Below are 247,857 nucleotides of genomic sequence, written 5' to 3'. Positions count from 1 at the left end.
TTTGTTGTTGCATCCTTGTCAGCTCTCCTGTCAGTGGTCACATCACTGATTCCCCTGCTGTCTGCCTCTCTGTCTGAGCCCTGTTAAGTGTGTCTTCTAATTTATGGGGTGGCTGTAGCTCAGTAGGTAGAGCAGGTCACCTACTGATCGGAAGGTCAGCGGTTCGATTCCTGGCTACTCCAGGCTACATGCCAATGTATCCTTGGGCAAGATACTTAACCCGACCATCCTGTCGGAGTATGAATGTGTGTGAATGCTAGTTAATTAAAAGCACTTAGTATAAACATGGAAGTGCTTGTATGAATGTGAGTGCATGGGTAAATGTAAACATGTTCACCGTATTTTCCGGAGTATAAGTCGCACTTTTTTTCATAGTTTGGCTGGGGGTGCGACCTATACTCCGGAGCGACGTATATGTGACATTTATAACACATGAACCAAAATACTCCAGCCACTTGACATCTCCGTGAACTGCAGCTTTAAGGCAGTCTTGCGTAACCTGTGGGCGCAGTGGATGATGGACGGAGAGCACAGCTTAACGGCAACTGGGAGAATGCGCCACCCAACTTTCCTGGAAGTCATTGGATGGATCAAGAAAACATGGGTTTCAGTGACAAACCATCCTGTTGGGATTCAGAAAGGCTGGAATAATTGGAACTGCAGCTGACGACGAGTCTGACTAACGCGACACAGAAGAGGAAGCGGCGCTTCGTCTACGGAGTGTACGGAATTGTTTAGAAGTGACACCGAGGATGAAGAATTCAATGGATTGATGGTTTGGTTAACTTGTTAGTATGTTCTTTATGCTATGGTTATCTGAATAACTTAATGTTACGTTAACATACCGAACATGTGTTCGTTGTGCGTCATGTAGCTGAATGTGTTACGTTAGCATAATGTAGGCGTAACCGTGTTCGTCCTGTTCTTTAATCCATTATTATTTTAAATTGCCGTTCAAGATGGAATTTCTGCTCTGAGTCTCGGATTCTATCAACCCCCCCCCCCCAAAAAAAGTGCGACTTATAGTCCAGTGCGACCTATATATGCTTTTCTCTTCTTTATTATGCATTTTTTGGCTGGTGCGACCTATACTCCGGAGCGACGTATAGTCCGAAAAATACAGTAAGCGCTTTGAGTGCTCTGACTGAGTAGAAAAGCGCTATATAAGAGCTAGTCCATTTACCATTTATGCTGCTGGTCCTGTCCAGTTTAGTCTTGTGTTCCAGCAATAAATCTAAGTTATTTGAGTTTACATCTGTGTCCAGTGTCCTGCATTCAGATCCTTTATCCTGCCTGCCTCAGTGGTTCATGACAATGACAAACTTGCCAAATCTTCTCTGCCAAGCATCCAAACCAATAAATGATACCAAACAAGAGTCAGTAGCAGAATAAGCTGTTAGGCACTGACAAACTGTGAATAACACATTTCCTGCGGACAGTGGTAAACAGAATATCACTTACATTTCTGCAATCAGTACACTGGGGGAAATGATGCAAAGTAATAATCATTCACCAAAAATTAAAATCAATATAAATAGTTTCCAGGTTTTATGTTTTTATGATATCCTTTCAAATGTGTAAACACTTTTTTACATGATGGCAAATAATGGTGCAGAACATGCAGTGTGCAGAATACACCACCAGGTGGTGATCAGTTTACAGCTCAGCTCGTCTCCTCACCTGAGTGTCCAGAACATACGCAATTACAAAATTGATCAACCACCTGCAACCTAGGGTGTCCTGGTGCCATGTTCACTTGTGGACATCCTTGTGTTTGAACATGGTGTTCGTTATGGACAAACTGTGGTTTGCACAGAAATCCAATAACACAACACCACTCAGGTTCAGCTCAGGTCAGGTGGTGGAAGGAATACTTCAAGAACCTCCTTAATCCCACTGACATGTCTTCTGTAGAGGAAGCAGGATCTCAGGACGAGGAGGCTCCATTGTGGTGAAGAGAGTTGAGCGTAAAAGCAATGCTGTTGATTTACTGGCCAGTCTACATCTCTACCTTCCCCTGTGTTCACAATCTTTGGGTAGTAACTGAAAGAACAAGATCACAGGCACAAGCAGTGAAAAAGAGCTTCCTCTGAGGGATGGCTGGCCTCTTCCTTAGAAATAGGGTGAAGAGTGCAGTAATTTGGGTGGGGCTCAGATTAGAGCCACTACTCTTCCACTTGAAAAGAACCAATTGAGGTGGTTTGGTCATCTGACTAATGCCACCTGGACACCTCTACGGTGGGGGTGGGGAGTTCTGGACATGTCCTAACAGGAAGAGACCCAAGACACACTGAAGAGATTGTGTCTGTCAGTTGGCCTGGGAACACTTTGGTATTCCCCTGGATAAGCTGGAGGAGGTGGGTTCCTGTGCTTAGGCTGCTGCCCACAAGAACTGGATGGATGGATTATGCTTCAAACTGAAAAATTTTAAATAAAAATATCATTTAGCTTGCTAAGCCATGTCAGGCTATTTTATGCCTTCTACAAGCAACTCTTGCCACTCAGCCACCAGTCTACAGACAGTAGTTTGGCCTGTTTTGTGATATTGTCGAAATCGGTTTTAATCAAGTGCAATGTGACACAAGATGCTTACAAATTCTGTGGCATGGCTGAGGACATGTTTGTTCATGACTCACAGGGTTCCCCCTGTAAGTGCAGAACATCAGTCAGCCTTTAGAAAACAGTGCAGTTTCTCCAGGAATTATAATACGGTTTGAAACAGTGTCTAATGTTGTGGGTGTACAAATGTACTTTTTTACAGTGTTTATGCAAACAAATTAAAATGTGACATGTTTCTTTCATTTAGTAGTGTTTCTTTGTAATCACAGTAAAATTACTGCAGATTGGAAAATATATTTAAAATCAGACTTTTTTTCTTTAGACGTCACACTGTTCCCAACATTTTTACCACATAATTCAGCATTTGTGTTTGAAATGTGTAACATGATGCACCTTAACTTCAAGTTGTAGTTTGACTTGAAATAGTGCTATGTTCTATTCTGTGTGTAGAACTGAGTTTTTTTAATCTATTTTAAAAGATCCTTGAAGTCATAACATTTTTTTTATCAATATTTATTCACAGATAATGTTTATAACTTTTAAGAAACTGAATGTTTAGCTGAAAAAGCACACTAATTATTTGTGAATTTTCCAGGTGTAATACATCATTATTATAATTTTCTCTCAAAATTTAAAGGCTCATTTTTTACAAGATGGAAATTTTCTTTTAGAATGAAATAATTCATATAAGAATTTGCGTATCTCTTTGGACTGCACACCATAGATGATGGGGTTGAGGCTGCCGGGGACAATGACAAAGAGAATAGCACAGAGCTTTCTGTAATCTGAGTACTCAGGGAAGCGATGCAAAACAATGGCAATCATTCCACTGACCAGCATAATCAAATAAACAACCAGGTGGGTGCTGCAGGTCTTCAAGGCTTTACGGTTCAAAGACTTGTTCTTACTGGTCAGACAGACAACTGTAATTTTGGTATAGGTGAGAACTATGCTGCCTATAGAGGAGGTGAGCAGGACCACAGTAAAGGTGAGACCATAGATATTATTAATGACCACACTCTCACAGGAGAGCTTAAACAGTGAGGCATTGTCACAGTATGGATTTGTGATCAAAGTTCTACATGTGCTCAGCCGTATGGTCAGACCGAGCAGAATCCCAACCAGAACAAAGGCCACCCCCCAGGCAGAAACTGTCAGCTTAATCACCATTTTGTTGGTCATTATGGAAGCATATCGCAGAGGATTACAGATGGCCACATATCTGTCAAAGGCCATAATCATGAGCACAGTGTGGGACATTGTTGAAAACAACTGTGTAACAAAAGCCTGAACAACACACTCATAATAAGTGATGAAGCGCTCAGAAGGAGGCCTCAAAATATCTGCAATCAAACGAGGTACAATTTGTGTAATTCCAATTATGTCACTGACTGAGAGGTTGCAAAGAAGAAGATACATGGGCTGCTTAAGGTTCTTGTCAATTACAATTAGAATTGAAATACTAATATTCATAACCATGCTAAAAATGTAGGAAGTTAAGAACAAGAAAACAACAGGGTACATTAAATCCTTTGAAACAGTGAAGCCTTCTATCTGCAGTGTCATGCTGTTGTAGGTGTAGTTTTCCATCAGCTTTTAAAAAAAATGTTAATTTAATTTTTATGAAAACCCAATGCAGCAAAGGAAAGATGTTATCTGATGTTTTTAACAAATGAAGTAAAAATATTTCCCAAAACAGGTACAAAGTTAAACATTTACATATCATTTAGGGTATCCTCAGAAATGATGAAAATACACTTCTCTATATTGTAATTAAGACAGTAATACGTGCTTCATGGTGAAGTAAGCAGCTGTTATTCACCAGCGGTAACGAAAGTCTTTTTGTTTTTATAGATGTCATCTAACTATCAAGGGAAATCCTGAGCATTACATTAGGTAGGATTTAATATTAAATAATCTATGTCTCAGCTCGTCTCAAATGAGTGAGCTCCCTCTGTCGGGCCAAAAAAAAAACAATCACCAACCTGTGATAAGATAAGATAAGATAGTGTTTATTTGTCACATGCGCAGTTATACACAGTACAATGCACAGTGACATGTATTTTGTACCTGCAACCATATATACACACACATATAAATAAGAAGAATAAAAATAAAAATAAGTAATTCACACTATACACTATACACACTTTTACATGGAATTATAGGTTATAATATTTACATTGTGCAATAATGGTCCAGTTAGGGCTCAGAGTTGAGCAGACGGATGGCTTGTGGGTAAAAACTCTTCTTCAACCTTTCACCTTCCTCCCAGCCCTGGCTGGATGAGACAACCCGCGCTCTCAGACGTGAGTGCAGACGCGCTGAGAGAAGGTGGAAAAAGGATAAGCTCCATGTCTCCTTAGAGATCCTGCGTAACTGTTTATTGAAATATCAGAAAGCAGTAAAATATGCAAAGTCTGCTTATTTCTCTAACATTGTTTCAAGTAACAGTCACAGGCCTCATTTTCTTTTTAATGTTTTTAATTCACTCGCTGATCCTCGCTGTAATGTAAACCAAGCCAAGGTCTGTCCTGCACTGTGCGAAAACTTTAAGAAATTTTTTGTGGAAAAAATTTCTGCCCTCAGGCCTTCATCACCTCAGGCTGAAACAGACTCATCTGCACCTCCTCCCAGCAGAGCTGTCTTTGAGCAGTTTGAGCCTGTCACACTCTCCACACTAAAGGAGGTGATTCACAATATGAGACCTGTAAACTCTCCCACAGACTGTGTTCCGTCTCGCCTTTTTAAAGAGGCTTTTGATTCAGTGGGACCAACTATCCTCGCTCTGATTAACAGTGCGCTTGCATCTGGTTGTGTTCCAGCTGCCTTTAAACATGCAGTTGTACAGCCTCTAATCAAGAAGAAGAACCTTGACCCTGATGTTCTTTCAAATTACAGACCAATTTCTAAATTACCATTTTTATCCAAGGTTCTTGAAAAAGTTGTTTTTAAGCAACTTCAAGCATTTTTAAGTGAACATGGAATGTGGGAAAAGTTTCAGTCAGGTTTTAGAATGCGTCACAGCACAGAGACGGCTCTTTTAAGAGTTTTTAACGATCTGCTTTTAACTGTGGACTCTGGTAGTCCTGCAGTTTTAGTACTTCTAGATCTGTCAGCTGCCTTTGACACTGTGGACCACGAGATCCTTCTATCCCGCCTAGAACATGAAATTGGCATTAAAGGCACGGTTCTGACTTGGTTCAGATCTTATCTTACTGATAGAAGTTTCTCTGTCCATCTAGGAAACTGTTTTTCTACCACAGCAAAGCTTTCTTGTGGAGTGCCTCAGGGGTCCATTCTGGGCCCAATTCTTTTCTCATTGTATATGTTGCCTCTAGGGTCGATTTTTAGGAAACATAATATTTGTTTCCACTGTTTTGCTGACGACATCCAGGTGTATATGCCCATCAAACTGAACAGCAGAGATCCATGGGAACCCCTGCTGAACTGTCTAAGTGACATCAAGTCCTGGATGAGAAACAATTTCCTAAATCTTAATGAAAGCAAAACCGAGGTCATATGCTTTGGTAAATTTGACCCCTCAAGCTACTCCTCTGGCACTCCGAGTCATTTGGCTCCTCACTGTCGTGATGCTGTGAAAAATCTGGGTGTCATTTTAGACAGTAGTTTTATAATGGAGAAGCAAGTAAGTGCTGTTACCAAAATCAGTTTTTACCAACTCAGAGTTATTGCCAAGGTAAAACCTTATCTCCCGCAGCAGGACCTGGAAAAAGTTATTCATGCTTTTATTACTTCCCGCCTGGACTACTGTAATTCTCTGTACTTTGGCATAGATCAATCATCTGTGCGCCGCCTGCAGGTAGTCCAGAATGCGGCAGCTCGTCTTTTAACCGGTTTAAAAAAGCATGAACACATTACCCCAGTCCTGTCATCCCTTCACTGGCTCCCTGTCCGTTTTAGAATCGATTTTAAGATTTTATTGCTTACTTTTAAAGCCTTAAACGGACTGGCACCTTTGTATCTGTCTGAGCTGCTTCACTGTCACACCCCTGTAAGAGCTCTGAGGTCATCGAACCAGCTGCTCTTACAGAGGCCTAAAACTAGACTAAAACAGAGAGGTGATCGAGCTTTTGCAGCAGCAGCACCAAAGCTATGGAACGATCTACCTCTCCATATCCGCACAGCTCAGACGATACACACATTTAAATCTCTATTAAAAACACATTTCTTTTCCTTGGCATTTGGCTGCAGTGCTACCTCCTTTTAGATGATTGTTTTATGGTATTTTATGGTACTTGTTTTAAACGTTTTAATTTTTAATTTTCTTATGTTATTTATTGTTCTTAATGTTTTTATTTATTTATTTTTATTTTATTATTTTATTTATTTATTTATATATTTTTATTTTTATTTAGTATAGTCCTTGGGGTTACAGATCTTGTACAGCACTTTGGTCAACGTCGTTGTTTTAAATGTGCTTTATAAATAAACTTGACTTGACTTGACTTGACTTAGCCCTCAGGCAGCGGTAACGCCGGCCTGATGGGAGCAGGGAGAAGAGAGAGTGTCCGGGGTGGCTGGGCTGTTTTAGGATCTTCATGGCCCTCAGCCTGCACTGCTTGGTGTAAATGTCCTGCAGGTTGGGGAGGGTGGTTCTGATGGTCCGTTCAGCTGAACGAACCACCCTTTTTAGGGCCATGAAGTCCTGCTTGGTGCAGTTTCCCATCCAGGTGGTGATGCTCCCACGCATGATGCTCTCGATGGTGCAGGTGTAAAAGTTCCTGAGCACCTTGAGTGGGAGCTTGAAGTCTCTCAGCCGCCTGAGGAGGTAGAGACGCTGTCTGGCCTTCTTCACAGTGATGTTTATGTGATGAGTCCAGGACAGGTCCTGTGAGATGGTCACTCCCAGGTATTTGAAAGTGTCCACTCTTTCCATCCATCCATCCATCCATTTTCTTCCGCTTATCCGGGGCCGGGTCGCGGGGGCAGAAGCCTAAGCAGAGAAGCCCAAGCTTCCCTCTCCCCAGCCCCCTCCTCCAGCTCATCCGGAGGGACCCCAAGGCGTTCCCAGGCCAGCCGAGATACATAATCTCTCCAGCGTGTCCTGGGTCTACCACGGGGCCTCTTCCCGGTGGGACATGCCCGGAACACCTCACCCAGGAGGCGGCCAGGAGGCAACCTAATCAGATGCCCGAGCCACCTCAACTGGCTCCTTTCGATGTGGAGGAGCAGCGGCTCTACTCTGAGTCCCTCCCGGATGGCCGCACTCCTCACCTTATCTCTAAGGGAGAGGCCAGCCACCCTTCGAAGGAAACTCATTTCTGCCGCTTGTATTCGCGATCTTATTCTTTCGGTCACTACCCAAAGCTCGTGACCATAGGTGAGGGTAGGAACGTAGATCGACCGGTAAATCGAGAGCTTCGCTTTTACGCTAAGCTCCCTCTTCACCACGCCGGACCGGTGCAGCGTCCGCATCACTGCAGAAGCAGCCCCGATCCGCCTGTCGATCTCCCGTTCCCTTCGCCCATCACTCGTGAACAAGACCCCGAGATACTTAAACTCCTCCACTTGAGGCAAGAACTCGTTCCTGAGCCGGAGATGGCACTCCACCCTTTTCCGGCTGAGGACCATGGCCTCAGACTTAGAGGTGCTGATTCTCATGCCAGCCGCTTCACACTCGGCTGCGAACCGTTCCACTGCGAGCTGGAGGCCCCCCCCTGATGAAGCCAACAGAACCGCATCATCTGCAAAAAGCAGAGATGAGACTCTGAGGCCACCAAGGAAGAAGCCTTCCGCCACCTGGCTACGCCTAGAAATTCTGTCCATAAAAATTATGAACAGAATCGGTGACAAAGGGCAGCCCTGACGGAGTCCAACACCCACAGGAAACAAATCCGACTTATTACCGGCTATACGGACCAAGCTCTCACTGTGGTTGTACAGGGACTGAACAACCACAGTGAGAGCTGTGACACCCCATACTCCCGCAGAACCTCCCAAAGAACACCCCGAGGAACACGGTCGAATGCCTTCTCCAAGTCCACAAAGCACATGTAGACTGGTTGGGCAAACTCCCACGCACACTCGAATATCCTTGAGAGGATAAAGAGCTGGTCCAGCGTTCCACGACCAGGACGAAAACCGCATTGTTCCTCCTGAATCCGAGGTTCGACTAACGGACGCACCCTCCTTTCCAGCACCCTGGCATAGACCTTACCGGGGAGGCTGAGGAGTGTGATCCCCCGAAAGTTGGAGCACACCCTCCGGTCTCCCTTCTTAAAGATGGGGACCACCACCCCGGTCTGCCAATCCAATGGCACTGCCCCAGATCTCCACGCGATGTTGCAGAGGCGTGTCAACCAAGACAGCCCTACAACATCCAGAGCCTTCAGGAACTCAGGGCGAATCTCGTCCACCCCAGGGGCTCTGCCACCAAGGAGTTGTTTAACTACCTCAGTGACCTCACCCCCAGTGATGGTCAAGTCATCCCCCTCATCCCCAGACTCTGCTTCCACTACAGAAGGCGTGTCAGTGGGATTCAGAAGGTCCTCGAAGTATTCCTTCCACCGTCCGACTATAGCCTCAGTTGAAGTCAGCAGCACCCCCCCCCGCACTATAAACAGTGTGAGTGAAGCACTGCTTTCCCCTCCTGAGTCGCCTGACGGTTTGCCAGAATCGCTTCGATGCCGTCCGAAAGTCTTTTTCCATAGCCTCACCAAACTCCTCCCACACCCGAGTTTTTGCTTTGGCCACTACCCGAGCTGCATTCCGCTTGGCCTGTCGATACCTGTCAGCTGCCTCCGGAGTCCCACAGGCTAACCAAGCCCGATAGGACTCTTTCTTCAGCTTGATGGCTCCCTTCACCTCCGGTGACCACCATCTGGTTCGGGGGTTACCACCACGACAGGCACCAACCACCTTGCAGCCACAGCTCTGAGCAGCAGCCTCAACAATGGAGGTGCGGAACATGGTCCATTCAGACTCAATGTCCTCAGCCTCCCTCGGAATGCTGTCGAAGTTCTGCCGGAGGTGGGAGTTGAAGATCTCCCGGACTGGGGCTTCTGCCAGGCGTTCCCAGCGCACCCTCACAATACGTTTAGGTGTGCCAGGTCTGTCCAGCATCTTCCCCCGCCACCTGATCCAACTCACCACCAGGTGGTGATCAGTTGACAGCTCAGCTCCTCTCTTCACCCGAGTGTCCAGAACATACGGCCGCAGATCTGATGATACGATTACAAAATCGATCATCGACCTGCGACCTAGGGTGTCCTGGTGCCATGTGCACTTATGGACATCCTTGTGTTCGAACACGGTGTTTGTTATGGACAAACTGTGGTTTGCACAGAAGTCCAATAACAAAACACCATTCGGGTTCAGATCGGGCAGGCCGTTCCTCCCAATCACGCCCCTCCAGGTCTCACTGTCATTGCCCACGTGAGCGTTGAAGTCTCCCAGCAAGACTATGGAGTCACCAGATGGAGCACTCTCCAGCACCCCACCCAGCAACTCCAAAAAGGGTGGGTACCCTGAACTGTCATTCGGCGCATAAGCGCAAACAACAGTCAGGACCCGTTCCCCAGCCCGAAGGCGCAGGGAAACTACCCTCTCGTCCACCGGTGAAAACTCCGACGTACAGGCAGCAAGCCGGGGGGATACAAGAATACCCACCCCAGCTCGCCGCCTCTCACCGAGGGCAACTCCAGACTGGAACAGAGTCCAGCCCTTCTCCAGGAGACTGGTTCCAGAGCCCAGGCCATGCGTTGAGGTGAGCCCAACTATGTCTAGCTGGTATCTCTCAACCTCACGCACTAGCTCAGACTCCTTCCCCACCAGAGAGGTGACATTCCATGTCCCAACAGCCAGTTTCGATAGCCGGGGATCGGTCCGCCAGGGCCTCCGCCCTCGGCCACCGCCCGACACACATTGCACCCGACCCCTACGACACCTCCTGCGGGTGGTGGGCCTGCAGGAGGGCGGGCCCATGTAACCTCTTCGGGCTGCGCCCGGCCAAGCACCACGGGCTAATGCCTGGCCACCAGACGCTCTCCCTCGAGCTCCCTCCCCAGGCCTGGCTCCAGGGTGGGGCCCCGGTAACCCTATCCCGGGCAGGGTAAACTGTTCCCTTGTTTTTTCACTCATGAGGGTCTTCTGAACCGCTCTTTGTCTGGACCCTCACCCAGGACCAGTTTGCCATGGGAGACCCTGCCAGGGGGACAAGCCCCCAGACAGCATAGCTCCTGGGATCACTGGGACACACAAACCCCTCCACCACGATAAGGTGGCGATTCACGGAGGAGTCCACTCTTTCCACCTCAGCATAACTGATGATAAGTGGATGGTAGTCCCTCTGCTGCTTCCTGCTGAAGTCCACGATCAGTTCCTTCGTTTTGCTGACGTTGAGCAGGAGGTGGTTCTCCTGGCACCAGTTCTCCAGGCGGGAGACCTCTCTCCTGTAGGCTGTCTCCTCATTGTGGGAGATTAGTCCCACAACAGCAGTGTCGTCAGCAAACTTGATGATGACGTTGGACTCTGACGTGGCCTCGCAGTCATGGGTGTACAGTGAGTACAGCAGAGGGCTGAGCACACAGCCTTGGGGGGATCCAGTGTTGAGGGTGAGGGAGGATGAGGTGAGGTGACCCACTCGTACCATCTGTGGTCTGCTGGTCAGGAAGCTGTGAACCCACCTGCACCGGGATGGGCCCAGGCCCAGGTCCAGCAGCTTAGAGACCAGCCTGGAGGGAACTATGGTGTTGAATGCTGAGCTGTAATCTACAAACAGCAGTCTCACATAGTTCCCCTTACCAGTGTCTATGTGTGAAAGGGTCTTGTGGAGGAGGAAGGATATGGCGTCATCTGTGGATCTGTCTGGCCGGTATGCATACTGTAGTGGGTCGAGGGTGGTGGGCAGTGAGGAGGTGATGAATGTCTTGATGAGTCTCTCAAAACACTTCATCACCACAGAGGTGAGTGCTATGGGCCTGAAGTCATTGGGGCTGCTGGGGTGTGGTTTCTTTGGGACAGGGACTATAATGGACTTTTTAAAGCAGGTGGGAATCACACACAGTTTCAGTGAGAGGTTGAATATCAGTGTAAACACAGGTGCCAGCTGGTCAGCACAGGTCTTAAGGACACGTCCACTAATACCGTCTGGTCCAGCCGCTTTCCTGGTGTTTACACGTCTAAACGCCCTCCTCACGTCGCGCTCCGTCACAGTGAGTGTCTCCGCCCCTCCGGCCGGCAGCGCAGCGGGCTGTCGGCAACGAGGGAACAGTTTACCCTGCCCGGGATAGGGTTACCGGGGCCCCACCCTGGAGCCAGGCCTGGGGAAAGCTCGAGGGAGAGCATCTGGTGACTGGGCATTTGCCTGTGGTGCCCGGTCAGGCGTAGCCGAAGAGGTTACATGGGCCCACTCTCCTGTAGGCCCATCACCCACAGGAGGCGTCGTAGGGGTCGGGCACAGTGTGTGTCGGGTGGCGGCCAAGGGCAGAGGCCCTGGCGGACCGACCCCCGGCTATTGAGACTGGCTATTGGGACATGGAATGTCACCTCTCTGGTGCGGAAGGAGCCTGAGCTAGTGCGTGAGGTTGAGAGATACCAGCTGGGCTCACCTCAACGCATGGCCTTGGCTGTGGAACCAGTCTCCTGGAAAGGGGCTGGACTCTGTTCCAGTCTAGAGTTGCCCTCGGTGAGAGGCAGCGAGCTGGGGTGAGTATTCTTGTATCCCCCCGGGTTGCTGCCTGCACGTCAGAGTTTTCATCGGTGGACAAGAGGGTTGTTTCCCTGTGCCTCCAGGCCAGGGAACAGGTCCTGACTGTTGTTTGCGCTTATGCGCCGAATGACAGTTCAGAGTACCCACCCTTTTTGGAGTCGCTGGGCAGGGTGCTGGAGAGAGCTCCATCCGATGACTCCATAGTCTTGCTGGGAGACTTCAACGCTCACGTGGGCAATGATAGTGAGACCTGGAGGGGCATGATTGGGAGGATCGGCCTGCCCGATCTAAACCCGAATGGTGTTTTGTTATTGGACTTCTGTGCAAACCAAAGTTTGTCCATAACGAACACCATGCTCGGACATAAGGATGTCCACAAGTGCACATGGCACCAGGACACTCTAGGTCCCAGGTCGATGATCGATTTTATAATCGTATCATCAGATCTGCGGCCGTATGTTCTGGATACTCGGTTGAAGAGAGGAGCTGAGCTGTCAACTAATCACCACCTGGTGGTGAGTTGGATCAGGTGGCAGGGGAAGATGCTGGACAGACCTGGCACACCTAAACGTATTGTGAGGGTGCGCTGGGAACGGCTGGCAGAAGCCCCAGTCCGGGAGATCTTCAACTCCCACCTACAGCAGAACTTTGACAGCATTCCAAGAGAGGCTGAGGACATTGAGTCCGAATGGACCATGTTCCGCACCTCCATTGTTGAGGCTGCTGCTCAGAGCTGTGGCTGCAAGGTGGTTGGTGCCTGTCATGGTGGTAACCCCCGAACCAGATGGTGGTCACCGGAGGTGAAGGGAGCCATCAAGCTGAAGAAGGAGTTCTATCGGGCTTGGTTAGCCTGTGGGACTCTGGAGGCAGCTGATAGGTATCGGCAGGCCAAGCTGAATGCAGCTCAGGCAGTGGCCGAAGCAAAAACTTGGGTGTGGGAGGAGTTCAGTGAGGCTATGGAAACAGACTTTCGGACGGCATCAAAGCGATTCTGGCAAACCGTCAGGCGACTCAGGAGGAGAAAGCAGTGCTCCACTCATGCGGTTTATAGTGCGGGTGGGGTGCTGCTGACTTCAACTGAGGCTATAGTCAGACGGTGGAAGGAATACTTCGAGGACCTCCTGAATCCCACTGACATGCCTTCTGTAGTGGAAGCAGAGTCTGGAGACGAGGGAGATGACTTGCCCATCACTGGGGGTGAGGTCACTGAGGCAGTTAAACAACTCCTTGGTGGCAGGGCCCCTGGGGTGGATGAGATTCGCCCTGAGTTCCTGAAGACTCTGGATGTTGTAGGGCTGTCTTGGTTGACACACCTCTGCAACATTGCATGGAGATCTGGGGCAGTGCCATTGGATTGGTAGACCAGGGTGGTGGTCCCCATCTTTAAGAAGGGACACCAGAGGGTGTGCTCCAACTTTCGGGCAATCACACTCCTCAGCCTGCGCGGTAAGGTCTATGCCAGGGTGCTGGAACGGCGGGTCCGCCTGTTAGTCGAACCTCGGATGCAGGAGGAACCATGCGGTTTTCTTCCTGGTCGCGGAACGCTGGACCAGCTCTTTATCCTCTCAAGGACATTTGAGTGTGCTTGGGAGTTTGCATAACCAGTCTACATGTGCTTTGTGGACTTGGAGAAGGCATTCGACCGTGTCCCCTGGGGTATCCTGTGGGAGGTCCTGCGGGAGTATGGGGTGTCTGGCCTGTTGTTGTGGGCCATTCAGTCTCTGTACAACCGCAGTGAGAGCTTGGTCCGCATAGCCGGTAATAAGTCGGATTAATTTCCTGTGGGTGTTGGACTTTTCCAGGGCCGCCCTTTGTCACCGATTCTGTTCATAATTTTTATGGACAGAATTTCTAGGCGTAGCCAGGTGGCGGAAGGCTTCTTCCTTGGTGGCCTCAGAGTCTCATCTCTGCTCTTTGCAGATGATGCAGTCCTGTTGGCATCATCAGGGGGTGGCCTCCAGCTCACAGTGGAACGGTTCGCAGCCGAGTGTGAAGCGGCTGTTATGAGAATCAGCACCTCTAAGTCTGAGGCCGTGGTCCTCAGCCAGAAAAAGGTGGAGTGCCCTCTCCGGCTCAGGGACGAGTTCTTGCCCCAAGTGGAGGAGTTCAAGTATCTCGGGGTCTTGTTCACAAGTGGCGGGAGAAGGGAGTGGGAGATCAACAGATGGATTGGGGCTGTGCCGGTCTGTCGTGGTGAAGAGAGAGCTTAGTGTAAAAGTGAAGCTCTCGATTTACTGGTCAATCTACGTTCCTACCCTCACCTATGGTCACGAGCTTTGGGTAGTGACCGAAAGAATAAGATTGCAAATACAAGCAGCAGAAATGAGTTTCCTTCAAAGGGTGGCTGGCCTCTCCCTTAGAGATAAGGTGAGGAGTGCAGCCATCCAGGAGGGGCTCAGAGTAGAGCCGCTGCTCCTCCACATCGAAAGGAGCCACTTGAGGTGGCTCGGGCATCTGATTAGGATGCCTCCTGGCCGCCTCTTGGGTGAGGTGTTCCGGGCATGTCCCACTGGGAGGAGGCCCCGTGGTAGACCCAGGACATGCTGGGGAGATTATATATCTCGGCTGGCCTGGGAACGCCCTGGGGTCCCTCTGGATGAGCTGGAGGAGGTGGCTGGGGAGAGGGAAACCTGGGCTTCTCTGCTTAGGCTCCTGCCCCCTCGACCCGGATAAGTGGAAGAGAATGGATGGATGGATGGAGCCACTTCTTCTATCTGTTGGTGTCCGTGCAGAGCATGGTTGTAATAGTTTGGGATTTTACATTAGTTTACTTTTAGTTCGGTTTTCCTTTTTTTTCTTTAATTCAGTTAGTTTTAGTTAATTTTTAGAGTGGTTTTGCTTGTTTTTATTAGTTCTTAGTTTTAGTTAGTTTCAGTATTAGTTTTAGTATTTTCATACTTAATCAGGTGGAATTTTCAAGGCACAAAAGTGACTATTGTGTAATGAAAACTAGACAAAAGATACCCTTTAAAGAAATATATTCAACAACCAACTGTTCACAAGACAGCAGCACTACATGCTAAATGTGTGTAATATTAAGAGCACACATGAACATCATCAGGACAAACAAAGAAAAATATGAACTCCAAAACTCAATAAATTCTACAATAAACTCCCAATAAACTTCAGCATCAATGCAGTAGATTAACAACACTGTCACAGATTATTTATTACTCAATGAATAAAATGACAAATGTTTAAAAGTAAACTCCAGTAAGTTAATTAATAAACGGTGGCTCAACCAAATAATAAACAAAAATAATACATTAAACAGAGAGCAACAGATAGAAAGTGCCTGACTAACTTCTCAGTCTCAGTGTTCTTGTCTTGGAGGTTCGGCCACAGTATATACAATTAAAACATCACCAATGTCACCATGTTCTGTTATTAATCTGGACAAGATTGCTCTGTATTGATTAAATTGAAACATCAGGAGAGAAAATGTGCTTTATGGCTCTATCACAGATGAGAGGAATATGGGTCATGAAAAACCAGCTTGGACAAAAGACCAAATGATGAAGGCCAACTCACGGCACCCAGAGTCTCTTTACATGTAGATAGTGGCAGTATAAAATTGTTATGTTTAGCTTAGAGCAGTGTTTTTCCTGCGGAGGGAGCCACAGGCAGCTGCTGAGAAGGCCTGTTTCTCCCTCAAGAAGACTTGCCCACATATGCATATGATTCTTTCTGATTCTTTAATAGATTAAATGTTATCATTTTTTAATTAAAGTGTTTCAGTTGTCTTCCTTCACAAACAAATCCACGACCTGTCAACAGCTACATGTGGTGTTTGACAAAAACAAACTCTTCGAAGGAGTCAAATCTCAAATCCAGCTGCATCCTGATGTTCTCACCACCTGATGCTGCTTCTGTTTTGGAGCTAGTTTGGTTAGATGCTCGCCAATTAGACTTGCAGGGTCTTTGCAGCCTCTGTACACAACCTACAGAAGGTGGTGGTTTTTTTCCTGGCTGAGAACTGTTCCTCACATTTTTCATCATCCACAACAAGACTCTGGCTTCTATCTGTGCTATCATAGTCAAAGGAACTCCATATGGGACTCTGCTGCTTTCTCAGCAGACCGCTGCCATTACTTTGAGGACCAGCGCGGTGAGCACACGCACGCGCACACGCACACGCACGCCCACACGCACGCCCACACGCGCACGCACAGTTGCCTGACAGCGTTCCCAGCTTAAACTTGGAGAGCAGAAAAAATGATTTCATATCACTGCACAAGACTTTAAAAAATATGACAAACAAGAAAATGAAAGTCAGTTTATCACTCACTAGTCCTCGGCCACCTTCCTTCCACTTAGCGTACAGTCTCAGGGTGCTAGATAGGGTGAAATCCTCCATGCATGGTAAGGAGCCTTGTTGTCTTGACATCAGTGTCTTCCATCTCCTCCTTTGGCCAGCTTATTATCCCAGCAGGGTATCTGACAACTGGCAGGGTGTAGGTATTGATAGCCCAGATCTCGTTCTTCCCATTCAGCTGACTCTTAAGGACTTGCCTTACTCTCTGTAGGTACTTGAAGGTTGCAGCTTTCTTAGCGGCCTCTTCATGGTTCCCATTTGCCTGTGGGATTCCAAAGTACTTGTAGCTGTCCTCAATGTCTGGTGTGGATCAGTGAATCGATATCTCGTTCACTCCTTGCGTACAGCTTGATGTCATCCATGTACAGGAGGTGGCTGATGTTTGCTCCATTGTGTAGTCGTATCCATAGCCAGTCTTGTTGATGATCTGGCTGTCATGATCCTGGGCCGGTGGCCCAGCGTTTTGAGTTATTTTGTGTAGCTTTCTTTTGTTGTACTTTGCAGGTTGTTTTCTTAGTGTTGCTTTTAGTTTCTCTGTTTGTTATTTGAGTGTGCGGTTTGGTTTCCTTTGTTGTTTTGTTTTTGTAATGTTGCCTTAAGTTTTCTGTGTTTAGGTTAGTATTTGTTATGTTTAGTCAGTTCCTGTTTTATTTTGACAGTCTCGTGTTCCTTATGCTTTGTGTTTAGTTTTGCTTCCCCTTTGTCATTAGTCTCATTCATTTCACCTGTTGTTCCCAGTTGTTTCCCCTCTCCCCTCGTTTCCTTTGTGTATTTAAGTCTCAGTGTTGTTTAGTTCAGTGTTCAGGTCCTCGTCAGTTTTGCCTGTGTGTTTTGTCCTTCGAGTTTTTCCTGCTTTCAAGTTTCAAGTTTCAAGTGTACTGTTTGGTAATTATTTGAGTTTTCAAATAAACTGTCCTCCGAACCTACTCTCGCCGTGTCCTGCACTGGGGTCCTCCCTGCCTTGCCCGCACACAGCCGTGAAAGCAGGACCTGAACCCAGAAATGGACCTCGCGGACAGAGAATCACGAGAGCGTCAAGAGGTAATTGAGTATTACCTCGATGAAGAAGTGAGGTGGAAACCTTGGCTCACCCCAGAGCGTGAGTCAAAGCGTTCTCCACCTCCGCCTCAAGCGGACTCGCCTCAGCAGCTGATCACTCCTCCAGCTGCTGCCTCGCCGCCTGTTCTGACGGCAATCACAGTGGGCGGATACGTCTCTTCACCCCCACCATGGACTATGCCATCAGCCTCACCGCCTCAGCAGCTGAGCTGCTGTCAGGATATCTCCACGCCTCCTATGGGGATTAATTCCTCTGACTTGCCGCTCCCTTCGCCAGCTTCCAGAAGAAGAAAGCGCGGCTCTCGTCGGGGACAGCAGCAGTCTGCACCTGCCACAACGATGAGCTCGGTGCAGCCACCAATCCACTCAGCCGTCGCGCCCGTGTGTGCCGGCGCTGCACAGTTAGTGAGTAACACCATTTTGCCTCCTATGTCTGAACCCGAGCTTTCAGTGACTGTGCCTAATAAAGTGGCCTTCAGTGACAACGAGTTCGCTGAGGACTCAACCCTGTCAGTGCTAGCCAACCAGAAGGACATTTCTCATGCTGCTTCGAAGCCTGAAAGTACAGACATTGAAACGAAACAGGCTTTAAGTGATTATGTGCTGGATCTTTGCGAGGAATGGCTACATTCGCCCGGTGAGAGGAAAAGAAGAGCCATTTCCCGCAGCCTACGTGGCATTGTGTTTCATTTTTCTTGGATTCCGGAATCATTGCCTGTGCTAATCAAAGACTTTGTAATGGATATTATTCAGTTGGAGGCACCTGTGAATACTCATGAGGATGTTGCCACCAGGACTGTTTCTGAGTCTCCTGCATCTGCTTCAGTCAGTGCTTCCGCATCAGCCGCCTCAGAGCCTTCAGCTCCCTCAGCCTTAGTTCCTTTGGTCCCCCCAGTAGCTTTAGTTCCCTTAGGCTTCTCTGTTCCCTCAGCCCCCTCTGCTCACCCTGCTCCAGCTCCCTTAGCTCCAGCCCCCTCTGCTCACCCTGCTCCAGCTCCCTCTGCTCCAGCTCCCTCTGCTCCAGCTCCCTCAGCTCCAGCTCCCTCAGCTCCAGCTTCGGTCCCCTTAGCCCCCGCTCCCTCAGTCACTCAGGTCCCTTCCGTCCCCTCAGCTTCATTCCCTTCAGTCCCCTCGGTCCCCTCTACCTCGGCTTTGGTCCTTTTAGTCGCTCCCTCCTCTGGTCCCTCGCCTTCAGCTTCGCTCCCCTCGGCTCCCTCGCCTTTAGCTTTGGTCCTCTCGGCTCCCTCGCCTTTAGCTTTGCTCCCCTCGGCGCCCTCGCCTTTAGTTTTGCTCTCCTCGGCTCCCTCGCCTTTAGCTTTGCTCCCCTCGGCTCCCTCGCCTTTAGCTTTGCTCCCCTCGGCTCCCTCGCCTTCAGCTAGTGCTTCTAAACCCTTTACAACCTTAGCTCCTTCAGTCCCTGCTCCCTCTGTACCTTCACCTTCCCCAGCTTCAATTCCCCCAGCTCCGTCACTCCGTTTAGTCCCTTTAGCCTCTCAGCTCCCTGCAGCTCCGGTACCTTCAGGTCCCTCAGCTCCTTTGGTCCCCTCGGTGTCTTCGGTCACCTCAGCTTCGGTCCCTTTAGCGCCCTCAGCTTCGGTCCCTTTTTCCATCTCAGTCCCTTCCGCAGTTTCCTCAGTGTCAGCTCAGGTCCCCTCGGTCCCCCAGGTCCCCTCTGCTTTAACTTTAGCCCCCTCAGTCCCTTTGGACCCCCTAGTCCCTTCAGTTCCCTCAGTTCCCTCAGTTTCCTCCTCAGCTTTGGTCCCCTCAGTCTCTCGGGTCCCTCAGGTCCCCTCATTTTCCTCCCTTTGAGTCCCTCAGGGCCTCTCAGTTTCCTCCGTTCTAGTCCCTTTAGTCCCCCTGGTAGCCGTAGTTCCCTCAGGTCCCTCAGTTTTGCTCCCCTCGGGGTTAATTCTTTTAGTGTCAGCTCTTCCTAGCTCTCTGTTAGCTTCCCCTAGCCCTCAGTCAGATCCCTCGCGGCCTGCACCACAGCCCTCAGTAGCGCTTCTGCCTGCACTTCCCCGATCATCACTTTCATCATCAAACTTCCCCGATCAATCTGCTAAGCAGCCCCAGTCGTCGGAGGAGACGGCCGCACGCCCTGCACGGCAGCCAGGGAGTCCTGAACCACAGTCCGAGCCGTTGGGGTTCTCCGCTCAGTCCGAGCCATTGGGGTTCTCCCCTCAGTCCGAGCTGTTGGGGTTCTCCGCTCAGTCCGAGCCGTTGGGGTTCTCCGCTCAGTCCGAGCCTTCCGAAGGTCCCGCTCAGTCAGAGCCTTCCGAGTGTCCTGGGTCTTCTGAGTGCTCCGAGTCCTCGACTGCCCTGGGCTCAGGAGAGTCCAGGTCTGCTGGGGCTCCTGTCTTGTTTCTTCGCCGCCCGCCTGAGGCCATCCGGCTCCGTCACATGCCACTCGGCCGGCCGCCATCGCTGGGAGTGCGGTCGGCCTCCTGATGACTCATCTGTTTCCTGGCCTGTGAGTTCTGCCCCTTGGCCTGGGCGGCCCCCTAGACATCATGAACTATTTTTCTGGCCTTGCCCGCACACAGCCGTGACACTGGCCGAGGGGAATCAGGCCTATGCAGAACAGTAGTGGGGACAGAGCATCTCCTTGGTAAATTCTGCACTTGATGTTGCTTTGTGCGATGGGCTTAAAGTTTGCCTCTAGTCTTGTTCTCCAAATACCAATTGAGTTCTTGAAGAAGGCTCTGAGGGTCCTGTTGATCTTGTACAGTTCTAGGCATTCCAGGATCCGTGTGTGAGGCATTGAGTCATAGGCTTTCTTGTCGTCACAGTGGCTGGTGTTTTGCTCCCCTGGTCTCTCTGCCAATTCCTTTCTGGGCCTCGCTCATGTATTGTGCCACGTCCCTACTCATCTTAGCTGCTATGATGCCTGACAGGAGTGTCCATGTTGTACTGAGGTGGGTTATCAGCCGGTAGTTGGATGGGACTGGTCCCTTCTAGGGGTTCTTGGGGATCAGGACTGTCCGGCCTTCAGTCAGCCATTCTGGTTGTGTCTTAGCTTCTAGCAGCTGGTTCATTTGTTGCCAGGCACTCGTGGAGTACAGTTAGCTTCTTTAGCCAGCAGGCATGTATGATGTCAGGGCCTGGTGCTGTTCAACTCTTCATGTGTGAGACTCTTTCTTGGATGTCTGCCACTGAGATGGTTAATGGATCCTGTTCAGGGAGGTTGCTGTGGTCTGCTCTTAGATCCACGAGCCACTGCGCTGAGGTGTTATGTGATGCATCCTTCTCCCATATGCTCTTTCAGTATTGCTACGTCTCCAGCCTCTGTGGGGGTGCTATTCTCATATTGTTCCCCTGCCAAGGTATCCCTGAGAGTATACCTTGGATGGTTCAGTGGAGAACATCCGGTATATTCTCCTGACAGGCTGTGATTCTTTGCTTGGCAGTCTCTAAGGTCTCAGGTATGGACAGCCTGTTGTACTTCTTAGGCACTGCTTTCTTCATTACACCTTTCTGTAACGCTGAGAGATGGCTAACTTCCCTCTGTGCTGCCTTGATTTTGGCCTATAGTCATCTCTTCCATGGAGGGTACTGCTCCTTATTGCTGTTCATATTATAGCCAAGCATCTCAAGGATCACTGCTGCTGTGGTATACATCAACTGATTTGTTTCAGTTATGATAGTCATGGTAGGGAGTGTCCGTAGGACCTGGAAAAAGCTATTCATACTTCCCACCTTTTCCAGGGTGTGTCTCCATTTCACTGAGCCAGGCCTCCAAAGCTACAAACTGGCTACATTTATTACAAGTATTGTTGAAGATTACACTATGTCACTATATACAGGTGCTGGTCATAAAATATCATGAAGTATCATCATCATCATCATCTAGTTGATTTATTTCAGTAATTCCATTCAAAAACTGAAACTTGTATATTTATATTATAATCATTATATTATAATCATCAGTGACAAACCCTGGTTTACTCCCAAACTGAAGCAGCTGTGGATAGAGAAGAGGGAGGCTTTTAAAAGTGGGGACAAAGACTGCTACAAAGAGGCCAAGTACAGGTTTAGCAAGGAAGTGGCCACTGCTAGATCACATCACTCTGAGAATATACAGCAGCAGATCTCAGAGAACGACGCGGCCTCTGTATGGAAAAGCTTTAGGCAGATTACCAACTACAAGCCTAAAACCCCCCACTCCACAGACGACCTACAAACTGCAAATAGACTGAACGAGTTCTATTGTCGTTTTGATGGTCAGTTCAGCAGCCTTCACACCTCCACCAGTCCCAACTACAATACAGCCAACACAAATATTCACCCCCCAACTTCCCCCACTCCCCACACCTCAGAGAAGCCCACATCATCAAGGACTCCCACCCCAGAGTCCCCCTCATCCCCCACCCCCACAGTCTTTTGTATTCAGGAGGACCAGGTGCTAAAGCAGTTCAGGAGTGTCAAAGCTCGCAAAGCTCCAGGTCCAGATGGTGTCTCACCTGCCACACTGAGACACTGTGCTAACAAGCTTGCCCCATTGTTCACGAACATCTTCAACTCCTCACTGGAGGCTTGCCACGTGCCTGTCTGCTTTAAAACCGTTACCATTGTTCCTGTCCCCAAGAAGCCAAGGATCACTGGACTAAATGACTACAGACCTGTGGCACTGACTTCTGTGGTCATGAAGTCATTTGAGCGTCTGGTGCTGTCCCACCTCAAGTCCCTCACAGCCCCCCTTCTGGACCCCCTGCAGTTTGCCTACAGAGCCAACAGGTCTGTGGACGACGCCATCAACCTGACTCTGCACTTCATCCTACAGCATCTGGACTCCCAGGGAACCTACGCCAGGATCCTGTTTGTGGACTTCAGCTCTGCCTTCAACACCATCATCCCTGATCTCCTCCAAGACAAGCTGTCCCAGATGAACGTGCCAGATCCCATCTGCAGGTGGATCATTGACTTCCTGATGAACAGGAAGCAGCACGTGAGGCTGGGGAAGAATGTCTCGGACTCCCGGACCATCAGCACTGGCACTCCTCAGGGCTGTGTCCTCTCTCCTCTGCTCTTCTCCCTGTATACCAACTGCTGCACCTCTGACCACCAGTCTGTCAAGCTTATTAAGTTTGCAGACGACATGACTCTCATCGGACTCATCTCAGACGGGGACGAGTCGGCCTACAGGATGGAGGTCAAACGTCTGGTGTCCTGGTGCAGCCACAATAACCTGGTACTGAACGCCCAGAAGACAGTGGAGATTATAGTGGACTTTAGGAAGCACACAGCCCCTCTACCCTCCATCATCCTGACTGACACCCCCATCACCACAGTGGACTCTTTTCGCTTCCTGGGAACTACCATCACCCAGGACCTCAAGTGGGAGCCCACCATCACCTCTGTTGTCAAAAAGGCCCAGCAGAGGATGTACTTCCTGCGGCAGTTGAAGAAATTCAACTTGCCAGCAAGGACCATGGTGCAGTTCTATACTGCCATCATTGAGTCCATCCTCACCTCCTCCATCACTGTGTGGTACGCTGGAGCCACCACTAGGGACAAACAGAGACTACAGCGCGTTGTGCACTCTGCTGAGAAGGTGATTGGCTGTAACCTCCCATCTCTCCAGGACCTGTACACCTCCAGGACACTGGGGCGTGCCGGTCGGATCACAGCCGACCACTCTCACCCTGGGCACAGACTTTTTGACCCTCTCCCCTCAGGCAGGAGGCTACGGTCCATACGGACCAGAACCTCCCGCCATAAGAACAGTTTCTTCCCCTCTGCTGTTGGACTCATGAACAATTACCCTAAGACTGTTACCACCACCCTCCACAAACGCTGATGACCCTATGTCTATGCACCTGTCTGATTGCACTGATGTACATATTAGTGGAATATAGTCTACATTCTTTTATCTTTTAATTAGTCTCTGCACTGTATATTTTGTAATTTTGTAATATTGTGCTATAGTTATAGCTCTAATATCTCTGTATATTTGCAATATATCCATCCACCAAGATGGCGCCGCGAATGGATGCCCTGGTACTTCGGTGCGCTCTGTTTTGTTTGTTTTTGTGCGTTATTTCTGTGTCTGGACACTCTTCTGGGTATTCTTACACCAGAGAAGAGCTTTTCAACATTAGGTCCACAACACCTTCGGATTTATTTCCTGTTTTTGTCGCATCTGCGGCGGATTTATTACACACTCTGGCCCAGAAAGTGAGACGCCGAAAGAGAGGGAAGCGCGCTGGCGTCCTTGTGAGGCTAAGGAGACGTGGATTACGCACAGCCTTACCTGGGATTTTCCTCTCCAACGTGCGTTCACTTAGGAACAAAATGGACGAACTGACACTGATGAGGAGCATGAATAGAGACTTTTCCAAATCCTGTGTGTTATGCTTCACGGAGTCATGGCTGTGTGAGGAGATACCGGACTGCGCGCTCCAGTTGGAGGGATTTCATCTCCTCCGCGCAGACCAGCAAGCTGCGCTTTCCGGCAAGGCTACAGGTGGAGGAGTCTGCTTCTACATAAACAGTGGCTGGTGTACGGATGTGACAGAGATTGCTAAGCACTGCTCTCCCTCACTGGAATATCTTTTCATTCACTGTAAACCGTTCTACTCTCCGCGGGAGTTCGCTTCATTCATACTGGCTGCTGTTTACATCCCGCCGGACGCGGACGTGCACGAGGCCCAGTGCGCGCTCACAGAGCAGATTCTGTGCATGGAGCGGACATACACGGACTCTCTTATCATCGTACTTGGGGACTTTAATAAAGCCAGCCTGAGACAGGAACTTCCCAAATATAAACAATATATCACATGTCCGACCAGAGAGGAGAAGACATTAGACCACTGCTACAGCACGATAAGCGGGGCTTATCACGCAGTGCCCCGCGCTGCACTCGGCCTCTCTGACCACGACATGATCCACCTGATCCCCGCGTACAGACAGAGGCTGAAGCTCTCAAAACCTGTGGTGAGGACAACAAAGCAGTGGACCCGTGAGGCTGTGGAGGAACTCCGCACATGCTTTGAAACTACAGACTGGGACTCAATGAGGGCTGCCTGTGACAGTCTGGATGACTACACGGACACTGTAACCTCGTATATCCACTTCTGCGAGGACAGCATTGTGCCATCACGCACCAGGGTGAGTTATAACAGTGACAAACCCTGGTTTACTCCCAAACTGAAGCAGCTGTGGATAGAGAAGAGGGAGGCTTTTAAAAGTGGGGACAAAGACTGCTACAAAGAGGCCAAGTACAGGTTTAGCAAGGAAGTGGCCACTGCTAGATCACATCACTCTGAGAATATACAGCAGCAGATCTCAGAGAACGACGCGGCCTCTGTATGGAAAAGCTTTAGGCAGATTACCAACTACAAGCCTAAAACCCCCCACTCCACAGAGGACCTACAAACTGCAAATAGACTGAACGAGTTCTATTGTCTTACTTACTGGGGTTAGGTTAATTGGCTACTCTAAATTGCTCATAGGTGTGAATGTGAGTGTGAAAGGTTGTTCGTCTTTCTGTGTTGGCCCTGTGACAGGCCGGCAACCTGTTCAGGGTGTACCCTGCCTCTCGCCCTATGACAGCTGGGATAGGCTCCAGCCCCCCCGCGACCCTGACCAGGATAAGCGGAAGCGAATGGATGGATGGATGGAGTTCTATTGTCGTTTTGATGGTCAGTTCAGCAGCCTTCACACCTCCACCAGTCCCAACCACAATACAGCCAACACAAATATTCACCCCCCAACCTCCCCCACTCCCCACACCTCAGAGAAGCCCACATCATCAAGGACTCCCACCCCAGAGTCCCCCTCCTCCCCCACCCCCACAGTCTTTTGTATTCAGGAGGACCAGGTGCTAAAGCAGTTCAGGAGTGTCAAAGCTCGCAAAGCTCCAGGTCCAGATGGTGTCTCACCTGCCACACTGAGACACTGTGCTAACGAGCTTGCCCCATTGTTCACGAACATCTTCAACTCCTCACTGGAGGCTTGCCACGTGCCTGTCTGCTTTAAAACCGCTACCATTGTTCCTGTCCCCAAGAAGCCAAGGATCACTGGACTAAATGACTACAGACCTGTGGCACTGACTTCTGTGGTCATGAAGTCATTTGAGCGTCTGGTGCTGTCCCACCTCAAGTCCCTCACAGCCCCCCTTCTGGACCCCCTGCTGTTTGCCTACAGAGCCAACAGGTCTGTGGACGACGCCATCAACCTGACTCTGCACTTCATCCTACAGCATCTGGACTCCCAGGGAACCTACGCCAGGATCCTGTTTGTGGACTTCAGCTCTGCCTTCAACACCATCATCCCTGATCTCCTCCAAGACAAGCTGTCCCAGATGAACGTGCCAGATCCCATCTGCAGGTGGATCATTGACTTCCTGATGAACAGGAAGCAGCACGTGAGGCTGGGGAAGAATGTCTCGGACTCCCGGACCATCAGCACTGGCACTCCTCAGGGCTGTGTCCTCTCTCCTCTGCTCTTCTCCCTGTATACCAACTGCTGCACCTCTGACCACCAGTCTGTCAAGCTTATTAAGTTTGCAGACGACATGACTCTCATCGGACTCATCTCAGATGGGGACGAGTCGCCTACAGGATGGAGGTCAAACGTCTGGTGTCCTGGTGCAGCCACAATAACCTGGTACTGAACGCCCAGAAGACAGTGGAGATTATAGTGGACTTTAGGAAGCACACAGCCCCTCTACCCTCCATCATCCTGACTGACACCCCCATCACCACAGTGGACTCTTTTCGCTTCCTGGGAACTACCATCACCCAGGACCTCAAGTGGGAGCCCACCATCACCTCTGTTGTCAAAAAGGCCCAGCAGAGGATGTACTTCCTGCGGCAGTTGAAGAAATTCAACTTGCCAGCAAGGACCATGGTGCAGTTCTATACTGCCATCATTGAGTCCATCCTCACCTCCTCCATCACTGTGTGGTACGCTGGAGCCACCACTAGGGACAAACAGAGACTACAGCGCGTTGTGCACTCTGCTGAGAAGGTGATTGGCTGTAACCTCCCATCTCTCCAGGACCTGTACACCTCCAGGACACTGGGGCGTGCAGGTCGGATCACAGCCGACCACTCTCACCCTGGGCACAGACTTTTTGACCCTCTCCCCTCAGGCAGGAGGCTACGGTCCATACGGACCAGAACCTCCCGCCATAAGAACAGTTTCTTCCCCTCTGCTGTTGGACTCATGAACAATTACCCTAAGACTGTTACCACCACCCTCCACAAACGCTGATGACCCTATGTCTATGCACCTGTCTGATTGCACTGATGTACATATTAGTGGAATATAGTCTACATTCTTTTATCTTTTAATTAGTCTCTGCACTGTATATTTTGTAATTTTGTAATATTGTGCTATAGTTATAGCTCTAATATCTCTGTATATTTGCAATTTGTATACTTGTATATTGTCTTATAGTTTTTATACTTATTTGTTTTTTTCTGTAAGCACGAAGTACCGCAGCAATTTCCTAATGCTGTGAACCTGTTCACCCATATGGCAATAAAACCTTCTGATTCTGATTCTGATTCATTACACACAAACTGATATATTTCAAATGTTTGTTTCCTTTAATTTTGAAGATTATAACTGACAACTAATGAAAACCCCAAATTCAGTATCTCAAAAATTAGAATATTGCAAAAAGGTTCAATATTGAAGACACCTGGTGCCACACACAATCAGCTAATTAACTCAAAACACCTGCAAAGGCCTTTAAATGTTCTCTCTGTCTAGTTCTGTAGCCTACACAATCATGGGGAAGACTGCTGACTTGTAGAAAAAAGTGTAAAAGCAATAGGGATAAACACACCCTGGAGAGGATTGTGAAACAAAACCCATTCAAAAATGTGGGGGAGGTTCACAAATGCTACTTTCCCACCGCCGTGGAGCCGGTTCGCGTGCCAGTGCTCATGCTGTTCCCAATGAACCGGCGAAATACTTAAGAACGGGCCCGCGTTCCCACCGAGTTTCTGTGTACTGCTCTTTTACGTCTGAGTGTGGGCGGGTCCTCGTCTGGACACGGAAACCGAAGCGCACAAACGTGGGAGAACACGCTCTCCTATCTGTGCTGCAAATACATTTTAGGGTCCAAACCAAACTACTGCAGCATCTGTGTGCAGCACAGAGGGAAACACAGACAGCGATTAGAGCAAGACAACAAGTACGCACTTTGTGTCCTTTTATCTGTGATATGAACTGATACAAAGTAGCATGTTCATCCTTAGAGCCCAACCTAATTCACAGCCGTGAAAATCGCTTCACTTTTCTCATGTAATACACATGTAATATGGTAGAAAACTTGATGTTGAGATGGCAGAGTCACGCCCTTCTGCCGCTTTCGTTCGTGGTTCGAGACCAGCTAGTTTGCGGGGCCAGAATTGAACCAGTTTTTCTGCCGAGCACCGAGTGCTTCGGCGGTGGAAAACCCGCCTAACGGTTCAAATTAAGGCACGGGCTCTGGAACCCTGTTGGTGGGAAAGAGGCCAAAGAGTGGATTGCAGCTGGAGCCAGTACTTCAAGAACCACAACAAACAGACGTATGCAGACATGGGTTTCAGCTGTCACAGTCCTTGTGTCAAGCCACTCTTGAACAAGAGACGGCATCAGAAGCGTCTCACCTGGGCTAAAGACAAAAAGGACTGGACTGCTGCTGAGTGCTCCAAAGTTATGTTCTCTGCTGGTGTAATAAAGGCTTTTCTGTAGAGGTACGACAGGTTCGTGGGTGAGACCATACTAAGATAAGGTATCGGTTAGGATACAGACTGGTCTGCCACCAGAGCAGCGCAAAGCTCCAAACATGGGATCGAGTGCAGTCGTTGCGGACTGACTCATGAGCAGGCAAGGACAAAGGAGATGTGCACTTCGCCTGTACGAGCCTGCGTCCTCATATATGCCGCTGCTCCATACGCCTGCTCCAAGGCATCGGCGAAGATATGCACTTCGTACGTGTTACCTTCCTGGCATGCCCCGGGTGGTACGTAAGCCCATGGGAAGGTAAGGAGAGACAGGGATTCTAGCTCCGCCTCCCAAGCCGACCAGGCATCGAGGAGCTCTGCACGTAGGTGGAGATTCTCCCAACTGCGCTGTTTGTCCCAAAGCTGCCAAATGACGAGCTTGGCCCTGGTGGAGAACGGCAATAAAAATCCTAGGGGATCGTATTGAGTGGCTAAGAAAATTCCTGAGGGTAGGTTGATTGTACTTCACTGGTCTATGCTTGCAGCTTAAGTGGTCAGTCTCCCAATTCCAGCTGAGGCCTAGGGTGGACTCCAAAGGGTTGGACTTATCCCTAGCCGGCCAGAAGTCTAGGCTCACCAATCTGGCAGCCTGCGGGAGGTGACTTAGCACCTCCGGAGCATTGCAGGCCCACAGGCACAAGTCAAAGCCGCCTGAAGCTAGCAGGTCTCTCAGCCAATCCACCAGAGACCCAGCATCTTCCCATGTAGGAACACTCTGCAGGCAGTTATCCACATAGAACCAGTGCTCAACCAAGAATCTTAGGTCACTGCCAGGTGAGCTATGCTCGGCCACATGCCGTTGCAGGGCATATGTTGCGCAGCAACGGCTGCAAGTGGTGCCAAAGAGCAAGACCCTGCCATTCATAGGTTTTGGGGGGGCTATTGAACCTTGAGGTCCCTCCACAAGAATCTCAGCAAGGGATGGTCTGCAGGCAGTAGTCGCACCTGGTGGAACATCCCCTTGATGTCCCCTCTAACTGCTATGGGGTGCTCGTGGAATCTCACCAGGACTCCAAGCAAGGAGGCCCCTGGAGTGGGTCCTGGTAGGAGGTACTGGTTCAACATTTGGCCAAGGTAGTGGTGAGAACAGCTGAACACAATGCGGTCCTTCCCATTGTGGGTAACAAGGTGGTGAGGGATGTACCAAACTTCCTGTGGTAAGACTTCCTCCCTGACTTCCTCCACGACACCTGAGTCAATCAATTTCTGCATTGCTACTCTGTAGGAGTTGGCTCGCTGTGGATCTTTCAGGAGCCGTTTTTGCGGTACTACACAGGAGAGGCATTACTGACTCCTTGGGTGCTTGCAACGGGGGCATCTCTGGGTGCTGCAACAAGGGGGTGCAGTACCGCAAGATCCCATGCACATCTGTGTGAATGGTCTTGGTTTAAAGCAAAGCCACAGCCTGCTGATCCTGTTTCGAGTGAGTCGCTACCTTGGCAGACTGATGAGGGAGGGTGTCGACCTGCCAGAGTCTTTCGACGTGCTGAAGCAGCTCGTCCATCCGGGGTGGTGAGGACATGAACGGACACTGAGTAGAGTGACACGACCACCCCATCACTGGGGTCGGGCCTTGGAGGGTCCATCCGAGCCTGGTGTGGACGACCACCGGCCCCCCAGGTGGGCCAAGTCTGACCAGCTCGATAGCGGTAATGAGGTGTGGCTGATCCGACCCGATAAGAAGCAGAGGCTTTGCTTCCTGTAGGGTAGGTAGGGGAATGCCTCGCAGATGCTGAAACTTCCTCCGTAGGTACTCGACTGGGTAGGTATGGTGAGAGAGGCTAAGGCGACTGGCAGTGAAAGCACTCTCTATTCTGTAGCTAGTTTGTGGATTGTTAGCAGGGGAGACCTGAAATGACACCTTGCATCCCTGTAGGACCTGACGGACGGTCCACAAGGGAAGGTCCTCAGGCACCCCCTGCAGGCCTAGAGACTTTGCGGCTGCCGGCAGGAGCATTGTTCTCTCTAACCCATCATCCAGAATTGCGAAGGTGTCAATGGTTTTGCCCTTATATTGCAGGACTACAGGAATGACTTTCAACATGACCCAATTCTCCACCCCCTGCCGGACTAGGTAGATTGCATCGGAGACGGGGTTGCTTGGGCCACTCTCTCCCCCACTGGCTCCCTCCTTCTTGCCCTGCTCCCCTCTTGTGTTGATATCATGGAGAGCTAAGAGGTGCTTCCCCTGGCAGTGATGGCAAGTCTTCTTCAAGGTGTACTATGCTGCTTGATGCGTCCAGGCACAGCGCCAACATCTCCTGTTCACCTGGATTCACTCTTTGAGCTGTGCCTGGGAAAGTTTAGATACATCTGGGCATTGATCCAAATACTGCTCAGTGCTTCCACAGTAGGCACAGTAAGCTTTCCCCTTGCCACGCCTCTTGGTCTCCGTCTCCTTCTGAGCTCCGTGACTGTCTGGAGACGATTGTTCTGTACTATGCAGGATCGCCACTGGATTCTTGCTGCTGTCCTTCTGCGGCCCATAAACGTTCTTAGCGCTCCAGCCAGGTACGTGATCATCGAACCCCTGGCACCATGATTCATAGCGTAGCCACTCTGATAGGTCATACAGACTGTAGGCTGATCCTGACTGCTTGACTTGATGTCGACGGAAGTCGGCTCGTTGCTCACCCAGCTGCTCAGTTTACTCAGCAGGCGAGCTACTTGTGAGCTGCAGCTCAGTTTGAGGTTCCCTTCCGGGCCCAAGGTCTGCACTAATGATTGCGCCTGAAGGGCAAATCTCTGGAAGGCTACGCTGTCCTCCCGTCTCACCTGAGGAGAGTCCAGGACACTTGCTATCTTCCGCTAGGCTAGCTGATGCGGTTTACCAAATTTATCATGAAGGGCTGCCATAGTATCTGTAAATTGCATTGGTGAGTTGAGGTAGGCATCTGCTATCAGCTTAGCCTCTTCCAGCTTTAAATGGTCCAGGAGCACCTGATACTTGAAAAGCTCCATAGCCTGGAGGGGAAGCAGGTTCTCCAACGCCATACAAAGCCAAGTGAACTCACTGGGATCTGGGTGTACTAACTTGGGACTGGTCAGTTGAGGCCCACTATACACCGGTTCCAGGACCGTGGCCGATGCAGGGTACCAAATGGACACAGGCTTTGGAGGCACGGGCCAGGATTGGGCTGGAGCACCACTTGTTAGTGGCAGGTAAGGGGAGTTAGAGGCGCCAAGGGTACCCCCTGACGGGTGAGGTAGCCCTGATGCTGGTGGTTTAACAGGCTGGTACGAACTACTTTTTGGGTCATAAGGAGTGTGGCACCTAGCTGATGCCTGACTCTCAAACTTAAGATCACTCAGCCCTTTAGCCAGGTCATCTTCCAGGTCCGGCCATGCTGGGTGCTTGGACCAGTCTTCCTTCTCCTCAAATGAGGTGCCTGAACTCAGCCAGCCCTCCCCCATGGTCTCGCCACCACAGGGAGACTGGTTCCGGCTAGCCCATAAAGATGAGCTTGGCGAAGGCCTAACCGCGGCCCGCAGGGAGTGTGCCTCCTCCATGAGGGTTTTAATTTCCTCACAGGCCTCTGCGAGTTCTCTTATTCCTGACTGAAGGTCTCGATTGGCTTTAAGCAGGGATGCCTTCTCTTACTTAATTGCTCTAAGTGCATCACAGAGCTGGATAGCTATCTGACAGTCTCTCGGGTTGGAGGTGGTGTTGGTCTACTCTGTTTTCTGAGGTCCAAGGTCAACGCGGCCGTCTACCAGGAAGTTTTAGAGCACTTCATGCTTCCTGCTGCTGACCAACTTTATGGAGATGCAGATTTCATTTTCCAACAGGACTTGACACCTGCAAACCTACCAGTACCTGCTTTAAGGACCATGGTATCCCTTTTCTTAATTGGCCAGCAAACTCACCTGACCTTAACCCCATAGAAAATCTATGGGCTATTGTGAAAAGGAAGATGCGATACACCAGACCCAACAATTCAGAAGAGCTGAAGGCCACTATCAGAGCAACCTGGGCTCTCATAACACCTGAGAAGTGCCACAGACTGATCGACTCCATGCCACGCCGCATTACTGCAGTAATCCAGGCAAAAGAAGCCCAACTAAGTATTGAGTGCTGTACATGCTCATACTTTTCATGCTCATACTTTTCATGTTCATACTTTTCAGTTGGCCAACATTTCTAAAAATCGTTTTTTTTCTATTGGTAATAAGTAATATTCTAATTTTCTGAGATACTGAATTTGGGTTTTTCATTAGTTGTCAGTTATAATCATCAAAATTAAAAGAAATAAACATTTGAAATATATCAGTCTGTGTGTAATGAATGAATGTAATATACAAGTTTCACTTTTGAATGGAATTACTGAAATAAATCAACTTTTTCATGATATTCTAAATTTATGACCAGCAGCTGTAGATAAGACAAGCTACACAGATTAAACAACAAACAGACAAACAGGAAGTGACACAATGATGATGATTTCATTTTTTTCCCTAAGTCAATGGAAAACCACAGCCTGACGCTATAGCTGGAATGCTTGAAGGTCCCAGTGGGGTTAGGTAATTGGTGAATTGGCCCGAGCAACCCTGAACAGGATAAGCAGGAGAGAGTGGAAGGGATGGATTTTTAAATTTTTTTTTGATGTGCAGAATTTCAAATCTTTACAAAAACCTTCACAAAACACAATGTTTAGCCACAAAAGGATATCTGTGCTCTTTGAGTGTAAATTTAGTGCAGTAACATCTATGTGCTGGAAGCCAAAGATGAAAAAATCAAGGTGAATAACTTGTGGACGCCTGGATAATGCCATACAATACAAAGCAGAATACTTCCAGTCATAACAGACTCTCCAGTAAACGTTTATTTACATGTGTACAAATTTTATAACTTTTATGCAATTAAAGGCCATATTCACTTACACAAAAAGGTTCATTCACAATTAATATATTATACAGGTTTCATAAGCCTCCTTATCATGACTTACTTTCAAAATTCAAACTTTCAATTTTACATTAAGACAAACATTTTCTGGAATGAAATAATTCATATAAGAATTTACGTATCTCTTTGGACTGCACACCATAGATGATGGGGTTGAGGCTGCCGGGGACAATGACAAAGAGAATAGCACAGAGCTTTCTGTGATCTGAGTACTCAGGGAAGCGATGCAAACCAATGACAAGCATTCCACTGAACAGCATAATCAAATAAACAACCAGGTGGGTGCTGCAGGTCTTCAAGGCTTTACTGTTCAAAGACTTGCTCTTACTGGTCAGACAAACAACTGTAATTTTACTATAGGTGAGAACCATTGTACCTATAGAGGAGGTGAGCAGGACCACAGTAAAGGTGAGACCATAGATATTATTAATGACCACACTCTCACAGGAGAGCTTAAACAGTGAGGCATTGTCACAGAATGGATTTGTGATCAAAGTCCTACATGTGCTCAGCCGTATGGTCAGACCGAGCAGAATCCCAACCAAAACAAAGGCCAACCCCCAGGCAGAAACTGTCAGCTTAATCACCATTTTGTTGGTCATTATGGAAGCATAGTGCAGAGGATTACAGATGGCAACATATCTGTCAAAGGCCATAATCATGAGCACAGTGTGAGAAGTTGCACCAAACAATTGTGTGGTATATGCCTGAACAACACACTCATAATAACTGATGAGACGCTCAGAGGGAGGTAGCAGAAGATCTGAAAGCAAACGAGGAACAACATGAGTGCTTCCGATTATGTCACTAACTGACAGGTTGCAAAACAGGAGATACATGGGCTGTTTAAGATTTTTGTCAATAAAAATTATACCTGAAATACCAATATTTATACCCATAACAAATATGTAAGAAGTTAAGAACAAGAAAAAAACTGTGTACATAGAATCCTCTGAGACACTGAAGCCTTCTATCTGCAGTGTCAGGCTGTTGTAGGTGTAGTTTTCCATCAGCTTGGAAAAAACAGATGATTACAATATTTATAAAAGACAAACCAAACTTCTGTTATCAAAAGTAAAAATACAAATGCAATATGATTTAGAGCATATAAATGAATTATGAAAATCTACTTCTCGAGATAGCAATGGAACCAACACAGCAATAACTGCTTCGTGGTGAGGTGAGCAGTTCTTTTTATAGTTGCTGTTTAATTATCAGTGGAAACCCTTTAGACTTTAAAGCGTTCATCTACATCTACAGTGTCAGGCTGTTGTGAGTAGGGATGGCACGATACCCCTTTTTTATGTCCGATACCGATATTTTACATTTGGATATCGACCGATACCGATATAAATCCGATATTTAAAATTGATCCAGGCATTTAAAAACATAAAAAAAAAAAAAAGAAAAACAAAAGAAGTCAACAGTCTCTCACACAACAAAATCAAAGTCTTTTAGTTGTCCCACATACAAGACTAAGGACCAGGGTGGGCAGAGCTTTTTAGGCAGTGGCACCAAAGTTCTGGAACTGTTTACCACTCCAGCTCCATTTAGCTGACTCTGTGGCGTCATTTAAAAAATAGTTGAAAACTTTTCTGTTTAACCAGGCTTTCTGGTTTCTGACTTTATTTTTACTCTTTTTCTTTTAATATGGTAATGTTATTGTGTTTTTAACATAGTGTTTTCTGGGGGGGTGGGGGGTGATATTGTGTTTTAATTATTGTACAGCACTTTTCTGTCTGTGAAAAACGCTATATAAATAAACTTTACTTACTTACAACAATAACTATCACCTGAATCCTGTTGCTTCTGTGTGAGAAGGTGATGCTTATGGCATGTTGCAAATTTTATTAGGGCTGCAACTATCAATTATTTTAGCAATTGTATATTCTATTCATATTGATTACCCAAGTAACTGGATAAGAAATACTTTTTTTCATATTAACAGTTCATCTGCATATTTTAACTTCCGTACTGCAGTTTTTCCCTGTGTGAAACAAACCGGGTGGATGGAGCAGCTACAAAGTTCTCTTTTCTTGACTTACTGATCAGGTGGTCGATGAAAGATCTCCAACTGTTTCCCAGTAAAGGTTTAATGGAGGTTACAGGGACGAAAAGGCTTCTTTTGGACACTAGAAAAACATTTCCTTCTGCTCCATCTGAGTGCTCCGGCTCCGCCTCTTTCCGCTTGTGGAGACAGACTACATGTAAATCAGCGGACTGCTGCTGTTGCATCATCAGTGTTCACCTGAAAAACTAGGGGCTGCAGCGCAATCTTGTAATGCTTTACAAGCATTCTCCTAAATACGTTTCTACTGCAGGTCTATATTTAGTCACAAATCAGGGATTAAAGTATCAAAAATATTTTGACGGGGAAGGGGTCCTTCCGGTACCGGACGGTCACTAATGCTAATAGCTGCGTTTGCTAGCAGTATGTCCGGGAGCTGAAGTCGAGAAAAAAATAACAGCTGATTCTTAGCACAGCGAGCACAACACACAAACAAGGCAGAGAGCAGTGGAGGCGGAAAAACATGGGAATCCGTTGCAGCGACGGAGGATCTGAGGGGGTTGTTTTCTAACTCCTGATCCCCCACTCCATTCCAATAGGTGGCGGTAATGCAGCTCTAAGCTGGTTTGGTCAACCGCAAACCCACAAGAAGAAGACGACTGAGCCCTGTAATGCAGCTAATGTGAGCGAAACGTTATTTAATGTATCGGATTACATTTTTTTATTTCTTTCCGATATCCAATCCAGTAATTTAGGCCAGTATCGGACCGATACCGATACTGAATATTGGATCGGCGCATCCCTAGTTGTGAGTCTTCCATCAACTCTTGGGGGGAAAAAAACAAAACAAATAACACACACACACACACACACACACACACACACACACACACACACACACACACACACACACACACACACACACACATATATGTGTCTATAATGTATAATACAGTATACATTTCACAAGCATTGTGAAAAATATTACATTCAGCCAACTTAAGAAGTTTGTAAACAAGAAAAACAGGATCAGAGGGAGCGTCCTTCCATGGCTCATATAACTTTCTTTTGTAAAGTCTGTAATCTCTCAAAAGAAGTGGGATAAGGTAACAAATCCTTCACAGAAGAAAACATATCAATAATTATATCTTAATAAATAAACCAACAGATTTAGATAATCTCTTCAACTCATCAATATACCTTTTCAAATTCATTTTTCTATGTGAGCCCCTAAAACTTTATAAATTTTACCCTCTCACTATTGCATGATCTTTACCTTACAATATAAAGTGCATTGTGGTGACTATTTGTTGTGATTTGCATCTATATAAATAAAATTGAGACAAAATCAAAACAAATCAGGCAGCACAGAGTCAAAAAGAACAGTCCATGGTTTTGCCCAGGCCAAGGGGCCTGACAGTGGAGACTAGATCAAGATCAAGAAGACTTTAATGTCATTATATGTAAAAATATAACAAAATTTGCGTTCCAGAACACCCATCCAGGAGAAATACAAACAACAAAAACAAACTGGGGGGACAGGTGTCTGAGGTCGTGCAGCCGTTTTACCTTTACCTTTAACAGCACAGAAAGCGATACACTGGGATAGGTAGGTTCAAAAAAATCATCTCGTACTGTGTTCATTATGAACACCTTATGAGGTTCCAAAAACACCTCAGCAAAGCAGCAGCACATTTAAAGCCTGGAGAGCACTAGGGTGGGTAGGGGAGGGGTTGCCAGCGGAGATGAGCAGGATACTGTGATGGACACACAGCTTCCAGACCAGCAGTTCATGATAATGTTCATAATAAGATGGTACAGTCAGCCTTGGTTGCCAGGATACCAGTTCATACAGGTCACAACACGGGGCGGGGGTGAAGAGCATCTGTTTACACACATCTCCAAGAGGCGATTTAGATAGACAGCCACCCAAGGCCGTCTGGGAGCCAAATTCCAGACACTGCAATTGTTTTGGTTCAGGCCGTCATAACGATTTGCTGACAGACCTTACAGTTTTCTAGGCAATTCAGGATGCCACAGGAGGCCATAGGGCCAGACATAGAAGTTGAGAGCCCCTGTGGAAGCAAAGCAGATCAGAAGGCTGGCTGGGTGACCAGCAGTGGAGACAAACCAGATGTGGGGGCTGGTAGCAGAGACAAAACAGTTTGGAGGGCTGACTGTGGGCCTGGTGGCACAGATGAATCCTTTCTGGGGGCTGAATGTGTGGCTGGTGGTAGAGACAAAGCAGTTCAGGGGGTTGGTCATGACAGTAGTGGACGGGACATGGCCAGTTGAGAGGCTATAGTGGTGGGTGGGCTCCTTTACATTTTGAGAGAAGCCAATTGAATCTAATAATAGATTAAATGCAGTGTTGAGGCTGTCATTCTCAGCATCTACATGGATGTTAAAATCACCCACTATAATTATTTTATCTGAACTGAGCACTAAATCAGATAAAAAGTCTGAGAAATTAGACGAAACTCTGAGTAAGGACCCAGTGGACGATAGATAATAACAAATTAAACAGGTTTTTGATTTTCCCAATTAGGATGGACAATACTAAGAGTCAGGCTTTCAAAGGAATTAAAACGTTGTCTGGGTCTTTGATTAATTAATAAGCTGGAATTGAAGATTGCTGCTACTCCTCCTCCTCGACCTGTGCTTTGAGCATTCTGACAGTTACTGTGACTCGGGGGTGTTGATTCATTTAAACTAACATATTCATCCTGCTGTAACCAGGTTTCTGTAAGGCAGAATAAATCAATATGTTGATCAATTATTAAATCATTTACTAACAGGGACTTGGAAGAGAGAGACCTAATGTTTAATAATCCACATTTAATTGTTTTATTCTTTGGTGCAGTTGATGAAGCTGTATTATTTATTGTTTTTGAGTTTTTATGCTTAAATAGTTTTTTGCTGATTTTAGCTTTGTTTTTTGGTGGTCTAGGAGCAGGCACCGACACTGTGGGGATGGGGTTTGGGGGTGTGTGTGATGATACACGTGCTGAGCCTTTGGTTAAAGATGACAAGGAGTTTCCTGTTGCTGACTTGCCTCTCTCTCATGGAGTTGTGCCCTCTGTCTCACCCTCATCTCTCTTGTCTCAGACCCAGCAGCAATTTCTACCTCCACCCCGTCTGACAGGTCCCCCTCCCTTGTCTCGGGATGGAGAGCGGAACCTCACAACCTTGCCGCAGAAAAATTGTCAAACCCCCCCTCCCACATTACCAGCAGTCATCTGGGTTTCCTGTAGTAGGGGACCAGGTTCCTCCCAGTCAGCAGCCAAAGAATAGTGCTGTGCTTTGTGAGATGATGTCCATGCTCAGGGAGCTGCTAAATAAAGTGAAGGTTGGGGATGAAAATTCCACCTCCCGGCGTGGAGGCAGGCGAGTTCAGGACCGGAGCCCTTTAATTCGTGGAGGCAGCTGTCAGGTCTGTAATGATGGAAGCCACACTACAGAGTCTCACTGCCGCTTTGCCCGACTTTCTTTCACATGCTTTAAACCTGGTCACACACGGCACTCATGTCCTAATAGAACCTCTACAGCTGACAATGCCCAGGAAAACTAGTCGACCTGTGCTTTGAGGGAGGCTGTACAGGTCATGATGGACACTCCCACATACATGATGCAGCAGAGCTGTATAACAGTGTAAGAGACTTGGACAAGTCTGAGACAATTATTTTTCAGAACACGACAAGAATCAGAAGCAGTGACAGTCTGTTATACACTCCTGTTACTGTTGGACACAAGGCAAGCCTTGGTGCTATGTTGGATGGCGGTTCAATGGCCTGTTCATTGAGTGTAGAAGCACTGCAGAGGCTTGCTGATGCTAGTGCTGTCGATTTGAGGAATCAGGAGGCACTCAATGTAATTTTTGTTGGCTGTGGCGGTGTACGTGTAAAGCCTAAATCAGTGGTAGAGTTTGAGATGGAAGTCTATGGATGTCGTATCTCTGTTCCCACTTTTGTTGTAGACAATCAACAAGATGACTTGATCATTGGCTTAAATGTCATCAGACATTTGGTCCGTCAGTTCAAGGCAGATGCAAGTTACTGGGAGGCTGTGTCCACATCTGGTTCAGGGCATCAGGAACTTGAACAGTTCCTGTCTCTCCTCGCTGGCCTGGACCACTGGCCTGGTGATGAGGTGCCAGACAAAGTAGGCACAGTCAGATGCAACAGAGCCATCACCCTGCCAGCTAACAGTGAGTATCTGGTGTGGGGGAGACTACCTAAAAATGTCAGGATATCTCCTGGCTCTACTGTGATCACTGAGCCAACCTCTTCTCACTCCGCACCCAGAGGTATCATGATTGCTAGAGTGGTGACTCCTCTCTGGGGTGACAGGTGGCTTAGCATAAGTAGGCAACAGACTACTTATGCTAAGCCCACTGGGACACCCATTCCTACAATGCAGGAGAGGATGGAACGTGTTGCCTTGGGGGACCTAGACCTCATGTCTTGTGATGTGTCATCAGACTGGCGTGAGAAGTCGGCTGACCTTGTAGTCAAGTATGAAGACGTCTTTTCCCGCCATCACCTAGACTGTGGTGAGGCTAAGGACTTTTTGCATCGGATTCGACTAACTGATGAGAGACCATTTCATCTCCCCTACAGACGTGTTCCACCTGCTGAATACCAAAAACTCTGCCAAGTTCTTAATGAGTTGGAGGAGAGAGAAATACTCAGGAAGTCAACCAGTGAGTTTGCCTCGCCTCTTGTCCTTGTATGGAAGAAAAATGGTAAATTGCGGGTGTGCACTGATTTTCACTGGCTCAACGGGTGGACACTGAAGGATGCTCACCTTGAAGGCAGCTTTGGTGTCCTCTGTGGTTTTGGCTCATCCTGACTTCACTTGACCCTTTGTCTTGTCCACCGATGCGTCCATGGATGGACTAGGAGCAGTTCTTTCACAGGTTCAGGAAGGTGATTGTGTGGCTAGACCAGTAGCCTTTGCCAGCAAATCCCTCTCCCGTGCCCAGAGGAAGTATCCTGCTCATCGCCTTGAATTCTTTGCGTTAAAATGGTCGGTGTGCGACAAGTTTAGCCACTGGCTCAAGGGACACATCTTTACTGTGTGGACAGATAACAACCCACTCACGCACATCATGACTAAACCTCGCCTGGACGCTTGTGAGCAGCAGTGGGTGGTGAAATTGGCATCCTATGTATTTGACATCAAGTATGTTCCTGGCTCTAAGAATGTTGTTGCAGATGCACTGAGCAGTCGGCCATTTGTAAGGTCCACTGTGGGGGAATGGTTGCTTTGCTGCCCCTACAGTGACCTCCTTGGAGAAGCTCTTCCCATCTCTACTGGCTCGGTCCAGGAAACTTTTAGGCAGTCAAACTCCAGTCGACATCTCTGCAACAGCCAGACCGAGGAAGAGCCTTATGTGTCTGTGGTTGCCAAGAATCAATCATTCACTAAAGAGGAGGTCTCTGTCATCTTTGAGACGCACACTCTTCGGTAGTCGAGTGCCAGGACTCGTGCTGTTGATGTTCTTCAACAGCTGCCGCAGTTGGTCCCCCCCACTACTGACCCCCAACCTGTGTTCTCTGGGGGTGAGCTCCGTCAGGAGCAGATGAGTGATCCTGTTCTCTCAAGAGTGTTGTATTTTGTGGAACGGGGTTGTTGACCTTTTAGGAGAGAGAAGTTTAAGGAGCATGTCATGGCCGTTAGGTTCCTTAAACACTGGGACAGACTGGCAATATGTAATGGTATCCTCTACAGAGTGTCCCGGGATCAGGTTTCCAAGAAGAAGAGGTACCAATTTGTGGTCCCTGACTCCCTCAAATCAATCCGAGGTTCTCCGGGAAATTCATGACAATGCTTTTCACCAAGGACAGTTTAGGAGCTTGTACCTGGCCCACCAGCGATTCTTTTGGCCTTACATAGCCCGGGATGTGAAGGATTACGTGCGGCACTGTCAACGGTGTGTCATTGGTAAAGCAGCCAATCCTGAGGGAAGGGCACCTCTGGAAAGTATAAAGACTTCTGCACCTCTGGAAATTGTGTGCATTGATTTTTGTACTGCAGAGGATTCAAACAAGAAACCTGTTGATGTGCTGGTAGTGATGGACCACTTTACCAGACTGGCCCAGGCCTTCCCTTGCCAAGATCAGTCTGCTAAACAGGTTGCAAAGCAACTTTGGGACAAGTACTTTTGTCTTTATGGATTTCCTGAGAGGGTCCATTCAGACCAGGGGGCCTCATTTGAGAGTCAGCTGATTGCTGAGTTGCTGAGGGTCGCTGGTGTGAAGAAGTCTCGGACCACGCCATACCATCCAATGGGCAACGGTAGTGTGGAACGTTTTAACAGGACACTGGGCAACATGATTCGTGCCCTCCCTCCTGACGCAAAACGTGATTGGCCATGGAGCCTCCAGACCCTGACATTCATGTGTAATTGTACTGTCCATGAGATGACAGGTTACCCCCCCCTTTCTATCTCATGTATGGTAGAATTCCACGTTTTCCAGTTGATGTCCTCTTCAAAAACATACTGAAAGATCCTAAGGTCAGTTGTTATGACAGCTATGTAGTATCCCTGACAAAGGACCTTCAGGAGGCAATGGCTATTGCCCATGGACATGTTGACAAGGAACAGAGCCGTCAGGCTGAACTCTATAACCGGCGCGTAAAAGGGAACTTGATCACTACAGGTGATAGAGTCCTGGTCTCCAACAGGCACGAGAGGGGGAAACGCAAAACAGCAGACAGATGGGAGTCAACGGTATACACTGTTGTTAGTGTGAATCCCACCACTCACACTTATGTGATCAAGAATCCTGAGACTGGACAGGAGAGAGTTGTGCACCATAACCTGTTGATGCCTGTTAACTTCCTACCTGTGGACAGAGGTGGGAAGTAACGAAGTACAAATACTTCGTTACTGTACTTAAGTAGATTTTTTAGGTATCTGTACTTTACTTGAGTATTTATTTTTCTGAGTACTTTTTACTTTTACTCCCTACATTTTTACACAAGTATCGGTACTTTCTACTTCTTACATTTTCAAACAGACTCGTTACTTTTTAACACGTCAGGGAGAAGTTTGCGTTTCCGGTCAGTGCGCCGTCAGTCATCAAGCGATCTGAGCCTAAACGGAGGAATAATAACAGATAAGAGACAATCCTACTGGCGTATCCTCCATCACCGGGGCTTATCTGGTACAAAGGAATTAAATACACAAACCCATATAATTAATGTATCATTTATAGCGCTATAATCAGGGGTCACAGCGGGCCGGACTGAGTCCGTAAGTTGCGCTGCGGCACATAAACTGCTTAGCTAGCGCTACTGAGGAGGAGTGAGCACGAAGGGAGTAACGTGTGGCAGATGCAACGTTTCTAAATGCTCAACAAATATCAGCAAACACACAATGTGTGTGCAGTTTGTCACACAGTGTGTCTGCTAGCTAAGAGAAGAGCTGCTGCATTTCAGGGAGAGCAAAGAGAGAGAAGTTCACAGAAATTCAGGACAGGAGAGGAAGAAGAGAGGTTAGAGTTAAAGGTAAGGACTGGAAAATAAACTGAAGTATGCTGACTTTGTGTTATTCAAAGATTGTATGAAATCTGCCGCAGTTTAGTGCGTGATAAACAGGTTAGCTGGTTGTACTGTATTTACAGTAAAGCTCTGTGTTGATGGTCAGAGTTACAGGTTACATCAGTGCAGCAGAGATGAGTTTGAATCAAAGCTGCTGATGCTGAGATTCATTCACTGAATCCAACATTTCTACAGCCTGTATGCTGTCAGTGTAGGGGATGGAGATCAGCTCAGATAGCTGTGAAATACTGGGTTACATCTTTGTGAGTTCAGTTCATCCACACAGAGCAGTAAACCTCAGAGCAGCAGCAGCAGGTCAGCTGATCACAGCCTGCACACCAACATCATTTACTGCAGCTCACAATAGAAAGTTGTGATTCTTCTCCCCATGCAGAGCCACTACAGCTGATCTTAGGGTTCCTCCAGCTTCTGAATCCCACTGTAACCCCTGAGTATCCTCATGTTGGTGTTTAGGTGGAGACACAGTCACCCTCTACTATGGAGGACACAGAGAACAGAGCTGTGTTTAAATTCCCTTTAACAGTTTGTGTCCTACATAACGGATTCAAGCTGAGTGCATTCATTAGAATTAAAATTTAGATTAAAATAACGTTTGTGTTCTCATGTATTATTTTATATTATTACAATAATATATAATGAGGTTCGGTTTGTTTTACACAAAAATAGCAGGTAGAAACATCCTCCAAAGAGCTACTTTTACTTTCTTACTTTGAGTAAATTTCAGAACCTGTACTTTTTTACTTTTACTTAAGTAAAGAAGTTGAACCAGTACTTTGACTTTTACCAAAGTATTTTTTAACACAAGTACTTGTACTTCTACTTAAGTACAGAATGTCAGTACATTTGCCACCTCTGCCTGTGGATGTGGACAGTCTCCCGGATCACACTTACCACTCTTCTTCGGTGGGTGAATCTGATGATGTTGCTGATGCAGATGGGTTGCTGTCTGTTGCAGGACAAGAGGATCCTGTGAACAGAACTCAGCACTGGGTTGACAATCTGTCGACTGCATGCACAGACAGTTGTGAGGAGACCAGTCCTTCTGATGATGTTATGGGGATGGCAGATGAACCTGAGCATGTGAGCGGTTCACGCCCTCAATCCCATGTGGCAAGCTCTGACCAAGACCACTCACAAACCCCTTCAGCTGTTACTCAGAGTGTGCACACGCATATCACACCTTTATTAAACTCTGGTACTAGTGATGTACACCCAGTCAGGTCTCGTTTTGGACGCATTGTCAGGCCGGTTCACCGGTTGCTCCATGTTATGTCCAACCAAGGGGTTGTTAATGATGCCAGTCAGATCATTGGCAAAGTCTCAAAGTCAGTCCTTGAAGTTTTTCAATAAGGTGTTTATTTTTCAGTTTTAAGCTCACTTTGTTCATTGGTCTGTTTTGGTTTGTGGTTGTATCACCATAACTGAGCTACAGTCTCTTTGTAGGGACATGTCTTTACTGTAGGGCGTGGTTTATGTGGAGTGTAGATGGCATCCTGCTTCCAGAAGCCGGTAGTGAGTTGGCGCCACTCTCTATTTGCTTCATCCCTTTGGGATCTTCAAAATTGATGTACTTATTGCATGTGAATAGTTGAGCCACCTGGTGGATAAATAATGCAACTGCAAGGTTCCTCATTGTTGCAGTGTACGTGCTTCCGGTGGCCCAGAGGTGTCAGGTAAAATACAAAAGCCGCAACACAAATACAAAAGCCGCAACACAAATACAAAAGCCACAACGGAAATAGAAAACCACAACAGAAGTGACGCAACCTGTAACATAAGTAACAGTGCCTGTTGAAAGAAACAACACGAAGAGAAGCTTTGCTTGCTGACAGAGACGATAGTCGAGAGACGCAGCAGCTAGAGCACATGTGTCAGGCTCAGTGTCCGCGGGCCACATCTGGGTCGCGATATAATTTTATACGTCTGTAAGATGATTTCATATCGCTATTATTAATGGCTAGCGGGTAACTTGCGATCCCACCGTATACTACAAATCCCACAATGCACTGAACAGCTGCCGCGCAGGCCAAGACTTGTGCACAAACTCATTTTCTGTTGCCAATGACACAATGATCAGTTATCAGCTGATAAAAACAACAATCATCACCTTTTACAGTGACATTTACGCTAGCCTGCCCCCCCCCCCCAAAAAAAAAAAAAGGCCAAATGAAAAGTGGAGAATGGATCTTTCGAAACAGGAGCAATGCAAAGGACCTGATTGCTAACATCGGAGGTAAACCTTGTGTTTCTTTTCCTCGCCTGCTATGTTCGATATGGGAGAAGAAGCAGAGGGAGACCTGCACAGGTGAGCTGACAGTGCATCACTGCGTCACACAGCAGACAGAACGTGTCATACGCACCGCAACACAGACAGTGAACTTTATAAGTGGCAAAGATTTAAATCACCGGCAGTTTCGGATGAAATAGTTTATGAATTTGGTGACGTTCTTTATCACACAGGTGCCATGAGCTACTTGAGGAAATCTGTCAAGTTCATGAAAAGTACAGGTTGAAGTCCCAGCAGGGCTTCGGGATGAAAGGTGGCTGTGGGAGTCGGCTTGTCTCTGCGACACAATGAAGCAATTTCAGATAACTTGCGTTGCTTAGCGACAGTACGGTGCAAAAAACGGAGACTTGATCGCTCAGAAACTCCCGAATTGGAAGCTATAACTTCAACTATATTCTATTAAATTGTCTCCACAGACTCCTTGAGTTCATTACAATTACCGTCTTTATTGAAAGTTCTGAAAAAAAAAAAATAAATAACTTATGTTGCGTCAATTCCATTGTGGTTTTCTATATCCGTTGCAGCATTTGTATTTGTGTTGCGGGTTTTGTATTTGTGTTGCGGGTTTTGTATTTGTGTTGCGGGTTTTGTATTTGTGTTGCAGGTTTTGTATTTATGTTGCGGGTTTTGTATTTGTGTTGCGGGTTTTGTATTTATGTTGCGGGTTTTGTATTTGTGTTGCGGGTTTTGTATTTGTGTTGCGGGTTTTGTATTTATGTTGCGGGTTTTGTATTTGTGTTGCGGGTTTTGTATTTATGTTGCGGGTTTTGTATTTGTGTTGCGGGTTTTGTATTTGGGTTGCAGCATTTGTATTTGTGTTGCGGGTTTTGTATTTGTGTTGCGGGTTTTGTATTTGTGTTGCGGGTTTTGTATTTGTGTTGCAGCATTTGTATTTGCCCTGACACCTCTGGGCCAGCGTACGTGCCTCAGCAAAGGAAAACGATCCCAGCTGGAGGTGGGTGTGCGTGAGCAATGCTATAGTCATTTTTGTTTGTTTTATAACATTCTCAGCAGTAAATGTTAATATATGTTCTTATCGTAAGCACTGCTGACATGTAACCTGGAAGTTACAGGCGTTTTGGTTCACAAATAGTAACTTTATTCACGATCTGTATTTTTGTTAACATGCTAAGCTAATACCAGTTAGCCAGTCAGCAGCTTTCAGGCTGCCCCTGGCTCTAATGCTGTATAGCGGTACGAGATTGTGATTGTTCTGATTTTTGTTAACAGAGCTGAATGTTGCGGTTGCATGACCACACTGATGTCTGTGACTGTGTGCTGTGATTTTTGTACCAGGTAGGTTTTGTTTGTTTTATATGAGCAAAATTGTAAGATGTTGATTTATTGTTAGCCTAAAGAAGTGAAAATAATGGCTCTTATTCTCAAGTAAATGGTAAATGGTAAATGGACTAGTTCTTATATAGCGCTTTTCTACTCAGTCAGAGTACTGTACGAAAAATTAATGCCACTATACGATCACACGTTCTTTGTAATGTCTTTTGTTGAAGCAAAAAGGAAAACGAACCCTAGCTGGAGAGCTGAATGTTGCGGTTGCATGACCACACTGATGTCTGTGACGGTGTGCTGTGATTTCTGTACCAGATTAAAGAGGGAGTGCTGAGTAAGAGCAAGTCCACTGTTGCTGTGCCATCCTTCTGCACCATAGACACAAGGAGAAACCTCCACCATAGAATCTCAGAAGCATTAACAACAGTTACACTAACAGACAGCAAAACACCACTGTGCTCTGAAACAGGAACAGGAAGTGATACAATACTGCAGTGAGAGCCAACACCAAGTGACAGCGCCACCAAGACAGGAGATTAAAGTGACAGGAGTAGCCCCGGCTCTCCCCCGGTCGCAGCCTCAGTCAGCTGTAACTCCAGCCTCTGTTCAGTCTCTGTCAGCTCCTGTAGCTCTCCCTCGGTCCACAGTGTCTGCTTCCATTAGCTCCTTAACCCCCTTGGTCCCTCTGGTCAGTTTAGTTTCGGTCCTCTCAGCTCCAGTCACAGTCCCCTTGGTTTCAGTCCATTCAATAGGTTCGGTCCCCTTAGTCTCCCCAGTGTCAGTTTTCCCTCGGCCTCAGTCAGCTCTCCTTCGGCCTCAGTCAGCTCCCTCAGTGTCGGCTGCCCCAGCTTCCCCGCAGTCAGAGTCCCAGCTAGCCGTAGCAGCCTCCCAGTCAGAGCCCCTCTCATATTCTGCACACTAAAGGACTGTTAAATTCAGTGAACTGAGAAGAACTTCACTTACTTGAGCCAGCACCCTCACACGTACAGACTGTTTACTCCACTCAGGTCCTGCTTCCTTCCTGGGAGGCCAGTGGTTGGAGGGTGAAGAGTCTTCCTTTCAGAAGAGACACCACACTCTTCATCATTGCAAGTCCTTATCTAATCCAGTCTCTTCTGCCTCAGCAATGCCAAGTTCTTCTGCTTTGACAACGTGTCCTCTTGAGACTGTGCTGGGAGACACAGCAATTGTTTTTGGCAATGGCACATATTAATAAGTTTTCCTGGAAGAGTTGAACTACTTGTGCAACCACTGTAGGGTCCGGGATGCAGAATAGTGACGTTTGTTGAGTATTTATCTAATAAATTGGAGTCTATTAGATAAATATGTTTCAAACCACTGCAGTGCAGTGCCTTTAATACCTATAGTATGCTCTTATCTCTGTAATAAAATGTTATGGTCAACAGTATCAAAGCTGCACTGAGGTCCAACAGGACAAGAACAGAGATGAGTCCACTGTCAGAGGCTGTAAGAAGATCATTGGTAACCTTCACTAATGCTTTTCTGTAGTAATGAACAATTAAGTTATACACCAGAGGGCTGATGTCATGGAGGGAGCCTACTGGTTTAGAAATGAGTAAGGGGATAATTTCTTACAGGAAGAGTCACCGTCAGGATTGGGGAGTAGGACAAGACACTCAAGAGACAGGTAGACCCAGAAGAGTCTGTGGTTGAAGTTGTATGACCAATACAGGAAGTGTCAAGTTCTGTGGATACCCTATCCACATGGATAACCAGGGAAACCAGCATTTTTAAGATTAGGCTTAAAACATTCCTTTTTGATCCAGCTCATAGTTAGGCCTGGATCAGCATTTATAAAAAGACTTGCTTGGTGGTTGGTGGTCTGATGGTAAACAGCTTAGCACCTGTTCACCATCAGAAATGAAGACCTCTTTCATAGATGCCATTTTAATATCAGGGGTAACCTATAATCTAACATAGTCTAAGATTTAGCATTAAGAAATCGATGACACTGGCAACTGGCAACAGACGGAAATAATAAATGGGGGTATCAACCATATGGACCATGACCCAGAACCAGCCTGCTAAACGGCAGTCCAGCTCACCAAATGGATGTGAATTTGTAAAGGAGGATGACATATTTTTGGACACTGAAATTTGTACCAGGAACCATTGTGTTACAAGTCTAAGAATAGGTTATGTCAAGAGAGCGGCTGTCCAAACTTTTTAAATCCAAGTTAGAGATTCACCCTCTGCACTTTTACAGTCTTTTTACTGACAAAAACGTTACCTTCGGCTTGCCAACGTACGTCAAAGCCAAGGAACTATGCATTTCTTTGATTTACAGTAGTAGCCAACAGTATTGTTTTTTTTACTAATGACATCAAAATGTCATTATGTTTTAGAATGTATTTTTTTTATTTAAGAACTTATTTTTCTGAAGACATGTTCATACAATCTTCACAGCACCATTCAGAGAAAAAACAATTCCTTCATCTTCTTCAGGTTTATGATCAAAAAACAGCTTATGTCACTACATGAGTTCAGTTTCTGTGATTTAACTGAATGGTGAAATGCCTAATGATGCTCACGCGTAAGTCTTTACTGGCCAGTCCATAGATAATGGGGTTTATAGCTGGTGGGACGATGATGTACAGAATGCTTAAGAATTTCTTTATGTTTTGGGAGAGCGAAGGGAACCTGTAACTCACAATTATGGTGAGTGAAGCTATTTCATAAAGCACATAAACAACAAGATGAGAAGCACAGGTTTGAAAGGCCTTGCTGCGGATGCCGCTGTCAGTTCTGCCTCGTCTTAGAGAAGCATGCAGGATCCTGATGTAGGAAAAAGCAATGATGAGGAAGATTCCTGTACTCACAGACCAGGTCATGGACAGCCCTGTCCAATAAAAAGAAGAGAATTGGCCTTTCACTCCAGTATCCTGTACCCTTTTGATCAAAACATTTTAAATAGTATGACTAGAAGAGTGCCATAAAAAATAAAAATCAATCCAAGTTCATTTATCATTTACTTTAAAAGTTCTTGCTTAAAAAAATGGAAATAACATGAATATATGACTGATGACTCATCAAGCTGAAGTTTTCTAAACTCAAACTAAATCAGTTTAAATGTTTCACTAAATCCTCAGAACAGAAATCGAATTTTAATCACCGTGTAATGCTCCTGTGTTGCTTTGCATTGCTGCAGATTTTGGTCTTTTATTTAGATAAGAAAAAGTTGTTTTTTTGTTTTGTTTTTTTAAAAGTTTGAGGCAGAATTGAGGCTGTGCACTGACCATAAATGTTATTAATGGGGGTGGGAATGCAGGCCAGGTTTAGGATCCCTCGGTTGCTGCAGTAGATGTGCTGGATGGTTTGGCCACACAGCGGGACGTTCATGTGGGAGCTGAAGAGCACAGCGATAAGCAGCAGAGCAATGAGCCAGGCCAGGGCGCAGCAGGAGTGCAGCCGAGCCGAGGTCATGATGGCGTGATACCTGAGCGGCTCACACACTGCAATGTACCTGCAAAGGCGAAAGAACACAAGTCTTTGCAGTCAAAGGATTTCAGCAGCTCTAACAAGTAAAACCTCCCTCAGCACGCTTTGCTGCATTTGTATATATTTAAAATGTATGCTTTACTTTCTCTCTTGTTGTTTAAAAGTCCCTTTAAAATTATTTAAATTCAAATTTCCAGCTAAACAAAGAAAAATCCCTCATAGACCAGATCTCTGAGATCTTGTAAGTAATGTTTGGCACATTTTAAAACCCACTAAACAAAAACACCACCAAAAATAATAATTTGAATCTTTGATTAACAGCTGATTCCTTTCATTACCTGTCATAGGCCATGGCACCCAGAATAGTCTGCACTGCAACACCATATGTGTGCATAAAGAAAGCCTGGGCTATAGCAGGGATGTAGGCGATCTTCTTCTGCCCCATCAAGAAGTGCATCATGAGGTGAGGCAGCACGGCTGTGGCCCCCAAAAGATCACAGCCCAGCAGATGACAAACCATTACAAACATGGGTCTGTGCAAGTTCTTGTCCATAACAATGACAAATGCCACCACGCTGTTCCCCAACAGCACCACCACGTAGGCAAACAGAGCCAGGAAGAACAGGAAAGGACCAAAACCCGGCGGCACGTAGAACCCTTCCAGTTCAAACACCATGGGCTCTGTGAGAGGAGTTACTGATGTTAGGTTCTCCATCCACAGCAGCACGTTTCTGCAGAAGACATCAGGTAACATTTCAGGCAACAAAGACAGTAACAAACAGTTAAAAAGCTATGAAGGACACTTTTAACTGCTGACTAAATGAAATATATTCTACAGTAATACCTTTAAGAAAACAACAAAAGCACACCTAAACAGATGATGCCAGAACAATTTAAAGAATAAACTTTTCTGCCGCTGATGTTTTGCCCCTTTTGATGTATACCCTCCTGTTTTTACCTCCTATGAGCTTTAAGCTTCCCTCCTTCTCAGTAGAACACTGAAGTTGCTCTGACTGGTTGAGGAAAGTGTGTTGTGCTTTTATTGATTCTACTTAGTGTCCAGAGGGTTGTGATCCCTTCTCACATGTACCTTTACCACTGAAACAATACAAAACCATACAAAATACAATACAATACAAAACAAAAATGCAATTACTCAAATGGCCACTCAGGCTGGCTTTAAAGAAGGAATCAAACTACACAGACATGGATTTGATCTCTCATTTTCCTCATCAGAACTACTGTAAAACAGGATTTTAACCTCCAACTTACATCTCCTTCAAAAATACTGTTTTAATAGCTACAGGCCTAAACTCTGTAGATATTAAAAAATATCCAGTTTCCCATGACAGCTAATTATGTACCATGTGACTTTGTGATGATGCCAAGAAATGAAAACAATCCTAGATGGCAATTTCAGCACATTTGACTCCAGGATAATGAACTTGTAAATAGTTAGACGAGTGCTTTGAAATGAACACAACACAAACATCAGCCTGCATCAAGTGCAGTTTTAATGTAACATATAGAGCTATAGTCAGAAATTTCCATCCACTCATCCCGGGCATGAATTTCGTGGTAATTTGAGCTTTTAATGATTTCTTTGAGCTTTTCTTTTGGAATGAATCAGCACACAACTTTAATGAATTTAAAAAACAAGAACTGGCCGCACAAGTTTAAAGAGTCAGAAACATAAACACGGAGCCAAAAAGCCAAAAGTTAAAAGAAAACTGGGCAGCAGGCCAGTGGCAGGCTGGAGGGTGGTACAGCTGAGGGAAGACCAGATAATTTGGGAAAAGGGAAACACCTTTATCCACAGCTGTTCACAGGGAAAACAAGGAAAGGAAAATTAAATTCAGCGCGCATGTGACAAGAGACTATCAAAATAAAACAGGAAGCAACTAAACATGGGACCATCTAACAAAAATTAATACAGTGATCCCTCACCTATTGCAGGGTTGGGGGGGTATATGTTCCAGAGACCCCCACAATAGCTGAAATCTGCAAATTAGTGCGTTATATTTATTATTTATTACATATGTTAAGGCTTTATAAATCTTTCACGCTCTCTTAGTACAACCTGAATGATGAAGATGATGAATTATGTAGCTGTGCAGTTCTGATGCAGGTGAAGGTGATTAATCAGGCACTTAATCAGGTGGTGCAGTATCTTCGCCCTCAGCCATTACTTCTGTTTCCGCTAAAGGCGTAACTGATCTTTTCATCCAAGTGATCAACATAGTTGTGGGGAGTTATATAAATACCTATATACCACAAAATCCAATGATATAACAATGATATATTAGATATATTTTTAAAAAAATCTGTGATACAGTATCGCCTAAATAAGTGAACCAAGATTTAACGAGGGAGGACTGTACATGGGGAACACAGGAGGCAGAAAACACAGTGAGGGAACACAATCAACACAACAGTAACTGGAACAAAAAGCATAGGGCTGAAAACACAATGCACAAATTAGGATAGAATAGAATAGAATAGAATAGAATAGAATAGAATAGAAAGGTTTTATTGTCATCAGACATGAAACATGAAAAAATATAGCAGTTGCCATCATTTGGTGAATTTTCTTTGTAAGAAAGAAATTGCTAAATATACCAGTTATTGCATATTACACAGGGTAAGCTTAGACATTGTTTGCATACAGATTTAAAATAGCAAATGAGTCTTGTTTTTGACCAAGTCTTTTTTTTATTTCTCCAGCCTCCGGCATTTGGGTCTTAGCCTTTACACTACACATAACATGAAAGATGATGTAATAGTATTTCTTTAAAAATTAGCAATCTTCTATGTAATATATGCATTTTGCGTCTTAGGATATGCATTAAATAAAACAAATCAAAACAATTAGTCAATATTTTAAAGATTAAAAATTCACCTTACTAATTTCTATACCACCTCCAACTGATATTAGAATAACTCAAAAACACCAATCTTGCCTAATCTGAACCTGAGTAGTGTTTTGCTATTGGACTTCTGTGCAAACCACAGCTTGTCCACAACAAATACCATGTTCAAACATAAGGATGTTCATAAGTACATGTGACACCAGAACATGCTAGGTCGCAGGAGTTCAGTTTCAGATGGCCTCAAAGCAATTCTAGCAAACCGTCAGGCAACTCAGGAGGGGAAGCTGGTGCTCCACTCACACAGTTTATAGCGTGGGTGGTGTGCTGCTGACTTCAACTGAGACTATAGTCAGGCGGTGGAAGGAATACTTCAAGGACCTCCTTAATCCCACTGAAATCTCTTTCTGTAGTGGAAGCAGAGTCTGGGGATGAGGGGAACAACTCACCCATCACTGGGGGTGAGGTCACTGAGGTGGTTAAACAACTCCTTGGTGGCAGGGCCCCTGGGTTGGATGAGATTTGCCCAGAGTTCCTGAAGGCTCTGGATGTTGCAGGGCTGTCTTTGTTGACACGCATCTGCAACGTTGCGTGGAGATCTTGGGTTGTGCCACTGGATTGGCAGACTGGGGTGATGGTCCCGATCTTTAAGATCTGTTCTCCAGCTATCAAGAAATCACACTCCTTAGCCTCCCCCGTAAAGTTTATACCGGGGTGCTGGAAAGGAGGGTCCATCTGTTAGTTGAACCTCAGATTCAAGAGGAACAATGTGGTTTTCGTCCTGGTCATGGAACGCTGGACCAGCTCTTTATCCTCTCGAAGATATTCGAGTCTGCATTAGAGTTTGCCCTTCCTGTGTAGATGTGATTTGTGGACTTAGAGAAGGCATTCGTCTGTGTCCCACGGAATATCCTCTGGGTGGGGTGGGGGGGGCTGTGGCAGTATGGGGTCTCTGGCCAATTGTTGCAGGCCAAAACTGGACTTATTTTCTGTGGGTGTTGGACTTCACCAGTGCTGCCCTTTGATGGATAGAATTTCTAGGCATAACCATGTGGCAGAAGGCTTTCACCTTGGTGGCCTCAGAATCTCTTCTTTGCATTTTGCAGATGATGCGGTCCTGTTGGCTTCATTAGGTGGTGGCCTCCAGCTCACAGTGGAACCATTTGCAGCCAAGTGTGAAGCAGCTGGCATGAAAATCAGTACCTCTAAATCTGAAGCCATGGTCCTCAGCCAGAAAAGGGTGGAGCGCCCTCTCTGGCTCGGGAATAATTTTCTGTCCCAGGTGAAGGAGTTTAAGTATCTCAGGATCTTGTTCTTCAGTGATGGGGGAAGGGAGCAGGAGATTGACAGACGGATTGGGGCTGCATCTGCAGTGATACAGATGCTGCACCGGTCTGTAGTGGTGAAGAGGGAGCTGAGTGTGAAAGCAAAGCTGTCACTTTACTGGTCAATCTACGTCCCTACCCTCACCTATGGTCATGAGCTTTGGGTAATGACCGTAAGAATGAGATCATGAATACAAGCGGCAGAAATGAGCTTCCTCCGAAGGGTGGCTGGCCTCTCCTTTAGAAACAGGGTGAGGAGTGCAGCCATTCAGGAGGGGCTCAAAGTAGAGCCTCTGCTCCTCCACATCAAAAGGAACCAGCTGAGGTGGTTCAGGCATCTGACTAGGATGCCTCCTGGCCGCCTCTTTGATGAGGTGTTCCAGGCACATCCTACTGGGAGGAGGCCCAGGGCAGACCCAGGACATGCTGGAGAGATTATATCTCTCAGCTGGCCGGGGACCACCTTGGTATTCCCCTGGATAAGCAATAAGACGTGACTGGAGAGAGGGCAGTGTGGGCTTCTCTGCTGAAGCTGCTGCCCCCGTGACTGACTGACGGATGGACGGATGGATAGAAAGACATATTTTCTCCGTTCTGTTTTAAAGTGCCAGTCAGGACACAAAGTGGAGTCCATTATCGGTCTTTATTGCAGGTTTGGGGTGGGGTGCGTGGGTGTGTGGTTCTACAAATCGACAAAGAACATTACAGTGAGGTCAGTTCACTTACTCAGGTAACTGTCATCATGAAAGTTATTTCCAGAAATGCACATCAATTCAAGCAACATATAAAGGTGCTGGTCATAAATTTAGAATATCATGAAAAAGTTGATTTATTTCAGTAATTCCATTCAAAAAGTGAAACTTGTATATTATATTCATTCATTACACACAGACTGATATATTTCAAATGTTTATTTCTTTTAATTTTGATGATAAAACTGACAACTAATAAAACCCCAAATTCAGTATCTCAGAAAATTAGAATATTACTTAAGACTAATACAAAAACAGGATTTTTAGGGCGCCTGGGTGGCTTAGTGGTGAAGCCGGCGACCACATACACACGCTGCGTTCCCCCATTTCCTGTCTCTCTCCACTGTCACAAAAAAGCCGCTGTGGCCAAAAATGGAAAAAAAAACAAAAAAAAACAGGATTTTTAGAAATGTTGGCCAACTGAAAAGTATGAACATGAAAAGTATGAACATGAAAAGTATGAACATGAAAAGTATGAACATGTACTGCACTGAATACTTAGTTGGGGCTCCTTTTGCCTGGATTACTGCAGTAATGCAGCGTGGCATGGAGTCCATCAGTCTGTGGCACTGCTCAGGTGTTATGAGAGCCCAGGTTGCTCTGATAGTGGCCTTCAGCTCTTCTGAATTGTTGGGTCTGGCGTATCACATCTTCCTCTTCACCATAGCCCATAGATTTTCTATGGGGTTAAAGGTCAGGTGAGTTTGCTGGCCAATGAAGAACAGGGATACCATGGTCCTTAAAGCAGGTACTGGTAGCTTTGGCACTGTGTGCAGGTGCCAAGTCCTGTTGGAAAATGAAATCTGCATCTCCATAAAGTTGGTCAGCAGCAGGAAGCATGAAGTGCTCTAAAACTTCCTGGTAGATGGCCACGTTGACCTTGGACCTCAGAAAACACAGTGGACCAACACCAGCAGATGACACGGCACCCCAAACCATCACTGACTGTGGAAACTTTACACTGGACCTCAGCCAGCGTGGATTCTGTGCCTCTCCTCTCTTCCTCCAGACTCTGGGACCTTGATTTCCAAAGGAAATGTAACATTGACTTTGATCAGAGAACATAACTTTGGAGCACTCAGCAGCAGTCCAGTCCTTTTTGTCTTTAGTCCAGGCGAGACGCTTCTGACGCCGTCTCTGTTCAAGAGTGTCTCGACTGTGTGTGGTGGTTCTTGAAGCTCTGACTCCAGCTGCAGTCCACTCTTTGTAAATCTCCCCCACATTTTTGAATGGCTTTTGTTCCACAATCCTCTCCAGGGTGCAGTTATCCCTGTTGTTGTACACTTTTTTCTACCACATCTTTTCCTTCCCTTCGCCTCTCTATTAATGTGCTTGGACACAGAGCTCTGTGAACAGCAGCCTCTTTAGCAATGACCTTTGTTGTCTCGCCCTCCTTGTGCAAAGTGTCAACGGTCGTCTTTTGGACAACTGTCAAGTCAGCAGTCTTCCCCATGATTGTGTAGCCTACAGAACTAGACTGAGAGACCATTTAAAGGCCTTTGCAGGTGTTTGAGTTAATTAGCTGATTAGAGTGTGGCACCAGGTGTCTTCAATATTGAACCTTTTCACAATATTCAAATTTTCTGAGATACTGAATTAGACTTTTCATTAGTTGTCAGTTATAATCATCAAAATTAAAAGAAATAAACATTCGAAATATATCAGTCTGTGTGTAATGAATGATTATAATATACAAGTTTCACTTTTTGAATGGAATTACTGAAATAAATCAACTGTTTCATGATATTCTAATTTTATGACCAGCACCTCTACATATACACTGCTCAAAAAAATAAAGGGAACACTCAAATAACACATCCTAGATCTGAATGAATGAAATATTCTCATTGAATACTTTGTTCTGTACAAAGTTGAATGTGCTGACAACAAAATCACACAAAAATCATCAATGGAAATCAAATTTATTAACCAATCGAGGCCTGGATTTGGAGTCACACACAAAATTAAAGTGGAAACACACACTACAGGCTGATCCAACTTTGATGTAATGTCCTTAAAACAAGTCAAAATGAGGCTCAGTGTGTGGCCTCCACGTGCCTGTATGACCTCCCTACAACGCCTGGGCATGCTCCTGATGAGGTGGCGGATGGTCTCCTGAGGGATCTCCTCCCAGACCTGGACTAAAGCATCCGCCAACTCCTGGACAGTCTGTGGTGCAATGTGACATTGGTGGATGGAGCGAGACATGATGTCCCAGATGTGCTCAATCGGATTCAGGCGGGCCAGTCCATAGCTTCAATGCCTTCATCTTGCAGGAACTGCTGACACACTCCAGCCACATGAGGTCTAGCATTGTCCTGCATTAGGAGGAACCCAGGGCCAACCGCACCAGCATATGGACTCACAAGGAGTCTGAGGATCTCATCTCGGTACCTAATGGCAGTCATGCTACCTCTGGCGAGCACATGGAGGGCTGTGCGGCCCTCCAAAGAAATGCCACCCCACACCATTACTGACCCACTGCCAAACCGGTCATGCTGAAGGATGTTGCAGGCAGCAGATCGCTCTCCACGGCGTCTTCAGACTCTGTCGCGTCTGTCACATGTGCTCAGTGTGAACCTGCTTTCATCTGTGAAGAGCACAGGGCACCAGTGGCGAATTTGCCAATCCTGGTGTTCTCTGGCAAATGCTAAGCATCCTGCACGGTGTTGGGCTGTGAGCACAACCCCCATCTGTGGACGTCAGGCCCTCATACCATCCTCATGGAGTCGGTTTCTAACTGTTTGTGCAGACACATGCACATTTGTGGCCTGCTGGAGGCCATTTTGCAGGGCTCTGGCAGTGCTCCTCCTGTTCCTCCTTGCACAAAGGCGGAGGTAGCGGTCCTGCTGCTGGGTTGTTGCCCTCCTATGGCCTCCTCCACGTCTCCTGGTGTACTGGCCTGTCTCCTGGAAGCGCCTCCAGCCTCTGGACACTACGCTGACAGACACAGCAAACCTTCTTGCCACAGCTCGCATTGATGTGCCATCCTGGATGAGCTGCACTACCTGAGCCACTTGTGTGGGTTGTAGAGTCCGTCTCATGCTACCACGAGTGTGAAAGCACCACCAACATTCAAAAGTGACAAAACATCAGCCAGAAAGCATAGAAGTGGTCTGTGGTCCCCACCTGCAGAACCACTGCTTTATTGAGTGTGTCTTGCTAATTGCCAATAATTTCCACCTGTTGTCTATTCCATTTGCACAACAGCATGTGAAATTGATTGATCAGTGTTGCTTCCTAAGTGGACAGTTTGATTTCACAGAAGGTTGATTTACTTGGAATTATATTGTGTTGTTTAAGTGTTCCCTTTATTTTTTTGAGCAGTGTACATGAAACAATAATAGTTAAACAGATACAACCCAGAAAAACTTATAAACTAAAGGAGTAACTCAGTCCTTAGTTCAGACCTACTAATAAAAGGTCACAGAGGCCATATAGTGGCATAAACTGAAAATGGCAGCCCCGCCTCACTAGTGCAACAAGTAACTTTGTTCACCAGAAGCCCCCCCAGCACACAAGATACAAACAGTACAATTTACTAATCATCAGAACACAGAGTGTGGTGACTCATGCTGTAACAGTGGTACCTTGTGTCTAAAACGAGCTACACAGCAGTCTATCTTATCAGGTACAATATCAAGGACTCCCACTCCAATGCCCCACATGCTGCTGGTGAGGAGCATCACTTCCCCTGCCAGTCCAGTAGGTGGTGTATTACTACTCAACACAAAGTCATAGCACAGAAACCCTAAATAGAGCCTTTCTAACAAATTTTTATTTACATATTTTAAAATGCTCCAACTTGTTTGGTATCAGGGTTGTACCTTTTCATACATATCACTTTTTGTGACAGACTTGTGTGGTGAATTGCTTAAAAATGCTGCTGCGTAAATCTTTAGTTATCAGTCCGTAGATAATGGGGTTGATGGCTGGTGGAATGATGATGAACACCATGCTGAAAAACTTTTTTAGATTAGGCGAGGTAGAGGGGAACCTGTAACTCACAACTATGATCAATACAGCTATTTGGTAGACCACGTATACGATGAGATGAGAAGCGCAAGTTTGAAAGGCCTTGCTGCAGACTCTGTCGAGTTTTAAAGAAACACGCAGGATCCTGATGTAGGAAAAAGCAACGATGAGGAAGACCCCTGTACTCAGAGTCCAGGTCATGGACAGACCTATCAATAAAAAGAGACAAGTGTCCTTTTAGAAAAGTCTGAATCAGCCATGTGTCTGAATGTTCCCTCAGAGACAGCCTCTTTATATCTTGAACAATTATAATCATAAATGCTTGAAAACCTGCTAAACTGACAAAACTGATCAACGATAACTGAAGAAAAACTGAGACAACACAATCAGTTTAAATCATATCACCAAACACGCACAGCAACACACAATATTTTAAGAAGTTGCATGTAACACACTGCATGTGCATACTGCAAAGACTGTACACTGACCATAGATGTCATTAGCGGGCGTGGGAATGCAGCCGAGGCTTAGGATCCCTCGGTTGCTGCAATACACGTGCAGGATGGTTCGGCCACACAACGGGACTTTCATGTGGAAAGCAAAGAGCACAGCAATGAGCAGCAGAGCAAAGAACCAGGCCAGGGCGCAGCAGGAGTGCAGCCGAGCCGAGGTCATGATGGTGTGATACCTGAGCGGCTCACACACTGCAATGTACCTGCACAGAATATTCAGCATTCTTTATAGTTAAAGGTATAGTTAAACATGCAAATACAAGTATTTTAAAGTCCTTTCAAAATCCTCTCATTAATCATTATTATGCAAAAGAAAAGTAAGTACAATTCTAAAAACAACCTGTTGTTCAAAAAAGAGAAAATCCTTCCCGGACCAGATCCCAGGAAAAAGGGCTGACATACAGCTGCAGCTCCTCACATAATCCATCAATAACATCCAAGTCAAAGCAGCTTCAAGCAAAAGAGTTTCAATCTTTAATTTTTATGTTGAGCCGATCCTTTCATTACCTGTCATAGGCCATTGCGGCCAGAATAGTCTGCACTGCGGCCCCATATGTGTGCACAGAAAAGGCCTGGGTGATGGCAGGAGTGTAGGCGATCCTCTTCTGTCCCATCAAGAAGTGCATCATGAGGTGAGGCAGCACGGCTGTGGCCCCCAAAAGATCACAGACCAGAAGGTGACAAACCATTACAAACATGGGTCTGTGCAAGTTCTTGTCCATAACAATGACACACACCACCACGCCGTTCCCCAACAGCACCACCAAGTAGGCAAACAGAGCCAGGAAGAACAAGAAAGGACCAAAACCCGGCGGCACGTAGAACCCTTCCAGTTCAAACACTATCGGCTCTGTGAGAGGAGTTACTGCTGTTAGGTTCTCCATCCACAGCAGCACGTTTCTGCAGAAGACACATGGAGGAAACCAAAATGCAGCAAACACGTCACACAAAAACATATTTATAAGTACACATGCTTTGGTAAAACATAGTAAAAGCTTATAAAAACCTTTGTTTGTAGATCCTTTAATTCAAAGAAGACGACTGCAGATAATGTCCAACCATGAAGAGTTTGTAAGTATTCTTCCTCCCTTCTGCCTCCTCATCTGAGTGTTGACGTTGCTCTGACCGGTTGAGGAGGGTGTGTTGTGCTTTTATCGATTTCAGTTGCTGTTTGAAGGGTTGCAGATCCTTTTCCACTCAACTTTACCATGAGACATCAACCCCACCCTGAATATCAAGCTCTGTGGCTGGAAAACATGACGTCAAGTGCCCCAAACTACAGTTCCAGTTTAAAATGTTCAACTTTGCAAAAATACATACATAAATAAATCCAAATGATCAAAAAAGCTAATGATAGCTGTACAGAGGTTGAATTTTTCTATTTTTCAACCATTTCAGCTGTATTAAGGCTGAATTTTATATGTTATTATGGGAGTGGACACTGAGTGATTGGTAGGTGCAGCACTCTGGAAAGTAGTGTAGCTTACAGTGTGGATAATGTTACTAACTGTTCACTCATCAAAACTGATATTTCAGTTTTGATGAGTGAAATTCTAGTGTTGATTTCACAAGTATCAATGTCTCTATCTGGTCTACCACACCAGGCAAGACCCCAAGTGAGACAATCCTGCACATAACAGCAGGGTGCAAGATGCTAGCAGGCAGGGCATACATGGAACGCCATAACCAAGTGGCCGGCATAGTATACAGGAACATCTGTGCCGAGTATGACCTGGAAGTCCTGAGGTCAAAATGGGATATGCCCCCAAGGGTGGTTGGGAATGACAGAGCTATGGTCCTGTGGGACTTCCAGACAAAGACAGACAAACTTGTGATGGTTAACCAACCAGACATTGTAGTGGTGGACAAACAGGTACTGTGCAGGACCCTCAAGCTCTCAGGTCTCTGGTAGAGGACCCGAGCTTGGACAGCTTGGACAGGGTGCACTGGGATTTCTTTCTTTTTTTTTTTTTGCACTGTTACTGAGAGCTCAGCACAAGAATTCCTATGTGGCCAAACCTTGAGTGTCAGTACAAATGGCAAATAAAATGTCTTGAATCTTGACTTTTTTTTGGAGGCCACAGCGGTGTTGCCTCTGCTTATGATACGTTTTGTGATGGAGCATCTCTGCCACCACCCAGGCCTTCTCTGTGCACACTTACACCACCGCAGAGCTGACTATTCTGGGCGTGATGGCGCTATGACAGGTAACTAATGCTTAGCAAAAGAAATAAAGATTCAAGTTATTCTTTCACACTTTTTGTCTCAAAATGCTTGAGAGAGCTCTGCCTTTGCCTCTATTTGTTCTGATTTGTTTTGAAATTATAGATTTCTTTTTTTTATGTGTTACAGGTCCAGTTTCTGGACTGTGAGCACAGAGATCTTTCTCATTATTGCTTTTTTGGGATCTTCCAGACTTCTCTAAAACTGTCATGTCCTGGGCTGGTGGCCCAGTGTTTTATGTTTTCTTGGTATTGTTTCTGTTTTCTTGGGTTGTTTTGTTATCTTTTGTATTTGCCCTCAGTCATTTCTAGTTCCTTGTGTCTCCCAGTATTCTGTCAGGTTTGCGCTTCTGTTCCCTCATCATACTTCCTGTTTACTTTGATAGTCGTCCAGCCCCTGTCTGTTGTATTCAGTTTTGCTTCCCTCTGGTCTCGTCTTAGTTATCAGTGTCACCTGTGTTCCCACCTGTTTCCTCTTCCCTCATCAGCCCTTCTGTGTATTTAAGTCCTGCGTTTTCTCTGCCTGTTGTCGCGTTGTTGATGTTACTGCCTCCAGTGGTCCCTCGCTGTGTGTCTCCCTGCGCCTCCCCAGTTTATGATTTAGCGTCCTTCCCAGTGTTGGTTTGTTTTTGTCTTCTGTTTATATCCTAATAAACCACTTTAAGTTCACCCTCTCCTGAGTCCTGCATTTTGGGGTCTACCTGCACCAGCCACACAGCCAACCATGGCAAAAACAGGAAAAAGCAGAGACCAGCATCCACAGCCAGGCCTTTCAGCCATGTGACCATCATCTCGTTGTATATGTGCTTTATAAAATGCCATCATTGATTGTAATTATTGGTTACAGTTTCACCTCCCATAATCTAAAAAAAGTTCTTCAGCATTCTGTTTATCATCGTTCGACCATCATCATCATCATCATCTGTGGGCTGGTCAGTAAAGAATTAAGTGCCGGCATCATTAAACATTTCACCATAAAACTCTGTCACAGAGTAACACAAGTTTAACTTCTTTCAGCTGCTGGTCATCCAGCCTGAGGTCCAGCATGCAGCCAGGATCAGTCTGTCCTTGTTAGTTCAGTCTGCATCGCCTTCCAACAACACAAAATATAAAATACCCCGTCTGTTATCTTTTTTCTCATTGTGTCACTTTTGGAAAAACAGTTGCAATATTTTTTTAAAAGAAGCAAAAAAGGTATTACAAAAATGAAGGTTTATGGCTTTTAACATTTAATACAAATGGCAGCACAGTGGTGTGGTGGTTAACCCTGTTCTGATTCACGGCTTTCTCTGGAGTCACTCGTGTCTCACGGATAAAGTATCCTTTAGCTCCGTCCTGTGAGCCACACCGACGCTCAAAACATTTCTGGAGAATCATTTTTTTCTGACCTAAAGCAGCACTGATGCATACAAACGACAACGTTAATGTGTTACACAAACATTGTGTTTTGGTGATTATCTCTCTTTGCTATGAGATTGTGACATCACGAAGGTCGACCCCAGCCTCCTGATTCTGAACAAACCTAAGGACGTGTGTGTGTGTGTGTGTGTGTGTGTGTGTGTGTGTGTGTGTGTGTGTGTGTGTGTGTGTGTGTGTGTGTGCGCGTGTGTGTGCGTGTGTGTGCGTGCATGTGTGGGCGTGCGTGCGTGTGTGTGCGTGCGTGTGTGTGTGTGAGTGTGTGTGTGTGTGTGTGCGTGCGTGTGTGTGTGCATGCGTGTGTGGGCGTGTGTGTGTGTGTGTGCGTGCGTGTGTGTGTGCATGCGTGTGTGGGCGTGTGTGTGTGTGTGTGCGTGCATGTGTGGGCGTGCGTGCGTGTGTGTGCGTGCGTGTGTGTGTGTGAGTGTGTGTGTGTGTGTGTGCGTGCGTGTGTGTGTGCATGCGTGTGTGGGCGTGTGTGTGTGTGTGTGCGTGCGTGTGTGTGTGCATGCGTGTGTGTGTGTGTGTGTGTGTGTGCGTATGTTTATAATACCTTGTGGGGACAATTTTCCTGACATATACTACGTTGTGGGGACCAATTGCTCCTTGTGGGGACTGGAACCTTGTCCCCACAAGGGGAAACCCTGTTTTTGGGTCAGGGGTCAGAGTTAGGGCTAAGGTATGAATTGAGTTTAGGTTAGGGTTAGGGTTAGGTATGTGATGGTTAGGGTTAGGAAAAGGGTAAAGGTAAGGTTTAGGCTGTAGAAATGAATGGATGTCAATGGAAATTCCCCACAAAGATAGCAAAACACACTTGTGTGTGTGTGTGTGTGTGTGCGTGCGTGCGTGTGTGTGTGTGTGTGTGTGTGTGTGTGTGTGTGTGTGTGTGTGCAGCTTATTGTTACTGAGATCATTCAGTAATGTAACAGATTCATCATCATGTTCAACAGTTTGCTGCCTGTCGGTGAACTTTTTTTTTTCTTCTCAGCAACATAAGGAGCAAATAACTGAAGGGTTTGTGTTTATGTTGTGTTGCTGCAGTGACTCACAGCTTTCATTAGTGACTGCAGCCACAGGAGATGAATCATCACTCCCTTTGGGGCTCTTTTTCCTCTGCTGAGAACTTTTCATGTCTTATGAACAAGAGTTGACTCTGCAAATGAAGGTGTCATACATTTAAACTGATTTCATCATGACTCTGATGTTTCTTATTATAGATCCCACCAATGCCCTAATATGAATCTTAGGTTATTGGGCCTACATGATGTATACTTTTAGCATTTTACCTGAGCACTGGAAATATAAAAAGTAAAGGTCTGAGCTTACTGACTGGCTCAGGTTACAGTCAGTGTAAAGGTATATCATGCAAACAGCACAGTGCTATCAATATCTGCCTGCAGAGCATTATCCTGGTTTTCATACAGCAGAATGGAGGCATGCGTGAGAAGTTTGCACATTATGGTCTTTAACCTGCCAGCTCAAACTGATCTGTGAGAACAGCACAGGTGACTGGATGGAGAATTTCCATGTGTCCCTGCATGCTCTATCCAGGAAGTGCCCTCAAATCCAGAGAGTATTTCCTGATGTGTCCAACATGTGGAAAAGAACAACTTCAGACAAAGTTCAAACCACATTATCCTGTTATTAAGAGCTCATGTTTTTTACATTGGAGTTCCTGATTAACTGTCCTCCAGTGTCTCCACATGTTTCTGTTTGTCTGTGTGACATGAGGACATTTTGAATCAAGTAAACCTTTGTTCACATGAACTGCCTCAGTTTGTGTCCCTGGTTGGAAGCGTGTGTGTTGTGGACATTAGTGAGCATCCTGCAGGCCTCTGAGCTCCCCGGTGTCTCGGTGACCAGCAGGTTAAGAGAATTAAAAGCTGCAGTGAGACCTTCAGGGTGTGATGGAGAGGGAGCCCTCGTCTCTGGAGACCCCGGTCTGCAGCCTGGCCCTCACACTCTTCTGTCTGCTTCTTCTGCCCTTCTAATTTAGATCATTGTCAGAATCTAGAGAAAGGTTTTCCGCCAGAAACAGGATTAATACTGGAAAGAAGTTTCTTCAATACAAACCACAACTTAAAAAAAAAAAAAGATGACAATTATCTTTAAGGACCTGAATCAAACCAAACAGCCAGCGATGAGGAAGCTGAACAGTGAGTAAATCCACATTTACAGGCAGGTTTTCTGTGAATTGGTGTTGGATGACTTATACATAGTCAGTGTTCTACCAACGATTGGCCCCCAGCAGAAGCACAGAAGATAAAGTGACGGGTTAGAAGGAATATTTTAGTCCCCTTCAAAAGTATAAATGAGGTCACCTCAAATTACTTTGACAAAATGAGTTTTCCTTGAAGAGCAGGAGAGTTGCTGCCCTAACTATAAGTATGACCAGAAAGCAAAGTTTTAAGCCTAATCTTAAAAATAGAGAGGGTGCCAGCAGCCTGAGAGCAAAGTGCTCTATTGGGGTGATATGGGACTATGAGGTCTTCGAGATAAGATGGGGCCTGATTATTCAAGACCTTGTAGGTGAGGAGAAGGATTTTAAATTCTATTCTGCATTTAACAGGGAGCCAATAGTTTATAGTCTACAGGGTTCAGGTCAAAGGGCACATGATGGCACTAAAAAGAAGTTATGTGGCCACCTATAATGTTTTGGGTTTGTTAATGTCCACATTAAAAGTCTTCAAACTAGGTATGCGCCGATCCGATATTCAGTATCGGTATCGGTCCGATACTGGCCTAAATTACTGGATTGGATATCGGAAAGAAATAAAAACATGTATTCCGATACATTAAATAACGTTTCGCTCACATTAGCTGCATTACAGGGCTCCGTCGTCTTCTTCTTCTTGTGGGTTTGCGGTTGACCAAACCAGCTTAGAGCTGCATTACCGCCACCTACTGGAATGGAATGGGGGATCAGGAGTTAGAAAACAACCCCCTCAGATCCTCCGTCGCTGCGATGGATTCCCTTTGACACTGAGCGATCATCGCTGACATGTTTTTCCACCTCCACCGCTCTCTACCTTGTTTGTGTGCTGTGCTCGCTGTGCTGAGAATCAGCTGTTATTTTTTTCTCTACTTCAGCTCCTGGACATACTGCTAGCGAGCGCAGCTATTAGCACTGGTGACCGTCCGGTACCGGAAGGACCCCTTCCCCGTCAAAATATTTTTGATACTTTAATCCCTGATTTGTGACTTAATATACAGATGCAGCCACCTAATGTTGCCGCATCCAGCCAGACGTCGGCCAGCTGAAGTCCAGCCCCCAGCTGGCCGACGTCCGGCTGTCGTCGGGCTGGAAGTCCCCCTCCTTCTCCTGGGCGTATCTACTTTCCAGCATGAACACACCCCTTTCCCTCAATTGTAGACTGTCACCAAAAGGTGGCGCCTTCTTAACAAAAACGTTGAGTTCTGTGATTCAAAAAAGTTTTGGTGAAGTATCAAGTTTTGAAAACCTAAAATAGATGCCTAAAATTTTTGTCAGTATGACCTTTCACACATTTCCATTGCGAATCACCAAAAGATTCCTTTGTTTCACTTCATCTTTTAACTAAATAAGTAAATAAATACAGTAGGTTAAAAAAGAAGCGGTGCTGCGCTGAGCCAACCCGGTCTCACGGCAGTTCGTGCAGTAGTCACGAAATTTAATCTATTGATTCGTGCTCATGAACACGAATTCCCTCTTTTTTTCGTGTTACTCGGCACGACTTCTAACCTGCCTGAAATGCAGTGGGATAAAGTTCGTGCCTCTGAGCACGGCTTCTAAGCTGCAGTATAGTTTTTTTTTTTTTTGCCCCTGTCCCCCTTTTTTCCCCCTTTTCTTTTGAACTGGAAGCTCAGAAGCTGAATTATGCCTTTAATTGCGATCCTTAACCGCCACTTTTCCTTTTGACATGAATTTCTCCTCGTTTCATTTAATGTGGGGTGCTGCTTATGGTTGTAACGATGACATTTGTGGGGCTTTTTAGGTCTAAATTTATATTTACGTGTTTATGGTTAGTGCTATATTCGGTGTCCAATTTTTTCTGTGAGTTCCGTGGTCTGAAGCCGTTTTCCCTCTGTGTTAAATCCATGAACCAACGATGAATAAATAAATGAACTACAGTACCCATCACCCCATCGGCCGTAACCATGGTCACGCGGATTCCCGTTGCTGTCCAGCTAATTGCATTAGTTCACCCGCTTCGGGTGTTATCAGGTAATTACTGACTTTATTAGCGGTTTTCAGGCCTGTAAATATGGGCCAGCAAGGGCCGTCTGCACCTCGTAGTCAGTCGAGAAGGTAGTTATCGTTCTAACGGAGGATCACTGACAGAGAAGGACTACAGACGAAGGACTACAGAAGAAGGACTACAGAAGCCATGCTCGCTGACTTCCGGCGGATGCTGCAGTGTTCAGGTAAGAGGATTTCAATGGACAGCGTTTATATAGTGATATTATTACGGCCGTGACTTCAATAAGCACTTGAAATTAGATTAATGTGGTGTAAGAGAGCGCTGATATCCCAACTCTGAGATGCATTTGTAGAGATTATTGCGGGTTTTGCCGTCTTTGAGACGCTAGCTTAAATTTTCTGTGCAAATGTTAGCGGATATCGTAGGAAAGCGTTCACTATTTAAACAATGTTATGACAGAAATATGAGCTTCTGGACTTACTAGTTAAGTAAAATGATTATTTTCAGCCACAGATTCCAAATAAATATCCTGATGAGCTTCAGTGCATCCATATTCAATATCTGCGAGTACAGTGCTTCATTTAATCTGCACTGAACTGACCCAGGCTTATCACAATGTAAAATAAAATGATACTGGTCTGAACACAGTTGCTGGATCAGGTGACCCTGAAGCCTCTCTTAGTTATGCTGCTATAGGCCTAGACTGCTGGGGAGGTTCCCGTGATTTCTTTATATTCACTGTAAACAAACCTTATATTTGCAAGTTTCTTATATTCAATATTTAAACAAAGAGCAGTCTGTTTATACTTCAGACTGCTGGCTTACTTGTGGTTCCTATGATACTTAAGAGTAGAATGGGATGCAGAGCCTTCAGCTCCTCTGTGGAAAGAGCCTTGAGGTGACTGTTGTGATTTGGCACTATACACATAAAACTGAAAGTCTGGCTGCCTTTAATCCTCTGTGACAAACCTGAGGATCCATGAAACCTGCCAGCACCTGAGAATGAGCTGAAACTTGCAGTGTATTACATTCCCATCATGGAGAAGCTTCCAGACTCTGGGAATCCTGTCAGTGAGCAGGGACTGATTCACTGTCCTCAGCTTTAAACAAACCCAGTCTCCATCTCAGGTTTTGACTCAGCCTGCTTTGGAGTCACTAATCTAGAATCATCAGGCTACTTACTTTCAACATCATAATTTTGTTACTGATTCAGTTTATAAACCTGTTTTGTGCTGCAGCAACAATCAAACATATCCAGTTCATACATCATTGTAGTTTGTGTCTTTGCTCTTTCAGAACTGAATTGGAAATCCAAAGGTGCTGGAAAGCTTCTTCTCCAACCCTCAAAACCAAACTTCACCCATGAGAGCTGACAGCATGCAATCATTTTGAGAAGTGACATTCTCATAAATAAAGGTGAGCAATGATACTTAATGTGTACTTTTTGATTATCATGTTTAAAGGTTTGTCATTGCTCACAGTGGCCTTGTATTCATTAGGCATTTCCAGAATAGTATCCAGCAGTTTCTTGTGAGCTAAGCTGAATCATTTTTCTTTTAATACATGTTTAACATTCACTTGAGTATTACTTGTTATACATAACTGTGGCTCTGAAACAAAGGCTCTCCTGAAGGAGAAGAAGAGAACCTTTAGATCAGGAAATAAGGAGGAGCTGAGAGCTGTGCAGAAGGATCTCAGAAGGAAAATCAGGGATGGAAAAAACACCTACAGAAAGAAGATGGAGGACCAGCTACTGCAGAGCAACACCAGTGGAGTTTGGAGAAGCTTGAACTCAAGTTCAGGCCACAAAGCAAGCCCACTCTGAGACTTAGAGTAGAGTGGGTGAACAACTTGGACCACTAGAACTACCAGCATTTTCACACTACTCCTTTTTCTACCAAGCGCCTCCAAATGGCAGTTTACATCTCATTAGGCCACCTTTTGTTATGTACACGGGGCCAGTAGATCGGAATGTGTGTGGGATGGGTGTGGGGGTGGGGATGGGTTACCACTGATGACCCAGGGTCGCCAGGTGTATAAAAAGCCAGGTCACAACACATATTTCACCTTTAATAAGAACAAATTTGTAATTGAGATCCCAGATTTGGAAGAGATGTTTTGTGTTCTCCGTGCTTCAGGTTCACAGCAGATGGAAGGAAACTCAAACAGCCACTAATGTAGCCTTTGTGCTGACTGTAGACTGAGGGATCTCTTCAAATTGTTGTATTCCTCCTCTTCCTCGTCACCCACTGCTTCAGATCTCGCTGTCACCATCAGACTGCAGCAGTTATGTTATTTAGCCATGAAACATGTCGTCACCCTCCCTTGATTTTTTTCAGGCTTTTCAGAAAACACAAAAAACTGAACCGAATGTTGAAAATTTAATTTAGACAAAAATAAAATTTTAAAAATGTCTTTGACCATTTTTTTAGGAGGGTGACGATATATAACCTTGTTCAGCCTGTTTAGGAATGCACTGAGATCAATAACCTAATTTCCAACGCAGATCTGGAGAAACAGCAAAAACCAACAGGACCCTACACAGCCACAGATGATGCTCCAGAGCTAGAAGTTCTAAACCATAAAGACCAACCTGGGAAACTTGCTAAGTGTGACAGGTCCAACATAACCCCAGATACAGCCCAGCCACAGGGTGAACCAAATCTTTCAGATAATGACAACAGAGAACCAAACGCACCTCCCTCCTAAACTCACCAGCCTGCACCAACCTGACATTTCTCCTCCCTGAGTTAAATAGATGAATGGAAGTTAAGTGGTTACAAACATAAAAACCACGGGTCCACAGACAGGAGCAGTGAGCTGAAATCAGCACAAAGCTACCTGAGAGGCTGTATTGAACTACTATATATAATTTAATCATTTGTCCTGACTGGTTTCACCTCAGATGTTCTTTCTCCTTTTGGTAGATTTCTCCCACCTCTGTTTTGATGCCAAGAAGAAGAAGAAGCTGCTTCAGAGAAGTGGGCTTCATGGTCTCAGTGCACAGCAACATGTGTTTTCACTGCCACAATCAAAACATTGAATAAAATCTATGTATTGTTGTTTGGAAATGTGTCACATTACTACATGCTAAGGTGTGTTATTAAAGAAAAAAATGAGTTCTATATTTCTGGTTTGATGATATCCGAAGCTTTTGATTCAAAACGTTTATTTTTCACTGCACAAAATATTTACTGTTGCACATTTATTTCTCATAGGGATTTTTTTTTTTTTTCCATATTTCAGTCTCTGGTTCTTGAGAGTCATGGCTCTGTCTGGTCTCTGACAGAGATCCTTAAAAATATTATTGGAAAGTACCTATTAATTTTACTTTCAAACAGCTTTATGTGAATGTTATCTTTTCATTTATAATTTTTAATATATTGATCAGAGTGTAGTGTACCGTAGAGGCATCCAAAAATGATGAGACTGGGCTGCTTGTGTGTGATTTGGAAGGTTTGTGTCTGTCTGTGACTCTGCAGAGGTTAAAGCTGTGATCCAGTCTCAGTCTCTGACTGAAGGTTGCTGAGACTCTGATTAGATACACAATGTGAAGTTCACAATTCTCTAAACAAATAAAATGGTAATGACAAACATGAACATCTGTACTTATTTCAGAGACATGAATGTTTACAAACATAATATTTATTTTAAGGATTGGACTTCATAAAGCGCACTGATGTTAGAGTGTGTGTTCATATTTAAATCATTTTGTAGGCTGAAATTGTAACGGTGGACCTGAGATGGTCCAGAGAAAGTAAACACATGTTAATTAGAATAATAACAACAACAGACTGAGACAGACAGCTGTGAAATGCGCACACAATGACGTCACCTCATTCACTGCTAGCTACACTGCTAGCTACATCGTATCATTCATGATCATCTATGTAAACAACGTTTAAAGAAGCCGCCACAGCTCTGCGGCTGTAACTGTTTCAAATCATATATTTTTGCTCGTTTGAACTCTGAGGATGTTTTTAAAACGGTCTTAAAAGGCTGTTTCTATGGTGGTTGTCACGGACGCCTCAGTAGCTTCTTAGGCTAACCTGGCGCGTCCGGTTCCTGCTGCTAGCTGTCTGCCGCAGGAAGGCTGCGTCCCATTTCAAAGAGCCGCCGCTCCGTCGTAACTGTGGCTCAAACACCACTTTATCCTTTAAGAAAAGGCCTTTTATAGCCATTTTGGTCGCAGTTTTGATTATAAAATAAAAGGGAAAATATAAACAAACAAAAAGCTTAACATTGAGAAGACTTGGAAGAACAATGTGACACTGATGAGAGGATTAGGCTTCCCAGGTCATTGCCAGGACAAACCGGCTGGTGATCAGAATTATTTTAATTATTTTTTTACCCAGTTTCGCTGGCGGTGCAGCGCTCACAGCCTGTCCGAGGTCCCGGGCTGAACTTCAAGCCCAGCCCGTCCCTCCAGACAATACTCACCGCTCCACTATAATGACCGCTTTACTCTCATCTTTCTATTGTTTTTAATGGACAGTTCCGCTTACAATTACAGTTCAATGATGTGAGGATCCTTGGTACAGTATACAGCGGGCTGCTAATGAATGCGCTTCCACTATTACTGCTCCTCCTGGTGGATAAACAAGACATTACCACCATTTTCCCCAAATGCTGCTTAGGGGCGTTCCCACCAGTGGCCGGAATTCCTACGTCATTAGCGGGGGATCGCGTTTAGGCCGAGGTTCGGCCACGAATCGGCCAAGGACCGGCCAAGGTCGCGTCACGGATCGGCCGGAAATTTTCAGTGGCTGCATCTGTAGACCTGCAGTAGAAACGTATTTAGGAGAATGCTTGTAAATATAAAGCATTACAAGATTGCGCTCACGCAGTTTTTCACGTGAACACTGATGACGCAACAGCAGCAGTCAGCTGATTTACGTGCAGTCTGTCTGCACAAGCGGAAAGAGGCGGAGCCGGCGCGCTCAGATGGGGCAGAAGGAAATGTTTTTCTAGTGTCCAAAAGAAGCCTTTTCGTCCCTGTAACCTCCATTAAACCTTTACTGGGAAACAGCTGGAGGTCCTTCATCAACCACCTGATCAGTAAGTGAAGAAAAGAGAACTTTGTAGCTGCTCCATCCACCCTGTTTGTTTCACACAGGGAAAAACTGCAGTACGGAAGTTAAAATATGCAGATGAACTGTTAATATGAAAAAAAAGTATTTCTTATCCAGTTACTTGGGTAATCAATATAAATAGAATACACAATTGATAAATAATCGATAGTTGCAGCCCTAATGAAATTTGCAACATGCCATAAGCATCACCTTCTCACACAGAAGCAACAGGATTCAGGTGATAGTTATTGTTGTAAGTAAGTAAAGTTTATTTATATAGCATTTTTCACAGACAGAAAAGCGCTGTACAATAATTAAAACACAATATCACCCCCCCCCCCCCATCCCCAGAAAACACTATGTTAAAAACACAATAACATTACCATATTAAAAGAAAAAGAATTAAAAATAAAGTCAGAAACCAGAAAGCCTGTTTAAACAGAAAAGTTTTCAACTATTTTTTAAATGGCGCCACAGAGTCAGCTAAATGGAGCTGGAGTGGTAAACAGTTCCAGAGCTTTGGTGCCACTGCCTAAAAAGCTCTGCCCGCCCTGGTCCTTAGTCTTGTATGTGGGACAACTAAAACACTTTGATTTTGTTGTGTGAGAGACTGTTGACTTCTTTTTTTTTTAATGTTTTTAAATGCCTGGATCAATTTTAAATATTGGATTTATATCGATATCGGCCGATATCCAAATGTAAAATATCGGTATCGGACATAAAAAAGTGGTATCGTGCCATCCCTACTTCAAACTCTTGCCACTGACTGCTGAATTTTCTGTCAAAGTTTTCTTTGTTGCAGGTAATGTAATAAGCAGAGAGAGGCCGGTCATGCTTTGACAGTGAAGTGAGTCCCTGTAGATCCCTGGAGCTTCATTACTGCCTCCTGTAATCAGTGTTATCCTTTCTTTCTCCCAGAGGACTAATTACCATCAAACACTGTTAATAAGTGTTTCATTAGGAAGTAGCCCACAGGGGACCTCATCAATGATCACCTTTGTTTCAAAAACATTAGCCCTCATTACTGGCTGCTGTGGCAGCTGGAACATGCAGTGATGAAACCATTGGTCCATTAGGGGGCAGAGTAGTCCCTGGAGCTCCAAACCTGCAACAGTTCATAGTTTTTACAGCAGTTCTGACTCAGTGTTACAGCAAAGTTTAACCAGTGACAAAACATCCAAAATAACTTGCTTCTGGTTTACTGAATTATTCCATGACAGATAAAATTATAATAAAGTTCCTTAAGAAAAAAACTGAAGAATATGAAATTAGTTCTGTCGAGGGTTCTCTCCAGGTACTCTAATTTCTTCCCAGTTTAAAAGACATGGATTTCGAGTTAATTGGCAACTCTCAATTGATTGTATGTGAGTATCTTTGGGCAAGATACTGAAGCCCAAGTTGCAAATATGAATGCAAAATATGAATATGTGTGAATGCTAGATAGAGTAGAAAAGTGTTACATAGGAACAAGTCCATTTATCCTGCCTGTCACAATGGATGGATGGATGGATGGATGGAAGATTTGATATCTTTTCTCTGGTCTGTTTTGATTGAAATGTATTCATGAAATTTGCAATTGATTGCTATAAGTTAGGAACCAAAATGCTGGTTTGTTCTGGTGGCTGATTGACGCTCGCCCCTGAGTGCCAGTCAGGACACAAAGTGGAGTTTACATATTTGATATGTTGTCTTTGCATCGCTAAATGTCCTATAAGGTTTAAATGAGTCACAGTAATTCTATACATGGAGAAATAAATAATTAATGCTTAAATACTATGTTTGTATCAGAAGTCCTCATTCAGGAGTTAGTGGGTCAGCACTGACAAAGTACTGTACAAAAGTACCAGAACAAGAAATAAAACTAACCTTCAAACCAAAAAAGACATGAATACTAACACAGAGTAATTATTATTATTAGGCCTCCCTAAGGGATCGGCAAGGAGCCTATTGTAATCGCTCACGTGAAGCGCTCGACTTTGACAATGGACCCTCAAACAAGGTTGGTCAGGTTGAACGCTTCTCGAAAACGTATATATGGGGGTGAATGGAACAGCCCATAATTGAAATCGTTAGCATCATGAGCTAGCTTGCGCAATGAAATTGGGTCAATGACGAATATTATTATAATAATAATAATTATTATTATTATTATTTTATAGATCTAAACATTTTGTTTGTGTCTATTTTGATCTATGTATTTTTACCCAGGGTAACTGACAGGAGTGATGATCATAGGAGAAGAGTTCCTGCCGTTATCATTACCATGGGGGGACTGAGGACTGGGTAGAGTGGCTGAAAAGCAGCTTTCCTCAGTGTAGCTGGGAGTGAAAAAAAAAAAGTGAAAAAGTGACATGATTCATGAGGAACAGGTCATTCAAGACTCTCTGGAAGTACACTTCTTTGGAAGACCTTTCTCCCTCCCAACAACATATGAGGAAAGTCTTATATAAAATACTGGAACATAATAACAGAAACAGCCTTAAGTGACAGTAAAATTGAGTCTACAAAGTGTCAAATGTGTAAATTCCACTGATACACTACAGTTTGCTTCAGGCCTGCTGGAACTGTGTCTTTTTGTATGGTTGTTATTGGGAATAAAAGTGGCTACTTTAAAATGTGCGATGATACTACTGCACTAACATTATACACTGCTCAAAAAAATAAAGGGAACACTTAAACAACACAATATAACTCCAAGTAAATCAAACTTCTGTGAAATCAAACTGTCCACTTAGGAAGCAACACTGATTGACAATCAGTTTCACATGCTGTTGTGCAAATGGAATAGACAACAGGTGGAAATTATTGGCAATTATCAAGACACACTCAATAAAGGAGTGGTTCTGCAGGTGGGGACCACAGACCACTTCTATGCTTTCTGGCTGATGTTTCGGTCACTTTTGAATGTTGGTGGTGCTTTCACACTCGTGGTAGCATGAGACGGACTCTACAACCCACACAAGTGGCTCAGGTAGTGCAGCTCTTCCAGGATGGCACATAAATGCGAGCTGTGGCAAGAAGGTTTGCTGTGTCTGGTCAGCGTAGTGTCCAGAGGCTGGAGGTGCTACCAGGAGACAGGCCAGTACACCAGGAGACGTGGAGGAGGCCGTAGGAGGGCAACAACCCAGCAGCAGGACCGCTACCGCTGCCTTTGTGCAAGGAGGAACAGGAGGAGCACTGCCAGAGCCCTGCAAAATGATCTCCAGCAGGCCACAAATGTGCATGTGTCTGCACAAACAGTTAGAAACCGACTCCATGAGGATGGTATGAGGGCCCGACGTCCACAGATGGGGGTTGTGCTCACAGCCCAACACCATGCAGGACGCTTGGCATTTGCCAGAGAACACCAGGATTGGCAAATTGGCCATTGGCACCCTGTGCTCTTCACAGATGAAAGCAGGTTCACACTGAGCACACGTGACAGACGTAACAGAGTCTGGAGACGCCGTGGAGAGCAATCTGCTGCCTGCAACATCCTTCAGCATGACCGGTTTGGCAGTGGGTCAGTAATGGTGTGGGGTAGCATTTCTTTGGAGGGCCGCACAGCCCTCCATGTGCTCACCAGAGGTAGCATGACTGCCATTATGTACCGAGATGAGATCCTCAGACCCCTTGTGAGACCATATGCTGGTGCGGTTGGCCCTGGGTTCCTCCTAATGCAGGACAATGCTAGACCTCATGTGGCTGGAGTGTGTCAGCAGTTCCTGCAAGATGAAGGCATTGAAGCTATGGACTGGCCCGCCCGTTCCCCAGACTTGAATCCGATTGAGCACATCTGGGACATCATGTCTCGCTCCATCCACCAACGTGACGTCACGTTGCACCACAGACTGTCCAGGAGTTGGCGGATGCTTTAGTCCAGGTCTGGGAGGAGATCCCTCAGGAGACCATCCACCACCTCATTAGGAGCATGCCCAGGCGTTGTAGGGAGGTCATACAGGCATGTGGAGGCCACACAAAATACTGAGCCTCATTTTGACTTGTTTTAAGGACATTACATCAGAGTTGGATCAGCCTGTAGTGTGTTTTTCCACTTTAATTTTGTGTGTGACTCCAAATCCAGGCCTCCATTGGTTAATAAATTTGATTTCCATTGATGATTTTTGTGTGATTTTTGTCGTCAGCACATTCAACTTTGTACAGAACGAAGTATTCAATGAGAATAGCTGCAGCTTCTCTCCTCCTGCCATCCCCCCAAAACCCCATCCCCATAGAGTTGGTGCCTGCTCCCAGACCACCAAAAACCAAAGCTAAAATCAGCAAAAAGCTATTTAAGCATAAAAATTCAAAAACAATAAATAATACAGCTTCATCAATTGCACCAAAAAATAAAACAATTAAATGTGGATTGTTAAACATTAGGTCTCTCTCTTCCAAGTCCCTATTAGTAAATGATTTAATAATTGATCAACGTATTGATTTATTCTGCCTTACAGAAACCTGGTTACAGCAGGATGAATATGTTAGTTTAAATGAATCAACACCCCCGAGTCACAGTAACTGTCAGAATGCTCGAAGTACAGGTCGAGGAGGAGGATTAGCTGCAATCTTCAATTCCAGCTTATTAATTAATCAAAGACCCAGACAAAGTTTTCATTCTTTTGAAAGCCTGACTCTTAGTCTTGTCCATCCTAATTGGGAAAATCAAAAACCTGTTTTATTTGTTATTATCTATCGTCCACCTGGTCCTTACTCAGAGTTTCTGTCTGATTTCTCAGACTTTTTATCTGATTTAGTGCTCAGTTCAGATAAAATAATTATAGTGGGTGATTTTAACATCCATGTAGATGCTGAGAATGACAGCCTCAACACTGCATTTAATCTATTGTTAGATTCAATTGGCTTCTCTAAAAATGTAAAGGAGCCCACCCACCACTTTAATCATACTCTGGATCTTGTCCTGACATATGGCATAGAAACTGAAGACTTAACAGTATTCCCTGAAAGCCCCCTCCTGTCTGATCATTTCTTAGTAACATTTACATTTACTTTAATGGATTACACAGCAGTGGGGAATAAGTTTTATTACAGTAGAAGTCTTTCTGAAAGTGCTGTAACTAAGTTTAAGGATCTAATTCCTTCATTGTTATGCTCTTCAGTGCCAACACAGTGCAGAGCAGCTACCTAAACTCTGCTCCCAGTGAGGTCGATTATCTCGTCAATAGTTTTACATCCTCACTGCGTATAACTTTGGATACTGTGGCTCCTCTGAAAAGGAAAGCTTCAAATCAGAAGTGCCTGACTCCGTGGTATAATTCACAAACGCACAGCTTAAAGCAGATAACCCGAAAGCTGGAGAGGGAATGGCGTCTCACTAAATTAGAAGATGCTCATTTAGCCTGGAAAAAGAGTTTGTTGCTCTATAAAAAAGCCCTCCGTAAAGCTAGGACATCTTACTATTCATCATTAATTGAAGAAAATAAGAACAACCCCAGGTTTCTTTTCAGCACTGTAGCCAGGCTGACAAAGAGTCAGAGCTCTGTAGAGCCGAGTATTCCTTTCACTTTAACTAGTAGTGACTTCATGGATTTCTTTACAGATAAAATTTTAGACATTAGAGAAAAAATTATTCATAACCATCTCAAAGATTATTCTTCATGTTCGGCTGCTTTCAGCACTGCTGGTATTTGTTTAGACTCTTTTGCTCCAGTGATCTTTCAGAGTTAACTTCAATAGTTACTTCCTCCAAACCAGCAACATGTTTGTTAGATCCCATTCCTACTAGACTGTTCAAAGAAGTCTTTCCAATAATTGATGCTTCAATCTTAAAAATGATCAATCAGTCTTTATTAGTTGGCTATGTATCACAGGGCTTCAAGGTGGCTGTAATTAAACCTCTGCTTAAAAAGCCATCACTTGACCCAGCTGCCTTAGTTAATTATAGGCCAATCTCCAACCTTCCTTTTCTCTCAAAGATTCTTGAAAGAGTAGTTGTAAAACAGCTAACTGATCATCTGCAGAGGAACGGTTTATTTGAAGAGTTTCAGTCAGGTTTCAGAATTCATCACAGTACAGAAACAGCATTAGTGAAGGTTACAAATGATCTTCTTACAGCCTCTGACAGTGGACTCATCTCTGTTCTTGTCCTGTTGGACCTCAGTGCAGCTTTGATACTGTTGACCATAACATTTTATTACAGAGATTAGAGCATAATATAGGTATTAAAGGTACTGCACTGCAGTGGTTTGAATCATATTTATCTCATAGACTCCAATTTGTTCATGTAAATGGGGAGTCTTCTTCACACACTAAGGTTAATTATGGAGTTCCACAGGGTTCTGTGCTAGGACCAATTTTATTTACATTATACATGCTTCCCTTAGGCAGTATTATTAGAAAGCACTGCATCAATTTTAATTGTTATGCATATGATACTCAGCTTTACCTATCAATGAAGCCAGATGACACACATCAATTAGTTAAACTGCAGGAATGTCTTAAAGATATTAAGGCCTGGATGACCTCTAATTTCCTGCTTCTAAATTCAGATGAAACTGAAATTCTTGTTCTCGGCCCCACAAATCTTAGAAACATGGTGTCTAACCAGATACTTACTCTGGATGACATTACTTTGGCCTCCAGTAACACTGTGAGAAATCTTGGAGTCATTTTTGACCAGGATATGTCCTTCAATGCACATATTAAACAAATATGTAGGACTGCTTTTTTGCATTTGCGCAATATTTCTAAAATTAGAAACATCCTTTCTCAGAGTGATGCTGAAAAGCTCATTCATGCATTTATTACTTCTAGGCTGGATTATTGTAATTCATTATTATCAGGCTGTCCTAAAAGCTCCCTGAAAAGCCTTCAGCTGATCCAAAATGCTGCAGCTAGAGTACTGACAGGGACTAGAAAGAGAGAGCAGATTTCTCCCATATTGGCTTCTCTTCATTGGCTCCCTGTTAAATCTAGAATAGAATTTAAAATTCTTCTCCTCACATACAAGGTCTTGAATAATCAGGCACCATCTTATCTCAAAGACCTCATAGTCCCATATCACCCCAACAGAGCACTTCGCTCTCAGACTGCTGGCTTACTTGTGGTTCCTAGGATACTTAAGAGTAGAATGGGAGGCAGAGCCTTCAGCTTTCAGGCGCCTCTTCTGTGGAACCAGCTTCCAGCTTGGATTCGGGAGACAGACACCCTCTCTATGTTTAAGATTAGGCTTAAAACTTTCCTTTATGATCAAGCTTATAGTTAGGGCTGGATCAGGTGACCCTGAACCATCCCTTAGTTATGCTGCTATAGGCCTAGTCTGCTGGGGGGTTCACATAATGCACTGTTTCTCATTCACCTTATTTACTTTGTTTATACTCCACTCTGCATTTAATCATTAATTGATATTAATCTCTGGCTCTCTTCCACAGCATGTCTTTCTCTCCCCTCAGCCCAACCGGTCGCGGCAGATGACTGCCCCTCCCTGAGCCTGGTTCTGATGGAGGTTTCTTCCTGTTAAAGGGAGTTTTTCCTTTCCACTGTCGCCAAGTGCTGCTCATAGGGGGTCGTTTTGACTGTTGGGTTTTCTCTGTATTATTGTAGGGTCTTTACCCACAATACAAAGCGCCTTGAGGCGACAGTTTGTTGTGATTTGGCGCTATATAAATAAAATTGAATTGATTTGAATTGAATTGAATTGAATTGAATTGAATTGAATTTCGTTCATTCAGATCTAGGATGTGTCATTTGAGTGTTCCTTTTATTTTTTTGAGCAGTGTATATCTTCAATATTTTCAACTTAAAACAGTACGAGTTCTTCTCTGACAGGCAGCCAGCCTGCATCTCTAACCAATCAGAGATCTCCTAAAGTTGCACTGCATGGCTAATTTGTATCAGATATCAGCCAAATGAACTATTTGTAAATGGATTATCAATGGCATCACATGTAATAAATATTAATCAGTATGATATTTACACTTGAAACACATAAAAAAACACCACTGATGTTGCATCAATCTGTTTATTCTTTAATCAGAAGCATTATATTTTTTGGCAACAGAAACCTGAAAACAATCATGATGTGTGTCTGGATTTGGATTCACTTCCTGTTCTAATTCTAAAACATCTGAGCTTCACCAACAGGAAACAGGCAGCATGTTTTGCAGCTGTGGGGTCTCTCACATGGGGAAAAGCAGATGACCACTGAACGTGTTGTGGTGAACTTGATTATCATAAATCTTTGAATCAGCCCAGAGACGCAAAAACACCTGATCTCCAACCTCCAGGAGCAGTGAGACAAAATTAGAGGAACTTGCAGCGCCGGACGACTGAAGTTCATATGCAATAAAAATGTGCTCTTCATTTTTGAACAGCACAGCGCCGTTCTGGATCCCTCCGTACCCGTAGGTTTTCCACTCAAAGTGGTAGACTCCTCTCACTGGTGCAGTGAAAATCCCTGTGGGACATTTGTTTTAGTCATGTTAAAACAGCTGTTAGAACATCTGGAACATCAGGCTCACATTCAGTGTTGTTACCTGTGCCAGGGTTGTAGGCATTTCCAATGTTTGTGACAACACGTTTGAAGACCAGTGTGACCTGTGTGTTAAAGGGTCCAGTATATCCATCACCTTGATCCAGCAGAGAGGCTGAGAAAGCCACCTGTTTGACTGAGACCGAGAAATTATTTTAAACTTTGTTTTATTTATTTATTTATTTTTTTTTTTATTTTTAAAAAGATTAGAGTTAAACTCGTCTCAGGGTCAAAAACATGAATCTCTAATGAAAGACATGATTGACAGCTGAAAGCATTTCATTGTGACAGAAGAAATCAAACTCTGTGATTGGAAACTGAAGTTTGATTGAATATTTTTGAGGATCCAAACTCGTCCTTTAGATCAGACAGAAGTTATTTTGTAGCTTCTGACAAAACAACAAACTGATTCAGTTGCATCTTGTTTTGTGCTTCAGCCAAACTGGAGCTTTAGGTCAGACTGCTCCACACATTCACAGATTCTTTGACCCAGGCCAAAAATTCCCTCTTATTAAGTTTCTCTACCAAATTTTGAACTAAGGGTCCATTTCAAATTTATAGAAAGCCGATCCGGCACCACAATTAATCCAGATCTAGGTTTCATAACACTCATTGTCATAAAAACATGACAGCCATAATGACTGAAGTATTTTTACTGTAGGTGAAAAAGGTGAAAACACTCTAGAACTGATTTATTATTTATTATATAACCATGTGTAATTATTCTAAATGTTAAATACTGTCCTCACTGCTAAACTACCGTCTACAGAGTTTAAGAACATCTTTGCTGCACTGACATCAGGAAAACCTCTTTTGCTGAATCTTAAACTCCAGACTTGAATGACTGTTAGAGGTTAAAGTAGAGCCCAAAGTAGAGTCCAGGATACTGGAACTCATTTACAATCTCGAGTTCCTCCTCCAACAGGAGAAGGTGTTAGAACGCTTCACCTGAGAGCTCAGTCACACCAAGTCTACTCGCTCACCTGCTGCCTCATTAATATCATAAGCAATATGGTTCTTTCTATTTACTGCATCATTTGAGATACTTTACTATTATATCTGGACTGGCTGCCAGTTCAAATACTACATGTTGCAATAATCACATCTGGTAGATAAATTACCTTTGGGTGTATTTTTAATGTATTAGTTTGTGTTGGCAGTTAAACACAACATGCTGTTTCAAAGCTTTTATTCTGGAAAGACTTTAGATTGACCCGAACATCTGAAATATGAAAGAATCTAAAATGAAAATAGAAATCATTTATCATATCACAATCAGCTGGAAGTTTTGTGATTCTCATCAGTTCAGTCCTCCAATCTAAAAAGCTTTGGGTCATAAGTTATAATGAGCAGGGATCATTACATCATGACATCATTGCCCAACTCATTTTTAGGCAGTAAAATGCAATAAAGCAGGGTGGATCAATAGCATTAGCAGAGTCAGGTAGATATCTTAAGCTGATGATATTCAGCTTCCACTGATTTTAATTATGAAAAAAGGTGTCTAAAATCAGGGGCTGTCCATCCCAATAAACTCCAACCACCCTAACATCTGGACTGGAGTCTTCAGTGAGTGGGACATTTTCTGTTTCAAGGAACAACAGATGGATCACCTCTGCAGCTCTGTATCAGCTGGTAAGCAGCAAACAGTGCTGAGTGTTTGTTGCAGAGGACGACTGAAGGACGCGATGAGAGGAGAGGGAGCAGCTGGAGAACAGGATCACGACAGGAAAAAGGTCACCTGAAGGAGAAGAGCGGATTCAGCAGCTCAGATCAAACTCGTCTGCAGGAGGGAGACGCTTCCACACAGGAAGCCTGAATTCCTCCAAACTCACCGCCTAATTTATCTCGAGGGGCGAGACAAAGATGTCCCACCTGCCGGCTCATGATGCTGAGGCGTGTGTGTGTGTGTGTGTGTGTGTGTGTGTGTGTGTGTGTGTGTGTGTGTGTGTGTGTGTGTGTGTGTGTGTGTGTGTGTGTGTGTGTGTACCTTGTAGCTGCTGTTTCAGCTGGTCGATCTCGGTCTTCTGACTCTCCAGTTTTGCTTCTTGCTCTGAAAGATAAAAATAATAAGTTGTTCGTTTCTGTTGTTTTTGATCTTTGATACATTTGTAACACATCACAGCTGTGATCATATTTAAAGGTTCCTGATGTCACACTGCACCTCGGTTCTGTCTCTGTAGGGCCGTCATCTCCTCCTTCAGCTCAGCCAGCACGGTCAGCTCAGAACTGATTACCTGCTGCTCAACGGTTTTTTCATTTGTCTCAGTCGGATCTCCTGAAGCACAGCAGACCAGAAGCAACAGAGGGAAAAACATGGTGATTTCCATCCTGTCACTGCAAACTAAACAGCATCTGTTTCATCTGCAAATGCAAACTCTTTATAAGACGGCAAAAAGAGGCGTGAATGAGGATGATAATTCCCCACCCCTCAAACACACACATGCACAAGATGTCGGAGCTAGCTTTGCTAGCATCCATAATCCACTGTGATATTTAACAGAGGCTGAAAAGTCGCCTCCTCAGAGTGTCGTTTAGAACAAGAACCAGATGATGCAGCACCTCCCACTCACTCCTGTTTACACACCTAACCATCAATAAGTTCACACCTTCATACAATTTAAACAGCTTTGAACAAGTTATGTTAAAAGTCACCAAGTCAGGACTGGTTCATTTATCTATGTAGATGCAAATGTAGGCTGAACTGTCATATATCAATATCCAATTTATGTTTCAACAAAATGAAAATGGTTTATAAAGAAGTCACTGTGACTGATGCTTCTTTCTTTAAGAGGTTCAGACTCCACTGCAGGTTTATTTAATGGATCATTTTAACATTACAGCCATCAGGCTCTCATTGGTCTGATTTGTTTGTGAAGGACTGATGGGAACAGATGCTGTATTTCCTCAAACATCTGGAGCTTTGACAGACTGATTTATGCACTCCAAACATCTGTTTAGTTATCATATAATTATCTGTTTTTATGTTGGCGCCATCGTGATCACAGAGCAAACATCTGTTTGTCGAACTTGTTGAAAGAACCGAAGTACAATTGTACACACTGACCTCAGGTCAGCTGTGATTACTGGAGATCAACTGGAGATATCATTTGCATGTCTTCCTGACACACACACACACACACACACACACACACACACACACACACACACACACACACACACACAGTAAGGAAATTTTTAGTTTTCTTTCAGTTGGCAGTGGGCTGTGTGATTTTATTAATAGGAACTGGGCTGCACAGTTTACCATAAGTGAACAGACCTGCACTACGACACCCTGACTGTCTCTTTTAGGCCTTTTTACTTGCCTCGTGAATTTGGACAGTTCACAGTGATGCTGGTGTACGTCCAGTTCCCGACAACAAAGTGGGGCGTTTTCTTTGACATAATTAATGATCCACACGAGTTGAGTGATTGTATTACACCGTACAGACAGTTTTGTGAGCAATCTGTGATTTGCACTAAGAAACTTACCGAATAACAAGCCGTGGCTGCCAAAAGAGCTTAAAGGATGTCTTAATGAGAAGAAGGCTTTTATGGTAAATGGAGAGAACTTAGGTCTAAGACTAAAAGAGCAACAATTGAGCTTAAAAACAAGGTTGAAAGTCAGTTTTGCACAGGAAACCCTCAACAGGCATGGGAGGGTCTCAATAAGATGATGGGAGGGCTCCTGAGGGCCAGGTTCACAGCTGTTCAGTGGGGCCTCTCCTTTGCAGACAATTTAAATCAATTTTATGCTCATTTTGATACTGAAGACCTTGAGGGAAGGACCAGTACCATAATGGCTGATGTAGCTCAGAGCCCGAAAGTTCAGCTGTCTGAAGAAGTGGTTGGTAATTGTTTGGCAAGGATTAATCCATGTAAAGCACCCAGGCCAGATTCTTTGCATGGATGCATTTTAAAAGTGTGCTCAGTACAGCTGAAGGGCGTCCTGACTAGACTGTTTCCATTTTTATTGAATACATATACAGTTACAAATATATGGAAGACTTCTATAATTTTTTTTTCTTTTTTTTAAGCCTGTCACGTCACATGATCTGAATGCTCTGGTGTACCAAACATATTTGCTTTTACAAGAATAGCTCTGTAAGTTTTCAATGGACTACTCTTAGATTAGATAGATTAGATTAGATTAAACTTTATTAATCCCTTCTTCAGGGAACCCTCTTGTTAATGTTTGTATTTAAATTTTATTTTATTCATTTATGCCAGAACTGACAGGTAGAAAGGAAAGAGTGAGAAACAAAAACAAAAAACAACAAAGGGGAGAAAAAAGTAATCAAAGAATGATATACATACACACATCCACATATCTGGACACATGCATATACATATACACACATACACACAATCCTGCTGTTGCTTGCAGTAATGTGTGTATGTGCCTCTGTCATGGAACGTACTCACCAGTAAGGGCAAGAAACTGCAACCACGCCCCCCCCGATCCACAGGTAAACAGGGAAGGACCCAGGAGTCGCGGCCTATCCACGGCCCACCAGGAGCTCAGAAGACAGGGGGCCACACATCCCGATGGCAACCGCGCACACACCCCAGAGGAGGAAAGTGGGAGACCCCAGATGGACCCCCCACAGTCAAAGGGCAAGAGTCCAGAGCGCCAGAGGCAACGAGCAGCCAACACCTGCCACCCAGCAGAATCGGTGTGCTGTTTTGAGGAAAGCCCGGTCTGTTGTTGCTAACCCAGAACACCCTCTATATTCTGATTTTGAATTGATGCCCTCAGCCAGTAAAAAAGTGTATAAAGAATCATTTGTGCCAAATGCAGTTAGTATACTGAATAATATGATTATTCTTATTGGAGTTTGATTCATTTATATGATTGTATATGTATGAATGTGTGTTGATGATTATCATCAGTGGTGAACCAAAGACAATTTTCCACTAATGTGGACAATAAAGTTATTCTTGATTCTTGATTAATTAATGACCAGGAGAGGGACGATCTGAATGCAATACAATGTTTATTAAAGGCTTACAGGTAAACAACAACAAGACTGTTTAGGAGACGTGCTCAGTGAGGCAGACTCACTGTCCACCTTTAACACACATACACAAGAGTTCAACACACAACAACAGGATAGAAATGAGGAAGCTCTATTTAGGTGTTATCCATCATGAACTCTGGGTTAATAAAGGTTTTTCACTTTTAGTAATTATTAAAACTCTTCTTTTTAAGCAAGCATCACATTTCTTAACAACTGATGTCTTCATTAGCTCCTGGTTCCTCCTCCACTCCGCCGAGACCTCTGTGTGCTTCCCTTTTCTGGCAAATACTTCCTCTTTTCATGCACACAGAGGCACAGAAAGTTCAACACAATGATACACATAATACAGTTTTCTTATTCTAACATTACCTTAACTGATTTCTTATTTAATACTTAATTACAAGCAAGAACTATATTAAACACTGTGCTACATTATACCATAACAGATTAATACTTATCTAAATTTTCCTAACACACACACACACACACACACACACACACACACACACACACACACACACACACACACACACACACACACACAGGTCTGTTTGTATAGGGCTGATGGGAGTCATTGCATTTTATTTCGTCACACATCTCGAGCTTCGACTGATGGATGAACTCTTCTTTCTGCCACAACCGCAAATCAGTCGATATTAATCAGAAAAGAATAGAAAAAGATTGTCAGGAAAACTGAAATCAATGAAATTTAGCTTCTTATTAAATGTTGTCTCTATCAACACTGAACATTTAACACAGCCTCTGCTTTCCCATCAACTCTCTATTGTCCAGTGAAGGCTAGAATGCCTAAAAGGGCTGTAACCATGCCAATGTATATGATATATATATCATAATAATGCATTAGTCTTATATAGCGCTTTTCTAGACACCCAAAGACGTTTTACAATTTCATGCACTATTCATTCACACCTCAATCATACCTGGTGGTGGTAAGCTACTAAAGTAGCCACAGCTGCCCTGGGGCAGTCTGACAGAGGCGTGGCTGCAATTTGCTCCTACGGCCCCTCCGACCACCACCAAACACATTCAGACTTGAGCAATGTGGGTTAAGTGTCTTGCCCAGGGACACAATGACAGCGTGCACTCAGATGGGGACTCGAACCAACAACCCTCCAGTTGCAAGATGAGCACCTGCCCACAGCGCCACTGCCAGCCCCATATATATATATATATATATATATATATATATATATATATATATATATATATATATATATATATATATATATATATATATATATATATATATATATATATATATATATATATATATATATATATATATATATATATATATATATATACAGTGGCTTGCAAAAGTATTCATACCCCTTGAACTTTTCCATATTTTGTCACATTACAACCACAAACATAAATATCTTTCACTGGAATTTAATGTGAAAGACCAACACAAAGTTGTTACAACTGTGAAGTGGAAAGAAAATTATACATGATTCAAAACATTTTTTACAAATATAAAACTGAAAAGTGTGGTGTGCAAAAGTATTCAGCCCCCTTTTCTGTGAGTTGCAAGCCACTGTATATAATGTATATCATGTATATCATATCATATATATCATATATTATGTATATCATATATCATTTATATCATATATCATATATCATATATATATCATATATTATGTATATCATATATCATTTATATCATATATATCATATATATCATATATATCATGTATATCTTGTATATCATATATATCATATATCATGTATATCTTGTATATCATATATATCATATATCATGTATATCTTGTATATCATATATATCATATATCATGTATATCATATATATCATATATATAATGTATATCATATATATAATATATCATATATACGTATATACATGTATACATGTATCTTGTATATCACAGAACTCAGACTTCATAAAATTGTTCCTCTGTAGGATCCTCCAGCCCACACAAAGCCCACAGCAGTTCAGCTCCTTGGGGCCTTTTATGGGTTTTTTTTAAAGTTGGCTTATTTACAGAAAACGGGGTCATGTGGGGTCATGTGGGGCCCACAGCTATTTTGCTCTTTTTGGTCCCAAAGAAAGGATTCTGTGGGCAACCCACAGTGGGGCTGGCACATCAGTTTTAACCCTTTGGGCCCTCGGGGCAGTTTTCTGTGGACATGCCCTTTATGAGTTGTCCACAAACACGGGGTCCCAGTGGTTGATCTGTCTTTTTTTTCTGTCTTTGTGTTTCACTGTGACGAGTGAATGTCTCATTGTTACTGAGCAGTGTGTTTGTGTCTGTGTTTGTGTCTATCTCATTGTCACAGTTGTCATATTTGCAGGACAGTTTCTCTCCTTCACTTTAATAATAAATCACTGTGTTGTTTTCTTACCTCATGGTTCACATTTTACAGGCAAAACACACTCAAGCCAAATTCATGCTGTTTTTAATCACCAAAGTGTCCACAGCAGTGGCGTCTGAAAGGCTGCAGGTTTCCACGCAGCATCGTACAGCAGCTTTAGGAGACTGTGGGACCTTCACATGTTTTTATATTCTCACATGAAAATGATCCTCGAGTTTTAAAGAAACATTAATTTAAAATCAGGTGCTTCATTTTTGCTCCTGCAGTGAAACTTTCCATCGACATTATCGTCTCAGCCCTCCAAAGAAGCAGCCACACCGCCCTCTGCTGGAGAGAAGCCAAACTGCAGTTCTGTCAAATCCCTCTACTCACCTGTTCTCACACCACAGCCACTTTTCCTCAGGTAAAAGAATAATACATGTTTGTTAGACTACATAAAATATCCTCTAAAAACAAAACATATCAAACTCTGAAAGAAGTCCCGACAAAAGTCAGTGAACAAAGCAGTTTAATAAGAATTTCATGGCATCAACAGAGTGTGAAAATAAAACCACACACAGGAAACAGGAGGCTGAGAGATGAATATGTGAACGTTACAAACTCTGCAAAGAAATAAAAAGCAGCACTTCTCTGTGTGATGGTTTCAAAGTATTTATTTTTTTAATCTCACTCTTACAAATTTGATGTGAATCAAATTTTTTTTTGGTTTATATTAAAACAAATGCCTGACGGTGGCCTTAAGAGGACAAATGAGCTCATGGACACTCAGCTGTGCTCCCCATGAGTCTGTAAAGCAGCTTTTTTAATTCTTTTTAAACATAAAACAAACAAAAGTCAAAGCTCCATTTTTTTACTTTGTATCATAAACGAGTCCTAAAACTGCACTTATTCAAACCAAGAACAACTTAAAATGGGATCAACACAAGTGAAGCTTCAATAAACTCTGTGCTCATCACGCAGATGTGGTGATTCACTCTCATGCATTAAATTATTATCATTAAAGCCAACAAACCAGAAACAAAAACAATGCAGCTGAAACTGTAAGAGGAAACACAGAGAGACTCTGAGTCTCTGCAGCGTATGGATACAGTTTAATAACCAAAGAAAGAAGCTGTGGGTCGCTCCTGTCTGAGCATCATGAACACCTCTCACACTTATTTCAGTTTCCTCTCAAGTTTTGCTGAGTGTTTGTGTCCCATAAACAAAACCCACGTGACTCAAAAAGTGATGTGAGACTTTGATGATGTCATCATCATCATCATCATCAAACCGTGTTTCTGCTGCTGCAAACTTTCACTGCAACAATCACTGATTAGAAAAAAACTTCAGTGTTTCTATTTTACACACTGTAGTAAAAACAGAGTCTGAGAGATGAACTCCAAACTGTGCTTTCAGGCTGTGAAAAATCAAACAAACAAACATTAATAATTTATAATATAAGTGCTGCAAACACAGTTAAACTCTGAGGTTTGTGTTTCAGGTTTAAATAAATGTGAAATCAGTGACTTTGATTTCTCAAAGTTTGAGTTTGTCTGAAGCCTCAAAATGTTTCAAAACACATTATAACAAGAAAAGAGTTTAAAGTTTGTTTCTGTAGGAAAATGCTGTGGGAGCAGGGACGCGCTGCTGCTGTGTTCGTGTGTCAAAGCAGCTTTCACACTGTCGCTACTCTGCATTCAATCAGCCGCTCGTACAGTCTTCAGACCACCGCTGCCTCTCACCGGCAGGCTGAACAAATCTCTTCCAGAGATGTTTGAATATTTTTCAATTCCAACAGAATTCCCTTCTTTTTTTTACCTGTCTTCAGTCTTAGGCTGCGTTTACACAAGAACCTTTCCAGTATCATTTTACTGTTCCCATTCCCAGGCCACAAGTTGGCGGTGTGAATAAAGGAGTGAATAAATCCCTCATTTTCAAAAAGCAACGTTTTCTCCCGTTTACACGGAAATGGAGACCGAAGCTTTTCGAAAACGCTCCGCTCTGGAACCCGTTTTCACGCCGTTCTCGTGTAAACGGGACCTAAAATCCTGACTGACTTGTAGGAAATGAGACCTTGAGCCGCTCAGACGACCAGGCAGCCACATTTCAGACTGATCCTCTGGGAGTCGGATAGCTCACTGGGAATTCTTCAGGTATGATGAATGGATGATGCTGAAGCCAGAGTGACAGATTCAGTGCTGGAATCAGAGAAAATCCAAACAGTTTCAAGCTTTTTGTGATCTGAAGATATGAGCATGATGCATCTTAAACTAAAAATCTGCAGAATTTGACGAGATGTTTACAAACAATTTGAAAATATTTGTGTTTTTTGCCCAATTATTTCACCTTCATCAGCTCTGAATAAAAACACTTGGAGCTTCATTCAAACACAAAAATAAGCATTTTAAATCCTGGCACAAAGATCCCAGCACACAAGAACGGTCAAACAAACAAACAAACAAACAAACAAACAAACACACAAACAAACACACAAACAAACAAACAAACAAAGATTTCATGCTTAATGGGAAGTTAAACAAAGAATGTTGTCAGCTTGTAACTTCTCAGGCCGAGCTCAATCAGATGGCTTTTCCCAGGATCAGGATACTCATGACGAAGACCATGATGAAGAAGAGCCACATGAAGAAGCGATCCATGACCTTGGCGACCTTCCTCCACTCTCCGGTGCGCAGCTGTGCTGCTCGCTGGTCCTGGTAGGAGCTGGCAATGTACTCAACGTTCTTTTGCAGTGCCTGGTGCTGGCACACGCACTTCACCCAGATCTCCTTCCTGTTCCTCCCAGCTCCGGCTCCTCCCTCACCTCCTACGCCTGTCTTTTCCTCAACGTGCTCGCCCTAGCTCAGTTCCCCTCCTCGCTCTTCACGCCCACCAGCTGCTCCTTTCTCCTCCGAGTGGTCGATGGTCACAAATAGATCCTCTTTCCAGTCTGTCTGGTTGGACACATCCTGCCCCACCTTCAGAGGCTCCTCCTCCACCTTTCCCCTCCACACCTTTCCATTGACATCCCAGTTTGTTCCTTTGGTGCTGCTGCCACTGGCTGATGGGCTGTCAGACCCCTCCTGTGACAAAGGCTGTTTCCTGGCTCCACCAAGGCAGTTCTCCCCCACCTCGTAGACGAAGCAGATGCGGGCGAGGTACTTGAGGATGAAACGCTCGGCCCATTTGGGGACGGGACGAGCCTCGGCGCCACAGTGGTGGATGTTCATGATGAAGATGGTGAGCGCTGTTGATGCAGTGACCATCGTCATGGTAGCAATGTAGTACTTCCCTGTTGAAAAAAGACATGGAAAAATCCCTCAGAGGTTCATTTATAAGCACAAATCAATCCTTAGACGCAGCTGCAGTCCCAGCAGGCAGCTGATGCTCTTCTATGCATGCAAAATATCTTTTGGAAAACTGTCAGAAGACTTGAGAGAACAAATTTCTGAAAAGGACAGCTAGTGTTAGATGCAAGCTGCTTTGCATCCCAGCTCCGTCCCAGCTCCTCCCATCATTCTCAGACTCAGTACAGTCGTTGTTGTCACTGATGCCGGTGCTTTGACACGTGATGAGAGCCACGCTGAGACAGTGGCAGCATCTATGTCCTGGAAATAACTGGGATCAAACTTTTTTTGTGCTACTTTTGCCTGACATGCATCATTTTAAAGACTTCTAAAGATTTTTGAAGTCAGTGAAGTGAATATGTGACTAAACGGGTCAGCGTCGGGTGCTGTCTGCAGAATATCCTGAGACCATCGTTTTTCTGTGGATAGATTTTGTACAGCTCTGAGAGTTTGATGCTGTATGCAGTGCACTGCTATACAGTTGCCCTCTTTGTATTTCTTTATTAAGAGATAAGGAAATATATGGTTTTGCATAAAGAGCTCTGACATGTGAGGATTTAATGACCATCTGCTGTTGGCTGCACTGCCGCTCTGAAGGCTGCGACATCATCGATTGTCGAGCAGTGATTGTTGTATTTTAAATAACTGCTGACAGAGCCTATCGACCTGCTGGCCTCCTGCCTGTTACTGTGCATAAACAGGACTCTTTTACTGCTGCAGACCAGAATCCATCTGGCTGTTCTGTTACAAACAAGAAGACACCTGTAAAGCTGTCTCAGCACATTCACCCGCATTAATGATAATTGTTGTTCAGCTAATGGTGATCTGAGGAAAGGAACAGCACATTTCCATACTGGGGTTGTAGGTGGCTGACGGTGTGATCAGGTATCCACCAGAAATAAGCAGTTTCATTCTTAAGGAAGTAAAATCTTCCTGTAGTGAAGCTCTGGTTTCCGAACAGGAAAACCACCTCGGATGGGTTACTTGTTTTCCATCATCTGATTGGACGAGCCTGTCATAGGATCAGGAGTCAAACTCACTGCTGGACTTTCACCCTGAAACCGTGTTTTCATCACCCTGCTCAACTGCTTCTGACTGCAGTGACCTCATATGATGGCAGACTGATGTTGACCTCTGACCTTGGTGGGTGGAGCAGCTTTCAGGGTTGGGCATCTTTGGAGCAGGTGGAGATAATCTTCAGAGCATGAGAGCTGCATCACCTCAGAGGTTCTCTTCCTCAGTTCAGAGATTCCCAGCTCCTTGATGAACCTTCAGCCCATCTCTTTTCCAATCTCTAAGTTCCTCCAGGACTCCTCCAGAGCAGAAAAAACCTTCTGCCTTCTCTTTGTCTGCAGCTTCATGACTGAGCTCCACTCAATGTTTGATTTCCTGAATCTTCAGTAGTCTCTTCTGGATCATCTGCTGGATTTCAGCCTCCATCTTCCCCAGCTCTAGCTTCTTTACTTCAGAGTCTTCCTCAGAGGAACAGCACTATGGGCTTTGTGGTCTGCAACCATGCAGAGCAAGCAGACACATCTGCTCGGCCTTGTAGAACCGTTGCAGGGGTTTATTGTGCTTCCTACACATCCTTCATGCACCGGGTAGATCAGCTGATGACTGTTCAGACCTGTGAGGCTCCAAGTGAGTCTCAGAGTAGGAGACCAGGCAAACCAGGCAGGATTTCACAGCCTTCAGATTCAAGTGCAGTCAAATACAATAAGGTGTAAACACAACCTGAACTAAGGCATACAGTGACACAGCCCTCACTGTCCTCTGTGTGTGTGTGTGTGTGTGTGTGTGTGTGTGTGTGTGTGTGTGTGTGTGTGTGTGTGTGTGTGTGTGTGTGTGTGTGTGTGTGTGTGTGTGTGGTTTCTGCTGCAGAAAACAGACGTTCTGATGTGTAGATGTTAAACATGAATGTTAATAATTAATGTTAATAATAATTCAGTGTTTATTTTTATGGGCCTACCACGGGGTGGGGGTGGGCTCAAATATGGTCTCAGGCCCCCCTTTAGACTCGCCCCTGCTTGTTGCAGGTATCACTGTGACGTAAATCAGGACGTCTGCTGTCGGGCTGATTCAAACATCGTGTCAAAGTTCATCTGCATATTTCAGCTTCTGTATCTTTACTGCAGGTCTCCTCTGTGTGGACGGAGCAGCTCCAAAGTTCTGTTCTTCATGTTGGAGCTTGTTGATCAGCTGGTTTGATGAAGGACCTCCAGCTGTTCCCAGTAAAGGTTTTAATGGGTCTACATGGGCTTAATGTTGGAATAGTTTTTGTTCACATGCGTGCTCCTAAATGTTTCCACTGCAGGTCTGTTTTTAGGTCTTTCTACAGTTTTAAGCATTGAAGAAAAACATTTGCATTGAGGATTTTTTATAATCGAGTTATTTGAGTTACTCGATGATTCATTGCAGCCCTGCTAAAGTCGCACCCTCAGATGGTCAGTAGCCATGCCCCATTCTGGCCATTAAACAGGAAAGCAAGGCTTTTCAGCTACAGCCCACTGTTTCACCACATTTATTTCCCATAAAAAACACCCGGTTGAATTAGACCAGGGATGTCCAACGTCTGGCCTACAGCCCAAATACGGTCCAAGCTCAGATTTTGTGTTTTATCCATAAATATGTCATTTTTGGCGCACCGGCACAAACAACAATCGTTTTTGGGATTTTGCCGTTATTGAAAAGGAAACATTACTGCTTGATCCTGATGACGCTCCACCCCACCTGCAGCTAAACCAGCAGCCGGAGCTGACTGAGATTCAGCGTGACAGCGACACCAGCATCCCTCTCTATCTCCAATTTACCGTGTTGTGCCAAAAAAATGATTTGCTGTATTTAAACAGGTGTAAAGGAGTTTTTGGCCCCTAATCTGTCAAACATATCTCACATGAATGATATCAGTTCATTCTGAGTGAGAAAGAACTCTCCTGTCACAGGTAGAAGCAGCAGTCACATTTTGGCGAAGTGACTTTTATATAATCTTTATTTAAGATCTGGCTGAGGGCGTGTCTGCTGCTAACCCGAACAATATAATATTGGACCCCCATGTCGTGTCAGACTAATTGGTGAGGAGGTTGTGTTTATGACAAAGCAGAAATAATGTGGCTGTTACCATCACAAGTCTTAAAGTGTCTTCAGTCAAGTGAAAGCTCTTCAGAGCATCAGTCTTGAGTAGGGCTGCAATGGGCTGTTTAACTTTGCTTAGTGAAAGTGAGGCTTATAAGGAACCCTTCTAAACGCTCACTCTGCAGTCGACGGCTTGATGTTAAAGCAAAATGAACTGTTGCCAGGTTACCTGCTACACCCTTTAAAAATGCGAGCAGAAACCGGCCCCGTGAGCAGTTTTTCCAGGCCTTCGGTGTTTTTTTTATATTCTTCAGTGGTGAGTCAAACAAAATTTCATCACAGATACTAATTCTGGTGACCATTGAGTTACTTATGGCCGATTGTTGAATGTAACACATGTAACAAGAGTTGGGATTTTCAAGGTGGATACAGACAAATATATATATATATGCAATACAATCATTATAGTAAGACCCTGAATGAACTGCTCTGCCCAAAGGTGTCAGAGACTCTTCTCACCTATCAGCGGGACGCTCTCTGAGGGCGGCATGCTCTCAGCTACAAGCAGCTGAAACACGGTGAGGGCGAGCAGCACTGTGACGCCCAGAGAAACCTTTTCACCCGAGTCAGCTGGCAGGTAGAAGCCCAGCGGAGCCAGGAAGGAAATCATCATGCAGGGGATGAGGAGGTTGAAGATGTAGAAGGAGGCCCGCCTCTTCAGGTGGAGGGTGAAGGTGATGTCCGGGTATGGATCTGAACAGCAGCCGTACAAGATGACATTTTTCTTGGCCGGCATGCCCAGAACCTGGTTAGAGAAATTATTAGGTTCCTTCGAAACATTTCATTAAGGCCTTGTTAAACACATGACCCCATGACTGACCTCCCACTCCACGTTTGGGACAAAGTCAGCCAGGTCAGCGCTGTCCAGGGCATTGAACAGGTCCATCTGGTTGCCATTGTGAGTCCAGGAGCCAAAGGTTAGGTGACATTGCTGCACATCGAAGGGGAAGAAGGCCACGTCGACAGAGCAGGAGCTTTTGGTGATGGCCGGCTGATCCCACATGACCTGACCATCATTACGGAGAACAACGTTGGTCTCCATGGAGCTGGAGAACTCATCATCTGCACTAGGATGGAGAAGAAGAAGAAATGGTTTGAAAACACGTCAGTTTAATATCCTGCAGATCAACCAGCAGGATGATTCACTTACCTGTTATACAGAACAATATCAGGTCTCCAAACATAGCTGCTGGGTATGCGGATGGTGTCGAGGCCATCGTAGTCCTCCTTCTTCCACGTGAGAAAGGCGTCCATCCACACCTGGCGGACCCACAAGTAGGTGGTCAGGATCTGGTTTCGTTCATCCTGGTGAGAATCCAGTAAACAGCAGGATCACATCAGTACCACCATGACTACATGACCAATGAAAACATCTGGATAGGCATTCAGGGTTCAGTTACCATGTCAATGATCTGGGAGAGAGTGACCTGCAACGTTACATTGATGATGTAGTCGGTGTCCTCCACCGGCCGCAGAGCATTGGTGTAGTTGGAAAATAAGTCTTTCATCAGCTTCTGAGCAAAGCGACCGTGAGCAGCTCTGCAAACTGAGGATCAGAAAGCACATAACAAGCATAGCGTAAGGTCAGGCAGACCTCCGAGTCATCACTTGCATCCCTGCAGATCGGCTGATGCACAGTCGTCCTGCATCTGCAGGCTGCTTTGCAGCTCACCTCCACCCCAGCTCCTTCTTTCAGGCCGCGTGAACAAATCGATGCCTGATCTGTTGTCAGTGATGCCTACCAACTTACTGCTGCTGGAAGTGTTGAAGTGGGCCCTCGTACCTCCAAATATACTTAAATATTCTTGCTACAGATTTAATGAATAAACTTTGGTTTAAAGTGATCCTGATTAAACTATGTTAAACCGAGGAGTTGCATCAGGCCTCAGTCACACAGACGTAGGGACTGGTCAGACTCATCACTGGGGTAAAATGTACATTCTCCAGCCGGTTGGCGAGTGGTTGATTGGAGGATTCTGGGTAAAGTTGGTCACAAAGAAGGTGCTGCTCCAAAAATCTGCTCACATTAACTTTGGCTCCTGCAGATTAATGCAGTCATCCATAGTTTTCATGGAAGATACCAAACGGTAGTAAAACATGAAAAAGTGCGACACCAGACACAGAGAATGTTAGCCTTCAAAGTAAAAGTTTCAAAAGATGAGGCACAACTTTTATTTTGAAGGCAAACATTCTGTGCTCTCTTGTGTGCACTTTTCACAGTTGTAGTGTGGCTCAGATTTTCTGCAGACAAGCTAGTGTCAAACTACAGGCAACCACAGCATTCTGCCCACGAGCAAATCACAGGGAAGATTTTGGTACAGAACCATCTTTGCAGCCAGTTTTACCCAACGACTGCCAGCAGGTCTGGGAATACACATTTTTCCATAGCAACCTATGGTTCCCAGATGGTCATCAACTGGGCTCTGGACCTGTATGTCTGGTAGTGGAATATCTCTATAACCTCTTCCCCACCACACCCACAACAAACCTGCTATCAGTTCCACTGGATTCCAATAGTTTCTGTTATCTGGATCTCTGACCCTGAAATAGCTCGTTATCAACTCGTTAAGATAACCCAGGGAGGTGTTGGCAGCACCTGACCAATCTAATAGCAGCTTTTCACGGATCACGTGACTTTTCTTCCACAAAAAATGATCCCTATGAGAGCCGACTACTCCAGAGACATTATCAGATGATTAAAAATCTATGAAGAACATAACAAAATATGCCAGTAAATGCAACTCTGTTGTAAAAAGAACAAAAGGTGAATGCTGCAGCCAACCTGCTGCTGTCTGGCACAGAGGGTGAAATAAAGGTTTGAACTGCAGTGAATGACTTTGTGGCAGAGCCGCTCTTAGAGCTGCTGCTTTCACTGCAGTTTGTCGCAGATCAGACTGAGATTAACTGGATCGAACAGGAGATCTCGCCGTGTGCTGCAGACTGACAGGTTTTATCTGCACACGTGCTGCTGTTTCAGCATTAAATATAAAAACAGAATTCAAACAATGGCTCACACACACACACACACACACACACACACGAACCACATTTCCCAGTTCAATTAGCCTGTAATGACCCCAGCTTTTAATCAGAGGTCTCCAGAGCAGCAGCAGACTAATAACTGCTTTAAGTCCTGTTTACAGTTAATGACGGTGGTGCTGAAGACAAACGATGATTGTGTTCATGAGTCTGTCCAGTTTGTTTTTTAACATAATTTCTCTTCAGTAAAAACCTGAATAAAAGTCACGCTCAAGTAATTTAATCCACTTTTTTTACAGTGTAAGAACATCACTGAGCTCTTCACCCTGTCTATTATTATTATTATTATTATTATTATTATTATTATTATTATTATTATTATTATTATTATTATTATTATTATTATTATTATTATTATTATTATAATAAGGCAGCATGGTGGCGTGATGTTAGCACTACTGCCTCACAGCTAGAAGGTCTGGGTTCAATTCCACCTTGGCCCAGGCCTCTCCCTCTGTGGAGTTTGCATGTTCTCCCCGTGTCTGCGTGGGTTTCCTCCCACAGTCCAAACACATGCAGTTACTGGGTTTAGGTTAATTGGTCACTCTAAATTGCCCATAAGTGTGAAAGGTTGTCTGTCTCTCTGTGTTGGCCCTGTGACAGGCTGGTGACCTGTACAGGGTGTATCTGCCTCTCGCCCTACATTAGCTGGGATAGGCTCCAGGCTCCAAGGGAATGGATGGATGGATACTAATAATAATAATAATCTCCATGAATCATTTGTTAAGAACACTAAAATGGTGTCTGGGGGAGGATAAATATTTTCTGTTGTTATCAGATCAGACTTCAGGGTTGCCCATGTTGGTGATTCATGTAAACCTTCACTCTGACAGCAGCAGATGGAGATCAGTGACCATATAAGTAGAAGTGAGTAAAAACGATCCTGACTTTGGTATTAGCTGCAGCGAGTCGGCTCAGGCAGCTGTGGAATGACCGTCACCCACCAGGAAAACATCCTGGAAGGTCCCACTGAGGAAAACACGTCTGAACCACAACTTGCTGCCAGTTTCTGGGAGTCGTTTGACACCTCGTGGATTATTCAGTTTACATGATGAGATCTGTTTATCCACTTTATTTCAGACCTGCAGACCATATAAGAGAAACATATTTGTGATAAACAGAGTTCACAGTTTCTCTTCAGTGTGAGAAGCACAAAGTAAAATCCTCACCATACAATATTATTTTTATACTGTTGCCTAATTATTGAACGAAATCCAGCACAGCGTGCACTCTCACTCTGCATGTTCAGCTGCAGCAGCATCGATGCTCCTTTGCTGCAGCCGGACTGCAGATCAAATAAAGGTGCCCCCCCATCTGCCTGTGGGCAATGGACACCTTCACCTGAGATGGCTGCAGCTCAGGAGGCGCAGGTTGTTGGTTCGATCCCTGGCTGCTCCAGTGTGAATCCCAAACTGTTTGTGCCTCTGTTACAGCGCGCTCGTTAGTGAACTACCACGTTTGTTTTTCTGGGCTCTGTTTGGTCGGGAGGGTCGTGTAAGTAGAGGACAGTAATAACAGTTCACTTTGATACAACATGCTACGCTAACAGCATCAGAATCTGAACAACTGACTGTACATAAAAGATGGCCAAAGCCACTATGACATTTCCCAGTGATTTGTGGTTAACCTTTTTGAAATGTGGAGTTTTTTCTGTCTCCATCTTCTTTGAAAACTGGAATGTGGTCATATTTGGAGGACAGAGTACAGCCTGGGAGTTATCGGATTACAGCAGTAACTGTTGTATTAAATGGGATGCTAACTTTTACTTGCAAAAACAAAAACAAGCAAATGTTCAAAAAAGGAGCAGCAGCACCCACTCTCACTCACGGTGAACTCTGCCTTTATGCATCACTTTAAACTGTAAGACAATTCAAACTGGTGCATATTTAAAATATACAGTTGTTATGAATGGGGAAATTATCTACAGAGACTAAAGCAGTTTCTGTATCAGGCTGTTTATTTCTGCTGTAAAGTTTTAACATGGGAGTCTATGGGGACTGACTCCCTGCTGGTGCCTCTGCTGGACACCAAAGGCCATGCACTTTTTAAGCTTCAACGTTTCAGCCCTGCAGGTAGAAGTGTAGTTGCAATATAAAAGAAATCCGTCTCTTCAGCATTTATAAAGATGTTTCCTCTCATGAGTTTTCCAGAACACATTCCAGACTCTCCTGGAAAATATCAGCATTCAAGATTCAGAAATAAAAAATCCCCCAGAAATGACAAGCAGGACTCTGCACCTTCACCACAGTTATGTTACTGTGACAGTTCATTATAGTGCTGACTGATTCTCCTTGGGTAGGTTTTACTGCAGCTATATGCAAAAGAGATTTATCGTTCTATAAATTAAGTAAAGTATAATAAAACATGTATTTATCAAAGCTGGATAATGACTGCGTCACAGCAGCTTAAACATGACAAGAACTCAGGAACATAAATAAAATGTCACTGAGGAAAACAGATCAGAAAGGTGAATGCATGAAAGAGAGATCGAGTCAGTAAAAATAGGCTATGAAAAGGTGAAGAGCCTGAAATATGAGCTCTGATATTAGCACATGGTTACATCAGGCGCTCTGACAGCAGTGAGAGACCTGCTGGCAAATCTTTCTGTGAAAAAAATCTTTTATCAAGAAGAATTTAAAACTTTTTATGTTTGAAATAAAGTCAATAAATCGGGTTTGTGTGTGTGCGTGAGCCACACTGAGACTAAAGGACTGACTCATATTTACTGAAGGTGGAAACTCATTGTGAGTTTCTGCCCCGCAGTCGTGGAATCACACAGTATAAAAACATCTCTGTTTGTCTGACTGTCTGAAAACTCGATGGTTAACAAACCCGACTCGATAACAAGGACAACATACATGCCTTGCACAAAAAAGGAGACACACGGGACTGTGTTTCTAGTTTAACGACCTTCAGATAAGAGGAAATGATGCATTACATCCTCTGTACAAAAATGGAAATGTGGAAGTGAAGCTCTGGATCGGTCCGACTCAGGGATGAGAACAGGATCGTGTGTCGCTTTGAGGAACACGTGGAGATGTTCCAGCTCTGCTTCAGGCTGATTCACAGCTGGTTTGATCATTTATTGATCTGCTGATGGAAACGATGCCGAACTCGACCATCACAAAAACACTGTTAGAAGGAAATACTGCAGTACAATAATTAAAAAGTACTTCAGTGTTTCACTTTCATGATAAATCTGATTTTCAGGGATTTTGAGACAATCTTCAGTTGAAACTGTGAATGTTGTGGATAATTATTATTTTTACTTTGAATAAATCTGTAGATCATTTCCTGAACTGACCCAAAATCATTTATAACTGTTATATTTGGTACACTAAGTCAGTGTGTTTCATATATAACACTGCATATAAGACTGCATGTCTTCTTCCTTCTTGGATTGTCCAGTTTTCATATAAAGTAATAAAGTGTCTTAAATAAACGATAAAAATGGGTTTGTTGGTGTTAATATATGCTTGCTGGGCTTTGGGGCTCTGTGGTGTAGTGGTTTACACATTCACCCAATAAACAAAGGATCTCTGGTTCAATGCTGAGAGGAAACCAGCAGCTCCCTGCTGTGGAGACCTTTGTGAACAGAGGGCAGCAGATGTTTGTTATACTTACATTTGGTTTGTTACTTTAAATCTTTACAGCAATGAATGCTCAGTCCAGATGTGGCTGTGACCTCCAGCTTCCTCGGCTGGCCCAGGAAAAAACTGACCTTCTTCATTTCATGAGCCACACAACATTTCCTACTTTGGTAACTGAGCTGGAAGTACCAAAAGTAGCCCAGCTTAAGCCCAAATGTGCCCAGATATTTTCCTAAATATTTAGTAGGTAGTACCAGGTAACTACAGTAACTAGTTGTAGTGAAAGAAGTAAAATATTTCCTTCTGCAATGTGAAAAACTGGTGTGGATTTAAAAAAGCTCAGATTAAAATTTTTGCTCCCAAGCTGCATACAGGGCACATTGTGACACACCTGGATGGGTTTATTAGCACTAGCAATATTAGCAATAATATCATAAATGATCATATAAAGAAAAAAAGCTGTGTTCAGGTGTTGCTTTCAGTTCGGACCCTCTTCAGTGTTACAGAGGACTAAACTGAGTCCGGCCTGGACTCGCTGTTCTCATACAGTTGCTGTTTTTAGTCCTCTGACTCTGAGCTATCATAGCTGCTTAGGCTAACCCCGCATCATGGGAAACGTGAGCAGCTTTTTCTGTTTTAGTTCAAATTCTTTACTTTGTTCCCCGAGTGCCAAGACTTGGGAGGACAACCCAATAAAAAGACAGCTTTGCCTAGCGTCAGAGTTAGGGTTACAGCTGGGGGGTCAGGCAGGGACAGGATGCAGTTTTTATAATGTTTTAGTTGCAATGAAAACACCCTCCCTGTCTCTGCGTTCAACACCTTACACCCAGGCGAGATATCCAAACAACTACAGGCCAGAAATCCATTAGAACTGACAGTGTATAAAACAAGCGATGACAAATGAAAGTGAAATCCAGCCTAAAGGTGCTGAGGACGGGCTAATGCCTGTAAGAATATACATGTGAATCTCAGCAGCACGAGAAGATCCTTATTTGGTGTTTTCATGATGGTGGAGGAACGTCCAGTTTAACGTGTCGCTCAACATTTTCCTGTAAGCTGCTAAACATACTTAAGAACTCCTTGAAGTCCTTAGAACCGCAGACTGCACCTTAATGAGCTGTAGAAGCTCCTGACTGACGACCAAAAAGGACAGAAACCCCTGAGAGACCCTGACGGGGTCAATTTCATAACAGTCTTCATTTTGACTGGTTTTAGCCTGTTCATTGTTAACTAACAAGCAGCTCTAACTAACTCACTTCATGACAAAGAAGAAGCAGCAGTGAAGTCGGGAATAATATTAGCTCTGACTCAGGGCCGCGTCACATTCACAATGACGGTTTTTGGAGACATTTGACTGATTTTACTGGTTTGGTCTGTGGTTCAAAGATCTGCTGGATTTGTTTCCAACACAAACTGAAAGTCCAGAGACGTCATCGTTGTGTCGTCCCTGTGATGAATGAACAGATGTTTGACCAGCTATGATTTCAGTGTCTCAATGCTATGATCATGTTCTGTCATGTTTGGGCGGTGTGGCGAACAGGGTGGACCCAAAAGCAGAACTCCAAAGGCAGGACTGAATGAACGTGATGAGTTTAATTGCAGAAAATAATCCAAAATATACAGAACTGAGATAGATGACGAGGCGGCAAAACAGAACCACACCTTCATGAGGGAGGACGCGACAAGGAACAGAGGGAAATGCAGACAATAAATACACTGGGAGTGACAAGGGAAAACAGCTGGGGAGAACAGGTGGACAAAATCATACTAATGAAACACAGGAAGCAAAACTCCACACAATACACAGGAACGTAAGCCTGTCAAAATAAAACAGGAACACCAAACAAGGAACACGCAGACTTAACACAGGGGGCTGGCACAGAGGAACAGACACAGGGGAGACAGGAACAGAGGGAACTAGAAAACCACAACTGATAAGGCCAGAACTAAGATGAATAAAGAAGATCAAAACAAAACTAGAAAATAACAAAACCCAGAGAAAACAGAACTAAACACAAAATGCTGGGCATACGGCCCAGCACCATGACATGTTCTTCTTCATCTTCTTTATCCGATAATTGTCTGACTGACCCTCAACATGTTTAGAAAGCATTTCAGCTTTCATCCTGGCAGCTCTAAAAGACACTGCTAACGCCCGGCGATGGCAGATGTTGGCTCAGTTTTTGTGAGTTTCTGGCCAACAGTCTGCACCGGAGGGGTTTGTAGCCAAATACCTTCAAAACTGCAGGTATTCCCTCAGCTTCAGTGCTCAGTGCTGTTTAGCACATGTTTGCATGGTTAAACATTGTTAATGTTAGCATGTCCTGTCCAACACTCGGTCCAGATTCTTCCACCTCACTGAGCCGAGATCCTGAGAGAAGCCAGAATTTCTCAGTTCTGCTCCTGAAGGGCAAAAAACTCATATTCATAATCCCACAGATGTATGGGCTTATGCTAACTAAACATGCCGCTGCTTCATTTATCTAGATAAGGATGGCAGCACTGTGTGCTTAGAATAATCTACTTGGATTAGTTTATTGATAGTTTGTTCATTAATTTTCTGTTGTATATGTTTTCCAGCTCCTGAGTGCTCATAGGCCAAACTGGATTATATCCTCAGTATTACCAAATACTGACGCCCCAGCATTGAGTTACCACGGTGCAGACCCTGACCCCTGCTACAGGTAAGCTTAGCATACAATCAGCTATGAAAAAGAGCATTTATGAAGAAATAAGCTCACTAACTAGTTCTTCTAACAACATTGTTAACCCTCCAACAACTGTGAACTGTGAAAAACTAAATGCAGGTTTCAGAGGGTCACTGAAGACCTGCTGCGATCAGGACGAGTCAGTGAATCATTCGCTAGTAAAATCTGATGATCCTGAGTTTAATCACCACACTAACAGGTTAGAATGACAACTGAATGTTTAAGACTTGTGACTATTAGAAAAACAAAGCACTGAGATGAAGATGAGAGCTGCGTTCACTCCCACTAAAACAACCTGATTTAACAACCAGATCCCTCAAAAGAGCTCCGGAGGACGTCAGGCTGAAGGACTCTGATCAGACACTCAGATATCTAAATGAGCACTAAATTCACTGTATTACATTCATGGTCTCCAGAGGAAACCTCACTGACTTCTCCTGCCATCATCAGGGCAAACCTGATACTTCTTTTACAGAAATATAATTAGTGTGGCCTTCACAGGAAGAATTAATGATCACAGAAGAGATAAAACCACCGCTGTGAAGATCTGAGACCCCGGAGGATAAACCCGCGGAAATGCTCCAGCGGCCTGGATTTAGATATATGCCCGTTTAAAGCTGACGTGTGTTTGGATTATCTCTGCTCTTTCACTCCTGGAGGTCCTTCACCTAATTTTATGGATGGAGCGATTGGCAGCTCTAATCCTCCCACCCATCGATGCTTATCTCTGCACACGCTGCCTCCATCACTGCCCCAGCACAGCCCCGAGTTTCCATCACTGCATTACACTGACTTTATTTAAAGCAGAAAGGACTCTGCGATGGCTCCAAACACAAACTCACACTTTAGAAATGCTTAATGAGACATTTTGTAACCTTAAAGTGATCATTTGGTTTCCATGAGTGAGTTACTTATGTATAGCTGCTGTATTACTGCAGTACAAGCACTTTGATCATGATCTAAACAATATCAGGCTCAGTGAGAAATCAGCCATCATATCACTCTTTAAAAGTCAGCAGACTTCTTTGACAAAAGCATTAATGTTACTTTGCAGAGCACAGTCCTGACTTTGTTTGTTAAGAAGAAGAAGAATTTCAGCATCATCCGTCTCCTAAAAATGTCCAAACACTGAAAATACAAAGAGACAAAAATGCAAAGAAAATTATTTCCTGATAAATCTGCAGTCTAGACCAGTTCCAGCTTTGCATGATTCAAAATTCAACATAATCCCAGTTTATCCTGTACTGGGCCTGGGTACACCCCCTCAGTCTTTGTCTGAAATAAGCTATTTTAGCTCTTCCCCCCTTACAGTAATCCTTATTTTAAGCTATCTTTCTTCTGATTCGCTGCCCCTCATAAACAGAAGGTTGTTTACTAACAGGTGGGTGTGGCCTCTGTGATCACAGCCAGAGCCGCGTGCCTGATCTGACCATAAAAGCACACATCCCTGGGGGACCCCAGTGTCCCCCAGGGATGTGTGCTGAGTCCTCTGCTGTTCACACTGATGACTCATGACTGCTGTGCCAGACACAACTCAAATCACATCATCAAGTTTGCAGATGACACAACAGTAGTGGGTCTCATCAGCAACGATGACGTCTCAGCCTACACAGAGGAGGTACACCAACTCATCAGCTGGTGTGGTATTAACAATCTACACCTCAATGTCAACAAAACAAAGGAGATAATTGTTGACTTCAGGAAAAATCACAAGCCACACACACACCCCTCACTATCAGTGGCAGTACTGTGGGATTAGTGAAAAGCACCAAGTTCCTGGGGGTGCAACTCACTGATGACCTGACATGGACAACCAACACCATCTCCCTCGTTAAGAAAGCACAGCAACGCCTCCACTTCTCACGCAGGATGAGGAGAGCAAATCTCCCCCCTTCAGCACTCACCACCTTCTTCAGTGGTGCCACTGAGAGCATCCTCACCAACAGTCTCTCAGTCTGGTATGGCAGCTGCTCTGTTGCTGACCAGAAGGCCCTACAGAGGGTGGTGAGGACAGCAGAGAAGATCACCAGATCAGCCCAACCTTCCATCCAGGACCTATACTCATCCCGCTGCCAGAAAAGAGCCATCAACATCATCAAAGACCACACACACCCTTCACACAAACTGTTCACCCTCCTACCATCTAGCAAGCGCTACAGCAGTATGTGCTGCAGGACTACCAGACTCAGAAACAGCTTTTTCCCACAGGCCATCAGGTTGCTCCACTCACTCATGAAAACACGCATAAAATGACCAGTGAACTGTATAAATGGCAGACACAACGTCTGCAAAATACTCTTTTTATGCACATACGTTATTAGAACTCATCTATCTCCATTCTGCTATTCTGCACTCTGCACTTGTACTGTTACCACTGCACTCGAGTGACATACCGCAGCCTGACTACATTCTGGTACACTGTGTTAGACTAGAAACTGTTTCCCCACTGCCTGTCTTATGTTGTGTGATCTGTTGATATTTATTTATTTATTTACATTTTATGCTTAGTAGTGTTTTATATTTAGTCTGTGCTTCGGTTTTTAACGCTTAGTTGTGTGTCATTTTTGTTCTTAATACTGCACATTTTGGGGTTTGGAGAAACGGAATTTCAGTCTTCTGTGTAATGTATTATTACATAGTTTAATTGACAATAAAGTTCACTTTGACTTTGACTTTGACTTGATATACATGCACTGATGTCATTATTAGAAACTTTACTTTTATGTTTAATATGAACATTGTGACAGAGTATAGAGGATATGACAGAAGGCAAAAGCAGAGCAGGTCCATAAGAAGCGCAGTGTGAACCATGCAGGGCGACAGCGCTCTGAACAAAACGAGCTCTCAGCATTTTGTTGGTAAAAACATTTTATCTAAAAACTAAAATATTCACATTTTCAAACACTTAGAACAGACTTCAAGTATGCAGCACTTCATTAAACATCACTAATTTATGAATCTGTTCATTTCTTCACAATAAAAGCAGAAAGTGGAGCCTCTGGTTTCTCATTCTGACCTCTGACCTCTGACAGATATGAACTGTACTTTTGTACCTGACCGCATCATTCAGACACAATCAAAGCAAACATCACGTTACTGTTTAATACACAAACACACAAACATGTTAGAGCTGAGCTCACAGATCACACAACATGAAACCATTTTAAAGGAATATTATTAATAATAATAAAGCCTTAGACTTATAGAGCGCTTTTCATGGTACTCATAGATGCTTTATACTTTCACGCACTATTCATTTACACCTCAATCATACTTGGTGGTAATAAGACACTGATGTAGCCACAGCTGCCCTGGGGCAGCCTGACAGAAGCGGGGCTACGGCCCCTCTGAGCACCAAACACCAACATTCACACTTATGTGGGTTAAGAGTGTTGCCCAGGGACACAACGACAGCATGCACTTAGACAGGGACTCGAGCCAGCGACCCGCAGGTTGTGAGGTCAGCACCTACCCACTGTGCCACTGCCACCCATATTACAAACTTTAAGCTCTGATTTTAGAACAGGTACATGTGGATTACTGATGAAGATTTTTCGACACTTGTGAATCAAACAATGAACTAATTATGGTAGGAAGAAATCTGCAATAATAAAACTGAACATCAGCTCCAGTGTTTGTTTGTTTTTTAATGGAAGAACAAATAATAAAGTTTGAATGTGCAGGTCTGTGAGTGCAGAGGCTCCACAGCAGCACAGAGATCAATATTATTAATTATCCTGATCACTCTTTTCATCACTGCATGCTCATGTGTCCAGTCTGGCTTTGGCTCGTCTCAAACACTGAAAACTCTCAAAATTAAAAAGCACACATGTAAAAACCTATAATAACAATAAAAATAACAAAAACTACACAAAGCGCCGTCACTGTGTGTGTGTTTCTTCACCTTAAAAGTAGCTGAAGTGAAGCTGAAATGTTTTACCTGGCAGGAGGAACAGCAGCACGAGAGGTGTGATTGATCCGCCGCAGAGGAGCTTCATCGTGTTCTGATAGCTGCTATTGATCCAGAGAAACACAGTCTGTCAGTGACAGCGTGATCACACATCAGCCAGAGTGCGACCGCAGAGCAGGGAGGAGGCTCACTGACAGAGAGAGAGAGCCGATGGTGCAGTGGTCTCATGTACGGGGGCTCAGCGATGCCACACCACCTTCCAGCTCCTGCTAACCGTGTCAGCTCAGTTTGTTCCTCCTTTACTCAAACTAAAGCTGCTGTCATGGGAGCAGTTTACAGAGAGCGAGAATCAAATCAGTAACTCCTGAAAAAGTCTCATTTCTTCACTTCACTGCTGTTACCTGTAACCTTAAAGCACTTTTTACTTTGCTGTTTAACCAACAATGTTACCAGAACACTTCTGTGTGCAGGTTTCAGCTTTTTTTCTGGACACAAATTTCTGCCCTTTTATTTTGTTTCTCTGAGTGCAGTTTTTATCAGACAGTCTCACGTGTACAGACGTGTTTATGGGTTCACAGGCTGATCCTGTCACCACAGGCCCATCTCACCTCTGAGGCTGAAACATGAAGCAAATGTAAAAGTTTCATTAAGTACTCGACTGTTTAGCTTCTCCACTGAGAACATGTTTCAAAGTTTTGTTTTTAGGGATAGTATCCAAATATGGAGACACCTGTTTAAAAAAGAAAAAAAATCTAAATGGTGACAAAAGGCCAAATTTGATCAGTGAGCGATGTCATGGATGGTTACATCATCTGAGGTCCCGGACGAGTCATCCAGAAAACAACAGGCTCTGTTTGACAGTTTGTCCTAAAGGTGCCGTTACACACAGAATCTGAGCATCAGCAAACAACTTTAATACTAGAAGAAGCCTCACATCTGTCAGAGAGACGGCTCGCTGGCCCACATCTGGATTCAGGTGATGTTTCTGTGTGAGTCGGTGAGCCGCGCTCCGCGTCTGCTTCGGTCTTTGACTGCACTTACTTCTGGTTACTGACTCGCTCCTGTGTGAAAAACAGAGCCTGAGCAGGGATGTGAGGACATTAAGAGGAGATTAGTGGATTAGCTGGAATTAAATTGGCTGACACAGACAGTGGTGATGAAGTCAGGGGGTCAAAATCCAAACGACATCTTCTTTTCTTTTTAATAAAATGAATGACAACAAACTGCAGGAAGTGCAGTTTGTTTATCTTTGATTTTCTCTTTATTTATTGGTATCAACTCACATGAAAAATAAGATTATACCTGATATGAGCTCATAAACATTTGCTTTAATAAAAGCTGTTGTGCCCCTGCAGCTCTGCTGTCATTGCTGTTTATAATGGGCAGCTTTTCATGACACTTGCTAACCGCTCCATCACAGACTCACTACGATTACTATGTGCCGTCGTAGCTCAGCTGCCTGCTCCCAGAGACGAGCTGGTTAGCAGCACCCAGCAGAACGTGAAAAAAATTCCAATTTTAATTTTTTCCCATATTTAATACTGCTGCCTTATTTTTGTTAAGCTAAACAAAGTAATTCTGCCTGAAGTAATTCTATAGATTATGGGTATATTTTCAGACATAGACTATGATCCGTTTTTGTTTTTTCCCATGTTGCCGGCAGGAGATTATAGGCAGGTGTATCCGCTCTGCAGCAAAATGCAGATCTGCATGAAGGTCCTGCAGATCCAGCTGCATGGATAAAACCTGTGGCCTGTCATTTGCCACTGTTAAAACCATCTTCAGTCAGATTCCAGATAACTGGGGTAAAGGTACTTTAGTACTCAGGCTTCCCAAAAAGTGGGCAACACCCCCTCAGCACAGAAGGAGTTAATCTGAACATGAGGCAATACATTTTCTTTTCCAATCTCCTAACACCATTATCATGTAATATAATCAGATCTGGAGATGGTGATTTCCCAAACATGCTGATCTTATCTGAAGTTGCTCTTAATGGGTTAAAGTTGGAGGACTTTGACTCCAAGCTGAAGATAGTTGGTTGCTTGGTTGACCTCTAGTGACCTGCTGGACTCATTTACATCCAGTGTGTCCAGAGACCAAGTACATGAAGTTACCCTGAGTTTGTTGGAAGTTCAATTATACAGCATATACAGATATACAGCACCAGTCATTCATATGAATGGGTGAGTGTGTCCAACTTTTGACGGGTGCTGTATAGATTCATCTTATATGATCGCACAAATTTTAAAACATCTGAATCCTGGAGCTGGTCTTCAGTTTTATGGGCTTGTTCAGATCTGTGGAGCATGAAAAATTAAAAGCTGCCTCTTCATGTTTAATTGTATTAAAGAAGCAGCAGATCAGGAATGTGTTTTAGATTTTCAGCAGCAGAGTTTTAAACTGAGCTGCAGCAAAGATCTGAGCGCTGCAGAGGTCTCCCAGCTGGCTTTGTTCGGCTTTTTTTTTTTTCTTTTCAAACTGCTTTTGTTGAGTGAACTCGAAGGCGTCTGAAGGTTAATTGAGCTGGGACGCTGTTGACAGCCAATTCTTATAATTCCTTCTGGAAAATAAAAGTAAGAGGCTTTCAGGTGGGCCGGGGGCCAAAGCCGGCCTGAACCGGCCAACAGAAACCAGTTATGGAGCCAAACTCTAACAAAGCGCACTGATACTGGGAGCAGGTGTAACCAGACCAACACCAGTCCGAAGGAAGGCTCAGGTATCACTCTGCAAAGATCAAACTCAGCCCTGAGCTCCCAGAAATGATGTTCACTTTTTATTAACCATTTACAGCTCGCTGTAGCAGTGGCTGCAATAAATCAACAAATTAACCTTTTTAATATAAATTTTGATGTAATGATGAAAACAATTAAGGCCCACAAATGTGAATAAAGACATGAATTTATGCACATTTCTTCCTGTACTTCACCCTAGTAATGTAATTAATATGTTAATGGTGAAATATGTAGAATAAGTCACCCTAAAAAATGACTGTTTTTGTTTCACAGTAACATAAAACAGCTTCTCTGGATCTGAAGCAGCTCTTTCTCAGCCTCATGCTGAACCTGGTGTCACACCACAGTGCAGCCCAGCCTTCATTTAACTTCAGCTTCAACACAATGAAAAATGTTTTGGACATCAAGTAAAAATGGTAGTTTCCTCAAATTCTGCTGGTAGCTTCATTTAATTTTGGGAGGTTTAAGACTATTTCTTTAAAACATGGGGATTTACAAAAAGTAAAGATTTACTATTACAGAGTGTGGGTGTGAGAGAGGAGGATGCTGGGATGGAGGCAGATGAACTGCTGTGGTGACCCCTAAATGGAGAAGGCAAAAAAAGAAGAAATAATTCATGTGGATTTGGTTTCACCAAATTCAAACCCACCTTTTATCTGTTTTTAGCTTTTTATTGAACACCGCTCAGCTTTATTGCTCCACTAACAGATTGCTTTTAAAATCTGTGTCATTGAAACTTGTGCAGCAGCTTTAATGAATGCAGCCCACGTGCCGAATGTGCTCAGACTCCAGCTGAGTGGATCCGTTTCCCTTCAGGTGAGTCGCGACTGCTGTGACGAGCTGAACGTGGAGGAAAGAAGGAACATCTGAGCTTCACCTGAGAAGCTTTTCAGGTCTTCATTTCATATCTGCTGGAACCGAAGGACAAAGAAGCTTGTCACGTCGTAAAGTCCAGCAGGGGGCGCCAGAAAGTTTCATTTCTTCAAATAATCACTTTTGGGACAATTTTCCCCAAATTCACAGCAAAGGCTGGAGAGACTTTAACAGGTGTGTGATACAGTTTGTTACAATTATTATGAGCAGCAGTGTTACTCATCCATCATTTATGTTATGTTGCTCCCTTATAGTGTCACTAAGTAAACATTATTACTCGACACACAGAGCATGGAGGACAACTTCTTGCTGGTTCACTCATTTGTTTATTATGCTACTGTTGCTATCAGAACCCCTGTATGCCCTAGTGGCGGTCTGCCCCCCTGTGGTAAGTATTGGTAGGACATCTCTAGGTTCATACATCACATATCTCCTCCCCACTAAGATTTGTTGTCAGTAACAAAAACATTTCTTCGGAAACAAACGTAAGACATTATATCCCCTTTTAAACTACATGAGATTATTTCTTTCTTTACTTCTCCACAACATTACCAGAAAATAGGAGAGTTATGTCACAGCTTATAATCACTTCAAATATCAAAACTCAGAACCATTTAACAACATTCTACAAAAGCAAACATTCTTAAACATTCTTCAACTTTTTCTTTTCTTTTTTTTTTTTACAACATCTTGGAATGTCAACATTGTTCAACTCTTTTTTTTTCTTTTTTTTTTTTTTGTGGTTGTTACGTTTACTGATCCCTGTAACGTACCGGCGGACGTGTGATCCTCACAGGATATCGTCGTACAGTCCCTGTTGTCTCTGAATGTTCTGTGTGTGTCATTTCTGTGGACTGTGGTGTCTTGAGTGTTTTGGGTGTTTTTGGTGGTGCATGTGGTGTGTGTGGCACTGTATCAGTATCCTCCTTCTGTTGAGGTGTATTTGGGTCAGGTGTGGTTGTCTGAGGAAGTGACAGCGGACAACTCACAGGAAAACTCCCTGCAGTCTCTGGTGGGTCTGACTCGGGCCGAGTCAGCATCTGGTCCACATGACGCTTCCAGACCCCTTGTGTACCCACATGTACCTTGTAGGACACTGGTCCGGTCTTCTCGATCACCACAGCTTGCGTCCACTTATCCTCCCCCCTCCTATAATCACGCACGAGCACTGGCTCACCAAGTTCAAACTGTCTCTGTTTAGAGTGTAGCTGGCGTCGTTGCTGTTGAGCCTCTTGTGACTGGTGCACTGTTCCAGCCACACTTGGTTTCAGGAAATCCAGTCGAGAACGCAGCTTGCGTCAGATGAACAGCATTGCAGGGCTTTCCTTGGTTGTTGCATGGGGGGTGTTACGGTAGGTCAGGAGGAACGTATCCAGACGCTGCTGCACTGGTGTAGTTCCTCTGGAAGATTTCAGAGCGTGCTTGAAGGTTTGCACAAATCGCTCTGCCAAGCCATTGGAGGCAGGGTGGTATGGTGCTGAGCGAATGTGTTTGACTCCATTGGCTTTCAGAAACGTGCTGAATTCTTCAGAGCAGAACTGAGGGCCGTTGTCGCTTACAAGACTGTGTGGAATGCCATAGCGACTAAAAAGTCCCCTAAGCACTTGGATGGTTTTGCTGGATGTGGTGCTATCCATGATGTGCACCTCGGGCCATTTGGAGTGTGCGTCCACTATGACCAGGTACATGTGCCCTTCAAACGGACCGGCAAAGTCCACATGTATCCGTTCCCAAGGACTGGATGGCCACATCCACGGGTGTAAGGGTGCTAGGCCAGGGTCTTTCTGCACTCGTTGACATGAGTGGCATGATTTTGCTTGGTGCTCGATCTGGGAGTCGATGCTGGGCCACCAAACGTAGCTACGAGCTAAGCTCTTCATCCTTACTACACCTGGGTGTGCTGAGTGTAGCTCTGTCAGCACCCGGGGGCGCAGTTTGGGTGGCACAATCACTCTCAACCCCCACATAAGGCATCCGTGCTGCACAGTGAGATCATGGCGGCGCTGGAGATAGGGAGACAGCTCACCTGCGTCCTTTGCAGCTGGAAAACGACCAGTTGGCACCATTTCCATGACACGGGACAGGGTGGAATCCGACATGGTGTGACGCTTGATCTCGGCGTTGCTGACTGGCAATGTGTCCAACTGTGACGTGTAGAACACCTCCACTGCACCTTGTTTCTCACTGGGGGCATGAGGGAGCGGTAACCTTGACAGTCCATCAGCGTTGGCATGTAGGGCCCCCTTTCGGTACTCAATGGTGTAATTGTGAGCGGAAAGCATGAGCGCCCAGCGTTGCATGCGAGCTGCAGCCATGGATGGTGTGCTTTTCACTGGACTGAAGATGGTTGTAAGCGGGCGATGGTCAGTGAGTAGCGTGAATGTATTGCCATACAGGTACTGGTGGAACTTGCGTACTCCAAAGACTATCGCTAACGCCTCCCTCTCAATCTGAGCGTAGTTTTGTTCTGCTTTGCTGAGAGTTCTGGATGCATAGGCGATGGGTTTTTCATCGCCATCCGGCATGACATGCGAGAGAACAGCTCCGACCCCATAGGGTGAAGCATCGCAAGCGAGACGGAGCGGCAACTCAGGGTTGTAGTGTGTGAGCACCTCTTGTGATACCAGGAGTGCTTTGGCTTTCTGGAACGCTGATGCACAGGCTGACGTCCACTGCCATTTCTTTTCTTTGTTCAGCAGTTCATTCAACGGCTTTAGCACAGTGGCCAGATCAGGGATAAAGCGTCCATAATAGTTTAGCATTCCTAGGAAAGATCGAAGTTTACTTACATCGCCTGGTGCTGGTGCTTCCACGATGGCACGTACCTTCTCCGGTGACTTGTGGAGCCCAGCAGCATCGATGATGTGGCCCAGGTATTCCACGGATTCCTGGAAGAAGAGACATTTCTCTTGCTTGAGGTGCAGGCCGTATTCCTCTAGCCTGCTGAGTACTGCATCCAGAGTTTTCAGGTGTGTCTGCTTGTCAGGACCACTGACCAGTATGTCGTCCAGGTAGCAGTGAGTGTGTGGCAGTCCGAGGAGCACCTGGTCCATTGCCTTCTGGAACAAGGCGGGCGATGACGCTACACCAAACGGCAAGCGGTTGAAGCAGAACAGTCCTTTCTGTGTTGAGATGGTCAGCAACTTCTTGGAGCTCTCTTCTACTTCCATCTGTAGATATGCATTAGATAGATCCAGTTTACTGAAGCGTTGACCTCCAGCGAGAGAAGCAAACAAGTCCTCAATACGTGGAATTGGGTACTTGTCGATGCAGAGAGCTGGGTTGATGGTGACTTTGAAGTCCCCGCAGAGTCTCACGGCGCCGTCCTTCTTGTTCACGGGCACCACTGGCGTAGCCCAGTCACTATGCGCCACAGGTGAGATGACGCCAAGCTCAGTGAGGCGTGTCAGCTCAGCTTCCACTCGCGGTCGAAGAGCATATGGCACATTGCGTGGTGGGCAGAATTTGGGTACACTGTTTGGTCTTAGAGTGAGCCTGGCTTTCACTCCTCTCATGGTGCCTAACTTATCGGAGAAAACAGCGGAGTGTCTCTTTAACACTGTCTCTAAGCTGTCTGTCTGTACTCAATTGCATGTACAGTCTTTAAGTCTCTCCAATTTAGTTGAATGGCTCTCAGCCACTCCCTGCCAAATAATGGTGGAGCATCCGCCTTCACCACATACAGTGGCAAGACAGCGTGTTGCTTGTTCAATGCCACTTGCACTTTAACAACTCCTTCTGGTGCCAAAGGCTCTCCTGTGTATGTCTTTAGTATGATATCAGTGGGTTGCAGAGGAAACTTATGCAGCTTTCGTTTGTACACTTCCCAAGGAATCAATGACACTGCAGCCCCTGTATCCAATTCCATCTCCATTTTCTTTCCGTTAACTGTTGGCACTACTGATATGCGTGAATATTTCCCTTTCTGAGACACTGCATACAGTCCCAAGTCACTGTCACTATCCGATTTCGTTCCTTCACTTTCACTTTCATTCGCCTCGACGTGATGGATCTTTTTCTTTCTATCTTTCACGCTGCGTTTGTGTGCATGGCTTTTCTGTTCAGGCTTAATATCTTTGTGTTTATGTTCTCTTTCATGACTGCTTTTTGATTTACTCCTGCACATTCGTTTCGTGTGGCCCTTCCTCCCGCACTGGTGACATTCGCGGTCTTTGTACCAGCAGTCATCATCACTATGATTTCCCTTCCCACAGCGGCGGCATTTTTCACCTTGCGAAAACACTGCGTTTACTTTCAGGGAATTACTTAACTGCTGTACGTCGCGTGCTGCTGTCTCTGCTGACACTGCATGTTCAACTGCTTTCTTGAACGTGAGGTTTTCCTCAGTCAGAAGGCGTTTCTGCACAGCTTCGCATTTCAATCCGCAAACAAATCTGTCCCTCAGAGCGTCCTCTAGGTAAGCCCCGAACTCACAGTGTTCCGATAGCTTCTTGAGCACTGCTACATACTGTGCTACCGTTTCTCCTTCCCCCTGATTTCGCTTGTGGAACCTGAACCTCTCGGCTATAACGAGCGGTTTCGGTGTGAAGTGATCTTTAAGCACAGTCACAGCCTGTTTGTAAGTCATTGTGCCAGGTGCCACGGGAGCTACTAAGCTACGAAGCAGTCCATACGTTTTAGGTCCCATCACACTGAACAGTACTGAAACCTTCTTAGCCTCATGAATGTCATTAGCCACCACGTAATGCTCAAAACGTTCAATATACGTTGCCCATTGCTCACCAGACTCATCGAAAATGTCCATATATTCCAGCCATCATACGTCTTTCTGGGATTACGTGCACTGTAGATGAACTCGAAGCACTCGATGTCCTTGTATCCGCAGATGTAACACTAGCTGCACTCGGGTCCTCCGATGATGGTTGGCTCATAGTTGATCAGCACATTAGCTATCCAAAAACGCGGGTGTTCATTTCGGTCCAAAAACTTGCACAAAGCTGACTTAACTTTCACAGCCAGTCGATGAAAAGTATTCCGAAATACACGACTCGTCGCCAATTTATGTTATGTTGCTCCCTTATAGTGTCACTAAGTAAACATTATTACTCGACACACAGAGCATGGAGGACAACTTCTTGCTGGTTCACTCATTTGTTTATTATGCTACTGTTGCTATCAGAACCCCTGTATGCCCTAGTGGCGGTCTGCCCCCCTGTGGTAAGTATTGGTAGGACATCTCTAGGTTCATACATCACAATTTAAATGCTCTTCTTCATATAAAATCTCATATAAACATTATGTTGTTACCACAGTCATTATTATTACAGTGTAGAAATACTTAATTAAAGGAAAGTTATAAGTTTTAAGGTGGGTTCCAAAGCTGCAGCTAATGAGTAATTAGCCAAAGTAAAGTTCCTTTAAAGGAGTTCTACTTTATTTTAAGCCAAATTAAGTTTATACAATAAAGTTTTCATAATAAATAAATTCAGAAAACGTGATCTCAGCTTTTCCACAGACTTCATCCTGAAGAAGTTTATCATCACAGATAAAAGAGTAAACCTCACATGTGTGAATGTTTGCTGCAGTTTTTATTGAGCTGACCTTCTGAATACAACCTTCAAAAAAACCCTGCAGCAGCTTCTCCTGAATCCTGGAGGTTGTTGTAGATCCAGATGTTTCAGGTGGGAGGGGCTGTACTTCAGAAGTACTGAGGTTCTGACCACCTGCAGGTCCTCAGGCTGAGCAAAGAATAAAATGTTTAAATAAGATCAGTGATAATCCAGTCAGAGGTATTCACCGGGCTCCCCAGGACCTCAGGGATCTCACGGCTCCTCTCAGAGGTCTGAGTTCAGTAACGCACAACTGGAAACTGCAAACAGCATCCTCTGTACGGGATTAACATGTGGAATTCTGCCTTCAGAACTTAAACTGGAACCATTTTCACAGATTAACCAGCTTCATCATTTTCACTTATTTCTTGGCAACAAAAATATTTGCAGAGGAAAAACTTAAACAGTGTTATTTAATAAGTAACTGACCAAAAAGAAGCTTACATGTCTGCATATCTGCTTCTGTGGGAAACACTGTGTAAATGCACGATATGATCTCTTCACTCAGACCTTCTGCTGGGTTTTCAGGGACGAAGGAAACGGCTCAGCTTGATTTCTGTTTATTCTGTGTTTGTGTTTGTGTAGATATTTGACAGCTTTTGTGCAGTCCTCCAAAACACCAACAGCACGACTTTGGTGATGCTGTGCACGGCTAAAAGGAGCAGCAGCAGAGTTCAACACAAAGAAGTGTGAAAAAACATTACCAAAAAACAAAGAGCATGACATTCCGCTCAGACTCACAGCACCAGCCACAGCGACCCTCAGGCTGGCTGTTTGTGACGCTACACCGCCCCCTGGTGACACTGAACAGCTACAACACGTCCATCAGCTTTGCTGGGACCTACACAAAAACGGGTTTAGGCCATCAGGTGAAGGGCATCAGAGCCAGCCAATCAGCATCAGGCTGAGTCAGAGCCAGCCAATCGGCATCGAGCTGAGGAGAGCGTGAAGGGCGTCAGAGCCAGCCAATCAGCATCAAGTTTAAGAACCACAGGCCCAGCCGCTGTTCCTCTAACACACACACACACACACACACACACACACACACACACACACACACACACACACACACACACTCCAAAAACAGAAAATTTTTTGGAAAAATAAAACGGTCAAAAGTGTTTTGTTTGCTGTGATTTACAAAGGGGAAAATACGAAACAAAGAAAAACCCATCAAATTCTCACTTTTGAGACCAACAGTTTATTTGAATTAACAGATTATCTGAATTAACAGATTATCTGACACAATATTATTTTTTTTTATATTTAAAAGAAACAAAGTTACCAGTGAGGACGATCATCTCTTTTCTTTTTCGTTTGCCTTGAAACCGAACGTTATGTAATGACACGACTCCACTCTCTGATTGGCTAAGCCGCCTGTCAGTCTTTGACGTAGCGGCCAATGGCAGCAGCCGGCAGGCGATACAAACTAGCAGCCGCCATGTTGCGTCTCCGGGGGCTTGGAGGGACGTCCGGTAGTAAACAGTCGATGACGCGCAGCAGCTCACAGGAACGGGACTGCAGCTGGAAGCCATGAGTCGTCCGTCTTCAGCAGGAGGTGGAGGACTCGGGGCTGGGAAAGCAGGCGGTGGAAAGCACGGGGGAACGGGAGGCACCTCTGCTGCCGCCGCAGCAGCCGCCGCGGCAGCAGCCGCAGCCGCCGCCGCCGGTGTGAGCTCCGTGGCCGGGTCGGGGTCTGCTCCCCCTTCCTCTGTCGTGTCCATACCATCCGCCGGCCTCGCAGGACAGTCCTCGGAGCTCACGGCGTTGTTCGAGTGCCCGGTATGCTTCGACTACGTCCTTCCGCCCATCCTGCAGTGCCAGGCGGGTCACCTGGTCTGCAACCAGTGCCGCCAGAAGCTGAGCTGCTGCCCGACCTGTCGAGGCCCTCTCACCCCGAGCATCCGGAACTTGGCCATGGAGAAGGTGGCCTCCACACTGCCGTTCCCCTGCAAGGTAGACCCACAGAGACACGCCGGGCCAGCCCGGCACTCTCACACTACATATCAACTCACTTCAGTTTGCACGTAACTTCCTCAAGTGCACACCTTGCCTGTCATGTGATGTCACAAAGACCAAAATACATTAGAGGTTAGATTTGTTTTTCGGTGAAACCTTCTGACATCTACAAGGACAGTCTGCGTGTTTACAGGTCAAAGTTCACTCCACAGGGCCAGAAAATGGTGACTTTTTAACGTGGTGAGTTCACTGTCTGTAATAATAATAGGACGTTGCAGCGTCGGTGCTTAGGTCACTGTCTGCAATTGACGCAGTAAACACCAGCGTCTGTGGTTAGTTTGCCGTCTGTAATAAAGTCCAGCCACATGTGATTAGTTCACTGACCAGTCAATACACCGAATATTCTGCTGCTTCCTCATTTTGTCTCAAAGCTGTTAAAGGTTGAAAGACTGCTGTCACAATGTCCTACACACCCAGGTGACTGTACGTTTGTATCCAGGTTTTAAATAACATGTCAGACGTGTGCGTACCTTTTGGCCGTGCAGCGTGTCTGCTGATGGGAGCAGCAGCTCTGATTCCATTAAAGACGCATTAAAGTTGAATTGAGCCTCGGCAGCGACTGAAAGCTGAGTCCTGACTCTGACCCTGAGGAGGAAGAGGAGCTCTGATAGGGGCACAGAATTTCCAGCCTGTATACTACAGAATGAAGGTATACAGACCTCTGAAAGAAAGTTGTGTCTGTGCAGAGGTGTTGGATAAAGTGCTGCTGGCTGCCACTGTTCACAGCTCACTGAGCTCAGCAGACGGGTTACAGCCCTCTGCTGGTGTTTTCATGCAGTGCAGTGACCTCAATACAGGATCTCCCCATCGGTTTAGTCAGAAAGACTTGAGCTCAAGTTAAGCTTAACTTCCTACAACTGTAGGTTATTATAAGACACTGAGGCTCATATGCACCCATTAAGATCCACTGAGACCTGTAATTACGGACTCTGGAGCTTAAACTTCCAGGGCATTTGTTCCAGCTAAAGGGTCTGCTGCCAGGAGGCTGAGGGGGAGCACTGACAGCCAACAGTAATTTTTATTTGGAGTGAACCGATCAGACTTTAATTGACAATTTAAAAAGTGTTATAAACCAGTACTTAAGATACCTTACAATACCAAAATTTTGGGTCCTCGTTCAGTCTTGTAGGCAGTGGATGTACTGAGGCTGCACTTCCAGAACTGATGGAGGTTAGCTGATGCCTACAGGTGTTCTAGTCTATCCTTACATACTGAAGATGAAGAACAAGGAAACACTGGAAACACTACACATGGAAGATGCGAGTACTGCCATACCTCTGTCCTGATTGGTTGATGAGAAAGGCAGCAGTCAGGTATGGCAGTATACATATGATTCTTTTCAGACCAAGGGAGGAAATATTTCCAATTTAGTGAAGCAGCTAAGAGAGCGGCCTGTACGGCTGTTCAAATGATTCAAGCGGAGTATGTTTCAGGTCATATTAACAATATAAAAGTATTATTGCTGCTTCTGTTATCCTGAAATATTCACAGCTGTGATTGCAGTGGTGAAATTGTGTCCATAGACTAAAGTAATGCAGCGTTCACTGCCTGAGCTAACATCATGTAACCAACATTTGAACATTAGGATGGAGGAACGTGTCAGTCTGTGACTGCTGTGTTTCTGGTACTGTGACGTTTGCAGTAGTGTTGCTGCTGGGTGAACCCTGCTGACAGTGTTGATACCCAGCAGTTCAGCCTTGGCACTGAGATCTAACCACACAGTGATGATATGACGGTGTGTGTTATACTCAGGCTGCGTTTGTGTGAGAGTCATAATGACCGCTCCGTAACTCCAGCCTCTAAAACTGCTCTTTTTCTCCCTTTATTCAGGTTCATCTAAATGAAAACACGGTGTTTTGATCAGGCTGCAGTCTGCTGGGGCTGCAGAACGTCTTAGTAAATCCATTTAACTGTTTCTGCACATTAATAAAATACAAACGATTAGTTTAACTGACCTCTGAGAGCAGCAGAGACCAAAGCTGGCTGGTTGTGTACATTTGTAATCATCCTCTGTATGTAAGACGGGTGACCGTGGTCTTCAGATACCCAAAAATGTGTATTAAAATATACATTTCCCTCATTTTTACTGGTGACTGGTAATGTGCAGCTTTCGTGTGTGTGTGTGTGTGTGTGTGTGTGTGTGTGTGTGTGTGTGTGTGTGTGTGTGTGTGTGTGTGTGTGTGTGTGTGTGTGTGTGTGTGTAAGGTATTTGCCAACATTTAAAACAGTGATAAAATGAATCGGGGTCCTGGCAGCGGGCGGGGGTTGGAGCAGTAAAGTGTGCAGACACATGCAGGATGTTCTCTGTGTGGCTCCTGCAGAAGGATGAAGGTCCTCTGTAAACACTCATACACTGGACTGAGTCTGTCATCATGGAGGCTGAGCCATCACAGCCCAGAGCCAGCAGAACAGGTTCAGCTTCAGACTGAAGCAGAATTATTCAGGCCGACACAGCAAAGACTGGTTAGACTGGCAGGGCTTCATCTGGCTGTGAAGATGGTGCAGATACCACCATACTGATGCTGTGATTATTCCTTATACTGAGACCATGATTGTTGCTCTCTGATAAATTCAGAAACTGTGGCGTAAAAGTGGGCAGAAATGCAGGTGATGAACCGATGGTGCTGAACGGGCCAATCAGAATCGCTGTGGCTGCGACCTGTAGTTACATTTCTCAGGAGGTGCACGTCAGGTTATAATGTAGGTGAAGGTTCTATTTCCCACTCTGTAATCAGCGGCACTTAGGTAGGGTACTCTGAAGGCCCTGCAAAGACTCAGCCTCAGCGTTCTGATCCGTTTGGACTCTAATTTCCAAAATGAATGTCATGTTTTAATCAAAAGGACTTGATTGTAGTGACTGAGATGATTAAATTCATCAGGAGAGGGTTTACTGAGGTCCGAGATCAGCCGAGCAGTCAGACCAGAGGAGTCGCCCTCTTATGGGCATTAGAAAGATTGCAGGTTTAAGGAACCTGTATATCCTCACCAAACAAAACTGTTCATTTTAAAAGCAGAAATGACAGTTTGCAACTTCCATGTTGGCAACAAGCATGTTTGGATTTCCACACTGCAGCGACCAGCTGATCCGAGCGGAGTCAGCTGATCCGAGCGGAGTCAGCTGATCCGGTCATCCACGACTTTTTGTGGCAGTAAAACAAGTTTATTTTCAAACTGTGTTATTGTATTAAGGACTCATAAATAACTCTGCATAATAAATGATGGAGTAATGTCTGTGTGCCTGAAAGAAAAAATATCGGATGTTTAAATCCGTATCGATCTTAAAACTCCTTAAAATTGATCGAACTTTAAAAGAAAGTTTGAGGTTTTCATGTTTTTATTTCTGTATGGACAGCAGAAAGTGAACAGTAGAGGGCGCTAGAGTAAACCTGAGGTCCTGCTGTGTTTGAGTCGAGTTTAAAGAACTTAGTCTCTGAACGCCCGGATACACGTGACACAGGTTAGACTAAAACTGTGTGTGTGTGTGTGTGTGTGTGTGTGTGTGTGTGTGTGTGTGTGTGTGTGTTGACAGATGCTGGAGGAGGACGCTCGGCTGACCCCCCTCTTTCTCTCCCTCTATCATGTTTCTGTTTCCCCGCCCCCACTGCGCGCACACACGCGCGCGCACGCTGCAGTGTTTCTATGTTGGAGGACGATTTTTTTTTTCTGCCGCTCTGAGTCAGAGACAGCTCGGGCGAGAGACATTCACTACAACTAGAAACAGTGAGAGAGTGTGTGTGTGTGTGTGTGTGTGTGTGTGTGTCGGCGGTATTGACGGTCGGTTGGTCAGACGGACGAACGTCACACAGCTGACAGTCTGTGTGTTTGTGTGTGTGTTTGGGCTCTGCGTGTTTTTGGCTTTTCTTCCATCACCACAGAAGAAGAAAACAGCTGCCTGTTGTTGCTGTTTCTTCTTCTGCTGCTGCAGTAGGAGAGGGGGAGCGGGCGAGCTGCGGTACGGCTGCGTCTGTTTGATCCGACACGATCCGGTACGTTTACTGATCGATTATTGACTTTGAGCCGATCACTCCGTGAGGAGATCTGATTGAACTTATGTTTGATCTTTTACCGTCTTAGCTGTAGATTAAGGGCTTCAGCTATTGATCAGGACTGTATTGATATGTTTTTATTGTAAAAATAATTGATTACCTGACTCATTGTTTCAGCTCAGCCTGTTTGTGGTGCAGCAGGGCTGATCTGATATTGAATAATCTGCCGGTTATTTTCTTGATCAATTAGGCTAATAATACAACTGTCTGACTCAGAGTGGAGCTGCAACAATAGACAAGTGTTTGATTATTGATTGTATTACTGTTGTCACTTCTGCTTTCTCCCCTGTGAGAGAGAGAGACTTTGAGATAAACACAAATAAAAGCAAACTCGTCATCTTTCAATCAAACTTTATTTGTAAAGCATTTTTTGTGCAGCTCAGTGTTTTTCACAGGCGACCGAATAAAATACAAATAACAGTTTGACTCCAGTGCAAAGCAAAACCATTGTATAAAATTTACAGTAAAACCAATAAAATAACTACAGATAAAGAACTGGCTGTGTTCAAATAAAATACAACTACATGAGATGAACCAATAAGAAGGGCACTCTGGCTGCTCCCTTATTTCCCGAGCAGTTGCCGCAGCGGCACAGATTTTACACCAGATCCGGATTTTGGACCGGCACGGCTCTGGTGCTCCCGAGGCTCTGGATCTTTTGCATGTGAGCTGTGAACCACTACAGCCAAAACACACCAGAGAAAACAATTTAACCCACAAATACAGGACAAGCCCCAATGATGAAACATCTGATTGTGAAAATAACCGGCAGATTAACGAATAATTAAAAAATAACATTCACACTGATATAAAAATGAAGCGAAGCAGCATCAACCACAGGGTGGCGCTATTTGTCTTGATAAATGACTTTAAAAAAAGGCCTGACATGTGACATCAAACCTTTTTGATTTTTCTTTATATGAATTTACCAGCTTTATTTTATAACTGAAAACAATATAAACATGTTATAACAGATCTCATGTTCAGACCCACAAACTCAGAGACAAACGCCTGGAACAGGAACGTCACAGTCAGTGTGAATCTTGGTTTGGCACCATTTCCCTGCAAAAGGATGAAAACAGTCATTAATAAAAATATAAAGAATTTTCTATCAATGAAAACAGCCATTGGTTTCTTGCATCTTGAAGCCTCAGTGTTGGTGTCTTGTCCACCACCATGTTCGTACTTTTCTCCTGACGTGCCCATATTTGGACCACAGGGCGGATTAACTAATGTTAACTAGCTCGGCTGTAACAGATACCTGCTAACGAGTACTCAGGAACATCCAAATAAATCCAGAATTTCACTCAGCAAACTGGAGCGCCGCCTTTTTGGACGGAGCAGACAGCTAGCAGCTACAGCCGCCTGCGTTGCCATTTATCTGTCAGTCAAAGAGACCACGCCCCCAACAGTGAACTTTGGGCCTTAATCTGGTTTAAACAGGTGTTATGAAGGGGAAATTATCCAGAGACTGCATCAGTTTCTGTATCAGGCTGGAAACATGTTTATTTCTGCTCTAAAGTTGGAGTCTATGGGGGCTGACTCAATGCTGGAGCCTCTGGTGGACATGGCAGGAACTGCAGCAGAGAAATTGGGTCCTCGGGTCCGGAGCATTTATTTATTCAACTATTGTCGCCATCCACCTGTCAGTCAGAGAGGCCACGCCCCCTAACAATGAACTTTAAGCATTAATCCATTTAGCTATAAAACATATACAAACGGCAACACAAATGTGTCGGGTCTCATTTTTAATGTTGGACAGTCTGATGTGGCAGTCGGAGGTCAGGAGCGTCGGAGGTCAGGAGCGTCGATGGTCGGTCTGTCGGTGTGATTGCTGGTAGTTTACAGCAGGCGGTGGCTGATGTTTAACGTTCAGTTTGATGAAGAGCTGAAAGACTTTCACTGCTTCTGTCTTTGTTTGTCTCCACCAAAGGGAATAAATCAACACAAACAGGCCAGACTGCCCCCATCACCTCTGAATATCGCTGCCTTCTGCATGCTTTAAAGGCTAACCCCGCTAACAGGCTGTAGCTGACAGATAACGTCTGGTGCTGAAATGTTCCACATGGAGCTCATGCTCCAGTTTCCATTTTGAGGAGACACCGATTTCCCACAGTAACCGTTGGGATCACAGGGAGTACTGAAGCGTGGAAACAGCGCCTCAAACAAAAGGCTGCCGAACGGTTCAGGATAAATACCCGTTTACAGTCACACCTCTGAATATTGGACCTGTGCTCCTACCGTACTACATATCCTGTCCCAGTGTTCATATTAAACATCAGTGTTTCAGCTAATGAGGGAATACTCGACTAGAAAGGAGTACAACAAGAATAAATCTATTTTATTTTTCCTACCTTATGTCAGTGTGGAGCTGATATCAGACTCGCTGCTGGTTTGAATCTGAACATGAGATCTGTAGACGATCAGAAAAATATAGTTTTAGCCTAAATGCAGAAACGTGATTGGTTCAGACGTGAGGCTGTTGATTCATCGACATTAATGCATTTCCTGTCTTGCAGCTTTTCTTTGATTCGTCTCACTGTGCGCTCTAAAATCTTTGTTTTGGACTTCTGCTCAGGATAAAACAAGATGTTTGAACCATCAACTTTATTTTTGGAAACTGATTTTTATTTCAGGCCCGTTTAAAGTCGGTCGTTAGAGAAAAAGACATGCAGTCATTTGCTGCTCCACATCAACAGTCATGTGATCAGACATTTTTTACATGACGGCCCTTAAATGCAGCATTCTGGCATAAATGATTTGATTTATACATTTTATACACATGAATCGTGTGTTGATTCCTATCTTTTCTGGGTTTTTGGATATGAAGGTGCTCATTGTTTGATTTTTACATGTGTTTTACTGTAATCGCTTATTTACACACACACTGGCCTCACTGAAAGCAGAGCTGGGCCTAGTTTTCAGGACTCAAACTAAACTGAGGATTAATTTCCTCCAGCAGACTGAGGTGAATCGTCTGATTTCAGACACAGACGCTCAGCCAGGCTCCGTCCTCCTGTGGACTTTTAATCTCTCTGCTATATGATCTCCACGTGGCTCTGCGGCCTGGCTGAACAGCTGCTGACTGTTTGGTCCTCCTGTCTGGTTCAGTATGGGGAGCCCGAAGGGACAAATGACCAACTTAAAGTTCAAAGTTTGAGTCTCTGAGTTGGAGACCAAATTTCAAAGAACGGTATTGCAGACATGGAGCATATGCAGAAGAAGATACTCCTAAAACTATAAAATTAATAAAGTGGAGGGGAAAAAAGTGAAACTAGTGAACAGGCATCAGCAGACGTCTGTCCTTCTCATTGTTCAGTGATGAGTTCAAATGTCTTGTTTTATCCAGAACCCCAAAATACTCAGTTTCCTCTCACAGAAACCAGAAAATATTCACAGAGAAGCTGAAACTATAAAAAGCAGTTATCAGAAAAGAATCGACTAATCAGTAAAATGACTGATCGTTGCAGCTCTAGCCTGTGCTCGATGCTGTGTCCGGCCTCCTGCCTGCCTCTCCTCAGGGAGTTGGCTCAGTGGCGCTGCCTTCTGGGCTGGCATCACCGCCATGGCGTTGGTTCAGCTAGTGCTACAGGGCTAACTGCTAACACTGGACAGCAGCAGCAGCACGGGTCAGAGGTCAGGGACAGTTCCCGTCGACCTGTGGGACGCACCAAACCGCTGCCGGGCAGTCAGGTGAGTCCTGAATGATGTCTGCAAACTTTAACGTACGACTACATCAAAACAGATTTTGTTTATTTTCTTAATGAAATGTAATTAAATTGTGTTGATAGATCCTCAGTTTACAACAGCAACCTTAACGTGTCTCATCTTCTGAAGAATGTTGTGCTTGAACTTTTACTATGAAGCTCTTATTTTGTCTTGTGTTACAAATCAAACGCACCTCACTCGCTGTTTAGTTCAGGTTGAGCCAAGATGGCAGAAAGAGAAGCTTTGGCCATGAAGAAGTTGTAGTAACGTGTGTTAGCCTGCAGCTACCTTTGCCTCTAAGGGTCTCTCCATGGTAAAGACCCAAAACCTTTTTGGAGAGAAAATCCCAGCAGAAAGACCACCAGCATCAGCGGATGCTGTAGTGAAACTACAGTCTCTGTGGTTGTAGGTGTACTGTTTACTTGGCCTCCAGTCCGACTGCTTCATTTGTTGGTAGAAGTTGGCTAAAGCTAACATGGTGCCAGGCAGCCTAAAGAGGCACTTGCTTCAAACAGAGACTCTAAACCAGAGGCAGGAAGTTTGTTGGACTGTGTGAAGCGTCTAAGAAGGCGATGGAGGCAAGTGGATATCTGCTAGTTTGCTGCAAAGTCAAGGCAAAAAAAATTGGGGTCACAAGAAGTCCAAATGGAGCAAACGGTCTGATAATAGTCCAAAAAATGAAAGAGGCTGCTCTGCATAAATATGACTGCACACGTGCCTTTTTAAATCTGACTTAAGCTTTCTTAGAATGTGATACATCAGACTATCGTAGAGCAGGAGGATCTTGGAGCTAGTTTTACCACATCTGTAGGCAAAATCCTTGGAATATATACATTTTCATAAGCTCCGAGATGTGTGCAAAGTTTCATAAGCATGTCAAGGCCTGTGAAGAGAGGAGTAAAAATAGACCAAGGCTGAGGCTCTAAAAATAGGCTCTGCTGAAATGGAGAGAAAAAACGTGCACCTCTGTGAGGGAAATTTCAAATGGAGCGTCTGAGAAAGGAGCCAGCGTTACAGCTCGCGTTCAGCTGCCATTCACTGTGTGCATAACCACATGTTTTCATGCTCACAGCCAGCATCCTCAGCCAGATGGTGAGCTGCTGCCTGTCAGGGCAGGAAGGAGGAATAACAGAACACATTAAACCATCTGAGATGTTATCCTGAACCACAGCGGCCTTCATCATCTCACCGATCGCACGCACGCACACACACACACACACACACACACACGAGATTCATCACACTCACAAAGCTGAGCTGAAACAGCAGCACAGCCAGAAAAGCACTCAGCAGAGCCTCAACACGATCAATACCAATCAGGCTGAAAGGATCGGGAGAGGGTGAGCGAGATGGGCTGCTAACTGAGTTAGAGGTAAAGAAGCTCCCCTCCACTGCAGTCAGGGTTTTTATTAGGAAGAAATGAGTCCAGTACGTTTGACTGAAGTCGATGATGAAATGAAGTTAATGGACGTGAAGATTTAGCTGCTCTGGATGGTTCGGGGTGGAGTTTGATACCTCAGCAGCACGATGGAGCTGATTTTCTCTTTTATTGCTTTCTGATACTCGAAAAATGACTTTGCAAATGATCAAGTCTTTGTTAGGCCTCAAAGACACACAATATTACAACTGTTAAAGAACAAAACAGGTGCGGTTCCACCTTCTGTTCATTTCAGAAAGAGCTGCTGAGTCAGCTCTGATCGTCTGCAGAGGAGTCGGTAACACTGAGACTGCACCGTGAAGGTTAAAATGACGGTGGACTCATCTCTGTGATTGTCCTGCAGAAGTAAAATTTGATGCTGTTCATCACAACGTTTTATCACAGAGACTAGAACTCATCATTAGAAATGCACTGCAGTGGTTTGAATCATATCTATATGATAGAGTCCAGGTTATTCAGGTAAACGAGTCTTCTTCACACACAAAGGTTAGACATGGAGTTCCACAGGGTTCTGTGCTGAGACGCTTTGTTATACATGCTTCCCTTATTAGAAAACCCTGCATACATGTTCACTGCTGTGCAGTAGCCAGTTACATTTATCTGTAAAGGCAGATGACACAGATCAGTGAGTCAAAGGCCTCGATGTCCTGTTATCTTCTACTTTTAAACTCAGACATAAGCAGCATGCCGGGACTCGCCTCTCCATTCGGAAACAGGAAGTCTGCCATTTTGGATTTTCTGTACTGTTTAAGTGCCATTTATACAGTTGTTGTACTTCGACTGTTCTTAGAGGATTCGTCAGATTCACAGCAGATCTGCACCGTGTTCATTAGAACGGGTAGATGTTCTCTGAATCTGAGTCCTGATGAGTCTCTGCACAGGTTTTGTTCTAAATCTCCGAAAACAATCATCAGTGGAGCCGGATAAGAGGATTCCTGTCTGCTGTGTATTTGGGACAGAGTGACAAAATGTTCTGACCTGCTCTGAATCGGCGTTCCTGAACATTGATCCTGGAAATCTGGGTCATTGTTCTCCTGCTGCTGTCGCCTTCAGACTGTTAGAAATGATTTAAGCCTTTGGCTTTAAACCAGCAGATTTGGATGGATAAATATAAAATACAAAACTAAAGCTGCATAATTATTATATAAATATGAACTGGTACTGTAAATGAGCATAAATATACATTTAAAAATTTATAAAAGTAAATGCAGGTAACTATAAAGATGCATATATATATATATATATATATATATATATATATATATATATATATATATATATATATATATATATATATAAAAATGAGTAGATGAATATAAATATACAAAAATGAAAAACGTACTTTATTTCCATTTTTGAGTGTTATAGTTAAATCGTTATACACAGTAAAAATAAATAAACCCTCAGTACACAAATAGTGAAAAATGGATAAATATAAAGAAATTCTTTTAAAGTAAAAACCAGATAATGGATCAGTGTAAATACAGATAAACATTAGGGCTGCAACTAACGACTATTTTGATAGTCGATTATTCATTGACTATTGAAACGATTAGTCGACTAATTGGATTGTGAATCACATAATTATGAAATGGCACTTATTTAGCTATCAGCTTTACATTTAGCATAAGGTTATTTAAAATGTGGCCGTAAACACAGGGAAGATGGATACGTTCAAAAAATTTAATCAGGTTTGCTGCTGATATAAATTTAACGTCCATTTTTCAACCATAAAAAATATATAATTAGTACTTTTTCTTGGCACAGTTTCATCAGTAGCCGCCATGACTAAACATGCTGCGCATGTGTGACGCTCGCCAGAGATAGATGGACAGGAAGACGTCTCACTCTGTTAAAAAAAAAAAAAAAAATCAGTAATAAAAAAACACCTATTTTCAACAATTAAATTTATAATTTTTATTGTTGACAATGTAGACTAATCGTTGCAGCCCTAATAAACACATAAATATATACATATAAATGCAAATGGATAAAATGAACAGGAGAAAATAAGTAGATAAACAGGAATATAAATAAACTAAAGGTTTAATTTCCAGTTTGTGGGTTTCAGTTGTTAATTTGCACTGTGAATAAAATAATAAATGCAGAAGCTGATGGAACGCACGATGAGTTCAGGTCACAGTTTATAAATTAGTTGATAAGTTAATAATTGTGAGAGTGCTGTTTGTGCGATTGAAACCTTCTGTAGTGTTTACTGAGCAGACCTGTTAAATGTGAGCCTACAAACAGCAGCAGCTCGGTCTGAATGAAGGCTCTGACTGAGGGCGCCGTTTCTCCTGCTGCCCTTCCAGGAAGCTGCTGCTGTGTTTTGACCTGCAGCTCATTAATATTTAATCACTGAGTGGAGCTCCTGCTGGGCAGCGAGTTTGCCTGCAGTGTGTTTTCATGACTCTGCTAATACATTATTCTGATCATTAATGCAGCCCCGGCTGTTATTGATGTCTGACTCGCGAGTTACTCTGTGGTCGGTTTGCATTGAGATTAAATTTATACTAAAACCCAAACTTACTCAGTGATGAGCTTCACAGACAAATGTGGTGCACTCATCAGTGTTAGCCACAGGAAGTGGCTAGTCTGAGTATGCCTCGCCATCTGGTCAGTGCTGTTAACCAATCAACCACCATTGGTTAATTGGTTATCGCGCTCGGTCTGGATCCAGGTAATCCGCGTGCTCCTCGCCAGACTTGGAAACCCAAGAAACAACCGTGGGAGCTTCGGTCTCCAGCATCACCTTCAGTCCGGAGGTACCACTGGAATCTGAAACCACGATACAAAGATCCTCTCTGAGAAACAGGAGTCTGGAATAAGATGAAACGCCAAATGTGGTCTGAAAAGCCTCGTTTCATTGGGGTCTTTGGTCTAAAGCGTGACTGGGAAGACTGAGAGTTGAGTGAAAAAGGGAGCCGTCTTTGGAGGTCTTGATGATTTTTGTTAGTTCTGTGTGTACTGCTGGGATTGGACCAACAGTCAGATCCTCTGTACGGTTGACTGGTTCTAGCTACGTATCAGCATCAGTGTGTTTGAGCGTCATTGTGTTGGATTTGTTGGTTTGTCCATGGTCAGCTGAAATGGGAGCTCTGGTCCTCCTGACTCTGGACTCCTGGTCATGAGTCTGATACCTTCCTCTGGCTCCTGTCCTTGCAGCCGGTTGTTGCTGTTTCCTTTTCATGTCATTGTGGGTTTGTGTGTTGTAGTGTATCTGTGTTAACACAAGCAGAAATGGAGGTCAGTTTGATATATTAATAAATAAACAGTGGTATGCATCATCTTCTCAGTGCTTGTTTCCTCCTGCAGATGTGTAGGTGTGTTCATGCTCCTTATCCAGTCTGACAGCCAAATCCACTCCCACAGCTCACCTTCCAGACGCTAATCCACTTATGGCGCTGCCGGTCGAGATAACTCGGCGTGCAGCAGTTTGTCTTTGACAGCGATTTCCAGACTGAGCCGCAGAAACATCAGCTTATCCTGTTTTATTAACCAAGCGTGTTGGAGGTTTATTTATTGTGCTCAGGCAGGAGTGTGTCACCAGAGTGAAGCTTTACCCCTTAAATGATTACTGCGCCGCTTTGGTCCGTGGTCACAATGCCTGCACAGCAGCCGTCAATGAAGGCTGATCTCCTGTCAGGCATTTTGTCTTCATGCTTTTAGAAGCACACATCAGCAGAAAGCAGGTCGGTATCAGCGTCTCATTTTCCATCAGACGGATGTTTCGGTGGGTGGAGGTTAAACATGTCCTCTCCAGTCTGCTTCTCTCACTTTGGTTGTTTTTCCAGTTTTTTTTCCCCTCTCTTTGTTGCCATTTTGTGTCTCGTGTTAAGTTGGTTGAATTATTAAACGTGTGTATGGTTGTCAGAGCTTGCTCATGTCTGAACCAGCTGCTGTATACCTACAGGTGAGGGAGGAACTGAAGTCTCTGAAAAACACGGTCTTAATACTGCGTTCATGCCCACGGCTCAGCAGATGTTCACTCGTGCTGGAGACCCACAAATAACCAGCCAATGGGAAGAGGAGTAGAGCTGATGGCTGGAGTCAAGTTACAGAAATATTACATGAAGTCCTTTGACTTTACTCACTTTCCTCCAAGTTTCCCTGCAGCTCTGTGTAAACGCTGCCCTCAAACAGCGCTGTGTCGGGAGAATCCAGCTGATGAGTTTTCAGAGTTCAAAGCAAACCTAAGTAAAGTAAAATATTAGAACTGGTTTGAACGTTGATTTGACTCCGTTTGCATCGATTGGTGCAGACTTGCATCACTTTGCCTCATTGGGTTGACTCTGTGTAACTGCACTGACACAACCAGAAGCAGTAAAGTGGGGTTTGTGTTAAATGTACACCGCGGGTATGCCGTAGCTTACTCCATAACCTGATGGGCACTTAATGTAGCTACACGTCACCCTGATGCTGCTGTGATTGGCTCATTCGGTACCATTATTTACACATTTCTGTCACCATTTTTCAAACTGGCTGGAAGAGAATGGATCGACTTGAGGAAGAAACTCCACCATCGAGCGTTTTTGGCAGTAATGCAGCGACTCTGCGCACACGTGTAAATGCTGCCGGTGGCATCGGCCTCCTGTGTGGGCCACACAGATTCAACACAGAAGTGTAAATGAGGTTTAAGAAGGATGGACTTTGTCCAAGACCTACAAGAACTATGAAAAAGGTCTCAGAGCTTCTGCTTTCTGTTGAATTCATTCATATAAAATAAAGTCTTCAGTTATTAGAATCTTTTTTTAAGTCTTACGATGAGATCGTGCTTTAGCTCCACTGAGAGGTATTTCTGATTTATCCAGTCTTTCAAAGTCCTCGGGGTAGGTGTGCGTCTCCATCAGCCACTCCACACAGCACCACGTTGGTGAGGGGTCAGAAAAGACGGTATGAGGTGAGATGGCTGCTCAGTGGGTTAATGGTACTAACTGGAAATTTGCTGCCAGCTCCAATTTATCTTTTAAAAAGAGAAGAAAAAACTGAGATTCATACATAATGTCAAATAAATGTCAACAGTTCTTTTTGCTATTTAAGGATACACTCATGCATACACTTTATCAATAATAGATCTGTGTCTTGATGATATGTTATGACGGCTGACTGCAGAGATTATGCTCTGTCTGGTGTTCTGAGGTCAAACCACCCAATCAGCAGTCAGCTCCTGAACACGCTGTTCCCGTCTGGATGTCTCTCCTCATGTTTATGGATGCTCTCCCAGCACGCCGAACGGAGGGGGCGACGTTCAAACGGCATCGCTAACGACCTCGCCGGCCTCCCTCGAGAACCTCCGTCTCCCTGAGTTCCTCGCCGTCTCGCTCCTTTCATACCTCATTTACTGCCCCCCCCACACACACACCCCCACACCCCCTATAAGCTCGTCTGTCTGTAGCCACTCTGTTGTTGAAGATGAAAGAGGATGAGGAGGGAAGGAGAATCCATCACTGTGACCTTCAGCGTTGCAGAAAATCAAGGAGAGAGCCTGAGCCATTACAGTAATGCACTGGTACTGAGTACAGAGGCAGCAGAAGCAGCCCTCAGGCTGCATTTATATCCCAGCTCCTCACTTCATCTGGGAAATTGAAATCAGGACTGATTTAATATTCCAGCTGTCTTCTCAGCTGAGGCAGTGGTGACGGTTCAGCCTCAGGAGGGAAAATGTGGAAACAGCAAAAATATCAATGCAGCATCACAGATGGCTCAATAAATCAGTTTATATTAAAACGGCTTCACGTTTAAATGTTTCTGCAGTCACTGAAAATCCCTGCAGACCCGGACTAACCCCCAGAGTTTAGCTTGTCGTTTGTTTTTCAGGCAGTTCCCACAGTGGGTTTGTTTGTTTCACTTTAGTTTTTATTTTTCAAAAATGTTTAGTTTAAAAACTGCAGACCTTTTCCTGTATGGTTTCTGTTTTATTGAAGTAGTCTTTAAGCAACTGTTTCAATCATAGACATTAGAAAATATCCACCGTGATGTCATCCACCAGTTTATGAAGTCCTCAAGATCGAGTGTTTATGCCGTCACCGTCTTGGTGTTGTTACTGGATGGAGCAGATCTCACACAGACTGACGACTTGTCTTTAGTCAGTGAGCACATCCTGGAGGATCCTCCTCTGTGACTGAGAATTGATTTAAAATAGACTTCTTGTTTTATTCACTATGATCTGACTTATCAGGAAAGCGCTCAGGGTCAAGGGCCAGTTTTCCTGTTCACTTCTACAGGACCTAAAGTCCTGTAGTAACCATAGATATCGCTCCCTGGTGGCCATTAAAAAGAATGCAGGTTTAAGGCATCTCTGAATTAGTTTGTTCAGTGAGGGGAAAAAGCCAGTTAACTAAAGGTTTACAGTCATATTAATGTTGTTCTTGTAAAGGAGCTGCTCGTCATAGAGTTCTGTTCCTGCAGCCACAAACCAGCCAGCTGGTCTTAGACGAATTTCCTTCTTTGCTGCAGTTTTAGGTTCAGCAGCTGATGTTTCAGGTGCCTCTGACGTTCTCCTGTGTCCTCCCTGCAGTATTCGTCTGCCGGCTGCCTGCTGTCTCTTCACCACACCGAGAAGCCCGATCACGAGGAGGTGTGCGAGTTCAGGCCGTACACCTGCCCGTGTCCCGGAGCCACCTGCAAGTGGCACGGCTCGCTGGAGGCCGTCATGCCTCACCTGATGCACGCTCACAAGTCTATCACCACGCTGCAGGTCAGGGCCGAAACCTTAATATTACACACACGCACACACACACACACAGTATTGGGCATAATCGTGGGTTAAAGGTGGATTTTGGGATGTAGGATCCAGTGCGGTGGATTATCGCCGTCCTCCTCCTGCCTCTATTTGGGGGATTTAGTCAAATGTGTCCTACAATAAATAAGCAGATGTTGAGCTATCACAGCTGCTTTCCAGTATAAAGCTGATAAAGGTGATAGAGTATCATCAGCTTTGAGCAAATCCAAGTCACTATTAACACCACAAACTGTAGCAGCACTCAGTCTCCACGTTAACCTCTGAATAACAAAATGATCATTTATTTTGTTTTTAAAGATCTTTTGCATTATGAAATCACATAATTTCAGCAGATTGCTCTTTCACCTTCAGTCGAAAAGTAATTCATTGTTCTGAATAGTTCTGGCCCAGCTGGGAGATGATTTATTGATGATTTATTTAATTATTACAGAACCTAAAGACATTAAAACTCATCAGCAAATCATACACATCAGCTCTGCATGGCTTTAAGGGGCGCTAGCCGTGCTTAGCTAAAGAGGACTCAATAGAAGGAACCCAAACAACCAGCCACGAATAACCCAAGGAAGCTTTATTCCCAACGTGAAAACAAACACACAGAAACTCAAAAGGGGGGGCTGAACAGAAGATCTGACAGGTCCTGTCACTCATCTAACACTCGAAGTAGAGACGAGGGTTCCCAGGTGAATCTAGGGAAGAGGAGAGTTAACGGGTGGTTCCAGAAGTTGGTGATCTGCTACAGACGGGGAAAAGGAGAGCTTACTTGCCGATGCGTGTGATTCCTTTCCGGGAGGGGGAAGCGAGGCGGCAAGGATTCAGGATGACAGGAGGGCAGGCAGATGACATTTGAGAGGAATGAGACGATTCGGTCCTGTACAGAGGTGAGTTACACAAACACGGGTTACCAGCCGAGAATCAGAAGCTCAACACAAAAACACCAAAAATCCGAAGACGTGAACTCAAACGTTAGACCACGCTACTTCGAACGGGTAGCTGACTCTCTCTCTCCCCTGGTCCTCAAATACCGAGTCCTTGATGGGCTGATGGAAACCAGGTGTGATAGAATGCTGTAAGAGAAGAGGCTCCGCCCCAGGGGGAGGAGAATCAGCCCAACCCTGACCTCCCAGAGCCTCACACCAGCACAAGCCGTGACAGGCTTATGAAGCAAATAGCATAAATGAATAAGGGACGAGGCATGTAAAGGAACAAAATTACATCAGCAAAGGAAAAATATACAAAACTAAACAACTCTGCAGAAACACTCAAAAGTCAGAGTCCTCTCAAAGCTGTGACCTATGACTTTACCTTCACCTTCTCATGTCTCTCATACTACAGCATGAAAGACTCTGTCCTGGAGGCAGTCTTTCCCCCATCCTTGTGCTCGGCTCGTCTGGACCTGAGCTTGTTTTAACACCAGGACTTTTTTTTAGGTGTGATGTTTGGAAAAGTCAGGAGAGCTGGACGTTAACATCTTCCTGATGTCTGCTTCTTTCTTTTTGCAGGGGGAGGACATCGTTTTCCTGGCAACAGACATCAACCTGTCGGGCGCCGTGGACTGGGTGATGATGCAGTCGTGTTTCAGCCACCACTTCATGCTGGTCCTGGAGAAGCAGGAGAAGTACGAAGGCCACCAGCAGTTCTTCGCGGTCGTGCTGCTCATCGGCACCCGCAAGCAGGCCGAGAACTTCGCCTACCGCCTGGAGCTTAACGGCAACCGACGGCGGCTCACCTGGGAGGCCACGCCGCGCTCCATCCACGATGGGGTGGCGGCCGCCATCATGAACAGTGACTGCCTGGTGTTCGACACCTCCATCGCCCATCTGTTCGCTGACAACGGTAACCTGGGGATCAACGTCACTATCTCCATGTGCTGACTGAGCCGAGCGGCATTGCCCATCGAAGGAGGAGCTTAGGAAGCGCGGAGCTCACCTTCTGCTTCGTTCTGTGGTTACAGGGACCATGAAAGCCCTCCGGAGGTGGTGGTGGTGCAGTTGGAGTCGACTCGAACAATTTCGAGCCCAAATGACTCAGCAGCAGCCCTTTGAGCTCTGTGGACTCTCCTTTGGTTAGGTCTCTGAGGGAAACGGGAAGTAACCTCAGCAGGCCTCCGGCCTTCTCTAGTGGATGGAGAAAAGGTCAAATCTGTTAGTTCGACCGTCGCCATAATGACAGGCCTGTTAGAGATTGAACTCTGTCCTCATTGGAGGAAATAAACTCTGTCTCCCACAGCAGCTTCCTCTTCCTGTGTCGGGTTCATCGGACTTCCTGTCAGCCCGGTGTGTTCACAGTATTCTGCTCTGCAGCTCTGGTTTCCACACATGTACGTCACTAATAATAATAATAGTAATATTAATAACAATAATAATTACGGAAACGATAGGAGAGCCTTTACAGCCGCTTCTCATTATAGATCTCAGAGATATCCTGAAGACACAGTTTGGTTCAAATCCTCAGCCTCGTTAGTTCAGAAGAGGTTTCTTTATTGATAAATGTGCAGATTACTTTTTAATTGTTTTGCCTGTCAGAGGACGAGAGTAGAAAATGTACAGATGTGTGTTTTGGTATCATGTATAACAAAGAAAACATCAAATATTTATAGGAGAGACTAAATATTTTAATACTTTTTGCTTTTAAAACAGTCATTACAACCATTATCACTAATATGAGAGGGAGAGCGAGATTAGATGGAAGTTGCACTCAAATTTTGAGCGCAAATTATTTTGCCAACATTCACAAAATATTCAATAACATTAAAGATGAATTGGATTTATTACAATATTTTTTCCTATAGCTAATGTAATCGTGTCTTTATTGGGAATCTTTGGATGAGTTACTAAAGTTAAACATGTTTATTTCTTCGGGGGTTATGTCTGTGGGGACTGACTCACTGTGGAGCCCCTGCTGGACGTTGGAGGAGCTGCAGGTTGTAGCAGCGGCTCGGTCGGTGTGCTTTCTAAGGAAAAATTAAACATTAAAAAAGTCAAAATGGAAGAAAATGATTTGATTTGTTGGTCTTTGTCACAGTGAATTAAAACCATTTTCTGACCGTTTAAAGGCATCAGAAATATTTTTAACATTTTGTAGAAAATAATCTGCAGATTAATCGTCTGTTTTATAAAACCAACAGATGGTCGAGTCAGCCGGTGGAAGAAGTGCCGCCAGCAGCTCACGTAAAGCAGAATAATGTGAACACGATCATTCAGCCCCTTTTCTAATCGAGAGGTTGCTGGTTCAAATCCCCGCAGCTGCGGACGAAGACTGATGGCGGGGTTTTTGAGTTGTCTGCTGTGGGAAGCAGCTGAGCTGTGGAGCTCAGTTAATCCTCAGACTTTCTTTAATCTCAGATAAAGGCAGGATTAATCTTCCCGGCCCTCCTCCTGCAGTCCGTTTAGCCGCCAGCGCCTTACTTTTCTACCGCTGACCTCCTCCTCCTGTTCACTCTTTCTGAGGGAGTGTTGGTGCTGAGCCGATGAAGGACCGAGTGCTGCTCGATTGTTTAAAGCCACAGCGACACCACGGACAGAAATTATTGTATTTATGCGAAACTGTGGGTTTTTAAAAAATAAATTCCTTCTAATAAAACCGTTGTAGCAAATGACCAGGAAGATACCTTTGACCACAGACATGTCTGTAACTGAACCGCAAAGCCCTCAGAGCGCGGCGGCGTTTCCTCCGTGTTCATGAAGATAAACAGAACTCAGAATAAGCTGATTTCCTCCTGAGTGCTTCGTGCTTATGCAGAACCAGAGTAGCTTTGTATGATTACGTAAGCATGATTACCTCGCCCACCAGTGGGTGGAGGGACGGGATGCTTTCAGTCGCATTGGTCTGTTAGCAGGAAAACTCAGAAAGTTCTGAGCGGATTTCGATGGAGATTTCTGGAGCTGTTGGGGGCGCGACAAAGAAAAAGTGATGTGTCTAACCTCAGGATAATTCAGAGTCCTCTGAGAACCATCAGGACCGTCAGTTCTGTCATATGAGCAAAGTTTGTTCATGATGTCAAATGCAGATCTAATAATCCAGAAAATAATTCACTCCTGTAGAGTAAGAAATAAAGCCGGCGCCTTGCAGCTGACCCTGATAGAGTCTGACAGCACTGGGTGGTGTCTACGGCGGCGTCCTGCCACAGAAAGTTTGGGGTGGGCGAGGTGTGCGCTCTGAGTGCCCTTCTAGTTCTTATGGTGGTCCATTGTCTGCCCACTTCATTCTGATTGGCTGATTTCTGGAAGCCTGTTGAGGGCGGGGTTCGTGAGCAGGTTTTCTGTTCCTGGAGCAAAACAGCAAAGCGCGGCTCTTACAGCCGTGTGTTAGCTTTACTGCGGTGTGTTATGTTTGATTGGCAGGTCATGAACAGAAAACGTCACATTTTATCCAGTTTATCAAACATCAGCATTAAATTAGTCACGTCCCGCCTTTGCAGGGCGCTAAATTCAGTCTGCGTTTGAGTGCAAAGGTCATTGATGAATATTGAAGGTCACGATGGTAATGGTGCGGGGAGGAAGACGGCTTATTTTAATGTAACAGACTACTGCACTCACAGAAGAACAAAGAGGAAACGCCGCTCTCTCTCTCTACAGGTGTGTTTACCTGGACACGAGTTTCCCAGTTTTGTCTCAGTGATCTTTAGAACCCTGAACGTTCTCCCTGGAGTTCTGTGAACGTCTGCGTTTCTGAATATTCAAAAACCGTCTGTCTGCCGGAGCCGTGAAGAAACACTGTTTAAATTTACATCCAGACAAAACCTGACTTACAAATAAATGTTGATGCCATGAAAAGTGGTGCTAGTTAGAGATACAGTCTCAAAGTGCAAAAGTCTTGAGCCACCCTTTAGTTTGCTTCCAAGCAGCCAGACGTTCCTGTCGTTTTTAAAGTGCTCTTGAGCAACAGTTCTCCAGTTTCCTGAAGGTCCTTCAAAGCTGTTCTTTGGACATCGGCTGCTTTTTCAGAGGACTTTTTTTCTTCACACTGACCATTATTAATCATTAATAACATAGCTACACATAACTGACGACTCAGCAAAGAAGCAGTTTTATATTCTCTCTGTAGGCTCTTTGTTTACTCGCAGCCTGCCACAGAAACACATCGTCTTTAGTAGAATCTGTGAAACATGCCAAAGATAACTCCGTCTGACTGCATCAAGTAGGATTTTTGTACCAACAGGATGATTTCCAAAGAGCTGTTAGCTGAAACCTTAGCAGGTCTCTGTGCAGTGTGTCCTTAAGGTTTTAGGAACCCTTCAGCTCAGTGGTCTCAGCGGGAGGGTGGCTGTCATGAAGGCTGAGGGATGCCACCTTACAGAGGAACTGCACTGAAAACCAGCAGCAGAACTGATGAAGCGGTGGCTCCTCATTGGTCATCAGTATGTACAGAGAGAGGTCCAACAGCCAATCACTGGATACCTGCACCTCCAACAAGATGGCGACAGTGAAAAGGCTGATCTCGTGACTTCACGCCCACCTCATACTGTGCACGGCCTAAGGACCGTGGTAACCACGGGAAGTGTGCGGTCATGCACTTCAGTGGTGACGTGGTTTTTGTTTTAAAATTTGTCAGAATAATAATTAAAACAGCCAATCAGATTAAGTTTTGCTAAGTTAAGCTTTGTGATTTGAACCCTTGGAAACGACTCAGTGAAGGAGGTTCAGTTGTGACCGCCGTGAAGGAACCGGGAGACTCGTGTCCACAGACACAACAATCACCTTCACGTTGCAGCCGCCGACTTTCTATGAAATGTTTTGAGATATTGTGAATGAAGCTAAGGTGACAGTATATTTTCTAAAGGTGTGTTCCTCCTGCTCTTCGACATGTTTTCGAGCTCACGGTGATGTTTCTGTCCTCCGCTGTAACGCTCACTTCTGTCATGTTTCTGTAATAAACGGCTTTCTTCACTGTTTTTGTTCTCAGTCGCTCAGTTTCAGACTCACAGCAGCACGCTGCAAACTGCAGCTTCTGATTTTATGGAGAACATTCAGTAATTTAATGATTTATTTCTAAACTATCAGTTAAAAAATGACCAGTGTATTTGGAAGGCTGGAGTGCTAAGTTATCAGCTAACACTTACTGGATTGGTTTGCGTCAGTGTTCAGATCTTCATTAAAGCTGCTCGTCTGACTTCACACACATGAACCTGAGTAACATCCATTCTTAATCCAGAGGGTCTAATATGATGTGGGCCCACCCTTTGCAGCTGTAACAGCTGCAGCTCTTCTGGGAAGTCTTTCCACAGGTTTAGGAGTGTTTATGGGAATTTCTGACCATTCTTCCAGAAGCACATCTGTGAGGTCAGACACTGATGTTGGAGAGAAGGCCTGGCTCACAGTCTCCACTCTAATCCATCCCAAAGGTGTTCTATCAGGCTGAGGTCAGGACTCTGTGCAGGCCAATCAAGTTCTTCCACACCAAACTGGCTCATCCATGTCTTTATGGTCCTTGCTTTGTGCACTGGTGTGCAGTCATGTTGGAACAGGAAGGGGCCATCCCCAAACTGTTCCCACAGAGTTGGAGCATCAAACTGTCCCAAATGTCTTGGTATGCTGAAGCATTAAGAGTTCCTTTCACTGGAACTAAGGGGCCGAGCCCAACTCCTGAAAAACACCCCCACACCATAACCCCCCCCACCCACCCACACCCACCCATTATGAATCTACAGCCGCTCAGCGGTGTTCATATTCAGAGTTTGGAGCTTGTGTGGACCAAAAAGCACGAGTCAGACTCTAAAAACAGGCGTTAGTGTGAAGCAAATCTTCTTCTTCCACACATTAAACCGAGTGAGGTGTTCACACATCAGCAGGAAAATCAGTTTTATGACCAACAAATTAGAAATATTTATTCATTATAAAACTCATTCCAGTAGATAAACACAGTTTTTTCCAGATGGATGGAAGAGGGTGCTTCAGGTTGCATCTTGGATTTTCCTCCTCAAAACATGAAGTTTAAACTAAACCTGAACATAAGAACAAATCAGTGTGGAGTAATGGCCTCTGCAGCCACCAGGGGGCGCCAGCAGTGCAAGCTGAACATTTTTAGAGCTTAAACAGGACAAAGAAGGACTTCAGTTCATAAATAACACTGGAACAATGCACAAAAAATAAAAACGTAAACATCAAATTAATATCTACCAACAGAGCTGGATTAAAATATTAATTTGTGTTGGTTCAGCTTTTATTAAATCACCATGTCTGTTTCTTCCAGCATTCAGCCGTTTTTGTTTTCTGTCCTCCAACAGTCCAGTCTGCCTCTAACTGTCTCTCTGTCGCCTCCTGTCGTGCTCTCTGTCCGTCTCTCTTCTTCTCTCATAGTCTCTGTCTCTCTCCCTCCTCCTGTCCTCTCTGTCCCGCTCCAGCTCTCTTCTCCTGTCCTCGTCTCTTCTATCGTCGTCTCTTCTTCTATCGTCATCTCGTCTTCTGTCTCTCTCTGTCTCTCGTCGTCTGTCGTCTCTTCTTCTATCATTCTCTCTGTTTCTGTCGCTCCTCCCTCCTCCTTTCTTCTTCTCTCTCTCCCGGTCTGTCTCTCTCCTCCTCCTCTCCTCCTCCTCCTCCTCCTCCTCCCCTCTCAGTCTCTCGTTCTCCCTTGCCCTCTGCCGTTCTGCTGTCCTCGTGGCGGCGGCGCCCCTCTCTGGTTGTATTTGTCATAGGCAGCGTCCTCTTTCTCCTCTTTGACTCTGACTGGAACAGGAGGAGGAGGAGGAGGAGGAGATGAAGAAGATGCCTGGCTCTTCTTCTCCTTCTTCTTCTCCTTCTTCTCTTTCTTCTTTTTCTTCTTCTCTTTCTTGTCTGAAACAGAGAAGATGAGTAAAAATCCACCTTGTGTTGTATCAGGCGGGTTTCAGACAACAGCAAGTGACCTCACCTTTCTTGGGCTTCTTCACAGGTACGACGTACTGCTCGTCTTCCTCAGAGGAGGAGGGGGGGACTTTGGGAGCGCAGCCCTCCTCCCTCAGATGCTTGGTCACATCGTCGATGTCCTCGTTGTCTTTGGGAGGTCGGTAGTCTTTGACGTGGTCCACGCGAATCGTCCGACCTTTAATCTAACACCACAAACTAATCAGTCAACCAATCAGAGATCAATACTCTCACTGGAAGCTCTTTGACCTCCTGCAGCTGAACACAAACAAACAGTAATTGAAAAGCTCTTAAAGACACAAGTCCCAGGATCACAGTCACGCTTCACTGTGTGTTAGAGGAGCTGAAAACAGGTCACCTGTGAATCACCTGATGCTTTATGTACATTAACTGTATTAAACGAAGCCACACGAAATTCTGCCTTCAAGCTGTGAAGGTTTTCAGAGTCACCGGCCCTTCATAAGAGCGGATGAGTTGAAATTTGGAGCTTTTTAATCATTTTTAAGCCTCACAGCATCTTAAGTGCAGGAGGTAAGAACTCAGGTTCCACATCATGAAATTTAATGATCTGGCTTCTTTTAATGCGCAGCTCAGAAAAATGAAAGGAACCGAGTCAGTAAACCTCTGTGATACTGACGTGGTCAGTAAGAATCAGAAGGGGTGTTGATCAGCTTCAGCTGCTTTGGTGTTCATGAAATTAACAACAGGTGGACCCCCCCCCCCCCCCCCCCCCCCCCCCCCCCAAAAAAAAAAAAAAACAGCAATGGTTTCACAGGTGGAGGACACTCACATGTTTCCTGTGTTCAGGGTCACTGCGATCTGATGTGTTTTCAAAGAGTTCCTTTAAGTTTTTTAAACAATTTAATTTTCTAATAAAGTCATTTGAATTTTTTCCATTGAAACAAAGTTGGTGTTCACATGTTCTTTACGATAGTTTGGACAGATCACACTCATCAAACCACTTTATGTCCCGACTCTTCCAAAGCCCTGAAGGACCAGGATCACTGAAGGTCTCTGCTGACGTTCCCCTCTAAACTTTAGTAAAGTATCATCTTATCTCAGCACATGCTGCAAAGGCCCCACATGACTCTAAAAAGCTTCTTCAGGACCTAAACTTGTTGGTTCAGCAGTGGAAGGTTTGAAGCAGAGGGTCTACTCTTAAGTATCCTAGGAACCACAAGTAAGCCAGCAGGCTGAGAGCGAAGTGCTCTGTTGGGGTGATATGGTACTATGAGGTCTTGAGATAAGATGGTGCCTGATTATTCAAGACCTTGTATGTGAGGAGAAGGATTTTAAATTCTATTCTAGATTTAACAGGGAGCCAATGAAGAGAAGCCAATATGGGAGAAATCTGCTCTCTCTTTCTAGTCCCTGTCAGTACTCTAGCTGCAGCATTTTGGATCAGCTGAAGGCTTTTCAGGGAGCTTTTAGGACAGCCTGATAATAATGAATTACAATAGTCCAGCCTAGAAGTAATAAATGCATGAATTAGTTTTTCAGCATCACGCTGAGTCAGGCAGTTCCTGATTTTGTTTAATGTTGATACTGGAGGACAGATCCTGATCAAAAATCAATGAGATTCATCGCAGTGTTACTGGAGGCCAAGGTAAGGATCCAGAGTAAGGATCTGGTTAGACACCATGTTTCTAAGATCTTTAGGGCCAAACATGAGAACCTCAAGTAGAAAATTACAGGACACCCAGGTTTGTAGTTAAACTACAGCTATAGACATAAACCACAGTTTAACTTCATTTGTGTCATCTGGCTTCATAGATAAATATAGCTGGGCATAATTTGCACAGTAATGTAAATGGATGCAATATGTTCTGATAATATTACCTAAGGGTAGTGTGTATAACACAAAAAGTAATGGTCCAAGCACAGAACCCTGTGGGACTCCATGAGTACCTTCTGTGTTTCCATAAATCTATCAGACAGATAGGATTCAGAACAGTGCAGCAGACTTCACAGACGTGTCACCTTGATGCCGTTGAAGTTGTCTACAGCCAGGATGGTGCTCCTCTGGTCCTCGTAGCAGATGAAGCAGAAACCTTTGGACTTTCCCGTCTTCTTGTCGCGCACCAGGTTGATGTTGACAATCTCTCCATACCTGATGGGTTTGAGTGGGTGAAAAGGAAAGTGAATCATCATGTTCAGCATCCGTGGTTGGTGTAGTTCAGAAATTATGAGATACATACTGAGAAAAGACGCAGATGATGTCGCCTTCAGTCAGCTCGTATGGAAACCCTCCTGCAGGAAGCAAAACACCCAAAACTCTGTCTTAGTCTCCACAAACCTTCCATCACTTCATTAGTAATGTCAGTAACAGTAATACTTCATCACAGAAATGACAGCGCTCTTTCCAGTACAAATGCCTTTATTGATGCTGAAGGTTGGTAATGGGTCTCGTTATGACTCTTTTTGCTGTAAAATAACGAATCTTTCCAAGTAAGACAATTCTTCTGTTTTATATTTGGGTGGAGCATCACTCGATGAAGAAGTTCCTCAAAATTGTTCTCCAGACGGCTGTACTATGAAGCAGGATTCAAGCTAACGTCAAGCTTAACTTTGATATCATGAAGGTGGTTCACTTCTTACTGGGAATATCACTTCGCTAACTTGTGCTGCAGTCTAAACCTGCTTTGGAGCAGGTTAGGTTCAAGATTACAGGAAATCACCACCACCTGACAAATCAGATATCTGGAAAATAGCTTCAGCATCCCTGAAAGATCCCTCAGACCTCAGAGTGCAGATCTCATGAGGGTCTCAGAGTTTTGTGCTGTGTTACCTTTTAAGTGGGAAGTCGTAAATCCAGAGCTCACACTTGTAATTTTCAGCTGGAATGCCGCCTTCCTACTGGACTTCCCACTTGCAACAGCCACACAGACGCCAAATTCACGATCCAAGATGGCGGCAGTATGCATGAACAATTAGTACAACTGCAGAGCTTGTAATCTGTGCGACCACTGCTGTGTATTTGTGACAGATCAAACAGCAACTTTAGATGCTCATAAAACCCTTCAGACCATCTTACTATCTGCACTCTGAGTTCTGAGGTTCTTCCAGGGATGCTGAAGCTGTTGTGCAGAGATCCAATTGGTCAGTATTGGCCTGATTTCATCCCTGTCAATCACTTATCTGGAACAAACCCCACTCCAATAAAAAGTGAACCACCTTCATAGCACTTAGGTTACCTGGATAACCACTAACCTGCTTTGTAGTACAGGCCTCTGATTACGTGAAGCCAGTTATGGTTGCAGTGACAACAGCAACACAAAGTGGCCAGATAAACCCAAGTTTTAAGTAGCAGTGACAACCAATGGGAGCACAGGAAAGCCCTGACTGACCAATGGTGTTGCAGACTGGGGTTGGATGGTCCACTATGGCCATAAGTGATGGACGATGAATGAATCGGTCATATGAGGATCTTTTACTTCCTCTGACTGTTTAGGGGCATATTTGCTGCAACTAATGATAATTTTCAGTATCTGTTAATCTGGATTATCGAGTTTGATAAAAGTTAGAGATTCAGGTAGAAGTCAGACCGACTGTCGCTCAGTCTCACCCACAAAGATCCAGGCGCTGTCTTTGTACTCGGTGTGCCAGGAAACGGACTCGTTGACCCCGAGGCTGGCCTCCCGCTCATTCAGCTCGTTTATCAGCTTCACCTTCGTCAGAGGACTGAAAACACAGACAGGACAGGGCTCATCTGTCAGCGTCAACTGAAAAAAGACATTAGCTTTCTGAATCCAGGTTCGCAATCTGTGACTAATGTATGAGAGTCATCTGCTTTAGTATCTGGGAGCCAGGTTTTATTTCTGCAAGGCTAAATTTGAGGATTTGAAGAAGAAAACTGAGCTCAATCCTCAGGCTACTAATCATTTATGAACTTATAATAACGAGGCAAAATAAAGGCACATAAACACTAATATATAAAATAAACTTCTAGCTTTACAAAAGACACATGGCTATATAAACATTAGATACAAACAGGACAGGTTATTAGTGATTTATTTCCAGATATGCGGCGCGTAATGACTGTTTTCTACCCACCAAACTGCATTCATATTACGGCTGATTTTAGCTCCATAAACACGAAGCCACGCGGGACTTTATTCTCCTGTGAAGCTCTGATTCGTTTTAAATGTTCGTAAACAAACCGACATCCCGGAAAGAAAACAGGAGGCGAAAAACACCTCGTGAAACTTTGGTCTAAGTTTAAGGCCATTTACTGTGTGCCGAATTAAAAGACAGGCCCCATATATTTATAGCAAACGCGGGGAATCGGTTTGTTTTAATGGAAAAGCCAGTGGGAAATAAACGTTAAATTCCCGGTTTCCTGAATGGAATCTGGCCGACGAGGCTGTACAGGAAGAAGTGGCTAAATGAGACCAATCCTGTTTGTTAGCTAGCGCATAGCAACAGCTAGCAGGTTATCATTGATCCGGACACGATAAAACCGTAAATAAATCGTTCGATAATAAAAAAATTTACTCACTTCATGATGAACTTTACGGATCAGAAATCCGTGCTGTAGCGAAAATGGCCAACCTCGCTGACGTGAACCACTTCCGTTTGAATTCCCGCCGCCGGGAATTCCTGCTGCCCCCTGCTGTTTGGACGTCTTTAAAACACGCTACTTTTACACGACTAAATATCTAAACTGTTATTATTCTGAATGAATATACAACTGTGTATTAACGCAAAGCTTGTGTAGCTGTTGATAACAGCTACCTGCGGGAAGACACTGTCTAAATATTTTAACTGGATTTCCATGTAAGTTATTCCGCCCGCACTGCTGGTGGCGCTAACTGCGATCTGGTGACCCGGTTTGTAAACAGTAACCCGTCAGGTACCCGCTTAGCTGGGAGCCAGATTAAAAACACACAATTTTATATTTAAGTTAAGCTTTTTGTGCTTTAGTTTAACATCTCATCTGTAGATCTTTGTCATTATTCATCAGTTTATCCCGAACAGCTGTCATGGGATTTTCTTGCAGTTTAAATATGCCGCGTTGGCTCACTTGAATGTCCTGTTAGCGGCAGTAAATTAGTCAGTCATGGCTAATTGGTAAAGAAACGTGAAACTTCATCTGTTTGTGTCCCTGCAGGGCTGCTGTGGGTGAGTAAATCACCGGCTGTTATCAACCGCAGCTTCTTTAAACGAGCGTTAAAAGCTAATTTATGCGTGCTCGGCGCTTTAGCCTGAAGTCATTTTGAAGTATTTTGACTCCTCTTGTAGCTCCCGTACACATTAAAGTCACATCTGAGGAGTTTTCAGAATACTTTGGTGGTGAAATCTAATTCGGCATAAGAATAATTAGAAATGACAAAGCCCCAAAGGTTTTATTGTCACCTCAAAGTCATGTCAGGTTGGCTATTTAGGCGAAGCTGAAGCTGGAATCACAGATCAAACTTTATTTTACTGCATGTTTATCAAAGTTAGCTGATCCACACAAACTAGTCTGAGAGTCCCGAGAAACACCGGATCAGTTATTGTTGCATTTCTTTACACGGACGCCTCAAATTTAGTCAGATACAGAGTTTGGTGCGTCTCCTGTCAGGCTCCTTTGGCTCAGAAATAATGAATATTTGGCCCTTTTGTTTGTAACGTGAATTCATAAATAAATATTATTTTGTGTTTTGTGTGTCTCACAGCAGGATGATCTCCCAGGTCTTCATCTTGTCCTCGAAGGGGGACCACCTCATCTACAAAGACTGTATCCTTCTGTTCCCACAGCAGGAAGCAGCTAAATGAAAGCGGTGTGGAGGAACAAAACGGCCCTTGCTCCTGATTGATTCTGTATTTATTCTTTGATTAGTTCCCCCATTTATTAGACATTTGTTATAAATATATTTTGGCAGTGTTGGTCTTCCATAAAAATGGCATCAGTCTGTTCCTCGGCTCGCTGCCTGTCTCTGTTTTCTGTGGAAACATCGACCTTGACCCGACCTGGCAGTCCGTGGAGAAGCTGGCAGCGACGTCGTTGGTATTTTCTATGAGAAGGTCACAGCGCTGACCGGAGACCAGCCTCCGGTCGTCATGGTAAATAAACAATGGCATCTTTAAATACCTGCTGATCAGTAACATCCAGAGCACACAGCAGCCATATGATTGGTCAGATAATTGTTTTAAAAAGGCTCCAACAGCACAAAGATGGTCCAGAGGTCCAGTTCAGGGACTGCAGTTAGCTCAAAAATATTCATTTTATGAGGATTTAAACCAACGATGAGCAGCAGATTTAAGATTTTAACATTTTGATTATAAATGACAGTAATTTTCTACTAACGTCTGTTAACCATCACAACTCTGCTGGACCTTTTCTCCTGCAGAATCACAGGGATCTTTACTTTGTCCACATCAGGCAGGGAGGACTGTATTGGGTCGCCACGACCACAGCCGACTCCTCGCCGTTCACCATCATCGAGTTTCTCAACAGGTATGAGGTCAGCTGTAAGCTGAGGATGTTAGCTGTGATCTCAGACAGTGTGAGGATCTGTAGAAGAGCAGCTGCTGATGTCACGGCTTCACTCTGTGTTGCAGGTTAGCAGCTCTGGTTAAAGATTACTGCGGCAGCTTGTCAGAGAAGTCGGTGCAGATGAACTTCGCCCTCATCTACGAACTACTGGACGAGGTCGTGGTGAGTCTCCACCCCTCTTGACTGCCGGTGGCGCTCTAGAGCAAAGTTCTAATGAGCAGTGGCTGTGCTAGAGACTGCTAAAGATGGACGTAGCCTCTGGGTCTGAAACAACCCATAAACCTGCATTCTTTCAAATAGCCAGCAGGGGGTGACTCCACTGGTCAGATTGTATAGAAGCCTGTGAGAAAATGAGCACTCGATCTATGACCTCATGGTCTCAGTCCCTGGTTTCAAGGCCTACTGAATATGACATGATTTTTATTTTGGAAATCATGGTCCATGCATGTTTCCTTCCCCTTATACAAAGTGGGGTCGTAGTAGCATTATTCTAAGACGTCCCCAGCAACACTCTCCAGTTCCTCTCGGTGGATCTGGAGGCCAGATGTCTCCAGGAAACCTCTTGGACCGCATTCAAAGGGAGACGACGTCCATCCTGCTCTGAATCAGTTGAACTGATTCTACAAGCAGCACAAGCTCATACCTGCTGCCAAACCCGGCCCATAAACGTGGCCTCAGATACAGACATTCAGAACCGCCCGAGCACATCCTGAGGGCCACCCGAGAGTAACGCCAAGAGAGCCACATCATTCAGATCACTCATCATTCTCACCACAGCTACACCTTTAGCTCTTTGAATACCACAAACAGTGTCACAGATAAAACCCAACTGGAGGCAGTTTAGATGAACTCTATCACTCAGTCTTCCAGTGAAGATTATTTACTGTGGAGTAATTAATAATCTTAGACTTCCCAGCATGTTTTCCACGAGCTTTTCTATGAGTAAAGACACATTATTCTGGCCTCCAGCTCCATCTCTGTTAGAAAGAAACAAGCATTTAGTCACATTTTCATTTGATGGACATCTGCTCATGTAAACAACCCCCTCTGTGTGTGTCTGTGTGTGTGTGTCTGTGTGTGTGTGTGTGTGTGTGTGTGTGTGTGTGTGTGTGTGTGTGTGTGTGTGTGTGTGTGTGTGTGTGTGTCTCAGGACTACGGTTACATCCAGACGACGTCCTCTGACGTCCTGAAGAACTTCATCCAGACTGAAGCCGTTTCCTCCAGGCCGTTCAGCTTGTTTGACCTCAGCAACGTGGGCCTGGTACAGTAGCACCGCCTGACTCCACCCTCTACTTTGTTTTCAGATGTTTTATATATATAACTTATATATAACTTCAAGGCAGAGGAGAGACGGGACGAGAGCAGGCGACCCACGTCCATCGGTCCTCTGGAGCTCTCGAGAGTCATTTATGTTTGTAGCAGCTTTCAGATGGTTCGAGGTTTTTTCCAGAGGCATCGAGAAATAAGCAGCTGCATAAGAACTGGATTCAGAGCCTGATGCACTAAAATATAATAAAAACTGTTTAAACGATGTTACTGTTTCAGCTGCAGAGAAAAACGATGACTCGAGAGTTTGGGCTGAAAAATGAATATCTGTCCTTTCAGTGATTTTATAAATTAGTAAAAGGATTATAATAATCTTTTTTGACAGATGGGTGGGTGCAACATGCTCCACCTTAATGGGAAGCCTGCAGTGGCACCACTGTGTGACCTCCTCAGATTGTTGTCTTGGTGCACACCTGAAGCTTTTTTGCTAAATACAGAAAATAAACTCCCACCTCCTCCCAGTGTTTTTTTTTCTGGGGCTCCCATTTTAAAATCCAGGGAACGCTGCTGTGCAGATGGTCCTCAGGTGAAATGTGTGATTGTGAAACCAGGAAGTAAAAATTCATTTTGTCCTGATTTGACCTGTTAGATTATCTGTGAGTAATGCCTGATTCAGACTGATGCGCTGGGTCTTTGCAGGGCCTGCGTACGGTACATCGTTACAGTGTGCGTGCGTGCGTGTGTGCGCGCGTGTGTGTGTGTGTGTGTGTGTGTGTGTGCACGCGCGTGTGTGTGTGTGTGTGTGTGTGTGTGTGCGCGCGTGTGTGCGTGTGTGTGTGTGTGTGTGTGTGTGTGTGATTAGGTCAGGAACAACGTGAGAGGATTTGGGGTGGATGCGGGTTGCAAAGCAGCAGGCAGATGCAAGAAATACAGTTTTCAGGCTGAAGCAGCTTGAATGCCCCGCCCACTTTAAGATTTCCAGCTTAGACGTGTAGAAGGGAATCAGCTAAAACCTTCTCTGGATTTTTTAACCTTATGCTGGCACAGAGCCGCAGCCTGGCTTTGATGAGTGTACGGTGGCTTTTATCTTTGGCTGAAAGTGTTCTGTTTGCAGTCAGCTGCCCGTCTGGATTCACGGTGTTGTTCACCGTTTTATTTCTTTGTTTCCGTCGTAGTTTGGAGCAGAGACGCAGCAGAGCAAAGTGGCTCCGAGCTCTGCGGCCACCCGGCCCATCCAGTCCAGCAGAGAGCAGGTAAACCCCGACACACCCGCGGGACGAAACACCTGAGCGTGAAGACGCCGACAGCGTCACCGAGTGGTGAAAAACACGCTGCTCTCATATCAAGTCTGTGGAGGATCTCTGGGCTCGTTTCCACAGAGCACAGTTTCCTCTGTCAGCAGCAAAGCTGAAGGCAGTCGTTATATTCAGTTTTATATTTAGGTTTTGTTTTTGCTGTAAAACATTTGATATTCTGTACAAACAGATGACCTGAGGAGTTTAAAGCTGAAGCTAAAACAGAAAAACCTGAAATCCTGTTTTAAATGGGAGTTGTTGTTGTTGTTCTCTGAGTTTGTAAAAGCTGAGCTGGATCAGGTTCATGGGAACTTGAGCCATTAAAACTCACACATTTCAGTAAATAGTCTGCTCCCAGACTGAACACTTCCTGGAAAAAAGTACTCGTGTCGCAGCTTCGGATCATCTGATCTGTCTTTGTCTGGTTTTCCAGGGAGGGAAGAGCGAGATATTCGTGGACGTGATTGAGAGGATGACGGTCGTCATCGGTTCCAACGTGAGTAAACGCAGCGTGACGGCAGCGGTCGCCCTGAAAACGGAAACAAGTCCTTGTCCTGAGTTTAGAACAGATGAGAACAGAACACTTTGTGGTGTCACAGTAGCAGAAATGTGGTTGTCCCAAAAACACTGAATTATAATTATTTGATAAAAACCTGTTGGGCTGGTTTGGGTTTCGCAGCTGTGCTGAACTCTGGTTTGTGCTGCAGGGAGTTCTGATGAAGGCGGACGTGGAGGGCGAGATCAGAGTGAAGTGCTACATGCCGAGCTGCTCAGGTGAGATACAGGTGGGGTCTGTGGAGGCGTCCCACAGGTGGACCTGAGGGTGCTGGAAGTGAAGGGGTTAGTGGGCCATCGTTTCCAATCAGATGCTCCCGTCCACCCAAATACACATCAGAAAACTTGGGTTTATTTTTCAAAGGAATATCAGTGATCAATACCACTGTGGCCTTATCGAGGACGCAGCGGGTGAAAGAAACTCGTCGTGTACTCGAAGCAGCCGCCTCACAGCGACAGAGATCACGCTCGCTGGTGTCTCTTTGGCTGTTCCTGCTGACTGATTGAGAGAGGCGCTGTTGTGTGTTGGGGTGGTAACATAACAGGAATAAGAAATATGAGTAATAGAGAGGCAGGTCTGGGCGGCCCGGCCCCAGATAAGCAGAAGGAAATGGATGGATGAATAATTAGTTTAACCCACTAATGTTTCAGGTACCAACAAACAGAGCGACTGGTTGTGCGTTTCCCAGTTGTTGCCCTCGTGAACAGCGGTGTGTGTCTGAAATGACACGTGTGTGTGAGCGTGTCCGTCCTTCAGTACCTGTAATGCAGGAGTTCTGACACCTGTCATTCAGGTTAATGATGTCACAGATGGTCCATGCAACAGCCAATCAGTGACCATCGGTGAAGCTTAAAAGACTGAAAATCTGAGTGTTGTTGTTATACTTCTGTCGGGTGTGTTTGCAGCTCTTTGTGTACTCAGGAGGATTTTTTCTGTTTCCTGTAAACACTTGTTGTTGTTGTTGTTGTTGTTGTGTTTCCTGTTACTATGTGAACAGACTGATGAGTCATAAAGTGTCTGATCTTCACTCTCAGCAACCATAAAAACATCACAAACACAGGGTTCAAACGCAGCACAACTGCAACAACAACAACAACACTAACTGAACATGGCCCGCCCCACGAGTGTGTTCTCATCTGCTGTATGAAGGCTGACGAGCTGCTGCAGGTTTAAATCTTTGCATTAATGGTTGTGATTGTTTCTGAAGCCTGACTTTAAAGTTGCAGCACGCACACTTTTAGGAGCGCTCCACGTGTCGCTTTATTTTCAGGCACACTCAGATTCCTACAACATCTCTGAACTTGTAAGATCAGCAGTTTGACTCTTCTGAGGATAATCAAGCTGATCGGGCACCTCAGGGTGAATCAGTATGTTTACAATACACAGGAATGTGTTCAAATATATTTAAAAATGGGATTTGTTCCTTTCCTGGTATCTGAAGTTGGAACGTGTTATCATCTTGTCCTGTTTGGTCTCAGCAGGTGTAGCAGGTACAGGTGTAGCAGGTACAGGTGTATCCATGCTGTCTCTAACCTGCTCTGCTCTTTAACAGAGATGCGAATCGGCCTGAACGAGGAGTTCAGCATCGGCAAGTCGCAGCTCAGAGGTAAAACACACAAACACAGTGCAGCTCATTGCTGTTGAGTCATCCAAAAATCTGTAAAAATACCAAACCTTTATGTATTTATTGAATGCAGTCATCACAGAGTGAACAGCACTGATAAAAACCACAGTGTGTGCTGAGCAGTGACTGAACAGGGCCCTCTGAAGAAGAATAGAACAGAATAGAATAACTTTATTGTCCACATCAGTGGACGATAAAGTTGTCTTCAGTTCACAAACTGATGATGATCATCAACACACATTCATACATATACATAAAACTTTAATAAACTTTTAAAACTCCTTATTCTTCAGTATTCTGATATCATTGGGCACAAATGATCCTTCCTGCACCTTTTTAACTAGCTCAGAATAAAGAGCGTTCTCAGTAACAGTGAACCGGGCGTTCCTGCAGACAGCTCGATGATGCAGTTTATTTAATCACTTTTCAGCTGTTCTAACGATCCGGTCCAATTTGTTGGTGAAGAAGAAGAAAGAACCAGAGACTGTACCACTGAAGGAGAGAACAATAGATAACAGTGTCTGTGTAAAAGTGGGATGAGGCATTTGACAGATAATATTTATATATGGAGAGTGGTTCTAATATGGAACCCTGAGGAGCTCCTTTAGAAAAGAGTGGGCACACTTCGAGCTGACAAGTAAAACCAAGGTAGAGCATTTCTGGATGAGTGTGTCCTCACAGGTCTGTGTGCAGTCCTGTAACTGCTAACCAGCTTGGTGTGCCCGCCATTCAGCAGCTTATCAAACCTCCTTCAGCAGCAATAAGCTGCACTGAAGGTTTCCTGCCTGATTTTATCAGTGTCTCACATCACACTGGGGGAGTTTTGGCCTCCTTCACAGCGTAGCTTCAGCTCAGTGAGGTTTGCAGCTTTCATTCATGCACAGCTCTCTGAAGGCCCATCCCCACAGCATTCAGCAGGCTGAGTCTGGACTCTGATTGGGCCGTTTCAGCACCTTCATTCTTGCTGCTGTGCTTGGATCATCGTCCTGTTGGTGACCCAGTTTGGCCCCAGCTTCAGCTGTGGGACAGACTCTGAATACTTTGGTCTACAGAGGAGTTCATGATCCACTCAAAACCTCCAAACCGTTTCTAATGGACGGACCCTCCCACAAATATCGGCCCTTTTTTTAATGCTGAAAGTGGGTCTGAGTGTTTCTGCACTGATTCAGACAAACTGTAATTTAAGTGACATGAACGGCTCATAAATCAAGTTATTTAATTTCTACTGTTAAATGTGACCGTAGACGTAGAGTGCAGAGCACATATTTGTGTTACACGTTTTAATAGTTGGTTTATTACTGATAAATGTTTGAATAATGTCCCGTGTGGATCATCTTATACTAACCATTAACCAGTTATGATTTATATGTGTGAGGCTGTTTATAATGAGTACACCTGCACACTGACTGCAGGACGCCGAGTTTGAGAGTTTGTCATGTTAAATACAAACATCACACCCACGTGTTGCTGTTCTGTGATCAGATGAAAGTTTGAGCCGTGCCTCATAAATATGCTTCATCCTGCCGGCTTTATTAAAAACAGCCTGACTTCATTTCCTCACAGATTTCATTTCCTGCTGCTGTTTGTGTCGTTGCATTTTACAGATAAGTGTGTCTTTATTTTGCTATTATTTGCCTGTTAATTTATTTCATGTTGAATTTAAAGGCTTAACGTCTGCACGTACTGCGCGGTGCTGGTTAAGAGTCGTCACCCTGTTTCAGGATGCAGCGTTCTGTTTTATTGGCGTTGTGATGGAAAATGATGGAGTGGATCTTTGCAGGGTTTCCAGAGCACTGTGGATCCAGAAGAATATCCAGATTCAAATTAGTCTGATGTTTTACAGAGAATATCAGGATGATGTTTCCCAGTTTATTATTATTATTTTTATGAAACTATGGTGCCTCATTGAGGCTGTGCAGGCTGCAGAATGAGAGGGGGGGGGGTCTGACCTGCTGTGTTTGCTCCTTTCAGGTTATGGCGCTGCCGTTCGGTCGATGAGTGCAGCTTCCACCAGGCGGTCCGACTGGACGAGTTCGACAGCCATCGGATCCTCCGCCTGTGTCCCAGCCAGGGAGAGGTGATCCCGCTGCCTTTGGGTTGTTGCTGCTCTGATTTCAAACTCTGCTTGAACCACCTGGTTCCAGAAAAGCAGTGAAACTAACTCAGAGACGCCTTTTTGTCCAAAATGAGACCTTCCATTGTTAAAAGCTGCACCACGCTGGGCTCAAAGCTGGAGCCACCGAGTCACAGTAACTAATGTTGATTTGTCCACCGTAAATGACACCACTGTCACCCGTGTAGGGCTACTTTCTGTCTAAAGAACACTTTGGCATGTGCAGGGGTCAGGTGCTGAACCACCAGCCATTAGTGGACCTGCTGCACCACCATAGCCACAGCTGCCCCTTATATCTAAATATAGGGGAACACTTTCCTGATGAGTTTATGGTCTAAGTTGGTGGTTTCAGTCTTACTAATAAAACATGATGTTCATTATGGAAATTATGGTCCCGACAGAGTCACAGAGAACCGTGATTCAGGGCTCGGTTTGGTTTCTGTCTGCTCGAACTCTGAGTTTAACTGTGTGTATTGATCATCAGTGATTGGTCCTCTGTTATTGACTGCCCTTCTTGATCTCCTCTCGTCACAGCAAACGGTGATGCAGTACCAGCTGAGCGACGACCTGCCGTCAGTGCTGCCCTTCCGTCTCTTCCCGACCATTGAGAGAGACAACGGAGGAAGGTACACAAGCCACATCTTTGTTGTTCTTCAGTTTAAATCAGCAACGTTTGGGGTTTAAAAAACCTGCAGTTCCTCTGCAGTCCACCGGAGGCTCCAGCAGTCCCTGTAGACTCCCACGTTAAAATGTGGCGCGGCCTCTTTGACTGACAGGTGTTTGGCGACACAGACGGCGGTAGCTGATGCACTCACCCAGAACTATTTGAGTCCATAAAATGATCATTATAAAACCAGTAAGTTCAATCAGTGCCTAAAGAACAAATATCAGTAACAGAGAGAAACAGTAAAAAAGAGAAACAACATAAAAAACAGTAAAACATGAAAGAGGTCTTTACACAAAGGTCAGATTTATCACACATCCCTCACTCAGTGCCTGATGGCTGAAACTACTGGGAGGAGATGTCCAATTTAAAGGTGGATCCTACACTGTGGACAGACAGTATAAGCAGGCCGTGTTGCTGCACCTCACGCAGGTGAAGTTTGAATGAGCTCTGATGGTCCCTCTCAGGTATAACCACCTCATTCTTCATCTGTGTGCTCTGCAGGCTTCCCTGAGCTGAGATTTCAGTGCTCAGACTGACATTTAACACACACAAAAGGAAAACTCTGCTGGAAAACAGGAAGCAGGCTGCTTCAGCAGTTTTCAGCCCACACCCTGTTAGCATGCTTTCTTCCATCGTTTCCTGCTGCTTTAGTGCCGCTGAGGTTCTATTCTTGTAGCTGCAGCCATCAGCTTTATGATCCCCGTAACAGCTGCACCCCCAGTGAGAGAGCTGAGACCTGTGAGCACACTTCATCCACAGTTACACTTCAGACTCAGCCTGATTAAAATCTGAGGTTTCCCCTCTCATGATCTGTTTTTATGGATAATGTCTGTTCTTAGCAAAACCTACAGAGACTCAGACTGTACATAAAAGACAGAAAACCTCAAACGCCAGAAACCACCGCTATGTTTTTTTTTTGGAGCAAGAAGCGACCATATCTGGATAAGAGGGTGGACTGCTAAGCTGTCAGCTAATGGTCCTAGGATTTCACTCACCCAAACTGGAGCTCCGCCTCCTTGGAGGCTCTGTTAGTCCAATGAAGCCACAGCAGCCATATGATTGGTCAGATATTTGCATTAAAAATGCTCCAAAAGGCTTCAGCAGCACAAACATAATCCAGTTCAGGGACTCCAGTTAGCTGAGGTGAAGCCTAGCAGACAGCTAGCAGCTACAGCCGCCTGTGTCATCATCCACCTGTCAGTCAAAGAGGCCACGCCCCCAATAAGGCAAACTTTAATCCTTAATCCAGGTCATAACAGGTGCTATGAAGGGGAAATTAGCTACAGGGACCAAAGCAGTTTCTGTATCAGCCGTAAACACGTTTATTCTGCTGTGAAATTTTAACATGGGAGTCTGTGGGCCCTGACTCACTGTGGAGCCTCTAGTGGACATGAGAGGAACTGCAGCAGAGGAATTTGGGTCCTGAGGTCAGGAGCATTTATTCAATTATTAATTTAACTTGAAATTGAAACATTGATTAAATGAATATGAATAATTTCAGCTTAAATTCTATTTTTTGGACACATTTAGCAGCCTAACTCACTCATTCAGTTCTTTCACTGTAAACCAAAATGCTGACCTGTCAGAGTAAAAACACATCAGAGAGTTTGTATGTAATCTATAAAAACTGGAGCACCTCACTGATTTTATTTTCCATCTTGTAGGTGAAGCTCTTTGTGACTTTGAACAGTTCTGTGTAAATAAAGTTGGTTGAATGGTTTTTCTGAGGCATTTGAAGCTGGTGTTTCTTCTCTCTGCAGGCTCCTGATGTACATGAAGCTTCGCTGCGATCTGCCACCAAAGAGGTCTGTTTGTATTCCAGCCATCAAGTATTTTTACAAGCTGTCAATAAAAGAAAAAGCTTCAGATGTTGGAAGCAGCAGACGGGCTCGGATGAGGCTGTTTGCAGGTGCAGCAGGTGTGTTTGAATAATTCACGTCCTCCATGCTGGAAATGGCCCGAGCTGCAGCCTGTCAGCTGCTGCTTTAAAGGGCCAACACCAATTTAACAAAAGATGTTCATCCTGAGTGTAACAGGAAACAGTGAGCGGGGCTCTGAGGGAAAATGCAGTCCAGAGGCATGATGGGAAGTGTTTTTGGAGTTTGATGAATGAGAATAACTGAGCTGTTAGCAGTGATTTTACTGCTTCTGGTTTTACTCTCTGACTTCTTTCTGTTCATCCTTTGTCTGCTGCTGCCGTCTCCTCCTCCTGTTCTCATCTGCATCCAGACAGAATAAGATAAAGAAGGATTATTCTGATCTGTGAATCATGCAGAGGACTGGGGAAAAACGAGCATCAAACCTGCTTACTGTATTACTGTAAATCTGGTTGAATAATCCTGAATACTTTGATACAATATCTTCAAAAATATTGACATTTGATGTTGCTTTAAACCCAGTTAACATCACAGGCATGGATTTTAGACGAACAAAGTGAGGATCACGTAAATGTTGAATCTGAATCATGAGTACAGTTTGTGTGGTTGAAGTCGAGGTGTTACTGCAGCACCCGAGCAAAGGGCTGAGCAGAGAGCACTCGTGATAATAACAGGCTGAGGATTAGGCTGATCAAGTTGATGATGATGATGTCATTGTTTTCACAGTGCTGCCATCAACGTGTGCGCCACCATCCCCGTTCCCAAAGGCTCTGTGAGGTGAGGCGCTGCCATTCAAACCAGCTGCTGCTTCTCATGCAAATCAGTCTGTATGTAAAAAGAAAAGAAAACGCAGCATCAGCCTGTTGCTGTGGTTCCATTTGAATGTGACTCAGGTGTTGTTCTTCTGTGCATCACTGACGCACCTGTCTGAACAGGAAGCTTCGGTCCAGACAGGAGTTGCTCGTCTCTGTGGGGAAATCACACTTGAAGGCTGTGTCTGTTCTCAGAAATGTTTTAAATGGGAAACAACATCAGCAAAGTAGGAGGAAGCGGCTCTTATTTGTTAAGTAAAGTCATGGAAATTAAGGTCAGTGATGTGTGGAGGACCATGAGCCTCAGCTTTTACTGCTGCAGCAGCTTTAGACTCGTTAGAGATGAAAACACCTCTGCTGACTGACGCGGGGCAACACAGCGTTGATGGGGTTGTGTTGCTTTAGGTTCTCACAATATGTGAAAGACAACCCAGTAAATCAATGAAAAACACATCAGGTTATTTAAAAGCCTCTCAAACACACCACAGCAGGACATCCATCCAACATCCGTCCAAGGGTGGAGGACACCAACAGGGCCTACACCCGGTCTGATGATAAGTCGGGCGTATATTGGTGTTCTGATTGTGTGTTCATATCACATGTTTCACCTAATGTTAGTCGCTGGAGTGAATTCGGGCAGTTGGTGAAGTCGGAGTAGAGCTTCTAGCTAGAATCAGGTGGTGGTACCATACAGGACTGGTCAAAGGTTTCAGAACAGCCCAGTTCTTCCAGTTTTTTATTGTCAAGTCCAATAAACAGCTTATAATGGTACAAAGGTAAAAAAAAAAAAAAAAAAGGTAAGGTTACCAAAACTGAATGTCGATTTCAGAATGATACCAAAGGCCTTTGAGAAAGTGAAAAACTGGGGGAAACTGACAGGAAGCGGTCTGGCAGACCCAACGTTACAACAAAATCAGAAGACAGCTCGTGTGATGGGCGGCTCACAGGACTGTGCTCGTAATAAGCAAGTCTGAGTTTCAGCTGCACAGACTTCGTGTTTCAGGGTTGGCAGGTCGAGCATTGCTAAGATGTCAGAAAAAGGCTTTCCTGGGCCTCAAACACCACCATTGGACTACTGAAGACTGGAGGAAGGTCAAAATTTTAAATCTTGGGTTCGTCACACAGGATTTCTGTACGTTGTCGAGCAGGCGAAACGATGGTTCCTCAGTGTGTGACATCAGCTGTCAAACATGGAGGAGGAAGCGTGATGTCTGGAGCTGGTTTCCTGGATCCAGGATTGGTGACTTGTACAGAGGCACCCTGAACCAAAACGGCTACCACAGCATTGTGCAGCACCACGCAGTACCCACTGGTATGCACCTAGTTGGTCAGAGGTTCATCCTACTGCAAGATAATGACCCAAAACACGAGTCCAAGCTATGCCAGAACTACCTTAGGAAAAAAGAACAAGATAGTAAGCTTGGAAAAGACGAAGTAGCCACAGTCTCCAGACTTAAACCCCATCGAGCTGGTTTGGGATGAACTAGACAGAAGAGTGAAAGCAAAGCAACCTACAAGTGCCTCACATTTATGGGAATGTCTGGAACAGAGTTGGGAAGAACTTTCTGAAGAATATTTGGTTTCCACTGTAGGAGGAGTGTGTTCAGCTGTTACTCCTGCCAGAGGAGGCTGCTCCGATCAGTCAGAAGTTTACATTTTGGTTTATAAATAGATTCCATGATTTCTTTTTTGACTTTATTTGTTCGATCCCTTTATTTAAACTGCTCAAATTTCAATAAAAAACTAGAAAACTTGGGATACTGTAAAACTTTTGAGCGATAGTCTTTCACAACTTGGCAGGAAGTCGGTCCCTTTTCTCGGAGCCTCTGGTAGCTTACAAACAGTGACGGTAAGCTTGTCCTGGTCATCTGTGCGAGAATCTCAGCTTTCGTGACTCAGCGTGAAGATATTTTTGCCCAAATTGATTATTTTCAACTTGAACACACAAATTCATCTCTATTTGCATCACCCAGAAAAAATTAAATTACATTGATGTATTTTTTATTTATTTATTTTTTTGGCAAGAGTGTCCTGGACTGTTGTTTTGTTGGCAGGAGAAACCGGAGCTCCACACAGAAGAGTCCGGCTGTGAGGCATAAGGGGGTCCTGGGTGCTGCGTGGATTTGAATCAGTTTGCACCAATCGTGACACATTAAAACTTTGCTTAGTGTTTAATGTAAACACACCATAAATCTAACCTAATAGTCCAGGCCAGAGCCCCCCATTTTTGACACAAACTTTGAGAGAAATCTCTCAAAGTTTGGACTAAATTCTGAAAAACAATGCTAATCTAATCTTTCCCCAACCAGAGAATCTCCAGAGGGCTTTGAGCAATAAAGAAAGTCCCATCTGCGGCCTAACTTTACATTTATTGCGTAAACTGTTGCAGAGATCTGCGTGTGATTGACCAGCATTGTATCCTTCCTCTTGATGTAAGTTGTTTTGCAGCAGAAGTTGCACCAGGTTAGACACACTTCCGTCAGAATGAATGAAGAGAGGAGGTGATGGCGGCGTAAATGGGCTGTGAAAGCTCATGTTGAAGCAGCAGCTCTCCGTTCATTATGTTTTGGATGGAGCGGTGTTGTGGAAAATGACGGTTACGTCAGCTGAAAGCTGCCGTCAGGATTATCTATCAAATCATGTCTGAAAGCTTCGCTGCCTCGCCACTTCACGCCTGAGATTATCTCCCTAACACCAGCCAGGTGACCTGTGAACTCCTTCAGGGGTCATCTGTTGTTTGCAGCAGGTTGGCGTGTTGTCAGGTGTGAATGAAATTGCTCAGGTTGTTTGTTCTGTTTGCTCAGTTTGTCGCAGGAGCTGAGCAGCCCGGATCAGAGTGCCGAGCTGAAGCCTCAGAGCAGGGCCGTCGTCTGGCAGATCCCTCGCTTCGCCGGAGGGACGCAGCTCTCAGCCCTGTTCAAGGTGACCACATGTGACATGTGAGGGGGGAATATTGGTAAAACACAGAGGATTTTTTTCATACAAATGATAAAATGTATTGACTCTTTTGATCATTGGGTCAAAATGTAATTTTTCTAACACATAAATGTAATTAAAGATGGTTGATGGTGGCTGCCGTCCAGAGCTGGTGACTGACAGTGAATATCCAGCAGTGGGATTTTAAATTACACATTCTTCATTTTCTGACTCATTTTTGAACCTGAACTCATCTTGAAAATGCAAATAATTATTTTCACTGGCTTCTAGATCAAAAAGGCCACATTTTATTCTACTTCCCAAAGCAAAGAGTCTGTTATATGTCCAAAGTAAAAAACAAAACAACTCTCATTTACTTTGGTTTTTCTTAAAGTGAAGTCAATTTCATCCATAAAATGCTGTCACTCTGCTCTGCTGTTCGTGCTGATTGGTCTTTTAACGATTTAGGAAAGGACACCCGCCTCCAAGTGATAGTTACACACTGAGGTTAGGAGAGGTGAAATGGTCACGTGATGCCACAAATCAAAATGGAGGATGCTGTAAGCGGCTCGTGGTGCTGTGATGTCCCTAATACTCAGAGAAAGGCATTTTTGTACAGTTTACAAATGGTCTCAATTCGTCATATTAAAAATGACCTTTTGGTCTGCAGCTCCATAGAGCCCCAAGCAGTGCTCAGAGAGACTGCAGAAAAACTCAAGAGCTCCATCTCAGACTCTGCAGGCCTCAGTTAGCATGTTAAAGGTTAAAGATTATGACAGCTCAGTTAGAAAAAGACTGAACAAGTATGGCTTGTTTGGAAGGGTCACAGGAGAAAGCCTCTTCTCTCTAAAAAGGTCATGGAGCAGAGCTTAGGTTTGCAAACTACAAGACGTCTGGAACAATGTCCTTTAGACGGACGAGACCAAAGTGCCACATTTGGAGGAGGCCAAACTCATCGTATCAGCACAAAACAATGAGCTGAAGCAACATGTGAAGAAGAGTGGGCCAAAATTCCCCCACAGTGATGTGAAACACTGATAAAGCCAGGCAGGAAACCATCACTGCAACTTATTGCTGCTAAAGGAGGTTCTACACGCTACTGAATTATGGGGTGGGCTCAGTCCTGTGGATAACTTTGTGTGTGTGTGCATCAAATTAATCAGGACCACACTAGTCAGAAAATTTAACATCAATGTGACAATAAGTTCTTTTACTTTCACCTCTGTCCTATTGGCTAAGGCCCCGTTCACACAGGCCTAAAGACTGGTCGACAACCTCCTGGCAACCACAAGTTGCTGGAAAAAACTATGAATTCCCTGACCAGTTGGTGAGTGGATGTGCAAAGTTGCCGGCAGTTTCTAGGTGATATTGGTCACAAAGAGGTATACGGTGCCACACTGAAAACCTCCTTCTGATCGCTTTGGTCGCTAGCAGATTGCAGTGGTTGCCTGTAATTTGCATGAAAGATGCCAACTTATCTACAACCACTCGCCCATAGAAGCAAAGTAAAGATGCATCACAGAGTTCTAGGTTGAACATACATTGATTTATAAACTAACAATGATGACCCCCCCCCCTTCCCTTTTTGTGGACCTGTTTTCAGCTGGAGGTGCCCAGCCTCAGCTCGGCTTCCATGTTGGAGGTCGGTCCGGTTGGGCTGAGCTTCGAGCTGCCGAAGATCACTGCCACGGGGCTGCAGATCCGCTTCCTGCGCCTGTCACCTATCCAGCCCGGCCCATCGCAGCGCTGGGTCCGATACGTCACCCACTCGGACTCCTACACAATCAGGATCTGAACCTTTGGATTATCTGAGCAATTACAGCCTTAAATTCCACAGTGAATCAGCGAGATGATGAGTTCACTGACTGCTGGAGACGAGACACATGAAATAATGTATATGTGATTCTACTGTTTGTAAATTAAAGTCAGGCTGTTTCATCCCATTGTGACTCTGGTGATTTTATGCAGTGTTGACATAAACTGACTGAATATCAGAGAAGAGGAAGCTTGAAAAACTCTGGTGAGAAGATTCTTTGTGCTGATTCAGTTAAATCATTTCTGTCTAGCTTTAATTTAACCTTCTTGAAGGCACACAAAGTTCAAATTACAGTTGACCTTTAGGACACTGTCTAGGTGTCTGAGCAACATGTGTGGATGGATGAGGATGGAGCATGTGAAGACTCTTTTCTGATGTGTGAGGCAGCAGGAAGGACAAAAATCCTTGAAGTGAGCGGTCACACTGTTGATCTGACGAGGGTTTCCAGCCCTGCTCTTCCTGTTTGGCTCTGTCGAAGGGCTTGCAGCTGAAGACAGAACAGCTGAATTTACTTTTCTAACATGTAACTCCTGCCTGCCTGTTACAGATCCATTCTGGCCTTTATAAATAATTCCTGATTTTAAGTTTTGTGTTCTTTTTAATAAAATTTTACACTAATCAGTTCGCACAGCTTTCACTTGTGTCAGAACTGCTGTCTTGCAGGTCAGGTTTGGTGATGTTCTACCAACTTTACAAGCTGGAAATCTGCCTTTGGGGCCTTTCCAATTGTAGTACAGAAATACTACCTATTGGTTCCAAATGAACCAGAACAGTGGAGGAAAAACTAGGCTTAGCTTTCTTTCCTTGAGGACCTGACCAAGGCTGACCCTCCAGGGTTGATGACCAACAGGCCTGATGGAGGAGAAATAATCTGTGTCCACAGGTAAATGGTGAACAGCCCTGTGTATACAACTGGTTTAATCAGACATAAAAAACAGGATAGCTCCACAGCTTTCGTTTAGTTGAGGGTCAGCGCAGCTGTCTTCGATTTCATGGTCATGGCTGCTTGTTTGTTCATGGGGGCATTCCAGCTGAAGCTCAGGGAACACAGTTAGTTCAACATCTGCTCCATCAGCAGCACTTGGCATTGGGTTTCATTTTTCAACAGCTGATAGTCTCGAAGACTCTGCAGAGGTCAATGACATAGAGAAGAGATGACCAGCATTTTTGGATTTCTCCAGCGTCTGCGAAGACTGAAACACTGATGAATTTTGGAGAGGGTAATAGCAGAACTTTCGGGAACTGAGTTTCTGAGGATCAAACGGGTCCAAACCTTTGTCTCAAATCTGTGCAAAAACTGTAGTCTCACGTCCACAGAGAGAAGGTGGACAGCAAAGAAAGATTGTTATAGCTAGAGTGACATCGCCCATTGGTTTGAGACGTCTGGTTTTGAGTTGTTTTTTGAGCGGGTGACAATCTTTGCAGCCGTGCCCCCCACATTTCTGACTTTTGTCTCTGATGCCCTGGTGTTGTTTTACTCTGTCTTATATCTTTGTTGTGCTGGGTGCATAACATTGCACTTCTGTAGGACCAAAATCCATTGTCTGTCCACAGCTATCGCACCCTGGTGGCCATTGGAAAAAAATGCATGTTTGTATTGGCTTCTCTTTTCAGATCTGGAAGCTACGTCCATCTTTTGTACTGTCTGGTACACAGGTCTGTGTTGATGGCTGGAGCAGCCATCTTGATTTTGAAGGGGAGGTTACTCCAAATTTCCAAGTTGGAAATCCAACTTTTGGGGCTGGTTCCGATTTCCCAAGAACCTGAAAATCCTGACATCCCAGATCAAAGAGAACCAGCTGTTAGTTCTAGATGAATCGAGTGCCGTGTCTTTATCTAGTGCTAGTCCTCACGTTCCAACAAGGAAGATCTGATCCAAACTTCATGTTTTGCAGAAACTTGCAAGATGGACCTTTTGGAAGTGGAAGCTGTTAGCACGTGTAGGCAGCACAAGGGCTACCTTTGATTGAGCCCCCCCCACCCCCTCTGTCTCGTGTTCACGTGGAGGGTCCGCTACATGGAGTGCCATTCCAACCCAATTAGTGTTAAGTGTGTTATGAAGCCCTCCAGAATGGAGTGAGTGTGTGGCGATGCATGCTCTCTGACTCCACTCCTCTCAAGTTCAGTGCCTGATCAGAAAACAAACCTCCTGATAGGAGCAGTGTGCTGTTATTCCACACGGACCCACTCAGTAATTAATAACTTTCAGCAAAATACAAAAATATATTTTTATTGGTAGCGTATCTAAGGACACGATTTATGAGGTAATGCAATTACTACAAATAACTGCAATTATGTTTTCCCAGAAGAAGTGAATGGGGTTTTCCCATTGCTCATGCCATGAAGAATTTATGTAGCCTCAAGGCCTTTTGAGCAATTAGTTTATCAGATACATTAAAGTTTCCAGGAAGAATATAAAGTGAGAGAATAAGTTACAAACCAGCTTAGACTGAAATTATGTAGCCTTACAGGTCAAACTTTAACTGACATCAGCATAAAACTCACCCAGTGTACCAACACGACTAACAGTTTCACTAAAGCTGCAGGCTTGAATATGCTACTGAGGTATCTTTTCATTAAATCTAAGGTTTGTACAGAGGGGGATTCTGGGAGCCACCCAGCTCACATTCAGTGATTCTGGATATACTTTTGATAAGTCAATGAATTAAGTAAATAGCATAAACAGATTCAGTCCATCTGAATGCAGCGTTTTCATCACTCATCCAGGTGAGTTCCTCTCAGCTGAGACAGAAGAAGCCACCTGGATGGGTGATGGAACCATACTGTTGCATCCTTACCTGGATTATTGAGCATCATCAAGACCATGTGTATGTGTATTTAGGAAAAAATGTTCTAAATGTGATACTTTAACAAATTCCTATGCAAAAAGCTTCAGAGCGTAGCTGGGAATAAAAATGGAAACTGTAGAGAATGTGAGTAAAGTTCGGAGTATTATAATATAATAATAATAATAGGCCATTAAAGGTGACCTACTCATTTTCAGTTCCATATTTTTACACTTGGATTCTCCTGGAGCCGCTTTGCATGATTCATAGTCCAAAATAGTCCTTGTTTATCTCATACTGGGCCCTGACTTCATCCTGGCCCTAAATTTCTTGTAACTGGTCAACTTCTGGAAGCCTGCTGAGGGGCAGCACTGAAGTAAGCAGTTTTAGACCCTTTTGATGTTCTTCTAATTGGCTGCCCCTCAAACAGAAGATTTGAACAGCAGGTGGGTGGAGCTTCTGTGCCTCAAATGACCATATTAGGATAATCACCTCTCTGCAACATCACACCGATCTAAGAGTAGAAAAGAATAGTGTGAACTGAGTGTTTAAAGTGGTCTGATGTCTGATTTTGGCTCACAGGAATTACTTGACCATCCCAGCTGAAACTTGGTCTTCCAATGCTACTGATCACTAATATCATAAATTAGGTACATAAAAGTTTGAAACTGCATGTATGAAGCTGCCAAACTGAGATAAGTGGTCTGTCCGGAACAAGATAACACCATCTAATCTGTAACATGAGCTGCAGCAGACCCGAAGCCAATGACAAACTCAGAACAGACCACAGAGATAAAGAACCTTCGTATCATGCAAATATCTACACGCAACTTTCAAATTACAGCCAGCAAAATGAATGAGAAATTGGCCATTTTTCAGTGACTGCATAATAACATAAGTAAATCTTTGATTTATTTAATGTTCACTGCTGATGCATAAAAAGTATTCCTTCTTGTAATAATAAACTTCCAAAATGTTTTTTTAACAATGTGTTTTTTTTTTAAATTAGGGTTAAGGTTAGTCTGAGACTTAAAGTGCTGAGAAAAATAACTCAAAACTGACAAAAGAACTCGAAATTTCAAGTTATTAAGTAGAAATTTTGAGATAAAAGCAGGAAATTGTGACATGGATGAAACCTTTTTTTGTCTCAGTGGTGGAAACGAGCTTCTCCTGACTGTGGCCTCTGGATGAAGGCTGAACATCGTCACTGTGACTCCTTTGGTTTGTGGGCGTTGGGTTTTAAAGCCTGAAGCCATGTAGGTTTGTTGGTCCAGAGGTCCAGTTCAGGGCCTCAAATCAGCTCCAGCCTCCTGTGTCACCATCATAAACATGAGCAGACCTTAAACCTGCATTCTCTCTGAAGGCCACCAGATGGATGCAAAAAAAAAAACCAACCAAAACTTCCGGTCCTATAGAAGCTTCTTGTGTGATGTCATCGCCACATTGATGGAGCGTTGTCACCATATTGAATGTGATACAACCTCCAGTAGGGAGGGAAAGTATGTACTCCCTGATTAGCTGCAGAGTGGTTCCTGCAGGCTGTCGGCACACTGCACCAAAAACCTTGCGGTTGCTTTGGTTGCTAGCAGATTCTCTCGGTCGCCTGGAAAACGCTGATTTGTGGGCAAACACTTGCTAACTGCTCACAGTGGTGAAACTGGAAAAAGTTGATGGTGCCTTTTTGAAACACGGCTGCAGTGCTGAGGCACAACTTTTGCTTTGAATGTGAATGCTCTCATTTCCATTTGTGTCACAATTTTCACAACTTCAGTACCGCTCATGCAGAGTAGCTGGCAAGTGTTTGCAGACAAGTTGGTTTGTTCCACACAAACTACGGGTGACTGCAGCAACCGAAGCAATCGCAACAAGGTTTCTGCCCACCGGTCAGGGTGACTGTCAGACTGGTCTCTGGGAATGTGTGACTGGGGTCTTATTCACTTGATCCTACACTGACGCTTCCAGGACAAATTAAAGTCACGTGGTTAGTGGTCATGCGATTGCAAAACCTCAGTAGAAGGCTATAGGAGAATATATCTTTCTCAGGACAGTTTCTTCTGAGTTTGGGGGCGTTTGGGGCTCATTTTTGGGGCACACTGAATATAAAATTCTCTGTTTTGTAGATTTTGGTCATACTATGTTTCAGAATCTGTGATTCCCCAGTTTCTGTAGACCTCCGTAATGTGGAGAGCCCCTGAGGGAACCTGAAGCCTTGTTGGTAATCCGGCCCTGGGTTGCGGTGAACCTTAAACATTCAAACTGTTCAACATGAATCATCTTCTGCTCTTTCAGTTTTAATCCCTGCTGCACCACAGCGCACACACAGGTGCAGGAATCCTTCATGTCAGACCTTGAAACCGGCCGTAAAGCCTCAGTCAGCCTTTAAAGCAGCTGGATTTCATCGCTGCTGTTTTAATTTCGCAGAGGGAGAAGAGCGCACACACGCGCAGAGAGGGGAGGGGGAGAGCCGCTGCCTTTGCGGAAGCCAGCAGAGCAGCCGAGGCGGCGCTAAATCAAATTACCATACTAACTAGTTATCTGTGCGCCGATGTGAGGACAGCACCCTGAAGAAAAGCCTCTCTTAAAAGTCAAGACACCTCCGAGTCCGGCCTCATTTTGTTGGGATCTTCCTGCCGTCCGCCTGCAGAGGAGATGGGGGACAAGGCGGGCACCAGGTAGGACTGCTAGGCTACGAACGGCTAGCTGCTGGTTAGCAGCGGTTCTCACGCACTTCGCTAGCAGCCGCGCTAGTGGCCCAGGCGGAGGAGTTTCTGCTCGCGGCTCGTGCAGCAGAGATTTACCCGCTTACTTGGCGAGACCCGAACCGGTGACCACCGAGCGAGTCCTCTGGTTCTGGTTTGGAGCTCTCAAAGCGACCATCTAGTTCGCATGAGGCGAAGTTAGCACAGTAGGGTGGGGTTAGCTAGCCGCGACTCCAGCGGACGGGACGGCGCTCCAGCGTCCGCTCGGAAATCTGTCAATTTCAGCGCCCCGCTAATGCCACCGTTTGATTGAAAAGCACAACAAAAATGACAAACCGTTAACACTCACTGCTTAATCCAGCAGGAACCTAATAAACGGCACCACATTAGTCTTATTTTACATTACATTTAGGTGTTTTAGAGAGGAATTCCCACGGTGATCGTCCAGCAAAATACCGCTGTAACGTTAGTGGGCGGTATCGACATGTAACGTGAAAATCTGCACTTTAACTCGAGATTTTGATGAATTAAGCAGATGATTCTTGTTTAACGCAGTTCCGATGTTAGCAGCAAGCTTTAACAGTTCCTGAAGCATGTAGGGGTTTGTATATTTCTGTTAACTAAGGGCGAAATGTTAAAACGAAGTCTTTTTGAATGGAACTTGGTGACGGAGGGCTATGTGGGTTAGCTCAGCAGCAGCTCGGCTTGTTTGGGCTCAGGCCAGTGAGCAGGAAACGCATTTTGGAGAGCGTGAAGCTTTCATTAGAGATTTTTGAGAGTTGTGGTTCGTGTTTTGGGCCTTTCTACACGGACCGTGGAGCACATCGACACAAAGTGATTGTGGTTGGATGCGCCCCCCCACCTCCGTCCCCCTTTTGTGTGTTTACACCCCCAGTTAATTGGGTTAGCACTGCTGTGGCTCAGCTTTCCTGCCCGTGTTTTCGCCTTTATTCTTAATTCTGCAGATTCCGATTAGCAGAGGAGACCCAGAGGGCTTAACTGCAGTTATACCCCACACAGAAATAAGTCTAATGATCCGCAGACTGCCTCGTTGTAATGTGATGGGTACACACAGCCTTTTAAAGTCAGTTGCGCCTTTTTCTGTACTGCACATATAAGCTGATGAAAATGAGGTTAAAGTGCGTCTGCTTCGGGCTGTTTACGTCCACATCCTGCGTGTTTCTGCTCCCTGAGATGAAGGTTTGAACAGAGCACAGCTTACATGCACACGGATGCTTTCTGTACTCTTTCTGTTCAAGCTTTTTCCTCTAAAATGATGAACATCACTCATGTTTTTGGTGTTTGTTTTTTCTAACCAGGGGGTTGCCAGTCATCCCAGCCCATTCCACTTGCAGCTTAGCTTTCCTGCCCTGTTACTTCCTGTTAGGAAGCAGGTGGAAAACTGGGAGGAGAGGAAACGGGCAGGAGGAAAGACAAACGTCATAGCTGTTGAAGAAACAGTATTATTGGCATTAATGCTTTAGCTGCTGTTACCAGATTATACATTCAAGCTGCTTCTGTGGCACTTTGCTGGTGACGACTGTTTGCAAAACACCAGCCGGCAGTGGAAAGTTTTTCTCTCTTTGACCTTTCACCTTTTGTGCCGACAGCCGTGAAGCTCTTCTTGTATGAACAGATTAGTAAGTGTTGCTGCGAGGTGCAGTGATGAACCCAGCTAGAACTGCAGGACTCGGATAGATGAACGATAAATCGTGTCTTGGTATTTTTAGGCAGATTATACGGGCTGTACGTCTTTTATGACACACAAAAGTGCCTCTTTTTCAGAGGTAACCGCTCAGGAAGCGTAAAATCGTTGTCCATCTGTCTCTCTGCTGTTTCCTAGATAAACCGTTTTGGATCTAAAGCAACACGGAGTTTGCACATCTCAAAGAGTCCGGCTCAGAGACGCCTTTCTGCCACGGAAGTGAAGCCGTTACTCGTTACCAGACTGCATCACACAAACGGCACTTTACTATCACAAAACACACAAGTTGCTTGTTTGCAGCTTTATCAGCTGGTTGGTTAGTTGTGTTGTTGTGTGGCCTTGGTGTTTATAATGATTTAGTCATGTCGGAAATGGTGTGTTGCATGAAACAGGAACTCGTGTTTTCTGTCTTATAAAAGTTGCTGTTTGTCTAAGTGGACTCTGGTGGCTCTCAGTGGTTTCCACAGACCAGCAGATGATAACAGCTTCGTCCCTGGTTCTCATGTTTAACACGTAAACGTCCCGTTTACTGCTCAAACTTCTACTTGTTGTTTTTCTTAAATTCCAGTTATTTAAACTTCAGGTTATCATAATTCAAACTTCTAGTCATTATTATTCAGATGGCTAGTTGTTTCCGATTAAACACGATGGCCCTCTGCACGAGCTTTGAGAGATTAAAGTGCAGAGGGAAAGTGTTTGTGTGTGTGTGCGCGCTCTGTATGCAAACGCAAGCAAATCATTTCTGTTTGCAACAAAAAGCAAATGTGGTGTGTTATTTTTAACTGGCAGCAAACAGTGATGCACTTCCTGTTCTTATACTGCCATTAATTCGAAGGAAAAAGAGCAGGTGTGACACCTCGGCCCTGATGCTGCACGCTTCGGACTGACGGCACTGAGTTCCTGCACAGAAACACGAGGCTGAGGTGGTGTTAAATCAGTCTTTGTAAAGGGACCACTTTGCAGAGAGCAGATGCAGGACACCGTCTGCTTATTAGCAGCAAACTGGAGAAATGCGGATTTGAATAAAATCGGCTTTTCAACCAAGTACTGCAAATGTGTACGAGCCAGAGCTACTCAGTGTTTCAGACTGTGGGATGAAGGGAGTGACGGCAGTGGAAGAGTCCACATCGATGACCTGCATGAAGCTTCGTTTGGTCTGAAATCAAGGAAATGTTTTTTACTGTGAGACCAGAAGTGATGTCATTGTTTCTTCAGGCTTCTGTTAGAATATATATATATATATATATATATATATATATATATATATATATATATATATATATATATATATATATATATATATATATATATATATATATAAAATCACAAAGCTGTGATATCAGTTTTGTTTGGAAATGCTGACGATTGGGTCACAAATAAGGACAAAAACAAGGAAAAGATTAAAAATGTCAGAAAATCAAGAATAACATTAAATGTTTTAGCTCCATTTCTTTCTCCAAGTGTAAATTTTTAAAGGCCGTTCTAAACAAAATGACAGTTTTTATTTATTTACCATAAGGGACCAAAGAGAAGCTCTGAAAGTCCTCGTCAGGACATCACGGTGGTTTCTGAGTATTTTAATGATGTGAGCTCTGTGTCTCTGATAGTTCATTTGGAAGTAACGCTGAAACGATGAGTCAGGATGAGTCTGTCAGATCATTTCAGATGTTTTCAAATGTTTGAAGAGTTCACCGTTTCTGTAAAGAGCATTTTGTTCATTTTAAAGAAAATAATTTATAAACCATAAATTATTTTAATCATCACTCTAAAGGTGATTTTGATGATTATCTGCAGCCTCGATTGAACGCTGAGACGACCACATCAGTAAAGCATCCATCGTGCTGCTACAGTTTCAGATTTGTTACTGAGTTGATCATTTTGCCTTTTTGTCAGCACAAAACTCACAGATCAGTTTACTCATATTTGACACGTGTGTGTGTGTGTGTGTGTGTGTGTGTGTGTGTGTGTGTGTGTGTGTGTGTGTGTGTGTGTGTGTGTGTGTGTGTAAACTACAAATACAGGACTGTAGTTTAAGTACCGGTCACCCCCTCCCTCCCTGTCAGCATCTCCTGCACTAATTTGAGTTTTTCAGGAGCAGTACTTCGACTAATTATCTGATTACTAATGAAAGCAGTTGTGAAACAGTTTAATCATTTAATCTGAATCAGCAGTTTGAAAAAGGGAAGAAAACAGCCTGAAGATGATTGTCTAGTTTACGTTTTGCACTGACTCTTCATTCATCTGCAGCCATTATAATTGAACTTTAACCCCTTTGCTGATTCGGTGGTTAAACCAGTCTGATAACTGCTCTGTTTGTCTGCAGCCTGAGCTTTAATGAGCTTGAAGGGATCAGTTGGACAGGAAGAACAGGCAAAACTGCCAAAACTGCCAAAATAAGAGCCCGGTGATGTGCTTTGTTTTGGGATTATTTCTCCTGTTTTTAATCTGTGTGTTCGGTGTAAGTGCAGAGGAAGGTGTGTCTGAAGCTGACGTGCGTCTGAAGGCCCTGAAACACGAGCGTTCGTGGGCGTGAGGCGCCGCAGAGGAAGTGCAGCGAAGACACCGTCCAGCGAACATGAGGAAGTTTTGTCAGAGCTGTGAAACGCAGCGAGCGTCACAGTCGCTGCTGGTGTGAGTCACTCTGCTGGCTAATAAACTGCACTTTTTTTTTTTTTTACTTTAGTTTTGAAACACCTGAATCAGGTGCCACCGCTCGCTGAACCGTGACCGAGAGGAAACCTGGTTTCCTCGTGTCGCGGTTTCCTGTCCCCCATTTGCCTGCTGTGGGTTTTATATGTGATTTCAGGCTTACGCCTGTTCTTCACTCTGTTATAGAAACATAAAAAAATCATCTAAATAAAAACCAAAGCGGGAAAGAGTATGAACCTCAGATTTGTGCTGCTGTCACAGGAGCTGTGCAGCACCCCAAAGGCCTGATCTAAAAGAAGGGGCGCGCAGGCCGGAGTGAACGGTGAGGGCTGCGTTCAGCTCGCAGGTCTAAAAATGTCCTCGAGCACCAATCCAGGAGCAGTCTGCTGACACTGTGATTTTCCAGCATGATGGAGCACCATGCCACAGGGCTGAAGTGACATCTAAGTGGCTCAGAGATCATCCAATGAACATTTTGGATCCATGGCCAGGAAACTCCCAGATGCTAATCCCATAACAGTCACAGCGTAGCCTTTAGCTTCTGATGGGTAGCTCTGATGATGCTGTGGTTGTACAGCCCGGTGCTCTCCTGCTGCAGCTGCTCGAGCTTTGAGCCTCCTCAGAAAATCACACATATTTGGACGTCTTTTGTCTTTTTAATGGAGCAGAGTTTCTTGAAACTTGCCAGCTGCATTTGAAACATTTTGCTTAAAAAAAAAAAAATCATTGCAGCTGTGTGGATGGTTTATGGAGCAGTCATGGCTGCAGTGATCTGTGCCGCTGCCGTTTAAAAGGCTTTTCGTGCCAACAGCAGTCAGAGGATGTGTTTGTTCCTTCATTTCCACCACGTGGTGAAACCACTTTAAAGGCATAATAGGACATAAATCTGCACTCGGAGCCCGACTATTTAAATCATCTGAGGAAGGGAGACATTTAACACCCCCCAGCTGGGGAACGCGATCCCATCAACAGAGAAAAACAGTTCATGTCCAGACTTGAAGCCTCAGCATCGCGTCAGCGCTCTGTTTGTCTGAGCCGCCACCGTCCCTGCAGACCTCCACCCCTGCAGGTGGATGCGCTCGCTGTGACGATTATCCGGCTGGAAAGTTTTGGAAGCAGCCAGCCAGGCGTTGAAGCGCGTTCAGGGAGCGCTCTCCCTCGACAGCAGGGAAACAAACACCTGAAGATCACATCAGGGGTTAATAATTAAATAAAAAGCTATTTATTTAATTATTAACAGACAACAATGACTTTTCATGCAAACATGTATGATATGGGGGGGGTATCCCTAATATGGTAATCCCTGGCATAGAAGCCCCACCCACCTGCTGTTCAAAGCTTCTTTATGATTTGGGGCTGAAGAAAGTGGCCTTAAAGGGGTGGAGCTCAAGTAGGTTGTTTGCTCCTCAGCAGGCTTCCAGAAGGTGGCCATTCAGAAGAAAGTGGTCTTAAAGCAGCCTGTTTGAGATGGAGGGAGCACCGAGGCCCAGAGTTAGGGAGGAAGAGGAAGGATTATTTTGAACTGTGACTCATGCAAAACCGCTGTGGTAGAGTCCCAGAATAAAAATATGGAAATGGAAATGAGCCAGAGGTTCCTGGTACACCATTTACTGAGCCACATTAACAACCAGCAGTTTAAACTGAGCAAATAGATGCTTTCCATAATAGAACCATTTCTACCGTCTGACTGCCAAAAAAGGAACATGAAGGTGTTTGAATTATAATTAACATAAAAAATACTGCAGCGATTGTCCCAGCAAAGTGCAGCTGCACGACTTCAGCGTGTGGAGGGAATAAATCTGATCAGCTGTTCAAAAAATGATTAATGAAGGAGCAGCAGGAGATGTAACGATGCTCACCTGAATGTCCTCCCAGCAGACCTGCATGTAGCTCATCTCTGTGGTGGAGCGGCGTTCCTGCGGTGGAAAACCAGCTGCTCAGCTGGACCACAAACCGTCCCAGCAGGTTCATCAGTCCAGGAAGTCTTTCAGGACTAACTGTGTTTATACTGGGCTCAGCAGGGGCTCTTCATCACTTCAGTTTTAACGTTGGAGTCGAGAACAAAGAGGCCTGCTGTTCATTATAGTTAGCTGCTCCATGAGGAATTTTTACAACTGCAGTTCATCAACGTGAGTCCTCGGGATCGGGCAGGACGGCACGGTTTCTTTAGATGGAGAGATGGGCGCCAGTTTAACCTCCCAGTTTAACCCCGCCTTCTTTCCTCTTCTAAAGCCAGAGGCCTGAGCGCTGCTCCTCAGCAGGTTTCCAGGAGCTGAAGGAGACTTGAAGGAGTTATCTGATCCTTGCAGCAGCCACAATTTGCTGACTAACCCTCGACTTTAATTTCAGAAACCATGCAGCTGATGGGTGTGATCACTTCTGCCACTGAGAGGTCATGGCACCTAAAGGTCAAGCTAATTCTCATTATTAGACTGTAACTGGTCAAAAAGCCAAGTGTCCAGGAGCTCCCCCGTTTGGTCCAGCGATCACAAACATATTCAGTTTAAGGTGGAATAAAATGTAAAAAGAGAGCTGAAATTAGCAACAGCTAAAACAAGTCGATGGCAGTTTGAGCTCTCGCCATGTTAGTGATTTGTAATGGTTTGAAAGGCACTGGCAGGCTGCTGCTATCACTGTGTTGTGATTTGGCAGCCCTGTGGGCCTCTCTGGAAGGTGCTGATAACTCATATTGGCACAAAGTTTGGAAAACGTGTGCTCAGATAATTGGGGTGGAGGGTGACCCACTTAGCTCCAGTTTGTTCCTCCTTTTGCTTTTATGTGTTTGAAGGTGAAGTCACAGAAATGCTTTCAAACAGAAGCAAAATGCATTCATTTATTTTATTTTTACTGGTTTTATTTCTGAAGTCTCAGAGGGATCACTGTAGAACAAAATAACTTTATTAATAATGAGAACCAGACAAATGTTGGCCTTTAGTTCAGCTCAAATCTTTAACACAGAATATGTGAGTGTTTGGCTCCTCAGGTTAGCATTAGCACAACCAAAAACCAGCTTCATACTGTTCGTCAGGAGTGATGAGAACAAACGCACACTTTAATCTTTGTTTGCTGTGCTCTCTTTAGCCAAGCTTTCCTGGGATTACTTCTACACACTGACCTCATTATTTAAGACTTTGGCCTCAAACATCCACCAATGGGAGCCAGAGACACATGACCGGACGCAGGTCCATTTTAACTGTCACGCTCTGCATCTCTGCGTTTCTTCTTTGAAGCATTTACATCTTGTTGAGTCATTGTTCCTGAAAATTCAAATTTGCACGCTGAGATTTGATGTGCGAAGAATAAACAGAGAAGTGAAGGACAAACGGTTTGAAGTTCATCGGGCGCTTCCTACCAAAAAGCTTAATCACAGCAGGCAGCTCCACAGGTTTGATTTCACAGCTTCTGTGTGAACGATCCCCTTCATAACACAACCCCCGAGGGACCTGTGTCTCCTCCGGGGATCGAACTGGCAACCTGTCACTCATCAGGTGAATGTGTAAAGCACTACAGTGTAGAGCTCCACCTGTTCCACCTTGTGCTGATGCTGGTTTACAAAGTCACTCAGCATTTGTTTTCCAGTGGATTAATTTTCAGCAGGTGTGTTTAAATATCACAAAGAAATCTGCTTTAATTAATCAAGTTCAGGCCAAAAATATTGATTTCAGTGAAAAATTTGGGTTCTCGGTCTGTAAAAAGACCACAGAGCTGCACAGAATATGATGGCACCTTTGATTAGATGGAACTCTGAATCGATTTGTTATTGATGGAAATAAAACAATTCTTAAATTGCAGCTATAACTTAAAATTAAACTTCCTGTTTGTGCAGAGCCCTGTTTCATTTCAAACTGGATGTTTTTGGATTGTTAGTTGCCTCTGGCTCTGAGAAGCTGTGACCAACATATCACTGGTGTGGTGTTTCAGAGGGTAATCAATTAAGAATGATTGTTGTTATCGGCCCTAATTGGAAAGCAGATCTGTAACAGCATCGCCTGAAGAGGCGTTGAGCTCAGCCGCGTGTGCTTCATATCTGCAGCTCATTACGGCGTGTTTTTGTTCTTTTTAGAGTTGTAGCTGCAGATTAAAAAACACCACAGCCGTAAATAAGCCTCGAGCGCCAAAACTGGAGCCACAGAAACCTGTAAATCAGTTTTAATTCATGCTTTGAAGTGATCTAAATATAACCAGAGTGTGGAAAGGATCAGCGGCTGTGACAGGAAGCAGGAGCTGAAAACACTTTGCTGGGGTGAAGTGTTGCTGCCGCTCGGCGTGCAGGATGGCGTTTCCAAATCTGGTTCAGAGCAGCTTCGCCCCGTCCCAGCACAGATCAGATGTTTGAGTCTCTCGGTTGCTTAACTGCTTAAAACCAGAGGCGGTGATGGTGAGAAACCCTGGGTTCGCTACTTCCTGTTTGTGGTCGGTGGAAGAAGTGACCACTTTACACAGATGCTGAGAACCTCAGTGGGTCTTCACACAGGTGTTCAAGCTTCACAGAGAGGCTGAAATTGTGAGCATGCATGTTTTCTAGGTTTTCTAGGCCTTGAAAACCATAGTGCAGTTTTTTAAGGGTCTTGGCAGGTGGATTGTCAGGTATGTTATTAACTGCACAGCAGCCTTATTATGGGTCAGATAACTGAACTGAAAAGGCTCCAACAGCACAGACACAGTGCAGAGGTCCAGCTCAGCTAGCAGACAGATAAATGTGCTGCCATCCAACTGTCAGTTAAGGCCACGCCTCTAAAAAATGCAAACTTTAAGCATCAATACAATTCAAACAGTGAGTAATAAGAGAGCCCCTCCCTGTGCACTTGTTATGAAGGGGGCTGCGGAGATGAACTTGAACATTTTAACGAGTGTGGGGCCTGACTCCATTTTAGAGCCTCTAGTGGACATTAGTGGAACTGCAGTTTTTAATGCAGTGGTTTCAGATTTTGCTGACTGATACGGGATGTGGATCCCCGAGCTCGCTGCAGGTTGCACTGTTGGAGGAAGCCAGAATGGGCGGAGTTTATAGCACTTTGATGTCGGTCACTGTCTGAGCATTTTTGTAGCTAATGAAGCCGACGGAGATTAAACTTTGCTCCGTTTGCTCTGAGTTTGCAGTGCGAAAGTTAGAGTCCGTCTGCGTTCCCTCTGCTGGTTATTATCATAAACTTTAGTTTGATTTATTTGTGTGTTTAAGAAATTGTGGGTGTGTCCTTGTCCAAGCTACAAGTTTAATTAGTTGTAGCTTGGGTTTGATTAATTGATTAGTTGGGTTTGATTAGTTTTTGCCTTGTAGGATGGCGCAGACGGATGGAGCCATATTTTGGCCCATGCGTGGCCTAAAGTGGGGTTCGTGCGTCTGTGGTAAATCGATGCATTCTGCAACAGCTGCTGTCATTTACACCCGTGTGTTTCAGGCTGCTGCTGCTTCTTCCTACGCTTTTCAAATCAACTGGGAGCGAGACACTCCACCGCCATCTTGTGTTTCGGCAGTGGAATTGCAGGCACATCCCGCTCGTGCATAAGTGCTGAAAAAAGGTGTCAGCATGGCCTGCATCGTACGCTCTACTGTGATGTGGAAATTAAACTTCGTGCTGTAGCAGTGGATTCACTTTAAGTTGGGGCACATATAGAAAGGTCTAGACTCAGTCCTGCTGTCAGGCTGTCCACATACTGATGAACCTAAAGCTGCATTTCTGCAGGTTAAACTGTTTGAGTCGTGATGGGGAATGATTCAAAGTGCGCACAAGTTGCAGTGGTGCGACTTTTACACATCACAGAGACACAGTTCAGTCCGCGGTGTTTGAAGTAAATAAAAAGTGTACATGTTGGTTACAGGATGTCCTGAAGGCATCCACCTGTTCCCCTGGTAAACTCGTGCGGTGACATCCCATAATAACCTTGGGTCATGTACGCAGTTTTACATCAAAACCACTTCCCCCCCACCCCACCATCAGTTTCAAGCAAGGCCACTGTTTGTTTCAACACAGCAGGAAGCTGAGACACTTCCTCAGGTTATTTTCACAGAAGTTTCTCACCCACACGTTCTCGATGAGCTGCAGCAGGTCTGAAAAACTGTTTGAAGCGACCGCAGCTCTTCAGTTTAGTGAAACAGAATTCAGCCAGAAAAACTAACATGAACTTCTTTTCCTTCTTCCTCCTCTCTGTCTCCTCTTCTCAAACCTCTCAGAGTTTTTAAGAAGTCGAGCCCCAACTGTAAGGTGAGTCTGAGAGTTTGTTCTGTTGTGACACTGAGGAAATACTAGAAACCACTTTCCTCCCTCTGCCACCGGCAGAACAATTAAAACATGAAGCTTTATTTATGCTGACCTTTCAAACACATACAGGCCAGTTAGAGCTGAAAAAAGGAGCACCAGAATAAAATGAGTTAAGTCTTTAAAAGATTCATCAAGTTATATTTTTACTTACGGAAAAGTGGAAAAGCAACAAGGATCAGAAAATTTACCCGTGCTGTCAGAAATATTAATTTATCATCAGTTTCATAAAAACGTCCTTAGATCGACACAAACTACAGCAGAGAGGATTACCTGCAGAGCAGCAGCATTTTAATCATGGAGTCGGTGCACATGGAGCTCATTCAGCTGGATGAGCAGCTGATACATCAGTAAATGTAGGGTCACTGTCACAGCTGTGTTAGTTCAGTCACAGCTTCAAGTGTTTATTAGAACAGGATCGTTGAGATAAAGCCATCAATGTGCCCACAGATGTTTGGCAGTTGTTCCTCTGCTGTCGCCTCCATAAAAGTTAAAAAAGTTTATTCTTGTTTTAAAGTTTAATGAGTCCACAGTTTTTCTAAAGTTGATACTGAAGTGTAATCAGAGTATCATGAGGAAGTTTAGTGTGAGCCTATAGATGCTGCAGTGAGTTCTGCTTTTTACAGACTGTAAATGAAAACAATGTTAGAACAGTCTGCATTTAAACACACATGCAGGAGAGAATAATCCATACAAATGTCATACTCCACACCACAGCATTGTTGGTCTCAGGAAACATACTGAAACCGCCCGCTTGTTAGAAAAATCATTGATTGGCCGCTGGTTATTCAGTGTAAATAACCTGCAGTTACCTACACAAAGCAGGTGTTTGAGCGTTATCTGCAGAACAAGTTTCACAGTTGCTGAAGAAAAAAGAAGCAAACGACAGTCAGGCTGCAGGGCTCCAGATTTTCCTGATAGAAGGGCGATGATCCTGGATTGATTTTGTAGCTTCAGTCTGACTGCCTACATGGTTAACATCACTGTTGGAGCCTCAAGTGGACGTTAGGGGAACTGCAGGTTCTTCCACATTGGCTTCATTTTCAAGCTTTGGAGGTTGCTCCTTGGTTTAAACCAGTGGTGTCAAACATACGGTCCAAGGGCCAGAAAAGATCCTCTGTAAGAAGAAAGAAGGGCATCAGCCATGTCCTGTCATACACTGTAAAACACAGTTAATGAGTGAAGCATGAATGAAAGAAAATTATTTATTTTAAATCGTTAGTATTCAGTTCAACAAGAGAAAAATTCTTGTTGCTTCAGAATTTATGTGAATTCAGGATAAAGGCCTGAAAGTTTAAGCCCAGCCGCGCTGACAGGTGTCAAACTGAGATGTACTTGAATTTGATTTTATTAGAACATGTCAGGCATTAAATGAGTTAATTTCTTTATGCTGAACAAAAGGGAAAATTTTGAAGGGCTGGTGCAGTCGGATTTTATTGAGTTTGTTCTGCCGGTTTTTTTCTTCTGTCATTTAAACCACTGGTAATAAGTAACCAGGAGTATCCGTGATATACAGTGGAAAGAGTAACAGCAATTAGCTGCTCACTCACTACCTAAAACCATTACTAATAAAAGAAACATTAAAGATAAAATACAATAAGCAAATGAATGACTGGATAATAAAACAAATTGCCACCATAGAGCAGCACATCATCTGCAAACATGCACAAAACCTTAATGTCTTTGTGGCAGGAAGAAAAAAGATGAGGTTTTTCCAGTAAAGATTTATTCACTATTTTCAGTGATGTGTTGTCATGATTGGTCAGCTGTCACACACTGGATTAAATAAACTAATCCTGTGATTGGTCTGTACAGTTGACAGTTTACCTGGGAAAGCGAGACTTCGTGGACCACCTGGACCACGTGGACCCAGTAGGTGAGTCTGCACTCTTTTGTTTTTTGGAAACGGGTGGACAGCAGTTTGTAAAGCATTACCAAAGGCTGCTTAATGAACGGTGCTGCAGAACAGTCACACATCCTCAGCAGGTAAACGAGTGAACTTTGTGGGCGTCGAGTTCTGATGTTTGTTTGTCTTCCTTCCTGCCCACAGATGGCGTGATCCTCGTCGACCCAGAGTACCTGAAGGACAGGAAAGGTAGGCGAGAACACCTGCACAGGTCCAGGAACGCGCTAAAGAGTCTTTACAAATCTTTAACATGAAGTTTATAAAGCAAATATCAGATCAGCCAATCATGTGGCTGAATGTTCAAACTAAGCATCAGAACTGGGAGGAGCACAGATTTAAGTGCACAGCGACTTTAACTTGTTGCCACATGTGAACAGTGTAAAGGTTTAAATCAGTGAATGAAGCCCCCCCCCCCCGTTCTTCCTCACCTGAAGTTCATGCTGTTTTATCAGCTGATCAGCTTCCTATTGACCTTTCAGTTCAGAGCTGAGTTACTCACATTTGTTGTTTGGTTAGAAACAACAGTTAGAGGACTTTCATCACAAAGGAAACAAAGATTTCATCTGACATTTCAAAGACTTACACAGAGCAAACATTTAGACCAAACCGTAATGGCTCTGCTGTACATTTTTGGTGGGATTTTGGATGTTTTCAGTTAATTAAACCACACTAAAGTGGACTATTTTACTGTCCCTGTTTTCTGTCTAATTACTGTTGAAAACAGTTGATTCAGAAACTGAGTCAAAAATAAGTAACAAAGCTGTTTTAGGCCCAACAAAATCCAGAAAACAGCAGCAGAGCGCCGAGCTTCTTGTTTCCTGTCTCCTGTTCCATTGGTGGGAATTCAAATTAAACATGACCAAAGTTTCTCATAACGAGGTCATGATGATCCCTGCAGACTCTTCTGAACTCTCAGCTTATCACAGGTTTTTCTACTCTTGGACCTGCATGATGTCATTGGGGGGAATCCCTAATATGGTCGTGTCATGCACATGACCATCTGCTGTTCTGTTTACAAAGAGCAGCTAATCAAAAGCATGCTGCTTCAATGTGGGAGGAGCTTACAGCTTGATTTGTGGGTGCTGCCCCTCAGCTGGCTTCCAGAAGATGGTCAGTTATAGGGAAGTAGGCTTAAAGGGGGAGGAGCTTAATGCTCTTTCAATTATTGAATTAAACTGGATTTTAAATGCTCTTAAATCGAATTGCAGATGATGTGAGTTTATTTTCTACAAATTAAAAAATAAGTAAACCTAAATATTAAAATTTAAAACAAACTGCAACTCAAACTCTGGTCTGAAAATAAGAGAAATGACTCAGTCCTCCTCTTCCTCACCCTAGTCTTCGTCACGCTGACTTGTGCGTTTCGATATGGACGCGAGGACCTGGACGTGCTCGGTCTGTCCTTCCGGAAGGATCTCTACATCTCCACCTTCCAGGTGAGTGCACCACCTGAGCTTTATCAGCCTGCACCTGAGCAGAAACTTCAAAGTAACTGAGTACTTTGACTGAGTATTGTACTTAAAGCTGAGGTACTTTGTACTTCTGTTCAACTATATTTTACACTGAATGGTGCTCCGTTTACACTGAAAGCATGTGGTGTATACTGCTGAAATTATTTATTAGTGGAGGAAAAAATAAGAGAAATTAAATCATTTACTTTAAAACTTCATCTTTTACTTGCTGTGATGACGTTGAGCAAAGGGACAAACGATGCCAGCGTTAGTCTGACAAAGTGATCAACCAGTCAGTCAGCAGGTTAATCTGCAGATTAATCAGGGTCAGCTGCACTTGATCCAGCAGTGGCTGTAAGATGCTGTGGATAGTGGCTGTTTTTCATGGACTGGTTGAGAGCATCTTAATGACTTCAGGCTGCTTTGAGGATCTTTGAGTCTGTGCGGACCTCTAAAGGTTGGATGTACTCAGTTTTGTGATCTCTCTCGTTGTCAGGCCTTCCCTCCGGTGCCCGAGGAGCGGAAACCCAACAGTCGGCTGCAGGAGAGGCTGCTGAAGAAGCTCGGCCAGCACGCACACCCCTTCTACTTCACCGTGAGTCCTGCTGATCTTCTTCTTCAGGTTCAGGGTCTCTCTTAGGAAGCTTAACCAGGAGCTCCAGAACCTGACCTGACTTTCTGTGGCAGGAAGCACCAGGGTTTGTTTTAGCTTCTGAATCTTGGGGCAGATGTGATGATCGCCCTGGGTCCTGAGAACATACTTTATATACTGTTTAAAAAGAGTTTTCAAACCTTCTAAAATGAGGTGAACCTAACAGCCTGACATTAGGAAACACCTGCTGTGAGGCTCCTGAGAGATCGGTTCAGTTTGTCTGACAAGAGAGCGGAACAAATGGCCCTGAACTTTAACCTTTAGACTTTGAGCTTTGCTTGTATCCAAACAGATATAACGGAACAATAAACGTGTTGATATTAGTCATTAGTTAATTAGCCTTTATTAGCTCTGCATGCATTAGCGTCTAAACCCCGTCTGCTGTGAAAAGGCAGATCGTTTGACCTGCTGACCTCGTCCGTCTCGCTGCCTGCTGAGCCCGTCCTCAGGCTGCTTCTGTCCACTGTCGATATCAGATGTGGGTCAAACGCGTCATGTGATGTTTACTGATAGTCGCCTTCCTGAAATAAACAGAGACATGCAAATGAGGGGAAAATAAGACTTTTATTTCCTGTTAGACGTGAAGCGACACTGATGGGCATTTCCATCACAGCACATTTCCCTGTAAGGGCAAGAACTCTGTGAGGAACTTAGGAAGTGACTGATTACACTAATTTACTCAGACTTCCTTCTTCTTGACATAAAGTGTTTTTTTTTTTTTTTTTTCTTCTTTCTTTTTTTTGTACTTCCTGGAACTTTTTAGTTGAAAGGGGTTCAAATGGTCTCGGCTCCTCGGCGGCACTTTGTGGACATTTGTTAGTCAGAACAGACGTGACCGAGTCTGAAGATGTAAACTTCTGATGGGACTCCCTGTTACCTGGTTTTGTTTGTTCAGGTGTATCAGAGCAGGTATCTCTCAGCCATCAGTGAATCTGCTTCTTCAGGCTTTAATCTCTGTAATCTGTGCCAGTTAGTCTGTTAATCCATAAAACAAGTTTGAGTTGGCCCACATTAATAACAGGAGCACAGATTTCTGCCAGATGAAGTAACACAGTCTGACTGGCTTTTACTTTCCGTTAGGGGTGGGTAAAATAATTGAAGAATCGATGCATCGCAATAATTTCATGCAAAATTCATAATCACTTAGGGGGCTCCTCAGAATCGATTCACCTCCTGACACGTTGGGGGCGCTGAGAGTTTGGTTACTGTGCTGAGCACCTGAGCGCATAACAACAGTCATGGCGAGCAGCTGTAGAAAGCTAACTCGGTCAACTTTTAAGTCAGATGTTTGGGCTCATTTTGCTTTCCCGTCTAAATCTGGAACTCAAGAAGTCGACAAAAGCAAGGTGGTATGTAAGCTGTGCCAGAGAGAATTAAAGTACTGCAGTAACACGACAAACCTGCGCAACCACTTAACCAGATACCACGCAGATGCGCTACAAAAACACGAAGCCCAACCTGTTGTTGTCATGCCAAGCTAAAAGGTACCTTTGCATCCCAGGCAGTAGTGTACCTGCTGAAAGGATCTTTTCCACAGCAGGTGACATAGTCACAGCCCAGAGAAGTGCATTGAAGCCTGAGCATGTGGATCAGCTGCTTTTTCTGAACAAGAATCTCCACGTGCCCACTTAGTGTGTAACCAGAAATGAAGAACTGTACTGTTACAGTACAATTCTTTATTTCTGGCTACAGTACTATAGTTCAGTTCAAGATATGTTCAAAAATTAGAGGTTAATCACTACATGTTCAAAAGCTAAGAATGTTTACAAGCACTAAACTTTTTCAGTGCAATTCAGTTGAATACAACCCTATGATTTGTGTTTAAATCTGCACTGATATGCAGAGATGTTATTGAAATGCATTTTTATTTATATTAGACTTTCAAGAGATAAGCTATGCCTAATTTTATTTTACATGCACTTTATTTTTTATTGTTTATTAAGAACAGTTTTCTACTTTAAGCACATTGCAGAAAGAAGTTTGTTTCTTTGCTCAGAAATGTGATGTTACAGAAGTTTGTATGAAAATAAATATTTTAAAAATATCAACATTATCTTAAATCATTTGTGTCTTCACAACTTTAAATCAATATCCAATCCAATCGAATCGCAACAGCAATAATCGAAATCGAATCGAATCGTGAGGTTCCTAACAATACCCAGCCCTACTTTCCGTGGACCAGTCATACTGATGGAGCTGAGCTGGTGGATGCTGGGAGTTTACAGGTCGCTGCTCTGCGTCATAAAGCCGCCTGTGTCGTTTAGTGTTTGTGTAGAAACCTGGATTAAGTTCAGTGTGATGGATGAACTGAAGTTCTCGTGTGGATCCTCTGACTCTGGGTTCTTCTTGTTTTCCAGATTCCTCAGAACCTTCCCTGTTCAGTCACCTTACAGCCTGGACCCGAGGACACCGGCAAGGTAACCAAAGCACTGCCCCTCCCCGTGATCTGTAGAAACCCTTCCTGCTGCTGTTGAGTCCCATCTTTGCTCAGTGCGTGCTGCACCTCTGCAGAGGCAGACCTGTCATAAGTATAGCAGAGTAAACTCTTCCCAAACTCCAGACCTCTGAGGCTCAGTTTGAAATGCGAAAATCTTCTGTGGTCCACCTGAAGCTTTAGTCACAGCTCCGCTTATTCAGTCATTTGGATTCAGGTGTCGTTGAGATGTGAAAGATCCACAGAGGGGAGTTACAGAGCTACCACTACTACTACTACTACTACTACTACTGCTACTGCTGCTGCTGATAGTTTACTTGTTGAACCCGATTCTCCATCAGCAGCTTTATTTTCCAGATGAAGTTCTTTCAAACTAAGGCTTTAAGACGAGGTCAGAGAATAACCAGAAACTGTTCTGTGTATGCACAACGTTACCTTCATGGCAACCATGCTGCGACTGACAGCAGCTGACCGACTCCGGCCCGCTGGTTGCTGGTTGCTGGTTGCTGGTTGCTGGTTGCTGGTTGCTGGCGTGTGTCCAAGCTGTTGATGTCCATCTCTGATCCGACTGAGTTGCTCTGCCCTCTTCTTGGGCCGTTCTTGCAGCAGCACCACACCCTGCAGCTGTTTCAGCAGGACGGAGCTCACCCCCACACGGCCAGAGTGGGGCCGGCCGCTCTGCATCATACGTCTCCTATTGATGTGTTCATGGCTGCAGGCTGCACTCATCCAGGAATGACAGCAGATCCTGACCAGCGGATCAGGACACAGCTGATTGGGTGTTCATGTTCACAGGAGGCCACACCTCCTCCTGAGCCTCTGTTATACACGTATATTATAGTGCAGGTGTGTAAAATCTATTTTAACCAGTATAGTAAGTAATCATTTTTAAACCCCACGGCTTTGTTTCATCAGCTCAGCTTGTTTTTAAGATGTAAACATTCACGGGAATTTTAAACTAAATTAGAAAACTTGAGGTGAAATAATTTGATTTTTGAACCAAAGGATTTTAAACTGCATCATTCTCAGTCTATAAAAGTGCAGTTGTATAAAAATGTGCAGCTAGCCTCTGCAGCTGAAACGAAGCCGGTCGAAGCTGATTTTATATTTCAGGCAGAACCACAGATGACCTGATGATGCAGATTTATTTTTATCATGAAGTACTTAAAACGCTTTGCTGCTTGAAAGGCTGCAGAAGGTTTTCAGTGGGTCAAGGTGAAAAAATTTGAATCCTGCTTTATGATTCAGTGAACTTTTCCTGTATATAAATCAGGTGTTTTGCTTGTGCTCTGTTACCTGAAGGTCAGACAGGTGGCAGGCTGAGGCCAGGCTCTCCTTTCTCTCAGGTTACTTCAGCCTGTTGTACAAAGATGAATATTTAAACCGTCAGTCCTCTAAATGTGCCGTTCTGCAGCTGCTTTTTTTTTTTTTTTTTAAACTGTGTCACTGAGTTTCACTCATCTGCAAACATCTGTGTTTTTGACCAATGGGGGCAAAAAGAGGTGGGGGGGTGCCACCGTGGTAGACTTGTAGCCTCAGAGCTCAGGAGCAGGTCTGAGAACCTGCAGAAACGCTGAGTTCCTCTGAGTGCAGCTTGTTGGGTCTTTGCGGCGTGTTGTAAAGCGAGGGTGACTCTGGAGCAGGAACACACGGCTGTAACGAAGGAGGTGACGAGGAAAACAGTGAGAGCTCCGCAGTGAACGTGAAGGAGAAACTTCCTTTTTGTGTGTTATTTTAAGTGGAAACTGAATTTAAAATTGGATTCATCGCCCCACCTGCGTTTTTCTGCAGCAGATGCAGTCTGAAGGGTTTCCCTCCTCAGGCTCAGCTTCACTTTGCTGCTTTCACAGCTCGCTCAGCTCAGCTGCCTGTTCTGTGGGACAGACTGCCCTCTGGTGGTGTTTTCATACAGTGCAGTCATCTGGATTTGTAAATACCCTCTTAATGCAATATTTGCTTCTATTAAATCATTTACTACTAAAGCCGTGTTACAGAGGCAGCAGTATGACCCGCAGTGTCTTCTTTTTTTTTCTCTCACATGTATTGAGTCTTAAAACACATTTTTCCAGATTAACAGCTGATTTTCAGGAGCTCCTTCCAGTGTTGACATGTTGAGTTTTTATGTGTCTGGCTCGGCCGGCTCTGGTTGTCGGTGAGGGGCTTCAGTGACGGGTTGATGAACAGAACTGCACGGTGTCGACTCTGAAGCTGTTCCAGCACCGCTCACAGCTGAGAGTCAAACCGAGCTGTATGTTCTGGATAGAGTCTGTATATTCAGGAGTGTCCCTGCAGATAAAACAGGACTCTGCTCAGAGCAGGATGAAGTGGTTTATATAAACGTGGCGCTGAGCTGTCTCTCCTCCCTGCAGGCCTGCGGTGTTGACTTTGAGATCAGAGCTTTCTGTGCCAAGTCAATAGAAGAGAAGATTCACAAGAGGTGAGTTCAGACCTGCGAGAAGCTGATTTATAAGGTTTACTCAGGACCTGCACGGGGTTAAAACATGTCACTGTGCTCCTTCAGAGGCGACCGGTTCTGCTCATTTCCAGCTGCACATTTTTATTCGAGCTCGAGCAGCTTTGCATGATTCACACTTCAAAATAATCCTCCTCTATCTTACGCTGGGCCCTCGGGTCATCTGTATGAAACGAGATGTTTCAGCCGTCCTTAGAAAGCAAAGATTTTGCCCAAGATGATCCTCCCTCTGTGACATCATGCAGGTCCAAGGGTAGAAAACAACAGCAGTGTGTTTGGAGCATCTGCAGCCTGAGCTTTAGTCTGGCAGAGGTTACTGTACAACTCTGGTTCCTAACATCTACCACTGGAACAGGAAATGTATGACAGGAAATAAGGAAAAGCAGGAAGGTCCACTTTAAAGCTTCTCTTGTTTCAGTCTAAAAGCAGCCTGGAGCTCAGCAGGCTCTAAGCAGGGCTTTTATTTTGTAGAATCACAGTAATTCTGCCTCGTATATTCAAAATGTCAGACTTACAGTTTACTTTAGGTTCCTGCATGTTTCATACTGTGAACATGAGCCAGCCTCTTGTGGACATTAGAGGAACTGCAGTTGGGTTAGTGTGGATCAGGATGTTGAAGCTGTGACGTGTGCAGGAACTCGGTGCGTCTGGTGATCAGGAAGGTCCAGTACGCTCCGGAGAAGCCCGGTCCTCAGCCGATGGTGGAGACCACCCGCAGCTTCCTGATGTCTGACAGATCTCTGCACCTGGAGGCCTCACTGGACAAAGAGGTGCACAAACAGTTCACAGCTGAAATGAATCCTCTTTGCTTTTTAATTATATTGATAATGGATGTTTTTCTCCCATGGTGCTTTGCGTGTAGCTGTATTATCACGGCGAGCCAATCAGCGTCAACGTCCACGTCACCAACAACTCCGCCAAGACCGTCAAGAGGGTCAAGATCTCCGGTACGTTTGAGCTCTGCTCCTGCATCATTGTGTGTGTGTGTGTGTGTGTGTGTGTGTGTGTGTGTGTGTGTGTGTGTGTGTGTGTGTGTGTGTGTGTGTGTGCGCGCGTGCTGTCGTGTTATTAAAGGAACGTTCTCTCTGCTTCTTTGTCTCACAGTGCGTCAGTACGCAGACATCTGCCTGTTCAGTACTGCCCAGTATAAATGTCCAGTGGCCCAGGTGGAGGCAGAGTAAGTCTCCCTGAATTCCCAGTATGAACACCCTGTCTGCATGCTGGAGGGCAAAAATATCAACTAATAAAGACCTTCAGACCAACGTCCTCTCTCATTGTGTGGAGATGGAAACCCCTGAAATCAGAATTAAAATGTGTTTAGACCCTTAAAGTGGACAGTTGGTTTAAACTGGCTTAAAGTCAAGATTAAGTTTATTTTAAAATGCTTTTCAAAAAGTTTTCCCACATTCAGGACAGGATTTAAACCCCTTTATAATGAGTATTAAAAGGCCTAAACTGGCTTTAACACAAGCAATTGATATATTGAGGTTTAATCCACAGATAAATTTGTTAAAATAAATTAAAATCATTTAAAAGTAGATCAGCTGTTTAATGTGGTAAATCCTGTTTAAAAGTCCACATGACGTTACTGCTTAAAGCTTTTAAAAAACTGCTTTAAGCCAGCGACAGAAAGCTTCTTACAGCTCAAAGTGATTTTCACACCTGTATCACCTGACCCAGTTTGATTGACAGCAGCATGTGGTCTCCACAGCGACCAGGTGTCATCCAGCTCCACCTTCTGTAAGGTGTACACTCTGACTCCAACACTGGACAAGAACAGAGAGAAGAGAGGACTGGCTCTGGATGGGAAGCTCAAACACGAAGACACCAACCTGGCCTCGTCCACCATGTAACACACACACACACACACACCCAGGTGTAACACCCAGGTGTGTTTGTGCAGTCATGTGACCACAGGTCCTCTGCTCTGTGTTCCAGTGTGAAGGAAGTCGCCAACAAGGAGGTCCTGGGGATCCTCGTGTCCTACAGAGTCAAAGTCAAGCTGGTGGTGTCACGTGGAGGGTACAACCCCACACACACATATGCACACATTCTGCTCTGCTGACATCACTTCCTGTCCTCTCCAGCTCAGTGTTTCCTGTAGATGTCATCAGTGGAGTCTGGAGCTTTGTTGAACGTCCAGACGTCACTCGATGAAGCGCCTGAGGCTGAACTGCACCTGCGCCGTTTCTGAGTCCATCGTTTTTCTGTGTAATCTGACATTTACGTGTTTCCACGTTTACATATTAGCATCACACGTTCACCTACACGCATTAAGCGGTTCACTCTGATATTTGACTGACGATGTGTTAGTGTGAAAAGCAGACAAACGTGCTGCGGCACAGCAGCCACATTATTGGTCAGATCATTACATTAAAAAGACTCCGATCAGCTGAGGGAATCTGCAAGGTCGGGTTTATATAAAATAAAATGTTGGCTCATTCTTTCAGAATAAAAGCCTGTAAGAACATAGCTGTAGTTGGCTCGTTTCATCTTCTAAACAAACTAAACATCTCGGCTTCTAGACCGTCGGCTTAACTTTGGGGGCATTTTATCGATAAACGTATTGATGGAGTCGCTGGTGCAGCTCTGCCTCAGCTTCCTGCTTCCTGCTCCGCCCTTTTGGCTTGTTGCTGTCGTTGCTCCTCACTGTGTTTGCTTCCACTGTAGGTTGTTGTGAACCTGTCGCCTCCTGCTTTTCATTTCACCTCCCCCTCTCTGTGTTTTTTGGCGTTTTGTGTGGCTCCGCCCCTGTTCCCCTCTCCCCCTCCTCTGTGTGCCCTCCCCCCTCCCTGCAGGCTGCTGCGAGGCTTATTGGAGAGGTAAATGGGACTGAAAGCCTCGTGTTCTTGTAGGGGCAGCACAGCCTGGTGTTTAATGTTAAAATGGGTTTAAAGTACTTATTGATAGACTGTTGTTTTTACTCTCAGTAATCAGTTCGCTCTGAAGTGAGTTAATTATCAGCTGTGGGACTTTAACTAGCAGATTTTATCAAAACATTTTTTTAATGTGTTGGTGGAAAAAAGAAAGAGGCGGGGTTTTCCTGCCAATGTGACGCCCTGCTTCCTGTTTTCCAGAGACGTGTCAGTGGAGCTGCCCTTCATCCTAATGCATCCTAAACCTCCCGAGCCACCGGCGTCCCGCCCAGAGTCAGGTGAGTCCACGCGCAGGTGCAGCGATTCCACAGCTTCATGCTGTCCAGAGTAATCAGTGCAGCCTCGCACACTCCATCATGGTGCTGAACATCCTTGGAGACAAGAGGCAGTTCCCATGGAAACGGTGTGAAATGATAATGTGTGTGTGTGTGTGTGTGTGTGTGTGTGTGTGTGTGTGTGTGTGTGTGTGTGTGTGTGTGTTTGTTTCAGCTGTGCCGGAAACGGACCCACCCATCGATACCAATTTGATAGAGTTCGACACAAAGTGAGTTTCCAGCTTTCTGCTGAGTTTTATATTCACACACAACCAGCAAAACTTGTAGTTGAGCGTTTGCAGGATGTTGCTTAATGACACACAACACATGAAACAGTCTCTCTGACCCGGACGAGGGGCAGCTGCTCATGTTTTGCACCAGAAAGTTTGAGAAGGTCTTGATGCAGAAGTGTGTGCAAAAAGGAGGATTTATTAATAACAATCTTAATGAAACAAACAAACAAACAAAAACAGCCCAAACAGCTCAGCAGCCTCTTCCTCATTCCTCTGAGAGCTGTGAGCCTTATCGAACCATTTAACGAGCGATTGGCACCAGTACACCTGTTACCTGTCCTTACTTGCTGCGAACAGCTGGCAGGTCCATGATAAATGAAGGATTATTAACCTTTTATTTGCCCGTGAGTGTCAAAGGTGCCGCAATTCACGGGCTTCCTGCAAATGACCATAATAACCCCATGTTGTTTGTGTGGTGCAACTTCCCAGCTTTCAGAAACCATTTGGCTTTTTCTAAGGGGACAAACTGTCGTGTAATTACAGTAATGCAAATTAGGCTTGGCCAATCATGTCCACAACAATAAGATGGGCATTGAAGGCGGTTTAGGGCACATCACCCACAACAGCTGGATACTAAAGGCTGACATGAGGTTACTCAGATAATCACAGAAAAGTCTGAAAGAACATTTGAGTTAACTGAACATGAAACAAAAATAAAACTAAAATATTAAACTGTAAGTCTGACATGTGTCCATAGTTTATACTCGTGCTGCTGTTTGACTGTAGAAACACTAGTTGTCGGTTTAGTTTCTCTTTGCTAATTGATTTAAAAAATTGCAGTATAAGAATCCACCAGCAGGCCAATCAGTAGATGGGACTAGTTGCATTTCTAGGTAGGCAGAAGCTTAAATCCTATTTGGGGACTGCCCACACAGGAAGTGACTTGCAGCAGCGTAATGACCTTAGACCACTGAATGTCAATGACATTCAGTGACTTGAAGCAACAGTGGGTAAAAGAAAATCTGCTGGTGATGTGAAGCTGAAGTGCAGACTCTGCTGTGCTGTGAATAAAATGAGCAAAAAGCTCCAGAAACACAGCCGTCTGTGAGGGCCCATTAATGCTGAACCATATCTGCAGGTTCCACTGCCATCTACGCTCCTGTCAAACTGGCACGAACACGGTCCAGACCTGAGAACATCTGGAGCTCTATGAAACCAAAAATACGACAGCGCAGCAGCTGGAAGCCTGGAATCGTTCTAAAGCTACAGCAGATTATCTCCGCAGTTCTCAAACACTTTTAAAAGAAGGGCGGAGTCAGTGCAGTGGGGAAAAATGTTCCTGGAACAACTTTATTGTGCCATTAAATTAACAACTTCTCAGATTCAACATTAGACATGTTGTGTTTGTGCTATATTCAAAGTGGGTTGTGTGTAACCTTTCAGAATAAAACTTTACTGAGCTCCTCTCTCCTCTTCGTCCTCTGCAGCATCTCCCAAGACGACGACTTTGTCTTCGAGGACTTCGCCCGCCTGCGGCTTAAAGGTGTCGTGGATGACAAGGACGAGGACTGCTAGGAGCTCGCCAACCCTTCATATGCTCGCTTCAAAACCACCACACACACACACACACACACACACTGTTCACATTCCTGGGAGGGGATGGATGAGGGCATATTTGGATGGTGGCCTCGGAGGGGCTCACTGGTGTTCTTCCTCTCTTGCTTCAGCCATTCATCACGCCACCCTCACCATTTTTGCCGCCATCTTCTCCATCTGTCGTCTCATTTCTCTTTTTGCAAAAAAATCTAAATGTAAAGAAGCTGCAGGACAGATGTTGGAAATCTCTGCTGCTGGTAGTGGGCGGGGCTTTGAGATGGAAGAAAGCTAGAGAATCGGCAGCGTTCGTCCGCTTTGTTTTTGAATGTTTCCCTCACCGACGATCACCGTCCTGTACAAACAGAATATATATTTGGAAAAAAAAAGTTGTTCGGTGGTGATCGCCGCTTTTCTTCGGGTAATTCCTGTAGATGCTTTTCCTTGCAGTGGCTGCAGCAAGAGGAAACACACACACACACACACACACACACTCAGAGAAGTCTTACAAGCAACTGAAGCTCGATTTCACCAGCATCCGCTCTCCTCCAGCTCCAACCTGTCGTCCATGTTCAGAAACGTTCACCATGCTTTTCACCTTATTTTTTTTTTTTTTAATTATAAAAAAAAAACATTCCAGCGCTGACTGAGTTTTCTCTTTATTTACATCCCAGAGATTATCTTTGCTTATCTTTTTTCCTCTCAACAAAGTACATGAAAAGATGAAAACTAAAATTTTAGCTCTATTAGGCAGGTGCTGGATAATTCTGGATAGTTCTTTCTTTTGGTCTGGATTTTAATCTGGAGTGAATTTTATTCCAACAAACCTCCATAATCCCTCAAATCAGAAAAAGAGCCAGTTTCAGGTTTACCTCGATGGTAGTTGTCAGTATGTTGTTGGGTGCATCACAGAGAGGAGCGGTTAAGAGAATCCAGTAACAGACTAAAGCTAAAAATAAAGCTCAAACCAGCAGCATGTGGAAGAATTTATTGGAGGCTTGTCCGAGATTGATCTAAATATGTTAAGGTCCTATTTTGCCCATTGATTTTAAAGGTGCATTGGTTTTTAGCGTTGCACCTCTATTATGATTTTTTTTTTGTTTTGTTTTGTTTTGTTTGTCCTTGATGAACGTATTTTGGAGCCTGAATCCTGGACAAGCCCCCAAATAAGTAACAGTGCTGTCTCATCCTTTTAGCTGTGGATTTAGAAACTGTAAGTGTTACACTGGTTCCTAAAATGGCCCAAACAAAACTGATACTGATTTATTTTTAGTTTGCTGAAAAACTGGAAGTAATGCATCTGTATGTTTGTCAGGTGAGGGGGATGAAAGATTATCCCATCTGACTGGATTTTATATTATCAGAGGATAAAAATCAGACTGGTAGATTCACAGATGTTTAGATTGATTTGTTGTTTTTTTTTTTTTTTTTTTTTCGGTTGTCTTTTCATTGCATTTGTTGACACAAACACCCGGTTTCACCAGATTCTCAGATTGTTCTTTTATTGGTGCACATGGTTTGGGGATGTTTGTGACGTTTGAAAGTTTATACACAAATCAGGGAGGTCACCGATAGTCATGATTTTAATTTATATCCTAGATTGTTTTATTTTTCTCTGAAAGAACTAAAGAACACTGAAGTTTGAAAAACAAAAAAGCTCTGATCACGCTGGAATTGTTTTTTTGTTTTTATTTGTTTGGTTTTGTTTTTTTTGGTTGTTCGCTTTGTTTTTTTTAAACTTTGGACCAGATTTGGACCTTGAGTCACTGGACAGATTTTTGACTTTCATCCAATCTATTTGTTTGTTTCACTTTCAGGTTTACAATTAGTTGGCCAAGAAGAATTTTTAAAAGAGAAAAAAGACATGTTAAAATAAAGTCTGTTTCTCCTGTTGGCTCTTAAAATAGAAACGGTCTGTGACTCGATGCGGTTGGTTTAACTCGCCATCGTGGGCTTGTTGAAGGGAAACTCTGGTGCTCTTTGTTTGATTTGTTTTCACTCATTGGTCCAAACTCACTTTGAACAAGTGTTTAGATAGTTATTTTGAAGCGTCACATCTGAGTTTAGTCACCACAGGAAACTGCGTCGTGCCTTTAAGGTCTAACTGTTGCCAACACGATGATCTCTGAATTTTTGTGACTGAAAAGAACTCGCAACATGAATAACTGTTGATTTAAAAAGGCTGAGTATATTTGAGATATTTCAGTTTAGCAGCACCGCATAGTGTTATTTTTCTGTAATTAAAGTTCATTCACAGTTATTAAATTGCAGCTTCAGGGAAATCAACTATTAAACAATATTCTTGTAAATATAATTTTAAAACTTTTTATATTCATTTTAATTAAAAAAAAAAGCCATTTTTTTCTGATATAACTTTCACCTAAAGTTTCAATGTAATCTTTAAGAGCTTTTTTAAATTTAAATTTGTTTTAATGTTTATTTTAATTTTTTTCCCCTTTTTTCCCCAAGTTTTAACATGCATCCTAGGAATTATTTCCAGTCTGGTTAAAAACTGTTTTGTCTGTGGCCTTTTTTTTTTTTTTTTTTTTTTTTTAAACTTATAGTTTTTACTGGGATGGTAAAATGTTTGTCCAGGATTTGGGAATGTTATTTCCAGACTAACAAACACAGATGCCTTCAATCCCAAATTTTATATTTCACAGGGATTACATTTATTTCTGTAACAATTGGGTTTGATATTTTTGTCTATAAATTATTCTTTAGATTAAGTTTTGTCAGGAAGTCTATTGATTTATTGACAAGATGCTGTTGGTGAACAGAATTCCTTAGTTTAAAGCAGACCTGTTCTGCTTTTCCTTATTTCCTGTCATATACGTCCTGTTCCAGTGGTGGAAGTTCTTATTAAACATAGGTTTCTTATGAGGTTGGTGTATGTACAGTAATCCCTGTGAGCCAAAAACTCAGGCTTCTAAACAGTCATCCGTTTATTTTTTACTCTTGGAGCTGCATGATGTCATGGGGAGTAGATGTCCCTAATATAGTCATCTTAGGAACAGAAGCCCCACCCATCTGTCCAAAATGAAGGGTAACCAATCAAAAGAGTTGGTTTAAAGGGGGAGGAGCTAAAACAGACTTAAATATGGGCTCTATAAGATAAGGAAGGATTATTTTGAGCTATGAATCATGCAAAGCTGCTTTAATAGATTCTATTAAGAATAAAAATAGGAGCTGTGACTTTAGAATAAATAGTTACATTTTTTTCAGAATAGCTAAAAATTTTCTCTAAAAAATCCACCTGCATTCTCAGTATGTGGCCTTTTTTTTCCCTCACAGAATTAAAATATTTTGAGTCAACATTAGAGATTTAATGAATAAAACAATCAAGCTACATTTTTAAAGGTTGATGCCAAATAATATGTGTACCCTTGAAAGGTAGAAATTGTTTAAAATGGTCCAAAATGAACCCAAGTGTCGTCAAGCTGAGAAAATGACCACTAAGATGAGTCGTGTTGGAAAATGAACTGAAAATGAGGCAGAGCTATAGTTTAATATAATACCACTGTGTACCACAAGATGATGTGAGTCAATGAGACCTGTATTCAATGTCGTTCACGTTTTCTTTTGCTGGTCAAATAACAGTTACTGTGACTTGCTACAGTGCCTCTATAGTGTAGTGGTTAACACATTTGCTTGGCAAGGGAAAAAACGCTGGTTCAATTCCAGCCATAGACTTTTCTTCTTTGTGGTATCAGGAATACGGAGCAGCTGAAAGTAGCTGTACGTTAACTTGCTCTGCCATCTTGTGGTACAAAGTCACATGACAGTACAGCCGTGTCCCAGTTCAGCTTCGGTCGATAATGCAGATGGCATAAAGTCAGAGTGGCTGAATCTTCACATCTGTTCAAACTTTTGTTCATTTTGGAAGCTTTGAAACTTTTAAGCACATTTACTTTACAGGAAGTAACTTTAGGTGCCATGAGAACTGTGACAGCCAAAATGAACCAATCAGCACCAGCGTTTCCATTCTAAATCTGCCTCATGAACGTCCCGCTTCACCTCCTGACCATCAAACCATTTTAGGATCTCATTTTTCTTTCCTCCATCCAAACTCAGACATTGTGTGATGGAATTCAGGTTTTAGATGCCAGCTTTCTAAATCTGTTGCTTTAGTGTAGGCTTTTTTTTTTTTTTTTTTTTTTACATTTTTGGGGCCCAAATCCCTCCACAGATCAACATTTCAGATGAACACGAGCACTGCACTTTCATTGGACGAAAACCCCGCAGAACTGCAGACCTTTGACTTCAGGAGATGAAGAAGAATGTTAGTTTATTCTTTCCTAAATTGTTTGTTGGGGTTTTGCAACTCAGATATTTTGTTTAGTTCAACTTTAAAACTGCCAAATCTCCCTCCCACCCTCCTCCCTTCCTTCCCTCCTCCCTACCTTCCCTCGCTAAGTCGTTGAAGCTGCGACCCTAAAAGAAGATGTAGAAGAAGAAACCGACTCGGAGCATGATTTGAATTCCTTTGTTTTAAATTTAGTTTCCAAGCAGTGCTGTGAATCGTACGAGCTGTGATTCTGTCCTTATTTTGTCGTGCATATGTGGGGTAACTTTGCTAAGTGTGAAAATATTTTGACAAGTGCCACGCCCCGGCCTGTGCGATGCTTACCATAATGTCTATAAAACAGGAAGTGATTTCTGCTGGTGGGACTGACACCAGAACAGATAGATCTATGATTATAATGCTTCTGATTATTATTATTATTATTATTATTATTATGGTGACTTATTACTTCTACTGTATCATTGCGACCATGATTATTCTCATAATCATTTAAGAGTCTATTGTTTTGCCATGTATTTTTTATGTTGAGATTTTTATTTTAGTTTTCTTTTTATTATTAAAGGTAAAATGAACTAACAGACACTGAGGCTGCGCGTCTGTTTCTGTGTCAGAGGAAGAAGCTGTGAAACATTTAGTGTCAAAACTGGAAAAAAGTCAGCCCCAAAAAACCACATTAAAGTTTTAAACGAGGAACTCAGACGGTGTTTCATGTGCTGGAAACCTGATTCGCTCTGTCCTCATGATAAAAGGGCTTCTTCCTGTTCCTTCCTTTCACAGTAAAAGCCCTTCACAGCTACACTGCAACATTAAAATGATTTACATTAGTTTTAGGGCTAAAATATAATTTTATCTTTAGTCCAGCACAATCAAGGTAACTGTTCACCTGCAGCAGGAAGTGTGCAAGTCTTTGCTCTAGTACAGATCAGGCAGCAGCAGCAGCAGGCTTCACTGACAGGAAAAGCTGACGGCACTCTGATACATTATCGATGCCGGGTCTATGAAAAGCCTCTGGGTGAGCATTCAGACTAACGGAGTGCAGAGTCTTGCCTAAAATAGCTCAGCCTGTTAGTACAATTAGCTGCACAACAGCCATATTATCGGTCAGATAATTGCATTAAGAAGGCTCCAACAGCACAAACATGGTGCAGAGGTGAAGCCTAGCACACACTGATGTGTCTGCTGCCACCATCTTACTCAGGGGTTCTGAATATGAACTCTGAACTGTTTCTGTATTTAAAAAAACCAAAAGCAACAGGAAATAATTTTGAATGAGAGAAGCTCTGGTTCATTTATTTAAATGTTACCTAAATTTAGGTAACAGTATTTTAGGAACATTTGTCCTAATTATCAGCATCTCACTGAGGTGATTCACTTCATGCAGATGGACAAACCTGCAGAGTTACAGGATATCATTCATATGAAATTAGAAGACTGAGTCCAGCTCTGAGGAAATGAGGCTAAAGTCTGACTTGACCCAAGAGCTGCAAACTGGTTTAAATGGAGGAATTTGTACATCACAGAAGCAGCTGCACAACTATTAAGATCATTTTAAACTTTACTAAATATAAATGCAGACCAAACTGAAAATGAGGAAAAACTTCAGTGATTTATGATCATTTACACACATGCATTAAAAGATCCACCTCAGCAATATGACTTCTAATGAACAGCAGCAACCAGTCCACCATCTACTGGCATATAGCTACAGCTAACAGCTAATACAAAATGTAAGTTTTAATACAGGTTAAACAGGTGAAAAGTAGAGGATCGTTGATGGAGCTCTGTGGAACTCCACAACCTGGAAGAAAACACTGATGCCCCGTTCTGGACTCTCTTGGTTACTGAAGAACCCTGATGTGGATATAAAAGGCTTAAGCTCAGCTGTTTCAGAGGGTTTTTAAACCTGTACTCATGACTAAAAGAACCCCCACTATTTTCAGTACTCTTATTATTCTACTCAGTCTATTCTAAATATGCAGTATTGTGTCTGGTACTGACTCGTTAAACCACACCTTCTGTTACACCCGTTTGTGTGAAAGTATTCAGGCGCTTTACCAAAAAAAAAGTACTTACACTGCAGTTTAACAAATATATAAAGAAGGTAAGCCACACCACGTACAGTTATGAAGGATTCAATCAGCTATAGAGACCGAAGCAGATTTTGTGTCAGGATATTAACATGTTTATTTCTGCTGTGAAGTTTGACATTTTAACATGGGAGTCTATGGGGACTGACTCATCACTGCTGCCTCTGCTGGACTGCAGGTTTCATCCATTTAATTTAAAAAAAAACCATTAAATTCAAATCTTTAGTGATTTTTTGCACACTAACATTTTTCACTACAGGAGTCAAAGCTGGATGTGTTTCACCTTATAAGCTAAAAACTTGTCTAAATGCAGATTTTGGGTTCAAACAGACAGACTTAGATCCCAGCTGTTCTTCCTTTATTGTAAATCACACTTTTCCTCCGCCTGCCTGCAGTTCTGAATCCAGCATCAGTCTCACTGTGAGCAGGCGGTGCTTTCCTCTCAAACTAAATCTACCATCAGGTGTGTCCTTCAGTCTCTGCTGAGGTTTTTTTAGGGTTGGTACAAACTGCCGCGTTCAGCGTCATAAAGCGTCGTAGTCGTCGTCGTCTTCGTGCTTCCTCTTCAGCGACTCTCCGCCGGAGTTCTGCGACACCATGTTGGTGGTGATGAGGATGTTCTTGGAGCCGATCAGAGACGGGTTGATGAGGACGTTGGAGACGGCAGGCGTGGACGGCGTTGCTGTGGGGACAGAGCAAACGTCAAGGTTTATATAGAGTTTAAAAAGTTTATTCACATCATTCTGTTAGGCCGTGAAGCCTCTTTCACAGTCTGGATTTTTGTCCTCGTGCTCAGACGCTGGCTGAATAAACAAGTTTTTAACTTTTCTTCCACATTAATGCATTTTTGTTTTGTTTTTTTAATTGTACGTCTGATGCTTCCCAACAAAAATTAAGTGTTGCTAAATAATTAGGCTGATTTTGTTCCCCAGAAAAATAAAACAGATGTGTTCTTACTGGGTTTGGTGGTGGCCGTCTGAGAGGGCGGCGGGATCTGCACGGTGAACCTCTGACCCGTTAAAGACACCGGAGTGCCAACTTTAGTGGTGACCGACTGGACAGACGGCGTCCCTGAGGAGCACCGACAGAACGGCTTTAGAGGATTTTACAACTGTAACAGGATCGTACTTTAACTATGATTTAAAGCCTATATTTAAGAAGCAGCTCCCACTAAAGCAGGAGATCATTTCAGCAGCTAAACCTTCATACCACCTCCTCATATGGACAAAGCAAACCGAAGGGACGGTTTTTGGATTTAGAAATTACAGGACAATACACTCGACACTCACCAAGGGTGGGCGTGGTTGGCCTACTGGTGACGGCACCGACGCTGAGGCGAGGCACCGATATCCTGCTGGCGGACGACGACACCTGGAGGAAGAAAAACGATCCACCTCAGTTTTTAATCACAAATGAATGTGAATGATAAACGTGAGGATGAGGAGTCTCACCTTCTTCTGTACGGACTTGAGTTTGTAGTTGGGGGCGGTCAGACAGTAACGGTCAGGGGGGAGTCGGGGGCCGGTGTAGGGTTTGATGAGAGGGAGGGGGGTCTGGTTCTTCTGCCTGGCGACCTCCAACAGGAACTGGAATCACAGAGAGGGGTCACGATGCAAGTGATGTCACCATTCAACAACCCAACAACCAATCAGCTGCCTCGCCACACCGTCCAGGCTTCGTGCTGTTTAGGACCTCAGCCTGCAGTCACGTGTTCAGAGTTAGAGTCTCTCTAAGTGTCTGAAGCTGCACTCAGTGAGATCTGCAGGTCCCACTTCCAGGATGAAGGTTCAGTGAAAGCAGACTTTGAGAAACCAGCTCTCAGGGTTAACTTCAACACTGAAGTTCACCTGTACACTGCCAGGTGTCCTCTGACTCCTCCCATTCCTGCTGCACCTGAACCAGCTGACTGTTTTTATTCCTCACTCAAAGTCGCTGTGATGGTGACTTTGAGTGAGGAATAAACACAACAGAACTGTATGACGCGTTTGATTACAACACACTGATCACTGATCAGTAATCAATAAGTGTAATCAATCACACAGAAGGAAACGTGCATCACAGCTGGATCTTTGAGATATGAACATGTGAGTGAAGATGAGGCTGAAACTGAACTAAATGTATTTAAAGTGACTTTTTTAAGTAGCTGCAAAAAGTCTGAATGTAATCTGATTACATTTCGCGTTGAACTTTGACATTTGACAGCTAATCACCTCAATCAGTCGTACTGGGCTTTAGTTTCTGTCAGGTTAGCGGTGGGACTCCAGCCTGATGTATTACGCCTCGCTTCCTCCCTGCTGGTGTTGATTACACTCACTCTGATCAGCTGATCAGGAATTTTCATCCTGTCACTGATCATTGATATTGGTTTTATGACTGTTTTATGACACGAGCAACTAAAAGCTTAATAACTTTTCTGTAAGTACAGATCATTATTATTATTTTTTTTTTTTTGCATTTTTGGCCACAGCAGCTTTTTTATCAGCAGTGGAGGGAGACAGGAAATGGGGGATAGAGACAGGGGAAGACACGCAGGCAAACTGGCGACAGGCCGGGACTCGAACCCGCGCCGCCCGCACCACAACGCGGTATATGTATGTGGTCACCGGCTTCACCACTTCACCCAGGCGCCCCATAAGTACAGATTATTGATTGAGGTTCTTCTTCAGGCCTTTTCCTTTGCTCAGACTGTAGACGCTGAATAAATTAATAATGCCCATCCATGAGGACGGCGGAGGCTTACGTCTCGTGGTGGCGGCGAGGTGAACGACTGGTCCATGCGACACTGGATGGCCAGTTTGATGTCATCGGCGTCCACGTTGGACTTGTTGGCGTGTGCGGCATAGATTTTGGCATCTTCAATGATGGTGGTCACGTATCCTGCAAACATAAACAAGGATTTAATCATTCAAAGTTTGGATTGTTAGGACAGCTTTACACGATTCAAAGTTCAGAATAATCCTTCTTTGTCTGTTTTAGCTCCTTCCACTTTAACCAGGCACTACTTTAAGTATGACCGTCTGCCACTGCATGCAGGAACAACTGTGATTGGTTCCTGCATGCAGGTGCTGTTTTAGGGAGTGCCTGATTGGTTTTTGCTTTGCTTCCACTTGGTGGAGGATGCATTTTAAATATTGCCCGACATAATCATTTGATTGTGATGGAGATTAAAAGTTTATAACTGTGCAGCCCTGACCTGTTTTAACAGGCATCACTTAAATTAAGTAAAGTTTAGTTTTACTCTGAAAAGATGACTTACTGTAGGTGAACTCCAGCATCTGGTTGATGACTCTGGGCTCATACTCGGTGATGCCCATGTCCTTCAGGATCTGGATCATCACCTGCAGAGAAAACAAATCCCTTAACACACGCCTGCTGTGCGTGAATCACACACAACTCAGACACGTCCCGAAGTTCACTTCAGTGGATTTTAAAACAGATTTGTGCTACTGTTGTGATTAAAAACACGGTGCTTAAGTCAGGATAAGAAGATATCCCGGATTTGCTGAGCTGGGTCGGGGTGCCCGAGATTCTCTCGCTGCTTTCACCGCCCGCTCCCGGCTAAAGGCTAGGCTAACATGTTAGCTTCCGGCTGCTATTGTTGTGAACAACACTGTTGCTAAGCTATGCTAGCTTAGCACTAATGCACAGACTGATCACTCAATCAGCACAACCCACGCACGCAGCCACGCTGTTTGTCTGACACAAACTGGAGAAGAAAAGCCAAACCAGGACCCGAACTCTCAGTGGAACACCGCTCCCGGCTAAGCTAACATGCTAGCTGTTATTGTTATGAACGCAGTGTCGCTTGGCTAGGCTAATGCACAGACGCATCAAAGATTCGCGGCAGAGACAGAAAGGAAAACTGCATGAAGCTGCAGCGCATCGAGGAAACGCTCGGCTCTAACCTGAGCATCTTTCGGGATGGTTTTCGGAGCCGACATTTTGACTTCCCTCCTGAAGCCTGCGCCTCCTCCTCTTCTTCTGCTGTTTCCGTTCGCAGAGGAGCCGCTGTTCAAGGCCGGAAATTAAGCAACTGCCCCCTACAGGTGGTAGGCAGGAACTGCAAAAGCAGCGCAGCTGAGTGAAAACTGTTAAACGTTTTAAATATATCTGAGATTATTAATCAGACTGTGATGATTTAAATGATTAACAAAATATTCATTACAATTAAAACCTGAACTCTCAGCTTTCACATCAATTCTTAAGAGAAATGTCACCACAGTGTATGTGATCAGACAGTCTCAGCATTTCTACACTCAGGCATGATTAATGTTTATATTTATATCCAGGCAACAAACAGAGCACAAGACAGGTGAAGAAGAGAGCGCAGGCAGGGTGGAGCGGGTGGAGACGAGTGTCAGAGGTGAGCTGTGACAGGAGGAGAGCAGCCAGAGTGAAAGGGGAGGTTTACAGGATGGTACTGAGACCTGCTGTGGTGGCTGGTTTGGAGACGGAGGCTCTGACACAAACCAGGAGGCAGAGCTGAAGATGTTCAGATCTTCACTGGGAGTGCGCAGGATGGAGAGGATTATAAATGAGTCCATCAGAGGGATGGTTTGGACATGTGCAGAGGAAGGAGGGTGGAGATACTGAAGATGGAGCTGCAGGCAGGAGGAAAAGAGGAAGACCACAGAGAAGACTGATGAATATAGTGAAGGAGGACATGCAGAGGGCTGGTGTGACAGAGGAGGATGCTGGGATACGGAGAGATGGAGGCAGATGATCCTCTATAGAGACCCTAAAGAGAGCAGCTGAAAGAAGAAGCAGAGTGCAAAGTGCTTCACAGCTGACTGCAGTGTAATTAAAAATAACTAAAACACTGATTTGATAATATAATTTCCAAAAAGTCAAAATACAGGTTTTAAAAAGCCTCTAAGTATAAGAGGAGGTCAGTAAAATTGAGCAACTCAAATTAAAATCAGTTTATTTTGAAGCTGTTCTTTTATCATGAGATGATTTAAAAGAAAAATACAAACATCATGAACCTCTACCTCTAAATATAATTTAGTACCCTTAAATGTTTGTAGTTTAAACCTCAACTATATTCGAGAGTTGCAGGCACACAGAGTACCTGCAGGGGGCGCCACAGGAGGGCATACTGAACTGTGAAGGCTGCAAGAAAGACCAAAGTTCATAAACTAAACTAAGAATTAAAATTATGCACGGAAACATTTTAATTCAGCGAAATAAAATAAAAATAATGCTGTAAAAACTAGATAAACCGAATCTATGTCTCCATGACCGTATTTATTTATTCCATCCATCCATTTTCTTCCACTTATCCGGTTCAGGGCTGCGGGGAGCTGGAGCCTGTCCCAGCTGTCAAATTTAACATACAATATAAAATAAACTAAATAATAAACATTTTTCGAGAGCGACCCTTTAAAACAGCGAGTCTGTGTTGCCTTATTTATCAAAAATCTACATTTTCTCTTATTTTTGGCCGCTTGATAAACAAAAATGTATTTAATCTTTAAGTAAATTAAACCCGTCATGTGAAAAATGATCAAATGTTTTTTCTCACGCGTTTTTAAAAAAATAAAAACCTGTTGAATGAAATTAAACTGAACTGAAAACTACATAAATCTTTCTTGTTTGAATCTCACAGACAAACTTCTGCTTCTTTTTTCATTCACAGGCTGCAGGATGATTTTTATAAATAGAAAACTTTGAAATGTAAGCGCCAGTTTTAGAAATCTCCAGAGGGGAAAAAAGAAATCAGAGGCTGAACGATTTAAACGAATGTAACCTGAAGCAGGTAGATGCAGGTGAGAAAGGAAAAACCTGGCTTTGATAAGAGGAACCGTCTCCTTCTGAGAAGCCATAAAAAGCTCCCCGTGGGGACTCTTATCTCCCGCTCCGTGAGCGAAGACGAGCCGCTGCAGGCTTCCCGATGACTGATGTTCCCACAGGCGGGAATGAAACACGCAGCCGCACACGGACACGTGAGGGCAGCGCGGGCGGTGCACCGAGCCCAGAGAGGCGCTGCAGCCTGGAGGCGAGAACAGAGACCGCTGCGCGTGGACCCAATTAGTCATATTTATAACATAGTTCTGCATGTTTGCTGAGATAAGTTCTGCTTACAGTAACGTTTATCGGCCTTTCATCGCCCGACAAAGTAATTTAACTGTTCTGCTGCATTAAAAATAAAAATTAAAAATCCTTTTAGCCGTCCTCCTCCTCCTCCTTCTGGCTGCTCCACACAGACATATTTGTCATCGATTATCACTCGATATCCACGGGTGGACAAACACATCACAGCAGGTGTGGCCCTCGTACGTCAGCTCTCCAGGTAAGGAAGGACATGAAGTCTGCGCACCGTCTACGAGCAGCTTGGCTGTCCACGAGCCCCCCCCCCCCCTGCAGAGCCAAAACACCCACTGCCATCCACGGACCCCCACGGACCCACCTGCACCCCGGAGTCCATCAGAGAAATGAAGCTGTCACATTTCTGATGTAGTATGAACACCATCTTTAATAAACCGAGAGGACACCGTGTTGTTTTTCTCACCGCTGAGCTCAACACAAACAGCATTCCCGTGTTTACCTGCAGTGTTTATTCTCGCCATAAAGCCATGAGAACCGCAACACCTCACTGTGTGTGTGTGTGTGTGTGTGTGTGTGTGTGTGTGTGTGTGTGTGTGTGTGTGTGTGTGTGTGTGTGTGTGTGTGTGTGTGTGTAAAATGATTAACCTTTACAGTCTCATAATCGAGGACGCTCGAACCTGCAGAAAAGTTGAACAGTGACTCAGAAATCACTGCTGGAGACATTATTTCAGTTTCAGCACAAGCTTTCATCATGTCACCGACAAATAAAGGAATCTGTGTGTGTGTTTCTTTAGTGCAGCCATTCCCAAAAATTAATTCCCTGAAAATTGTTTTTAAAAACATAAACAACATATGTAACCCACCTGCCACTGGGACACACACTTCAATCCCAGAGTAAAGTTAGGTCAGAGTAACAAACCACCTCCTGTTACCACTTTGAATTCACTTTTTATATAAATGAACACATTTATATAAATATGTAACTGTACATAGTTGTGACTAATCTCAAACGGAATCTCTGTTATTACTGCAGCCCGCCTGCAGTACCTTCACAGTCCACCTGGGGGTCCCGAACCACACGTTGGGAACCACTGCTTTAGGTAAACGGACTGAAACTGTGCTTTTCTGTCTCAGAAGAATTAAAGGTCCAACCCGGTACTAGCAATGTGTACCTAATAAAGTGGCCGTTGAGTGTTTAGGACAAAAAAGTAGAGAAATTAAAACCAAGTTTAAAGGACACACACACACACACACACACACACACACACACACACACACACACACACACACACACACACACACACATTTATGTGACACAGAAATGATTTAAGAACTGATGAGGAGCAAAAACCATAATGTGATTATTTTACAGTTTGTTTGTATTTCAGATTCATTTCTTTTCTTTTGTTACAAAGTCTCCATAAATTCATTAATACAAAAATAACAGTCATGCTATTATTATAGTAAACATTATTGTGTGTTATACCAAAAGATGAGTGGTGTGTTTCTATTATGATAGTAAGGGCAAAATATTAGGAACACCTCGCTGAGGCTGATGACCTTCCTCCTCTTCCTCCTCTTCCTCCAGCTCTCCTTCCACTCGTCCTGGTGTCAAAAGTCACACTCAGTCACAGGTGCAGTCTGGGTAAACAATGGTGGGGGGGCAGGAAGAGCGGGGCATTAGCATGCTTTAGGAGAATTTGCATTTTCAGCAGGCAGCAGCTCAGAGGTGTGAGTCCTTCTCAGGGTCATCTCAGGGTTGTGACCTTTAACCCCCCCCCAGGTGAACAGAGTAAGACGCAGGTTAAAGGCACCATTAGAGCAGGTCAGATTATGATGTTACTGTGATTCAGGCACTGGCTCTGTTTGACTCCTGAAACTGAACTTTAAAGGAAAATTCTGCTTTTTTTCTCCAAGACTGAAATAAGGCCGACTGAGACCTCCGCCCAGGCTGCACCAAACCGACGAACGTTTGTTCCTCGTGCTGCTCGTTTTCCCTCCTTCCAGCAGCCAGGTGATGCAGCAGGTAACAGTAGGTGCCACTGTTAGCCGTCTCACAGCAGCTCGTCAGATTGTCACAACATTAATCTACTGATTATTGTTGCTGAACACAAATTTCCCAACATTACTTCATGTCCCTTTTTCATCAGCGCGCTCTCATGTGTACTGATTAAAAGGTGAAGAGGAGGATGGAGGTGTGGAGAGACCCAAGTTTGAGTCATACATGTGATGCATCATTTATGTGATTTTTAAATGTTATTAATTACAAATGTGTCGCTCCCAGTGTGAGTGTAAGCAGGTGTGTGTGTCCCCACAGCGTGGGTAATGTCGACTTCGCGTCTGGAGCCTGACGCAGGGAGGGGCCTTTGATGCATATCAGTGAGTGAGCAAGTCAAATATGAAAACATACATAAATCAGCTGATTGACGGCGTCTGAGGCGCTTTGATGGCTCTAATGAGCACGTTTGTTCTTGTTCTTCAGGCGCCGGCTCGTCATTGATCGGGGTCAGACTAAATGCTGGATTCTCCTCATGGCTTCCTGTTGTTGGGTCACTGGTACATTTATTCATGAGGCCTTTGATGCTTTTTATGAACAAATGGACCCGATGGCAGACACATTTGGACCTTTTGGATACGTTAATGCTGCTGTGTCCTAAAACTCGTGAACATGCCTGACACGGGTCTCTGCAGGAGGGCCTGATATCACACCTGAAACCTGGCTCAGATATAGCAGACTGACCCTGAGCTGCAGTCACACATCACTGTGGTGCTCTGGCTCTGAAAGCTGACGAGCCTAAAACGAGCCTGACTACGGCTCCACCTCAGTGAACCTGGGGTCCCGATGAGGTTACCACCGAGTAAAACAGATGAGGCGTCAGCCAGCATCTACTGGCACTCAGAGGAATTGCACTTCATTGTATATAAATCCAGTGTTGCACCTGCTCAGAGATGACTGAGACGGATGCTGTGGTATTCAAAGGGCAGTTTTCTGCTCGCTCTTCTTGCTGATGTGAGGGTGAGATCTGTGAGCTGAAGCAGAACAACAAAATGTGACGATTTCTGTGATTGCAGCTCGCTCACAAATATAAAACTGTAACATGATTGGAGTTATAAGGAGGACACGAGTGCCACACATAAAATTATACAAGGGGCAATGAACTCTGAACACCCCGTGACTTCCTTTTACTTTTTCACTGGTTAACTATTGACTGTGTTTAACAGCCTGCAGGCCGAAGAGGAAGAAACGCAGAGCTGAACCTCTGAGAAGCAAAGACATCGTTCTCTACTGAAGCAAAGAAAAACGGCTCACAGGGCAGATTCAGGTGCACACGCTTGTTTTCAAAAGTCAGAGCAATAATTTAAGACCTCACAGTTGTAGCTGGATGGTTTCATTTTTTTAATGTAAGTAAATGTAGGTCATAGTTTAGGATGAAACCATGGTAACTCACATTAACAGGTCTAAAAACTGGAAAAAAGACTGAAAATAGCCAAAACTGTGAAAGTGTGACTCAGTCTCAGCAGCTCTGAAAAAGACAAAAACACAACATCAAAAGGAGAAAAACTTCAGTAGTGTAGCAACATAATCTAAAACATAAATATCTACATGTCACATTTTCATCATTGTTTTCAGGTATCATCGTTTAAACATGAGCCCCGCTGAGCGCTCAGCTGTTACTGTGAAGTGTGTGCGTGTGTGCAGTGTGTGTGTGTGCAGTGTGTGTGGGCAGTGTGCGTGCATCTGTGACATGAATCTGAACATCGTCGGTCACGTCGTTCTCAACTTACAGCCAACGATAAAGTTTTTGTGCTGCTGACGCCGAGGTGATGACAACAGCTTGACTTTACTTTGAAACAGCCGAGATCAAACTGTGCAGTAATTAATAAAATACTTCAGTAATTATAATAACCTGGTATAATGGTGTACTGGTAATCTGACTCTGCTGAGGAAACGCTCCATATTAATGGTTCTGATCTAAACAGACTTCATTTCATCAGTCAGTGAAAACGCTGGCATGTACGACCTGCAGAAGAACAGAAAAAAAACAACAAAAAATGAACACAAAATAAAAAAACAGCTCGAGTAGTTCAGTATTATTGTACTATTGTAAAGTAAAAATTATGGGAAAAAGCTGCAAGTCTGAATCTAAAATCTAAAAAGCCACAATTATGAGATTAAAAAAAAAAATTAAACTGTTGCAAAATTACAAGATAAAAAGTATATATATATATATATATATATATATATATATATATACATATATGTGTGTGTGTGTGTGTGTGAGGCAGTCCTCAGGTTGCAGCATTAATAAAAAAGTTTCTCTGGCTGTTGCCAAACGTGAACTTGGAGCGGATTCAGGATTCTGCCGTGCTGTGTTGAAACCTCCGACACTATCAGCAGGATGAAGGTTAATGAGGGGGAAAGGTGAGGCGGGAGGGACACACACTAACCTGCTGTTAAACCAGGCCCATAAACTGCAGGTAAAAACAGGTGAGAGGCGTTCAAAGAGTTCAGAGACTGACCGCAGCAGAAAAAACGGGTTGACTTATTGAACATGTGTTGGTTCTGTTACAGTAATTATCATCATTATCAGCATGAATCTATACTTTTTTGTGGTGTTTTACTTTTACTGCTGATGCCAGTTTACAACAGGGTGCTTTATAGTGTCAGGAAAAAAACACACAACATTAGCAAGAACCCCAACAATCAGACAACCCCCTATGAGCAGCACTTGGAGAGGAGGGTGGTGGTGGTGGGGGTGGGGAGCTCCCTTTTAATGGGAAGAGAGCTCCAGCAGATCCAAGCTCAGGGAGGGACAGCCACAGATGTGATACAAGATGTAACTCGACAGATTACAGTAACTTTGTAACATGTTACACCCAACACTGGAATATGTTACAATATAACACGATGCAGGGAGTGTAATCATTTATTTACAGCTTACATTGAAATTTGTTTCGAAGCTTTAGGATTTCTTTTGAAAACGTTGAAACACTAAAACATTTAATGTGAGCCTGGTTCTGCTGGAGGTTTCTTCCTCTTAAAGGGAGTTTTTCCTTCCCACTGTCACCAAGTGCTGCTCATAGGGGGTCGTTTTGACTGTTGGGGTTTCTCTGTGTTATTGTAGGGTCTTTACCCACAATACAAAGCGCCTTGAAATCATTGAATTGATAAACTAAAAAAACAATCAAAAAAACAAATATCACAAATAACATGTCACATGATACACAATACAGAAGTGTAACACAAATAACTGTATACAAAGTTTTTCACTGGCTACAAATATATATAGTGTTTTGATGTATATGTGTGTATATGTATATGTGTATGGATATATATTTTATGTATACAGTGTTTTCTATTCTATTTTATTTCATTTGCTTTATTCAGCCTTCTTCTCTGTGCTGAGCTGCTGTATTGTATAATTTTCCCCATCGTGGGAAGTTTAATTTTATGTCAGATATTAATTAGCCACACAGAGACTGTTGCTGTCTTTACAAACCTCTTCTAGATATATTGTAATGAACATTTTTGTATAAAAATAAAAGTACTAAAAATGTTTACAGTTCTAGGTTCTTGCATAGAAATTGTGTAATCTATAATCACAGATTATTAGATATTACCTGCTCATGAGAATATGTAAAAACAATACAAAAAATATGAGACTGTAGAAACCAAATATCAATGTGGCTAATTACAGCTAGCCGTGAATTAGCTTTAGCCACCGTTATTTTCATTTGTTCTGCTTGGTTGTCATTTTTTAAGTTATTAATAATACATGTTGACTTTTAGATTGTTGCTGAATGGATCCCTCCTTTTGTTATGGTGGGTGAAATAAATGGGGGCTTGTCTGGGATTCGGCTCTTTCACAGAGTAAAAATCATCCCCACGACAACAATTCAAACAAGTCAAAGTGATTAATATTAACCCAGAGAATAAAAGCCAAAGAGAACAGGTGAGGATGATGCTAAGCTAAACCTACATGTGCCTTAAATGGTTGATAGCTGTGAGAGCCATGTTTGGAGCCTGAAATCTACATGACCTCCATTTTGGTAGTCCTGTTATTTACTCACTGCTTTACGTATGACATTTATAACCTCTAAGCTGAATATGTATATTGTCCTTTCTGACAGGAGCTTCTTCCTTTTTCCCACAGCAGCTGACAGCTAAGTAAATAAGGCACAAGTGCATTGTGGGAAGTGTGAGTAACTGAAGCCTCCAAGACTAAAATATGAAAATTCAATTTCAATTCAGTTCAATTCAATTCATATAGCACCAAATCTCAACAAACAGTTGCCTCAGGGAAAGCTGCAGTTATGATACAGAAGTGTAAATTTTTATCCTCCATGTTTTCCTGCCACCTGAATGAGACTAACAGACTTCATTTTCATTGTAAATGATTGATGGACCTCATTTAAATAAAAAATGTTCTGTTTGAGGAAGTCACGCTGATCTTAGAGCACTCCTAAAACATAAAACATTTTTAATATCTTTACACATTTAAAAAATAAATACACAATTATATAAATATATTATTTTATCTTATTTTTTATATATTAAATTATCTTTGCTGCCTTTATTATCGTGCTAAGTGTAGACTGTACTAGTCGACATTTTTGGTTCACTGTTTGACTTTTGAGGTTTATTTTATAAGTTTTCTAGTAGCTTAATCTCACATTAAATCATAAACTATAATTTTTTATAACTCTGTACAGCAATAATTTGTGGTCTCTTATAAAAACAGCGCTGGCATGCTGCTCACAGTGTATATGACTCTCACCTTAAAGGCAATAAAATCCTAATAAATGACTGAATCATGTAGACACAACAATAATATAAACTTCACTTAATTGAAACTGTTCAGCAGATAAGGAGACGCACTTAAGTGTGCGCGCCGTCTATCTGATGCAGGCTAATGGGGCTGCACTCGTTTATATGATGAGCTGTAATTGGAGACAATAAGTGTGTGACTGATAGAACTGCTGTTCACTGGATATGTCACAGCTGGAAAACATCTGGGCCTCCAGAGAGACTCACACTATAATCAGATATAATGTTTTATAATTGGCCACAGTAAAATATTTACTGCAGAGATAATAATATTAATATTTAATACATAGATAATCAAGATTTAATTATGAATCTGCTGCACTTTATCTGCCTTCTGATTTTTAATTTACTTTATTTTAAATTCAGAGATGGCTCCACACAAAGATCCCTGAGTGGAGACACATTTTATTTTTAATTTATTTTTCATTTGAATTTTATTTTTTACTTTCAAATTTTATTTAACTTTCAAATATTTGTTTTTATCCCTGAATTTTCTGATGAAATTTAAAGTGTAATTTCATGTGTATGTCAGAAAAGCTCATTTTAATTTCTTTTTGAATTCTAAATTTTATTTTGTCTTGAGTCTTATTTATTTTTTCATCCTCATTATTTTGTATATATTTATATTTGGATTATACCTGTATATTGTATGTATATTATTTATAAGGAAAATTTATATTTCCTAAATGTATTTATTGAACATTTCTGATAAAATATGGATTAACAGATACTTTGAATTAGCAGAATGTTGTGAGTTATTCTTTATATTAAATTAAGCATTAATTCAGTCTCATGTTTTATTTCATTGCATATTTTTCCTAATTTTTTAAATGTATTTTTCTATCAAAACATAATGTGTAAAAGTCGTGGGAGGTGGACAGAAATGCACATTTGCATGTTGACAGTTATTAAATATAAAATGAAACATCGTGAACACAGTAAAAATGTAACATTGTATCACACGTCTTTATTCAGTCTGTTTCACATCATTGTGTGTCTTTACACACACACACACACACACACACACACACACACACACACACACACACACACACACACACACACACACACACACACACACACACAAAGAACATGGTGTGGTGATTTTTCGGGGGAATACCGGTAGTCCCGTCGTGTCTTCAGTATTATCTTACCTTTACTACCGTTCCTGCACTGCTTCTTTATGGCTCCACTGTTTATCCACAATCAATGTGGCCAATACAGGGGCGTATTAGGGCCAGTAAGTATATTGTAAATGAAAGTTTATGGTAAAATGGCCCATAAACACGCGGCTGTATAAGTCTGAATGAGCTGCTCGAGAGACGACCGCCTGAGTGTTTATGGACGGCGGCGAGAGGCTGAGATGTATTTGCTCACTTTGTTGTCTTTTCCTTTTATTTGCATTTATTATTTCCTCTGCTGACAGAGATGAAGCCGTAAACATCGCAAACATTTTAATGCAGTCGTTACATCGAGAAAATGAAATGTCCTCGGACCCTTTGGTTTCAGTGGAAAGCTGCCTGCAGCCTCAGGCCTGAGGGATTCGGTCAGGGTCACTGTGCTGCTCCTCTGGCAGCCATTTTGTTTAAAAGAGTTCACATGTGTCCTGAAATGGCCGCCACCCCGCTCAGATCGTCAATGGTGAGCAGAGGCGTCTCTTCTGTTTCCAGGAAGCAGCAAACATGCCTGATGCTGATGCACCCATGTTCAAATCATTATCAAATAAAAAATTAAACAGAGATTAAAACTCGATGGGTTACGTAAGTTCAGGCTTTGCTGTCCTCCACAGTCCCGCTCGTCCTCGGACTCGGCCCGGTGAACCTTTGACCTCGGTGATAACAGAGGAGGATGTAGTTCCTCGTTGTAAGGACTGACAAACAGCAGGCAGCCTCGGTCATAAAGACGCTCCTCGTGCTTTTACAGTCAGAAGAAACACTTCTGCTCATTTCCAGCTCCTGGACTCTACTGCAGGGCCTTTTGACTTGCTGCTAAAAAAATCCTTATGTTTGTTATTGTGGTTCTTTGTGCATCTCTTAAACATGTGCACCCCCCCCCCCCAAAAAAAACCGAGCAAACTTTGCTCTGAGTGGCCAGCTTCTGGAAGCCTGCAGAGGAGCATAACCCTGTTATATTTTTACACTCAGGGAGAAGTCTTAGGCCTGGGGTTACCTCAATGATTCAGCATTTAATATGATCCTCCAGCACTTTTGATTGACAGGAAGCTTAAAACCTGTTGGTTAATGCAGGTTGTTTGAGCGTCCTGTCCTCTCAGGTGTCACAGTAACGTTTTAACATCCAGGTGTAAAATGAAGCAGCACCCAAACTTCAGCCAAGAGCCCGTCTGAGATGACCTGTAACAGGAGGCGGGTCACTGACCTGCCGCCGCCGTCTGACTCGCTGTGAGGACGTCTCACTCAGCCTCAGAGCGAGCTCATGTTTGAAATCTGGATTTTTTTCTGCGCCCCACAGATGTTCAGCTGTCACGTACACTTTGGATGTCTGTATCTCCACATGTCCAGGCTCCGGCGGTGAATCCTCCGGCTGACGTCCGCCGCTGCTATCAGAGCTCATCACGCCCCCTCCACAAACATTTCTGCATCTCTGTGGTGAAGCCATTTTTACCCCTAATAAACTTTATGGCGGTGAAGGGGCAGAGGCCGAGCAGCTCTGCTCTCATTATGTCTGTTTACCCAAAAATGAGACACGGCCACAGCTGTTGCTGCTAACAACGAGGATCTGCTCACTTTCTGCCTCTGCAGAAAAAAGACTTGGATTAATTTTTACAGATTTCTTTAAAATGCTGTCAGAATCATGTGTACCGCCTGGCTGCTTATAGTTTTATATTCACATGATCCTCTGAGTTTATCTTTCATCTCATGCATTTTATTAGCCTGTAAACCATAAAAATATGAGCGCTTGTGTTTCACTGGCTGGCCTCCTTCCTGTTCAAATAAAATGCCATTTTCAGTGCAGAGCCAATCACAACAAATGATCAAATATTGTGGCAGGTTTTGACGTTACGACCACTCAGCCCTCCACCACACGTTTGGATTTATTCACATTTAGTCAAACTGGCGCCATTAAAAGTAGTTAAATTAGCTGTTAGTGCTTTGTAATGTACCTAATTATATTCAGACAACTCCCAAAACTGAAGAAAACATTTGACTGTCAGTTTCTGAAGCGTCTCATTATTTGGTCAAGGGTTGGAAAGCTGCAGTTCCTCTGCTGTCCAGCAGAGGCTCCAGCAGTCAGTCGGTCCCATATTAAAATGTCAGCAGGTGAACTGTGGACACAAAATTCAGTCAAACTCTAAAAGGCAGAGAAAGCATCTGTGAGACAAAGAAATGAAGTCAGTTTTAAAACCTGGGTTGGATTAAGGCTTAAAATGTGCATTATTGTGGGCGTGGCCTCTTTGACAGACAGGTGGATGGCGACACAGGCGGCTGTAGCTGCTAGCTGTCTGCTAACTGTCTGCTCGGCCTTACCTCAGCTAACTAGAGTCCCTGAACTGGACCCCTGGACCGTGTTTGTGCTGTTGGAACATTTTTAACGCAGTTATCTGACCAATCATAAGGCTGCTGTGGCTTCATTGGACTCACAGACTGAGAAGAACTGTGAGCTCCAGTGAGTGAAATTGTAGGATTTTATTTGAATGTTACTGAGTGCTGATTAGCAGTGTGATGCTCCTGTACAGTGTATGGATGCAGGTCTGCATTAGCTGCTAACAACTCTGCATCCTAACATGGTCACTTCTGACTCCAAAAACCAACATGGCTTGAGTGGGATGCTGCAAACCAGTGTAACATCATCACGGGGGCAGCACCTCTCATCAGACGCCACCTCTGGGCACAAAATGTCTCCCCTGAGTTGACTGGGACTCACACGTTTCCATGATAATTGTGAGATTATGCAGTTAACCAGGCCACTGTTTCTCCTTCAGTGGGCATCTGATAATCCTACTGTGGCACTGCACCCTCTGTGGTCACAAGATTGTCATAACTGAACACCATCATTAAACATGTTAGCTTTATAATAGTTTACATTTACTGCTGAATGTGTCACTTGAAAGTGGAAGCTAGTCGCACACACTAGCTGTGTAAGAATTATGAGTGTGTACAAAGGACTGATGGTCTGGTTGTTGGTGTGTTTAGTTATAAAAAAAACAAATGTCTCTTATAAACTAGCAGAAGAAACCCCAGAGATGAATGAACATTTATTTGTGTTGCATTAAGTTTAATTAAACGTTTGTAGTGAAGCTCAGGCTCTGCACAGAGTTGGTTTCAGTTTGTTTAGAACCTTTGTAGCATAATTATTCTTTTCTTTTATGGTTTTGGGCGCGCTGCCATTTTTCGGTCCTGCAGCTTATCGAGAGAGGATTAAGCAGAGCTGGGAGTGTCTGTTATCTCTGAACTACAACTGAGTCCTCTGACTTCTGCCCTGCTGAACTTCACTGTCTCTGCTCTGCAATAAAATATGTTTTTATTACATTGTAGAAGACCGGCCCTTATTGCTTTGCATGCCATTAGTTAGACTTTTGATTCTTTTTAGAATAATAATATAATAATAATAATCATTTTGATTACCATGTGCAGATTAAAGGTGTTTTTGCCCATTGCAGCGACTTCTGCATTTCCTTAAATTTGCCCCCCCCCCCCCCCCCCCCCCCCCCACACACACACACACACACACACACACACACAGACACACACATCAATGAACCTACATAGGAAAAATTTAAAGAATTACTCTTCATGGAGTATAGGCTGCTCCAGACTATAAATCAGGAATAAAGTCTGCAGTCTGAAGGCTGGAGGTGAGGAGGAGGAAGAGGATGACATTTTATTATGTATTCTAATATTATGTATTATAATTATTATTATGCGGTCATGCTGTGTTTGTTTGGTGAAGGGGGCCCCTTCTCAGATGATTAAATATAGGTATGAACCTTCATATCTTGAGTCTGAAGGTGCAGACACACATTTAAATGTCCGTCCACAGCAGACTAACACCTGCGACGTCGCTCCTCCACCTTTGGCGTTCATGTGAAAAACACAGTTAGTCAGAAGGGAAACGTCTTTCCTGTCCACTTAATTCAAACATGGTGGGGGGGCATGGCAGCTTCCACAAACTGCAAACCCATTCCCATGTATTTTTAATGGATTAACTATACATTTATGTGAATTCATCAGTTTGTTGGAAGATAAATTTACACCTCAAAAAATGACTGACTGTACCTATAAAAACGCTGATATGTGGAGTTCCTCAGGGTTCAATCACTGGGCTGCTTTTCTTTAATACTGACAATATTTTCTTAGATTATGTCAGATTTATCAAAATTATGAAACTGCTTATGATAAGTTTGCAGTTTGTAAACTGCAAAATTCATAATCTGCAGATTGAACTGCAGCTGTGAAACGTGTGACGTTATAAAAACTGAAAGAAGTTTTTAGGGTTTTCTTGTTTTGTTAAATTCTGCATGCAAAACAGGATGTACTCATGGCCTCAAGTTCAAGATAGCTCTTTGTTTGTCACCATGACACACACACACACACACACACACACACACGCACACACACACACGCTCTGCTGATAGTCTCTATCAGAGCTAAGATAGGACCGTTGTTGAAGGCAGAATGGACCGAGGAGGACAAAGGTCCAAGTGTGGACACACAAACACACACATAGCAGATAGCAGGATACTGTGCTCTGTTTGCCTAGTGTTCCTCTCTGCACTTTGGACACCACACCTCAACTGCTGCATCAGTTAGCAAATACATGCGTGTGTGTGTGTGTGTGTGTGTGTGTGTACGTATGTTTGTTTCAAGACCTGAGTTCACCACTTGACCCTGAAAGGTGGTTATTGTGATAACCTAAAATATGAAGGGGATTTGGATTGTGTGGGTGTCAATTGTGCTCTGATTATGCTGTGAACTTCCTTGTGAACCAATCAGAAAGCTGCGTCCGTAAAGTATTCCTGATCCAGTGTTGGACCGCTGCACAATAATAAGAATCCACCATCACAGCTGCACAACATCCATGAGCTGAGTCCCTGGATCCACATTGATTTGTGATCATTTCTTTTGAGTTGTAATATTTCCCTTTTTACCTTCTGACATGTAAGTGCAGCAACATGTAACTGCATGCCCCCAACATCCATCCTCAGGCTCTGAGGATGAAGTTTGTTTTTGTTGCTGCTCCGCAGCAATATCTCGGTATTTTGAAGTGAATCTGGATTCTTTGGTGTTTTATGAGCTCAGAGTGAAATTTGCTTTTATACTGAAGGAAATCAAAAATGTTGGGAGTGGAAAACATGTCATCACCAACAAATTCTTGATTAAATGCACAAGATACTCATCAAATAAGGCTTCAGGAAGCAACACCTCTGAACAAAATCATTTTCATCTGACTGAAGTTGCTCTGACTTTGAGTGTGAGGCCACAGAACTTCTAATATACTGAACTCCGACCTTCTGTTTCATAGCAGCAGCTTGGATCTTAGAAGGTGGTAAAATCACGATAAAAAACTAATTAAAAACTACAACTGTGGGATTTAGGTCAGATAGTTTTGAATACAAGATGCTCTATGCAGGACAATATTAAATGTTAAATTTGTGGGGTAAATCTTTTTCTTGTGGTAATTTTCATCTTTAGATCTATTGTAGTTATTTAGTTCCTTCGGTCACTATACAGGAATTTTGGTGGAAAAAAATCATCTTCTGCCTACATACTCTTTTTAGGAAAAAATGATTATTACAGTAGAGTATATAACAATATGAAGTGATGCACACAGTTGTGTATGTGGTGACTGAAGGGGTTAAAAACAGAGGGAGGATACCCTGCTGTAAATCCTTAATGCTGATTATTGTAAGAAAATCTGAAAGACATGAACGATATTTTATCTCATTTTGGACACATGACTGATTTGTTCACAAACCCCTCCCACACAATCAGGAGTTCAGCAACCAAACTTGGCACACAGGTACATCTCAGGCCCCTGAAGGTTGTTATCAGATATTATAACATCATCTAGCCTAGCAATGACCCTCCAATGGGCTAAGACGGCCCATTTGTAGCATTTGTAGACAGAAAAGCATCATATGGTTTTAATTTCTCAACATTTACATGTTGTTTATGACCCCACAACTCAAATTATGAATCATATTATCACAGCCACCTAACAATAGACTAAAATCACAGACCAAACAGTACTGTAGCATGGATATGTACTAGTAAGGTTAAAAAGAAGTGAAACGGCTCTCTTGAGATTGGCTACAGCCAGTCACGTTACACCTACTTATTTATCAGTAGTGTTTACTGCACAAAGACTTTTGCTCAACAACTTCCTTCCAGGCAGCATCCTGGAAAAAACCTACACCAAGTCTCGGACGAAGCACTGCCATAAGAACCAATGCCACCATCCCCTTCTTTATCATCCTATTATAAGAAAATATCAGCATGATGTTCTTTGAAAACATCTCCAGAGAGTGCTGCATGTGATCATCTTGCTGCTGCAGCTGATGGTCTTAGTTTGTAAGATTATTACCTGTAAAGAAAACGGTGGCTAAAGCTGCAGATTAATATTCACATAAAGCACCTTATAGTTACACATGCAACATAAAAAATAAATCAGCAGCCACTTTTACAATAAAGCTTTTTCTTTTTAATAAAAATTACATTTGAAAATATACACATGATAAAGTCTGATGGTGAGATCAAAATCATTTACAAGACATTCACTGTATGAGGAGGAGAATTAAAAAAACCCCCAAACATTTAGCCTGGAATGACTTCACTCAACCGTGTGCTGCTCAATACGTTTACAAGCACTGATTACTGTACAGCAGTCGAAGCTCGAACCTTATTCTGGAGGGACACTGCTTCCTGTTCCAATACCAGTTCACATTTTTATGTCTCTTGAAACAGATTGAACAGCTTCTTTCCCTCACAGCCTCTGAATTTTTAACAGTCTAAAGCTGAAACAATCGGCCTTTTAATCAATTCAATCAACAGAACCATTCGGACCGCTGTGTCAGTCCAGCAAAACCATCCCAGCTCCTGAAATGTGAGGACTTTGTAGGGGGGGGGGGGGGGGGGGGGGGAGGGGGGGGTCACATATGATGCTTAAATGAATTTTATTTAGTTTTTACAAAAACAAACAAACAAAAAAAACCCAGCAACAACAACAACAAATAAACAACATACAAACAAGCAAACAGCTCCCTGATGGTTTAGTCTGCATTGCTGCAAAGACCAAGAAAATCAGGTCAAACGACCCAACACAGAAACCAGGATTGGCATTTTCACAGCTTTATCTATTAAAATCAGCGTTGGAGCAGCGTTACTGTAACCTGGTTGGTTAAATGCACGTAAACATGCCGACTACACCTCTGCCCTTACCTGAGGAAAAGCCTGAGTGAACTGAAGACACTGGGCCTTTAATATGCTAACAGGTGAGCTGCTGAACCTGTTTCACATTACAGATGGAGGCAGTGCAGCACACGGGTTTAACCCTTGGGGGTTTATTCCTTTGAATAAATTGATTAAATAAAGGCTGTTTCTTCTTCTTCTTCTTCTTCCTTTGGTTGCTACCCGAGGCTTTGGGCTACAAGTTTAAAGTGGACCTATTCTGCATTTTTTTGGATTTCCTGTCATATGAAACCTGTTCCAGTGGTGGATGTTCAGGTTTACTGTGGCCACACCATCACACCGTTTTTCTACTCTTGGATTTGAATAGAAGCCCCACACGCCTACTGTTCTAATGTTCTGCTTACGAGGGGGAGCCAATCAGTAGAAGGCGGCCTTGAAGGGGAGGAGCTAAAATGGTTTGTTTGACTGCTGCCCCTAAGCAGACTTCCAGACATCTTCCAATCAGGAGAAAGTGGGATTTAAGGCAGGGTGGGGTCAGGGTTGGAGGAGTCTTGTTTCTGAAGGTGAATGAACTGTGGCAGTGCACCGAGGCCCAGCATAAGATCATGAAGCATTTTTATAAGCTGTCAATCAAGAAAACAAAAAAAACACTAATAGAGTTGAAGAATAAAAATATGGAGCTGGAAATGAGCAGAATAAGTCCACTTTAAAGAGACAAAACACACCTAACAATCTTTTTACAGTACGTATGTATAACATCATGTGGCATTAGAGGCTGCTAAAAACAATCATTACAGTGACTTTCTTGCATTTTAAAAAGAAAAAACATTTAAATTATAGTCCTTTAGTAAGCAGTGAGAGAGCCGAGGTTTCACTGAAGCAATAACAGTGCTAAGACCCTGAAGAGAAACATGAATATGAGGGGGACTGCTCTCAGTTCAGGTTCAGTTAATGACCCCTGAGGTGATGTTGGGCTGGAAACCTCGTAGAAGAAACCAAACCAACACCATGAACCAAAAGCTTTTGGTGAAGTCTCACTCAATGCCCAAGTCATACAAGACAGAAAACTCTCCTGGTTCACAAATCAGTTGAAAATCTTAAAGTATCAGATCCTTTACTGAAAACATGAAGCTCTAAAAAATGCACAGGGACATAAAAATCATACATATTGATAAGAAACATCCAAATCAATGAAAACAGCCAGAGTCGGCTCTCGAAGTCAGAACGTCTTCCAAGAAACTGCCCTCAATACGGCAGCATCAGTCAAAGGGAAGAGGACTTTATATTGTGTGAGAGCATTTTCAAATCCTCCTCATTCGTGACGAAATATTGGTGAAAGTTTTTAAAACAAGAGCACAGCTGAGCGGGTGCCAACGCTCAGCTGTTTGGATTCATTACAGAGGGGAAGGAGGAGGGAGGAGTGGGTCAAAGTGCTGTTTCACCAAAGTGAAAGTGTGTGAACATCCTGGGTGAGTTTGATTTATGGCCAACGTTACAGTTTTTGTGGAACAGACACCGACGCCAAGGCCATTACAATAGCTCGACCTTTTCTTTGAAACAGTCGAGATAAAAACAGCTCCTTTTTGTTATAACTGACTGAAAATGAAAATCTGCAAAACCTTGAGTGTCTCACAGAGCCTGGAGTAAGTCTAAACAGCTTTCTGCCCTAAAAGTCTTTACGCAGTTACTTTAATTCTAAGCTGGAAATGAACAGGCTGGAAGTAGATGGTTCTTAGCGCACTGCTTTAAAAAAGCGCCCCATAGAAAGCTGCAAAAAGAGATGGAAAATGCAGAGAACAGTCAAGGTCCTGACTCTGGAAAACCTTTAAAGAAAAGTTGTTATCTTGAGCTGAAACAAATGAAAGAATGAAGCTCTGGTGATATTGGAAATACAGCCTTCTATTGATGCTGTGAATATTGGGCTGCTTTGACCTCAAAATCTAGACTTTTCAGTTTGGAAATTTCCAACCTCAAACATAAATGGAGCATTCAAACTGTGATATGGGCTCAAACTACAGAACACTTCCTTTTAGCAGCCATGGTGTCATGTCTTGCTCATGGGTATTTTAAGCTCAAACTAAAAGACAAGATGTAATTTTTCCAAATAGTGATTAGAACATCAGCAGATAATCTAAGAGAGTTTCTATGATCAGTAACATTGGGGATGGTTTTTGGAAGAAAATACTAGAATCAGCTGCAGTAGTTGTAGTTTGTAGTTTAGTGGCTGCAACTCTGAAAACCCCTTTGGATCAAATAAGAGGTCAAAAACATTGTTTAAAGGCACTGAATCATCAAGCTAGAAACAAACCTCTAAAAATTTACCCTGAAAAATATCCCTCTTAAAAGTATTTTAGTGGTAAAAAAAATCTGATGTTTTCCACACTGACAGTACAATTTATATCCTCCTGTATCTTCCTGCTGCAGCTCTCCGTAGAGCTAAATGGTGTTTAGTGAAGTATTTTAAACCACAAGACTCAAGAAGTATTTCATCAAATAAAGATATTCAGACAGTTGTGTGAATAGTCACACAAATTTAGCTTTCCATTTATGCACTATATTTAGAACCTCTGTTATCTAACCGAGACTTTCATTTAAATCTTTTTTACAAATATGAGTTTTCAGTGATGGACTCCATATATCTGCCAGTGGTGAAAAATACTTTTACCCAATGTCTCAATATTACAGAGCTCCACCCACCACAAAGATGTCTAGCACGTCATATGCTTGGCCGTTGACTGACCACACAGACCAAACCAATCCTTCGACAGTTGGAAATCACCTGCAGACATTCCACTGAGTGAAAGTCCAATCACTACAGGAAATTAGTTGATGGACTGGAAGTTGCTAGCATCATCTCCCATTGCGGTTTTCTCTGATTTCAGTGAACTTTAGCTTTAAGAATGCAAACAGAAAGGTGCAGGATGAGTGTTTTAGTCTGTAGTTTGGGATTTTTAGTCCAGATCCCCGACCTCAGCGTCCAATAAAACACCGTCCTCAGTACTCCTCTTTGATGTTCAGAGCTAGAGAGGAGGGAGACACCAGCCCGTTGCTGCCACTGCTGCTCGTCACCATTGCGACATTGCTGCTCCCGTTTGCATGGAGGCCATTGCCTCCACCACCTCCTCCTGCTCCGCTGCCGCTGTTGCCGGTTGGAGGGGTTGGTGTGGTCGTAGACGAGGCCGGCTGCTGGAGTTTCTTCTTATTGATCTTGCGCTCCTTCGCCCGGCGGTTCTGAAACCAAATCTTTACCTGGAGCAGAATAAAAGTGGGATATTTGTTCCAGTCAACGATGTTTTGTTAAAAACACTTCAAACTATTGCACAATTTTACTGCAATATACCTTTTTACATGACCAGCGAGCATTTTTAACCCTCTGAGATCTAACTTATTGGTAACAACCCTAATCTGAGCTCTGAACCCTAACCCTATGTTTTGGGAAAAATGTCAACAATTATTTATGTTAATTAGAATAAATGCTTTTTGTTTCCTGACTGTCAACACTTTGGAGAATAAAAAAAACAAAAAAATAAAAACATATTTTGATTGCAAAGGTGTAAGGTCATCACCAATGATGATCACAGTTTTAAAGGGTTAGTTCTCATTGGTGAAAGGACCTCCTATAACTCCTAAACAACAGGAGATGCCAGAAAAAGGTGCCCAAGGTCCAGTAGCCTCTCTGAAAATCTCTACATGCACACAGTGAAAATACTCCTACAGAGTTTTTTTTTTTTTTTTTTTTTTTTATTAGATCCAGTTAATCTCCGACTGTATGCTGATGATACACTCATTTATGTGCATACGAATTCTGAATCATAAACTGCTCATTACAGGGTAAAGATCCAGACCAGATACCTTCTTTATTTTTTACTTATTTGTCCAGAAATGAGGAGGGGAATTATTAAGTCCCCTCTTCATGATCTAACCTAGCCTGAGGAAGTCACAGACCAGTGTAGTCCTAGTGCTGAAACCTAGCTCGGATAAATGGGAGGGTCATGTCAGAAAGGGAATTGGGTGAGAGATCTGTGGCAAATCAAAACATGAATCCATCTGCTGTCACGACCCCTGTGTATCAGCTGTGTATCGTGCACAGGATGCTTATTGGGTTAAATACTGAAGTTTGTTAGTTGATAGCTTTTCTTTGAATGAATCTATAGTTTCCTTATCGCTTGAATGCACAGCTTATGTTTTTCTCTGCCTCCATTTTTTCCCCTCTTACAGTTAAAGTTGAAGCTTTATGTACATGCAAGTCTTTCATATTCTGAATATGTCGATATATATTAACTTTTTCAACTTAAAAGCCATGTTCCTGATTTCTTTAGGCCTAAATTAATAAAGTGGATTAAATGAGGCTGATATAAGCATGCCTTTCTTACTTCACCATAAGATGTGCAGTTAAAATGACTGAGACTCTCAGGTGTTTTTCTACCCAATGTTGGTACTAAAAATATTATTGTCAGGCTGTTTGTTCTACTAAAAGACATTAAAAGTGCAGTCAAATAATTTAAACAGTCTTCTCAATAACAGGACTATCATTTTTGGCGTTTGCGTACCTGTCTCTCTGAGAGGCTGAGTGCTGTGGCGAGCTCCGCCTTCCTCCGAATGGTGATGTATTTGCTGTAGTGGAACTCCTTCTCGAGCTCCAGCCGCTGGTGGTCGGTGTAAACCACTCGGTATTTGTCTTTAGTTCTTGTCTTTCCATCTGTAAAATAGAAACAGAATATTTTTAAAACAGAAGTTTCTCTTTCACAGTATGCTGCCCCCTGCAGGTGACTGAAATGATCACCATAAAGTTAAAGAGCGCTCAAGTTCAACTTTTAGCTGCAACATTCAGCTTATGCTGTGTTTGTGTATTAACTGTGTTGTTGGAGGAGTTTCAATAGAAAGATGAATAAAGTAGCTACAAACAGCTCCATCTAGTCAAACTACAGCATGTGTTTGTCAGGAAATCACAATACAGTGACTAAATCCAATAAAAATATAACTGTGTTAGAGGCTATTCCTCCACATAAGGAGTGTGCTCTGAAGTCAAATTATGCACTGAAGCTATCATTCATATAAATTCTTACCGCCACATTATCTGCTTCAGCTGCACAAAAAAAAAAAAAAAAAAAAAAAAAATCACACCACCTGTTAGTGTGTAAAAGTGTGAATGAAGCATATGTAGTGGAAGCATTTTATATTATGTGCTATAAACCTGTGAGAAACTGCTCACTGTGATGGAGCTGCGTGTTCGTACCATGACTCCTGTATTCAAATAGACTCTCTGCCTTGGCGGCATTTGCATGAAACAGAGTCGTATCTACTTTTATCCATTTATGGCCCCGGTGTTCATGTGTTACTGTGAAAGCTGAAAATGAAACGAGCTGTTCAAACATCCAGTAAAACATTAAACTTTAAAAATCGATTTATCTCCACACTTTCTTCCTCCTCGTTAAACCTGGTGCCTCCATTACCCACAATGCAGCTGGATTCTCAAAAAAAAAAAATAAATCTCCCAAAAGCTTAAAGTCAGAGTGCAGTTAACCAAAAAGCCAGTGGATCATCTAAATAACACACAATCAACTTATTTAGCAACATTATTATTTACACACACTCCCTAGTATGTGATGCATTAATAAGAAAACAAAAACAAATGATTGAGTCCTATATGAAAATATTACACAGTACAGCCGTCATAACTCTTACACAAAGAAAGGTTTGAGCTTTGTATGTCCACCATTGACCTCAACCTCCTCACTGCACCCGCTGCTCCCCGCAAACCCAACCTGCTTCATTCAGAAGATGAACCGACCTGCGCTGCTTCTTCCAGAGTCTCCATCCTCTACGTACAAAAAAATCAGGTATGAACGACTGTTACTGCTCCAAAACCACTTGGTTACTTTGAGACAATAAAACTTTGTTAGTTTGATTGTTACTTGGTTACGTTTAGAAAAAATATCACGTTTAGATTAAAATACAAAGAAAAAAAATCTCAGCTCTCCTAAAGAACCTGGAGATTTAAATTCTTTTTGGAATGATTTTGTGTTTCTTTGGGATTGTTTTCCATTTTTGAGGTAATTTTTCTTAACTCCTTTGTGTGGTCATTTTACATGTAACTGCAGTCCTTTGTATCCCTTTGTGATCATTTTGTACTCTTACAGTCATTTTGTGGGGTCTTTAATGGAGCTCTGCAGAGTCGTGAGTTTGTGCCTGTTTGGGAACCACAGCCACGATCCAAGATGACGTTTGTTAAACCTGGAAGGCGCCTGAGTACAAAAACAGTGCTAAAGACTCCAAAATAAACTTGCTTTCTGTGTGCGGCTGCACACAACAGGAGGACGGTTGTGTTAAAGTTAATTAAAAGGCCTTCAGGACTCCTTAACACGCTCTGATTCAATATTAACACTAAACACACAACAGCTCAATAAGCGGCGTGTCCCCACCGTCTGTGCTCTAATCGGTCACCAGAGCGAATTCAAACTCAAACATTTTAGTTTGAGGGGGAACATCTGTCCGAACTTTAGAGTTTCTGCTTCATTTGCCAGAAAGTAAAAACCAACAGTTTGATTCTCCTCCAGCTGATAAAGAGCCGAGAGAGCCGAGACGCTAATGAAGGAGCGTAAATCAAAAAGCCCTTCACACGTCTGCAAACAGAGACGTTTCCTCACTGCTGACTGAACCCATGACGGCCGCCTTATGGATATTAATGCACAGTTATGAGAAGTCGGACCTACCACAGGGAACCTGATATGACTAAATTATATGGAAGTGCTGGAAAAAGCAAACAAACATGAGTCCAAGTCTGTTTTACAAGGTTAAAAAACCTCATGTGAAGACTGCGGTCATAAACTGATCACTTTAAAGTTACAGTGAACAACAAAAGTACTTTAGAGTTACAGCTGATTATGAAATATGCAGTTCTTTATGGTATTCTTGTGCTTTCATCGCAGTAAACTCCTGCAAATGAGGCCTTAAAATGCAGCAGCTCATAGAACTGAACTATGAAATCACTGTTCAGATTTCAGCCCAAACTCCCACCGAGGGTTCCTGCAGGCTCATAAATCATCATCTCTAAACTCAGAGGATGTAAAACCATCATGCTGTCATATCTTCACACTACAAATAAAAACACCCATAAAAGTCAACATGCATGCAGAACAGTCTTGGTCTTTAAGTGCTGCTCAGAGCTGTAAACCATGAAAATACGAGTATGGGAATAAAACAGCTCCTTAAGGCTCAGCCAGTAAAAACAGAAGCACTGAATTATTATAATGAGCTTTAAAATAAACGGTACAGACGGCAAAGTGCAATATTTACATCCAACGTGGGGTAGAGGATGAAACCAACATTACCTGAGAAAGTACTTCAGTAAAATACTCCTTACATTAACATGACTCAGTGGTATCCTGCAGGTCGGCCGACCAGCTGGACTCAAAGTGAGAACATTTCAGATCATTTTTAGAGTTTTTTCTGTGTTTTGCATGAATCACCTTCAGTTTATTAAACTTCAGGTCTGCACGTGTGCTCCATACAGCTCAGCGATTAACCGGGTGTCTCACTTCTGATTTTAGCTCTGAATGTTTCTGAAAACCAGATAATCTGCATTAAACTGCTGCTCTTTGGCCCAGCGGTGGGTTTTCACCCATCGCTTAAGGTCTCTCGCTCTTTAGTTCAGGTGACAGCGAGCCTGAAGACCTGAGCAGAGTCAGTAAAACTAGCAGAGCTTCTGTGGCTGAACCTGAGGGAGGCTCATCAACAGCTGCAGCTCAGCGTCTCTCTCGCCCGTTGCCTCAGTGAGGACGGCTTTAGGTTCAAAAACACTTGCTTGTCCGGCTCTGGTTCCCTGAAGCAAGATGCTTTTACCCCCCTGTAAAATTCCTGGATACACCCCTGCTTAAAATGAAGAACCTCCTCACTGACCTCTCAGCTCTGCAGCTTTCTAACAAAGACTTTTTAAATTCATCATAAATGCAACTTAACATGCATTTCACATCCACACTGGGAGGTTTCAGCAGCTCACCTGCAGCCAGGTGTGAGATCCAGGGCACAACCCCCCCGCTCCGCTCCATTTACCTTTTATTTGAGAGGAAATCAAGGTTTACACAAAGCTTAGTTTTATGTTTTTTTTTAATGTTTTTTAGTGCTCCAATGAATTCTGACCGGGCTGCACAGTTTGAATTTTTGCTCCATGTTGGTTTTGATTTATTTTAATGATGATTCCCTGAAACATTAAGAAGCGAGGCTGGAGTTATTTAACATTAAAGCGGATCATTTTTTCAGAGCTGATAAGACTTTTTGTGCCATGCCGCAGAAACCTCGGAGCCTGAAGAAAAGTCACACGTCCCACTTCAAAGTGGGAACTATCTTGTCAGCTCTTGTTTTCTCCGCCCAGGGACAGGCGGAGGACAAAGGCCGGGCTCAGCCGCCCGGAGTCACGACCAGCGGGGGGCATTTACATCACAAGGCTTCAAACCGGCTTCACACGTTTGATCCGGAGACAGGACGGGACCGGGACCCGTCATGTCCTGACAGCTGCACCGAGACCAGCGAGCAAACACCGGCAACACGACACGATGATCCGAGGCAGAAAGCTTCAAAAGCAGCCTGCAGCGGCAACGAGGAGTACTCAATAATTACGGGACAATCAATCAGTCAGTAAATAAATAAATAAGCTTGAAAAAAAAAAGTCAGCCAAATTAAAATGAATGAGGGCAACATAAAGATTAAAAACATCACAGATGATAACGTTAGCTGTTTTTAATCATATGATGAATTCATCCTTTTATTAATTTGCATAATTGATGTTTTGAAGGATTAAACTTTTTAAGACGATCTGTAAATAATCTCCTTCACTCTGCAGCTTAATTTTGATTTTAAAGGTTCATTCACTCAGTTTGGTTTCTTCCTCAGAATTAAAGCTCATCATTGCGCCAACATTTAAACATTTTAAGAGCATAAACGGCCACATGAGGTTTTTTTTTAAAAAAAAAGAAAATATCTATACAAGTAATACTCGGTTTAACTGATTATATCAGGAGGACAGCTCACAGATTAATATTATTACTGCTAAAAGAGCAAAATGAATCGAAATATTCATATATCAAAGGAAGTCATAAATCACTTCATTAATGCCACAGATCATTTCCTTTAAAAGGACTTTTTCACGTCAGACTCTCGTTTTCGGGCCGATTAATCGACTCTAAAAGTGGTTCGTGTCAGGCTGCTGCTATCTGCAGTCTGAGTACACATGTGCAGACATTTGAGTATCACTGCCTGTCATATCGGCTCATATTAAAATGTCAAACAGCCCGTTGGAGCTCAGCTTGCTTTTGAATAAAATAAGAACAAACAGTTAAAGAGTAATCGATGAAAAGTGGAGAAATCATCATCAGGATTTTGAGCCTACATAAATAAGAACAGATTCAGTGAGTTGGCTGTAATTATGACAGCAAAGAGGAAACAGGTGTCAGTGGGTCTTACTCGGGTTGCTGGGCGGAGCGGAGGTGCGGATCCACTCATACGGATTCCTCCTCCGTGGGGAGCCCGGGGACAGCTGCCCCGCAGACGGGTTCAGGGAGGCGGGGAGCAGCGCGTGCTGCTGTCCCGGGAACTCCGCGGAGGTGAATCCCACGCTGGAGGCCGCTGGAGGCCCTCCGGCTGCGGCGGATGTCACCGCGTAGGGATGGGACGGCCAGTCCTCCCGCGTGGGCGGAGGAGGCGGGTAGGCCGGGCTCCAGCCGCCGGCGCCCGGCGGGGCCTGCTGCGTCGGGTCGTTGCCGATGCCGAGGTGGTGGTGATGGTGGTAGGAGGCAAAGTCCGAGTACTGCGGAGGAGCGGGGACCGGGAAGCTCTGCGGGCTGAGGCTGAGGCCCGAGTGGCGGCTGACCGGGTTCTGATGCGAGTACATGGCGGGGTCCTTGTCCAGCTGCAGGTAGCTCACGTACATCTTTCCAGGTGAGGGGACTCCCTCAGCATACTGTGGATCCAGCCTGCCTCTCTCCCCCTCTCTCACCTGGTCTGCAGGTAAACTTTAGTCTCTCTGTGTGCGCGTGTCTACCTGTCCACCTGCGCTCGCGCTCTCTCTCTCTCCGTGGGTTCTCCATCAGCTGCCTGTTAAAAACTGCTGCAGTCACATGTTCACTTTTATTGCTCTTATCTCCCTCCCTCCTCCCCCCCCCCTCTCTCTCTCACGCTGACTCTTCCTCTCTCGCTCTTCTTCCTCACTTCACTTCCACTCATTCTCCTCCTCTTCCTCCTCATAGCACCACATTATTTTTAAACTATAACCTCCTTTTAAATTAAACCCAGATAAAGAGGACAGACTTTTCCCACCCTGACCTCCCATCACCGCCTCCTCCTCCCCCGGCCTGCAGGCTCCTCTCTATCGGCCTCCATTTGCATGACAGTCCGCTGCTGAACTTCAAAGGCCTCCTTCAAAGGGACGGAGACAATCTGACAAATGACGGCAGAGAGACGAGAACCGGGCCAACAGACGGCAGGTCAGCCGCGCCGGGCCCCGAAGCACCAATAACCATAAGAGAGAAAATATAAAAATACCCATTAGCTGATCGTAAGCCCTTACAATTAAAGCGATATAATAGAATTATATATTTTAAAAGTTAAGGGGTCAAAGTGGCAGAATTTTTGTTTTTGAGTTAAAAAATGACATAAAAAGCTGCTGAGCAGATAAAAGAGCTGCAGTTATTATTTTTAATAATAAAGTTTACATGAAATGAATCAGGAAACATAAACTCATGTTTTTATTCTGCAGTTTAAAAAAAAAACAGAATGCAAATATTTAATATCAATCAAATAAACTCCTTAAAACTTCCAGAATATTTAAAATTATTCTAAATGATCTTCATCAGCCTTTCAATGATTTTTGAATCTGAAGGAAACCAATAATTTATTTAGTGATTAATTCTGCATTTCATTCTATTAAAGAGGAAAATATTTGACTGTTTCTTTGTGTTTCATATTAATGAGGTTTATTAGTATAAGTATCTTCATTTTTAAATGAAGAAAGTTTCAATCATTAATAAGAAGTCTGTATGATTTCTCAGAGTTTTAAAGCTTAAATTTATTCTTTCAGCTTCAGTTTTGGCTGAAACCTTTAACCTTTGATCAGCTGCTGATCGATTATCAGTTTAATATTGAGGATTGGTGACAAAGACTTTATTTTCCTGGTTTCTTGTTTGAGTTTTTATCTACTTTGTGATGATTTTTATATATTGATTTATGCTCTTCACCTGTTTATGAGACATTTTCCTCCTTTTGGTCTAAAAATTCAACATTTATAATAAATAATCAAATGTTTCACAGGCAGACTGATGAAAACAGCTTTTCACTGGATTCATCATTTTTCATTAGGTTTTATTATGGTCAAAATTAAGTTTGAAAATAAATATTTAGTATTTAAAATTAATAAAAGAAAATAAACAATTAACTAACTAAAATTTAAGGGCATAAATACATTTATTTAATTTTTTACTTTTAAAGGACTTTTTCCTCAGATTTATTGAGTTTTAATGTTTTAATGTACCCATATGTTATAAATCAAATACTCATTATTATTATTATTATTATTATTATTATTCCTCCTGTTGCTGGGATCCTTCTTCTATTGCTGCCTGCGACCTTTAAAAAGGTCACGATAAACCAGAACAAAATATCTAATATTTTTTTAATGGTGTTTTTTATAATTTGGTCTTCCTGTGCTATTTTGTCTTTACTGAAAAAATAAAAATAACCTAAAAAATAAAATGCAGCAGTTTTTCTAATTTTGTATCAAATTTCATATTAAAATCAACAAATATGATATTTTTATTTCATAATTCAGCATGCTTTATATCATGTGCTGCATCCTAAAATGTTGCAGATTAAAAGGATTAAAATAGAAATATTTTAGATTAACTTCAAACAGAGAATAAAAAATAAAAACAGGAATATTAATTCAGAGGAAAAGAGGTCAATAAAAGAAACCTGCAGAGACAAAGGAAGCAGGAAGGTCGGGTGGAGGTCAGGTGGAGGTCAGCAGCAGCTCTGTCTCCTTCCTCAGAGAGGGCGTCTCTGTTCCACAGCACAACAACAGTTAATGCGATGCTTCAATGTCTTTAATTATTTTATAAAAATCTATTTGTGTTCATTTGTGGAGTGAAAGGGTGAAGATAAGATAAGATAAGATAAGATAAGATAAGATAAGATAGTGTTTATTTGTCACATGCACAGTTATACACAGTACAATGCACAGTGAAATGTATTTTGTACCTGCAACCATATATACACACACATATAAATAAGAAGAATAAAAATAAAAAAAAGTAATTCACACTATACACTATACTCTATATACTATACACTATACACACTTTTATAAATTATAATATTTACATTGTGCAATAATGGTCCAGTTAGGGCTCAGAGTTGAGCAGACGGATGGCTTGTGGGTAAAAACTCTTCTTCAACCTTTCAGTCTTAGCCCTCAGGCAGCGGTAACGCCGGCCTGATGGGAGCAGGGAGAAGAGAGAGTGTCCGGGGTGGCTGGGCTGTTTTAGGATCTTCATGGCCCTCAGCCTGCACTGCTTGGTGTAAATGTCCTGCAGGTTGGGGAGGGTGGTTCTGATGGTCCGTTCAGCTGAACGAACCACCCTTTTTAGGGCCATGAAGTCCTGCTTGGTGTAAATGTCCTGCAGGTTGGGGAGGGTGGCGCAGTTTATCCATCGTTACTGTGGAGGCAGGAACAGACGTGTGACGGTGCTTCATTAAATACATTTATATATATATTTTATTGTAGTCTGTATATAAAAGATGTAAGCTGGATGTAGCTGCTGTGTTTGTGTTCTGGATGCTGCCCTGTGGACCTTTCTGGAAAAGGAAGTGACCATATTTGGATGACAGGGTGGAGTCCTGAGACATAGACACCTGCTTATTAACACTAGAATTTATTGGATGGTCTGTTAGTCCAATGAAGCCACAGGAGCCATATGATTGGTCATATGATTAAAAAGGCTCCAACAGCACAAACACGGGGCAGAGGTCCAGTTCAGGTGAAGCCTAGCAGACAGCTAGCAGCTACAGCCGCCTGTGTCACCATCCACCTGTCAGTCACAGAGGCCACGCCCCTAATAATGCAGACTTAAGCCTTAATCCAGTTAAAACAGGTGAGCGCTAAAAAAGGCTGTAAATGTGTTGTTTCCGCTGTAAAGGTGGACGTGAGGACTGACTCACTGCTGGAGCCTCTGGTGGACACTAGAGGAACTGCAGCGTTTCACTTTATAGTGCTGATGAAAAACTGACGCACAATATCACTGTTCACACAGTTCACGCAACAGTTACAATGAAAACAGTTAAACAATAGTAGTAACATGATGCTGTATCATTATAGCTGAAGCTATCCAGCAGTATATGTGATTAAAATGGCCACATGCTACATTAAAGTGATGTTAATGAGTCAATAATTATGATAATAGCATCATATATGAGACTCTGCACAAAGGTCACTTTACGTACTGTAAGTATTTGGATTCTGCACCTTAAGTAGGATTTAACTCTGACTTGAGTCTTAATATTTTTGTTGTATTCAAATTTCTGCTTAAAAAGTCAAATCAAAGCTGCACTCAGCATGAAGACGGAGCTGTTTGTCCCATTTTTAAGACTCCAGATGAGCTTTTTAATCATCTCCGTCTTTTGAAACTGGGTGCTGTGAGTGAGACCGCACGCCGACTGGCTCAAGACCTGACCGCCTTTACCTGGATAGTCCTGGATAATCCTGGATAATCCTGGATAATCCTGGATAATTTATTGTTATGCAGTAGGTTGGGGCTGAGAGACGCTTTCTCATAGACGTATACAGTACCGACGGTCTTCATGCAGCTTCAGCTATCACCCCGTGGTGTTCCTGCACAGGCGCCAAGTTTCAGACCCAGAAGGCCACTTTGTTAGGTACAGCTTGCTGGTGCCAGTTTGGACCCTGTGTTACCTTCAGAAAGGTCCTGTAAACATTCCTCTGAGATTCGGGGCTGTACTGTTGTGGTGGCGTCGCAGTTTTGTGTGATACCCCCCCCCCCCCCCCCCCCCCCCCCCCCTCAGACCGGCCGGACTCTCGTCTTTCTCTGACGCTCAGTTTGAACTCCAGGAGCTCGTCTTCAGGCACGTCTTCACTCAGGTGCTGCCATGTGATTGGCTGATTACACATTAGCATTAACAAGCAGTTGAACAGGTGTACCTAATAAAGTGACCAGTGAGTTTACACAGTATTGGGAAAACAAAAGGACACAGAAGGAAATTCAATAATTTCAACATGATTAAAATCATTGATTCAGAAACAGCTGTCTCCCCATCCTCTGCATCAGCTTTATGATTCATTTATATTATTATTCATTTATTTATATTATTTTTCATTTATTTATATTATTATTATTCATTTATTTGTATTTTTATTTTCACAGTGTAGAAACTTCTTAAACCTTCGGTGTTTCGTGTTTAATGCAGGACGGCAGATAATGGCACATTAATCATGGCAGCGGACGCCGTGAGGATCGATGAGACGTTGCACAACTCCAGAGAGCAGGTCAAAGGTTAAAGGTCTTCACTGAGGGAGAAACAGGTTTGATGGCAGAGGCGATCAGACGTCTGGACCTCGGCTTTGCTCCTTCAGAGGTCTGAACACACAAACACAGGTCTGATGTTCTCACCATGTTTTTATAATCTGAGCCACACTTTTCATCTCTGTCTTATTCTGCAGTGAGTTGAGAATAGCGCCACCTGCTGTTTGCGGTGGGTATAATTTTGCATTAATTCTCATTTTATTTTGAGGAATTTCTGGAAACCTTTATATAATTCGGCTCAGATTTGAGTGGAAATGCACTCAAACATGTTTTATGTAACAAATCTGCGCTGTGAGCCGGACGCAGTGATTAAAATAATTAATGACAATAATTCTTTATCTGGAAAATGCAGCTCGAAACTGAGCTTCATGCTTTTACTTCTGCACAGATCTGCGTCTGACATTATTAATAATCTGCACGTACAATCAGGAATGGGTCCTTGCCTTGCTCATGAGCACCATGCAGCAGGGATTTAAACCAACGACCCCTCTTGGAGAGGAATTATCTTTATGGATTTATGGCAGATTTATTGTTTTACACTGATGAGTATTTAGTTTAGTCGGCTGCAGTAAAAACCACATAAAAGCAACAATAATTCACATTCATGTGTTTGATGGTTCTGAGATCACTGCTGCATCATGGGAGCAGCTTCTGGTTAACCTGCTTCTGTTTGTGCAACAATAACGTCTCCGATTCAGTCAGTTTATCAATATGAAATATGATGTTCTCATTTTTACATTCATTTATTTTTAATTATTATTCTTTGGTGACTGAAAATTAAACATATTTTATTTCCAATCCTTAAATGCATTTATTAAACCAGAGGAACAATTTCAAGGGAATAAATAAATTAATGAATAAATAATAAGAAAATATTGGATCAGTATGAGTGAAAGATTTTTACCATTTATGTCACATAATATTCAATAATTTAAAGAATGTTTTTTCTTTAATTTACCAACTGATATGGGAATATATGAAATTATAGAAGCTAAATCTGTATTTAACCATTTTATATATGCATATATAATTTATTATTATTATTATTATTGTGGTGCTGCAGACTCAGAGACGTCATGAACATAAATAAATGTCACCTGTTAAACAGTCAAGATAGAAACAAAATTTAAATTTCTATAAAAATCCTATTTTAAAAATAAATTGAGGAAAAATGAAAAATGTGAATATGAAGCAGAAACAATGTTGCAGTTTTCTGAGGCTCGTCTGTGAGATCACAGATCAAAGGTGTTTGTAATAACGAAGCTCCTTTAATTAAAAAAAAAGTTTAAATGTTTATTACAGATTAAATTTTTTGCATCATTTTCGAGCAGAAAAAAACTTTAAATTCAGCTAAAAAAAAAAATTGATCATCAACAATCAATAAAATATCCCTGAAATAAGCCAAAAGTGCAGCTCTGATATTCCTGGGACAGTTTTGGGATTCTTCCACGTCCTGATGTCAAAGATGTTTCTGACCCGCAGATCCAAACTTACTGAAACACAACGAAGTCTCTGCGACAGGAAACACGTTTCTTTTCTCTGAGCAAAGAAAACGAAGCAAACAAAGAAGCTCAGCTATGAGTTTATAATAATCTTCATCTCTGATCACTTCATTAATCCCAGAGGGAAAATCACAAATTACAGAAAGGCAACAAAAATATGTATATAGAAAAAAATATAAATTAAAAAAACAAAAGGTAAGAAGAGCCAGTACGATTAGGCAAATGTAAAATACAGTAAGCAATATGTATACATGCTTAAATGTATAAAGGGGAGTGTGGTAGGCCGTAACAGTGATACTAAGCATGATAGTAGGTGTTACTGGACAAGTTTGTGTGAACTCGGCCTCCATTTTGTGTCTGTTTCCTGCTGTCACCTGTCTCCAGGTGAACCATTAACCCGCTCACAGCCATAAAACTGCACTTTATGGAAAGTTTGATGATGGTGGCTGTAAACACCGAAGCCTTTTATGGCCTCACTGCCTGTTGCTGCTCACCTTGACACAGTTTGTATGCGAGAAAAAAAGGAGATGAAGGTCAGTTTGAGCCCCGCCCACGGCCTCCGACAGGCTGCTGCTCCTCTGTGGGTTTTATGTCTTTGGGAAACAAATTCATCCACTTTTAAAAAGCAGCTTTGTGTGGCTCACAGTTAGAAATAATCCTTATTGGTCTCACACTCAGGTCGTCCTCTGTCCTCTCTTTAACACCCACCCTCTAAAACCCACTTCCTTCTAACTGGACAGCTTCTGGAAGCCTGCCGAGGGGCAGCGTTGAAGGGCAGCGGGTTACTCTGCTGACATCAACCTGCTTGCTAAGCGATGACGTCTCAGCTGTTTCAGCTGGTTGATCATCTCAGACATTCTCTGGGCGGATCTGTGTTCAGTCTCTTCTTCCTGCCGTGTGACGGCGTTCGTCTCGGCCCATCGGGGACCCTCGGTGACCCTCGGTGACCCCCGGGGACCCTCGGTGAACACCCTCAGTGTTTGTGACCAGAAATGATGCTCTGAGAGCATAAAATCTGCTGACGTGACACAAAATGATCATCATTTAAGGATTGTCTCGTGCTGAGGACTCACTGAGGAGCATCAGCTGAGTGATGTCGTGGGTCGGCCTCCTCCTGGTAGGACAGGCCTGAACCACCTCACCTGCCAACCTTTGTCTGTGGACTGAAATGGCTTCTATGAAATAAAATCTATTAATAACAATGTCTTGGACTCATAGAGCGCTTTTCAAGGTACTCAAAGACACTTTACAATTTCTTGCACTATTCATTCACACCTCAATCATACCTGGTGGTGGTAAGATACTGATGTAGCCACAGCTGCCCTGGGGCCCTGACAGAAGCGTGGCTGCCAATTCGTGCCTACGGCCCCTCCGACCACCACCAACCACACTTAGGCAATGTTAAATCGAAATCAATCTAATAATAATAATCTAATAATCTAAATAAATTTATAGAATAAAAATTCATATACGTGTGTGTGTGTGTGAGAGAGAGAAAACCGTCTCCATGCTCGGCTGGTTGGGACAGTTGGAGTGTTAGTGCTGCCCTCTTGTGAGAGATTCATGAACTGCAGCGATCAAACAGCTGGTCATCGATACATAACTTCAAAAACTGCATTTTGGGTCCAGTTTCAAGGCTCATGTCAGCAAGTGGGAAAGGTGGCTGTTCAACACCTGCTCCAGTGTATGAAAGCTCTCCTGTTTACCTACACTTGATGCCTTCCACATGAAAATAACTTTCTAATTTACTCATTTCATTCATCTCCTGTATTAATGAAGTTATAACAGCTCCGGAGGAAAGAAGCACCACATCTGGACCAAAACCTGGAAAATAAGCTGATCATCAAATCTGATTTAATACACGAGCCCAATATGAGCTTTGTAGTTGTAATTATATTTATCTGGATCACATTATTTAACATATATGAGTGCTGTCATGTTTATGGGGCTGGAACAGCTCAGCTCACACCGAGACCATCAAATATTTAAAATTTGACTCTAAATATGTCCCAGAAACACAGATTATGGATGAAAAAGCTGCAAATTGTGACATTAAATATGACTGACTCAAATTTATTTTCTACTTTTAATTATTATTAAAGAATAATCACAAAATTGATCTTAAAAATGGGATAAATTTCCAAAATTATATTCCTATTTTCTAATCAATGCAATGATTCATTGTGACTGAAAGGTGTGAAATTAAATGTTAATAAAAATAATTATTACAGGCATTCAAACTGGCAGACGGCTCTGATGGTGAATCTATTTTGCAGGTGTTTCTTTTCTCGATTACGTCACTGAATGTGTGTTTGGGTCAGCGCTAGTTCTTTACTTCAACAGAGGCTCACATCCAGGTTAAAGGTGGAGTACCACCACCTACACGGCCAGGATGCTGACGCAAACAGCAGCCCTGAGTTCTCTGCAGGTACCTAACCTTTGTCCCCCCTCCTCACCCCCTCACCTGTGCTGGTGTTTTTTTTTCTTTTGTACTCAGAGCCACCTCCACAGTTAAGTGTCTGACATTAACCTCTTAGATGGCATTAATGGCAAACACCTTCGTATCTACATGAGCTTGTATGCAGATAAATTTGACCTCTCCCCAGGTGAGACTACAGCAGTAGGGCTTCATGCAGGAAATCTTTCCTTGCTGCGAGGTTACTGCCCACTGTTGTGATATTATTATTATTATTATTATTATTATTATTATTACCGATATGTCTGTTGTGTGGTCTGGCACCTGATTTTTAATTCTGGTATTGCAAATGAAGTTCCTACATTATCTGATTGCAAGTTTTTAGATCCATCTGTGTTTGCAGCCAGGTAGTCTTTATATAAGCTCCCCGTATGTTCTGCTATTGGTTCTGTCTGGGCCTCAAACTGACAAATCATCCGTAGAAAGAACGTCAATCAGTAGCAACGGTTACATTTGAAAAATGTGGGCAGGACCGGCGAGATTGGCTCCACCTAGCTCAAAACAGCTGTTCTCTATTACGTCCGCAGTTCTGACAGAAATGCATTGTATCCCGCGTGCAGTTTTCATTCGACTTTGACCGTTCAAAGAAGAAACTGTAACCATGAGTGGAAGGGGCAAAGGAGGCAAGGGACTCGGAAAAGGAGGCGCCAAGCGTCACCGTAAAGTTCTCCGCGATAACATCCAGGGCATCACCAAGCCCGCCATCCGCCGTCTGGCTCGCCGTGGCGGAGTCAAGCGTATCTCGGGTCTGATCTACGAGGAGACCCGCGGTGTGCTGAAGGTGTTCCTGGAGAACGTGATCCGTGACGCCGTCACCTACACCGAGCACGCCAAGAGGAAGACCGTGACCGCCATGGACGTGGTGTACGCTCTGAAGAGGCAGGGCCGCACTCTGTACGGCTTCGGCGGCTAAACTCACTCCCAGCAACCGAGACAACAACGGCTCTTTTAAGAGCCACACACCTCAGATAAAGAGCTCTGTTCTGTTTAACTTACTATAACTCAAGTGGTGTTAACATGTAGTCATTTATACAAAAATTGACAAATACATAAAGCAATACCAAGCTCACCCACATTTGTCATGAAACTTTTTTGGTTTTTTATTTTTTTACAAATGCTACTTTCCTAAGAGAAAAGAGAGACTATTCTAACTGTCCAGATTTGTACACTTGTAACAACACAAATTTAATGAGTTGGCTACACTCTAATATCTCTGTCTCAGAGTGATGCTGAAAAGCTAATTAATGCATTTATTACTTCTAGGTTGGACTATTGTAATTCATTATCAGGCTGTCCTAAAAGCTCCCTGAAAAGCCTTCAGCTGATCCAAAATGCTGCAGCTAGAGTACCATATCACCCCAACAGAGCACTTCTCTCTCAGACTGCTGGCTTACTTGTGGTTCCTAGGATACTTAAGAGTAGAATGGGAGGCAGAGCCTTCAGCTTTCAGGCCGCTCTTCTGTGGAACCAGCTCCCAGCTTGGATTCAGGAGACAGACACCCTCTCTATTTTTAAGATTAGGATGACTGTTGGGTTTTCTCTGTAATTATTGTGGGGTCTTTACTTTACAGCAAAAAGTGCCTTGAGGCACCTGTTTGGTGTGAGTTGGTGCTGTATAAATAAAATTGAATTGAAAAGGCTGAAACAGTAATGCATCCTAAAAAATTAATAATCAACTTTAACCCTCCAGCATCAATAATGGTCAGGTTCAGGGGACAATGAAGTGGTATGAAGAGGGCCCCTTCAAGCCTTGGGCCGGCTGTGCTGTAGGTGAAGACAGCAGCAGGCTTTGGGAACCGAGGGACAGAGTGAACAGGAAAGTGTAGTATGAAGCAGGTAGTAATGTTAGGATAATACAGGGACTTTGAGGTGATGGAGGTAACGTTAGCTCTATTACATGAGAATGGTGAGCAGTGGCAATTGATTAGTATCAATATTTATTGGTATTTGCATACTTCCCAAAATCTGGCAGCCACGGCACTTTAATCTGATAAAATAGCAAAGGTTCAAGGCCGAGAAGTGTTGGATGAGCAGCAAGTGTCCATTTTAGGCTGCATCATAGCATTTTAGATATTTAGGTTACAGGCGTGTTGAAAGGCTGCACAGTGGTTTGAATTTGTAGCCTCTGTGCTGGTTAAACATGTTTAAAAAGCACTCAAACAGGTGAAATAACAGATTTTAAAAAAGCTAAATGATAAGTAAAAGCTTTGTAATTTAAGCATTACTAAAGTAAGTGTAAAAAAGTACAAAAGTATTATTAGCAAAAGGTATGCTCACATTGAATAAGAGAGGAACATCGCCTTCAGAGCTGGTGATGGGCCGCTTTACAGCGCTGCCAGAGCCAACCTGAAGAGGGGCATCAGGGAGGCCAAGGCTGTGTATAAGAGGAGGATTGAGGACTGTTTCCAGAGCCACGACTTCAGGCAGGTGTGGCAAGGGGTTCGGCATATTTTGAACTACAAACCCAGCCTGTTAGTTGATCAGAGTAACATCAGTCTGGCAGAGGAGCTGAACAGCTTCTTTGCACGTTTTTTTTTGAGGTACAGCAACCAGAGACAGCCATCCAACATCCCTCAGCAGGCAGCAGCAGCATCCTCAGGCTGCAAGAGCAAGAGGTGAGGCATATGCTGGAAACTGTGAACCCCAGGAAAGCTGTGGGGCCCGATGGTGTCTCTGGACGGATACTGAAGGTCTGTGCGGCTCAGCTGGCTGGTATTTTTACCAGCATTTTTAACCAGTCCCTGAGCCAGGCTGCTGTCCCTTCCTGCCTGAAGTCCTCCATTATCGTCCCCATCCCCAAGAAGAACACTATCAGAGGTTTGAATGACTACAGGCCAGTAGCACTCACACCAATTGTTATGAAGTGCTTTGAAAAGCTTGTCCGGGCTCACGTCATCTCCAGTCTCTCCCCCAGACTAGACCCCCACCAGTTTGCCTACAGAGCCAACCGGTCCACAGAGGACGCCATTGCCACGGCCCTCCACTCTGCCTTCTCTCACCTGGAGCAGGGGGGGAACTACGCTCGGCTGCTCTTTGTGGACTTCAGCTCGGCGTTTAACACCATCCTTCCTGGCAGACTGGTGACTAAACTGTCAGATCTGGGGATACCACGCTCCACCTGTCTTTGGATCAAGGACTTCCTGACAGACCGTTCCCAGAGGGTAAGAGTAGGTCCCCACCTCTCTTCAGCCATCAGCCTCAGCACCGGCTCGCCACAGGGCTGTGTGCTGAGTCCCCTACTCTTCACCCTCTACACACATGACTGCACCTCCATACATGCCAGTAACTGCATCATTAAGTTTGTGGATGACACCGCTATGGTGGGTCTCATATCAGGCGGGGATGAGTCAGCATACCGGGACGAGGTGCAGCAGCTGTCAAGGTGGTGCAGTGAGAATAACTTGATCCTGAACACCACTAAGACAAAGGAGATGGTAGTAGACTTTAGGAGGACAACACATGTCATTCAACCTCTGTTCATCGAGGGGGATGAAGTGGAGCTGGTTTCAGATTTTAGGTTCCTGGGAGTACATCTGCAGGATGATTTGACCTGGAGTATCAATACGACCAGCACTGTCAGGAAGGCCCAACAGAGACTGCATTTCCTGAGGGTTCTTAGGAGCAACTATCTGACCCAGAATCTGCTGGTGTCCTTCTACCGTTGCTGTGTAGAGAGCATCCTGACCTACTGTCTGTGCGTGTGGTTCAACAGTTGCACAGCAGCAGACAGGAAAACACTCCAGCGAATCATCAACACGGCTCAAAAGATCATAGGCTGTCCCCTGCCCTCCCTCCAGGAACTGTTCAATGCCCGCTGCCAGAGGAGGGCACAGAACATCCTCCAGGACCCCTCACACCCTGGACACTGTTTCAGCTACTGCCATCAGGCAGACGTTTCAGGACAATGAAGGCCAGAACAAACAGACTGAGGAACAGCTTTTATGCCAGGGCTATCATTGAACTGAACTCTGTGTGGTTTGGACAGTGATGTGGGGTGGTAGTGCTGACTGTGTGCGTGCGTTGGTGTGTGTATTGGGGCTAGATTCTTCTGTTAATTTACTATTGTGTATTGTATTTTATTAATCATTTTTATCACTCATATTTTTATTATTTATTGTCTGAGGCACCTAGAAAGGAATGCATTTTAAATTTCGTTGTGCAACTTGTGTGTACAATGACAATAAAGATTCTGATTCTGAGTAAGACCGTGTCAAATGCTTTTAAGACACAGCTGTGGGCTGGTCTATGCCAAGTGCCAGGGCCGATTTTTTGTCCCAGTCCAGCCCTGCTTACAGCTTATGTTAATCAGTCACAAATATGTATAATCTATAATATATTTTTTTGGCATAATTATTTTAATGTAGTATCCAAACAAAAGAAATGGTACAATGGTGAGTTGCCAGATAAAATCACAATTTGAAGTTTTTTCATATATAACAAACCTTTAGCCTGAGTGATACATGTGACCCTCCAAAATTTGGTATTGACCTGTCATTTGTTGCAGAAACATGTTTCTATAAATGCAGAGAATAAATATTCTCAATGACAGGTTTATATCTAGGCTGCTGTCTTGAGTTTATAATACAAAATTCAAGATTTAGATTTTCATTAAGTTGTCAGACATGTTTTCTTTCATAAAGGTTACTTAAGCTAAAAGCTGCACATATGAACACATATGTCCCCTGTTACTTCAATTGTCTTGAAACATGTTCACATTATTTAATACGATTTAGTACACTAGGGAGTAAATATCACCAGTACTAGAAAATGAAGGATTTATATTTGTTAAATTATGAGACATGCATGTTAGGACTATAACCTGATTTACAAATATAAAACACTGGAAAGCTGTAAAATCAGCTTAAATCTAAAGTCATTAAGACTAATAGACAAAATGTGTTTGATAAAAAGGATTTTTTATTTTTAATAGGTTTAGTTTTGTTCCTTTGAGAATAAATTATAAGCATCAGTCACAGAAATAACAATGAAGCCGCACAAATTTTCACATCCCAAATTCTCTGTTCTACTTTCTGAAGGTGATCTCATAAACACTGAGCCGCATTGTGCAAGTGAGATTGTGTGAGACTGCGCAGTTGCGACTTACACCAAAAATGGTGAGCAATAGCTCGACCAATGACAGGCGGGGAATCGCACAGCCTCATTTGCATGTACGGAGAATAAGAGGAGCCGCTCTGTCGCCAGCACAGCTCATTCTCTGCTGTGAAGTAGTGAAGAAAGAAAATGCCTGAACCTGCCAAGTCAGCGCCCAAGAAGGGCTCGAAGAAAGCCGTGACTAAGACCGCCGGCAAGGGCGGCAAGAAGAAGAGAAAGACCAGGAAGGAGAGCTACGCCATCTACGTGTACAAGGTGCTGAAGCAGGTGCACCCCGACACGGGCATCTCTTCCAAGGCCATGAGCATCATGAACTCGTTCGTCAACGACATCTTCGAGCGCATCGCCGGTGAGGCGTCCCGCCTGGCTCACTACAACAAGCGCTCGACCATCACGTCGAGGGAGATCCAGACCGCCGTGCGCCTTCTGCTGCCCGGTGAGCTGGCCAAGCACGCCGTGTCCGAGGGCACCAAGGCCGTCACCAAGTACACCAGCTCCAAGTAAACTGTCCTGCTGTCAAGCAGCAACCCAACGGCTCTTTTCAGAGCCACACACCTCTTCTCAGGAGCAGAGATTTTAAAATGGTTAAAAACTCTCATCCATGGCTATCATCTAGGCAGAGGTGCATACTTCCAGGCCCAAACAGGCTGCTCTGGGATGCTCGTGCACTCCTGCCTCCTCAGCAACATGGGACAGGGTTTTCACCAAAGCTGGACAGGCTATTTCTGAAAAGAGAAACTGAGTCCAAGCACAGTGGAAAAAATATTTAATAAAAATGAATAAAGGCACCGTCACCCCATATTCATAAACACAATCAGTGTCCCGTCATTTAAAAATGCTGCATCAGTATAAGATGAACGCCTCGTCCTGTTGGACTTATTTAAACTGTGAACTCATTCTGACAGGTTTATGGCACTGATGGAGCTCTGTTACCATCACACACAATCACACACTGATTACATGAAAGAAACACACAAAGCAAATGAAGCTGTTTTTATTTTTAATTCTTGGCAGTGATTATTCCCCTGCTGACATCACTGCTGAACAGCTAAGTGTTTTTGAAGCCTCGAGAAACTTTTTTTTTTTTAACCAAGTGGATGGAAAGCTTCGAGGCTTCGTGAGTCACGAGTTTCCAATTTAAAAGCTTTTAGTGTTTAACATTTAATTCAAGCTCACAGGATCATTAACAGCTGCTGAAGGACAGGTTTGCTTTGACAGAAAGTTGAGCTTTGCAGACTCTAATCCAGAGACTAGAGAATGAAAAGCTCAAAAGCTTATATGTACGGCACTTTTCGTTCTATTTAAATAAATGTTTTATAGCTTGTTCAGATCTGCAGAACAGGATTACTGTTCAGGTGAGGTGGGTGGCACTTAGTTTTTAAATATAAATCATCCCCACTTTTTCCTGTTAAACTTCTACCTTTATGGTCACCTGTGAGATCACAAATGTGTTTGACCTGTGACACAAAGCTGGACAGGAAAGGTCTGCTGAGGTTAATCATGTGCATCATGAACACGTGGAAAACAGACCAAGATGTTGAACTCAGTGAGGCCGTCTTTAAAAATACTGTTACTGCTATCAGCCTGAAGCCCAACAGTCATCTCTGGGAAACTTCAGCACCAATCAGTGATTTTAGTCATTTTACACACATTTATGATTAGTCCACAAAAACATACAATAACTATTTTTGTTTGGGGGGGTTAATAGTGATGGGTCGGTCAGGAACGATCCTATGGAGAGCCGTTTCATTCAAAATGAAATAAATAAATGAATAAATAAATACTGCTATTGATAAATTATTAATAAATATTCCATGAAATAAATATACCCATGAAATAAGATAAAATATTTTTAAAATAAATTTTCATTATTATTTTTATTATTTTATTTTAATTTATTTCAAGATTTATTTATTTAGCTATTTATTTATCTCTTTATCTATTTATTTATTCAATTATTTATTTCATAATGGAGTTTTATTTTGTGATACTTTTATTTTGTAAAGCTATTTTACGTATTTCACTGACTTATTTTTTAACCCCGTTTTTCATTTGAAGCTCTTTTTATTTCATGTTCTTATATTTAAATGAGGGGGCGGAGGGGGCTTACACAGAGGCTACACGCCGGAACAGTGAGGAAAAGACTGGACACATTTTAACCTTATACCTCCAAACATATCGAAAGAGACACAGCGTACTTCAAAAGTGCCGACGTTTGCAGACTTCTGGCAACAAATACCATAATACCACTACATAACTGAAGTGCAATTTCTGAGCTTTCAGGAACCATTTGAATTTTTTCGATATCACGAATGGTCGGCAAAAAAAAGTTACGGTCAAAAGCCAGCTGATCAAGTTCCTTTGACCAGCTGACTGCCTGAGACCCTACGTCTTAATCAGCTGTTCGCGGCTAGTAAGG

At 43.8% G+C, this 247,857-nt stretch overlaps 14 protein-coding genes and 1 pseudogene across 20 annotated transcripts; 5 read left to right on the top strand and 10 right to left on the bottom strand.

The window, feature by feature from the left end:
- Nucleotides 1-3,198: 3,198 nt before the first annotated feature.
- On the bottom strand, nt 3,199-4,149 carry LOC115791877 (olfactory receptor 52L1-like). Its single transcript, XM_030746164.1, has 2 exons — nt 3,798-4,149; nt 3,199-3,668 (listed from the first exon to the last, which is right to left on the bottom strand). The coding sequence occupies exons 1-2, from the start codon at nt 4,147-4,149 to the stop codon at nt 3,199-3,201; spliced, it is 822 nt and encodes a 273-aa protein (XP_030602024.1).
- A 29,152-nt stretch (nt 4,150-33,301) lies between these two features.
- LOC115792362 (olfactory receptor-like protein COR4) lies at nt 33,302-37,032 on the bottom strand. The gene is made up of 2 exons (XM_030746861.1): nt 37,009-37,032; nt 33,302-34,243 (listed from the first exon to the last, which is right to left on the bottom strand). The coding sequence occupies exons 1-2, from the start codon at nt 37,030-37,032 to the stop codon at nt 33,302-33,304; spliced, it is 966 nt and encodes a 321-aa protein (XP_030602721.1).
- Nucleotides 37,033-48,885: 11,853 nt separating this feature from the next.
- Nucleotides 48,886-50,594, bottom strand: LOC115791875 (olfactory receptor 2K2-like). Its single transcript, XM_030746162.1, has 3 exons — nt 50,179-50,594; nt 49,639-49,865; nt 48,886-49,241 (listed from the first exon to the last, which is right to left on the bottom strand). Exons 1-3 carry the CDS (start codon nt 50,592-50,594, stop codon nt 48,886-48,888), a joined length of 999 nt encoding a protein of 332 aa, XP_030602022.1.
- Nucleotides 50,595-58,624: 8,030 nt separating this feature from the next.
- LOC115791874 (olfactory receptor 51E1-like) lies at nt 58,625-60,227 on the bottom strand. Its single transcript, XM_030746161.1, has 3 exons — nt 59,779-60,227; nt 59,248-59,474; nt 58,625-58,968 (listed from the first exon to the last, which is right to left on the bottom strand). Exons 1-3 carry the CDS (start codon nt 60,225-60,227, stop codon nt 58,625-58,627), a joined length of 1,020 nt encoding a protein of 339 aa, XP_030602021.1.
- Nucleotides 60,228-80,279: 20,052 nt separating this feature from the next.
- LOC115791870 (collagen alpha-1(VIII) chain-like) lies at nt 80,280-82,962 on the bottom strand. The gene is made up of 4 exons (XM_030746157.1): nt 82,797-82,962; nt 82,623-82,685; nt 80,637-80,768; nt 80,280-80,557 (listed from the first exon to the last, which is right to left on the bottom strand). The coding sequence occupies exons 1-4, from the start codon at nt 82,960-82,962 to the stop codon at nt 80,280-80,282; spliced, it is 639 nt and encodes a 212-aa protein (XP_030602017.1).
- Nucleotides 82,963-90,170: 7,208 nt separating this feature from the next.
- LOC115792318 (neuronal acetylcholine receptor subunit alpha-10-like) lies at nt 90,171-107,829 on the bottom strand. Its single transcript, XM_030746800.1, has 6 exons — nt 107,744-107,829; nt 95,867-96,012; nt 95,617-95,771; nt 95,287-95,533; nt 94,926-95,211; nt 90,171-91,279 (listed from the first exon to the last, which is right to left on the bottom strand). Exons 1-6 carry the CDS (start codon nt 107,799-107,801, stop codon nt 90,846-90,848), a joined length of 1,326 nt encoding a protein of 441 aa, XP_030602660.1. The 5' UTR covers nt 107,802-107,829; the 3' UTR covers nt 90,171-90,845.
- A 3,366-nt stretch (nt 107,830-111,195) lies between these two features.
- On the bottom strand, nt 111,196-115,108 carry LOC115791869 (uncharacterized protein K02A2.6-like; annotated as a pseudogene).
- A 3,198-nt stretch (nt 115,109-118,306) lies between these two features.
- Nucleotides 118,307-140,733, top strand: siah2l (seven in absentia homolog 2 (Drosophila)-like). 3 transcript variants are annotated; one of them, XM_030747330.1, is made up of 4 exons: nt 118,307-118,844; nt 134,617-134,796; nt 136,341-136,705; nt 138,297-140,733. In XM_030747330.1, exons 1-4 carry the CDS (start codon nt 118,422-118,424, stop codon nt 138,301-138,303), a joined length of 975 nt encoding a protein of 324 aa, XP_030603190.1. In that variant the 5' UTR covers nt 118,307-118,421; the 3' UTR covers nt 138,304-140,733. The 3 variants fall into 3 exon arrangements, with proteins under 3 accessions (XP_030603190.1, XP_030603189.1, XP_030603191.1); XM_030747329.1 differs by having other exon boundaries at nt 118,308-118,844; nt 136,341-140,733; XM_030747331.1 differs by lacking the exon at nt 118,307-118,844 and adding an exon at nt 125,692-126,646 and having other exon boundaries at nt 136,341-140,733.
- A 918-nt stretch (nt 140,734-141,651) lies between these two features.
- rbmx2 (RNA binding motif protein X-linked 2) lies at nt 141,652-147,464 on the bottom strand. The gene is given in 7 exon segments (XM_030747327.1): nt 141,652-142,416; nt 142,419-142,610; nt 142,687-142,864; nt 144,660-144,789; nt 144,878-144,929; nt 146,245-146,360; nt 147,178-147,464. Coding segments are annotated over 7 exon segments (1,014 nt in total). The 5' UTR covers nt 147,183-147,464; the 3' UTR covers nt 141,652-142,075.
- Nucleotides 147,465-148,339: 875 nt separating this feature from the next.
- On the top strand, nt 148,340-164,221 carry ap4m1 (adaptor related protein complex 4 subunit mu 1). The gene is given in 16 exon segments (XM_030747326.1): nt 148,340-148,398; nt 148,639-148,724; nt 149,012-149,118; nt 149,223-149,319; nt 150,308-150,418; nt 151,599-151,676; nt 152,152-152,214; nt 152,426-152,492; nt 153,827-153,880; nt 155,870-155,887; nt 155,890-155,975; nt 156,546-156,637; nt 158,439-158,483; nt 159,282-159,332; nt 162,172-162,289; nt 163,887-164,221. Coding segments are annotated over 16 exon segments (1,323 nt in total). The 5' UTR covers nt 148,340; the 3' UTR covers nt 164,079-164,221.
- A 5,130-nt stretch (nt 164,222-169,351) lies between these two features.
- Nucleotides 169,352-207,874, top strand: LOC115791562 (arrestin red cell). Of its 5 annotated transcripts, none has more exons than XR_004020960.1 (18): nt 169,352-169,557; nt 180,111-180,141; nt 182,011-182,071; nt 182,246-182,290; nt 183,440-183,537; nt 184,049-184,147; nt 186,562-186,621; nt 189,008-189,075; nt 189,746-189,881; nt 189,974-190,058; nt 190,216-190,288; nt 190,823-190,960; nt 191,050-191,133; nt 191,910-191,933; nt 192,189-192,265; nt 192,477-192,531; nt 194,022-194,160; nt 194,596-196,514. XR_004020960.1 is itself a non-coding variant. In XM_030745673.1 (18 exons), exons 1-17 carry the CDS (start codon nt 169,535-169,537, stop codon nt 194,107-194,109), a joined length of 1,245 nt encoding a protein of 414 aa, XP_030601533.1. In that variant the 5' UTR covers nt 169,352-169,534; the 3' UTR covers nt 194,110-194,151; nt 207,840-207,874. The 5 variants fall into 5 exon arrangements, 3 of the variants coding, with proteins under 3 accessions (XP_030601533.1, XP_030601532.1, XP_030601534.1); XR_004020959.1 differs by having other exon boundaries at nt 194,022-194,164; XM_030745673.1 differs by lacking the exon at nt 194,596-196,514 and adding an exon at nt 207,840-207,874 and having other exon boundaries at nt 194,022-194,151.
- Nucleotides 199,976-204,538, bottom strand: taf9 (TAF9 RNA polymerase II, TATA box binding protein (TBP)-associated factor). Its single transcript, XM_030745676.1, has 7 exons — nt 204,426-204,538; nt 203,777-203,858; nt 203,261-203,397; nt 201,972-202,106; nt 201,810-201,891; nt 201,478-201,591; nt 199,976-201,202 (listed from the first exon to the last, which is right to left on the bottom strand). Exons 1-7 carry the CDS (start codon nt 204,459-204,461, stop codon nt 201,045-201,047), a joined length of 744 nt encoding a protein of 247 aa, XP_030601536.1. The 5' UTR covers nt 204,462-204,538; the 3' UTR covers nt 199,976-201,044.
- A 16,883-nt stretch (nt 207,875-224,757) lies between the features above and the next one.
- Nucleotides 224,758-231,688, bottom strand: cdx1b (caudal type homeobox 1 b). The gene is made up of 3 exons (XM_030747291.1): nt 231,223-231,688; nt 226,314-226,462; nt 224,758-225,012 (listed from the first exon to the last, which is right to left on the bottom strand). Exons 1-3 carry the CDS (start codon nt 231,686-231,688, stop codon nt 224,758-224,760), a joined length of 870 nt encoding a protein of 289 aa, XP_030603151.1.
- A 9,222-nt stretch (nt 231,689-240,910) lies between these two features.
- On the top strand, nt 240,911-241,304 carry LOC115792592 (histone H4). The gene has a single exon (XM_030747186.1). It carries the CDS (start codon nt 240,928-240,930, stop codon nt 241,237-241,239), a length of 312 nt encoding a protein of 103 aa, XP_030603046.1. The 5' UTR covers nt 240,911-240,927; the 3' UTR covers nt 241,240-241,304.
- A 4,239-nt stretch (nt 241,305-245,543) lies between these two features.
- On the top strand, nt 245,544-246,011 carry LOC115791989 (histone H2B 1/2). Its single transcript, XM_030746306.1, has one exon. The coding sequence runs from the start codon at nt 245,568-245,570 to the stop codon at nt 245,940-245,942; it is 375 nt and encodes a 124-aa protein (XP_030602166.1). The 5' UTR covers nt 245,544-245,567; the 3' UTR covers nt 245,943-246,011.
- The last annotated feature ends 1,846 nt before the right edge of the window (nt 246,012-247,857 follow it).

This window comes from Archocentrus centrarchus, chromosome 14 (genome assembly GCF_007364275.1).
Source record: "Archocentrus centrarchus isolate MPI-CPG fArcCen1 chromosome 14, fArcCen1, whole genome shotgun sequence".
Classification (NCBI taxonomy): Eukaryota; Metazoa; Chordata; class Actinopteri; order Cichliformes; family Cichlidae; genus Archocentrus; species Archocentrus centrarchus.
The sequence above is the reverse complement of the archived record's forward strand: the minus strand, read 5'-3'. Positions and strand labels throughout refer to the sequence as shown.

Excerpts from the sequence above, each read along its gene's own strand:
- LOC115791877 (XM_030746164.1), bottom strand. The coding sequence starts at position 4,149 with ATGGAAAACTACACCTACAACAGCATGACACTGCAGATAGAAGGCTTC. Across the intron at positions 3,669-3,797 it reads GTCCCACACTGTGCTCATGA|TCGGTCTGACCATACGGCTG; the intron begins TTATGGCCTTTG and ends TTGGGATTCTGC.
- LOC115792362 (XM_030746861.1), bottom strand. The coding sequence starts at position 37,032 with ATGAACTGCTGGTCTGGAAGCTGT. Across the intron at positions 34,244-37,008 it reads ACTGCTGGTCTGGAAGCTGT|CTGATGGAAAACTACACCTA; the intron begins GTGTCCATCACA and ends GTTTTTTCCAAG.
- LOC115791875 (XM_030746162.1), bottom strand. The coding sequence starts at position 50,594 with ATGTTACCTGATGTCTTCTGCAGAAACGTGCTGCTGTGGATGGAGAAC. Across the intron at positions 49,866-50,178 it reads GGTGCCATGGCCTATGACAG|GTACATTGCAGTGTGTGAGC; the intron begins GTAATGAAAGGA and ends TCGCCTTTGCAG. Across the intron at positions 49,242-49,638 it reads CCCCATTAATAACATTTATG|GGCTGTCCATGACCTGGTCT; the intron begins GTCAGTGCACAG and ends TTTATTGGACAG.
- LOC115791874 (XM_030746161.1), bottom strand. The coding sequence starts at position 60,227 with ATGTTTTTGTGTGACGTGTTTGCTGCATTTTGGTTTCCTCCATGTGTC. Across the intron at positions 59,475-59,778 it reads GCCGCAATGGCCTATGACAG|GTACATTGCAGTGTGTGAGC; the intron begins GTAATGAAAGGA and ends TATTCTGTGCAG. Across the intron at positions 58,969-59,247 it reads GCCCGCTAATGACATCTATG|GTCTGTCCATGACCTGGACT; the intron begins GTCAGTGTACAG and ends TTTTATTGATAG.
- LOC115791870 (XM_030746157.1), bottom strand. The coding sequence starts at position 82,962 with ATGGAAATCACCATGTTTTTCCCTCTGTTGCTTCTGGTCTGCTGTGCT. Across the intron at positions 82,686-82,796 it reads CCTACAGAGACAGAACCGAG|AGCAAGAAGCAAAACTGGAG; the intron begins GTGCAGTGTGAC and ends TTTATCTTTCAG. Across the intron at positions 80,558-80,636 it reads TGCCTACAACCCTGGCACAG|GGATTTTCACTGCACCAGTG; the intron begins GTAACAACACTG and ends AATGTCCCACAG.
- LOC115792318 (XM_030746800.1), bottom strand. The coding sequence starts at position 107,801 with ATGAAGCTCCTCTGCGGCGGATCAATCACACCTCTCGTGCTGCTGTTC. Across the intron at positions 95,772-95,866 it reads TCTCCCAGATCATTGACATG|GATGAACGAAACCAGATCCT; the intron begins GTAACTGAACCC and ends GATTCTCACCAG. Across the intron at positions 95,212-95,286 it reads TCCCAAACGTGGAGTGGGAG|GTTCTGGGCATGCCGGCCAA; the intron begins GTCAGTCATGGG and ends TTCTCTAACCAG.
- siah2l (XM_030747330.1), top strand. The coding sequence starts at position 118,422 with ATGAGTCGTCCGTCTTCAGCAGGAGGTGGAGGACTCGGGGCTGGGAAA. Across the intron at positions 118,845-134,616 it reads CACTGCCGTTCCCCTGCAAG|TATTCGTCTGCCGGCTGCCT; the intron begins GTAGACCCACAG and ends TCCTCCCTGCAG. Across the intron at positions 134,797-136,340 it reads AGTCTATCACCACGCTGCAG|GGGGAGGACATCGTTTTCCT; the intron begins GTCAGGGCCGAA and ends TTCTTTTTGCAG.
- LOC115791562 (XM_030745673.1), top strand. The coding sequence starts at position 169,535 with ATGGGGGACAAGGCGGGCACCAG. Across the intron at positions 182,072-182,245 it reads GGACCACGTGGACCCAGTAG|ATGGCGTGATCCTCGTCGAC; the intron begins GTGAGTCTGCAC and ends TCCTGCCCACAG. Across the intron at positions 191,134-191,909 it reads CTGGTGGTGTCACGTGGAGG|GCTGCTGCGAGGCTTATTGG; the intron begins GTACAACCCCAC and ends CCCTCCCTGCAG.
- taf9 (XM_030745676.1), bottom strand. The coding sequence starts at position 204,461 with ATGTCGGCTCCGAAAACCATCCCGAAAGATGCTCAG. Across the intron at positions 203,859-204,425 it reads CCATCCCGAAAGATGCTCAG|GTGATGATCCAGATCCTGAA; the intron begins GTTAGAGCCGAG and ends TTTTCTCTGCAG. Across the intron at positions 201,592-201,809 it reads GCCAACCACGCCCACCCTTG|GGACGCCGTCTGTCCAGTCG; the intron begins GTGAGTGTCGAG and ends GGTGCTCCTCAG.
- cdx1b (XM_030747291.1), bottom strand. The coding sequence starts at position 231,688 with ATGTACGTGAGCTACCTGCAGCTGGACAAGGACCCCGCCATGTACTCG. Across the intron at positions 226,463-231,222 it reads CGCTCCGCCCAGCAACCCGA|ATGGAAAGACAAGAACTAAA; the intron begins GTAAGACCCACT and ends TCTATTTTACAG. Across the intron at positions 225,013-226,313 it reads TCAGCCTCTCAGAGAGACAG|GTAAAGATTTGGTTTCAGAA; the intron begins GTACGCAAACGC and ends ATTCTGCTCCAG.
- LOC115792592 (XM_030747186.1), top strand. The coding sequence starts at position 240,928 with ATGAGTGGAAGGGGCAAAGGAGGCAAGGGACTCGGAAAAGGAGGCGCC.
- LOC115791989 (XM_030746306.1), top strand. The coding sequence starts at position 245,568 with ATGCCTGAACCTGCCAAGTCAGCGCCCAAGAAGGGCTCGAAGAAAGCC.